The sequence below is a fragment of the Zootoca vivipara genome, chromosome 3 (assembly GCF_963506605.1).
Source record: "Zootoca vivipara chromosome 3, rZooViv1.1, whole genome shotgun sequence".
NCBI lineage: Eukaryota > Metazoa > Chordata > Lepidosauria > Squamata > Lacertidae > Zootoca > Zootoca vivipara.
Genome location: NC_083278.1, coordinates 88,422,764 through 88,709,094, shown reverse-complemented (window position 1 = coordinate 88,709,094; position 286,331 = coordinate 88,422,764). Strand labels below are relative to the sequence as shown.

Here is a 286,331-nt window from a genome sequence, read left to right as displayed (position 1 = left end):
TTGCTTGCAGCAGAGGCGGAAGCTTTCTAGAATATGGATGCTGGGCTCTTTGCTAAACATGGTGTAACACGCCTCTCTTCCTCAACACTTTCAGTTGGGCAACCTACAAGAACAAGACTTACTGGATCGCTCAGGATTAAACACACAGCAGGTGTTGTCACCCATGTTATGGTCTGAGTGTTTGGGGAAGCCACCACAGCTGGCGTTTCCATAAAAACTGGAGGGAAATGAAATGAATGCTAATCAAAGAAATGGCTTTAATTCAGTCTCCTTTTTGAAATGAAATCTCCACATCATGTTTATGTATCATAAAAGTCAAGGGAGTGCAGTGCCCTATTCAAACAGGGAGGAGTTCCCCGTAGGCATTTAAGCAATCTTAAATGGAACAATTGCTTTCTTTCCTCTTGAGTTTCCTCCAGGCATTTTATAAGTAAGAGCTCTATAGTTTTTGTTGACTACAGCAGGAAACCAGGGAGATGTCTGTCCAGCAAACCGAAGCCAGACTTCAACAGAAAAGCTGATTAACTCTGGGAAAACAGTAATGTAAATCTCCCCCCCTCCCCGATTTAATTCCCCAGCCTTCCTCAACATGTCATTGTATTGCACCACAGCTTCAGCCTGATATTATCAGGCCCCATAGCGCACCAACCCTTTTTTCATCATTAATGAAAGATTTCTCAGTTGCCAGACACAGTGCAAAGGTTTACGGGCTGATATTTCTCTGCGTCCAGAAGGCTAGCACGAGGCCTACAAACCTCTTAAACCACTTAAGCCCTTAAGTGGAGTTAAGTAATACAAGGGACATGCGCTGGCCCTCAGCAGAGAGAGGAATTTAGAGCTGGTCAAATAAGGATTCTTGGATTTATTTGTTTTTCTTCTTCTTCTTCTTCTTTTAGAAAACCCTATTTTCTTTGTATTCATGTTTTCCAAACACCATGCATGTGTACTTCTAGGGTCACCAGACAACTGCCAAATTGGCCGAGCTGGTTGTTTTGCTTTCCAGCCAGCTACAGAAAAGCAAGGGGTAATGTTGTTGTTTTCCTCTCACCATTTTTCCATGCTCTATATATCTCTGTATTGTATTGTCATGCATTTTTTTTGGGGGGGGGTCTGGATGATCTCCCAAAGAGTCTCACTCCTACCCCAGCCACCCTGTGAGTTGATACCGGTAGCAGCTTTTCTCAATGTGGTACCTTCCAAATGTTTATTGAACTCCGACTCCCATCAGCCACAATCAGCATGGCCAATGGCCAGGAATGCTGGCAGTTGTATTCCAAAAAAATCTGACAGGTTGTGGAAGGCTGGTTTATGTGTGCCCAGATCTTGCCCGGGCATGTCCCTGTGTTCACTGATGGTTATCAGTTATGGTTATCGGATAACTATTATGAACGGGCCAGAAAGGTGGGAAGATGACTCATCCTTTAAGTCATCTACCTGGCCAGCAGTTTTGAATTCAGACTGAGTCATTCAGAGAAAAGGATCAGAGCTGTAGATTTTCTTGGAAGCTCTGAAGGACCTGAATGTTCCCACAGAAACATAATGGGGGATCAGGATCATTGGGAGTGCCAGTGGCTGTGAGCCTTTCCATCTTCTGCTCAGACATGGAACTTTAAAATATGGACCAGTGCCTGGAAAGAGACGGGCAGAAGGTAAAGTAGGCAAGCCCAAATATGCAATCCTATGCCTAAATCCAACTGCTCAGTGGGGCTTACTCTTTGGAAAGTGTGGAGAGGATTGTAGCCTTAGGTTATCATTCTATGCGTACTTTGCTTTCAAGAAAATGTGAACATGCATAGGATCGCCCCATTAGCCTGGAATCCTATGAACATTTATTTTGGAATAAGCTCATTTAAATTCAGTAAGGAATATTTCAAACTTCGGTTTTAGAACGTCTTGGCTGCCGAACGTTTCGGAAGCTGAATGCCAAAAACCCAGAAGTGAATTCTTCTGTTTTCGAACGTGTCTCGGAAGTCGAACGGCTTCCAAGGCACGTTTCTCAGTTTTCACCATTGAACTTGTTGGCAGCCCTTTGATCCTCGGTTTTAGAACGTTTTGGAAGTAAAAAGGACTTCCGGAACGGATTATGTTCGAAAACCAAAGTTCCACTGCACAAGCAAGTTTTCAATTTTGCAAAATAATATATATATTTTTTAAATTTTCCAATTCTGCATAATTGTTAACAAATTTCAGTATGCAGTTTAATAAGGATTCCCTTTTTGGACACATTTTTTTTTAAATGCCAAAGAATTCCAGAGAGGAAAGAAAAAACCCAGATGTCAAGGGAGCTAATTGTTCTATCTTGATCTTTCCCAATTAGAATATTTGTTTTTGTTTTATTGCTTTCTCTTAAAAGTACACTACCTTATAAATCAAGTCCCCATTTTGTCAACTCTTTATTTGAAACACCCCCCAGTATTGAAATTCCCTGGAAGCTATGAAACATCTTCCATGAATAATCTGACATCACTTGCATCCTGTACACAGTTGGGAACCACCTAAATCATTCCTCTTTTAATACTGTTTGTTTTTTGTTTGCTTATTCGTTTATTTGATTTATAAGTAATATCTCTCCCCTCCTCACGCTTGTGAACATAGGCAGGTAACAGCCTATAAACAGATGTAAAAAACCTATAACAGATGTTAAAATGTCACAATTTACCCAGGAGGACACCATATAGAACAGCAGGCTGCAACAGTTATCAGTACCTTCCCTGACAAAATTATATCAATCATCATCAAAACTTTCCTCAGCAACATTATAGCAGCTACACCCAACAGAATATATTCCATCAGTCCACTCTAAAAGCCTGGGAGAGTAAAAGTTGTTTGAACTGGCATTGAGTTGCATCGAACTCCATTAACGGTCCATCAGTGCAAGGATTTCAGCTTGCACAACAGAATGTTTCCCAGCCTTGTGTCCCAGTTTTTCTAGGGGTTTCCCTAACCCTCAGGAGCAGATTTGTGGAGGTCACTGGGGCAAGTCCTTGTGCCAGTGGGATGTGTTAGTTGAATAAGGCCTATCAAAAGGTGGACAGAGATGGCAGCAATCATGTTTCAGAATGGGACGGAGTTCCATATCTGTGGTCCTATCTCAGTTTACACTTGTTTCATTCAAATAGTAAAAGTCTCTTTTTAACATTGATGCAACTTCCGTCGAATCAGCAAATCCTGGGAACTCTTGTTATTCTGTTCATGTGCAACCAGATGCTGGGAAAAGGATGATGTCTCATTTCCCTCAACATTCTGGTTATTTGTGTGTTTCCTTTTGTCTATCTGACTTTTTTTTTAAAAAAAGCAAAAGGATGTGTGAGAAAATTGAGCGCTGATGGAACTGAAGCCTTTCATCATGGACTTGTCATGTCTCTGAAAGGTTCAGGTGATCAGGGCCATCTTTACCCGAGGGAGCAAGGGGTGCCGAAATCTGGTGGGTACTGTAATGGTGTGAAAGTCCCCGCCCTGCTCCTCCATCGCTCTGTTACTCCGTAGCATCAAATATTCCCAATGAGTCAGGAAACAAAAGCTGTCATTACAGGTAAGCAATTTCCCCACCAAAAAGGTCAACAACTTCGGCTTTCCCCCTTCCCAATAAAGCTCAACAACTTTGAAGCTCAATAAAAGTGAGTTTGGGGGCGCTGGGCGGATCTTTGCACCCCGGCGGCGCATATGCTAAAGATGGCCCTGCGGGTGATTGATAGTAAGTGGACAGTGCTGATTTGCTTATTCTGTCTTCCTAGCTGGAATATAGCTTTATGAGCAAAGTAAAAAAGAAAAAAAAGAAACCCTGCTTAATAAGGATGCAATCCTGTAATCACTTATGCATGTATCTCAATTTTGGGGAGTGGTGGCGGTGGTGATTTATGAATGTAGGATTTTAGTGCAGGAAAATCCAGTGCACAGAACAGTTCAGCATGCACTGGATTGGTTACTAAATGTGCACTGCCCTGCAGCACTGGTTCCCAATTGGTGGTCTGTAGACCCCAGGGGTCTATGGTCCATGGGGTCCATGGGGTCAGTCTATGGTCCATGGGGTCATGAAGAGCCGGGTATGACTAAATGACTAAACAACAACAACAGTCCCCAGGTGATCTGCATAAACCACCCGGGGGGGGGGGGTTGCAACACTAGTCATATACACGAAAAACTACTATAGAGATATCAGAATTTTAAATAGCAGGGGTCTATAGGGGTCTATAGCAGTTCGAAAGCACGTCAAAATGCGAGTAGATAAATAGGAACCGCTACAGCGGGAAGGTAAACGGCGTTTCCATGTGCTGCTCTGGTTTGCCAGAAGCGGCTTTGTCATGCTGGCCACATGACCTGTACGCCGGCTCCCTCGGCCAATAATGCGAGATGAGCGCGCAACCCCAGAGTCGGTCACGACTGGACCTAATGGTCAGGGGTCCCTTTACCTTTACCTATGGCTTGGCTTATGAAACCACTGAGAACCACTGCCCTACAGGGCATGAGATAATCCTGGGATCACTGACAGAGTCACAATAACACTTTGGAAGTCTTCCCCTGGTGCCCACAAAGCTTTTGAAACCTCTGCCCAGTCACTGGCCTCTTTGCCATGAGATAGCAAGGGTGTTTTCATTTCCTCTTCCCAAGTAAATGCTAGCTTATGAAAAAAAATGTCTCCTTTGCAGTCAGCCATTGCAAGCTCTAATGGTTTGGGGAACAATATATAAAACCAGGCAAATCAAGGGGGAATCTGCTTTTATTTTTACCTGATCCGACTTTTACCCAGACCCAATGGAAAAACAGAATGGGGGACAGATAAGAAATTAGAAGTGATGATGCCTGCTGCATTCTCTATCAGCATGCCCAATATGCTCACAGGCCTGAAAAGTGGTTTTAGTTGAATGTGGAATTTGCTACCAAGGAGTGTGGTGGAGTCTCCTTCTTTGGAGGTCTTTAAGCAGAGGCTTGACAGGCATATGTCAAGAATGCTTTGATGGTGTTTCCTGCTTGGCAGGGGGTTGGACTGGATGGCCCTTGTAGTCTCTTCCAACTCTATGATTCTATGATTGGAGACCTGTTGAAAGTAGTCTCCTCTTCTGCTTCACAAAAAAGCTAAAGGACTTTTGGTACCTTTTTCTACCTCCACTCTCAGAGGCAGTGGGCATCTGGATATCAGTGGCAGGTAGACAGAGTGCTGTTGTGCTCAAGACGTGCTTGTAGGCTCCCTAAGGGTATCTGGCTGACCACTGTGCAAACAGGATGCTGGATTAGATGGGCCAGTGGCCTGATTCAGCAGGCTATGCCAAGACTCCCCATGTCAACGTTCTGAAATCTCAACTACCATTTCCATCAACTCAGTGGGAAGATAATTAACCTATCTACTATACCTGCCAACAGTTGAAAGTGGAAATTAAGTCAGTGAAACTAGGTCAGGTGTATTAATAACTCCCTTCATTTAGACAGCATTTCAACATTACATTACAAAAAAAATGAAAGCCTGATTCAATGAGCCACAGTACTGGAAAATAAGGGAATAACCCAGGAAAACATTTAGGATGCAATCATGTCAATTTTGGAAGGCTTTTAAACGCGTGCTTAACTTCCAGTTGGATCATCCGAATACTTTGGATGGGAGACAACTCTGGCACCAGTGTGCCATCTTAGCATGTGACCTGGTGCTGTTGTCATGAATTGATCCAGGGTGGATGAATGCTGCTACTAGACCAGCCTCAATCTCTATGGCTGCCTGCATGCACAGATAATTGGGCAACAGTGGCTAATGAATGGGCATGGGTGACGCAACGGCAGTGAGGCCAGGGATGCTCTGGGGCTGTGGCCCCGCAGGACCACTGTCACCAAGCTAGAGCTCCCCTGTTCCTGTGTCCCCCACCCCTGTTCTGAGGAGTGCAATGCTTCTGGCGATGCTGAAAGGACACCCTTGGACTCCCACCCCCAAGGAACCACCACAGGAGCTGGGTGATCATAGAATCATGGAATTGTAGAGTTGGAAGGGGCCATGAGGATTATTCTGGTCTAACCACCTGTGATTCGGGAATCTTTTGACCAATGTGGGACTCAAATCCGCAATCCTGAGATTAAGAGACTCATACTTTACTGACTGAACTATCTCTGATGACTATTTCTTAACCAGTGTGCAATGTGACAAGTTTCTGGTTTAACAACATTTAAAAAAGAACACCACACACCCATGCTTTATTATTTCCTGCATTCATCCCCAGACCTTTTTACCACGGGAAGTGTTATTTTTGCAGCATTCCAGCTGCTGTTTCCTTGGCTCGACACAGTCACCTGGCAAACTTTGCCTACATCTTCTTGGCAAATGTGGCACGACATATTATTACACTTAATATTCATATTTTGGATGTACTTGTCACTATATCCCACAAACTCAGGTTGTACATTTTTTTTAAAAAAAGGAATGTAACTAAATATATAATCTCTGTTGACTCAACTCAGAGTTTGCCTGACATAATGTGTTTTTTGTGGTTTCATCCTCATGGAAAGTGGGAGTAAGAGCAGCTTGTGGTGTCTCATGTTTTCATGAATTCCAGAAGAATGTTAGTCTGTTATAAGGGAAACGGCACCAAGTCCTTTGGCACCAAGACTGATACATGTATTATGGCTCGAGCTTATGTAGGCTTCAGCTCACATCATCAAAAGCAGCTTGCATCTGATGAAGAAGGCTCTAGTCCAGTCTATGAAACCTTATGCTACAGTCAACACCAGTCTATCACAGGCCTGCACTAGTTCCCACCCATTGTTGCTGGGGAGTGGGGGTGGGCTAGCTTCATGTCAGGGGGGGGGCTTCTAGGAACATAGGAAGCTGCCTTATACTACATCAGACCATCTGTCCACCTTGCTCTTTATTGTCCACTCCACCTGGCAGTGGCTCTCTGGGGTTTCAGCCCTACCTGGAGACACCAGAGATTGAAACTGGGATCTTCTGTGGGAGATTTGCTAGTTAGTATATGAAGGGGTTAAGGACCACAGAGTCCTAACTGCTAGGGTAGGCTTAGTGGGGTCATGCCTCTTTATCTCCATGAGGAAGTAAGCGGTATTTTTCTTCTCTTCCTTTCCTCACTCTGTTCTTCACAATGCAAGCCAAGGAGGAGGACATGCGTCACGATACCACCCAGCTTCAGGGACAGGTCTGAAGCTATTTTTCTGTATTTATATCCAAGAACCTGTGTTGTTTTTGCTACTGAAATGAATAACACATGCAGCTGACCTTGGATTATGTAAGTAAATCATTTTAAAACCTCCTTTGCAGTGTGTGGTCTTTTCATTGCAGAGACGGGTAGAAAAAGGTTTAATAGTGTATTTAAAGTCTTTTAGGGGTGTCTCCCATCGTAGAGTCTGTTCGGGCCCCACACTTTGAATACAGGCAGTAAGCTGACTATTTCTTTGTCGCCACACTTGGGTATCTAGGATTAAATATCACCTACGATTTATTTCACATCGCCTTCTGTGTGCAAGGCAGATGCTGTACCACTAAGCTATGGTCATTCCCTGAGAGAGATGGATCCAGGCTTCCACTGAAAAATTGCCACCCTTCACCAGGAAAGTACGAGGTTGTGTGGGTGGGAATTTTTTCTTTGGGGGGGGGGTTGGCTTTGACAAAAACTGGGCCCCTGTAGTTTCTTTACCCTGCAAAGGCCATAGCTTCCTGTCCAGGGCTATTGCCTCCCAGTCCCTTGGGGCCCTCACCTATATAGAGTGAACAGCTTGCTCTACCCTCAGGGCACGACTTTATCTCTCCAGACAAGCCTGGCCTTCACTATCTCTTCCTAGCCCTGTCCTTTCTTTTACTAGTATCAGCATCATCACATGGTGGATGTCACTTCTGAGTACCGCCTGCCAGCTTGGATGTTGTAGGGGACCTCTGATTTGCAGAATATTTGGAGAAAAATCAACAAAGTGGTCTTCTGTCTCTAGATGAGCAAAAAAAGTGGGTCAAGAAGATTTCCAGCCAATAAAATGTGTTCTGAGAAAATGCCCTTCTGAGAAACAAGTTGCTCTATAACAGGGGTCAGCAAACCTTTTCAGCAGGGGGCCGGTCCACTGTCCCTCAGACCTTGTGGGGGGCCGGACTATATTTTGAAAAATAATAATAAACGAATTCCTATGCCCCACAAATAACCCAGAGATGCATTTTAAATAAAAGGATACATTCTACTCATGTAAAAACATGCTGATTTCCGGACCGTCCGAGGGCTGGATTTAGAAGGTGATTGGGCTACATCCGGCCCCCGGGCCTTAGTTTGGGGACCCCTGCTCTATGAGGAGTAGAAGCAGCTTCTGAGATGGCTACAGTACAAAGGAAAGCATAAATGATTCCCTGGGTTACTGATGAACTGCTGAGTCAACAGGGATCAGCCTGAGTGTGGCAGAATTAAGGCTGGCTGTGTCTGCAGTACCTCCTTTGGCCAGCTGCCCCAGTGGTGCTCAAAAGCAGCAGCTAACTAGCTTGATGGACTTGTAGCTTCCTTTTCTGGCAAGCCACCTTTTGTGGCACAGAGAATAAGGTGTTAGGAGTCTCCCTGGTTACTAGGCTCACCGGTTCAAGGCTTACAGAGCCTTACTGGGAAAGATCATGTGGATGTAGTTCTGATTTAAGTCTGTGGTTTTCCCCCTGCCCCCTCCATACAGACTTTACTTTTAGACCTATAATTTATTACCAAGGGAAATATGTGTACAGTGTTATGTAAGAATTTGCTGCTGCTTTTTTTTTAACTCAGCCACTTGTCTAGCTCTTGAGGCATTCAGCATTCCATTATAACAAGCACTTGTTTTTCCAAGCAGAGGGTGACAATTGTTTCTGCCTTCACTCATTCATTGGCACTCCTGATTGAAATATCCAGCTCCTGAAAAGGAGAAGCCAGGCCTGAGACTCTGTCTCAACTTTCTTCTTGGAACTGAAAAAACAACCAAGAGTCATGCAACACCTTGAACAAATCTATTGTGACATAGGCTGCAAACCTCCCTGGGGGCTTACTTGATAAAAATGTAATGAATAAAACAAACCAAACAAATGAGCTTTGGTGCATCTGATATGTGGGCAAATGTGTATGCCACATTATATAATCTGTTAGTCTTTCAAAGGGCTACAAGACTCTTCATGATTTTTGCTGCCGTAGGAGACTATCACAGCTACCCCTTCGTTCGGAAATGGCATCCTTGACAATCTGTCTGAATAAAAATAAACATCGGGAAGAAAGAGCAATAAAGAAGAATGGTGTTGCGGCAGCCTGAGTCACAGCAGGTACTGGACAACCATTGCCAGCCATAATGGTTGAAAGAATCTGCCACAAAGCCAAAACCTAGAAAAAGGACCTACAATGAACTATTGCAGCGTGGAGCGCTCCTGTTCAGGGTGCCAGCCAGCCACATCCTTTCTAAGCACACTCCATTCTATTTGCCCTCCCCACTGGATTTCCATCTCTCCCCTCCAACAGCCAGTCAGCATTCCATGCTCACTTAGCTTTTTCAGTGCTCATTGGCCTGTCCTGAAACCCTTTTTGGTTCCCACCCAAACCCTCCCATTCTGCCCCCCCCCCCAAATGCCGAGTTTTCCTCAAACATGCTGATGCTTATCCCTTGTGAATGGATAGTGCCATTTTTGGCTACATGACTATGGCCAACCTTCCTTAATGTTCTGGGAACATCATGCAGTGCGGGTCAACCCTTTTGTAGGACAGATTCAGACAGCTGGCCTGCAGCCTCTTTGCACAGAGTTCAAGGCGGGAAGTTGGACTCTTCTTCAAAGGGCTGATATTTATGGAAGACCCTGGAAATGGAATTTCACACTGTGTGAGGGTAATCGATTTCTGCACAGAACAGGTAGCCTGGAAGCAGCTGCCCTTGGGAGCCTCATTGATTTATTGATGATCGAATACTCCCTTCCGGTTATATCATGAGCAAAACAGCCAGGACAGAAATAACCCCACCTCTTAAGAGCTCCATTTTATTATAGAGCAACCATTCGCCATAGCTGTAGGTAATATCGCTAATAAATGTACATCATTACATTTAAGGAAGGGGGGGGAGAATTAATTTCAGCACAGTGCCATATGTAACCAAGGCAGCAAAACCCAAATCTTCAACACCTGGTGGTGATAATGATCTGTCACTTGCCCTACCCCATGAGGTCCCAGGGCAAGTTGCAACAATTTAAAAGTAAAATATTTGAAATAAACTACAGTCAAGAGTATAGGGTCGGTCCTAAAAGTATACCTCTCAGCTATCAAAGGCCACCAGAGATGTATTGCTTAAGTCTCACCCTGTTCTCATGACTGCATAACCAAGAGGCATTTGGACTGTCATATTTGGTAGACTGAGCACTGTTGAACAGCTGTCTCCCAAGAGAAATATGAATGGATACTGTCTATGATAAATGATTAAGTTAAAGTGAAATCCTCACAATGTTCTACTGCTCTAAAATTATGGTTACAAGTTCCAAACATTCAATCCATATAAAGGTTGATAACGAATTTGTATCAGGTGGGGGTGTAAGAAGGCATTATTTCCCACTCTGCCCTGTAATCATCGCATGCAGCACTGTTTCTCTTCGGCTGCAGCTTACCATATGCCAAACACTACATAATAATAATAACAATTTTATTATTTATACCATGCCTATCTGGCTGGGTTGCCCCAAGCCACTCTGGGCAGCTTCCAAAACACATAAAAGGTAAAGGTAAAGGGACCCTTGACCATTAGGTCCAGTTGTGACTGACTCTGGGGTTGCGGCGCTCATCTCACTCTATTGGCCAAGGGGGCCGGCGTACAGCTTCCAGGTCATGTGGCCAGCATGACAAAGCCGCTTCTGGCGAACCAGAGCAGCACACGGAAACGCCGTTTACCTACCCGCCATAGCGGTACCCATTTATCTACTTGCACTTTGATGTGGTTTCGAACTGCTAGGTTGACAGGAGCTGGGACTGAGCAACGGGAGCTCACCCCGGCGCAGGGATTCGAACCACCGACCTTCTGATCAGCAAGCCCTAGGCTCAGTGGTTTAACCCACAGTGCCACCTGCATCCCTTCCAATACACATAAAAACATAATAAAGCACCAAACATTAAAAACTTCCCAATAAAGTGCTGCCTTCAGGTGTCTTCTAAAGGTTGTATAGTTATTTATCTCCTTGACATCTGATGGGAGGGAATTCCGCTTTGTTCGTCTTGCTGTCCACTGTGGAGGTATTACATTATTCCACCCAATTGATTTCAATGCAAAAGAAACACAATGCAGATGAGGGAAAACTGTAATCAACTACATATCATCTACAGACTGAAATAAACTTATCAGTAAATTCGAATCATATTCGTTGCATTGATTTCCATTCCATAAAAGTGACAAAGTGACACAGGCAATTTCCTCTCCTGTTTTCATTAGAATTCTCCTACATCTCTAGAATTGCCTCCCATATCGCTTTGGGATAAAGATGCAGTTTTTTGTGAGTTCCATGTGATGAGCGCTTCAAATGACCCTGCTATCATGTGATAAATTTATCAAGCATGTGACTAATCTGGTAATCATACTCTTACTTTCATTTGGATTGGTAACTATTTGTAACTATTGGTAACTGGAAAAACAGCAATACTGTTTCATTTTTTGATCTGTTGACAAGGTGGGTGGTTACAATGCCCGTATTAAGGACAAATTCCTTAATTTTTTTCTTCATTACTTTTTTGTGTATATAGAGCTTCCACACTGTGTCTGAAGATGTGCCATGGTTGCAACAATCATGATGTGGTATATTTTGAGCACATAAAGACAATAAGGGGTCTCCAGATAACTAAATAATTTTCGATCATTAAACATTTGCCTTTTACCTATTCATAAAAAAACTGAAATACATCTGTACATTTCCAAAACCTTGATGTAGGTACCTTTAAAATACTGAAAGAAAGTAAAGATGACTTACAATGTAATAAGTACAAGCTACCTCTTGTTGTTTTGACACTTGTTATTTTATCTTTATCCCCTGATGGTATAACAGACAAAAACTAAAACTAACCTGGATAAATAAATCAGCATTCACTTAACAAACTGTCCATCCTGTTAAGATTTGCCCTCACAAAAATTTCCCCACTGCTGATAAATCAACTAAAGCTTTGGTTGATTAATCTAGCAATTTAGGTTGTTAAAGCTTGAAGCCTTAATTAAGAAAAACAAAGTTCTAAACCAATTATTAATATGTTCCTTATTTTTTAATTTTTGTTCTGTTGAAACTGCTGATAAGACTTTGCAGTGCTAGACTTTTTTGTGTACCACACCTTGAACAATTGTTTGCTTTCTGTCTGCTGACATTTAGTAGTTCTCATGTTAGGCCATTAGCAAATGCAATGATCTGTATGTTTCAATTTAAAAGGCAGATGCTGAGGAATAAACACAAGAGCACACAGACAGCTTCTCTGTGGTGGTGATCTTTGAAATTTGTAACTGCTTTTTTACCTCAGCAGAGTATTAACAGTCAGGGGATTCCCTTGAAGTTAAGAATTTTTTTTATTAAGGCCCCAAAACATACATTCATACTTCTGAACACAGTTATATGTTCATCAGTGAGAGCAAACACTTAAATGTGTGTGGTCTGATTAGCAATTCACATCCTATGTGCAAATGTTATTTTGACGTGGGAAAAGAAAGACAGAACTGAGTCATGAGTGGTAATTTTTAAGTCATTGCTATGCCAATAAAACAGCTGTGATGATCTATACCTCATGGAAATAAAGGCTCCATGAAGCCCACTGTCACCAGTCAACGAGTCAATTTGACGGTCTAGGAATATCTGGCTTGTTACTCTGGCTTGCGATCTGAATTTCGAGATCACAGCCGAGGTAAAAATCTTGCCCTTCAGGTGAATCAGACTTGGGTTTTATGCCAGGAACACTGGGTGGTAACTGGGAATGTTTACAGCTGTTGAGATAAAGGTAGCTCAGGAAGAACTCTGTGAGTTCAGTCAGGGAGGAGAGAAGGAGGAGTATGTAAAACATAAGATGAGCCTGATAGATTAGGCCAACGCTTCTTCTGTTTCCACATCCTGTTCTCACAGTGGCTGAACAGATACCTGTGAGAAACTTGCAAGCTGGACATGATGAGTGCAACAGCACTCTGCCCGAAGGTTACCAGATGTTCCCTGATTTACATATCAGTCCCCATACAAAATCCATTGAAGTTGAAAAGTGTCCCTGGATTCATTGAAAAAAAATCTGGTAACCTTACTCTGCCCACCTGCGATTCCCAGAGTCTGGTATTCAGAGGCATGAGGCCTCTGTAGTGGAGGTAGAAACCAAGCCTAGAGAGGGTTGAACCATAGAGACCTGTGAGATCATTGCAGTTGTTGGAAGATGCCTTGCTGACTGTGTCCCAACGTACAATATAGCTGGTGGCAACATGGCGGCCAGCATTCTCCATGGTGCTACCCACTTCCTGGAATGAACCTTAAATGTGGCAGGAATCTGTCGTGGTTTGTTTCCATTGCCTATTTTGAAAAGCACCTTCCTCCATGGGTGTTCCCAGCTTTTATCTGGCCCTCTATGCCAGGCATCCCCAAACTTTGGCCCTCCAGATGTTTTGGACTACAATTCCCATCTTCCCCGATCACTGGTCCTGTTAGCTAGGGATCATGGGAGTTGTAGGCCAAAACATCTGGAGGGCCGCAGTTTGGGGGCGCCTGCTCTATGCCAGTGTTTCTCAACCAGTGTGCCTCCAGATGTTTTGGGACTACAACTCCCATCATTCCTGACCACTGGTCTTGCTAGCTAGGGATGATGGGAGTTGTAGTCCCAAAACATCTGGAGGCACACTGGTTGAGAAACACTGCTCTATGCTATAGCTTGGACATTTTATGGTAATTTATAGCATTGTTTTATCGCAAACTGCTTTGGGAATCTAAATGCAGCTGAGAGGTATTTTGAATAAATAAATGAAAAGAATGAATAAACTAGGGGCCAGCACCCAACTATGGCCAAAGTGGAGCACTGTAAGGGGACAAGCAATACCTAGCCAGAGAAGACTCCTTGCACCAATAGGATTGAGAGGATCAGCTGATACTTTCTGTCCATCATAAAAGGTTCCAGGACAATCTTCCTTGCTTATAATAGCAACATAGTGATCAGCCCTGGGTGACTGCATGTCCCCTCCATCACATTTCCCTTTACCTGACCTTATTCTCCTCTCCCTTTGTCTTGCTCCACCCCAAATGCACAGGTACTGGGTCCAGCAAGGAGGTGGAAGGAAGAAAATAACAACAACCTGCCATTCCAGTTTAAAACTGAAGCTCATTCTACACCAGGAAGGCCTTTGTGGTAGAGAAACGTGTCTCCTCTCCAAGATTTGTACGTTACTCATGAACACCTCTCCGTGTCTTTCTAGCATGACTTTTCTGAGATTGATGGGACCAGCAGTGAAATCTGGATTTTGATGTTTTTTTAATAGAGAAGACCTTAACAAGAATTTTCACAGAAGGACACATGAAATTTTAGACACCCTTTTTTTGGCTTTTTAATCAAAACTTTAAAAAACCAAGGGGAATTATATTGTAGTATTCCGTGTATAGTTGGGACTTCCTTGATAAACCAGACTGGGAACCATGCTAGGAAAAAAAAATCCTGTTTTTCATACGGCGCAAGTTTTCATTTGCCAAAGCCATGCATCTGAAGAAGTGAGCTCTGGCCCATGAAAGCTTATGCCACAAGACTCTTGGTTATGATTGCTTAAGTTTGTACTGCTGTCCATATCAATCATTATCTGCTAGGAAGTTTGCTGAACAGGCAAACAGGCAGGGCACATCAAAGGAGTTCTTTAAACAATGAGGTGTGATGAGAGATTATTTGCATTCGTTGGCACATAACACTTATCCAACTCTCATGTCTGTAACTACAGGAACTGAAGTCTATAATTTTGATACACAGCAGCATCATAAACAAACACACACTTTATAAATGTAGGGATCCTTTCGTCACAGATGTTGAACTAACATATCATCACAAGCTGTGACACAAAACCGGCAATGAGCAGCAAAGTATTGTGTATGTTTTAAAACTGTTTATCTTATAGCTATGGAAAAGATGCATGTCTTTACTCACAGAAATCCTAAAATAAGCTTTTGAGCTGATTTTTAAAATAAAAAAAATACATGCTGAATATTACCTTTTTCTCCAACATGGGGCATAGCTTCTTTACTCAATGTTGGGTGGGCATATATGGGTTAAGGTGATCCTGGAAGTAAACTGGTCGCAAGCTGTTATTACCACAATAAGAATTGCACTTCAACACAGCAAAAACTGAAGAGCCAGAGGTTCCTCATGACAAGTTTAACCCCTTCAAGAGCTGTTGCCCAAGGAGTCAACTCTCCACCCAATACTTCACACTATTGGGAATCTGCATTCTTCTTCTTCAGAAAGTCTCATGCTAATTCCAGTTTGCTGCTGGGATTTGAACTCAAACTGCAGTGGGAAAGGCCTAATGTGCCTTTGGTGGTTTATGGTGCAGAGCTACTCCATTCAGCCAGAGCCCAGGTCTTTATTACAACCAGATGGACAAACAGTAGTCTTGCTGCCAAGTGTATGCTCAGTCTTTCAAGAAACATTTTATCCCTGAAGTGGATTAGTATCAGTGCTGCCAGGGGCAGATTTCGGGAGACATATCAGGAGCGCAGAGACCTTCACTTGCATGCAACCTCAACAACCCAAGATGGATCCAGTTTTGGAAAAGGCCTTCTTATAAGTATATAGTTAAAAATTCCAGAAGGGTGAAGCAAACGATGGAAGAAAAGACAGCAGAGCGACTGGAGCCAAGCTGAGACTAGGAACTAGTAAAAATGTTCTGTGTAGAACAGATGACTTGTTAAGCAGATGACTTGTTAAGCATTCAAGGAAGGCCATGTGGAAAATACAGCCGTGGTCTGGACTACAGCTCATTTGCATACTTCATTGGCTTGTAATAGGCGCAGTACGCTTATCATTTCCAGGAGCACAATAGATGCCAAGACATGTTGCACTTATTTTAAGATTTATATCTTCTGGAATTGTTTACCTTATTGGCAAACTCCCTCTCCACCCAACACTACTTTAGATTGTCTACCCTCTGGCAAAGATGCATGACACATCTGGGCTAGCATGTATTGTAGCGGCTAAACTACACTTGTGGGCCAAATACACTACACTTGTGGGGGAGGGGAGTACAGCTGATTCCATCGTTCAGCATTTTAGGTGGGAAAGGCTCACATAATCAGCCCTGGCCTCAGAGTAGCTGCTTGGGTTGGGAACCACAAAGTAATGGTTCCCATGGAGCTTGTGGACGGTGCTATTTTTCTAGAAAAAGAGGTGCTGGAACTCACCTTTGTTCTCTTATAATGGCCATGGTGCCCACCTGAGAGATGCCAGAACTGAGTTCCAGTGAGTTCCAGCTGAAAAAAGCCCTGCTTGTGGGAGTGTTGTGAAGCGAGTCTTTCAGTGTTTGCAAGTGCATGTATTTTGTGACTCCTCTTGGTAGGATGACACAGAGGAGCCTAGTTTACTGGGCTTGCTCAAGACGTTTTGTTGCCTTGAGGTGAAGGACAAGATGGTGTCCCTCCCATTCCATATACAAAACTTGACATGACTGGTAGTTAAATCTCATTTCGGTTGGTGATGGTTTACTATCCTCCAAAGCACCTGAGGGCAGGAGGCTGGCTGGGAGGTCGCAGGGCAAGCTATGAGGCATAGACAATGGGATGTTCTCCCAGCAACTCACTGCTACTCCCTGTCCTTCAGCACCTGCTGCACTTCACTCAGCCTAATAGTAAGGTTATCCCTGCTAGTTTTCTTGCCCCTATGAACTTTTTTTTTTGCCATGCAGTGTATTGACAAGCTCAGAGAGTGTCAAGTGGACGTAGTGATAAGCAGATCACTCTGTCTGCATAAGTTAGACTGGAGGTCTTCTTCCATCCCTCAAACCACCTACAAGGAAACTTTCACCATCCTTTAGCGAATTCTAGCACAATTGTCAAGTGTTTCCTTACCACCAGAGGGCAGACCAAAACAGGCAAACAGAAAGTCTCCCACAAATGAGATGTTAATCCAGATCAAGGGTCAGAAAACTTTTTCAGCAAGGGGCTGGTCCACTGTCCCTCAGACCTTGTATTTTTTGGGGAAAAATATGAACGAATTCCTATGCCCCACAAGTAACCCAGAGATGCATTTTAAATAAAAGGAGACATTCTACTCATGCAAAAACAAGCTGATTCCCGGACCTTCCTTAGGCCAGATTTAGAAGGCGATGGAGCTGGATCCAGCCCCCTGGCCTTAGTTTGCCTACCCATGATCCAGAGTGTGAAAAGCAATAGTAGTAATTGTCACCCATAAACCTAAACAACAACAACAACAAAAAATCTAGGAAGAAGGAGATCTGAGTAATTCAATGATGCTTGAATGCTTCGGAATCCACCTTGAGAACAATAGCACGAGCAAGATTTGCCCTTCTGAGCAGGTCTGGGATATATTTTCAGGGATTTGAGGAGGCTGGGCAATTATACTTTTTGAAAATAGATGGGTCAGCCTAGAATCACATGGGCATGATCTCAGATGCTGTGATTTCTTCCAACACAGCACCAGGTCAGAAGTAAGCGGTGTTTTGTTCAGTGGGAATGAGTAAGAATGGTGCTAAAGGATTGGGGTAGGGAGAGACAATCACCACAGCTGGCATATTTGGAGTCACCGCCAAGCCTGTGGATTTTATAGCTATAAGATGTGATTATGTAGTAAAAGGGACTGCTAAAGTGGTCAAACCAGTCTCTCTGTTGAGACCAACCTCTCTGGCTGGAAACGATGCTGCCAGTGAGCGTAAGAGAACAACAGATGAGGGGCCATCTTGTCTTGGAACTGGGCTAGGGAGAGACTCGACTCGCTCTCTACACTGAATCCAGAGCTATCCCTATGTGGTTGGTTTAAGGAAAAAATAGGTGCGAAAGGAGAATTCCTGGATGCCAAGTTCCAAGTACTCCTTAGGGAGAGAACCCCAACAGATATTTAAAATAACCAAATATGCATCAAAGTAAAGCATGGAAATAGAGGCCATTAGACCTTTAAAATGTGCCCTTGTGGATTCCAAAACCTCTCACTTCCCCTAGCATAGAAAAAGACTGGTAAGTTAAAAATTGTTTAAATACAAACATCAATTTAGAAGGTAAGAAGAGCCTGCTGGACCAGGCCAATGGCCCATCTCGTCCAGCATCTTGTTCTCGCAGTGACCAGCCAGGTGCTTGAGGGAAGCCCCGAGCACAAAAGCACTCTCTCCTCCTACAACTGATATTCTTCTGGGATCGTGTGGGTGCAAAACTGGGGGTAAGGCCTATTATATATATCTTTCCTGTCATATGCACCCTGAGGTCATGGTTCTATTCTCGATGATAATTGGACAAAGCTGGCTACAGAAATAAAGGAGCTGCATTCTCCCTCGTCTTGAGCTGTCTGCCCTCATCTTCATTTCTCATATAGTCATCGTGTTAGCAATGTAAAGAATGTGCCAACGGCTGTGGTAGTATCCAATATTTACTTAAGCTGGGAGCAACTTCCTGTGTCCACTTTTAGTCATCCACCTCCCTCTGAAATGAAATTCTGGACATGGTTCCCATATAAAATATCCCCTCACCCCCCCTCTGCAAAGCAGTTTGTCACCAATTGCTGGCCCTGACATCAGATCCCACTGCTCCCTTGGGATTCATGAATAATTACTGTTATGCACTGGCTAGGTCACTCCAATTTTAACAAGAACTGTGCTTCTAATTAAGGCAGTAGGCTCAAGCAGTGCATGTCCTTTGCTGGAGTCAGCGGCAGGAAATGTTTCAAGCAGCTGAGGCCATCGTGTGGGCCTTGAATGAACTACAACCAACCTGTCAAATGAGACAGCAACAGCAAGTGCGTTGTCCTGAGTGCACCCAGCCAAGGAGGACCAATTCAATAATAAAAAACAATAAGAATAGGATTATTAATATAAATATGTAGAGCTTATTAGGGTCTTGAAATATGCATGCTGTCGATTTCACGCATGTTGTTGTTTTTCAAAAATGTATTTTTTTATTAAAGATTTCTTGGTTTGCTGAGAATACAGATGTTTCTTTTTGACTCTAGATTCTGATTTGAGAATCCTGTCAGCTGATATGTGATAAGAGTTGTCTGTCAATCCTTAAAGCTAAGGTCCAAACTAGATGTTAAATACGTCTTTGCATTTAAAATACAGGTGTAAAAAATTATAAAATGCAAATAATATCAGCCAGGGAGGGGAAGGGTAATATCTATCAGGATTGCAGCAGGCAGGGAGTACAGTTTAACCCAGTCCTATTCTGCACTAATCCTGAGAAGTATCCCTCTCTAATGAAGTTACTTGTACTTATAGGGCAGTGCTTTGTAGATGACTGGCAACCTTGTGCATGTTTTTTGAAGACTCACAAGGCAACATTACACGACTCAAAAGGCAGCCAGCAGCAGAAATGAGCCCACAGGGCTGGCAAAGTGCCATGGAAAACTTGGGCCATGGCCTAATCTATCTCGTGGTATTGCCATTACGGAGGTGGGAGACATCTCCTGTAGAACTTCATACTTGAGAAACAGAAATCATGAGATCAGTCCTTGGTGAAAGCAAAGGGTTCTTCCAGAAGGCTGCTATTTGAAGTGGGAATCAACCACATACCGGCAAATTCAGGTTGTGCAATTGTAGTGTTACTAGCTTTTACACAACAAACCCAATTACCCCCAAAGTGGACTGTTTGCAATAAGGAAAGTGATAGTAAAATGTGCAGGAAAGTGTGTGTTAACCCTTGAGCTTGAACACAACATCCTCTAACCTCCCTGTAAATAAATAGGTCATCTGGAAGCAGCTGCAGTGGTGGAACCTTCTTGTGCCTTTTTATTAAAGCTACTCTTTTCTATCACAAAACCAGCTCAACTTGTTCTTTTGTTGTTTCCTCATCCTTCTCAGCCACCCTTTGCTTCACTGTACTTCTTCCAACCAAAACAAAGCAGCTACAAGCTTACCTTCAACTTTCTTACTGGAGCATACATGCTCATTACTATAGTGCGCGACTGTGCATGCTCATTAACTGCTTTCATTATTGGGGGAAATTCAGTGTAAAACGATTCCTTACATAACCCCTTGATGTTTGCAGATCACCTTAATGACATAGCTTGCTCTAGCTTTGAGTTCTTTTGCAACACAGGATATATGTGATAAAAGTTGGTTATAGCTTAGTAAACAAAGCAGACCCATTAAAACATTAGATGAGATGACTATGGTGTGGGCTTCAAATCCCTGTCGAATAAAAAACCTCCCAGGGAATTCTTGGGAAGAGTTATGAGTTCTTTCATCCTAATCTACTTTATAGGATTAGAATCACGGAATCATAGAGCTGGAAGGGACCCCAAAGTTCACCTAGTCCAACCCCCTGCAATGCAGGAATCTCAGCTAAAACATCCATGACAGATGGCCATCCAACCTCTGCTTAAAAACCCCCAAGGAAGGAGAGTCCACCACCTTTCATGGGAGTCTGTTCCACTGCTGAACAGCTCTTACTGTCAGAAAGTGTGGTTTTTTAAAATGTTTAGTAGAAATCTCCTTTCTTGCAACTTGAAGACATTGGTTCGAATCCTACCCTCCAGAGCACGAGAAAACAAGCATGTTCCCTCCTCCATGTAACAGCTCTTAAGAAATTTGAAAATGGCTATCCTATCTCCTCTCCGTCTCCTCCTTTCCAGGCTAAACGTACCCAGCTCTTTCAAGGGCTCCACATAAGGCTTAGTTTCCAGACCCTTGACCATCTTGGTTGCCCTTCTCTGGACACTTTCCAGCTTGTCAACATCCATCTTAAATTGTGGTGACCAGAATTGGACACAGTATTCCAAGTGTGGTCTGACTAAAGCAGAATACAGTGGTACTATTACTTATGGACACTGTACTTCTGTTGATGCAGCCTAGAACAGCATTAGCTTTTTTTGCTGCTGCACCACACTGTTGACTCACGCTAAACTTGTGGTCCACAAAGACCCCTAGATCCTTTTCACACATACTGCTAGTAAGCCAGGTGTCTCCCATCATATATTTGTGCATCTGGTTCTTCCTGCCTAAGTGCAGAACCTTACATTTGTCCCTATTGAAATTCATTTTGTTAGCTTGTGCTCAGTTCTCCAATCTGTTGAGGTCATTTTGAATTCTGTTTCTGTCTTCTGCAGCATTAGCTACCCCTCCTAGTTTGGTGTCATCTCCAAATTTGATGAGCACCCCCTCAATTCCTTCTTCCAAGTCATTTATAAAGACATTGAACAACAATGGGCCCAAGACAATAAAGGCCATGGGTTTAGTGGACCTAAGATGAGCTTCAGGTGCATACAGCGTATCTCTCCCAAGTAACCATAAATAGGTATACGATGTAAGGCATTCCAGGAGGTAACCTGGTCCAACCCTGTTAGAGCACTATGCCACGGTTTCATTTAATGTTGTAATTTATCTCAAGTATGCTCTGTCTCAAAAGTAGTACCAGCAATGGATAGATGAGATGTCTTTAAAGTGTCTGAGTTTGACATGTTTAACAGCCAGCTTCTCTTGATTTCTCAATGGCTTCATTGCACAATGTAGGTTTCCAAGGACATTCTTTTTTAACTTTTCAGGACATCTAGTGAAACCGCAGGTGCAGTGTTAGATCAGCAGAAATGGCCGGACAACCATCTCTTCCGAAGATCATGAACAACGGTTGCACGTGGCCCTGATAAACACTGCCAAAGTGCACAAATTCAGCTGACCCTGTTCTGAAAGTCTCCCTCTTCCTTTCAAAGCTGTTTTCCCACACCAATCAATTCCTAGGTTCTCTGGAGGTGTGTCCCTTGCCCTCGCAGCTGCGGCTTCTTCATGGGAATATTGCATTGGCAGGCACTTTGTGCAAATAACTAACTCATCCAGAGTTTCATAACATGGCTGTTGTTCACAGTTAAGTTTGCATGTCAGTTGCTGTCTCAAGTTACACGGTGCGGCAATTTTCTGCAAGCAGCCACTAGATGGCCAAGCGGAATTCTGAGAAAATAAATCTGAGTGGCCCAGGAACACACTTTTCAGTTCTGTGGAAGATGCCATCATTCTTGTTGTTTTCCTTACAGATATAGACACTAGGGTCTAGCTAAATATATTCATATTGTTCATAACTTTAACCCTTGGGTGGTTGTCCCTTCAGATAAGTAGTCAGTGTGCCTCTGCCACATTTTGAGTGGAAGAGTGCCATAGGGTGAGGGGCATTTTAACCCTTTGCCCTTGCTGCAGTCCTGTCCCATTCAGGGCCTCCTATGTTTGATATATGAAATGGGAAAAAACTCATTGCCATCAGTGGGAGCTTTCTTCCCCTGGCAAATAGCAGACCCACCCCCAATATAGGGTTAAAGCCCTCTCAATATGGCTCTGATGCAGCTTGTTCGCCCCACCCGCCCACAATTTATTGGGAAGAAAAACCTAGCCACACAAGGGCTAATGACATCAATAATTTCATGTGCAGTTTGGTTATTAGAGTGATGCACATACATTTAAAACACCCTGCTCCCTGAATCTTGGGTTAGGGGTGCTGGGAATTTTACTTTTGTGATGGGTAAGCTACCGTCTCCAGGTTTCTTGGAGGGAGGAGAGTAGTTTGAAGGTATGGTATGTATTCACCCACCATCTCCCACTGTTCAATTCCTTGGACTCTGATGCAAACTCTGCAAGAACAATTGTATTTTATGCAGACTCTAAGGAAATGAATTGTATTTTATGCAGAATTGTATTTTATGCAGAATTGTATTTTAATTGTATTGTATTTTAATTGTATTTTATTGTATTTTATGAATTGTATTTTATGCAGACTCTAAGGAAATGAATTGTATTTTATGCAGACTCTAAGGACACTCTCTTCCAACAACACAAGAGACGACTCTACACATGGATATCACCAAATGGGCAGCATCGAAATCAGATTGATTATATTCTCTGCAGCCAAAGATGGAGAAGCTCTATACAATCAGCAAAAACAAGACCTGGAGCTGACTGTAACTCAGATCATCAGCTTCTTATAGCAAAATTCCAGCTTAAACTGAAGAAAGTAGGAAAAACCACTGGGCCAGTAAGATACAATCTGAATCAAATCCCTTATGAATACACAGTGGAAGTGAGGAACAGGTTTAAGGATTTAGATTTGGTGGACAGAGTGCCTGAAGAACTATGGATGGAGGCTCGTAACATTATACAGGAGGCAGCAACCACAGCAAACTATGGCAAGTTCTTAAAGAAATGGGAGTGCCTGATCACCTCATCTGTCTCCTGAGAAATCTCTATGTGGGACAAGAAGCTACAGTTAGAACTGGATATGGAACAACTGATTGGTTCAAAATTGGGAAAGGAGTACGACAAGGTTGTATATTGTCTCCCTGCTTATTTAACTTATATGCAGAATTCATCATGCGAAAGGCTGGACTAGATGAATCCCAAGCAGGAATTAAGATTGCCGGAAGAAATATCAACAACCTCAGATATGCAGATGACACAACCTTGATGGCAGAAAGTGAGGAGGAATTAAAGAACCTTTTAATGAGGGTGAAAGAGGAGAGCGCAAAATATGGTCTGAAGCTCAACATCAAAAAAACCAAGATCATGGCCACTGGTCCCATCACCTCCTGGCAAATAGAAGGGGAAGAAATGGAGGCAGTGAGAGATTTTACTTTCTTGGGCTCCTTGATCACTGCAGATGGTGACAGCAGTCACGAAATTAAAAGACACCTGCTTCTTGGGAGAAAAGCAATGACAAACCTAGACAGCATCTTAAAAAGCAGAGACATCACCTTGCCTACAAAGGTCCGTATAGTTAAAGCTATGGTTTTCCCAGTAGTGATGTATGGAAGTGAGAGCTGGACCATAAAGAAGGCTGATCGCCGAAGAATTGATGCTTTTGAATTATGGTGCTGGAGGAGACTCTTGAGAGTCCCATGGACTGCTAGAAGATCAAACCTATCGATTCTTAAGGAAATCAGCCCTGAGTGCTCCCTGGAAGGACAGATCGTGAAGCTGAGGCTCCAATACTTTGGCCACCTCATGAGAAGAGAAGAATCCTTGGAAAAGACCCTGATGTTGGGAAAGATTGAGGGCACTAGGAGAAGGGGACGAAAGAGGACAAGATGGTTGGACAGTGTTCTCGAAGCTACGAACATGAGTTTGACCAAACTACGGGAGGCAGTGCAAGACAGGAGTGCCTGGCGTGCTATGGTCCATGGGGTCACGAAGAGTCGGACACGACTAAACGACTAAACAACAACAAGGAAATGAAGGGGAGCTTTGAAAGGGTACAAATAGAAAAGGAAAAAGTGCGTGTTTTATTATATGTGGTGGTCATGTGGGGTGGTGAAAGTTTTCTGGGAAATGATATATAATGAGTTGAAAAAAATGTTTAAAATAACTTTTGTTTAAAAAAAATCCAGAGGCTTTTTTGGTTAGGCATTATAGGTGTGGAACTACCAAAAGAAAATGAAAGACTGTTTATGTATGCAATGACAGCAGCAAGGATGCTTCTTGCCCAGAGATGGAAAGAAGAAGAAGTACCGACCAGAGAAGAGAGGCAGATGAAGCTGATGGAATATGCAGAAATGGCAAGACTGACGGGAAAGATCAGAAATCAGGAAGACCAAGTCTTTTTAAAAGACTGGAAGAACTTTCTAATGTACAGTATTTGAGAGATCACTGTAAACCAGGCATCTCCAAACTTCGACCCTCCAGATGTTTTGGACTACAGTTCCCATCTTCCCTGACCACTGGTCCTGTTAGCTAGGGATCATGGGAGTTGTAGGCCAAAACATCTGGAGGGCCGCAGTTTAGGGATGCCTGCTGTAAACAGTTGAAATCATTGGCAGGAATACAATGACACTTGTAATGTAACAAGGATTTTGTATACTATGATTATATAACAGGTAGATTACAGTAAAAGATGCAGGAATAAAATCTAGAATTGGAACCCATGGAGGGAAGGAAGGAGGTCTCAAGGTTCGAAAGAACCCTTTTCTTTTTTTTAATGTGTGAAAATGTTATGTTTATGGTGTATAAGTTTTATGTAAAACTATTTAAAAAGTATATATATGAAAGGGTACAAATAGGATCACACACAACTCCTATCCATTTCAAAAGGGTTTGTGAAAAGACCCTCCCCCTCTCCTGGTTGGGCTTCACTTGGCTAGGGCTTGTAGTTGCTGTGTTTAGATGCTTGCTGACTCCCAGCCAGTTTTTGAAGGGGGATTGTGGCGTCTGTTCTTACTATGTGCAGAACCACCAAGCAGGGCTAAGCATGGCACCAGTGGATTCTGCTGAGATTTTTAGATCACATCTAGACCACATCTACACATGCTACTGAATGAGATGATTAAATCCTGAGGAACTGGGTCAACGTCATGCTGCTTGACACTATATATATATATTTTGCTGTACATTGCCTCGAGCATGGTATGAATTGTGGCATACAAACAAAATTACGTACATGCCTGTGTACCATATAAAAGCAAGTATATTTGTCTTGGGAGAACTGCGATGGACAAGCCTTTTAGAAAGTGAATAAAATCTCACAATGCTGCCAAGATCTCCTCATCAGATGCAAGGGGCAGGAGGGAGTTTAAAGGTAAATGTCCAAAGTCCATTAATACGGATTTGATATTAAATGGCTAGTACCAAAGTTAATTGTTAAAATTCAAGGAAAGCGGTTGAACTTTGTGTCTGATACTAAAATGAAATGGGTCGAGTCGCTTGAGCATAAAGCTTGATGGAACTTGCTTGGACTATCAGCTATCAAGCAATATTAAGAACTTAGGTCAGAGACATGTGGTTATTAATCCGATAGGGTTTTGTTTTGATCACTGCCAATTCATTCAACAGGAATAATAAATAAATAAATAAATAAATAAATAAATAAATAAATAAATAACATCATATCTGAAAAACAGAAGAGTTAATGTCTTAGTTCTTCTGCAAAGAGCTGTGCAAAATTTGTAACCACAGAGAATTTCCATAACTATTATAGAACTATAACCAAAATTTTATTAACACAAAAGGGGCTTGATTCATAGTAAGACTAACTTTAGTCTGTGGCTAACAAGACATTGGATATGGTATCAGATGCTTCCATGCTTCAGCACATACCACCCAGTCTCAAAATCCTGCCAGAAATTGTTCATTCTAAAAATGAATAGGAAGGGTATGAACTCTAGATGAGTACACCGAAGGACACAGGAAGATTTTAGAGACATACAGAAGCAGTTTTAAAGAGTATTGCTTTTTAGCCACAGCTGAGAAGAAATCTGAATATGTCCATCAGTATCATTTACGTCTTTGGGAATAGGAAATCAAAGCTAGAAGAGAAGTCTTTCCCCATTGGTAGCAGAAGTTGTGTGAATTTTTGGTTGTGTACACAGTCCTGTTTGCTCTTGCTCCAGTACACTTCTATCACTAGTTTGCAAAGTGTCGCATGCACAATGTTATTCCACAATGGACATCTATCTTGTAGGTTCTTGAGAAATGCTGCATTTTGATGTGCTTTCCCCCAAACCAGCTTTGATCCGATTTGAAAAACCAAGCTATACATAGGCATCCATGCCCCTTGTCCACCCACTGGTGTGGACACAGAGCAGGCAGCTTGGAAACATATTCAGCCATGCTGATGTCTACAACAACCTGCAGATGCAGACCCTCCAAGTGTCCCTATTTTCCAGGGACAGTCCTGCATTTACAGAAGCTGTTTCAGTTTCTGATTTGATCCCGGAATGTCCTGCTTTTCCTTAGGACGGCCCTATTTTCACTTGGGAAATGTTGGAGGGTATGGAGTTATGCGACCCCCGAGCCAAGGAGATAAGTAACTATACCACCTTTAGAAGACATCCAAAGGCAACCCTGTATAGGTAAGGTTTTTTTTAAAAAATGTATAATGTTTTATTATGCTTTTATATATTTTGGAAGCTGCCCAGAGTGGCTGGGGCAACCCAGTCAGATGGGTGGGGTATATTTGATTATAGATTATACTATAGATTGGTTTCAGTATTTCCAGGAGAATGATGTGCCTTCCATAGTTCTAGTTACAGGTAGGTAGCCGTGTTGGTCTGAGTCGAAGCAAAAAAAAAAAAAATTAATTTAATTTAATTTTTTAAATTTTTTTAAAAATAAAAGGTGCTACTGAAGGAATTTTTTTATTTTCCAGGAGAATGAGTTATTTAAAAGAGATAGAAAAGGGATTTGGGGAAATGAGTTTGGAATTTGAAAAAAAAAAAATGTAAAAGGAAAGGAAGAGAAACTAATTTCTAAGATTTATAAACTGTTACTGGAGTGGGAGGCTAAAGATGAAATGGTAAAGGCAACAATGATTAAATGGGCTATAGATATTGGTTATAATATAGAAATGTCAGTGTGGGGAAAACTATGGGGGACTTCTCTGCCTGTTACCTTATTAAGGAAAATTTTCAGAAGATGATATACTGGTGATACTTGACACCCAGCAAGCTGGTGAAAATGTACAGAAACGGGTCAAATCTATGCTGGAAGTGTCATGAAGTAGAGGGAACTCTGATCTACATGTGGTGGTTGTGCAAATATGCTAGAGATTATGGGGAGATGATTCATACAGAATTAAGATCCTTAAGATCACATTTCCCCAAAGACCTGAGGCATTTCTATTAGGGACTACAAGTGATGATATGCCAAAAGAGACAATCAATCTCTTTTTATACACGACCGCCAGAGCATATGCAAAGAAATGGAAAGAAAAAGAGATACCCACGAAAGAAGTTTGGCAGAATAAACTGATGGAATACACAGAATTAGTAACTATGACTGCGAAATTAAGAAATAAGAAAGAGTCACGGATAAGAGATGAGTGGAAGTGTTTTGAAGAGTATCTCAGGGGGTATAATAGCTTAACCTACAAGTAGGAATGATCATATGAGCAGCAGATAACATTAAATAAAGGAAGATCTGAGACGAAAATGGGTGGAATAATAGATTATGCAGCCAACAAAAGACTACAGTCATACCTCTAGTTACGTTCGCTGCGGGTTGCGTACATCACGGGTTACGAACTCACCGAACCCGGAAGTGCTGGAACGGGTTACTTCTGGGTCTGGCGATTCGCGCATGCGCAGACGCGCCGAATGACATCACGCGTATGCACAGAAGTGCCAAATCACACAGTGAGCATGTGCAGATTCGGCGAATCAGGTTCTGTACTGCTCTAGATGTGAACGGGGCTCTGGAATGGATCCTGTTCACATTCAGGGGTACCACTGTACCTAGAAACCATGGAGAGATGGACTGGGAAGTCCGAGGAGAAGAGATAATGATGAATATTGTATGGTGTATATATGTTGTAAAAATGCATTAAAAAAGCCCAGATGGGTGGAGTATAAAACAACAACAGAATAGAACGTCCCTATTTTTAACCAGAGAAATGTTGGAGGGTAAGCAAATGTGATTTGAAACACAGTGTGTGTGTGTGGGGACGGGGACGGGATGGGACGGACAACTTCATCAGGTTTTAAGCCCAGGGCCTAGCCGGTCCATGAGTCTCACTGAGGTAGTTGCCTCAGATGGCTGGGTAGGAACAGCTGGAAGCATACGGTAGCTGCCAAGTCCCAGTTAGAAAAATACGGGATCAGCAGTGGCGGCACCGGAAGTCGCTTCTACGCACATGCCTAGAAGCGACTTCCGGTGCCGGCGCTGCCCGGTTTCCGGTGCCCAGACATGGGCAGAGCGGCACCAGAGGAAATCCAGGGGAATTACGGGATATTTCACCATTTGGGATGACAGTGGGAAATGGCTTTAAAAACGGGGGTTTCCCGGGGAAAACGGGAGACTTGGCAGCTATGGCTGGAAGGGGTGGCAGATCCGGAAAGAGAGGGGCATCCTTGCACGCCTTTGCCACTCATCCGTCAGCTGCAGATGGGAGCCACCACTGTCACCCCAATTGCTGGGGTGGAAGGTCCCTCCATTGCTGCCACTGCCTGCTCTCGGACCTCCTTTTCTCCCCCATCAACTTCGTCGTGCCAGGGCTTCCCTGGACAGCCTCTAGTTATCTCACACGTGGTGTTTGAGGAGGAAAAAGAGGAGTAGGCAGCAGGAGGAGCTCCCCTGCAATTTTCTGTTTGGCCTCAAGCTGCAAAATGTCTTGTACCTTCTTAGGCCGATAACATGTACACAAACACTGAGGACTTGGGGGGAGGGTACACTTTCTAATTGCCAATTTGAATTAGTCAAGTACCTTCACCAATTTTCTGTCTAATCCTGTGGGTCACGGTGATGACTTAGAAGCAGTTTACAGGATCAGATCCCATGACTGGGGCAGACATCAATGCTACCGCTTTGTATCAAAGCTGGCTTCCAACACTTGCATGTCACAAGACTGTCTCCTCTGGAACTGCGTAGCTCAGGTGAGTCACACAAGCGGCTTTGGGGAGGACAAGGCAGAGGCAGGTTTACAGGACAACCATGACGACTCAGAAATAAATATGGGGGCCCCAGTCTAACTGGGACTACAGAAGGGACAGGCCCGTGCGGGGAGGGGGGGCAGCAGGATACACTTGCCCTCAGCCTTGGAGGGCTAAGCTGGCTGGGGCTCCCACTTACATGCCAAGAATGTCCTGTGCCTCCCAGCCGACTGCGGACTTCCATCTTGGGCGGACACCCCCAAACTTGGCCCTCCAGATGTATTGGGACTACAATTCCCATAATCCCTGACCACTGGTCCAGTTAGCTAGGGATGATGGGAGTTGTAGTCCCAAAACATCTGGAGGGCCAAGTTTGGGGATGCCTGATCTCGGGCCTCAAACAAACTCTGCATGAGCCTGGCAGGGGGCATTGGGTTAAGTCCCCCACTCCCATGGCAGGGCGGGGTCCCAATCTGGATCAGCCCCTCCCCTCACAAATTTGTGAAAGGAAATAATAATAATAATAATAATAATAATAATAATAATAATAATAATAGTTTATTTGTACCCTGCCCATCTGGCTGGGTTTCCCCAGCCACTCTGGGCAGCTTCCAACAAAAGATTAAAAATACATTAAAATGTCAGACATTAAAAACAGCCTTCAGATGTCTTCTAAAAGTCAGATAGTTGTTTATTTCCCTGACATCTGGTGGGAGGGCGTTCCACAGGGCGGGTGCCACTACCGAGAAGGCCCTCTGCCTGGTTCCCTGTAACTTCGCTTCTTGCAGTGAGGGAACCGCCAGAAGGCCCTCAGCGCTGGACCTTAGTGTCCGGACAGAACAGATGCTCCTTCAGGTATACTGGGCCGATGCCATTTAGGGCTTTAAAGGTCAGCACCACCACTTGCTTTCAATACAAAATAAATACCGGTATGACATGTACTTTGGCCCTTAGATTGCCACATGTTGACTCATAAATAAGTGCTGATTTTCAGGTCATTAATTTCTCCACTGTAGTTTAGATTTGAATCTCCTTGAAACTCTAAAACTCAGAGATCTATGACAAGGCACCATATTTCAAGGTCATTTATACATCTGCACTGAGGCATAATCAATCACATTTATATGGGCCATTAATTAAGACTTGCTGAACAAGTCATGTATTATATCTATATGTATTATACCTTGACATCTTGATTACATTAGAATAAATTCCATACACTTGGAAGTAAAACTCCTGATCAGTTCAACAAGACTTGCTTCTGAGCAAACACGTACACAAGCAATCAGTCAGTGTAACAAGTAGATGAACAATGGTACCCTAAAAACAAAGGTGGGGACCCTGCAGACCTCCAGATGTTTTTGGACTCCAACTCCCATCAGCCCCTGCCAGCCTGGCCAATAAAAGCAGCAGGTGCTGGGAATTGGGGCCTAGCAACATCCATGGTCCTCACCCCAGACCAAAAGAACTTTATTATTTAGTCACACACAAGCTGCTAGTTCTGTTACATACTGTCTGAGACATAGTTAGCCCATCAAATAGTGGCTAGACAACGGACACCTGCAAATAATTTCATTGTGAGGGAACAGTACAGAGCCAAATTCATCAGTTCAGCATTAACTAAACCAGGGTTTCTGCCAGATATTGTTGGACTACAACACCCATCATCCCTGACCACTGGCCATGTTGGCTAGGGCTGATGGGAGCTGGAGTCCAGTGAGATCTAGCGGACACCATGTTGTCTACCTCTGTACAAACCACTTATCTTGGTGAACAAGGACAGATTGTTTATCTCTTTCACTTTAAGTATCTATATTTGCCTTTCGATAGCCCCCACCCTTCTAGATGTCCTTTCTGTTGTGCATTTGTAATGGTTAGAGCTCATTATGGTGTTGCGGCACCTATAGACGATATTGTTTTCAATGCTGCTTTTGCCTGCAAACATTTCAACCGAGAGGGATATACTGCTTTGTTTCCAATTTGTGCACGTAACGTCCTGCTGAAATCCTTTTGCTTTTCACCCCACAAACGTTCTGGGTTTTGTGTGTGTTCATTTTTACTCTGCTTTTGTTATATAAGGGCACATTCACACCATATATTGAAAGCACTACGATGCCACTTTAAACAGCCATGACTTCCCCCAAAGAATTCTGGGAGTTGTTTGTGAAGGGTCCAGTTGTTAGGCGACCCCTGTTCCTCTCGTGGAGCTACAATTCCCAGAGTTCCCTGTGAAGAGGGATTGATTGTTAAGGTATATTGTGGGAGGAATATAATATGCATTCATATTTTACAGGTGATTCAGATATTGCCATCCTTTGGCTCTGTTTTACCAGCAATTGTCCCATGTTTTCCCCTACTGCAGATATTCCTGGTTAAGAAAAACAACGGGCCATTAACATATCCACTCTGCACCTGTGGATATGTTCCTTATTGCTATTTTTCCCTTCCTTTTTTAATTTTATTTCAAGGCTCCTCCTGTCGACCCCCCCCCCCTAACCAATTACTTCTTCTTTCTAACACAGGGCTCCTCCTGCTTGCCTGTTGGTTTAATTACAGTCTACCACACCATACATTCAAAGCACCTGGCTTCCCCTAAAGAATTCTGGGAGCTGTAGTTTACCAGGCACAGAGCTACAATCCTCTGCACCCTTTACAAACTCAACTTCCCAGGACTCTTTGAGGGCAAACACATGCGATTGAAAAGGATGGGCTGCAAAGAGGGAAGGGAATGAGTTGCAACAGTTTTTGGATGGGCAGAATCTACACCTTTTTTTTTGGAAAAAAAATGTATTAAAGCACAAAAAATATTTCACGGCTAGAAGGAAAGGTCCTCTATGCAGATTCCATTACTGTTTCATGCTGAGAATACGTAAGTAACTGTGAGGGGTTGGGGGCGCTCATGCCCACTATGTTGTAGACTGGACATAAAGACATGCATGTACATGGAAAAGCCCTGCACAAGCATAGGTGCTCTGTTGTAAATTTTGGTTGCACCATAAAATGGAAAAGCAGCAACCAGAGAGTGCTGAGCCCTCCCAGTTAGAAGACTTGAGAGAAGCTCTTTACCAGTTTTAACTAGTTCAGTAGCTGTAGGCTTTACTTTAAATAAAAGAAGGTAGCTTTAGATACTCATTGTAAGGCTCCAGAAGATCTGAACTGGGAAATCTGGTAGCAGATTTCTCTGCACCAGTAAAATAGTTCTAGGGCAGAGAAAATGATTGCTCTGTTATGTCCAGCAAATGGCCAGAGAGGGGTATTGTAGCTATTTGGCCCCGGTGATATAGAGAGCTTATTGGGGGTCCAGTTAGCCTTATTTAACTGTTGCCTTGTTCTCGGTTTCTCTTAACAACTTGTCATGTGGTGATGTTTGCCCCAGAGACCTCTTTGCATTGCATTGTTTACCTTACCGGGACTTGCGTACTCACCATTCGCCCTTGAAACTGATATCTTGCAGGGCTGGTGCTGCAGAGCTGTGACACGCCTGCTCCAATTATGTCCATATCTATTAAGATGTCTTGGAAACTGCAGCTGGTCTAAAAGGTGGGTGCCAGAATAATCCCAACATCAATTACAGTGATTCCCTTTTCCCCCGGGTTCAATTTTAAATGCTGGTGCCAACTCTGGAAGCCCTCAAGAGCTTTGGTAAGACCAGGTTCCTTCAAGGCTCAGCTTCTGAACCTGCCCAAGCCCTAAGAAAAGAGTCTGCTCTCTTGTCTTATTATAGCTGGAGGAACAACAAGTAATAGGGCCTTTTTAATGGTGATGCCGAAACTTAGAAATGCCCTCCCTGGCTATATCCATTGGTTTCTCTTTCTGCCTTCGTTTAGGTGGCTTTGAAAAATGATCTGTTTAAACAGGCATTTATTGTGCTTAGTGATTTGCTGTCTTCTTGTTTAATCCTACTGCTTATAGGTTTTAATGGTAGGATTTATTTCTTAGGATAGGATTAAACAATCAATAAAACCTATCCTTTGCCTATGTATTTATTAAATGAAGAAACACTGACAATATGTAATCTAAATCTATGATCTAGTGCAGGCATCCCCAAACTTCGGCCCTCCAGATGTTTTGGACTACAATTCCCATCATCCCTGACCACTGGTCCTCTTAGCTAGGTATCATGGGAGTTGTAGGCCAAAACATCTGGAGGGCCACAGTTTGGGGATGCCCGATCTAGTGTATGTTTACTATGGATATTTTTCTGGCATTCAAATCTGTTTCGTTGTATTCCAGCATTTGGATATTTTGTGTTTCATCTTCATTCTTATCCCCCCTTCTCCTTTGATCACCATAGTTTACACAGATTCTATGGAATAAACTGAGAAGAGATTTTTCTAAACCACTTTTAATGGGTGGTTCGGGTGCCCTGATGGCCTTTGGGAAAACCAGAACAGATCATTTGGGAGATTATTTGTGGTTCTACCTCAGAAAGATTTTGATGTGGCCAACCAAAATGTTTCCTCTTTTTAGGAAATGATTTTATCCTTCTCAGAGCAGCTTTCACGTAAGGGCTCTCAATTAATCTCAGGGGAAATCCCAGGTACTTTAGGCAAAGACTTTTTGTGAGCACCCTTGACGGTGAAGCTAAGCCAAGCCATTCAGCGCCTGCCTTTCAGGCCACCCAGTTAAAGATTCTTGTTATGCTGGTGCCTGCGGATTTGTCTTTTCTATCAAAGAAACTTTGTGTCTCCCCCTTTAACCCTTATTGGGTACAGGACCCCCACAAACTGGAAGGAACTCAAGGGATCATGCAGGCTGAACCCCTAACTCAGGCATCCCCAAACTTCGGCCCTCCAGATGTTTTGCACTAAAATTCCCATCTTCCCCGACCACTGGTCCTGTTAGCTAGGGATCATGGGAGTTGTAGGCCAAAACATCTGGAGGGCCGCAGTTTGGGGATGCCTGCCCTAACTCAAAACAATATTTTTTTGTGGGATGGGTTACCAAGATGTTTTCCCCCTTTCACTTCCTCTCCTCGGTGTTCCAAGAATACCTGGGGATGGCAGAAGGCTCTTTCACTTCCCCTTCAGCACACCCCAGGAAATGCAGATTGAGCAAGGCTGATGGGCTAATCCACAACAGTCCCACCAGCAGCAAAGCGACAACCCCATCTTTCGAGGATGGGAAGCTGTCTCCTAGAAGCAGCTCTGTGTTGTGTCTGAGTGAGGAAAGTACCATTTCCAGGTTCCTCAAAATAGTGCAATGACTTCAAAAGTGAACTCGCATCAACTTTCAGAACCATGTGATCCTCACCACACGGTGGCTGGAAACCTAGACCTTAATACAGTAATAGGAAATTGGTGGCCACCTAAAGCCACAGAGGAGGAAAGTGGGGTCAGGCTTGAAGGAAGTGCGGCAATAAGATTTTGCATCTAGCGATGCCTACCTGTCTCGCTAGGTGCTGAATGTGCGTACAATATCTGAAGAGTCAAAATGTAGTGCTAGCAAATGGTTTTTGCTGCTTCATTCTGTTCTCTTGGCGCCACCCTTTTCCTAACAGGAAGCAGAGCAAGTTCTAGAATGAGCTTCTTTGAGAGAGCTGGAATTGCTTGAGAGAAGGAGAGAGCAGGTGAGAACACCCACCCCACTGGCCCAGGAAGGCAAGGAAAAGAATCAACTGACCTGGATGATAATGTACCTGTCTACACCTACTGGCTTCCATTAAATGCCTAAATGGGAGCAGCTGCACGTATGCCAGGAGAACAGGACTAAGTGCATCATCTTTATCTCAAATTCAGCCCCTCCCTTTCCTCCCCCATCCACTTGCTGCCTGTCATTCTCCTGTGGTGTGTACATTCCATTCTCCAGCAAGGCACAGGAATGTCATGTGTTCCTGCATATGTTTATTCATCTTCATTTTTAAGGGCTCAAGTCCAAGAAGGGTTTCCTCCCTGTTCCAGCCCTTTCCCTGGGAAAATCCACTGTTTTGACTCGGCTGTTAGTCATAAAACAGTGTTTTAAATGCATTATAAACTTGTAACACTAGATGGTGCTGGAGAGCAAATTTTTTTTGCGGTTTTCCATAGCGGTTTTTCTTCTGACTTATAACATTTTTTCCCTGTGTGCACATCCACCCCAGGTTTTCAGCAGATTTACATTTGTTCCAATTTGACAATATACAATGGGTTTTCCTGGGGAAAGGGGCAGGATGGGGGGGAGGGAACCTTCTTGGTCCCACGCCTACAAATCACAGCCTTGTGCCTAGAAATTGCAGCACAAACAGAAGTGTGGATTAGCCCTGTCACTCAAAATGCAGCCATTAGTGGTATTAGGTGCAAGCTCTTGGGATGGGGTGAAGGACCCTTGGCCCATGGCTCTCAGCCAGCCAGTTATTAGGTGGACAGGCAAATCAGGTTAATTTAACTATTTTTGGTCTCTACTTTTATTTCAAAGCACAGATAACACTGTGTTAAAATAAATGCAGGCCCCATCTGCACGGTACATTTAAAGCAGTATCATAGCCTTTTAAACAGCCATGCCTTTCTCCTGAGAGTTGCTAGGAGACCCCTAGTCCCCTACAGAGCTACAATTCTTGGAGAGATTTAACAGTCAATGCCTCTTCCCAGGGAACTCTGGAAACTGTAACTCTGCGAGTGAAGTAGGTGCCTCCCAACAACTGTCAGCGCCCTTAACAAGCTGGGCTTCCCAGGGGGAAGACACGGCTACTTAAAGCGGCATGATACTGCTTTAAATGTACAGGGCAGATGGGGCCTTAAGTAAGAGCTGATGTAGTAATTGGGCTGGTGGCGGATAGTTGGTAAGGAGCCTTTATTATGCCCATGCAGTGAAGTTTTCTCCAGGCAGTTCAGTGGGAGACTGCACTGTGCATTCAAAGAGTGTGCCTAGCGAACTCTCTTATTTCCTAAGCCACACAGAGCGTATCTTGAGTCCCTGTAGAACTTTGGACTATTCTAACTCGCGTCTTCCTGCACAGCACCTGCTCCTGTTGTTGTTTTGAAACAGGAGTCGCCAGCTCGTGAACTCCTGCCTGTAAAGTTTGTCCCTTACTACTGAGCAGGTGGCGCTGTGGGTTAAACCACAGAGCCTTAGGGCTTGCTGGTCAGAAGGTCGGTGGTTTGAATCCCTGCAATGGGGTGAGCTCCCGTTGCTCAGTACCAGCTCCTGCCCACCTAGCAGTTCGAAAGCATGTCAAAGTGCAAGTAGATAAATAGGTACCGCTCCAAGCGGGAAGGTAAACGGCGTTTCTGTGTGTTGCTCTGGTTCGCCAGAAGCGGCTTAGTCATGCTGGCCACATGACCTGGAAGCTGTACGCTGACTCCCTCGGCCAATAATGTGAGATGAGCGCCACAACCCCAGAGTCGGTCACGACTGGACCTAATGGTCAGGAGTCCCTTCGCCTTTACCTTACTGAGCTACCCACCTTCCCTTTCCCCCCCTATGATGCTGCACTCTCCAAAGACCCCACACCTAATGACTTGTCTCCCCTTCCTTATGCTGTGTTGTTATTTCATGGCAGAGGAACCTCATTTAGAACCAGGAGTTGAGACTTATTCCTACTTGGTGAAAAGGGATTCCAGAAATGGTGGGTGAAAGGACACATGAAAGCCAGGATTGCAAAATCCCTTGAAAAAGCTTTGTTATAGGGAGTTGGCATCCATTAGTGGTTAGGCCTCTTAATCTGGAATTTGAGTAATGTGGGTTCCACGTCCTGTTCTTCCCGTCTCCCCTTGTGATGCTGGGCTACCCAGAATGCAATCACATGACTGCATGCATTGATGGTTATTAGCCATGCTGCGGCATGTGCTCAGCTCATGTGCTGGGTTTGGGGCCCATCTGTGGATTTTAAGTCACACCAGATGCTGTTTGGTAATGGCGGTGTGTGTGTGTGTGTGTGTGTGTGTGTGTGTGTGTGTGTGTGTGTGATTGCCATGAATAAATAAAAATTGAGGCCTGCTTCAGCACTGAATGGGTGTGCAGCTGCACCTTCAACCATGCACCACATGTCGTCCTTGCAACTGGCTTCAGTGGGATGCGAATAAGCAAGGTCATGTTGCCATCCTGCTTTCTCCCTGTTGCTTCAGTTTCTTCTTTAGTGTGTGGATGACTGCATTGTCCTGGCTCAGAGCAATGATGTAACGACAACCACAATAAAGTTTGTGTCAAGCTCAGGCAGTATAGTAATGCCACCATATCATGCAGCCTTGTAATTATATCTGCGTTATACAGGTGCGCACTGTTAACTGCTTGCTCAACGCAGCAGCTGGTGCTTGTGACTAAGATAGGCATTAAGTATTAACAATGGGCATTGCAAAACTGTTTAGAAATAATCAATGCTGAGAACACACAGGAATTCTGCGTGGGCCCTTGCTTGTGTAAATATACAGTACAAGTACTTCCATTTGAACAGTGAGGAAAACATCTGAGTACATGAAACAGTCTTTTGCTGAACTGAGCCATTGCTCCATGTCCCTCATTGTGGTCTGCTTCCACTGGCAGTGGTACCCTGAGGTCTCAGTTAAGGGGCTGTTTTCCAGCTCCTGAGGAACTGGCGATGCTTCGGATTGCAGCTGGCATCTTTTGTGTGCCTAGTCTGTGCTTTACCATTTTGGTAAGGAGGCGGGTCAGGTTTGCAGGAGTTTCCATATGGTTCGAGTGGCTTGGGAGGCTATGGGGATCTGGCAGTGAGTTCAGATCAATGGGATAAGAAAAGATGCTGCCCAGTTGACTGGTTAAATCCCCCTCCCCTCTTTAAGTAATGAGTACTCCAGAGTCTCCTGCCTCTCTTCCATCGAACTTGAGGCGTGCTATTGGCTGGATAGCTCAGTCGGTAGAGCATGAGACAATCCCAGGGTCATGGGCTTGAGCCCCACGTTGGGTGAAAGATTCCTGCATTGCAGGGATTGGACTAGATGGCCCTTGTGGACCCTTCCAACTCTACAATTCTACGAGGCTTCCATCCAGCCACTGCCAAGACCCAGATAAGGTGTATCAGGGTTATTGCATCATGTGCCGCTAAGGCAGAGGCAGCCATGGTGGTGTCTTCCAGATGATGTTGGACTGCAACTCCCCTAATCCCCGACATTTGGCCATCCTGGCTGAAGCTGAGGGGAATTGTAGCCTAGCAACATGATGAGAGCAACCATGTTGGCCACCCCTGCTCTGGACTTGGAAGGAGGTTGACAGGAAGTTGGCTCAGTTTTTATGCATCTCTGGAAAAACTTGCATGTTTGCATGCTTACGCCCATTTTATTGATGGAGAAATCAGATGCTCAAAAAGGCATGAGATGGAGAGTTGCCAATGGTCTTCCTCTGTGAGGGTCAGGACTCCTCATACGTTTTAGAAGGAGAAGGCTTTTCTTGACCCTCTGCTGCACTGAGGACAACCAGCTTTAGCAGCTTGTTAAGAGATTGATAAAGGCATGCAAGCACTTCTAGAAAGAAGATGGTCATCCTGTGATGTGTTGTGCACTTGCCGCCTCTGTTCAGTAGTGGCTGGGGAAAGAACTTCTAAAACAGGGTGTCAGTTCTGCAAAATGGTCAGATTTTTCTAGAAGTTAACAAGATGTTTCTGTCTTTTTTGGACTGCTGGCACCCCTATTTACTTCTGAGTAAGCCTGCATTAGATTGTACCGTGAGTACCCATTCTGGTATGAAAGGTGGAAGGCTATACTTGTATGTTTCTTGAAGGCGTTTGACTGGTGACTCCTAAGACCCTGGACCCTTTAGTAAGACAGGAACCTGGGAATTGCATCACTGTCTACCTAGCTCAGTATTGTCTACACAGACTTGCAGTGGCCCTTCCTGGAGGAAGTTGGGGATTGAACCTGGCCCCTTTGATCTAGCAAGGCTTCTTTCACATTCTTAAGGGTGTGTTTGTTGTAACGCTGGCATTTCTTAGATGATCATTATATTTTTTTAAAAAAACTTTCTGCAAATCTGTGTGAATTGCTTTTAATTCTTAAACATTGCTGGGCAGACAGCACCACAGTCACCATCAGAAAAAGAGGACCCATTTTTGACTGGGTATGCTAGTTTCAGCACTTGGACAGATGCCATGGTTTCAAAAAGCAAGCAAGCACTGACCGAGGCAACTTGCATTCAGCATTGGCACCTGCCTGAGAACCTGCTGGAACGTGCCGTCTTCTGCATAGACCTAATGTAAATGCAGACAAACCGGAGGGGAAAGTGACTGCATTCCTAACCAGTGCTTTGTTTCACTTTGCACCCAACCCCCACGAAACATGGCAAGAAATAAAACCAGGGACAAGGACACAGTTCAGCATAACTTTGTTTCCACCCAGCAAAGTGGCTCTCATTCAAGCTGTGGCCAATGTGCAGACTTGGGAGTCAGCCCTGCTGAACTCTGGGAGTTGTCTGTGAATCAACATGCACAGGATGTGATAGGACATATATTAATAGTCACAGCAGCTTCAGTGGAGATGCTTGCACAATTGCAGTTTGACTTGAAATACAGAAGTACGAGAACAGGATTCCTCCCTCCTGTCTCTGTCCATGAAGGGCGTCCGTCAACTCATCAAGAAGCTCAGTTATGCCAGAGATGGTGTTTGGCACAATATTGCAGATGTACGAAGCAGGAGCTCAGCCGAATAGGATTCTGGACTAACATTACCTGGATTTGTAGAGCAGAAGAGAAGCACCCTTGCCATTCGCCAAGTGACCTAGGGCCACCGAGAGACAACATTTCCTACCTCCTAGGAAGAACACCCATGACAAGGAAGCCAGTGTGGTATAATGGTTAGAGTGTTGGACTCAGACCTGGGAGACCAGGGTTCAATCCCCACTCAGCTATGAAACTCTCTAGGTGGCCTTGGCCAGTCACTGTCTCTTAGCCTAGCCTACCGCACAGGGTTGTTTTGAAAATAAAACAGAGAGGGAGAGAACCATGTTGATCAGGCACCCCAAACTTCAGCCCTCCAGATGTTTTGGACTACAATTCCCATCTTCCCCAACCACTGGTCCTGTTAGCTAGGGATCATGGGAGTTGTAGGCCAAAACATCTGGAGGGCCACAGTTTGGGGGTGCCTGACGTTGACCATCACTTTGGAGGAAAGGTAGGCTACAAATGTGACAACTGAGAGTAATAAAGAGGATAAGCCAGAGAAGATCCATAAGCCAGAAAAAAAACTTCAGAGAGCTTTCCCCCCCCCTGCTCACTGAAAAAACCAACAAACAACCCCCCTCATCTGTCCCAAATGCTAGTTGCTCTAGGACTGCAGAAATTAAGGAGCAAATTTTGATTTCTGCTACCTGAGAGGCCATTGAGAGCACATGGGAGGCTGCACACCAGCCTGCCAGGAAAACCATCACAGTAAAGGGGAGACAACTGGATGTGGTATGGGTTCAATTCAGGTACAACAGAAAGTAATTTGTAGCACAGGAAAGAATTCTTGAGTTCACCCCTGTGAGATCCTGCCAGCACAGATGGGCAAGTAAGCTTCTGATGGCAGGAAATTGATAACACCCAAACTTCAGGGCACATTTATACAGTTCCTGAGAATCTGATCATATGAAGATAATTACTCACTGCCCCATAGTTTGGATTGTGAGCATAATTTGTCTTATTGCATCTAAGCAATCCCTACACTTTTACAATGTGCAAGGGTTTGCCCATGCTCACTGAATTACTTTCCCTAAACATTCCTAAGAGAGACATACATGAAGACATGTATATATCTTCTAGTTAAGGCAAGTTCTATGTTTCATTCAGCAAGTGAGTCCTAGCATCAATGCATCAACTGTAGACTATTCTTAAAAAAAATTAATTATAGCTTGATATAGACATAACATGTCATCCTAACTTATAACTCTACATCCATCAAAACACTAATCAACCAAACCCAACACAGATTGTCAATTAGTACTCCTCTTTCTTACCCATCCTTCAATGGGGGAAAAGAAACTTTGGTTATATTGGTAGCATATGACTTAGTCCTAGATTGGTGGTATCCAGCTCTCTTTTAATATGGTACTGTTGGTATCCAATTGGTCTTTTCCTGTTTGCTATCAAATTTATAATCTCTAATTGTTCCTAGATTTTCCTGACACGTTCCCATTTGCTTGGGTTCCTACTGTTTCCAGCTCATGGCAAAGAATATCTTGGCAATGGTCCCATAGAAAATTTGCAACTGGTATTCCTTTATAACTTATTGGCCTTGTTTATAATTTAACAGGAATAGTAATGGTTCTGCCACCATCATGATCTTAAAGATATCCCGGACCATCTCCTGCACATTTCCCAAAAGCGTTACACTTTTGGAAGTGTAACCACTTCCCACCACACATGGTAAGAGTCTCACTTCGATTCTTGACACGTCCAGCCATTTCCATCTGCTGACTTCATGGACTTCATGGAGTCCAGTGCCATTGGGCTGCCATCTTAGTACATTTCTCTTTATACGATACTGCAGTTGAGTAGTTTGAACACATTTGAAACAAATTCTCATACTACGCTTGGAATCTTGCTGTTCAGATCCTCATTCCACTTAGCCATCTATCTTTAGGTTGTTATCTTGCATATCTTGGCAATTATTTTATACAATTTTGATAAATACCTGGGCTTGTCAGCCTCTATTAATAATGCTTCAAACATGGTCTATCTTCTCCAAATATCTTGGCTTCTATCTAAGCTATTCAGGAACGAATTGATTTGTATGTACTTGAATCTGTCAGGTTCAAACCCTAATTTATCTCTTACTTGCCTCACTGACCTTTCCAGTCCTGAAATGTTTCCAACTTACTATCATTCCCAAACTCTAAGTTGCAAGGCTGCCCATCTCCATGACTATTTCTATCTTGGCATCTATGTACCCAGCTTATCTTGTTTACACATTCCACAATCCAAATATATTGACCATTAATTGATGAAGAAAACATTGCCTTTATGACCGTAAATGATGGATTGAGCCTTTCCCAAACAGCAGTTAAACCTTTAACCTCAAATATTAGTTTTTGGTCCAAAATTAATGTATGTCTATAAAACCAATCATTCCAGCTTGTGAATTAAGCTGATATCTGTTACCCACAATTTATTCTGAACTTGCTTCGAGTTAGTGTCACAGATCCAGGGCACCGGAGTCTGTTAAGTGAATGGTAGAAATTAATAAATGGTAGTATTTAGATGATAATTGGAGAGTTGAAGGGGAGATTCCAGGCCAGTGGAGAAATACCAGGTGGAGACAGAACTGCCAATATATTGACCAGTGGTTTAGACTGATTCTTGGGAGAAAAAGGAAACAGTGGCTACTAACCATAGTGACTGTGCTCTGCCCCCATAGTTACTGAAGGCCACAGGTTGTGGGAGTGCTCTTGCACTCAGACTGTACTTGCAGGCTTTTTAGAGGCACCTGGTTAGCCAGTTAGCCACTCTGAGAAAAGACTGGTAGCTAGATGAGCCACTGACCTGATCTAGCAGGTTCTTCTTATGTTCATAATAGTTTTTAACAGAGTCGAAGGTCGTACGATGGACCACTTTCTATCATGTTATTTTGTCCAGCTGTTGATGCTTGTCACATTTTGAAATACTGCACTGCAAAACCTACTAAACCTATAGCTGGAGAAGATCAGATGAGTGTGCGCTTGACAGATACCGTAGGTACTTGTGGGGTAGGCACTCCTGTCTCCAGCCTTAAGCTACCTTCTAACTCAGGGTTCCCCAAACTTGGGTCTCCAGCTATTTTTTGGACTACAACTCCCATCATCCCTAGCTAGCAGGACCGGTGGTCAGGGATGATGGGAATTGTAGTCCAAACCAGCTGTAGACCAAAGTTTGGGAAACCCTGTTTTAACTGTGCATGAATCTAGCCATGGGATCCCACAACCAACATGCTTCTTTTTAAGTTAGTAAAATCTGCTATGAAGCTATAGCTAGGTGGGTGGCATAATGGGGTGGTAGAGGTGGCAGAAGTGGTTAGAAAATCTACCCGGAAGCTGAAAGAACAGGAGCACGACTTGTTGGCAAACTTTCTTGTGCCAGGTTCTGGGTGCCCTGATCTATTGGAACAGCAATGTACTTGAAGAGTGATTCAGTCTAATCTTGTGCCATAGAAAGGGGCGGCGACTTTGTTCTGTTCAGCTTCTCCTGTGCTATCGTTAGAGAGGGGGGAAAAAAAGAAAAAGAAAAGAGAAGGCACAGCCAAGTGCAGCTGGCACGCCTCCGGGTGGCTCTTATATAACCTGGGCTCTCCCAGGACACTACCGTTGGAATAAGGTGAAAGATTCTTAAGGAACTCCTTCTATTGCTTGGGCTGCCATTGCAGGGATTCAGATTGCTGTGGTGCTGGGACTGTTCGGAAAAGTGTGATCTGGGATCCTGCCCTGCTCTTGGATGAAGTTAGGAAGCTGAACAGGATGACTTCAGATGAGCTGGTCTTCTTTGTCAATGGCAAGAAGGTAGGGGAGACCCCCCACATTTAATTTTCTTTGGTTTGTATCTCAACCCTTGGATTAACTTCACGAGTTGCAGATTGCACTATCGAGAACTGTGCTCCACATGCAGCTAAACAGCCTTGGGACATTTGTGAAACTGAAAAATCATCATTTGTTAAACAAGCGAACTTTATTGAACTGCTAAAACTTTTCTCAATGTAGAGTAAGGGAGACACGTTAACCAAATGACCAAGTGGAAGGTTGCTGCTATTGCGCTCTCTCTTTTAGAAAGATAGTACAGTATCCAACTTTCTTTTAACCAAAAAATAATAATGATCTGTAATGCTTTTCAGCCTGTTTCTTCCAGAGAATGCTTCTGTTTCATTGCTGAAATAGTAACATTTAAAAAAGATAGACCCCAATTAAAAAAACACCCGCATTTCCTAAACTTGCACGGAATAAAGCAGAGTGGATGAAGGCTGCTGAAAGATGCCCAGTGAATGAAGTGCATGCAAGGAAAACCATGCTTTCTATGTCATTTTAAAAATGCGACTACCTGTAACGTAGATAACATAACTATTCTTAACACCCTCTGCCTGTAGCTTGTCCAGCCAGCAACAAACAACTGAGTGACAGTCCTGGGCAGCTGCTGTTGGACGGATCACCTCCCTAAATTAAATTACAGAAGCAAGCACGGCGATTGCTACAAACCCACAGCGATTTCCATAAAGAGATCAAATGCTAGTGATTACCAGCGAAGCAGTTGCATGCCATGGGTGGGGAGGCAGGTTGTTCCATTCCTTTTGCATTTGAGAGAGATAGAGAGAGAGAGCATTGCAGCTAGTCGTTCCGTCTGACCCAGCAAGACTATGCTTAGGTTAATTTAGCCGGGGCTGCCTGACACTGTGGAGATTTTACTCCAGCCACGAGACTGCAGTACACAAACCGAAACGAATCAGCACCCCCCCTCTATAAATAGTGGTATTAATCTGATTCAGCATGGTGGAATTCTGTTCCTCTGCCCGGGGCTGGAGCTGACCTTCCCGAGCAAACAGATGGGTCTATGTTGCTATTGCCCAGTGGTGTCAATCAGGGCACACCTTTGGGTGCTGGGAGATCCAGAGAGCTTCCATATGCGTTGCACGGTTGGGAAGGGCCAGGGGTGGAGGCAGGGGTTGAGCTGCGGCAGCAAATCACAGAGCAAATTGACTGCCCTGCCCTGCGCTTTGTCCTTTAGTGACTGCAAGGCTGCTGCTAGGAAAGCAGAGTGCTGACATCTGACTGACCTAACATTTGGGCAGGAATCTGGCCCTCTCCGCAGTGTGTGGTCCTACAAGTGTCACTCTAAAAAAGTAGTAAAAAAGTAGTAAAAAAGTAGTAGTAATGGAAAGTAAAGTAGTAATGGTAGTAGTAGTAGTAGTAGTAATGGAAAGTAAAGTAGTAAAAAAGTAGTAGTAATGGAAGGCTTAACAGGAGTCAACAGCTCTTCCAGAAGCACCAGGGCACAGTTGGGATCCCATTTACACACCTGTTTCGGAGATGAATTGTGCACCTGCAACTCATAGGGTTGAAGGCTGAATGTACCTTGTTCTACCCCTATCCCCCCCCCCCGCACCTCTTGCTAAAAGGATATTGGGTGGGAAGGCAGGGCATAGGACCTCCAGCAAATGTGGTGTAGTGGTTAGAGTGCTGGGCTCGGACCTGAAGGACCAGGGTTCAAATCCCCACTTGGCCAGGCACTCACTGTCAGCCCAGCCTACCTCACAGGGTTGTTATGAGGACAAAAGGGTGGGGAGGAGAACTAGGTACATCACATTGAGCTCCTTGGAGGAAAGGTGGGATATAAAAGTAAAAATAAATAAATCTCTTAACAGCTAAATTGGATCAGGCAATGCTGGGCTAGGTGGACCTGTGGTTTGACTCAGCACAGGGCAGCTACACGGTTGCACCATTGGTCAATGTAGCTCAGTATTGTCTGCACTGACGGGCAGCAGCTCTCCAGGGCTTTGGACAGGAGCCTTTCCCAGCCCTCCCTGGAGATGCCAGGGATTGAACCTGAGACCTTCTGCATGCCAAGCAGATGCTCTGCTTCGGAGCCGTGGCCCTTTGTATTCTTGCAGCAGACCTGTGCCACTGCCTCTCTCTGCCATTTCCGCTTGGGTTAGGGCTGCTTCCCACATCGTATATTTTAAACGGCATTTAGATATTCTGACTGTAAGCGCTGTTTGGCAGTGGAACGGTCTCCCTTGGGAGGTTGTGGACTCTCCTTCATTGGAGCTCTTTAAGCAGAGGTTGGATAGCCATCTGCCATGGATGCTTTAGCTGAGATCCCTGCATTGCAGGGGGTTGGGCTAGATGACCCTTGGGTCCCTTCCAGCTCTAAGATTCTAAGTGCAAGCTTGATCACACCACTGTCGTCCCGTTTTTTCTGCATGTTTCTCACCAGCGGTGCGTTTCACAAGACCAGGAAATTGCCTAAGGTTAGTACCTCCAGATAGGCTGGTATTTTACCCATCAGCCCACCCATAGGGATAGCTTATTTTGGTGCATGTGCTAAATAAAGCTGACCAAACCTGCAAGAGGTGTAGTGGTTAGAGTGATAGGAAGCTCCTTCAACCTCACAGGGTTGTCATGAGGATAAAACGGGGAGGTGGAGACCATAACCTGGAAGTTCTGAATACGGAGCTCTGTTGCACACCGTTTGTTCAGATCCTTGCAAACGCGGCAGCCCGTCATTTATGCAATGCTTACCGGAACAGGAGGCTTGAAGTACATATGGGTGGAGCATTGCAACACACCCCCTGGGAATGTTGACCGAGAGCCTGGAACAGAACATAATACCTTGTCCTGCAGCTGGTGAGAAAGGTTACTTCGTCTCTGTTGCCGATAGCCCTGACATCGCAAAAATAACCAGTGCTGTATTTTGCTGCGTGTGACTTCAAGGCTATGGGGCCGGGAGATAAGGGAGAAATGATAAGATACAGCTTTCGCAGAGACACACAATCTACAATGAAACTTCACCAGCCAACTCTTATTTCACGGGCAAATCTGCTGGTGTGTGTCTTTAACCACCTGTTTAATTTATGCTATGTATCGGCTGCTAAGATAATGTCGCTTGACCGCTTATGAGAGCGCAAGATGATTGTAGGTGGAAACTGTCCCCCTCCCCTTAACATCTTGCTCTTGGGGAAATAGGTGTGTTTACCTGTTAACCACATAAAGATAAGGAGCAGTAGCGTGGGGGAGGGCTTGTAAACCATTCATTTACACACTGCTGCCCGGACAAAATGAATTCACCTAGTAAAGCTGCTAGAGCTGTCTGAGGGGGAAGCTGCTATGGGGGCTCTGAAGGGGATTTCCCTTGGAAAAACAGCATAACCCCCTCCCTCCTATGCTGTAGCTCCAATCCTGATGCCCCTCTCCCTTGCTTCAATTTCAAAACATGCCCTCAAAAAATGTATGGGGCCAAACTATATGGTGCCACAGGGAAGCCCACAATCTAGGTTCTGAGGTTAATAGCTCTTTGTTGGTTTTCTGTTCTTCCCCAGCTTGTGTTCAGTGGTATACTGCCTCTGCATATGGAGGTTCCATATAAATAATAAATCCAACATTACAGCGAATAGCTGCTGCCATCCATATATTTGTCTAACTCACATTTAAAGCTGAATGAGTAGGTGTCCCCATGTCTTGTGGCATATATGAGTTCTGCATATGATTCAAAACTTGATTGAGTCCAGCGACCAGGATTAAGAAAGCAAGGGAGGAAAAAAACCTAAAAAAAAAAACTGAAGCACTTTATCCTAAAGCATATAATAGAACTGAGATGGCTTAGTTGGTTAGAGCATGTGGCTCTTAATGTCAGGGTTGTGGGTTCGAGCTCCACATTGGGCAAAAGATTCCTGCATTGCAGGGGGTGGGACTAGATGACCCTGGTGGTCCCTTCCAACTCTACAGTTCTATGATTCTAGGGTAAAATAAGATGAAGAATTCCCATAGTTCTAAGTAGAAAGGGTAATACAGGAACCATGAAAATTGTAGAGCTGGAATGTGTTATGTTTGTATGCCCTGAGTCTTCTGCCAATCTAGGTGATGTAAACATAGAATAAACACTTTTCAGTTGCTTGTGCAGTGGTAAGAGCTAGGAGCACATGATCACCTTATTGCGCATGAGGAAGAAATGTGCTTAGATAATCTGTTAATAATAATCACAACAGAGACTCCATGCCCTCCAGCCAGGAAGAGAAATGCAAAGGAATGTTGTCCTTCTGACCCTAAGGGCAAAGTCTTCGAAATAAAACCTAAGTGTCTATCTAATAAGGGCAAATGAAAGTAACCAGTATTGCTAACAATTGAGGCTGAGCTGGTTGGGATGTTTCTGATTAAGAGTTCTCCAGAACCAACTCTCACCCTTAGAGGTTCTGAATAAATTAAAAGGCAATGAGGAGTTGCGTCAAACTGCGCTCCTTGGCCGGAGCAGGCTGTGTCGTGGGGACATTTGCCCTCATTCCGACTGGTCATTATTAAGTCAATCAGACTTGAAGTCACTGTCAATGCTTCCTGCACTCACTCTGCAGCCCCGTTGGGAGGGAAGAGGATCTCCCAGAAGCATTGTCACCACTGCTAGGTTGATAAAACAGGTGGCAGCAGCTTAAAGCTGGCAGGGCAGTTTTGTGAAACCTCCTGCCTTCCCCAGGGGATGTCAGTTTCAAAAGACAACGTGAGAAGTCAGAACAAAGAAACTGCAAATTTTTACTAAAATATACAAAATGGGACAAACCAGAACAATGAATGCAACCGTGAAGCGGATTAGCTGCAAATTTACAGCCTAATGCAGCCAAACATCAAAATGAACAGGCTTCTAAGCACCATAAAGACGTACTTTTTATACAGAAACATGGGAGAAAATGGCCCAGGAAAAATGGCCCAGGAAAATGGCCCTAAATAAAGCACCACATTCAGTTTGCCACAGCAGTCAGCAGGCAAATGGAACTTTCAATTGCCAGATGTTTCTTCAGTAGCACAGCTTGAAACATTAAGTCCTAGGGTAGGCAGTAGATAACACCCCCCCCCCAAAAGGTGGATGGATATTCTAGTGCTACTTTTAATCATGCCTGTAAAGCAACTTGGATATACAACAATAACATGCAATTCTTTCTGTTTTAGTACAATTTGTATTTTTTAAAAAAATAAATATGGGAGGGCTTGATGGAGGCCAAGCGTTGGAAGGAAAGAAGCATATGCATACAGGGGTTCTGTTTCCAAAGAGGAAAGAGATGTGCGCAGGGCATGGAATACCTGGGGATAGCAGGAAAGGATTAAAAAAGAAGTTGCAGAGCAAGTCAAACCAAATGGGAGACAGCTGCACAAGCGGTTATTGTCCTGACATGTTTGGAAAATCAATCTCTTTATTGAGGAATTTCCTCCAGTGTTTCTTTAGAAGCTGCTTGGCACACCTTCTCTTCCTGCTAGAATTCTCCACTGGGACAACAACAACAACTTGTACATAACTGAGCATTCCGAAGAACACAAAGGCCCTCTGGGCCAGCATCCTTTTCTCACAGTAGCCAACCAGACGCCTGTGGGAAGCAGGAACAAAGCACAACAGGACTCTCTCTACCCAGCAATTGGTATTGGGAGGCTTTACTGCCTCTGGCAGTTAACGGAGAATGTCGCCATTTTGGCTACTAGCCACTGACAGCTTTGCCCTTCATGGATTTTTGTCTAATCCTATTTTAAAGTCAGACAAGTTGGTGGCCATAACTGCCTCCTGTGGGATTGAGTTCTATTGCTATAAACCCTGTAAATTAATAAATGGTAGGATTTTGATTATTTGGAGTATTGGAGGGAAGATTGGAGGCCAGCAGAAAAATACAGGCTAAGCTTCCTTTCCAAGCCAGGGCCTCAGCTGGGATCAGAGGCATTCTCGAAGCTACTAACATGAGTTTGACCAAATTGCGGGAGGCAGTGGAAGACAGGAGTGCCTGGCGTGCTCTGGTCCATGGGGTCATGAAGAGTCGGACACGACTAAATGACTAAACAACAACACCACCACCACCACCAACAACAACATGACAAAACAAAAAATAAAAAGTCCTTCCAGTAGCACCTTAGAGACCAACTAAGTTTGTCATAGGTATGAGCTTTCGTGTGCAAGCTCATACCTATGACAAACTTAGTTGGTCTCTAAGGTGCTACTGGAAGGATTTTTTGTTGTTGTTGTTTTGACTACGTCAGACCAACATGGCTACCTACCGGTAACTAATACCATGACAAAAGGTGTTGATGGCCACTGTAAGAGGAATCTTGGGCCTGGGCAGATTGAGGTTGCCATGGTGAAGGGGTGTGTGAGAGAGAAGTGGCAGGAAAAGACTGCTTTTTAGCAAGGTGTGCTGGGAAGAAGGGAGAGAATAAAGACTGGGCTCCAGGTTAGGCTGGCTGGCTGAAGGCTGGCTGGGAGAGATGCCATTGAGTCCTGAGTTGCACTGCCATGGGGAAAAAGTCTTGCTTGAAGTGTCCATGCTGTAAGATCTGGACTCCCTTTCATGCAAACTGAAGGTCTAAAAAGGTGAATAAATCGTATTTCTTAAAGCTAGGACAGTCTCCGCTGCATCTTCGATTCTCCAAAGGAGCACAGACCCTGGGTGGAAGTCCCTGGAAGCTTGCTACCACTCAGCAGAGAGTGAGGGCTGGCACCCAACTTCTGTAACACTATGAACCATGTGGAGAAGTCCTTTGTCCTGATTCTTTCAATATTCAGCTTCACTGAATGTCCCTGAGTTCTAGTACCATGAGAGAGCGAGAAAAAACACCTCTACTCTTTTCCTCCACCCCATGCATAATTTTAACCCCCCCCCCAAAGGCTGCCATAATCCCCAAGACTGTATGCTTTGGAGGAAGTTGCAGCCATACCTAGCAAAGCTGGGGATTAAATCTGGGACCGCCTGCCAAACCACTGTGCTGCGACCCATACATATGTGTACAACACATGGTTTGTAGGTGCGTCCTTTGGGTTAGCCTACTCGGAAAGCCAGCAAAGGTCATATGCAAGTGGCTATTGTACAAGAGCTGTTTTGTTGCAAGGAAATGGTTAATTTGGCTGAAGGCCGGGAGAGGAATTGGCAAGGCCCAAAGTGTTAAGCCAAGGCTGTAGGAACGGAGGGCAACTTGAGGTGCCACGGAGTCTGCTTTGCAGCAATAAATTTGTGTGCTTCCTCATGCCTGCCTTCTACATGTAGGAAGAAAATTGTGCCATTTTGATCTTGACAAAAAGTCCTGTCCTGATCCTATGGGTTTGCGATAGCTGCAGCGGCAGGAACAAAGGCTTGTAAGTTCCACCTAGAACCTGAGAGGCAAGGTAAACAAAGGAAAAAAAAGCCACTTCAGATGTTGTGAGGCAGATTTCAAGCTTTTACTGCAGGGGTCAGCAGCTGGGTGTCCAAGAGCATCAGTTTGCTTGCCAGTACCTCGTACGGCACCCATGAGAGGTGTCAGTAAAAATCCCCTCAAAAAAACTACAATGCATGAAAGTGCCCATAGCATAACTGCTTTTATTATTACTTACTATTGTATTTTATTTCACTTGTAAAGTGCCCAAAATTCCCCGCCCTCCAACCACCATACATATTTTGAAAGATAAGTGGTACCTGCCCCTGTATGTTTTGTACAGACACAAAAGGAAAAGCAAATGGGGAGGGAAGAGGGAAGCAAGCACCGGAGTGGCTGCTCTTTCACTGGCTAATGGATAGGACAATGCTGGTTTTCCCTTTGCCCTTATAGCCTGCCTTTCTGCTCAAAGAATACAGTACTCATGGTAGCTAGCAAGACTTTTAGAAAAACTAGTAGAGCGTGGTGCTGATAACGCTAAGGTTGTAGGTTCGATCCCCTGCATATTCCTGCATTCCAGGGGGGTGGACTAGATGACCCTCAAGGTCCCTTCCAATTTTACAATTCTATGATTCAACAAAATAGAAAGGGGGAAAGGCACTTGGAGCTTCTAAGAAAATACCACTGCATAGGACAGAAATACCACAATATAGTTATTATCATACTATTATTCCATTATTATTTTTTTACAATTTTATTACAAATTTCTTAGTTTACAGTCACCCAATAACAATAGCTCTCCGGATGATGTACAAAATTAAACAGGTTGAAAATCACAATTCCCATAAAACAAGAATCCATTAAGCAGCAAATGAATAACAAACAACCTTTCCAAAGAAAAGATCTGTCAAGTCAAACACCTAGTTACAGGTAGGTAGCCTTGTTGGTCTGAGTCGAAGCAAAATAAAAAAATTCCTTCAGTGGCACCTTAAAGACCAACTAAGTTTTTATTTTGGTATGAGCTTTCGTGTGCATGCACACTTCTTCAGATACACTTGAAACAGAAGAGTCAGACCCTTATGTATATACAGAGGGTGCGGGGGTGGGGGTGGGAATGGGTGATGGGCTGATGGGAGTGGTAAACCTGTAGATGGCTGTTAACGACTGCTGATGACTGCAATTGGTCCTGCGGGGAAAAAGCAAGGGCTTTTACCACTCCCATCAGCCCATCACCCATTCCCACCACCCTCTGTATATACATAAGGGTCTGACTCTGAAGAAGTGTGCATGCACACGAAAGCTCATACCAAAATAAAAACTTAGTTGGTCTTTAAGGTGCTACTGAAGGAATTTTTTTATTTTAAGTCAAACACCATAATACAATTTCCTAGAAAACCAAAGGGATAAATCCTGCAGTGCTAAAATAACCATGCCATAACCACAGCATAATGCAGAGAGCTCTTTTGTTTGTTTGTTTAAAATTATGGTTTGGGAGATTTACTGACAACCCTCAGAATTTTCTGACTTCCCAAAATACTTTCTGATGCTGGTGACGCACTGACTATAGCCCATGTGTGAACACATATCTTAAGGAAATAATGTTTCTTGTCTTCCAGGTGGTGGAGAAGGATGTGGACCCGGAAACTACTTTGCTAACCTACCTTCGAAGGAAATGTATCTGATGTCAGCCGGCATGTCCTGTGTGCGATTATAAAATGGTCGAGGCATAGTTGTATAGATGGTCCTGCAGAATTTGAGCTTTGCCTGAATTTAGAATTGGGCTCCTGCTAATACCATTTCTCCTGCCATTCCTACATCTGGTACCATTCCCAGTTTCAATGATGGTTCAAGACTGAGAGCAAAAGCCTAATATGTGGAGATGGGCAGTCTCTCTGTTGTACCAACCCCCCCCCCTTTTTTTTGGCTTCTGTCAGATTGGCTCTGCAATGAGTTGAGCCACCTACTCCCATGACCCACAACTGAAAAACAGCTTGGCCTATTTCTGAGCAAATTTGACTTTGTAAACGAGTCGGTCTCCCTTGCAGACTTGGAAGCTTCCTGGTTGCAGTAGTTGACAGCAAGCCATGGCTAGAGGGGAGGATAGTCTCTCCCAGTCCTGTCTCTGATGCCAGGGAATGAAGTTAACTACTTTTCTCAAGGCCTCATGGTCCAGTGCATGGCAACACAACATGCCAGGTGCAGAAATAGGTCCCTCCCTCTCCTCTTTTTCCTCATGGTTTGGTCCTGCTGGGTATTGGTTTGGGAGGGGAGTTGGATAATCAACAGATGGGGCAGATGAAACAAAAAATAAAATAAAAATTCTTTCCAGTAGCACCTTAGAGACCAACTAAGTTTGAACGGCTGGCTGGGTGGTTTGGAGGAAATACCTCTCTGGTTTGGATTAAAATTGCAGCAAATTCTGCAGTGCTGGGGGTTCATAAGTGGTAACATAACTGATTTTTAGGGCCCAACTATTTGTTTTTTCCACAAAAAAAGAGCTGGCCTCTATTTTCATGGACAAGTGGCCATGTAGTGCTAACTAGATTAAGAATACTTTTAAGGCGAATATCATGAATTTTTTCCCATCCAAAGATATGTGCTAACATCCATAATAATCTTTGTCGGAACTAAACATCTATAAATAAACTATGTTGGGGAAGTGATGCCTAAATTTGATGTTTCTCTAGCTGGTCATGTGTTGTTAAGAAGTAAATATAGCATGTGTTTGTAAACACAATTCTACATTTCTTTTTCACTGGCAGATCCACTCCAGCAATTAAAAAATGTATAATTCATATCTAGATATTTAAAACCATTCTTCTGTACTTTTGTATCAGCTGATACATTTATTTGCACAAGCAAAAATAAATGAATTACCACTAACTTTGGGCCTGTAGGAAACAGAAATGGTTTGGGAGGATGATGAAAAAACCTTGGCCACAATATGTTTTTGTTGTGTCCTAAGAAAGTGTTGGATAGTCCTAGACAAATTGGATAACTCAATCTTTTATTTACTCTGTGCATCTGGAAACTGAGCCTGCTATAAGAAGCAGTGGCTGTAGATATTGAAGAATTTCTTGCTCTGTTGGTACGTTTCCCCTTAACTGCCATACTGTTAGTGGGCTTATGTGGAACCAAGCTGGGCTGCGGAGAAGGTGGATGTGGTGCCTGCACTGTTATGATTTCCAAGTTTGACAGATCCCAAAAGAAAACCATGTATCCTTTGAATGGCAAGTGATGAGATGGGTGAATGGGTTTCTAATGCAGGTATCTGGGAGGACAGATTCTCAGTGGGTGGAAAAAAGGAATTGTGTAGAGTCTGTTCCTCCCATAGATTTTCAAATGCATTGGATAACTTTGTTTGCTCTGTTCCTTTGACAGGTGGCAGAAAGTTTGCCTATGATTGGGAACCTGCAGCCCTCCAGAAATTCTCGGTCGCCAACTCCCACCAGTGCCAGCCAGCGTAGCCAATGGTCAGAGATAATGCGAGTTGTACTTGAGCAGTTTCTGGAGGGTCGAAGGTTCCCCATCTCTGGGCGATGATCATCTAGGACAAAATGCAATTTATTTTAAAAATATTTGCCGAAATAGCTGCTTGGCACTACATTCAAGCCTCATGCAGCTCCACAATATGCCGACTGGGTCTTCCTTTATGAGTCACAAGTATATCTTCATTCATGTGGGAGTAAGCCCCACTGAGGACTTGCTTCTGAATAGACATGGTGCTTAGCATGTGCTGTTAGTCTTCCTTTTAAAATGCCAAGAATTGGGGCTGGCTCACACCACAATCTCACTGTACAGAGTAGGGGGAACCAACCTGGTGTTCTCTAGGTATGGTTTGGCTCTCAACTCCCATCAGCCCCAGCCAGCATGGCCAATGATCAGGGAGGATGGGAGCTGGAGTCAAGTAATTTCTTGGGGGGGGGGGCAGCTTCACCACCCCTGGCCTGTGCAATCCTTTTGGTTTCCTAGAAATGGCAAAGCACATGATTATGTTATGGCACGGCACATCCAAATGTTTTCCCCCCTGCTGCTATCTTGATTTCTTAGCTTTGGCATCTGATAAGGGCGCTTATTAAAAACCCACTGGCCTTTCCCCAATTTGTTTGCTTAGTAAGATTAATGTTTGCTCTAATGTAATGGACAGTTTTGTGCCAAAGTTCAGTAGCAGTATACTGAGTGAACCTAGTCTTCTCTTGTTCTCTTCTTAGCTCATCTTCCCTGCTTCGCTTCCCTTTGCTCTGTTTCTCTTCACAGCAGCACAAACTTAATTTGAATCTTTAGGAGTTCATAGCCAACCCTTTTTTTTATTATATCAAACTCACCCATTTTCAGAATGTTGCCTTTAGTAGTTTGTATAGTCTTTCTTTGGAAATGATTGTCCAGCATTTTGGGGGTTGGGGAACTGGCCGACTTTTTGGGTTTCCTGTGAAAAGGGAGGTGTATAAGCAGTTTTCAGAGCATGAATTCCTTTCCTGGGTTGAGAACCATGTGCTCAAATGGAACGTGGGTGTATATCTGTGCGCACATCCAATGTGATACCTACCTGTAGTGCTTGAGGAGTGTGTGTGGTATCTTCCCATCCATCTCACAACACAAGAGGCACAGCAATCACTCCCATCCTATGTCTTGAGCTTCTAGTTGCATAGAACACCTTGCAGCCCATGACTCCTATCTGGGTTGGAGCCCAAGTTGGATTTATACCACTTAGGCCATATACAGTACACCTTCCTGGCTTAAAACAAGCTCCTTTAGTATCCTTGGGTGCAAGATCTGAATTCCTTTACTGTAAAGGAATTCCATGTGCTGCTCTGGTTTGCCAGAAGCAGCTTTGTCATGCTGGCCACATGACCTGGAAGCTATACGCCGGCTCCCTCGGCCAATAATGCGAGATGAGCGCGCAACCCCAGAGTCAGTCACGACTGGACCTAATGGTCAGGGGTCCCTTTACCTTTTACCTTACTGTAAAGTAGCTTGCCACTTCTTTTCTTATCTCAGGCTGCAGCTCTCTCCTTGCATCATTTATACTGTTATCACCAGGTTGGTCACTGGCTTTATTTTTGGGTGAAGACAGAAGCAAAGCAGAAGCAGTTCCACCCTCTCTCTGTCGCCCAATCACATTTCTCAATCTTATCCATGCAGAGGGCTTGCTACTCGTAGTTGGCCCGCCTTATCTTCTCCCTGCAACCATTGATTACTCCTGTGTACTCTCCCTTTGTGATTTCCGCTTTCTTTCCTTATGCATCTCAGCTCATTTGTAAGCTGCTTACAATTGTTTCTTTAAATGCCTCCCATTTTTCTTTCTTGTTGGAATTGTCTGCCTTTGTGTCTTCAGTATTTCACCTTTAAGAAACTCTCATCCATCTTGGACTCCCTTCTCTTTGAGTATTTAGAACATGGGATCTCACTCAGTTGTTCCTTAAACTTCTTGAAATCAGCCTTCTTGAAGCTCAAAGTGTATGTCCAACTACACTCAGCTTTCCCTTGCCTCTGTATCATGAAACTCAAGAGGACATGATCACTTCCTCCCAAGGTTCCCAGTACTTCCACTTCATCAACCAGTTCCTCCCTATTGGTCCTAGATAGATGGTCCCCTTGTTGCTTCTTCCACTTTCTGGGAAATGTAATGATCAGTGAGGCAATGGAGGAATTTGTTGGACCTTACATTCTTTGGCCACCTCATGAGAAGAGAAGAATCCTTGGGAAAGACCCTGATGTTGGGAAAGATTGAGGGCACTAGGAGAAGGGGACGACAGAGGTCGAGATGGTTGGACAGTGTTCTCGAAGCTACGAACATGGGTTTGACCAAACTGCGGGAGGCAGTGCAAGACAGGAGTGCCTGGCGTGCTCTGGTCCATGGGGTCACGAAGAGTCGGACACGACTAAACAACAACAACACATTCTTGGCAGAGTTCCAACTGATATTGGAGTAGTTGAAGTCTCCCATGACTACTATATCTCTCCTTTTTGAATGTTTGGTAATCTGCTGTAGGAAGGCACCGTCCAAGTCTTCAGTCTGGCTTAGAGGTCTATAGCAGACACCTATAGTAAGGTCACTGTTGTTTCCCTCTCCTACAATTTTTACCCATATACTCTCAATCTGTCTTCCATGCTGCAGGTCATGGATCTCTTTACAAGTATACACACCCTCTACATATTCTCTACCTTTCTGCAATACTTGCTTGCTAGGACAACTTGCTTCTGTCCAATGTTGTATGCGCAGTTTCAGTACAAGTCAACAGCCCATTGGCTTTCATTAGTGTTACCAGCAAGCAATTTTACAAAGTGAACAACTTCCTTAACTCATGGCTCTAGACATTTTTCTGCAAATGCTTGTTTATTCCCTATCTGTGCTCTCCACCATGTAGCAGTAACCACCATTGAAGGCATAGGAAGCACTAAGACAAGGCTGCACCCAGTGCAGGTAAGGTGTGGAGTTGAACCCACATTCTAGCAGTCCCTGGCCTTCCATATTACCTTGCCCAAGGCACAGTGAATTGCTAAGCCATTTGTGTTTTGTAAGCCCTTTCCCAATCAATTCAGGCATTGTATGACCTCCAAGGAGCTAGCTAAAGGAAAGAGGAGGATGCTCTCTAGTTGGAGAAAAATATATGGTTCACCAAGAGTAGATACAGTTCATCAAGATGAAGTCATTGCACGCTTCTGAGCTATTTGGTAGTCATCTTGGGAGCAAAGCAGGGGTATGCTTATTACATTTACCGATGGCACCAAGTTGAAAAGTTAATGCAACTATGTATTGACAAACTATGCAGGGTGAATTGGGAAGTCTCACGGGAAAAATGGATACTGCATGGAACCCATAGCAATAGTACCAAGATTGTGCTGTTGTGATATGGGTAGGAGTATGAATGTCCCCCCCCCCAAAAAAAAGTTTCAAGCGATGAAAGAAGAAATATTCTAGTGATTATGGTTGAGCACATCACTACTGGCAGTGAATCCTTAAATGAAGAATCTGCATGTGTTAGGCACGTGTTTAAGCATGTAGGGATAAAGCACAATTACATACCACAGTAGATTTGGTTAGTGATTACGTAAGAAATTAGGCCTCTGAACTCTGTGCCTTCTTTGGCAAGACGTTGTTCAGTCCCGGATCATCTAAGGGGGCCATTGTCATACTAATAAGAGCCTTTTGTCCTTGCATTCTCCCAGGAAAGAATAGCCAAAAGCCATGGGTCTCAGTGTGGCTTCTGCACTCCTGGCATTGTTATGTCCATGTACACGCTCCTTCGCAATCAGCCTGAACCCAGAATAGAAGCAATTGAAGATGCTTTCCAAGGTGAAAGGTTTTTGAACCTTACTAACTTTTGTCCAACCCCCACGACACAACTATTTTTTGTGGAGGGGGCTGCATATATGATTGGAGAAGTGATGGGCTGTTACGTGCTCAACCCTTTCATCCTGGACATTAAGAAAATAAAACCAGCTACCACCTTGGTGGTGGTGGGAATGGCCCTGTCATTGTGACTCAGCAGAGTATGTGTACCTTTTTTAAAATAAAAAGCTAGCATACCTCCTCATGCATTCCAATTAGACCAGGCATCCCCCAAACTCGGCCCTCCAGATGTTTTGGGAGTACAATTCCCATCATCCCTGACCACTGGTCCTGTCAGCTAGGGATCATGGGAGTTGTAGGCCAAAACATCTGGAGGGCCGCAGTTTGGGGATGCCTGAATTAGACTGTCCTTGCTGATGGAATTAGATCAGTACAGGGTGGGGGTGGGCGAATCATCTTATATAGTTTTTTTAATCGCAAGGGAAAATACTGCACAGAATTTCTTCATCTCTTTTACCATTTGACCCTCAGATAATCCTTGTAAGGTAGAGAGCTTACAAGGCAAAATTTATTAACTAGTAATGTAGCAGCAAAGCTGGGCAAACATTTGGAAAGGAAGTTTGGCAAACAATTCAGGTCAATTCTGCGTTACCTGGAGGTTATGGTTGTGGTGCCATTTGAGATTGGAACCCCATATTCAAAGTTATATAGAACCACAATGATACTCATTTCTCTGGGGGCGAATTCCCCTTTTGGATATCCTCAGGAAGTTTAATGTCCTCCATGGTAGAGCAGAGCCAAAATAAATAACATTTTTTTCTTGTACATCCTTAAGTGACTCCTAACCTCTGCAACTTGATTTGGTGATTCAGGAAATCTCTGCCGCTGTACTGGATATAGGCCCATTCTGGAGGGTTACCGGACCTTTGCAAAGGTAAGAAGCCAGAGATCAAAAGCATTTCGTAGACCTAGGCTAGCTTTTGATCAATGCCAATGGATTATACACCTAAAATAGAAAAAGTTGGTGTGCTGTGTCCAATGTTAGTCCTACTCTGAGCAGACCCATTCATATTAATGGTTGTACATTAGTCATGCCTTTGAATTTCACTGGGCCTACTGTGAGCAGGATGAACATTGGATACAACCCAATATGCTTTCATTCCTCCAGTGCCTATTCAGTTTTTAGCAATCTTGCAACAAATGTTGTTACAGCAAAGGTAGCAAACATGGCGCCCTCCAGATGTTGTGGGACTCCAGCTCCCATCCACGTGCTGTCTAGCAACATTTGGAAGGCACATTCCACATTGCCTACCTCTGCTTTACAGAGCTATCACTTCTAATTGGAGGGGCAGGCTTTGTTCTAAAGTCTGGATTTTTTGGAACAGATCATGATTCTTGGAGGAGTTCTGGTGCAAACTCTATTGCAATTAATTTGGAATGTGAAAGAACACTCTGCCTCTTTAGGGCTCCCTTTCATTTATGTAGGACTGGTGCAAGAAAACATCCTTGAAGATGATATTCCATGTTGGCAAATTTATTTCACTTCATTGATTTAAGGCTGTTTAGGGGAAGGGATACTTCAGAAAGGAGATGGTATGAGAAAATCTGGATTGAGGGAGGGGAAAGTGTCTTTAGGCAGTGATTTGCCTAAATCCGTGATCCACAGTTCCCCAATGGATAATAAACACACAGATACAGGTATTTAGGTTTATGGGTTCAGATAGGCCACAACTTTATTGGTCACAGATGTGAGTGGTTTAGCTTGGGCATTGGGTGAAGCCAGGCTATATCTCGACTCCTGCCCATCTGCAGGGAGTCCATCTAAGGGTAAACCACCAATAGGGGGAGCCCTATGATTTAAATCAAATAGGGGCACCCCGAGGGATCCCCGTTGGGGTTGCGGCATGGCCCTAGCCCATGTCTGGGCATCAAACAGAATCCACAGCCCCGGATCCCTTTAACAGGATACCCTTAAAGAGGAGGGGCAGGCGGAGGCTACAACCTCCCCTCCATCCAAACTAAGGCTTACCCAGTGCCTAACCTCACAAAGCTGTGATGATTGCTATAAGGTAGGCGAAAGCCAAATGACTGGTGCCAATTTGCCAAGTGGGGAAAATTCCCACGCGGCCCCAACAATATGGCGGCTGACATTTGTCCATAGCAAGGTTGTGTCATAGAAAAGCATAAAAAGAGGGTGGGTGGGTTGGGAGATCCGGCGAAGGGCACGAGAGGAGGGCTCCCCGGCCACGCCATGGTTTAAGTTTCCCGTGGCCATGCCTCCCACCAGCATTGATTGGTCAGCAGGACCATCCATGGGCTTGGCTCTACCCAGCTCCAGTGACGCAGCCTGGACAATGACGTGGAGGGCGCCAATTCTAGCCCCTCGCTGGATCACTGCAGGGGCCTGGATGCCTGGCTGCAATGCCGCCCACCTGGAAAAGGTGAGCGGACTTGTAGCAGAATTCCATATGGACTATGGAGAATTAATGGAGGTTATTTTCCACATTTAATCAATGGATGAGCCCCAAATCTGTATGGTTAAATGGTTTCATTAGTAAATGTGTTAAATTAATATAGCTTTGATGGAGCTTATTTTGAAACATTTCTTTCCATCTAGGATGGGGGATGCTGTGGGAATAAAGTTAATGGTCTTGGTTGCTGCATGGCTGGAAAGCAAAATAATGTGGTAAGTTGGTTAATGGTTTAATGTTGGTTGTCTCTTAAACCCCTCATATATTTCCAAGAAGAGAAAGTTATTATTATTATTATTGAGTGATGTACTTTAAATCACTGCAATTAGGATATTTCATACCTGTCTTTCCCCAAATCACCATTGCAGGTTGCTGAGGGTGCAGAGAATTCTGTTGAAGAATTTCCTAGCTCCCTCAGAACTACCAGGATTCTCTCGGGGAAGGGAGAATGACTATTCAAACTGGTTTTTAAATTTTGTAGGTTATATTCTGAGATTCCTGTGTCAGTTTTCAGGAAATTAAAGTTACTGGAAAGTATTAGAATTTCAGGAGCTTAACTTGAGACTAAGTGCCACTAAACATACCTAGATTTACTTTCAAGTAAACATGCAAATGATTATGCTCTTAATATGCTATATGATTATATATTATGCACCAACCATCACAGCTCTGACTTCACTCATTGGCTAAAAACACTGAAAGGTGGGAGCAGCTAGGCAGGGTCATCTCACAAAAGTTACTTGGAAGGTTGCTTGAACATTTTGCTTCATAGCTTTCTTTCTTGAAGGGTCAGGGACTTAGGGATGAATTCAGCAACATGCACAAGCATTTATGCTTGTCAGATGGGCTGATCCTCCTTTCCTCCCCTACATTCTCTTTTGGGGGTACTCCTGACCCTTCAGAGTGGAATGGGAAAGGGATCCGGGAGAAGGACAGGGAAAGCTGTGCTGTACTGGTATCCCCTAGTACAACGCATTAGTTGAATCTGGGCCTTACTTTAAAAGAAGAAGAAGAAAAGAAAGCCCAGAGTCTGGGGTATCTGCTCACTATGGGTCTGGTATACCAGTACCCCAGAACATGCCTCTTGGCATTCCTGGATATAAACATAAGTCTGCAACCATATTCACACCTGCCTGGGAGTTTGCTCTATTTAAAACATACTTATTTCAGTGGGGCTTATTCTCAAGTAAGCAGGGTGAAATATACTCGGAGTTGAGAGTGAATTTCATGCTCTTTATTCAGCTCGTAGTCATCAAGGAGAAGAAGAGAAGAATGCCCTTTCCCCCAAACCATCTGCTTATATACATTATTTACACAATGGGCTTTGCGTGATTGGCTACTTCAGGGCTACACCTGTGGGCCAATCAGTTTGTGGATTGACTTCTGCCAGCAGCATGATTGGCTGCTCCTGCAGGCCATTCAGGTTGCGGATTCACTTCTGCCAGCCGCCTGATTGGCTGCTCCTGCAGGCCAATCAGGTTGCGGATTCACTTCCACCTGGAGTTGGATTGGGTGGCTCCTGCGGCCCAATCAGACTGCTGATTCTGGATCCTATTGTTCTATGATTCAGCTCAGTACATAACATAGGGTAAAGACAGCTGTATTTGTTAGGATTTTCTCTGTTTGTAATGGTCTAAAATAGTGTGTGTCCTTTAAAATCTTTTATGTGTATGCCTTACATCTTAGTAGTTTCTGTTTTAAATGGAAAGATAGAACAAATGACATTTCATCTCCATGTAAGAAAGTTCCTGATTCCAGTGTTGCTCTTTCTCTTCCCTCCATTATAGGGTCAGGGTTGCTGTGGAGAAAAAGCGAACGGCTGTTGCATGAATGGAAGAGAGGACAATACCGTAAGTGCCCCAAACCTATTACTGTAGTTCCTCTTCTTCCATCTTCTTTTGTTGAAATAAAGTCCCTTCCGCCGTAGGAGGAGGGGAGATTGTGGGCACCACGAGCCCTCACACGTGCTGGGGGGATGGCTGCCATCCTTCCAGCCCATTGGCTGGCTCCCAGACGCGGCGCTCCCTTGGCGCGTCCAATCCGGATGCTCCGGGGTGGTGGTGGTGGTGGTGGTGGTGGCTTGCTGATTTAAGCAAGCGCGCGGCCGGGATTCAGCCTCTCTTACCTGACCCACAGCTGCCTTCACAGACTGCCAGCAGAGCGGGCTGGAGTCGGATATAGATGGTTAGATCCAATGCCTAAGCCAATACCTCTCTACATCCGTTATCAATAAAGTTGTGGCCTTTTCACGCCCATTAACCTTATGCAATGTGTCCTGTGTCTTATTTACTCTGGGAGGGATCGGGGTATCGCCACACAAATATATAGAATATCAAGCCATGCTTAAGCAAAGTACAGATGAAGCTATACCTCTATTTATCGGTCTTGAAATGGTTTGCCCTGCAGCTTTTGGAACATATTGAGTCATCTCTGAGGGAGGGAGCTTAACAATGAGCTGAGCCCCTTCCTGTATCTTGTTGGGAGAACTGGTTGTGAATGGGAGTTAGCAGAAGCAGTGTACAATTTAATTAAACTGCAGTTGTTCTTGATGGGTCATGGGCGTCCTCTGTGGACCAAGGTGCTTCCATGCTATTGATGTAATGTGTATCTATATAGCTATTTAAACCATGTTAAGTATATTAAAAAGTTAAATGGTCATTATTAAACAAATATTGTGATTGTTTCAAGTCCTTTTTGTAGCAAGGATTTTTTTAAAAAAGTATCACTATGAGGATTTCACTACTGCTCTGTGTTGGGCTAGTAATATTGATATGTTTTGTATAAGACATACAAATAGTAATCTTCTTTAACAGTGAGAAAAAAAAATATATGCACTAACCAATGACAATTTCTTCAGGGATTGATCTCCTCAGAGCTGTTCAATCCATCTGAGTTCCAGCCTTTAGACCCTACCCAGGAGCCGATATTCCCACCAGAGTTATTGGTAAGAATGTTCTCTTCTCATGACTTGCTTGTGGTGTTCCTCCTGCATGGAAGATTTATGTATCCATTGACTTCTGTGCATGGGCTGAGAACACGTTGAGATGATGCACTGTCTTGGGACAATAGACCATGAATTCACTTCAGCCTCTGTAGTTTAAGCAGTGAATCACTTAAACACAAGTGGGGAGAGGGAGAATCAACAACCATAGGCAAGATTGAGCCATTGATCTTTCAGCTTTGGGAAATATAGTTGTACACAACAGAAGGGCTGTTATCTCTGGGAGTTTACAGTTCCATAGGGAAAAGCACTTCCTATGACCCAAGATATGAAGCAATGGAGAACAGAACAACTTGTAATTCCATCTCTGTGTAGACTGGAGTTGTTGCATCGGAATAGCAATCCTAGGATAGCCTTGGCACAGAGATATACAACTTCTTAACTGCCTTTCTGTCTTGGTCTTTCCTCATGAAGTTCCTGGAAATGGACATGTGATTATTATTATCATTCCAACCGGCCTGTGGGGTAGGATATTCTGAGGTAGTGAGTGGCTGAAGGCGTCCACTGACCTTGAGTGATGGTTGTTAAGCTCTGCTGGTCCCCTGGTCGTTCATTGTCCTTGCCTTGGTGGAGGACGCTTATTTGTGTCCATATAATTGTCTTCAAATAGACACTGAGCACAGACAGGGGAAGGGGCAAAGCTCAGTGGTAGCAGACCCCAGGTTCAGTCTCCGGCACTTCCAGGTAGGACTGGGAGAGAATCCCGTCTGAAATCTTGGAGGGCTTCTGCCAATATGTGTAGATGACACTGAGTTGGATGGACCAATGGTCTGATTCAGAACAAGGCAGCTTTCTATGTTCCTACATGACAGGTGGGAACCACTGCCAGTTCACACCCACATCTAGATGGTGGGACCAACCTGTGCATTCAATATGATGTCGAATGATTTGACAGGTGCATGGTCTGGCCGACTTTTCAGTTCACATCAGTTCGCCTATAGGAGAAACAGGTCAACAGATTATGCCATAGCTACAGCCTTTCACCTTGCAGCGAGTCGTCTGGAGAGACCGGGGAATTATGTCAGAATGTTGTTTATTGATTATAGCTCAGCTTTTAATACCACCCTCCCGGACATTCTTATTAAAAAGCTGACGGATCTGGACCTTTCTTCTACCACCTGTGACTGGATTAAAGACTTTTTGAGGGATCGGACACAAACAGTGAGGATCGGGACTGTTACATCTACCTCCCTGAAGTTTAGCACTGGCACCCCACAGGGATGTGTGCCTAATTGCAGACAGAAATGAAACACCATACAGGGGGGGAGGTTCAAAAAGTATCTACACGGTGCTTAGAGAATAACTTGCACCTAAATATTAGTAAGACAAAGGAGATGGTGTTGGACTTCTGGAGGAAGAGAGGGGAACTTGCCCCGTTGTATATCGGGGGGGGGGCAGTGTGGAGAGAGTCTCCTCCTTTAAATTCCTGGGAGTTTACCTTAGTAAAGACCTCACTTGGAAAATCAACATAATTCAGGTGGTCAGAAAGGCCCAACAGAGACTCCATTTCCTCAGGGTCTTGCGAAAGAATAATGTTAAACAACAACTGATGAACTCCTTTTACCGGTCCACAATATGAAGTGTCCTTTCATATTGTATCACAGTGTGGTATGCTGGCCTGACAGCCATGGACAGAAAGTCTCTACAGAGGGTGGTGAATACAGCACATGATATCATGGGCTGTCCCTTGAGCCCGCTAGATGACATCGCAAGGGATCGTTGCCTTAGGAGAGCGAGAAAAATTCTCAGGGATGACTCACACCCCAGGCATCACCTCTTTAATCTTCTACCCTCGGGCAGGAGATATAGAAGTATAATCAGCCGTACCAACAGGCTAAAAAAATAGCTTCTATCCGTGGGCTGTTAGGCTGTTGAACGAAAAATAACATCGTGAAATTGACTTGTGAGGTGGTGTGTTGTTTGATAAGAGATTGAGTGTTTGGGGGGCAGGCTCGTTTAATTTCATTGTACACAGGTTGTACAATGACAATAAATGTTGTGTTATTATTTTATTATTTGAGTACTGGCAAAAAAACACCTGCTTAAGGGTCAAACTACACAGGACAATCACACCCCCCCCCTTAAGCAAATTTGGAAGGTCTCATTTTCTTTATGAAGGTACATGGAATAAGAAGTGGCTGAGGTTCATAATCATAATGATCTGCTCAAAAGCATTGGAAGGTTAAACTTCAATGACTTTTGGAAGGCTATTTGCTACATGTATATTGAAGGACAAAGTTACCTTGTGGTGTTGCTTTCACCTAAGATATGGTTTTGTTTTGCCCATGAAAACTTTGCAACGCACCGTATCAAGGTGTGACACACCAAAGCACAACAATAACAGTTGACAACTTCTAACTTTTCTGCTTCTTGTCATAGCTTTATGGTTTCAGTCTTGCTTCACCATAAGAAGAATCAAACAGAGCCAAAATTCCTTGCTCCTGTGCCAACGTATTGTGATTTGAAGCTAAATCTGGTATTGTTTCCTCAGACTCACACTGACCAGCCTCAGAAGCAACTGTGCTTCAAAGGGGAGCGAGTGATGTGGTTTCAGCCCTCAAGCCTCAAGGAACTGTTGGTGCTCAAAGCTCAGTATCCAACTGCCAAGCTTGTGGTGGGGAACACTGAAGTAGGTAAGGAAAGAACTCGGTTTCTGTTTGAGTTTTTTGTCAGTACTGTACAATGCACGTCCACACTTCTGCTTGTTCCAGGCCTAGAAAACACGGGTCTGAGCAGTTTGCCCCACTGCTTTCCTTGGGAAAATCCACTTTTTACCTCTAAATCGGAGCAAATGTCAATCCATGGAAAATCTGATTGACATTTGCTCTGATTCAGCTGTAAAGAGCAGGTTTTCCCTGGGGGAAAGTGGCAGCACAAACAGAAGTATGATTGAGGCCTTAAATTGCCTACCTGGTTAAGAGTTTACCTATGCCTTTCTTTAAACCATCTTAACAGATTGCCCTGCCTCCATTTTAAAAGTTGAACTTATTTCAAAGGTATAATTGATGTAATCCATCTGGAGCATAGGAAACTGTCTTATCCTGAGCTGTACCATTGGTCCATCTAGCTCAGTCTTGTCTGACACTCACCGGCAGCAGCTCTCAAGAGTGTCAGTCCTTCCCAGCCATGCCTGGAGATGCCAGGGATTCAACCTGGAACCTTCTGCATGCAAAGCATGTAGTGCCTGAGATTGGCATGAAGAATCTGAGCATGCCCCCACCCTTGGCCAGGCTCCTGGCAAACTGCACATTCCAGTGCAGATGTTGGGGCTTCCAGAACCTAATGGTAAGTTGGTTCTGTTACCCTCTGAAAGTCTAGAGGCGACCTTTTACGTATTTGAAAACAATGCACATTTTAGGTAAAGAGTGGAAAGTAGCCAAGCTAATTAGATCTCCCGAACACCATCCCTTTCTAAGTCTCTATTGTCCCCATTCTTGATGTTTACCTCCGTGGTTTGCTAATGCCATATTAGATAGAATGTTGTGATTTCTCTTAGAAATCAAACTGTGTGTGTTGAGGCAGTGTTTGTTGACTTTTCTAGCTGCAATGGAGAAGCCATTTGGCTCTTGACCTTAAACTTCCATGGCAAAACAGTGCAAATGCTTTGTGGGGAGATTGTTCAGGCGAAAGCTCTTAAGAGTCAATATAGATACCGTCATAGAAACAGGCTCTGGTGGGCTGGGCCTGTTAACTAACAGCCCTGCTCTTTCATTGGTAAACCTGTTAAGTCTGGCCGGCTGCCATGTCTGCATTGACCTCATTGGATTGTGTTTCCTTGAGGTATTGAAATGCGGTTAAAGAACATGCTGTACCCTGTGATCATCGCACCAACTTGGATCCCAGAAATGAACTCCGTTCAGGACACAGAGGAGGGTAAGTAGCAACATGCTTATCGCCTCAGGAGACAGGCCGTGGGCCTGAGGAATGTGCAAGGAAAGACTTCTAAGCAATGCAAAGGATTCTGCATGTTGATTTGTCACTAATTAGGTCCACAGGCCTGTCCCCCGCCCACTGCTGATCTAGTGAGTAGGTGGATCCCCTGCTCTGATACCTTCTTTGTTCCTGAAGCCAAGGTGTACCGATTGCATTTATGTAGGCAGTTCCAAAATGAAAATAATTGTCTACGTTGCATATGATTAGTGAGCATGCCGCTGAACAAACCGCCTCATTTTTTTCTTTAAGGGAGTGAACCCCCATGTTGCAGTGTGTCTGTGTCTGTCTGCGCTGATACGGTAACACACCCAGCACAGCATAGATTCAGCCACTCCTTGCCTTTCTCGCCAAAAGTGGGACATCTGAAATAGTTTCCTGCCTCTGCATCCTCTAAATGTGGCAACTGGCTCAGTGGTGGCTGGTGCCCATTGGGGCTGGTGGGGAAGAAGGCAGGGTCTCACCTCCTGGCTGGTTGTAAGTAAGAAGGCAGCCAGGTAGTTGGGGGCACTGCCTCATATGGCCAAATGGACCAGTCTCCATTGAACTTGACATGCGGACAGCTTTAACATCCTTTAACCGTTCTTAGAGCTCCTGGTGCCCCAGGAACTCCCAAGATATAAGCTGAAGGAAATAAAATGCTTCCAAGAGCCTCTTTGTTTAGAGAACTTAAAATACTACCAAGGCCTGCCAATGCCTCAGGGCAGCTCTTTCATCTTGAGAAACTACGTTATAGCTACCAGCCAAACCCCTCTTGTGTCTCTGCTTTTCCAGGAATTAGTTTTGGAGCCTCTTGCACTCTGAGCCACATGGAAGAGGTTCTGCAAAAAGCGGTGGCTCGCCTTCCTCCTTACAAATCAGAGGTGTTTCAAGCTGTCCTAGAACAACTGAGGTGGTTTGCAGGGCCTCAGATCCGAAATGTTGCTGTAAGTGCTCTCAAGACCTTTTTTTTTCTTTTGGTGTGAGCAAAGGCAGCTTTCAGGACAGTTGTTCATTGAGAATTCATGCCAATACACTCACACAAAACTTGCACAAGATTATACAGTGCCTGTGCCTGTTACTCATTCATCCTGATGTGTTCGCGTGGAGGTTATATGACATTGACAGCTAGCAGTTGCTATGCTGCAGTTTCCAGTGCAATTTTCTGTCACTTTTTTGTGTGTCAGATGACTCACAGTCAGAAAAGTGGGACAATAATTGCACTGAAGTGCAGGCTAGTAATTTGTTGTTGTTGTTGTTTTGTTAAAAAAATAAACAAACAGCCTATCTGGAAGCCTATCTGGAAGTGTGGAAAGACTCAAATGAGAAAATAGCAGGCAGGCATGATATGCCCTTCCTTTGAATCTTGCCTTGCCTTGCAGTTTTCCTTCCAGTTTGATTCTAGGCCCTTTGCACATTACTCATGAACGGGCATTATAGGTGAGAAGTGCTGGAGTTGGGCAAAGGCACTGAACAAGAGAGCTCTAGAGCAGGGATGGGGAACCTCAGAAAAGCCCCGATGGTTCAGCTCATAGGCCCATCTGGTCCAGCATCCTGTTTTCACAGTGGCCAACCAGATGCCCGGGGCAAGCCTGCAAGCAGGACCTGAATGCAGTCTCCCCGCTAGTAATTCACAGCAACTGGTATCCAGACATATATTGTCTCTGATACCACACTCTCCTCACCCCTGATTGTTGTCTGGTGCTAATGGGAGCTGAGATACAATGGCCTATGGAATAATGGAGTATACAGTAGGTAGAGAGAGGCTCAGATTGGGTCCTGTTCCTGCAAGTGGACCGACTGGCTTGGGCTCTAGCAAATCCCTCACTCATCTTGCTATCTTGCTCCACCCCTGTGTTGGGTGCTGCCCCTGCCTGGATTTGATAATTCTGTAATAATAATAATAATAATAATAATAATAATAATAATAATAATAATTTATTATTTATACCCCACCCATCTGGCCAGGTTCCCCCAGCCACTCTGGGCGGCTTCCAACAAAACAGAAATTCTAAAATACAGAAACACTGTAACAGTGTTTAAATGGAAAGAAGTATTCCCGCCATGTATTTCCGGCTGCTTTCTAACCCAACCCTGTTCTGTATTTGGTTTCAGGCTCTTGGGGGAAATATAATGACTGCAAGTCCAATATCTGACCTAAATCCAGTGTTTATGGCAAGTGGGAGCAAACTGACCTTGGCATCAAATGGTAAGCTTTAAGTAAGAATGGTAGATGGTGTATCATCAACCAACTTCTGGCTTGCTTAGGACAATGATAACAGCCCAGGGAATTTTGTACCTCTGTTCTTTCTGTGAATCACGGAGAGCTGCAGCGCCTGTTGAGCTTTGGTGGACAACACTTGGTAACATTGCTGTAGTAGATCCTTCTTTTGCTTTGTTGATTTTGATGGTGAATCTTTCCCAGTTAATTCTGAATACTCAGATAGTCTCAAATGCCCTCCAGATATTTTCTATCTGTACGGGATTGATGTCAATGTTCAATTGATTTCAATCAGAAAGCTGATATTTTGCAGTGTTTGGCAGTTGATATGAGGCAGTATTTTGTATTTGGCAGTATTGGTAGCTCATATGCAGTGGCGTTTCCAAGTGGTTACCAAATGTTTACACTGTTCACATATCAGCATTTGTCAAGGAACCTCTGCATTCCTGTCACAGAATCTTTGACCATTGAAGAGGATTGTAGGACCTGTTCATGGGTGCGCACTCAATTCACAAGGAATAATGTTGGGCAACTGTCCTTGTGCGCTTAAGTGTGGGCCCTAACACACCCACACCCACACCATTGTGGTTGTGCTTTGGCAAGCTGGGTTTGCTCATATATGAGAAGCTGCTCAGACAAAACCCTCTTATTAAACCTTGCAGGGCACAACTCTCCTGTTGAAAATCATCTCCTTCCCTGTTGCATCTCACTCCAGATTGCCACTGAAGCCATCACATAACCTCAAACACTTAGGGTGTATATATGAAACCAACCTGCCTCTCAAATGTGGATACCCCACCCAACACCCCTCCCTCCTTGGCTCCCACCCAGAGAGGAAAATCTATGCTAATACAACCAAGAGAGGCCCCACCACTCCTTGCTCCTCCCTAAAGGGTGTTTCCCCTTTGGGGTCTCCCCATGCTGGGGATGCCTCCTGCCACAACAGTGCCCCCTTTTAGCCTCTGACTTGATACCAATTTCTGCCTGTCCTAGGTTCATAGTTTGCCTTCCCAAGTTTTGTCAGCAAGGATGTCCTGCTTAACCCATTTAGAGTGGTCTTCAGAAGACCCTAACCCTGCAAAAAAGATGCTTATGTGAGTCAATACCTGACAGTACACAAGAGAAAAAAACACACATTATGGGAATATACTTTACAGCATGATTGTAGCTGCTAGAATATATTCTTCCATTAAGTATAGCTCTATAGTTTCTCATTGCAGAGACTCAAAACCAGCAACACTCCCACTAAGAATGAATGAAATGGAATATGATTTCCCTACACATTCCACCCACTGTGTGCTGTCTCTTTTTTTTTTTGCAGAGGGAAGGAGGACTATAAGGATGGACGAGACATTCTTCACTGGTTATAGGAAGACTAAGCTTAAACCTCAGGAAATACTGCTCTCGGTTGAGATTCCCTTCAGCAGGAAGGTGAGGTGATTGGAATATAGCATTGCTTTGAAAGCTAAGTAGAGAGCAACAGTTACTTTAATGGGAAGGCAAAATCTCTCTTGGTTCTACTGATCCATCCTGGAAGGAAAGGTGGGTATGTTATGATTCCTCAGGAATGCAGGAAGATCACAAAAATGAAAGGAAAATGAAGAAAAGACGGCACTTGCTAGTTCCTAGAAAATAGCCAATATACTCCCCAGCTATTTCAAGTGAAGTACAACCCTGGGACATTTTGAAATATGCACAAGGAGAAGTATGTATGTAACACAGAGAGAGAGAAAGAGAGAAAGAGAGAGAGAGAGAGAGATTACCACATTCTTCAGCCCCCTTTGCTTTTCAGGCCCTACTTCTAGGAAAAGAGCTCATTGATTAAAAATTTTTTGATAGTTGCTCAGGATCAGCCCTTACATTTAAAATGGTATTATTCATTCATGTATTCATTGAAGGCTAACTCATCAACTTAGCCTAATTTTCAAGGCAGCTAGTTAAAGGAACCAAGTTTGTTCCTCTTTTTTGCCTCTTTTTGACTGAAGTGAAAGCATTTGTTGGGGAATAAACTGCAAGGGCTAGTTGAGGACAAGTCCCTCTTGATCTCCTCCAGCTTACAGTAGTTTTCCAGCAATGGATTTCCATTGATTTTAAGTGAGGTCATGTAATATTTATTTTAGGTTTTCTTTGTTCCCATTTCTCAAGGATTCAGCACTTGTTCCAATAGAGTATACCGTTATTAAGTTGGCATGGAATAACCGTTTCTGTGCCACAGATGAGGGACCAGAACGAACCTGTAATCCAGGGGTGAGGAACTCACATTCTTCCTCCCAACAGGCACCACTCAATAGTCAGGGATGTTGGGAGTTGCAGCACAACGCCTGGAGGGGCACAGATTCCCCACCTCTACTCTAAATGGAAGGCAGGCCTATCCCCTTCCCCTGCTGGGTCCTTTGCTTTCCAAGATGTTAATCAGAGCCAAGTGGCTTTGTTGCCCCCTACCTGTAGAAATGTAACATACTGATAGTTTGCCTGCTCCCAAAAGGGAACTCAACAATCGGTCAGAGTTGCTGTCCTGGGAAAAGCTGGGAAAAGATTGTGACCTCCTCTCCCAGTGAATCAGGCTGATTTGCACTTCATGAATTTAGGTGTACATGTAAAAATAAATAAATTAAAGCATGGCTGAGATAGACATGGATGATATGGACACACTTGTGAGAGAGCCAATCAATTATAAGCCTAGGTTTGCTGTCACAAAAGTCTCTTCGTGGATATGTAGTCACAGTGTGTTATGTAGTGACTGTGCAGGAGTTCTGTTGTCTTTTATATCTGTCCTCCTCCCCTCCCCGCCAAGTTCACTGACTGGTCTGGTTTGGCCCTGCCACTCTGTAATCACTGGAGGGGTAAGGGAAGAAGCTGAGAAGCAAGTGCCCCAAAGCCTATCCTCTGAAATACAACAAACAGAATACCACTACATGCAGTGGAAAGTTTGAAAAGCAACAACCCCATGCTCTAAAGTGAAATGTGCTTGCATTATTTTTCAGGGAGGGCAGAGCCATATGGACCCCAGAGGTGCTGTGTCTCATGGTGTAAGATAGAAACTGGCACTGACTGCATGAAACCGTTCATTAGATTTCACTTTTCCAGTGTTATATCAGCCTCGGGAGGAATCTCTTGCCTGCTTTGCAGGAACGTGCAGCAGTGTAGTCTGAGACTCAGTACAAATAGTGCAAAGGAGGACGCAAACACTTCATGTTTTGAATTGTTGCAGGGGGGTGTCTTAATCCAGGGATGAGGCATCTGTGGTCTTCCAGCTATTGTGAGACTACAACTCCCATGATCCCTGACCCTTAGGCATGCTTGCTGGGGTAGATGGGAGTTGAAGTTCCACAACATCTGTTCACAGGTTCCCCAGGTCTGGTTCAACATCCTTCCTATTTGTACAGTTCTGTGATTCTATGTGCCAATCAGTGCATTTCACTTTTCAGAAATATAGCTTACAGCACCCTCTGCTGTGCATACATAAAACAACATTAAGTCCTGCTCATTTTAAGAAGTCTCATTTGGACGTAACCCTTCTGCCATCTTACATGTGGTAGTGTCACTTGATTGCATGGCAAACTGGGCACAAAGCACTAAATTCTGATACTGGAGGTAATGTATAGTCAACTAGCCCAGGCTACCTTAATCCACTCAGAACTTTGCTATCCAGACATTCCTACTTTTCTGTTAGTGACCAGTGTTCATAGAGAAGGAAGTACGTGAACAACTAGCCTTACACATTAATTTTATGCACTGTTTAGTGAAGAGGGCTAAGTTGCAGAATGAATTTAGTGTGTGATGTTGTCTTGTGTTTTTACTATTTTTTTGTGGGGAGCTGCCCAGAGTGGCTGGGACAACCCAGTCAGATGGGCAGCAAACAAACGAACAAATGAACAAACAAACAAACAAACAAACAAACAAACAGATGAATGGTTAATCTTGTTGATATGCATTAACAGCTTCTTTTTTGCACTTGCGTGCTGCCCTGGGATGAAAATAAAATACATATTTTTAGGAACTTTTTGGTTTTTAGTTCTGTCTATAGAAATGGACTATGAACCAGTCCATTCTCTTGATCCCACCTTTGCTCAAAGAGAACAAATCAAGGCAAACATTTGTCTCCTTTTCTTCTCCTAGGGTGAATATTTCTCAGCATTCAAGCAAGCTTCAAGGCGGGAGGATGACATTGCTATAGTGACCTGTGGGATGAGAGTCCTGTTTCAAGAAGGAACTGATCAAGTGCAAGATATTAAGCTGAGCTATGGAGGAATGGCTCCCACAACTGTATTGGCTGTTAAAACTTGTCAGGAGCTCATTGGAAGGTAGGAGAATTAGACCCGGATGTTGTGTAACAGAGGAAATTCTTGTTGCACACCACCCCAATCTCCAAGTGGTGCAAGGCTCCAGGGGTTCCCGGCGTTTCCAGGGTTCGCATTTTCTTTAGAACATGGCCCAGCGGAGACTGTGGTGTCTTTATGATATATGGTTTACTGACACATATATACAACCTTGAGCCTACAGTGGAGAGGTTCACAGCATTAACACCCCCAAAGGGGCCTTGCTTCGTCCCATCTTGCAGCCTTGGATTCAAACAGATTTTCTATCTCTCTTTCCAGCTTGCTGCTTCTTCTTCTGGCTCACATCACTTCGCTCTTCAACTCTCACATTGTCCTAACTATCTGTGAGCTGAGGGCTCATTTGCCATCTCACACAGATCACCTCATCAGGAAGCTAGTGTGGCTTATATTTCAAAGCTTGCTGGATCTAGGGGTTAGAAGGGTCTTTGCATATGCCCCACCCTTCCAGAAAAAAACAAAACAAAAAACAACCCTTATGTACCTGCATGAGAGTCTTGGGTGCCAAACCCCTTGCTGACAGTTTCTGCTACCGTGTTTTTATTTATTTTTTCTTTGATTTGTATTCTACCCTTCATGAAAAGATCTCGGGGCAGTTCACAAGATGAAAATACAAGATAAATACAAGATAAATGTTGACACCGCTGGTTCTTTTGCCCTTCCCCATCAGCAATGAAGATGCATTGGAGATAAACACGGTCTAAGTTAGCAATAGGGAACCTGTGGCTATCCTTATGTTATTAGACTGCAACTCCTATCATCCCTGACCATGCTGACTAGAGTTGATGGGAGCTGGAGAACCCCACACAATCCAGAGGGCTACAGCTCCCCTGACCTGGCCTAAGGACTGTGGAACAAATGAAATGAGTTTTGGGTTAATTTATGGTTTATGCCCCTACAGGGAGTGGAAGGAAAAGCTCTTGCAGGAAGCCTGTCGCCTGCTGGCTGGCGAGATGAACCTGTCCCCTTCAGCCCCGGGTGGCATGGTGGACTTCCGACGGACCCTTGTCCTCAGCTTCTTCTTCAAGTTCTATCTCACGGTGCTTCAGAAATTAGGCAGGGAACTCAATGGCAACGTGAGTGGTTCCATCCTCTTGCCGGGTTGAGGGTTCAGCAGGAATCCATAGTGTGTAGAGACAGATTCTATTGAATATTAGGGGTTCCTTTAGAAATTGGCATACTAGAAGGCTGGAATGGGGAACTTGTGGTTCTTTCAATATTGTTGGACTCCCATCAGCCCCAGCAGGCATAGCCAGTTATCAATACCTGGAAAGCCACAAGTTGCCCATCTCCACAACAGAGGAAATAAGACTTTTGTGGTAGGTGTTTGCACTGTAGGTTCTGGGTCCTTGAAGCTTTGTGGCCTTTCTAAGGCTATGAAGGCATGGTCTGGAGTGGGCAGTTGTCATAACAGACTAAAAGAGGAGGAGGAGGGAAAGGGGGAAATCTGGAAAGGAAAAGGGGACTTGCTCCTTACTCAAATCACTCCTCTCTCAAACAGTTAAGTGATGGACCAAAACTGGAACTTTGGGTGATTTGAAAGTTGCATAGGTAGTATTAGCTGTTCATAAGTTTTTGGGTTTGTTTGTTTTTTAAATAAGAGTAATGCTCTGTGCAAAATACAAGAGGCATATGAGTAGGCTAACACTGGATTTTCAATATGTTTTTACAGAATAATCTTGCTGACACGGTCCCTGCTAGGTATGCCAGCGCCACTCAATTATTTCACAAGGATCCTGTTAAAAATGTGCAGTTTTTCCAGGTAAGTAAGAGGAACCAAATGATCAAGACAGGATCATGCCTTCCAGTTCCCAGCTCTATAAAATGTACTACTCTTTGTCTCCATTGCCCAGGTCTCATACTGATCAAGAACTTCTTCCCATTCTTACTTTGGCCTTCTTTCCTCTTATTTATTTGTTTAAATGAGCACTTCTTCCTACATAGAACGAGCTCTCCATGAGGCTGAATGTGATGATGATGATTGCTCTAAGCATCCTCATGGCCCCACTGCCAGTACTGGAATTTTAGACTTTGGAGAAGATACTATATTTGCCAGCAATATTAGCACCAACGTTTGACCATTAGTCCTGGGCATGTATGACCAGCCTTTGGTTTTGTTACAGGAGGTGCCTCCTGGACAGTCCGTTGAAGACATGGTGGGAAGACCCCTTGTGCATCTTTCAGCTGCGAAGCAAGCAAGCGGGGAGGCAGTCTATTGTGACGACATTCCTCACTATGAGAATGAGCTGTACCTAACACTAGTTACCAGCACCAAAGCCCATGCCAAGATTGTGTATGTATTGCTTCTGCAGCAGATATATTTTCTTACGCTAGTGATAGCCAAGTGCCCACCACTCTGACAGTTGGAAAATCACTTCAGAGGCACCAGACACCTCCTCCACTCTCAAGAATGTTACAAAAAACAAAACAAAACAAGACCCCCCCAAACCCCCCACGTGTAGCCAATTTCCACCACTAAGAGTAGCTTGCAAGCTGATGGGCTGGAAGAGTCAAGCTGTGCTGTGACTCCAGTCTGCCACATGGCAGCTGGGCAACTTAGGCTTTGGGACTTTGGCCAAACTTTCTCTAGGGAATCCTTTCTTCGGAGACTGCTTACATGAGCTGTGGGGCTAGATAACATAGAGTAATTCTTCTCTGTGCTGTTCTGTTTCCTCAGTTCTATTGACACCACAGAGGCCCGGAATGTCCCTGGTTTTGTCTGTTTTGTCTCCGCTAAGGATGTTCCAGGGAGTAACGTCTCTGGGATTGCTAATGATGAAACCGTCTTTGCAAAGGACACTGTATGTGGTTATCTTTTTTTTCTTCCTTTTGTAAAATGTGCAAAGCTGTAACTAAGGCATGAGTGGCTAAGACTGTGGGCCAGATTTGGTCTGCCAGCCCCAACTGCTTTCTAAGATCTGATCTGTAAATAAAGTGCAAAGTACCACAACCTCCTCCTCCTCCTCCGATATAAAGATATTGATATCGTATCTTTAACAGCAACAATGCCCCTCTCCAAAGAATACCCCAGACCAAGAGTCTGTTTAGCAGCCTCAACTTTTGTAGTTGGAGTCAGTCAGGGCCTCACTTTCCCATGCCAGGTGAAAAAGGCCTGCAAGGCAGGGAGCAGGTCTTCCAGGACTTGAAGCCAAGACTCGAGATAAGATAGGAGACAGAGAGAGTGTGCCCTGAATCTCCACTTCAAGTCAGCATTTCAAACTACATTAACTGCTGAGTTGGTGGGGGGATGCTGGGGTTTTTTTTACCCTTGAAGAGAAGGAATTATCGCCAAGCTTAATCTCCTGATGCTTGAGATCAGGAGATAAAATCCACCTGCCTCTTTAGAAAGGATATTCCCAAATATTTGCTTAGGTTTCCTACATAAAGGCTTCCAGTACCTTTTCACCCCTGTACTCCCCTTCAGAAATTAATAGAAGAAATTCTGTAGTGAATTAGTAGATTTGTGCATGTTCAAAAAAAAAGAAAAGAAAAGAAAAATTGGGAAGAGAACCTCTACTAATGAAGGAGGATACGTGGGACAAGGGCTGGAATTAAAATCATTGCACAGATAACCTGCAAACTAATTGCAGGATGTTGATGCCTCCCTGATGAAATATTAACAGTTATGCATGTCAGGAACTTCTTAGTAGAATTCTAAGCATTGGAATTAATGGCAGAAAATAGGATCCAGGCACAAACTTGCTGTACTTGAAATGATAATCAAGGGGAATCAAGCTGGTGCAGACATAATTGTGCAAGGCTTCCATCTTGTATACCACTCCTATGTGAAAAACAAGTACTTCCACTTGAACTCAGTGGGTCACTTCTGATTGTGTGCATTGAAGTTTTACCTCCTACTGTTATTTAACTGCATATCTTAATTCAAAATCCTGCCCCGCCCCCTTTAAATGAAGATGCATTTCAAAGATACTGTATCCAAATTGAAATGCCACCGCACAAATAACAAAATGGAACTGAGATTCCCAGAAGTCAATGAATAAATTGAAGTCTTTTGACTTTTAGGTCACATGCGTTGGCCACATTATTGGTGGAATATTGGCAGACACACAAGAACATTCCCGAAGAGCTGCCAGAGCAGTGAAGATCACATATGAAGACCTTACGCCTATTGTCACCATTCAGGTAATATGTGACACTACTGCAATCCCCTTCTGAATGAAAAAAAAATCCTTCAGTAGCACTAAGACCAACTAAGTTTTTATTTTGGTACGAGCTTTTGTGTGCATGCACACTTCTTCAGATACACTGAAACAGAAGAGCCAGACCCTTATGTATATTCAGAGGGTGGTGGGGGTGGGTGGGAATGGGTGATGGGCCGATAGGAGTGGTAAACCTGTTGATGGCTGTTAACGACTGCTGATGACTGCAGTAGGTCCTGCGGGGAAAAAGCAAGGGCTGAGGTGCTAAAGAAAGCTTGATGGTGCATAATGAGATAAGAATCCTATGTCTTTGTTCATCCCAGGTGGCTCCATGGTTTTAAGTTTGGTAATGAGTTCCAATTCAGCAACTTCTCTTTCCAGTCTGTTTCTGAAAATTTTCTGTAATAAAACAGCTGCTTTGAGATCTTGTATAGAATGTCCTGGGAGATTGAAGTGTTCTCCTACTGGTTTCTCTGTCTTGTTGTTCCTGATGTCAGATTTATGTCCATTTATCATTTGGCGTAGGGTTTGGCCTGCTTGTCCAATATAGAGAGCTGAAGGGCACTGTTTGCATTTGATGGCATACACAATGTTAGAAGATGAGCAATTAAATAGTCCTGAGATGGTATGTTGGATGTTGTTGGGGCCAGTAAGTCTGTTGTCCGGGTGTATGTGGCAGCAAAGTTGGCATCTGGGTTTATTGCAGGCTCTGGTACCAGTGTCCATGTTAAGTCTGGTGGTAGAAGTAACAACTCCTCACCCACAATAATACAACCACCAGACTAACATGGACAGAATGGAAAGGCAGAGATTTGAGGGCCTCTATACACAGCAAGCAAAGCTGTCTGTTGCACGTCCAAATATCCATCATCTTCCTGTAATTTCCCCAGGAAGCCATTGAAAAACAGTCCTTCTTTAAGCTTGTGAGGAAGATTGAGAAAGGGAACATCCAGAAAGGATTTGAAGAGGCTGATCATATTGTGGAAGGTGAGATTCATTTTTCTTCTTTATAAGGTTATGTGCATCTAAGAAAATCATTAGGTTATGAATCACACTAGTGTAACAAGCTTGAGATTCCGATTCTGGAAAAATGGTTAGAAATGGGAGAGCCATCAGTAGAACACGTTGGTTTGGTCCACGATTTGGCCCAAGCTCTCCCCATTTCCCAGAATTGGGTGGAACCTGACAACATTTCATTGAGCAAACTGGTTGGTTGGAGGCTCCCAACTTGTCTGAGGGCTCCTCCAGGTTTTATCCTGATTTGCTTGCACAAAGCTTACATTGTGGAGGTTGGACTGTATCTGATCTTCAGATATGTGTGTGGGGAAGTTCTGTGACAAGGAGTGTTCATCCTGCTTGAAGAGTGTTTATACATCTCCCCATTATCATTTGTTCATTCCACACTTTTCAATTCATTCCCCCCCCATCAACTTCTTAAGTGAAAAAGCCCATTTCTTCTTAAAAGTAGTTTTGTTGCACTTGAATTGTGTGCAAATCTAAATGTCCTGGTATGCGCGCTTGAAACCCACCCACCTACAAAATACCGGCAGTTGGCTGTTGACTGCTCTGGCTAAGAGCACAATGGAGTGGTCTCTACTCTGGGAGGTGTGGCTCATTTGAGGGCTCTTGCGATGGGAGACTGTAGACTGTTGCATGCCAGCGGTGTGAAAGTCCAGGGAATCCAGTTTCTTCCTGTTAAGAAGAAATTAAAGAAGAGGGAAGGAAGAGAGATTGTTTGGGAATTGGCAGAAGTGCTGTAGGTGGCAGCAAGGTGGTGAAGGCAAGTGATAGACACAGGATCTTCATTTCCTCCTGAGCCCTTAGATTTTGAGCACTCAAAAGAAGAAATTTGGTGGCTGGGAGGCTCATTTAAGTCCCAAATAATCCTTTGTACTTAAATAGTTGCTACATTGGGAGGTTTCTTCTTTCCCACTTCCAGGTGAGATATATATGGGTGGACAGGAGCATTTTTATCTGGAGTCTCACTGCACTATTGCTGTGCCAAAGAAAGAAGATGGAGAAATGGAGCTCTTTGTATCTACCCAGAACCTAGCAAAGACACAGGTGAGAAAGAGAAAGTGTTAAGCTGGCTTGTGAAAGTGTTAAGCTGGCAAATGAAGCCGTGAAATTGAAGCACAAAACCTGTGCGGTATTGCTGAACAAAAATCCACCTGGTTCGCATAAGTTGAAATATACTCGGAGTCGAGAGTCAATTTCATGCTCTTTATTCAGCTCGTAGTCATCAAGGAGAAGAGAAGAATGGCCCTTTCCCCAAAACCATCTGCTTATATACATTATTTACACAATGGGCCTTGCGTGATTGGCTACTTCAGGGCTACACCTGTGGGCCAATCAGTTTGTGGATTGACTTCTGCCAGCAGCCTGATTGGTTTCTCCTGCAGGCCAATCAGGTTGCGGATTCACTTCTGCCAGCAACCTGATTGGCTGTTCCTGCAGGCCAATGAGGTTGCGGATTCACTTCCACCTGGAGTTGGATTGGGTGGCTCCTGCAGACCAATCAGACTGCTGATTCTGGATCCTATTGTTCTATGATTCAGCTCAGTACATAACATAAGTGATTTGCGATTATGTTTGTCTCCTTTTATAAATACTGGATGCTTATGAAGAAGCCACAGGGCAGCAGTGCAGTAGAGGCATCCTGTGGTTTTTGTGGAGTACCATCTTTTGTTGTTCTGTGATTTGAGGTTGCCCAAAGTGGTGAGATTCAGTCTCCTTGGCCGGCTTGGTTAGCAGGAATTTATGGCCTGGCCTTCTATGAATTTGTGTGACTTCAGTTTATTTGTGGCACACCCATTTCCACCACAGAAGTATTCTACCTAAGATGTGGAGCCATCTGCTGGTTGGGACAAACTACACATGATGTTAAACACATATTTGCATCTAACATGCAGGCTTTTAAAAGCGCATTAGCACCGGTGCAGGATGGGCTGAAAATTAATGGGATCAGATAAACAGAATGTAACATTTCCCTCCTTTGCTATAGACCTTTGTATCAGTGGGGTATCCACTAATACAGATGTTAATTTCAGTAGAGGGATTTTCCTCAGCCTACGTTTTACTTGAATATTAGCTGCTGAGAATCATTAGTGGGGAGAGTACTATTGCATTTGGGTCCCTCCCATAGGCATCTGGCTCTTCTCATGTTTTTAGGACAGCAGCCGGGGAAATAAAGCATTAAAAATAAATTTCTGCCTGCCTGCCTGCCTGCCCTGAAACCACAACTTATCAGCACCTCCCCTGATGATGCTATTTGCACCTGAAAACAAAACAAAACTAGATTTGCACTTTGAAAAAGCTGCATGTTTGTGGAGAAATTGAGGCATTTATATTTTATTCTTCAAAGCTACCAGTCCTTCTTTCCCACTCAACTTTGTAAAATGTCCTATGTAAATAAATAGACACCAAAGAGACTTGTGCTATTAATTACAGGTGAGCCAGTAAGCTGGCCAAAGATGTTTCAGAGCAGTACTGTAAATTCCAGTGAGATGCTCATTAATTGGTGACACTGTATTGTAGTGTATATATACATGTCTTTTCAAGAGTAGGATTGCTCTTGTGCAGGCACCCCCAAACTTCAGCCCTCCAGATGTTTTGGACTACAATTCCCATCATCCCTGACCACTGGTCCTGTTAGCTAGGGATCATGGGAGTTGTAGGCCAAAACATCTGGAGGGCCGCAGTTTGGGGATGCCTGCTCTTGTGTCTTGTTCTCAGTGACTCTATTGTTGCCTGTAGGCTGATGTGTTTCTTGTTTTTTGGTATCAGGAATTTGTTGCCAATGCCTTAGGAGTCCCGTCAAATCGAATTGTGGTTCGAGTCAAGAGAATGGGAGGAGGATTTGGAGGCAAAGAGACAAGAAGCACCATTGTCTCTACAGCTGTAGCAGTGGCTGCAGATAAGTAAGTTGTGATGAATGGGGCTTCTGATTGGCCACATTGGGATAACCTGAAATTGAATATTAGGGTGACTCTTTGTTGTTATAAGAGGAACAAGATAATGGACTTGTTTTGTAGAACATTTACTTGGGCAGGATGGTTATCCTGCTCCTTTCACCACTTAGGAGTTCATAACTCTGCAGTGATTCTGAGAACATCACATAAGAACCCAAGAAGAGCTCGCTGGATCAGACCAATGGCCCGTCTACCCAGCATCCTGCTCTCAGTGGCCACCCAGTTGTCTATGGGAAACCCACAAGCACAATAGCACCCTCCCCTCCTGAGGTTTCCAGCAATTGTTCTTCAGAAGCATTTCCGCCTCTGACTGTGCAGACAGAGCAATAGCCATCATAGCTAGCCGGCACTGATATGCTTTTCCTCCATTAATTCATCTAATCCTCTTTTAAAGCCATCCTAGATGATACTGGAGAAGATCTCCATTTTCTGTCATGCATATAGCCTCCTATTTGAGAGGGGTCTTCCACCTGAAAGCTCAAAGGCAAGGGAAAATTGTGAAAATTTTCCATTCCTTTGTAAGAGACAGAGACAGTGTGAACTAGACATCCACATGACTGAGCCCTTTGTGCAACGCCATCTTTATTTGTGTTGCTATAAGCATTTGGGGGGGGGTTGACAACTCTTCTCCAGCATGGAGAAGGAACATGATGGAAACCAGTTTACAGTGGAATTTGAATTCTGACTTTTTTTGCTATTAATTATAAATGTGGTGAGGTATTGTAAATGGCCAGCCCACCCACATCTTGTATCTTTAGAGAAGGCCACTAGTAACAAGGACTAAGTTTTGCAGTCATTAGACTCTTGGATCAACAGGGTAAAGGGATTCCCCCTTCCCAACACAGCTTTGATACGCAGAACTATTTATATCTTCCCTGGGATAGCCTGCCTCTCTCCCTACCGTGTTTCTCATATTATAAGACACATCTTATATTTATTTTTTCCTCAAAAAACACACACTATGGCTTATTTTCAAGGGATGTCTTATTTTTTTCCTCCTCCTCTTGCTGCAGCCGGCATTGCTGCTGCGCCTATCACTATGTCTTATTTTCGGGGTATGGCTTATATTCCTTGAATGCTTAAAAATCCTGCTATGGCTTATTTTATGGGTATGTCTTAAAATATGAGAAACAGGGTACTTCACAATGGAACATGCTTTTCTGAGCTTCGGATGTTAGCCCCAGTTCAAAAGCGGGTCTTCAATGTGATTGAAACTAAATCCAGAAACAAATATTTTCCCTTTTTTTGTTTGTGAGGGTTTTTTTTTTGTTCTTTTAGGGGTTTTTTGTCCTTTTTATATCTCCCTTTTGTTAAAAGAAATTTGAACAAGACTTTTAATAAAAGACTTGTTTTTAAAAATAATAAAATAAATTAATAAAATATAAAATAAAATAAAGAACTGCAAGGATGAAGGACCAGCATTGGCTGGTACAATTGGCAGGTGAAGGAGTAAGTGCAGAATCCTATTGAAGGCGGCGTGGCGTTGGGTTGGGTTGGGGTGTAGTGATTTCAAAGCTGTTGTGGGGGCGGAGGAGCAGAGCTGGACAGTAATAGGTCACTGACGGACCAGTCAGAAAAACTCAAGCCAAATTTAACTTGATCTAGCATGTTCATCTTCAGGAGACTCTAGGAAAAGTAGACGAAAAGTATCTTCATGGTTCATTGCAAGAGAAGAATTCCTTCTTCTAAGACAAGCCAAAAACAAAAACAAGCTTAATTATTAAAGTGAGACTGTTAATTTTCAACACAGTTAGTTCTGGAAGCTTTGCCAACACACTAATTCTGCATCACAGAAGCTACCAGAACCACCTGGAACCCACTGGATTCCTGCAAGTTCAACAGTGGATGTTATTGGACTAAATGTTATTGGACTAAACTCACATCATCCCTGAGCATTGGCCAAGCTGGACCAATGTACATATCAAATTTGTGTTTTCAGGATCACTGCTGTAGTCTGTTTTAACTGTTTTTAATCTAAATATTAAACTGTTGTAATCTGCCCTGGGGCATGCTGATGAAGAGCAGGTAATAAATTTAATAATGACAATGCAATAGGATTTGGAGTTCAACATCTGGGAGACCATAGTTTTGCCACCACTGATGCAGAACTTCTGGATTTCAAACAGGCTCTGGAAGATGTGGTAGATCCAACCTTCAAATTACAACTATAGAATAAGATAATTAGTACTGGGTACTTTAGGCAGAGAAAAGAGCCGAGCCTTTAAAAGCAAGCCCTACAATAATTTGTTTTAAAGTGGCAATTCCAATTCAGTGGCATTGCCCAAATTCAGAAAATCTGGAAATGGATCAGTGAGTAAGATTCATGAAATAACAGGGATTTGGGAGGCTATAGCATTACTTCCCGTGCCTTTGAAAGAACTTGGAACAAGACAGAAAATTGCCATTTACTGATGGAAGCAAAGTGATTGATTAAAAACACTGGGAAGTGAAAGATCTACCATTAATTAAAATATGGAGAAATAAATGTTAGGATGTTTTCAGCTGTCCACAGTAGATTTATTAGATAAAGAGGAAGGATGATAAAGTACACAGGATTCCTCAGTGATTTTTTCAATATTGGAGCAGACACACTGAAATATTAATTACAGCTTTGTCAATGAGACAACTGCACAAATTGATGAACTGGGCACAAGGCAAGAACATTTTTTTAAATTTTCCCAGGCCTTCTAACTTATGTTGTATTAGCCCTGTGACATTTAAATTTCTCTGCCTTTTAGTTTTAATTCATTAAGGCTGCCCTCCTGTGTGCATTTATCCGGGAATAAGCTACACTGAACACAGTGTGATTTACTTATGAATAAATATGCATATGCAAAATCATTCCCCCTTTACTCTATTTCAAAGTCATTTTTTTTATAATGATGCTGTATATTCAGTGATCTTGTCTCACCTGGCATTTTATTAACTTATCGGAAGTTTGTTTTTGTTTTTTTAAACCCTGTAAGCTATTCAAATTCGGTTTTTGGCATTGCCTCTAAATTGTATGTATGTATGTATGAAAACAAATTGTGTCAATCACCGTATTTTTTTTTGCTCCACAAGACGCACCTGACCATAAGACGCACTTAGTTTTCTGAGGAGGAAAGGGGGAAAGCCCTGTTTTTTTGGGGGGATCAGCTCACAGTTGTTGAGTTTACTTTGCAAAGAGAAAAAATCCTGTTCAACTCCCAGTTCTGCAGCTTCTGATAATCTAATCAGCCAGATACATAGCTGCCAAGTTTTCCCTTTTCTCGCGAGGAAGCCTATTCAGCATAAGGGAAAATCCCTTTAAAAAGGGGATAACTTGGCAGCTATGGCCAGATAATCCAATCAGCCAGTCATATGTTGCTGGGGAAACAAACAGCCTCCCTCTGCAGAATGTTCAACAACGGAGGCCTGGGCAAGGGGCCGTGGCCGGAAGGGAGCTAGTGTCCCTTATCTCCCTCCCCGATCTCTTGAAATCAGCTGCTGAGTGGCTTCGCTCCATAAGACGCACAGACATTTTCCCTTACTTTTTAGGAGGAAAAAAGTGTGTCTTATGGCGCGAGAAATGTGGCATACGACACAGGCTCATTCTCAGCCTGATTTTGGTCCCCTTACAGGACTGGTCGCCCAGTAAGATGCATGCTGGATCGAGACGAAGATATGTTGATTTCTGGTGGAAGACATCCCTTTTTGGGGCAGTATAAGGTAAATTGAAATGTTGGTTGTTGTTGTTTTAAGAGAAGTATGCCATCTTGGGAAGGTCACATTAAAAAATGTAAGGGGATCTTTAGGTACAATGCATTGTTCATTCCTACACAACAGGGATGGCCAACCTTTTTTCAGCTGACGCCAGTCACCCATTGCCAACCCTGTGGGGGCTGCATGTCAAAGATGGGTGTGGCCAAAGTGGTTGACTTGGAGTATAGAGCATTTGGAGATATATGGACCACCAATATTAGCAGTACAGTCATCCCTTGGATCTCAAACGTCTTGGCTCCCGAACAAATCAGCTCCTAAACGATCGAAACCCGGAAGTGAGTGTTCCGGTTTTCGAATGTTCTTTTGGAAGCTGAACTTCTGATGGGGCTTCCGTGGCTTCCGATTGGCTGCAGGAGCTTCAGTTTCTGAACGTTTTGGTAGTCGAACGGACTTCCGGAACGGATTCCATTCAACTTCCAAAGTACGACTGTATGTGGAAGGCTGCAGATAGGGAGAAGAACACCACTGAACAGGACTGCTGGAATCTACCAGTAGCTATATTGGTATCCTGTATTGGATATTGGTATATCCTGAAGAGCCACTGCCAGTCAGTGTAGACAGTAGTGAGCTAGATGGACCAAAGGATCTGACAGCTTCCTAGATTTGTTTCTTCCTAAAAAAAAACATCTGTAATTGTAACAGGTGAATTCTGTATTCCTCCATCCTTTGTTTCTTCCAGGTTGGCTTTAAGAAGAATGGAAGGATTACTAGTCTAGACGTGTCATATTACAGCAATGGAGGGAATTCTGTTGATCTTTCTCATGGCGTGAGTCAAGGATACATTCTGCTCTGTTTCATTTCTGACTCCAAGAGGGAGAAAAAGTAGTTTGGGGTGACTGGTTGTGAAGCATACCCAAGCCTCTGTATGCACCCACACCCACCCACACCCTGCACCTACCTTGTTCAGTCAATATGGTCCCATCCTGCAATCGTGTTTCATTAAACAAAGATCATTTGTCCCCAAGCCTTCACTAATGGGGACAGTTTTAATGTTTGGCACAACATCTTGACTACTACTTAACCTGCAATTTCAGTTAGGGATTTAAATAGAAAGATGACAGTATTGTAAAAATTCAGTGCTGCCAATAGTTATTTATTTATTGTATCTTTGCCTCCAAGGGGCTAATAGGTTTACCTATTCTTTAATTAGTTGCCACAACCACCCTGTGTGATAGGCTAGGCTGAGAGGCAGTGACTGACTGACTCAAGGTCACACACTGAGCTTCATGGCCAAGTGGAGATTTGAAATCTCGTCTCCCAGGTTCTAGTCTAATCACTGCACCATGTAATATATGAGGATGAGCATACATTTGCTGCAGTTGGTGTGTGGGTAAAAAACATATAAATGATTACTAGTGCAACTTATGATTGTAGAGTCAAAGAAACAAAAGCATGGCTCGTAAATTAAGTCTTTTTTTAAAAAAAAGTTCATAAGTCTATTTTTGTCCTGCTTTTTATTGTTGGTCACCAGGTTATGGACAGAGCATTGTTTCACATGGACAACTCGTACAACATTCCAAACATCAGAGGCATAGGCAAAGTCTGCAGAACCAACTTGTCCTCCAACACAGCATTCCGTGGGTTTGGGGGTCCCCAGGGAATGATGGTGGCCGAGTGCTGGATGAGCGACATTGCCATGAAGTGTGGGCTGCCAGCAGAAGAGGTATGTGCAGGGCCAGATTTAGGTTTGATGAGGCCCTAAGCTACTGAAGGTAATGGGGCCCTTTATATGTCCAGCTGTCCTTTGTCAACAACAAATTCTTGCTGTTTTTTGTGTTGAATATATGCTATATGGTAATTTATGGACCTAATAGGTATCTAAAGCCATTTGCACGTGTCACCATGTAACCAGTCCATGCAGAATGCAGGCACCCTATATATAGACATGAGCAAACCAGTGATATTTTAGGGAGCAGGCTAGCATAGGAGCCTACACAACACAAAACACTGTTGCTATATGTAGGTTTTATTTCATTTGTTTTTTATCATATATTTTGGAATTGTGCATCCAGGGTTTTCCCTTTAATTTTTGGGGGGGCCTCCAAGAGAGTGGGGCCCTAAGCTATAGCTTGTTTAGCTTATACGTAAATCTGGCACAGGGTATGTGCTCTTAGAAGAAAAGGCTGGACATTTCCAAAAACCCTACATGCTTCAGACAAAGGATGCTAAAGGAATAAGATGTCACCAGTCCGTGAGCTCTTTTTGCAGCTTTACATTGGGTAATGTAATCTCAGCGTTGACACTGATTGTTAGAGTCCTTTATGGGTTGGATATCAAAATGATACTACACATCAAGGGTGTTGTGTGTCATTCCTTTATACTCCAGTGGGAAGTGGTCCTTGGCCTCCTTCAGCACAACACTTCACCCAGCCGGAAGAGTGAAAGGGAGAAAGAGAATGAATGGGCGAAGCGGAGAGAGGATGGGTGTCTGTGTGCTTCTGTTTTTTATGAATGGATGCAAGCGTATGTTTGTGTGGATGGATGTGTGTGTTTGTGAGATGGATGAAGTGTATGTGTAGGCTGTCCTCTCTCCACTTTTTGGTTTGGCTGTACTGACCACCATTGCTATGTAGCCCCCTTCTCTGAAGGGAATGCGACCCTTCACCCTGAAATGGCTGCCCACTACAGAATTTTGGGGGAGCTGACCTCCATGTTTAGGATTAAGGTGCCCAGCATTCCACATTCTGTTAAAGTCATCCTTCCAAAAGACTCACTGATGACCATGGCCATGTGGGTTTTGCTTTGGAAAGGTTCGAAAACTCAATCTCTATAATGAAGGAGACCTGACTCACTTCAATCAGAAGCTAGAAGGATTCACCTTGCGAAGATGTTGGGACGAGTGCCTTGCAAATTCAGACTATCACTCCAGAAGGAAACTCATTGATGAGTTTAACCGGTAGGTATCTTGCTTTTCAGAATGATATCAGGTATACGAAAATATTCTATAAAGGCCTAATTAGTAAGCCTGGAATTAAAGTCCAAATCAAATTTCTCCCCCATCCATACAAATCATCTCTGCAGAAGGTGTAATCATTTGGGGAAAACGTTAACCCATTGTGTTTTAAAAGAGAAGCTCTAAATCAATGCAAAGTGCAATGTTCATTTGTTGATTTCAGTTCCCTCCCTGAACCCATTCCTATGAAGTCTTGTTCTGATGCAAAATTGTGTAGGAAAAGAGAGCATGCCAGAGAAAGCAGTTTAGGGATGGGTGCATGCTGCGAGGGAATGAGATTCTGACATTGTTCTGTTTCCCCAGGAAGAATCGCTGGAAGAAGAGAGGCATGGCCATTATTCCAACTAAGTTTGGGATCAGCTTCACAGTTCCCTTTCTGAATCAGGTTGGCAAGCACCCTTAACTATTACAGCTGGGCAGCAAGGTTCTGTGGCAAAATGCTTCTTTCCATCTTCAAGATTCTCCAGTAATGGGAATACACCCAAGGCACATTTTAGTTCCAATCTTGTGTTAGATCATGACACTGTCCCAGCCTAGGTTATGTTGTATGTCATCCACCAGTCCGCCTTCATTCTTGTGCATCCTTTGTGACTCTTGTTTTGCTAATGTTGTGGGGGGGGGGATGCCAGCCCCCACCCTAGTCAGAGAATGCATGGGCTGAAGAGGAATCAGGAAATGAAGTAGTGCTTTCTTAAGTATTGAATCAATTAAAAGTTAATTTTTAGGCTTATTAGATCATTTCTATCTTCTCTCTCTCTCTCTCTCTCTCTCTCTCTCTCTCTCTCTCTCTCTCTCACACACACACACACACACTTCTATCCAAACTAGCATTCAATCTCTTGTTCTAATAGAGCAAGGATTTACCCTTGCACAGTGGAACTCCCCCCCCCCCAAAAAAAATCTCTGGGTTTTCTTGCAACCCTCCAGAGCAGAATTACAGGGCATGCACAGAAGGAGGAGAAGCGGGAGCAATACAGTAGCATAAATGTAAATCCTTGCGCTAATGGAACAAGGCCTTGGATACTGCCTGAAGCAAGGAATGTTGATTTGTATATAGACGATGCCTATGAAGTGTGCTTCAGAGAGCTCGTGTGTCAAAACAGTCTTTGACAGCCTCTTTCTCGGATTTATGTTGTAGGCTGGTGCCCTGGTACATGTGTACACGGATGGTTCAGTACTGCTCACACATGGTGGGACTGAGATGGGCCAGGGCCTCCATACCAAGATGATCCAGGTAAACTATGAATGCATTAATTGTCTGGTGCTGTTTTGATTAACATTGTCCATTAAGCAGCCTTGTTTAGGGAAGTTTTTAATGTTTGATGTTTTATTCTATTTTTAATCTATTGGGAGCCGCCCAGAGTGGCTGGGGAAACCCAGCCGGATGAGCAGGGTATAAATAAATTATTATTATTATTATTATTATCCATTAAATGCATTAAAAATGTACTGCAGCATTCATTTTCAGAATGTTGTCTTCCAGCTGTTGCAATTTCCCCCCCACATCCATTCTAGTTTAAATGTGGATATGTAGGGTGGAATCCAAAGAATGGCCTCTTTGGGGAGGAATTTAATAATAAATAAACTTTTATTCAGAGCAGTCATGGCCATTAATGTCTACCCTGAGTAAGAGTTGATTGACTACAACCCATGCTTTCTCACAACGTATGGCGAATGTGTAGCAGGATTACAAAGCAGTATTCTTTAGAAGCTCAGCAACTTTCCTGTGTCTTTTGATTTTACTTGCAAATATAAATTAAGACGGATCAGAAAAATATACCACAGTTGCATAACGGGACGGAATATTGGACTGTTCAAAAGTCTTTGGAGCTTTGTGGACTTGGAATAAGAAGAACTGTTTCAAGTACTATGGATTTCATTGGTGGCGATGACAACTGCGGTGAAGTTCACGTTTGGGCATTGTCTCTCTGCAGGTTGCCAGCAGTACTCTTGGAATTCCCACCTCCAAGATCTTCATCAGTGAGACAAGCACCAACACAGTGCCAAATACATCTCCAACAGCTGCTTCTGTTAGTGCTGATATCAATGGGATGGCCGTCTTGGTAAGGGGTAGAACTCAACACACTGCTCTACAAGGGATGCTACCTATTCTGTCTGCGGTGCACTGCCTTTGCACCCCAGAAAGAATCAGTCTCGTTGCCTCTATGAATATATGCCTTGTGGGAGGCTTCTAGCAGACTTTGCTTTAGGAGGAAAACACACTGTCAGCATATGTGCTGCTTAAAAGTGCCCAGTGTGGTGACATTAACAATAAAGGAACCAGCTATGCGTATTCTCTGGTGATGTGGCGAATGTTAGGTTGTTTCCAAATTGAACAATGGTATTAACTTAGGAAATATGTTAATGCTACATAGGAAGCTATCATCTACTGTGTCAAACCACTGGTCCGTCTAGCTCAGTGTTGTTGGCATTGAGAAGCTGGGGGGATGCTGTGGATTGAACCTTGGACCTTTCCCATTTCTAGCCAGAGCCTTCCGTTAAAGGCATAGTCAAAAGAGTACAAGACATTCTGAAGCCTGTGATATGTGGACACCTGTTGTCACATCTAGATTGATGAAAATGAGAATACCTGGTGGTGGCAATTTGCTGTAATATCAAAAGATGCATTCGATTTGCTTTGAATTATTTTTCTTTCTTTCCTTTAGAATGCTTGCCAGACCATCCTGAAGAGATTGGAGCCAATCAAACTTGCTAAGCCAAAAGGTTCCTGGGAAGACTGGGTATGTTTGCGTCTGCTGCAGTTTGGGAGCATGGTGTGGATTTGCTATCATTAGGAAATTCTTAATGATCTATTAATTCATTGTGGCGTGACAGGGGCTAAAGGAGCTAGTAGGGAACTGGCTGATATTCTTGCAACTCTTCCAGCAATTCTATAAGCCCCAAACAAGTATGAAGCTTTGTGACTTCAACAAGAGAAACTTGGGATTTTATATGCCCAAGATGCTGATGCAATTAATACACCTCTGAACTGTGATGGTTTGTGAAACTTAAGCAGCTTCCCCTCCTTGCTCTTTTCCTTTAGCTTCCCTTCCTTCCCTGTCCCACTTTATTTCACCATCTTGTGCTATCACCATCCCACACTGACATTCTGTGGTGCGGCTTCAAAGGGCTGTTGCTGGTAAATGGGTCTGTTCTACAGCGATGGGTTGTTTTCTTTACAAAAAACAAAAACAAAACAGAAAACAGTCGGTCCATATGAGTTGGTGAGCATAATTTTGTCGTGATCAGTTCTTGTGATCTATTTTATTTGGGGCTTTCGTTTTTCTGTTATGAATTGTATTTAGTGTTTTGTGATGCATGTAAATCCCTGCATGAACTTGAGTGGCATTCCTGATGTTGATTTATATGACAATGATGACGATGATGATGATGATGATGATGATGACGATGATGATGATGGACTAGGCTTCTAAAAGTTGCCCTTAGATTTTTTTTCTTCGTGATTTGGAATGAAGATATCTCTCAAGAGTGGAATCTTTTGAACAGTTCCATTTGTGCACTGTTTCACAGAGCTGGGCCTGGTGGGTCTAGAGGTGTCAAATGTAAGGTTTGTTGATAATGGCGCTCCCCTTTTTGCACATGGATAGAGTGCACTCATTTGTATTTTGTTAAAAAAAACCACCCATTGCTAGCTTTTCCAGAATGCATTGTAGCTATTCTAGTTCAGCAGAACTAACTAAAAAAAACCACAACCACAACCCACAAGAAGTCTGTGTGTTTTCATTAGGTGTCAGCAGCCTACTGTGATTGTGTGAGTCTGTCGGCTACAGGATTTTACAGGTGAGTCAGAACAGGATCCAAGTGGGATTCCAAATAATGCTTCTAAATGTTATTGAGCGCTCTTTATCTCTACTGGTCTGGCATTTCAACTCAATTCATAAAGTGTGCATATAATAAGAAGATATGATCTGGTAATCGCTTCCATGAAGGCTGTATTCTATCAACTTTATGTGCCTGCTAACTTTTCCTTGGCACTAAAGTCATCTGCAGTCTCTACTTGACCCATGGCATACATATGTAAAAGCAGTTCCCATTCATTCAAATCATACCTTAAAGTGTGCTGGAAAATGCTTCACTGTACCTTACCATGTGTTAAGGCTCCAAAGTAGAATAAACCCTTTAATATTCCTACTCTGTAAATATAGAATTCAGAACTATGCATCTCCTACAAGCTTCAGAAGACCTTAGATAAGGTGTGGAAAAAGTGACACCATCTAGGCATTCAGACTCCAATTCCCATCAGCCCCAGTCAACATGGGCAAGGGTTGGGTTGATGGGAATTGGAGTCAACCACATTTGGACAGGAACCACATTGGCTACCCCTTGCCTTGGATCTCTAACTATCTACCAACTTAAATTTCAGTTTACTTTATTTAAAGTGCTGTTTTGGTGTATAAACTCAGGCTCCACAAGAGTTTTCAAGCTCACTTGCTGATTCTTTATGTGCAACATCATTTGCAATGCCCTACTTTCTGAAGTAATTTTGGGAATCAGGCAACCAGTTTAAGCTTTTAGAACTGAGTGAAAATGATCTCAAATTATCCACACTATTTGTGGGTGGCAAAAACGGAGGAGGGCATTTTACTGAAGATTGAACTTCTCTAACAGTTTTAGGTGGAGCTGGAAAAAGAGGGGAAACATTTTAAAATTTGCGATAAATTAATTTTTGAAATGTTTTCTATTGCTTAACGTTGAAAGGAAACTTGATTTTTAGTTCATGCTTGTGAATAAAGGAAGCGATGGACTAAGATGGGATGATTGGAAGGAGTAGAGATCATGTCCATTGCTTTCTTCAACGTTATTAAACAGTATTAAAATTGGATCTACCATTGTATCCGGAACAGGAGCGGCTGCCAAAGGGATGTGGCCTGGGGAAAGGCCCAGGGGCCAGACAGAGAAAGCTGGAGGGCTGCATTTGGCTTCCTGAGCATGGCTTATCATCAGTGTCCTGGCTTGTTCCATAATAATGTAGTAGGCCCAATGTTGTAACTCCTTGGAGTTACATGAGTGAAGAGGAAGAAGCCTAGTACTAGAGGTATATGGAGAAGAGGTTGGAGAGCAACTAAAAATATGTTATGGTTGAAAGATAAAAAGGGAGAGGTGGGGATCTGGCCTGGCATACTTCACAGAGCAATAAAAGGCATGCAGATCTCCAAACTTCAGCTAATCATGATTACTGGCCTGATCCTCAAAATTCTTGTTGAGTCCGGTAACTTGCACTTTTGCCCATCAGGAAGTGATTCAGTGGGGTAAGAAAAAGACCTTTCTTTCAGTCAAGTGATAAGTAAAAATAATGAAGATTTCATTTTTTCCCCTTCTTTCTTGTCCCCCTTAAGAATTCCAGATCTTGGGTATGACTTTGAGAAAAATGAAGGAAAGCCCTTCTGTTACTTCTCTTATGGTGTGGCTTGTTCTGAGGTTGAGATTGATTGTCTGACAGGTGACCATAAGGTAAGTAGGCTAGGCAGATTTGTCAAAAATATTTCTATGTTCTGGTGGACTGGGAAAGTACCTAATAACCTGAGTATAAGGTTAGTAAAAGGAAGTTTATTTCCAGCTCTGATATTCGTTGAGTGAAAGACTTGACTTCTCTGTGTATATCAGGGATGGGCAACCTGTGGCCAACCAGAGGCAGTTGAACTCCAACTCCCATCAGCCCCAGCCAGCATGGCCAGGGATGATGGGAGATGTAGTCTGAACTTCTGGAGGAAACGCAGATCACTACACTATTGGGCAATTATATACTTCACAGTGATTATGTTCTGAGAATGGTTCCTACACAAGCCACTAGCTATGAAGACTAAGGCTCCAGATATTTGACTTCCAAGCAAGAGCCAACACCTTTTTGCTGAAGTACTCTTCACGTCTGTTTCCTCTTGATCTTTGCAATAATCCTGTAATTTAGGCCACCTCTCTTAGCTCAGGCTAGGCTATTAAATAGCGGCTTCTCCCAGACAATATGGCGCATTCATGGCTGAGCTGAGAGTTCATCTCTTCCAAGTCAGAGCTCAGGCTCAGAGCTACTATGTGACAATTCAGGTTCATGTGAGACTTGGAAGAAAGGCACATCTCAGTGGTTGAGCATCTGCTCTGCCTGGAGCAGGTACCGTGCTGAATCCTTAGCTTCTCCAGGTAGAGCTGATGAAAAACTCCTGCCTGAAAAGCTGGAGAACAGATTAAACAGTACTGAACTAGATGGGCCAGTGGCCTGACTCTAAGGTAGCCTCTTGATGTTCATATGTTCCACTTTTAATTCATTGCATAAAGTGAGTCCTGTACTTACTCAGCCTTTGCTTTTGCCAATATTTAGAATGTCCGCACAGACATCGTGATGGATGTTGGCACCAGTTTGAACCCAGCCATAGATATAGGGCAGGTAAGCAATACAACATGATCCTGTTCTGTAGAGTTGAAGCGGATCTGCATGCCAGCTAGATTATTAAATTTGTCAATGAGCAGCAACAGGCCTGATAAACAGCAGCATGAACTGTTCTGGCAGGAGAGATGGTTAATTGCTAATTTATTATTAGCTTGTGTTTGCCAATCAAGATTTTGGCAAATGATTCATTTCTGCACAATGGCTGGAAAACAAGGGGAAAAAAATAAATCTAGTGTTCACTGCACTGTTCCCAAGCTTTTGTTTTGCATTCTCCATTTAATTCTATTTATTTCAATGGCCCCGTTGCAGCAAGTAGTCAAAGGAATCTTGTTTTGGAGAGACTAAACCTCATACTTTTGAGTTCATTTTTCATTTTAACCTGCAGATGACCTGAACCCTTGAATTACCAACCTAATCTTGAGGCTTCCTGTGCCAGCAACTAAATACTGAAATTGGGCAGATACAGATAAATTTGTTTATGAATCACCACTTATGATGACCATATGCCACAAGGTCGCTCTGCTATTATCCCATAAATATTTGGACTACCAATATTTATTACTAATACCAGCAGCGGCAGCACTCCTGCCACTCCTGCATAATGTTCATTTAGCATCATTTAGCCAATGAGAAAAATTAACTGAAAAGTTCCACATGGCTATGGGATGGAAACTGCCTTGGTCCCTTTGGATGACTCATCCTTCTCGATTCAGTGCTGATTGGGGAAGTCCAGGAGATACCAGTGGCCTTGGGTGCTATTCAGATAAGCTTTACTCAGAGTAGACTTGTTGAAATTAATGAGCATGACTAAGTTAGGTCCATTTATTTCAGTGGGTCTGCTCTAAGTAAAATTTAGTTGAATACCACCCCAGGAGTGTGCTCTACCAGCTTTTGTTGGAGAGGGATGGTCTTGCTGCAGTGGTTGGGACATGTCCAAACAAGACAAGACGACTGTAATGTGCTCTGTTTGAGGCTGACTTTTTATTTTGTGTGCGATTTGATTTTTGTGTGTTTACATTTACAGATCGAAGGAGCCTTTGTCCAAGGAGTTGGGCTTTTTACCCTGGAGGAGCTGCGTTATTCCCCAGAAGGCAACCTGTTCACCCGCGGGCCTGGAATGTACAAAATCCCTGCATTTGGTGACATCCCAACAGAGTTTCACGTGTCTCTTCTCCGGGACTGTCCAAACAGCAAAGCCATCTATTCATCCAAGGTACAGTATCATCTGGAGCTGCAGGTTTTCCCACAGACATTGCACATTTTGACACAAAATAAACAGCAGTGATGGAACGAGGAATGATATTTTGTCTTCTATTTCTTAGAGCAGGGGCTCCCAAACTCTGATCCATGAGATTCATTCAACTGGTCCATGGCATATCTGGGTTGGACAAAACTATGTTCTGGGATACAACCCATGTACTAAAGAGACCAATGGACTATAATAATGTGGCTTGATCTTTACACAATACTGCCTTCTTCTGGACCTACATGCAGGGGCGTACAAAGGGGGGTGCGGAGGGGTGGGCCGTCCTGGGTACCACTCAGGGCTGTGTGTGTGACAAGATGGCCCGCTGCCTCCCCCCAGCTGTAGAGCAGCCGAGGGCATGCGTACAGTCAGTATGGGCACAGCTTGTGCAGTGTCCATATGGGCTGCTGCTCGTGTGTGCCATCCATAAGGGCTGCCTCTTGCATGGTGACCGTATGGGCAGCCGTGCGTGCGCAGCCTGTATGGATCGCCCCGTCGCTCGGCGTCCTGCCCTGGGTGTCGGAGAGGGTTCCTCCGCCACTGCCTACATGCAGAAGGTCCCAGGTTTAATTCCTGGCATCTCTAGGTAAGGCTGGGAGAGTACCCTTCCTGAAACCTTGGAGAGCCACTGACAGTCAGTGTAGGCCATGGACCAGTGGTGTGAGATGGTCTAAGGCAGCTTACTATGTTCCCGGTACTGGCCGTGGGGATTGCACACTGTGAGCTGTGAATTAGTAGTGGCTGGAGCAATGCTTGATGCTCTTCAATCTCTCTAGGCTGTCGGTGAACCTCCCTTGTTCCTGTCAGCCTCTGTGTTTTATGCCATCAAAGATGCCATCGTCTCTGCCAGGGAAGAATCGGGACTGAAGGAGCCATTCCGACTAGACAGCCCAGCCACCCCAGAGAGAATACGCAATGGTTGTGTGGATAACTTCACCAAACTGGTAGGTTAATTGGCCTCCTTTCCCATGATTTAATCTTCTGTAATGCAATTCAGTAATCATTCCTTGGTTGTCCGCAGCTTTCATTTCAGTGGGTTCCTCCTAACACTAATTAATGAATGCTTCTCATTTGTATGGCACCTTCAAGTGTGCCATACAAATGCGTTGCTTATTGCATTCCTTACAATAATCCTGTGAGGTAAGTCGATATTGTTATTAGGAACAGGGGACAAATTTGATTCAGTTGGCATTTAAAGGCAAACTTACTCCACACTTTTCGAAGCAATGGGTGAACAGAAATGTAGCCATCCGTTGAATGCCTCCCAACTCGCACTTTGCCAAATTTTGCAGAGAAGTTCTGCAGCCAAACAATGTGTACAAAAATTCACGTGGGGCTGAACCAGATATGGGGCAGATATGCCTACATCCTTATCATGTAGTCAGTGTTTCTAACAAAATAAAAAGAATCCTTCCTAGTAGCACCTTAGAGACCAACTAAGTTTGTCATTGGTATGAGCTTTCGTGTGCATGCACACTTCTTCAGATACACCGAAACAGAAGTCACCAGACCTTTATATATAGTGAGAGGGTGGGGAGGGGTATTACTCAGAAGGGTGGTGGGAATGGGTGATTGGCTGATAGGTGTGGTAAACCTGCTGACGACTGTTAACGACTGCAATTGGTCTTACAGGAAAAAGCAAGGGGTGAAATGGCTAAAAATAGCTTTATCATGTATAATGAGATAAGAATCCAATGTCTCTATTTAGACCAGGTCTCTCCATGGTTTTAAGTTTGGTAATAAGTTGCAATTCAGAAAATTCAGTGCTTCTAGAAAAAGAGTGCTTCTAGCAATTCAGTGCTAGAAAAAGAGGTGACGGAACTCACAATGAACGCCTCCCCTTTTCTCTTAGAATGGCAATGGCGCCCACCTGAGAGGTGCTGGAACTGAGTTCCTGTGAGTTCTGGCTGAAAAAAAGCTGTGCATGTAGTAAATGCCAGTCAGCCAAATTCAGTGCTCAGCTTGGTGATCTTGTTCTGTTTGGCTACCCCTGATTTACACAATGTGGTTGTCCTCCAGCTGTTGTTGGATACCCAACTCTCATCAGTCCCAGTGTGCTGAATGGACAGGGATTATGGGAGCTGTAGTCCATCAGCCCCTGGTGTAGAAGATAAGGAAATCTGAAGATGGCTACATTCTGTAGTTGCCCAGCAAAGGCCATGCCAATTTTGGGACATGGTCTAGACATTTCAGATGAAGGCAACTGTTTATCATCCTCCTCTTTCAATTATTTCACTCTTATTTATTTTTTTTGTCCAGTGTCCATCTGCTGAGCCGGGCACCTTTAAGCCCTGGTCTGTGAGAGTATGAATGAAGTAACCTCTAGGAACCATCTCCACTCATCAAACTGGTTTCACCTCAGGGGACCAAAAGGAAGCAATGACTCACTGCTGAAAACAGATCTGCAACTGCCCCGCAGATTCATGAAGCTTTATAATTTAATAGCTGAATTGTCCATTGCCTAAGGAAAGGGTTCCTGTTAGTGGAATACAGTTGGCATGAAATGTAACAAAGAGGGAAATCTCTGTGAAATCTGAAATCCTTACATAGTTCATTTAAGCTCATGGCAAAGATCAGCGAAACCCGTTTGCTAATATGTTCACTTTTAAAGTGTAATCACAACTTTCAATGAAATGCTAATTTGAATAGATTCTGACGCAGCCAGTCCGCCCTTTTCTCTTTTCCATCCTTCATCTTTTGGATGTATGATTGCAAGCAACAATGAGGGCAGGACCCCATTGCATCCTCTCTCTGAATCATAAGGATGTGGGGAGTTCATTTACATGTAGCTAATGAGATCCCAGCCTCCACTCCCACCTTCTACTTTGCTTTTGTATGCTGAGGATATGAGATAACATTGGAAGCAAGTGCACAAGGGTTGGCTAATGTCATGATCCTCAATATAGTTACTGAGTAGTTAGATATGTTGATTTCAGTATCACTTACTCCAAGTGTGCTTGGAGCTGATGTTTAAGAGAGTTAGGGGGAAATAGCTATTACCTAGGTGCTTATGAATTATGGAGAGCCAGTTTGCATCCCAGAGTTAAGAGGGCCCGGTCCAAAAGCGGCCAGGATTCCTGTATCTTTTATTGGCTGTGCAGAAGAGATGACAAGCTATGCCCGCTGAAATTCTCTCTTCTACACAACTATTAGAAGAGCAGCAGTCTTGCCCTGTTTGTGCATCCAGCCACCTCACTTATGGTGCATTCCCCTCATTTGGTTTCGCTGAAAGTAAAAGGTAAAGGTAGACCAGGGTATATCTGCTAGGTTGCAAATATATGAATGTGTTGAGGCTCCCAAGGGACTGCTTTCACACATTACTTGGCCGTACAGAAGGGTTATGAAAAACACTCCATTAGAAAGATATGTAGTTAGGCTTTCCTTTATATTCTCCCTGAGATATGATGCTTTGTGCAGCAGGCACTAAATCCCATTTGCTAGCCATTTGCAAAATCTCCTAGAGTTACTATTATATCATTCTGCAAACTTGTTGTCAACGTTTCAGGTGAAACCCTCTGAGTGAACTGAAGCAAATTGTAAGGTTATATCTGAAATTTCATGCAGATTGCTGTGGTCAGTTGACAAAAGAATGGTCCTCGAACGATGGCACAATGCAGAGGGTCTTGGCCAGTTGGCCAGGTTTGCTCCAAGATTAACCAGTGATTCCCAAAGGTGTATCCGTTCATAACAGAGCTGTTTGAATGAAAAGTCTGCACTCCCATTTTCCCAGGCCTCACAATGTTGTATTTCCTACGCTAAACACCTCCTTTTCATATCAAAACAACCTTATGGAAACTAGCTCTCAGAGAGAATTAAACATGAACTTATCCCCGAAATGTTCAGGAATCAGTGCACTCCATCGTTCAAGGAAATGGATTTGCATAATGCCTTTGGGATAGAATTGTCTTGTTGACATCGGACGTGCTATATGAAAGCAGAGTGCTTTCTGGAACTTCTGAGACAGTAGCATACTCAACATTCACAGATGCTTCATTTTCTTGATTGTCACTAGTAAATGGCGTTCTCACAATGCAACAAAATAGCCTGCCAGAAGCAAATATATGCATGAGCCAATGACAATTGAAACTCTTGCTGCTTTTCTAAGGGTTTGCTTAGTATGCTAATATGGCCATATTGACTAGGGGCATTAAATGCTCTTTTGGAACTGTTTAATAATTATGAGCTGACACTATTGCCATTTACCACTCCTAGCTGTTGATAGAGAACAATTTCTGTTCTGTTGGAACAAACAGATCAATCATGTCTCCCGTGCTTGTGTTAACTCTCCTGACTTTTGTGGCTTGTGTAATACTTGTGGAGTAGACATATTCAGAGTCCCTCCCTAGTGCAATAATTCTGTACTGCAGCTTAAAGTGTGACTTTCTCTCATGCAAGGAGATCCATCCTTGACATTTGCTCTCATAAACCAGCCCATGGCTTTTCTATAGGTTTCTGACCCATAAAAGGTCCTTTTTAACAGTACATTTTGTAGGACAAAGGCTGAGGTTTCTCTCCCTAGTCCACATAATATCTTGCCAAGCATAGAAGCAAACTGAAAGCCTGTAGTACGATATTCTGGAAAATATGAAGCAATCAACGCTGACCTACAATTGTTAGTCCATGACAAGTTACCAGGAAGCACGTAGTTTTTCTGAAACTGAGGACTTTATAGAATCTTTAAAATGAACTCTCTCATGAATTAGTGTCTTCGTGATCTGAATGTACAAGAAACACTGCTTGAAATTAACTATTTGGGAGGGGCAATAAATGTGATTTGAAAAGCACTTTGCAAGTTTGCTAAATCACTCACTAGGAAAATACTGTCATTATTATGGGGGCTCTACACTGTGAATGGTTGTGCCACAAAATGTTGATATGGAGGGGAGAAGATTTTCTTGCCCTTTGCATTGGCATTCCCTATCCCAAATGCAGTGGTTTATAACACCACCCAATATATAACATGAGAAGAATGTCAACATGGGAGAAAACAAAAGGGCGCACATATCAAAATGAGGTAGACAGGAGGCCAAATTTGCTCCCTACTCCTGATTACCTCAGAATCAACCCTTGTTCCTTCCTGCATTGCTCCATCGTGGGTCCCTGCTCTTCAATGACTACTACTAATTGGATGGTTCCACTGTTAAAGGCCTTTACTAGGAACTTCAGGGGAACACAGTGCTGTTGTGCTTGTGTCCTGCTTTGGGGCTTCCCACAGGTACCTGGCTGGCCACTGTGAGAACAGGATGCAGGACCAAATGAGCCATTGGCCTGATCCAGCAGGCCTGTCTTTGTGCCCCCCCCCCCACATGCTGTTAGACAAGCTCCCATCAGCCCCATCAAGCATGACAAAGGGTTGGGGATAATGGGAGTTTTTATCCAGCGACCTTTTAAGGGCTGTAGATTCCTTTCTCATGTTTTAGGGCAGGCACCACTGAACTTTGGCCCTCCAGATGTTTTGAACTACAATTCCCATCATCCCTGGCCGCTGGTCCTGTTAGCTAGGGATCATGGGAGTTGTAGGCCAAAACATCTGGAGGGCCGCAGTTTGGGGATGCCTGTTCTAGGGCATGTAACAGCAGTTCAATTACTATGAAAGCCATTACCTAGAGCGGGCTAGACTCTTCCCCACTAGAGGTCTTGTAGCAGAGGCTGCACAGGCAATTGTTGGGGGTGTTTCAGCTCTGGCTTTCCTGCGTCCAGCAGAGAGTTGGCCTGTATGATTTACTGGACATCTCAACTTGATGGTTCTATGCCAGAATATTGGAGCAAAATATTGTGTGCCACGTGTGGGAAAGAACATGTACACAAAAACAGTTCCAAAACCTAGTGTTAATAGCGTTGCCAGACTCAATAGTGGACAGGACTTCTGTGCCGTTAATTGCCCTGCTCTCCTTTGAGTCTGGAAACCTTAAAGAGAAACCAGCAGACCCCTTGTTTAATTTCCAAGCAGGGCAATTAAAGGCACAGAAGTCCTGTCCACTATTGAGTCTGGCAACCCTAAGTGTTAATAGTGCTTTGAACTCCCATAGCGTTTCTCTGTTGGGAGTTGCCCAGAGTGGCCAGGGAAACCCAGCCGGATGGGTGGGGTATAAATAACAATAACAACAACTATTATTATTGTTCTCATTATTCTCAAAGTATTCCATGAACTTACTGCCCTTTAAGCGCTGATTTAAAAAGGAATACAGTGTTACCAAAACCAAAGCGTTCCAAAAGCAAGGTGTGCTTTCCCATAGAAAGTAATGCAAAATGGATTAATCCGTTCCAGACTTTTAAAAACAACCCCTAAAACACCAATTTAACATGAATTTTACTATCTAACAAGACCATTGATCCATAAAATGAAAGCAATAACCAATGTAGTGTACTATAAAATAAATAAGATAGTATTGTAGATGATAAAAAATAACAAAACACAAAACTTACCTGCACTGATGATAGTCATTGTTTTATCCATTTCCGCAGCCACACAATCACTAGCTAAACTGGGTTCCACACAATCACAAAAACAAATCAACTAAAAAAGCCTCAAAAACAAAAGCCAAACTTAATCCGTTCCGGAAGTCTGCTTGACTTCCGAAATGTTCGAAAACCAAGGCGCAGCTTCTGATTGTTGCAGGCACCCTGGAAACCATAGCCGACAACCGCATCGAACGTTCGCCTTCCAAAAATCGTTCAAAAACCAGAACACTTCCGGGTTTTCGGCATTTGAGAACCAAGGCGTTTTAGAACCAAGGTACCACTGTATAGAAGGAGGGGTTCTCAAAAGATTGAATGGATACCAGATACAGTAAGGATGGATGGATTAGGTTTTATTATAACCACAAACCAAGAATATCTATCTATCTATCTATCTATCTATCTATCTATCTATCTATCTATCTATCTATCTAGTGGGAAAATAACACAATCAGAACACAGCCTGTGAAGAAAACATAAGATTCACAGGAGAGCCAGCCGAAAATTTACTTTATCACCTGCTTCCTAAGAAGTATACACACACCATTCATTTTGTTCATCGCTGCGAAACTTGTATTAGGTCAGCAACTGGAGACCTGTAAGTAAAATCCAGCCCTGAGAGGCACTGCCTGTTCCATGTTGCCAACCTAGAGGCAAGAGATACGGGGAAAGTGCCATTTATGGCAATAAAACATATATGGAGTTCACTATATCAGGCTGTAGCACACACTCTCTCACTCATGCTTTCAAAGTAGCTCTCCAGGAAAAATGGATGCTGACCAGGAATCTCTGCTGACCAACGAGTAACGTAGATCCCCATTCCGTATACAAAAGAGGCTGTCACTAGACCAGCTACTTTCTGCTGCATTTGTCCTTGACCAGGGTAAAGGCCTTTCTCTGTTCTTCCAGCCAAAAGCAACACTAACCGCTTCCTGGAACGCAAGTGAGGTTCCAGAGCAAGCTGCGGGGAAAGCGAAATGCATGATAGTCGAACCGGAAAAAGTGACACAGTCCTTTCCTCTCCCCGAGGGACAGTTGGCTGAGCATCTGCTCTTCTAGCCAGTGATAGGTCCACCGGATTTTGGAGTCTATGAACTCGGGGATCCGGATATTCTCCGGAAGCCCAGCCCGGAGCATTAAATGGCGCACCTCGTTGTCGAGGAACCCAAACATTATTACGTAGTCATACCGCACGAGGCACGGTCTGCACAGGCTGACCGATGGTGTCCACTCCATGCTGTGATTCCTGGACCCGCTGTATAAGATGTACTGAACGAACTCCTTGAAGTTTAGGCCGTCTGCCATCCCATGCATGTAAGCGGAGATAAGTCTCTGGAAAGGCTCCCTGACAAACATCACTTTGGTGTAGGACTGCATCATAGCCTCCATGGAGGTCCGGTTATACTCACTCAGTGCCTTTTGGCTGCCAAACTGCTGCTGGTGAGGAATTGGAACCTGCAGGCTAACATTTTTCTCCAGAAGCGTCTCCAACAGCCGCTCCCAGCCTTCCACCCCAGTGGCTGGGGTTTTGCAATACAGGAAGTGCAGTTGGTGGTCCACCATAACTGAAGACAGGGCCTGGGAAGCTTCCTGTTGGGTAGGTGGGAGTCGGGTGATTTTACCTCTTTTGCTGCAGAAGGACCTCAGCGCCTTTTTCCTGAGCTGCTGAATATGCAGGAGACTGTCAAACGTCTGCGGGACATCTTCTTCCGCATCCTCCATGGCCAATCTGCCTGCAAAATAGGATCGGAGGAGGGAGCAGAGTTCGTCTGTGCAAGGAAAGGCTGCTAAGGACTGTGGACCCGGGATTAAATTATTCTCACTGGCTTGCATGGCAGCAGAATTACTAAACAGTTGTTTTACTGCCTATTACTAATCAAAATGGAGTCCCCTTGGATGTGATTTGTTTTTTTAGATGCCATGCATGTAAAATGCTTTCAAATTATTATTTAATTATCTTATTGCATTTATATCCCATCTTTCTCTCCAAGGAGCTTGAGGTGGTGTACCTGGTTCTCCCATCCCCATTTTATCCTCACAACAACCCTGTGAGGTAGGTTAGGTGGAGAGGCAGTGAATGGCCCAAGGTCATCCAGTGAGCCTCATGATAGAATGAGGATTCAAACACTGGTCTCCCAGTTCCTAGTCTGGTACAATAACCACTATACCACATTGGCTCTCCAGTCAATGTGAATGTTAAATAGAAGAGCAAAAGCAAATCTAATTTACTTGAGTAAACAGGACCAAGGAATGGACATTTGTGAATATCTCACCCTACCTGCCTGCAGACTGTCTAGCAAGAGTGGTACATGCTCTAGTTATCTCCCGCTTGGACTACTGCAATGCGCCCTACATGGGGCTACCTTTGAAGGTGACTCGGAAACTACAACTAATCCAGAATGCGGCAGCTAGACTGGTGACTGGGAGCAGCCGCCAAGACGACATAACACCGGTCTTGAAAGATCTACATTGGCTCCCAGTACGTTTCCGAGCACAATTCAAAGTGTTGGTGCTGACCTTTAAAGCCCTAAATGGCCTCGGTCCAGTATACCTGAAGGAGCGTCTCCACCTCCACCATTCTGCCCGGACACTGAGGTCCAGCACCGAGGGCCTTCTGGCGGTTCCCTCGTTGCGAGAAGCCAAGTTGCAGGGAACTAGGCAGAGGGCCTTCTCGGTAGTGGCGCCTGCCCTGTGGAACGCCCTCCCTACAGATGTCAAACAACTACCAGACTTTTAGAAGACATCTGAAGGCAGCCCTGTTCAGGGAGGCTTTTAATGTTTAATAGATTACTGTGTTTTATTTTTCTGTTGGAAGCCGCCCAGAGTGGCTGGGGAAACCCAGCCAGATGGGCGGGGTATAAATAATAATAATAATAATAATAATAATAATAATAATAATAATAATAATAAGCAAACTACCACAACTACTGCAGCAAAAGGCTACAGAAGTGTGGAGAGCTTCCTCTGTCAGAATCCTTCATTCTAAATAATCATTAAAAGTACAGCCTCTGTCCTCTAGTACGCTTGATGACTGAATTCAGAGGCCCTTGGCAAAACAAGAATGCATTGCGTTAGGCTATAATTGTTTCTCGGATTGTCTTCTTACGGTGGCGGTGAATCCTACCTCGGTTCTGTGGTGTGTTTCTCCAGAGAAGGCGGCTCCACCACAACAGGGAAATGAAACCCAGAAAAGCTAAGATGAGGAGTCGAGCGAGGAAGCGCATGATCTTGTCTGCGCTATCAAAGTGAATGGCTGCTAATGGAAGCAGAGAAAACGACCTGAAGCAATATCAGCAGGAGTCCCCTTGAGTGTTTACTCTGGGATGAAGCAACTGCGAGGGTTAGGTTAAAGTACTGTTTGCACATTCATGGGCATTGCCTGCTTATCTGACTCTCGGGGAAACTGGGACTGATCGAAGAGCCCCAAATCATAGCTGTGCTTCCAACATACATAAGGATAATAACATGGGAAACTACAAACAGCTTCAGGTGTCTGTGGGGAATGGCCAAGGCTGGCATCTTAATCTAAATGGAGCCATTTATCCTCTTAATAAAGGTAAAGGACCCCTGACAGTTAAGTCCAGTCGCGAACGACTCTGGGGTTGCAGCGCTCATCTCGCTTTACTGGTCGAGGGAGCCGACGTTTGTCCACAGAGTTTTTCCGGGTCATGTGGCCAGCATGACTAAGCCGTTTCTGGCAAAACCAGAGCAGCACATGGGAACACCGTTTACCTTCCCGCTGTAGTGGTACCTATTTATCTACTTGCACTTTGACGTGCTTTCGAACTGCTAGGTTGGCAGGAGCTGGGACTGAGCAACGGGAGCTCACCCCGTCTCGGGGATTCGAACTGCCGACCTTCCAAACGGCAAGCCCTAGGCTCGGTGGTTTAGACCACAGCGCCACAACGCGTCCTCTTAATACATGGTTGTAAATAAAGCCTATGAAGGTCCTACCTAGACATTTGGGATGCTTTGAGGGGAAAAGAGAAGTGAATGGCTCTCCGACTGCTTTCTTCTGCAGAATATGTGTTATTGTTTCTAATAAAGCATTTTTAGCCACCCTTCAGGATTTATACCTTTGCAAGGCGGCTTACAATACAATAGAAACTATTTTGAATGCAACAGATTGATAACCCCAGCTTAAAAAAAAGGAAGGTACTTCAATTACTTTCATTTCCCTGTTGCACCCTTATATTTCCACCAAAGGGTGCTCAAACCATGATACTTTTTAAAAGCTGAGGATGCCCAAGCATCAAAAACTGTGGATTGTCTAAAAGAGGTATTGCCCATTTCCTCTCCTACAGGCATGTCTATGTGTGTTTTTAAACATAGCTTCAGTATGTGAAGATTTTGATGGAAACAATTCATTCAAGAACAAGGAAAGGAAAGGCAGGCTTGCCTGCTGAAATTACCTTCAGAAGACTCAGAACCTCACACTGAGCTTCATACTTTCTGGCTAAAAATGGAAGATCCACCAAAGAGGCTTACATGGAAAGGTGGAATTCACTGATTTTACAGGCAAAATCAGGGGATGTTCTAGCTAGCTTGCAGACTTTTGCAGTTTAGTAGCATGGGGAATGGGGCACAAAAGATTGCCCCAAATTTATCCAGTTCACACTTTAGAGCTACCACTTAGGCACTGCTGAAAAAGAGGACATAGATCTGCATAAAAACTGCAACTGCTAATTTATAGGGCACATATACAAATTTATTTCTCAATTTAAATACAGAATACATCTCACCATAGTGTAGAATAAGACTGTGACCAGCATGATTGCATAAATGTAAGTCGTGATGAATGCATTGCAATAAGCTTGTTTTTACACACTGAATAATTATTGTTAATTTTATTATAGTTATATAGCCAACTATCAACACATCTCCCTTGGGTGGCTTACAGGACAAAGCCTAAAATACAATATTGACATACAATGCAATCAATTAAAACAAACAAAAAAATGCAGCAAATAACTTTAATTTTTGTCAGAGAGAAATGCAATCATTCAACAAACAGCTGGATAAAATAAAAACACAGGCCGCCAAATCAAAGCCCAGGTTTTAGTTGCTTTAAAAAGCTAGTAGTTTAAAGATTAGGAGGGGTGGCTAATACCACAGAGGAAAGAATCACACTTCAAAATGACCTTAATAGATTAGACAACTGGGCCCAAGCAAACAAGATGAATTTTAACAAGGAGAAATGTAAAGTACTACACTTGGGCAAAAAAAAAAATATTGAAAGGCAGAAATACAGGTTGGGAGACACCTGGCTTGAGAGCAGTACATGTGAAAAGGATCTAGGAGTCCTGGTAGACCACAAACTTGACATGAGTCAACAGTGTGATGCAGCAACTAAAGAAAGCCAATGCAATTCTGGGCTGCATCAATAGGAGTATAGCATCTAGATCAAGAGAAGTAATAGTACCACTGTATTCTGCTCTGGTCAGCCCTCACCCGGAGTACTGTGTCCAGTTCTGGGCACCACAGTTCAAGAAGGATACTGACAAGCTGGAACGTGTCCAGAGGAGGGCAACCAAAATGGTCAAAGGCCTGGAAACAATGCCTTATGAGGAACGGCTTAGGGAGCTGGGTATGTTTAGCCTGGAGAAGAGAAGAGAAGGTTAAGGGGTGAGCCATGTTCAAATATATTAAAGGATGCCATATAGAGGAGGGTGAAAGGTTGTTTTCTGCTGCTCCAGAGAAGCGGACACGGAGCAATGGATTCAAACTACAAGAAAGAAGATTCCACCTAAACATTAGGAAGAACTTCCTGACAGTAAGAGCTGTTCGACAGTGGAATTTGCTGCCAAGGAGTGTGGTGGAGTCTCCTTCTTTGGAGGTCTTTAAGCAGAGGCTTGACAGCCATATGTCAAGAATGCTTTGATGGTGTTTCCTGCTTGGCAGGGGGTTGGACTGGATGGCCCTTGTGGTCTCTTCCAACTCTATGATTCTATGACTCGGGTGAATAAGCTTCACCTGACAATGGAAAGAACGTAGAGAAGGCAACAGCAAGAAGGTCCTCTGCTTAGTCTCACCCACCTCATCTTTAATCGATTATTTTATTCTTCTGTTGGAAGCCACCCTGAGTGGCTGGAGAAACTCAGCCAGATGGGCGTGGTATAAATAAATTATTATTATTATTGTTATTGTTATTATTATTACCTCTGGGAAGCCCACAAGCAACAGAAAGATCACTGTCCTCTGACTGATGTGCAAATGGGTGCTCTGGGGACAGAAGTCTTACATGGGCTGAACAGACAATGAAAGAGTAGAGATTTGTCATTTCTGTTGTAACATCAATCTCTGTGATGGAATGTAAACACACCAAACCAGGCATCCCCAAACTGCGGCCCTCCAGATGTTTTGGCCTACAACTCCCATGATCCCTACCTAACAGGACCAGTGGTCGGGGAAGATGGGAATTGTAGTCCAAAACATCTGGAGGGCCAAAGTTTGGGGGTGCCTGCACTGAACGATATTAGTCCAAGACCATGCTTGGCCACAATTCAAAGAGATGTGAAATGCACTGTCCCGCTTTAGGGAAAGGAAATGCCAGGAAGAGTTGCTCCCCTTGTCAAAAACCTTGATCCCCTGCCTCTGATCTTGCCATCATTTCCTTGCAAGGGACTCACTCGAACTCCAAACCTCTCCCTCTTTCTACCCCATTCTCCTAGCTGCACCACTGTTCTCAGACTAAAGTCACAGAAGTACAGTGACACAGACTTACAGCCTGGCACCCCGTTAACTAGAAAAGGATTTAAGGCTCTCGGTTCGAACCCAACATTTCCAAAGCCTTGGAAAGATGTGGCATTTTCAGTGCAGGTTTCTCACCAAGAACCTATCAGAAAATGCAGGTGCCTGGGGGCGATTTTCCTGTGGACTGCTTCTCCAGAGATATTCTGCAGACAAATGTGTACAGTAAGCCCACAACATACATGCATTTAACCTGTGCACATTCAGTTTTAAGTGGTTGGCAAAAACAAAGAAACACACAAACAAACACACAAACAAACAAACACAAAAACCAACATTAAAAAGGGCATGGAAAGGGGGCAGGTATCCGGGGTGGGGGGTGGGGGAGAGACTTTGGCAATCCCATTTGCCATTGAACCCATTGTGTCTTGACTATACATGGTTTTGGCTTTAGGCGCAATCCCCAGAAAGAAGACCCCTCGTAAACTGTAGGCTTCCCAAGGGCGTACCCACCATGGGGCAAGTTAGGGCAGCTGCCCTACTCTAGAAGCAGGGCTGGTGGGCAGAGGCGGAGCACAGCCCGGCGGAGCGCGAGTTCGCCGTTCCCGCCCGCCGCGCTGCGCCCTCCCTCCAGCTCCCCGTCGCGCCCTCTGGCAAGGCCAAGCGTGGCGGGGAACCAGAGAGCGCGGCGCGGCGGGCGGGAACGCTGAACTCGCGCTCCGCTGGGCTGGGCTCCGCCTCCGCCCACCAGCCCTGCTTCTAGGGAGGGGCACAGCCCGGCGGAGCGCGAGTTCGCCGTTCCCGCCCACTTTGTGGCCCCTCCCCTTCCGTGCCTTGGCCCCTCCCCTTGCCCCCCCCCCTAGTTTTGATCCTGGGTACGCCCATGCTTCCTGTACTCAATTTTTTTTTTTTTTAAAAAGGCACAACAGACAGGAAGGCTGAACAGAAAGTAAAGATTATTTCACAAAAAATACTTAAGATCTAGGTAAGTTTTAAGCACAACTCCCATCCAGAGTTTTGGCGTCCATCAGGGATTGGAATGCTTCTCTAAAGCATCAGGGATATTATATGCAACAGGAATTGCTTGACTGAACAGTGGCAGAAACTATCACAAAGCTCTCCAGATCCCAGCCAACTTTGCACCTTCAATCTGTATCAGTTCTTATCAACAAATACCTGGAGGCCTGGAAGATACCAGGGCAGAGCTAGTTGCATCTCATCACGAGAAAGTACAGGGGCTTTGCTTCACATCAGTTTCTTCTTCACACCTGAAAATGGTGCTAAGCCAAAAGGTGACCTAGCACCACTGCAGGCACAACTTTGGTATATCCCTCTCCCTTCCCTTCTTCCTGTTCCCCATTTCTTACTGGTGGCTTCTCACCCAGCTAGTTTCCTCTTAGATGGGGGGATGAGATGGGATGGGAGATTCCCGGGAAGCTCATGACCTTCCAGCTTCACTTTTATAAGATGATTCACCAAAGCAAATTCCTCATCATCCAGCATCCCATCCTCATCGATATCAGAGAGTTTCCATATCTTGCCCAGCACTGAGTTAGGCAGCTTGGACTTCACCATCTCCCTTTTGGCATTGGCCCCCGTTATTTTCCCATCAACGGGCGACAGCGTGTAGAAGATCTCGTCGTACAGGGGCTTATCTCTGGCCACCACCCAATCCGTATCATCAATTCCTTCTGCTGCCCCTTCCCCATAGCCATGTCCAAATGGGCCATGGAGGGTGCCTTCAAAGGCTCCCCCTTTCACCATCTGAGCAGGCCTCCGGGACTCCTCCTGACGCACCAGAACCATGAGCTGTGCGATGTCATTGGTCAGCATATCCTCGACTGCGTCCAGCAACTTGGTCTTTAGGGGCTGGAACTTGCTGAAATCCTGAGCTTGCAGCTGCTCCTGAAAAGAACGTCACAAACAGAAGTGGGGTGTGTGTGTGTGAGGACTGTTGTATTGTTCATTGTACCATTCAAGATAAGAGAGGTGGCTGCAACAATCAAATCAAAACAAACAAAACAAAAGAAGACCCCTTCTTCATTTGCTATCAGCTGCTTATTGAATAATTTTATATTTCAGCCAGCCGTATGGTGAGTGTTTTAAAATGCTACTGACCTTGGCTTCTTACCGCTTTTGATTCTAACGTTGTGACCCTTTCAATTTTGTTTGCTGATCGCTATTTATAGATCTGTGCTCATTTCTATTTTTATAATGCTTCAATGTTTGCAAGCGTCTCTTCTGTAAGCCACTGTGAATAACTTTGTGGGAAAATGGAGGAAAAGTGATAAACTAAACCAAGCCTATTGCTATTGTTAGCCTCACACTATATAAATCTGCCTACTTAGAAGACCACCTCATGCATTTGACAAAGTGAGATCTGGCGAACAGCAGCTTATCTTGCATTGTGTGAGCTGTCTTTCGGGACCCATGGGACACTTATGTTTTGACTACGACAGACTAAGATGTCTGTCATTCTGGATTTTAGAAGCACAGCGGCTCTTCCCCCTCACAATAATATTCTAAACAAAAAACTAGGTTGTCTTTCAGGTTAAAACATTCCTTTTGAACCAAAATGTCCCCAACAGAACAGAGGTTGGTGAAACCAGCCCACACAAAAATCACCTCTCAAACTATGGAGTGTGTGACGTATCTGTGTGTGGCGATGCACCACTGGTATCGTGGCAAGATCAAACATGAAAATAGCTCCCAGCCTTTCTCGCACTGTGGCTCAAATGTGATATTTTTTGGGGTGGGGTGGGGTGCATGTGCCAATACAGCTCCTTTCCAAGGGTGCAATGGACCCTAGATATACCTCTGCAACAGAGGTGTTCATCTTTGCTCAGAACCTACTCTGTGCTCCAGACCTACTCTTTGCAATTGAAATGGAGCCGATTCTGCCATGGTTCTTGGATTCTATTGTTTCTGGCTCTCACCTGCATCTTCTTCAGATTAGGGAAGTCTCCTGGTGAAATCTGATGCTCCTGTACGATCCGTCCATAGATCTCCCTCAAATTGTTCACGAGCTCTTTCTTCTTATTGTCTTTGCCAAACACTGATGGCATTTCCTTCTTAAGTGAGCTAATGATGTACGCATGAACCTAAGGGCATTTCAGAGGGTGGATATAGATTTTATGCATTTGCAACAATGGGATCACCAGAACACAGCTAACATATAATGCTCATGTGTACCCTCCCCAACGGATCATCTGTGCTTCATTCTCATTTTCTCCTCCATTCCCACAGCATTCCACAGTTACAAACTTCTTTAGAGTTTTTCTGCCTCATTCATTCTCACTATGACTCTGAAGGTTGCTTGGGCTGAGAGGCTGTGATGTGCCCAAAGCAACGCCAGGAAATTCGTGGCTGAACCATCAAGTATGTATCAATAATCAACAATGACCAACTAGCCAACCAACCATTGTGAGAGTCGCCATGAAATCGTTGATAATGCTGGAGATAGTGGATTCAAACCTCCGTTCTGCTGTGGAAATGCATTGGGTCTGCCAGTTACACTTTCTCAGATTCTGAACGGGAAGGAAACCCGCCCAGCCTAGTAAAATCCCCACGCCAATTTCATAGGATCACCCAACATCCTGCCTTTATTTGTGGTACTTCTCAGTGGCTCAGACAGGGATAAACTGCCCTCAAGGATATAATTGAGCCCCCCCGAGATTTCTCACTTTCAAATCCAGAATTTTGCATGGGATCCCAGTCTGATCTTTATTCATTTTTCATTGGGTACTATAGCAGTATTACGGTACAGTGTTACTATTGCTACAAGGGAAGACCAATGACTGTGAACAGTGGTTCTTTCTGTCAGGGTATTAAGTGGGCATTGTGCTGGAGTTGCTTGTGCATCTCATGCCATGCTTTGAACTGACCTAATCTAGTTACGCCCAGGATCTAGCTCCAGTTTAATCCACCCCATGGGCCTATCTCGCCATCCACGCTTGCGCAACAATGGCATGCAGAGGATTTATAGATTTCGATTTCTGTGCACTTTTGTGACTGATTTCTTCCTTGCTAATTCCTCCTTGACGGGGATGAACTTACCGCCCGTCTCCCTATAGAAAACTTTCTTCTGTGACCGATTACCAAACTACCTCAAGAAATCAAAAAGAATTAAGAGATCTCAATTTCGGCCACACAGTGGGAAACTGTTTTAACTGCTATAACAAGGGTGTCTCTGGATCTTAAACTGAGACTCATACAACAAAAAATTTAGAATATACTGGACCCCATTACATTTGTTTAAAAAAGGGCTATCTAAGGTACCTAACTGTTGGAGATGCAATAGGAACAATGCTTCTCTTAAACTTATGTTTTTCCCCTGTCCTATATTGAAAGGTTTTTGGCAGAAGGTAACTGAAACCATCAACAGAACAGTACGGAACAACCTTACATTTACCGTGCAAAATATCCTCTTGAATTATATGCCCAGCACATGAAACATTACAAAGGGACAATATGAGTGGACTCTCCATGCCGTTACCACAGCAAAAAGACTGATACTGATGAATTGGAAAAATAAAAATGCGGCTTGAATTGGATTGAATATTTATATAAACTCGCAACATATGAACAACTCGCATACAAATGCAGACTTGCCATGGACAAATTCAATTGATATTTGGAATCCATTCTTACAAATACTGTAATAGGTTAAGATCTGGTGAAGTACAACAACAACCTTGTAAAATATACAGTTTTGGGGTCCCCCCTTTGTTTCCCCTTCTACATGGGTTCTGTTTCTCTGTTTCTCTTTTTCTTTTGTGTCTCACCATGTCTGGTGCACATACTGGTTATGTACTTTTTGAACTTTCAATAAAGATGTTTTAAAATAATAATAATAAAAGAAATCAAAAAGTAAAACCTGGGCAGAGCCACTTGGAGAGACTCACCTTGGCTAGCCGTGCCCGTTTAATGAGATCATTGAGTTTCCGAAGAGCAGCATTGCGGGGCAAACTTTGGATATCTTTGAAGAGATCTTGCTCCTCTGCCTCAAAAAGCTTGCGGTTATCTGGGATGAGCAACGGGTGTGACCAGAAGGAACCGATATAGACCCTCACTACCTCAGGCGTGTTGACAATCTTCCCCAGAGACCACATGAGCGCGCCATAAACCCTCATAAGCTGTTGGGTCTCGATCTGGTCAGCTTTGTTGAGCACAACCCTCATTTTATCTTCATGGTTCTTCAGGGCTTTGATGACTTCCGAGAACTCGTCTGAGATGTCTAGCTTGTGGGCGTCGAAGAGGAGAATGATGCGGTCCACCCGCTCGGCAAACCACTCAAGGACAGCAGCAAAGTCATAACCTTTTGGGGAAAGAAGACACCCCCATAATAACAGAGACAAGGCCGTATGGCAGAGATGGAGAACCTTCTGCAGTCTGAGGGCCGCATTCCTTTCTGCGCACCTCTCCGGGGGCCACATTCAGTTATTTAATATAATCTTGCAAGGTGGTGCAGATCTGGTAACATGGTTTACAGCTAGAATCATAGTTATTCCAAAACCTGGGAAAATATAGGCACATGGTGAACACTAACTGGTCCATCACTTTACTTAGATAATAGAATTGTAGAGTTGGAAGGGACCACGGGGGTCATCCAGTCCAGCCCCCTGCAACGCAGCAATCTTTTGCCTAACATGGGGCTTGAACCCATAACCCTGAGATTATGTCCTACTGGCTGAGCAATCCCTGGGCCTTAGCCTAGACCAGAGGCTCTTACTTCAATTTTGGCAGTTAGGCTGAACGGGATAATTTCTCTTCTTTAAGCCCCCTTTAAAAACTACTGTTCCCAGAATTCTTTTTTGGGGGGGGAAGCTACACGCTTTAAACATATACTGTGGATGTGACCATAGCCCAAAGCTACATTTTAAAGGTCCTAGCATCACATTTTAAATTAACAGTTAGTCACAAGCTTTCCAGTGCTGTGATAATAAGAAGCTGCAAGTGAGTTGCTGCTGTTAAAATGATGGTTTTATCTAGGAGTGTGGCACAAGTGTGGCGACAGTTGCCTAGGGAAGGCCTGACCATTTCCCCTCACTTCCTGTTAACATACCGGGAAGCCTTAATCTGCTGGCGTTGCCTCTGTTATGTAAGCCACTCAATAACAGAAGCTGATGATTCCAAATTTGGGGGAAAGTCTTTATTTGATTTCATCATTACATTTATATCCCACCTTTCCTCAAAGGAACTCAAGGTGGCATACATGGTGCCCCCCCATTTTATCCTCACAACAACCCTGTGAGCTAAGTTAAACTAAGCAACGGTGACTGAAGGTCACTGTGGAGGGGTTTGAACTCTGGTCTCCCAGGTTCTAGTCCAATACTCTACTCACTAAGCCACACTGGCTCTCTACTTCAGCCAAGTCTTGCAACTAAAGTCTCTGCTTCCGTTTAAGGCACAATCAAGTTTTCAGATCCCATTAAGGAAAGCATCTCAGCAGGCCAAAATTCTCAAGAGCAATCCAAATGTGTACTGTAATTAAGCATGCTTGAATTGCTATTAAACAACCACAGGGTGTTGTGGGGCCAATGAAGTCGAAGAATTCAACCATTTTAGTTAGGCCTGCACCATTTGGCGATTTTACCTTCTAGATCAATCCTACGTTTTCTTTGACTAGACTGAAGCCAGACACACAATCCCAAATATTTAGTAACGGCAACCCTGTTTAAAAGACCCCGATGCAGAGCGTATGGTGAGGATTAGTTTGCTACATGCTTGAATAGCACATTGCTCTTTTCAAAGTATTTGCGTGGACAAGCGGAGTCCCCCCCAACCCCAGGCGACCCCTGAGCGGAATAATGACTCAAGACTTAACTGAGGGAAGGGAGGGTGGGAGAAGCTCTGGAGCCGACTGCCGTTTCACAGGTAAGATTCACCTTCTGTTGTGTGGGCAGGACAGTCCCTCCCCTTACCTGGCCAATCCCCAGGCAATGCCTCCCCAGGCGGGATTGGACGATTGGCTGAGGTAGGCAGAGACGTCCAGGTATCTAGCCTGGGGAGGATGAGGCCAGCCCAAACTACCAGGAGTCGCATTGGGACCCAGGGGGGCTGCACGCGACCACGCAAAAGGCGCCCCCCATTTGATGTGGGGAGCGGTCATTAGCTTTATGAACAAAATAGCCAAGGCTATAGAAAGCAGGTGGCTGCTCTGATGTAAATACCTCCATATGGGCATCTGTGCAGACTGCTATAACCCATTTCTTTGGCTGGAGGAAAATGAAATCAGACACTTGTTAAATGAAGAAACCTGGACAATTGAAATCTGGAATACAAACAGCCCATCTAGAGGATGCTCGAAGGAATAATGACCTAAGCGAACAGGCCTGGTGTCCCAAAAGGACAACAGCTATTTCCTAGACCCATAGAACTGTAGAGTTGGAAGGGACCACAAGAGTCATTGAATCCCGATAAAAGCTGATTTATAGTTGAGCAAATATTTGTGCAGAAATTTATAGATTTTTTTATTTATTTCTGGTTATTTTTTTAACATGTCAAACAAACTCAGGAGAACTGAAAGAAGAAAATGATACAAATCAAACCAAATAATAACCACACACACTTACTTTAAGCTTTTAACATACAATGGACACATCCATAGAAGTTAATTGGTGCAGGTTCCAGACTACTGGGCCTGAGGGGGAAGCATCCCAAGTTTGAATGATCTCCCATTTTGGAAAAGAAAAACATGCCTACACACAGAAGTGAAGCATAAGGTTCCAGGTGTTGCTGGACTACAACTCCCATCATCCCCCATCTAGCTTGGCCAGTGGTCAAGGATGATGGGAGTTGTAGTCCAGCAACATCTAAGGGCACCACATTGTCCACCCTGAGTGAGGTTAAGACTCTTTCCCCTCAACAGTGCATGACTTTTCTCTGTGTTGAGGATTTTTTATATTGCAGAAAGCATTCAAAACATGCTTCATCTGCAGTGGTGCAGTTAAATTTTACCGAGGAGATGCAGAAACTCCGTCCCGATTTCCCCTCTGAGATCCATTTTAAAGCTTTCTAGAACATTCCAAATCAGTGATCAAATGAACAGTATTGTAAGGCCGCCATCTTGACTTGAGCATTTTGAAACAAGACAACAGCTGAAACCAAAAGAGCTGCACCTATGTTAATCCGTCCCCTCCAAAATAAGAAGCTGCACCTTTTTACCTTACCTCGGCTAATTCTTTGTTTCTCCCCTGAAAGGATCCCCGGTGTATCAATAATACTGATACTCTCCAATACAGGATTTGGAAGCTGAGCACACATAAATCTAAGGAGAGAGGTGAAGGGAGGAGAAAAACACAATAAAACATTACAGCAAGTACAGTAATTGGGCGGAGGGGGAAGAAAACAGATTTTAACAATGTGAATTTGAACGATGACTGCTTAGATGCCTACGTTGGCATTTCATGGCATATAAACACACACATAAATAAATAAAAAACGAGAGTCTACCTGCCAAATATTTTTGGAAGCTGGACATTTTATATAAGATGTCTGTCAAAATCCAGGTACAGGTTGGTAGCCGTGTTGGTCTGACGCAGTCAAAACAAAATAAAAAAATCCTTCCAGTAGCACCTTAGAGACCAACACTGGATTCTTATCTCATTATACATGATCAAGCTTTCTTTAGCACCTCAGCCCTTGCTTTTTCCTGCAAGACCAATTGCAGTCGTTAACAGTCATCCACAGGTTTGCCACTCCTATCAGCCAATCACCCATTCCCACCACCCCTTCTGAGTAATACCCCTCCCCACCCTCTGACTACCGTATACATAAGTGTCTGGTGACTTCTGTTTCAGTGTATCTGAAGAAGTGCGCATGCACACGAAAGCTCATACCTATGACAAACTTAGTTGGTCTCTAAGGTGCTACTGGAATAATAATAATAATAATAATAATAATAATAATTTATTATTTATACCCCGCCCATCTGGCCGGGTTCCCCCAGCCACTCTGGGCGGCTTCCAAAAAAACAGAAATTCTAAAATACAAAAATCCATCAAACATTAAAAGCTTCCCTAAACAGGGCTGCCTTGAGATGCCTTCTAAAGGTCTGGTAATTGTTCTCTTTGACCTCTAGTGGAAGGATTTTTTTATTTTGTTTTGTCAAAATCCAGACAAAACCAAGCGCTTGCTGATTGGGGATCAGCTCTCTATTCGCAATCTTACATTTCTGAAATGTGAAACATCTTCAACAGGAATAGAATGCTTATTCATGCAAAATGTTGCATGTCAGTCTTTGGATTTATGTGCAAATACAAGGGCAGAAGAGGGTCCACTGGTCCAGGCCCCTGCATCCAGGCAGGAGCTGCCAAAGCTGCCAAGTCAGAAAAAGAGATCGGTCCATGCCACCCAGATTATAGAATGCTAAGCACAAGTTCCTCACTATTTAATGGTGCAAAGAAAAAGATAATGAAGTTTCTTTAGCAGGTCACCACAATATGAAAATATATCAAGATGTTTTTTTAAAAAAAAACAGAGCTAGAGAAAAAAACGGTAGGATTTCTGGAAGAAGCTGCTGGTAAGTGTTTGGGATATGAAACCTCATATGCAGATACTGCTACATTAAAAGATATAAATAGTAGGAGTGACTAGTATAATTTACATCGTGTTTCAAGCACGTGTGTGTAATTCCGGCGCAATCCTCAGTGAGGTATTCAAGTTCTCCACTCTAGCTATTTGAATCATATTAAACATAATTCTCTTTGCATGAACAAACAAACCATTTTCTTTCAAAACCCATCTTCCCACATCAAGTGGCATGCAGTCCTGTTCATCGCCTACCTTCATTCTATCACAATTGTATGCACCACCCCGATCTACTGTATTCATTACTGACGAATCAGAAGACAAACAGTACTACAATTTCAACACTGTAGCACAAAACCATCCCTTGATCTAGGGAGACGTGGGTGGCACTGTGCTCTAAAACCCCTGAGTCTCTTGGGCTTGCCGATCGGAAGGTCGGCGGTTTGAATCCCTGTGACGGGGTGAGCTCCCATCGCTCTGTCCCAGCTCCTGCCAGCCTAGCAGTTTGAAAGCACGCCAGTGCAAGTAGATAAATAGGTACCGCTGCGGCGGGGAGGTAAATGGCGTTTCCGTGCACTCTGGTTTCTGTCACGGTCTTCCGTGCGCCAGTAGCTGTTTAGTCATGCTGACCACATGACCCGGAAAGCTGTCTGTGGACAAACGCCGGCTCCCTCGGCCTGAAGTGAGATGAGCACTGCAACCTCATAGTCACCTTTGACTGGACTTAGCCTTGATCTGCAGCGGGCTTCCTTCAATCATCCCCACAACTGGGTGAACAGAAATAGGAACTGCAGAGGCTACTGTACATTCAGAAGGTAGAACAGATGTGAGAGTGGCTGAGTCACGGGGAAAGGAAAGAGTGGCCATGCATGTCTGAAGGAGCATTTTGCTAGTTGCCATCCTCAACTGGGTGCCCTCCAGCTGCTAAAAGGGACCCCTGACCATTAGGTCCAGTCGTGACCGACTCTGGGGTTGCGCACTCATCTCGCATTATTGGCTGAGGGAGCTGGCGTATAGCTTCCAGGTCATGTGTCCAGCATGACAAAGCCGCTTCTGGCAAACCAGAGCAGCACATGGAAACGCCGTTTACCTTCCCGCTGTAGCGGTTCCTATTTATCTACTTGCATTTTGACGTGCTTTCGAACTGCTAGGTTGGCAGGAGCTGGGACCAAGCAACGGGAGCTCACCCCGTCACAGGGATTCGAACCGCCGACCTTCTGATCAGCAAGCCCTAGGCGCAGTGGTTTAACCACAGCGCCACCTGGGTCCCATCTCAGCAGCCCCAGTGTGCTCAGTGATTACGGATGAAGGAGAGGTGTGAGTCCCACAATCTCTGGTGAGACTGGAGGAGGGAAAGTTATTATTATAATTATGATATATTTATTTGTACCCTACCCTCTCCTTCTGATGAGACTAAGGCCAAAAATAAGAACTGCTAGAAACAAGTAAGCATTGATAGAATTAAAACTATATATATATAGTTTTGTAATATATATATTACAAATAATATATATATATATATATATATATATATATATATATATATATATATATATATAGGTTTGCAATATATATGTTACAAACTATACAAATAATTACAATAAAAACAGCAAAGCACCAGTTACGGCTACAGCTGCTGCTTGCATCCAAAGGCTTTTGTTCTTCCATTCCATTCTGCTCTGTCAGGCAAGAAGGAACATGAACTTTCAAGAACAATTCACACAGATTTCTAGGGAACAGGAAAAACATTTTAACCATTTCTAATCGAGCTGCTTGTTCCGCATACCATACATCTTAAAGACCGGGGTGAGGGAACTCGTTAAATCATCCAGAATCAACCGTCCGCCAAAGGTTCTTCCTTCTTCTTAAACCACTAGAGTAATGCGTATCTCTGGAGTATTCAAGTCATCTCACGTTGTGCAGTTTAACCCATTTCCCCAGCAAAGAGCAGGACGAACTGGGTGAGCGCAGCAAACAGGGAATTCTTGCGGCAGAAACTTTGCAGAATACCAGCTTAAATTGCAGCATGGCCATTTGCTGCCATTTTACTTTGACGATAAGAAGAACCAAAGGACCATGTAGACCAGCATCCAGATAGCATAGAATTCTAATTACCATACTTTTCTCTGAATAAGACTTGGTTTTTTTCAGTAAAAATTATGCTAAAAAGTTGGGGTCGTCTTATACATGGATAGCGCATAGGGTGGACGTTCATTTATTTCCAGTAATTCAACTTAAAAGGTAAAACCAATATAGCAGATAGACTCATGACATATCCAAATTAACTTACTCATTTATTTATCTTCTTTAAATATATCCTCTTATGTAGCTGCAGGTTATTACAATAATCCTGCCAATGTTTTTATCTGTTTACAATTTATCTGTAAATATTGAAGAAACGATTTCCATTCTTTTATAAAAAGGTTTGTTATCTTGATTTCTTATAGTTCCGGTAAGTTTTAACATTTCTGCATACTCCTAAGTTTTTGTATCCATTCTTCCTTTGCTGGGACTTCTTCTTCTTTCCATTTTGGGGCAAGTTACAATCTTGACACTGAAGTTGCATACATGGAATAAATTTCTATACAATTTAGGTAGTTCTGTCCCTATAATACCCAAGAGAAAGGCTTCCGGTTTCCCCCCACAAATGTTATCTTAAACATCCTTTTCATTTTACACCTGTTAGGGGATATTTTGACCCAGAAGATGCTTCTCGTTTAGTCAAGTGGGCATTGCTTCCCCTCAAGTGGCTACTCTCACTTGCAACCATCTTTTCCAAGCTACAAGCTCAGCAAATTGTTCTCTATAGTCTGCATTGCACAGACAAAACCACATTCCATGTGCATGGCTTGTAGTTTGCAATTTTTTTCTTGTACTGGAGGGCCAGGCTAAATAGTGTGTACAATAAGAATTCCCCCTACTCTGTTATTGTCGTTTCTCTCATTCACTTTGGCCTGTGTCTCACTCCTTCAGAATTCTTTAACTACAAAGAGTTTTAAATTAATCTCCAGAACCAAAGCACACAGTTTGCCACAGCTTTCAGCCCCCTCTCTGTTTTTTCTTCTTTTCCTGCATCCATTTCAATGTTCATTGACAAAAACACAGCAAGCCAGCAATTTTGATGCAGCAATTGCATTACGAGACTTGTGCAGCATTTTACCAATGGCACACAGAGTGACATTAATGCTGTTTTGTTTGGGTGTTTTGGTTGCTGCCGTATTTAATAATGCATACGAGCTCAGAGGCAAATGAACAGTAAGCTGCAGCAAAGAGCAGACTGCTAAATAAACTTTGAAAATCAAACAACTGACTAGTGGAGAATTCCTGCTGTATTGGCTCCACACTGAAGACAGGATTAGGCACAAAATCCAGCAAGAAATGTGGAAGAGGATTTCTAAAGTATACTTAGAAGTAGATAGATTACAGGCAGTGGCGGAGCTTCATGCTCCAGCACCGGGGGGGGGGGGGGGGGGCGGAGAGCAGACGGGGGCGGGGCTGGTATGTGTCCCAGAGGTGGGGCACGCCACTCGCAGGGGTGGGGCATGCGTCCTGGGGGCGTGGCATGCCACCTGCGGGGGTGTGGCACCCAGTGTGGGCGGGGGAACAGCCGCGATGGCACCCCACTGGGATAACGCTGCCCATGATTACAGGTTACTTCAGAGACTGGGGTCCCTGGGGAAAGAATGCATTTTTATCCACAACACCCAAACTTTATCCAATTCAAGCCCAATACCTTTCTGTCATGACAGTAGCATTGCAAAGCAGCTGGATGTCATACTGACCTGTTCAAGAAGGCATTGCCAAAAGCATTAAGTTTCCTGAAGGGCTTTTTGGGATCCACTACCAACGCATTTCCAGGAATGATGCCCTCCGTATCGTCCCGCATCACAGCAATGAAGGAGTCAGTTGTAGGTTCTGGCCCAATCCTCATCCCAGGGAAATCTTGTTCAAGAAGGTACCTAGAAATAAACAGGTAGCACAGGATGGAGATACAGAATGCTCAGGGGCTTGTTAGTGGTTGCAGGTGTGCAGCTAGATTCCTTCAAAATGGTTGGACAGCACCAGATTTGTGATATTAAAACTATTTCATTTTGTTATAGGGTTGGGGTGTGTGGGTGGGTGTCAATCTGCAGGATATCCGTGGGTCCCTTCCAGGGCTGCGATTTTGTATCAAGGGAAACTTAGCATCTAGTAGAAGGGGCTGCAGAACCAGTAAGACCAGTTTCTTTTCCCACCTCACCTGGTTGGATGGAAAATATTAGGCCAAAGGGGGGTGGTGCGGGAGACAGTTTTTGGCTGATGCTGGAAGCTGGAGACGCAGAGGCTTGTCTTGCTCTGTGCTAGACCCAAAAGTATGACTTGGAGATCTCCCTGGGAACCTAATCTGGAGGCAAGATCTATCAGATGTTCATAGACTCATAGAGTATAAATGTGCACAAGGGTCATCTAGTCCAACCCTCTGCAATGCAGGAATCCTTTGCCCAACGTGGGGCTCGAACCCACAACCCTATGATTAAGAGTCTCCTGCTCTGCCAACTGAGCTATTGTGCTGTGGCCCGCTCCACTGTGAATTTGCAAAGCCTCTTGTGTTTGAAGAGTCAGGGGAGTTAACTTCCAAAAATAATAAAAAGCCTTTCAGTATATTTCCTGGCAAAAGACCACCATAAACCACCAATTACATAATACTTTCCCTATCACTCACTTCTGTGTCTTCCTGAAGACACTCAGAGGAGCAGGGTGGGGAATGGCTTATCGTACATAAAAGCAATCTCCATACATCACAGCAAGCATGTGATATATGGAGGCAGGCTGCAACTGCATGGACAGCCTGTCTGCTGGCTCCAGTCATGAGGCAGATGGAACATGATCATTCTTCTGCAGACAGCAGAAAATCCAGGGGGGAGCAGGACGTGGATCTAGACAGCTAGGGATATCACCTGATACAGTACATGTTTTAAGTGGCCATCACAAAGCAAGCGACAGTCAGATGCAGGCTTTAGGCTCTGCCAAACCTCTGGAGAAAGGAAGGCCCAGAGCCATTTCAACAGCATCACAGCAAGCCTCCCTAAAAGAACCATCTTCTCCACCCTCAGCAGTTTTTAACAAGCTAGCAGACGGCTGCCTGAAGTGCTTGCTATTGTGAGCTGTTTGTACCCTGGCAGATGATAGATTAAAAGAAGAAGCAGGGAGGAAGGTCAGGAAAAGAGCTAAGGACTGCTCAAATAGAGAAGTATCCATACTTACGTCCAGCACCAACCACTTATGCTTTGCATTAATCAGGAGAGGGGTCTGGGAATCTGGTGGTCTGCCTTCTGGACCAACCGAGAAGGGTCAGGTTTCCATCGTGAGGGCATCCTCATGCTTTAATAGCCCTTGGGTTTTGAAGCATCTTTTTTTTTTACCAGCACGTTTGACCAGCCAGATGGGCGGGGTATAAATTATTATTATTATTATTATTATTATTATTATTATTATTATTATTATTATTGATAGATACAGCCACTCAAAGCAGGCAATGTTAGTCTAATTTCTTGGCAGATGCTAAATAATCCAGAGTCCCATCATCCAATTATCTTTTTCCAGATACCCAGAGTCCCTGGGATCATTACCGGTAGTACAGTAGGATACTGTCCCCTCATTCAAATGTTTTCACATATAAGGGGAAAAGGAGCACGTCTCTGAAGACATAACATTCAATGAAAAGAAAAGAATCCAAGAGCTCTGGCCAGGTAGTGGAATAATTTTTAGAAAGTTGAGAATAATAAGACAAATTCCAGTAGTAATCCAGTTTTCATAGAAAAACATAGAATCATAGAGTTGGAAGAAACCACAAGGGCCATCCAGTCCAACATGAATGGTACGCTTTGACCTTGAAACTATGAAACTAGAGCTGATGAAGAATAAACCGAAACAGGGCCTTGTCCTGGATTTCTAAAAACTGGATTGCTACTGGAATTTGTCTTATTATTCTCAACTTAAAACTTTCTAAAAAATATTCCACTACCTGGCCAGAGCTGTTGGATTCTTTTCATTTGATTTTCTCAACTCTCCAAGGACTCCAATTTATTTAGTATAACATTCAATGAGGCACGTAGACTCAGATTCCCAAGAATTTTTTTTTAAAAAATTGCTTATTATAAATAATTTCTTTAATCTATGTGGACATATACCACCTAAAATCTACAGGTGGAATTCAGCATCACACCATTACAAATATTCTGTTTGCAAGGTGGACTTATTTCCCTGTGCTTTTCCTAATCACCCCAAGCCTTTTTTTTGGAGGGGGGGGGTTGTAGGGGAGAAAAGGCCCATCACACAAACAGAAGTCCTTGCAGGGTTTCCACTGATTGGGCTGGTTAGGTGAATGAATCCTGCTAAATATCATGAAATGAGGATGGCTAGGGTATTTGTATTGTTGAGGTTAGTTGGCAATGTTTGCATTTTGTTTCCTCTTTGTTATATTTACTTTTTTTTTAAAAAAAATAGTGGACAGGGATGGATGGCTATATGAAAATATTAATGGGGTGATGTGCTCCAGGAAATATGCTGGCTTGACGAAACAGAAGAAGGTGTTGCCACTGCTGCACTTAGTAACAACTTCTTTTCAAGTTGTTCATTAAGGAAAAGCACTCAATTATGAGAGGTTTCAGCACTGTCCAGGAGCATCAGAGCTGATTCCACTTCTGCAACGATGGCTATTGCTTTAGAAACCAATGCTCATGGTTCAGTGAATACCAGAAGGTCCGAAGGAAATCTGCATATCTGAGCAGATCCGAGTGGACATGCGCCAGGAATGGCTAGGCATGGCTCCCTTTACCTCTTGCCCACTGCATGTCCAAGCGTGTGGAGATTTGTGTCTTCCCTGAACATCATGAGTACGACAGCAAAGCATTTCTTTGTGGCATGTACATAAACGTAACACTTTGTGCGGGCGAATCAGCCCACAGTCAAATTAGCCAGAACACAGTCCAATCTAGACGTGGTGTTGTTGATGTTGTTTTGTCTTGTATAGTTTGTGGGGGGGAGGGGGAGGGCAGAGCTGGATCAGGACTGTGATGTCTGGGGTGTGGGGCTTTGTCATGGTCCGGTCGGCGGGGATTGAAGCCCTGACTGAGGACGTCAGGACCAGAGGCAAGATGGTGATGTAGAAGCAGGAACAGGTGCAGGGCTGAGGGTCCAGCAGCAGGCAGTCGCAGGGTCAAGGAGCAAGGCAGAGGCGAAGGTCTGGGAGACAAGGAGCAAGGCATCGGCACGGCAAAGGTCCAAGGGTCGAGGATCAAGGCGTCGGCACGGCAAGGGTCCAAGGGTCGAGGATCAAGGCGTTGGCAAGGCAAGGGTCCAAGGGTCGAGGATCAAGGCGTCGGCAAGGCAAGGGTCCAAGGAGCGAGAGGCCAGAGGCAACCAGGCAGGGATAGCGTTGCTGTGGCAAAGAGCTGAAGGGAAATGCTGAACTTTTATCCCTCCCATCTCCTGCCACCAGGTGCAGTGAGGTATCAAGTGGCCTCACCCGAGTGACCACTCCTTGCCTCTCCAGCACAAGCTGAGGTCTTCACCCGAGTGGCCACTCCTTGCTTCTCCAGCACAAGCTGAGGCAGGCCCCAGTCCTGCAAAGCACTACAGGCCCCAGAGCCTGACTCCTGCCCATACTCCTGACAGGCTTTAATCCTTTGCCTCTGCTGCATGCCCAGTGTGAATAATCTCTCACGTCCGACATCCTACTATTTGCAACGAGCAGAAAGGATTGTTTTTTTAATCGGCAATGGGTGCTTTCTTCCCATTGCAAATAACAGCCCCCACCTGTCTTGCACAGTGCTAATCTGGGTCCACACACACACGGCATCTCTCTGGAGTGTGTGTCTGTAACCGGTGTGTGTGTGTGTGTGTGTGTGTGTGTGTGTGTGGTACTCTCAAGGCTGAAATGATGCGAACAGCATCACATCTAGTCTGGCTCTGACTGGGACTTTTCTGAAGAATCTGATGTTGCATGAATATAGAAGAAAAACGGAGAGCCGGTTAGGTCAAATGGCAGCAAAACCTAGCCAGCAACATTTGCCCAAGGAGAGCCGAGGAAATGGTGCAACAAGAATTCAGCAGAACAAGGATTTTATTATATTCAGAGTGAGGAAGGAGAGAGACAAGGAAGTTGTTGTGAGCAACAGACTGTGCCAGGACATCAAACAACACATCGGTGAAGCATGATGCATTCACTACTGGTGGAAGAATCACATGCTGGCAAGTTGATCTTCTTCTCTGTGTTGCTTAAAGAGCAGTGGTGCCGTCTATATTCAGCCTGGTCAAGTGAAACAGAAGCACCTCGGCAACTTTTTCAGTTAGACCATTGCAGTATGTCTACTCTTGAAGACAGCTCAGAATCTTCAGCATTAACTTCCCACCAATAGCTCCTTAGTCTTATATCGATTGAGCTTGGGCTTAGAATCATAGAGTTGGAAGAGACCACAAGGGCCATCCAGTCCAACCCCCTGCCAAGCAGGAAACACCATCAAAGCATTCTTGACATATGCCTGTCAAGCCTCTGCTTAAAGACCTCCAAAGAAGGAGAATCCACCACACTCCTTGGTAGCAAATTCCACTGCCGAACAGCTCTTACTGTCAGGAAGTTCTTCCTAATGTTTAGGTGGAATCTTCTTTCTTGTAGTTTGAATCCATTGCTCCGTGTCCACTTCTCTGGAGCAGCAGAAAACAATCTTTCTCCCTCCTCCATATGACATCCTTTCATATATTGGCTCTCATCCTGTCATTACTGAGGCTAGGCTGACTGAGAAGAGAAGTAGAGTTGTGTGTCATCAGCATACTGATGGCAACACATTCCAGAACTCCAGGTGACTCCACTCAGCGGTTTCATGTAGATATTCCCCCCCCCCCAATATTTTTATTGATTTTATACAACTGAAAAACACAAAAAACGCAAAAATACAAAGAATCACATAAAACACAAAAATACACAAAGAAAAAATAAATCATATTTATCATTCATATATCCTGACATTGTTGACTTCCTCTTGTCCCTCCTAACTGCGTTTCATTGTATAACATCCTTAGTAAATTCTATATAATACTTCAATCGTCTTATTTTTTTGTTTACCTTACCTAGCACAATTCAATCTTCTTACTATTTCCTTAACATACATTTCAATTCTTATTTAACACTTATATCTAACTCTAAGTATACTATAATACTCTACAAATCCTCCTCTACAACCTCCCTGTACTTCCAGATCTTATATTAAACATTTCCGATATTGCAATTGTTTGTTAAATAAACTTTAAAAGTTTTTCCAATCTTCTTCCACCAACTCTTCCCTCTGGTTCATGTAGATATTAAACAACATAAGGAATAAAACTGAACTCTGTGGAACTCCCCTCCCATCACGGGGCCAACCATTATCTCCCCCCCCCCCCAATAAGCATGGGTTAAACCACAGAGCCCAGGGCTTGCCAATCAGAAGGTTGGTGGTTCGAAACCCCGTGACGGGGTGAGCTCCCGTTATTCGGTTCCAGCTCCTGCCAACCTAGCAGTTCAAAAGTATGTCTGGTACAAGTAGATAAATAGGTACCGCTCCTACGGGAAGGTAAACGGCATTTCCGTGCGCTGCTCTGGTTTCGCAGGAAGCAGCTTAGTCACACTGGCCACATGACCTGGAAGCTGTATGCCGGCTCCCTCGGCCAATAACGCGAGATGAGCGCCGCAACCTCAAGTCGGTCACGGCTGGACCTAATGGTCAGGGGTCCCTTTACCTTTACCCTACAAGCACAACATCCTGAAACCATCCAAGTAGGAGTGGACTCACAGCAGTGGTGGCCCCTACTCCCAATTCAGACAGTTTCCACAGAATGATACCATGGTTGATGGAGTCATGAGGCTGAGAGATTGAAGAGAATCTTCATAGGTCATCATATGGGGCAACCATGGCAGTTTTTGTGTCAAAACCAGCATGAACCCTGGTACTACTGGTTGATATAGACCTAAAATATCCATCTTGTTCAAGGCTGTCTGGAGTTGATCCACCCACTCAAGGGCAACGTTCAGGAAGGGGAACAAGCAGGCCTATAGTTCTGGGTCGAAAGAGGATTTCTTAAGGAGTAGAATCACTGCTGTAGCTTTCAGGTGGCCTGGGACCAGGGCTTTTTTCAGTGGGAACTCGACAGAACTCAGTTTTGGCACCTCTCAGGTGGGCACCATCGCTATTCTAAGAGAACAAGGGAGGTGTTCTTGGTGAGAAAAATAATCAAGTAAAATAGCACAGCCTGGGACACTTCTCTCAGGGAGATTAATTGCCTCCCTGCCAGATGTTATCAGCCATGAGGGCCAAGGGTTGAGAACACACAATGCCTGCATCTATTCCAAGAACCTTGACCACAGCCTTCAGTCTTAACAAGTGAAACTCACCCATTAACACCTGGCCAGGCAGTACGCTGGACAGCCCTGTGTGAACATGTTGGTTTGATTTGGCCTGCTCTGTTCACAATTTTTATTGCTATAGATACTTCACAGGCCCATAGCTGTCAAGTTTTCCCTTTTCTCACGAGGAAGTCTATTCAGCATGAGGGAATTTCCCTTAAAAAAAGGGAGAACTTGACAGCTATGCACAGGCCAGAACTTGGGCTGGTTTTTGTGGTCATTTCTTCTCTGCTGAGATCTGTAGTTCAATGACAGGTGTGTAGGTGTGTGTGTGTGTGTAGAGAGATCTCTAACAGCACGTTTGCAGCATGCTCTCTAAACTCCAACTCCCAGGATACTTTGAATGAAACCATGACAGCCATATTGGTTTTGTGCTATTTTAAGTTTTATACCATTTTGAGTATTGCAGTGGGTTGGGCAATCCTTTCCAAGTCTACAATTCTATGATTCTAGGGTAGATATCCCCAGTGAAAGGAATAGCACAATGAAAACAAAACAAAACTTGTGGGTGATATTGAACCAAAGAATTGTAGAGCTGGAAGGGATCCTGAGGGTCATCTAATCCAGGGGTCCCCAAACCTACCTGGCTTCGGGCCGGTTCCTCCTGTGCCAATGGCAGGTGCAGTTGCCCATCTGCGGGTCAGCGCGGCACCAGAAATAGCCTGTGTGCACGCACGGGCCGGAGGGCAGGGGAACATGCTCCCATACGCACGCACACTCGTTTTTTCTGGCGCGGTGCCGCAAATGGCTTCTGCACATGCACAGATGTCATTTCCAGTGCACTTCCGGGGCGGGGCGGCACCAGAAATAGCTTGTGCGCGTGCGTATTGGAGTGTGTTCCTCCGCCCTCCGGCCCGTGCGTGCGCACAAGCTATTTCTGGTGCCGTGGAGATGGGCAACCGCACCACGGCGTGCCAATAAGAGCAGGTGGTGGGGGTCACCGGGGGCCGCACAATTTGCTCGCGCAGGCCGCATCCGGCCCCCGGGCCTTAGTTTGGGGACCCCTGATCTAGTCCAACCCCCTGAAATGCAAGAGTTTCAACTAAATCATACACAACAGATGGCCATCAATTTCTGCTTTAAAATCTCCAAGGAAGAAGAGCACATTACCCCCAAGGTAGAAAGAGTGGTTAAGCTGCAAATAAAAGGCGAAGGTTTTTTAACACAGCTCACATGGGCAGCTAGCACTGCAGTAGTCAGTTTGTGTTTATTTTATTAATAACATTGATATTAGGCAGGTGCCTTGGTTGTACTGCTTTTGACGTATGCTAAAACCCTTTTCTGCTTAAGTAAACTTACCCAGGCATGCAATTTCATTAGGTGCATTTGTTTTTAAAACCTATTGATTTCATCTATACCTGGATAATTTTATGATGTCTGAAGGATTGTATCTAGCGAAATTGGCCCATTAGTGCAAGGATTTCCACCTGCACAATAGGACATTTCCTCTTCCCCCCCAAAAAAAGTGTTCAGGAGAGTTAGCGGAACCCCCAGAACAGACTTGGGGAACATGCGGGAAGAAGAAGTCTTATCACACAGGCAGAAATCCTTGTGTTAATAGGATAACTTTCTTTGGATACAACCCAGTATTTTAAAAGTCTACTTTATGGTTATTTTAAAAGCAATAGTTAATACAATTTTTATGTAAGCCACTTGCGATTTCTGTTTTGATTAAGTATTATAGAAATCTTGCTAAATAAATAAAAAGGAAATTTGTTATTAACGAGGTTGGTGGACTCAAGAAAAAGCTATCTTCTTCTTCTTCTTCTTCTTCTTCTTCTTCTTCTTCTTCTTCTTCTTCTTCTTCTTCTTCTTCTTCTTCTTCTTCTTCTTCTTCTTCTTCTTCTTCTTCCATCACTCGTAGCCGAGTAAGCAGGGATGACAATATACAGTGCACTGTGACTCTACTGTCCCTTCTCGCCTTCTCTGCCCCGTGCAAACAATATGTAAAGGCTACTGCATTCAACTACAGTTTGGATTGTGCTCATTAGCAGATAGTAATGCACTTACTATCATAAAGAAGGCTGATCGCCGAAGAATTGATGCTTTTGAATTATGGTGCTGGAGGAGACTCTTGAGAGTCCCAATGGACTGCAAGAAGATCAAACCTATCCATTCTTCAGGAAATCAGCCCTGAGTGCTCCCTGGAAGGACAGATCGTGAAGCTGAGGCTCCAATACTTTGGCCACCTCATGAGAAGAGAAGACTCCCTGGAAAAGACCCTGATGTTGGGAAAGATTGAGGGCACTAGGAGAAGGGGACGACAGAGGACGAGATGGTTGGACAGTGTTCTCGAAGCCACCAACATGAGTTTGACCAAACTGCGGGAGGCAGTGCAAGACAGGAGTGCCTGGCGTGCTCTGATCCATGGGGTCACAAAGAGTCGGACACGACTAAACAACTAAACAACAACAACAACAAATGCACTAACATTTTAAAGGAAGATGCAACTGGAGAGTTCAACTCCAGCAAACAGTTTACACACTTTGGAACTCAGAGAAGACAGCCTGGCGTGAGAAAATGAGTACACAGCAGGAAGGATTTTAAGGGAGGGCTGGCAAAAGAGACCATTTCTTGGACCTGCAAAGAAAACGCAGTTGGATTCCCCTGGAACCAGACAGATTTACTCCATTGACTTTAAGCACAGCAGGCCTCTTTTTCCTTTTCAGTTTCCAAACCCGTCTGGGAATACCAAAAACCAGCTTTCCCGGCCATGCCTCTGCAACCTCATCCACTGGTCGTGATGCTGACAATTTCGTTTGACCCTTCACCTTGATCTAAAGCAGTTAGCTCAAGATGTCGGGGAGGAAGACTGAAGACTAAACTGAGGCTCTTCAGCCAATGGTCTTTAGATGCAGCTTAAAGCATTATGGTATCACGGATAGCCACTAAAGGTTTTTAATCTGCCGGGTCCAAATTCAATCTGGGACTGGATAGCTCAGTTGGTTAGAGGGTGGTGCTGACCGTGCCAAGGTTGCTGGTTCACTGCAGGGGATTGGGCTAGAATGATGATCCTCAGGGTCCCTTCCAACTCTAAACTTCTATGATTTTATATCATGCATCTTTTAATCGCATCTCTAAAGTCCTGCTTAACATTCTGAAGGACTTTAAAGGAGACCATTACCTGTCTGCTATTCTGTTTGGTATAAAAGCAGAAGAGAGTGATGAAACATCAACCATGTACAATCCATTTTGGTACTTACCCCCGGATAAAACAGTTTTAGATCAGAATAGGATACATTGATAACAAGGGAGACTGCTGCTAAGCTCCAGAGACAGTACAACCTCACTACAGAATAGGAAGAAAAGGGCGGGTCTGAAGCAATGACACGGAAGAGCAAAAGAAGAGCCTGTCTGGATCAGGCCAATGACCCATCTAGTCTAGCATCCTGTTCTCACAGTGGCCAGTCAGGTGGCTGTTGGAAATCCGCAAGCAGGACAGAATCCCTCTCCCCTCTTGTGGTTTCCAGCAACTGGCATTCAGAAGCACTGTTGCCTCCAATTGTGGAGGCAGAGCCTGGCCAACATGAATCCTCCATGAATTTGTTGAATCCTCTTTTCAAGCATGCAAGTTGGTGGCTACCATTGCCTCCGGCAGGAGCAAGTTCCTTAGTTTAACTCTGCACTGCATGGATAAGTATTTTCTTTTACCTGTCCTGAATCTTCAAACATTCAGTTCAATTGGATGTTCACGAATTCTAGTGTCACAAGAGGGAGAAAAGTTTTCTCCATTCACTTTCTGCATGCTGTGCATAATTTCATAAAATTCCATCATCTCACCTCTTCTTCATCTTTCCCCTAGACTAAGAAGTCTCAAATGCTGCAACCTTTTCCTCCATCACCTTGATCACCTGTGTGATCACCTTTTCTGAACCGTTTCCCCCAGTTATATGCAAAAGGTAACAAATGTACAACAGTGAGTTTCCATCAAAAACAGAAATAGCACAACGTGTTTTCCAGTGGTGATATGATCATTTGGATAGCCTTTCATTCTTGCATGGATTAATTCATTCATGTTTGCATAGAGGCCTTCTACATTTCACCAGGGTACTATTTACGGAGCTGCTGGAGGGACTTCCAGACTGCTGCTATTTCCGGGTGGGATTCAGTCACACACTGGCAAATTCAGGTAGTGCAATTATAGTTGATTGCCAGGTCTTGCACAGCAAACCCGCTCCCCCCCCCCCCAAGACTGGACAGTTTGCAATAAGGAAAGTGATGGGGAAAGGCATAGGAAAAGCGTGGGATAACCATTACTTGAACACAGCACCCTCTAACCTCCACGCAAACAGATCATAATGATTTGTTGCCTGGAAGCTGACATGTGAGACTTTCCTTTGAGCCAGTGTTTTTGGAGTGTGATCAAAGTCACAAGCCAGAAACAAAGAACACAATTAGCAGCTAAATATTTATCCTGAACATAGGGATCATATTTCATGCATGATGCATGCACTTCTAACAACACACCCTAGTGACAATGTGTTCCCACCTGGAAGGCAAAGAGCCGCCACGTTTTACCTTATGAAGGTGGTCTTCCCGGTGGAATACTGCCCAACAAGAAGGACCATAGGCTTGTTGTCAAAGTCCGCATCTTCCAAGGCAGGTGAATGAAAGGCGTGGAATTTGTAGTGTTCTTCCAGAGGGAGAAGCTTGGTTTTGTACAGTTTTTTAAGACCTCCACTCACAGTCTGATACACCTCCGGGTCCTTCCTTCGCCCATCTTCATTACCCAGCCAGCTGAACATTTTGTAATTTAGCAAGAAATGTTACCAATTGTTCCCGTCCTGCCTGATCTGCATTAAATGGGAGAAGAAGGTTAAAAAAATAATAATCAAATAGATAGCTCTCTAGTGGAAATCTCCAAGGTGCAAAGCTAAATCGACTGACAGTATTCTTTTTTCCTTATCACTTCATTGCTTGGCCTAGGAGCATAATACTGTAAAAAGCAAGCCAGGAAAAAAGGCGATGCAATCTCTCCACCTTATGTTGCTCTTCAGCCGCTGCGCAGCTATTGCAGAAAAACAGCTGCAGCGTGTAGCTCTAAGGGCAGGCTGAGTTAAACTCTACTTGCGTCCAATTCTATGATTGTTGAAAATAAGCCCAGAAAGCGGGATGCTTTGCTAAATCAATTGAGTTCTGAGCTCCACTTTTCTGCAGGCTTTCCAGTTGAAGGGTGAGGGATGATGAGCTAATCTGCAAAGAATAAATTCTTCTGCCGCAGGACCAGCCAGCAGCAATAGCAGCAAGCGGCCTCTCTTGCAAAACAGCTGGCTGCTTAAATGGAAATAGACCGGGAAGCAGGGAGCTCGCCGCTGGAAGTGGGAGAGCGACGGCAGCGGCCCTCATTCGTTGCGCAGACTTGTCACCTCTGCTTTTTCATAGCGTTATGGCCGCTCTCCCGGAAAGACTTGCCGCTCAGCCGCCAGCAAAACGTCACCCTAGAGATAGAAAACTATAGAACGCAGCACCGCTGTGGGTAGCGGACTCAGCTACACCCAATGCCAGGCTAGCCAAAGCTTCCTCAGAGGTGCCTGTAAAGCCAAAGGCGCGGAGCTGGAGAACGCATTGCGCCACCTGGAGGGCAGAACGAGGATTTTAGAAGTCTCATAAGAAAATACCGCTTCTAGTGTTTACTTTATACTGTACTGTACCATAGCTGCCAAGTTATCCCTTTTTTTCAGGGATTTTCCCTTATGCTGAATAGGCTTCCTTGCGAGAAAAGGGAAAACTTGGCAGCTATGTACTGTACACCCCAAATAACTGTTCAAGGCAGGCAAAAGAAATGAGATCTTTACAAACCAACCACATAACCTGTGGAACTCACTGCCACAAGGTGTGGCTTGACAGCTTTAAAAGGGGATTTCTCAAACTAAAGGAGAATGAAAGGGCACCAATGGCTAGGAGTCAGGAGGAAATGCATACTGTGCTAACTTCAGGATGAGAAAGGGAGCGTTGCTCACCCAGCGCATAGCTGAAGTGTGGATCTCGCTCCCACAGAAGGCAGCCAAAACCACCAACTTGGATGGCTTTCAAAGAGGATTAGGCAAAATCATGGGGGTTAAGGGATCAGTGGTTACCAGCCATTATGACTATTCTCTGCGGAGAAGGGGAAGGCCTTTTCAGTGGTGGCTCCCAGACTTTGGAACTCCCTGCCTAGACTGGCTCCCTCTTTGTTGTCTTTCTGCTGGCAGGTGAATACTTTTTTGTTCCAACAGGCTTTGAGGAACTGTCTGCTTTTAACGACAAGGCTAGTGCCTGGCTGTTCTTCTTGCAATTATCTGTTGTTGTTTTTAAATATAGATTATAGATAGGTAAAATCCTTGTGGCGAAGGGGCTTGAATAACTCAGAGAAGCTATGAGCTATGCCATGCCAAGATGGACAGGTCATAGTGGAGAGTTTTGACTAAACGTGATCCATCTGGAGAAGGAACTGGCAAGCCACTCCAGTATCCCTGCCAAGAAAACTCCATGGACAAAGACAACAGGCATATAAACATTATGACGCTGGAAGATGAGCCCCTCAGGTCGGAAGAAGCTACGAACATGAGTTTGACCAAACTGCGGGAGGCAGTGGAAGACAGGAGTGCCTGGCGTGCTGTGGTCCATGGGGTCACGAAGAGTCGGACACGACTAAACGACTAAACAACAACAAAATCCTATCAACTGTTTAAATGATTGTTTTCCTGTATGTTTTGGCTGGGTTTTTTTTAATCTGTAAGCTGCCTTGAGTTCCTGTCAGGGAAAAAGGTGAGGCATATGTATAAATAAATATATAAATTCAGGGTTTGTTTTTTACAACCATAAGTTGCTGGAGCTCAGTTCTGGCACCTCTCGGGTGGGCACCATTGCCATTCTACGAGAACAAGGGAGACATTCATGGTGAGTTTTGTCACCTCTTTTTCTAAGAAAAATAGCACTGTATATCATAATAATTATTATTCAGCTGGAGGCAGTAATATCAGTTGCTGGAAACCACAGAGTGTTCGGGGCCTGCTTTGCACAGACCTGGAGTTTTTTGCCATAGATTTGGTGGTTTTGGGAGCAGGGACAGTTTGCTGTATAAAATGTTGAATTGTTTTCTAGCATTTAAAACTATTTCCTGCAATGTTTCCAGAATGCTTTCTAAACTATTAATTTCTTAGTGTCATTCTGCATTTCATTGGCATGTGTTGTACATGTGGCTGGGATCACTGTCATGAGTAATGCACTTTTAGTCCTTGCTTTGTTTTTGTGACGTACGTGGGAGAATGGATTGTGCAAGGACAAGGTGAGCAAAGTGTTTGCCCCAGACTGTAACCAATATTCATTGTGCCTTGGTCCAAATGCATAGGCCAGGCTTCCTCAACCTCGGCCCTCCAGATGTTTTTGGCCTACAACTCCCATGGTTCCCCAGCTAGCAGGACCAGCGGTCAGGGATGATGGGAATTGTAGTCTCAAATCATCTGGAGGGCTGAGGTTGAGGAAGCCTGGCATAGGCTCTAACCCTTTGCAGCACTATGCACAAAACCTTATCCGTTGGCCCTACTGGGCCTCACGCCAGATCAGGGAAGAAACTTAATTCAATTCACATTTAAAGGCAAAGTTACCTTTTCTGAATTCTGCAATGCACTTCTCCTGCCAAGTAGTGTATTAAAAAAAATGCATATGCCAGGAGGAAGTGTGCAAATTAATGCATATACGATTGAAAATAACATTCAAAAACACATTCCTTTAAGGAAAATTGCTTTGGGAAAAAAAAGGTGTATATTAGAACAAATTCCATACAGAAATATGTATATTAGGAAAAAATTATTCTGCCGGCACAAGGACTTTTAGCTGCACAACGGATCTTCCTTGCTCTCTTTTCTTCCTGGATGCCCCATAATGCCCCTGGAACAGATTTAGGGTTCATGTGGGAGGCACACAGAGAAAGAAAAGGGTGGAGTAGTTCTATGGTGCTGCTGAATGTCCTTGTGATAGGGTTGCCATAATTCACAAATTTGTTTTCCTAAACTGGACACAGTAGTCCTATGCATTTGGACCAAGGTGCAATGAGCATTTTTATCATTATTTTTTGCAAAGTTGTTGCACTTTTTTTTTTTAGTTTTGCCCAAAGTTGCTGAGCTTTCTGGGTGAAATCACAAACAAAAAAATGAAGTTTTTGAAAGTCTCCAAAAATGACAATGCCAACATGAGCTGCCATATGTCTGGATTTTCCTGGGTGTGGGGTTTTTTTAAAAAGCAATTTCCGCCTGGACACTGCTTCTGGACATATGGCAACCCTACTTGTGATAGCCAGACTTTTCAGTTGGATGCCATCCTTAATGGAAAAAATGAGAAACGTCGAAAAACCAAAATGGAGGGATTCACCCACCCCTCCAGCTGGGTGCATAACTCTTCCCCATGACCCTCGCTGGGCTCTGTCCCCAGGGCCACTCAGGTCCCTTAGTAGGTGGCAATTGAGTGACTGTTGCAATTTCTCTCCTTTCCCAACATTCTGTCTCTGGTTATTCGCCTGTCTGTGTTTTTCAGCACGTAGTGTGCTTATATTAATAGACAGTCTTTGGTATCTTTATTATTTACTGAAGGCATTTATATGCCGCTTTATTATTTGCATATCCTAGCCATGCACATAAATCAATCCACAGAAGATGGGTCAGTAAAACAATAAAAAATGATCATAAAACCAAGCCCTACCTTGACAATGCCTGCTGGAACATGAGCCTGAAGTTCAAGGAGGGAGCCTTTCAAATCCCAATTAGGAGGGAGTTCCACCGTCCCACGGCACTGACTGCACAGCTTCCCTTAGTTGGAGGCCATGTATCTGAATCAAGGGGGGCTACCGGCTAGTGTTAGAAACAGAAATGAAATCTAGGAGCTAAATGGCACCTTAAACCTAGGTTATGGGTGCAACAACGGAATGTCTAGGTACGTTTTTTAATAAGAAGAATACAAAGCTGAAAATAAATGAACCTCAGCTAAAATGTTACGTTCATTTTTCACAGGGTCTGGTCCAGGCATCCCCAAACTTTGGCCCTCCAGATGTTTTGGACTACAATTCCCATCTTCCCCAACCACTGCTCCTGTTAGCTAGGGATCATGGGAGTTGTAGGCCAAAACATCTGGAGGGCCACAGTTTGGGGGTGCCTGGTCTATTACTTCCCCTGCCCAGCCCCCTAATATTCTTAAGAGGGTTTCTTCTCCAGTCTTCAGAGAGCAGCTGGAAGGGGGGGGGCAGAAAGTTTTAATCTGAAATCTGCAGTTTTAATCTGAAATCTTAGGTGCAGTACTGCACCCAGAGCTCAGAAACTGCTCATGCTAATGAAATTCCCTGTTGCATAATGCGGCTAGAACAATGGGAGTTTCGAACACTGCTACCAACAGAAAGTCCCCCACAAATCTCAGTAATTTGGCAGGAATATAAGGGATCGGGTGGTCCTTAAGATATCCTGGACCCATGTTGCTTGTTGTTGTTTAGTTGTTTAGTTGTGTCCGACTCTTCGTGACCCCATGGATCAGAGCACGCCAGGCACTCCTGTCTTCCACTGCCTCCCGCAGTTTGGTCAGACTCATGTTGGCAGCTTCGAGAACACTGTCCAACCACCTCGTCCTCTGTCGTCCCCTTCTCCTTGTGCCCTCCATCTTTCCCAACATCAGGGTCTTTTCCAGGGAGTCTTCTCTTCTCATGAGGTGGCCAAAGTATTGGAGCCTCAGCTTCAGGATCTGTCCTTCCAGTGAGCACTCAGGGCTGATTTCCTTAAGAATGGATAGTCCATGGGACTCTCAAGAGTCTCCTCCAGCATAATAATTCTAAAGCATCAATTCTTTGGCAATCAGCTTTCTTTATGGTCCAGCTCTCACTTCCATACATCACTCCTGGGAAAACCATAGCTTTAACTATACGGACCTTTGTTGCTTAGGGCCTAGTAAATTAATACAAGAAGACTGAACATGGCCTGATAACATGGGCAGCCAGTGCCAACTTTTGAGCACCAGAGTTATGTGGGGGTGGTTACGTACCAATCAATGTGCAGCCTTTTACACCAGCTGGAGTTCCTGAACCAGGTACAAGGGTAGCCTTCATAGAGTGCGTTGCAATAACTAAGTCCTGAGGTCACCACTGTATGACTCAGTGCGGCTAGGCTATGCCTGTCTTTGTTGCACTAGCCATAGCTGGTAAAAGGCACCCCTAGCCACTGAGGCTACCTGAGCCTCAAGTGACAAAGGTGGACCACAAAACTATGCACCTGTTGTTTCAGAGGGAGATCAACTTCATCTAGGAGAGGCAGAGGACCAATCTCCTGGACACTGGAGGCACCCACCCATGGCGCCTCCATCTCCACAGGGTTCAAGCTCTGCTTACTAGCCCTCATCCGTTCCACAACTGCATCCAGGTGTCATTCCTGACCATGCTCAGCCTCACCTGACTCAGATGTTATGGAGAAATAGAGCTGGACATCATCAGCGTATCTCCTCATGAACCACAATGTCTCCCAACACAGACAGTGAGGTTTATGCAAAAGTTTATTCCCGCCAAACCTGAGAGTGACTAACTGCTTAGTCATTATCTGCTTGAAGAAAGAGGCTCGCTACCTTTACCAGCGTCTCACAATTAGTCACCTAGGAGGAAGTAGATAAATTTTATAAAAATGTTTTCTCGTGTAAGTTTTTGTATTAGTAAAATTGGTTTAATGTCTACAAACGTGGCGTGTTAATAGGGTTGCCGTATTTTGAATAGTGGAAAAAAGGATGCTATGACTCCATTCAAAGCAAATAAATGCAAATTTTCTCAAATTCCACCCCTGAAAAAGAGGACGTGTGCTGGAAAAAGAGGACACATGGCAAATAAATAAATATTATTCCTACTACTATATATTTCTGCATATCATTTTTGGGCAAGCTTTCACAAGGCAGCTTACAATACATATAAAAGTTTAAAGCAATGCAGCAATGATTTTTTTAAATACAGCACCCAATATAACTGTATATTGGGGATGGGAAAAGTAATTAAATAAACAAAAAGCCTGGCAGAATAAGGCAAGTGAGAGAACTATGCAAAGTTCTTGGGATGGTATATTGGGCCCATCACTGAAAGGGCCCTGTCCCTGGTACATACCATGTTCATATTTTTATGTGCAAGGTCTTGGCCTCAGCTGATGTGCAGATACGTGGCAACTGTCGCAACCTAGTTGACTTCTTCGCACGAAAACAAAACTGTAGTTTTTTGTGTACCTGGGCCCAAGTTAAATAAGCCCATCCATCATGCTGTGGCAAGGGGCGTTTCTGTCCACAGAGTCACCTGTTTACACTTTAAGGTTTGGAGAGAAAAACAAGCCATAAACAGAGAAGGAAGTGCTCTTTCTTTTGGGCAACAGCTGTGTCATTTTCTGTCAAGCTGCCAGGTCCTTTCAGGTAAGTCATGTGACTGATGCCAAAAATGCCTACTGTTGCAACACTTTCAGCAAACCCATTCCATTAACATTTACCTTCCTTCAACTTTTGCTTGGTAGGTGGAGCTTACCTGTTAGATTTGCATAAGCAGGATGTACGTACACATAAATGTTTAGATGAGAGAAACCGTCGGAGCTTTACTGCCAGTTAGGGCGACAGAAAGGTGCTACTTGAGACTGAGACTGCTACTCTGCTAGGATTTATTACTAATCTCTTGTGGACAGAGGAAAATACTTGGAATAAGGTAAGATGTTTCAATGTTCTTTTGTGCTACAGAAACCAGTAGTCTAGAAATTGGAGCCGCGTTGCTTTTGATAGTTTAGATTTAAAGATGCCTAGGGCCCAACCCACAGCCCAGTGGAACTGAAATGGTTAAATTTAAATAGATTACTGTCCAATTGAAGTCGCCTATCAACTTAATCCAGAAACCTATTTGGTCACCGGGAATACATTTCCAACATATTATCATTATTGGCATCTTAAATGCCAGTTATATTTTATTGCCGTACATACAGTCTGGTGGCTGGCTTCCTGGGCTTTTATACTAAACAAGGTGATGGAGAAACTTGCTGGGATCCTCATCTATCTCTTTTAAATTTGGCAAATCAATTCGATGTGTTTTTCTGTTTGAGAGATGGTCAGGATGAAACGCTGGAGGAAGTGGATTTAACACACTCCCCTGCAGCTATTTGGAAAAATTGGGTCCTCCCTAACAAGAGGGCACATGTTGTGGTGTGGCCTCGCAACCAGACCCTGTGTTGTAGGTGGGAACGTTTGGATGGCCACAACGTGGCCCTATTGGAGGTCCCTCGAGGCTGGGTGCAATTAGACCAATGGGATGCCAGCGAAATTCTATTGAGGGACCTCTATATAAGCCTATGCACGTGTCTCTGAGCTTCCTCTTTTGGGCTCAGTGCATCGGAACACCTACCCACCTCTCCCTATATTTAGGGCCTTGCTATGCCGTCGTGTGTCACCTGTTGTTGGGACAGGGGCACGGCAGGAATTTCCCCCACTTGGCTGATTGGCTGGTGCCATTTGGGTTTCACCTGCCGCGTAGCAAATCGTCACAGCTTGTAAGGTTGCAGATAGGCTCTGGTTCAGGTGATAGGGGTAGCAGAACGCTCTAGCCATCCCTATTCGATGGGGATTCCGCTAAAGGAATCCACGGACTCATTGGTTGGTCAACCCTGTAAGGGGTTGTGCCCTGAGTCTGAGTCCAGGAGACATCTGGGTGGAGGACTAGCAGGACCCCTGCTTTCCACTGTCCCAGGTGTTCACCTGAGGCTGACCTACGGTTGGTGCCCAGGGTCAACGATACCTGCCACGGTGCAGGGAGCTAGTCGAACCAGAGCCTATGCAGCCACTCACTTGATTGTAATCAATAAAGTTGTGGCTTAAATTCTGCCAAAAACCAAACCAAAAATTTGAGTCTTGTCTGAATTTATTTGGGGGTGGTTAAAAGGTCTACACACGCAAACTATATATCCACGTAAGCTTCCCTAATGGAACAAATACCTTGGGGGAAAGTAAGCATTATGGGGGAAAGCTGGGCATGGATTTCCATTGTCTCAAAATTTGGCCCCTAGCTTGGATATGAAGTGTTTAGATCTCATTTGATTGACAGATCTTGTATATCCTTGTATATTTCCCTATACTGGCCTCGGTCCAGTATACCTGAAGGAGCGTCTCCACCTCCATCATTCTGCCCGGACACTGAGGTCCAGCACCGAGGGCCGCCTGGCAGTTCCCTTGTTGCGAGAAGCCAAGTTGCAGGGAACTAGGCAGAGGGCCTTCTCGGTGGTGGCGCCTGCCCTGTGGAACGCCCTCCCAACAGATGTCAAAGAGGAAAACAACTACCAGACTTTTAGAAGACATCTGAAGGCAGCCCTGTTCAGGGAGGCTTTTAATGTTTAATAGACTATTGTGTTTTATTTTTCTGTTGGAAGCCGCCCAGAGTGGCTGGGGAAACCCAGCCAGATGGGCGGGGTATAAATAATAAATTATTATTATTATTATAATTTATATGAATGACAGATATGCTGCATACTTTCTGCATTTGATTATCTAGCTTAATTTGGTTAGCAGCATTCTCCCTGGTATTCTGACTCTTCTTCATTTTGTAACTGCACTGGATCATATCATTTGTTTATATTTATATTTATAGCCCCCCCCCACAACCCACTACTCAACATAGTGTTTTTTTAACAGTGCAGTCTTAGTGAACAGAATAACAAATGGTTTGAAATGGCCAGAATAATGGCAGGAGGTTTCTTTTCAAAATTATGTCATATTTAAAATACCCAGGAAATGAAACCAAAGGATATGGACATGTAAAAAAACCCAACCTTCTGCTTTAACTTCTGGCATTCTTCCAGCTGTTATATTTGTGATTCACTGGCACAGTTACCTATTGGGGAGGGGTAGGTCTGACTGTAAAGAAAAGTTGTTTCAATGAGGACAAAGTAAGTGAAGTGACTGGAAAAGAGAGGACATACCGGTATTTACCACCTCAAAAATTAGATAGGAGAATGTTTTTAAGTGTACAGTAATTGCTTTAAAAATGTTTTTAATAGTAGCTACCTTTATATGTTTTTTAATTGCAATTAGTTTTAGAATATTTTAACTCTTTTAGAATGCTTTTGATTTCTTTGTTTTTAAATTGGTTATCTGTTTGCTGCCCTGGGCTCCTTGGGGAGGAAGGGTGTATTATTATTATTATTATTAATCTGTTATAATATGGAATTCTAAGGCCTGGAGGCATTTATTTATTTATTTAAGCAATTTATCTACCTCTTAGCCACAATAGTCTCAAAGCAGTTTAGAAGGATACAATACAATTGCTTTCTTTGTGCTTAAATTGTGCATTTGTTTGCTACGCTGGGCTCCTTGTAAAGGAAAGATGAGGTTTAAGTTCAATTATAAATAAAAAAATGAATAAATAAGCTGTTACAATAGCCTATATGGGATCTGAAAGCCTGGAGACATTTGTTTGTTTGTTTACTTAAATAATTTACATTGCTATCTACAATAGTCTCCAAGCAGTTCAGAAGGACGCAATACAAAAAGTAAAAACCCTTGGATAGTTCAAATAAAAGCTTAATATCATTTGTTTTATGATATGAACAGTTTTAGTATCATCATTTATTTAATTTATTTAAAGCATTTCTATATTGCTTCCTGCTGCAAAAGGAATCTTAAGTAAACAAACAGATCATGACAAAATATCAAACAGATACAAATACACTAAAGGCTGACATTCAAGGCGGGCATACTTTACAGAAATACAAGATATTTTCTTTAACATTATAAAAGAAAAAATTTGTAAAAGAGAGTCCTTGGAGCACCCTACAATTATTGGTTTTTTTTTTAAAAAAAATTATTAAAGATTTATTGAATTACAAAGGTATTTTGTATTTTAACATGTACCATTTTTGCAAATCAGTTTCATTTGTTAAGACACTAAGAAGAAATAGGGAAAATGAGGTAGATAGGGAATGGAAGGGTGGGTGGGGGTGAGAGTAGGCCACGATGTTTATGTTTTGCTTAATATATGTAGGGCTTGATGTCAGCTTTGTTTGTGTTGGTACTCCTTTATTCGCTTGTGTTCTTTTGATGGTGAGAGAAATTGGGGTTGGCCAAGGGTGTGGTTATTCATTTGTGATTGGCTATGATGGTCTTTGTTTTCATGTGTGAGTGGTGTGGGTGGGTATTTTTGGGTCAGGTTAGCCATACTGATTTGTATGCTGGCGGTATTTTTTTTGTCATTATCTTGTTGGGCTGTGTGTGTGATAAAGGGGAACCATACCGGGGTGAAGGCATCCTCTTCTATTTGTCCCTGTGCCAGTTTCAGCTTGTTGGTTAGTTTTTCTAGTAAGGCTGTTTCCCATACTACTTGGTACCATTGGTCCATGCTTACTCCTAGAGCACCCCACAGTTGCCTAACCTTGACTCCCATAGGTTCAGGTCGGGGGTCACAAGCAAGAGACTTCAGCCAGGTGATAGACTAGAGGCAAAACAGCGGCCTGTGGGCCTGATCTTTATTGTTGCAACAAGACTTTCCACTACCGCAAAGACAAAGCAGCCAGAAGCCCCGATCAATTGTTACATCAGGTTTTTAAAAGTTTCCCAAACCTTCCCATAATGCATTTCCAGAAGCATCAGCAAGATATCATAGATATGTCACAGAACAGGTGTGGTCTTAGGTAGAACCTGAGATCCAGGTATGCCCCTGTCAATCAAATAATGTACAGTCTTTCACATTTACTCCATCACAGTACAAAGGAAAGTATTTATAGTTGCTTGGTCCCTGAGACAAGTCAAATGCACCCCTTTGTCTTGTCCGGTCTTCATCCCACTATGGGATGGGTATGCATTGTGACTGAGATGGTAATCTGTCTGACACTCTTGGGGCAGGATCAGGGCCAGATTTAGGTTTGATGAGGTCCTAAGCTACTGAAGGTAATGGGGCCCTTTATATGTCCAGCTGTCCTTTGTCAACAACAAATTGTCACTGTTTTTTTGTATTGAATATATGCTATATGATAATTTATGGACCTAATAGGTATATAAAGCTATTTGCACATGTTGCCATGTAACCAGTCCATGCAGAATGTAGGCACCCTATATATAGAAATGAGCAAACCAGTGATATTTTAGGGAGCAGGCTAGCATAGGAGCCTACACAACACAAAACACTCTTGCTGTATGTAGGTTTTATTTTATTTGTTTTTTATCTTATACAGTATTTTAGAAATGTACATCCAGGTTTTTTTTCCTTTACTTTTTTGGGGGGCCCCCCAAGAGAGTGGGGCCCTAAGCTATAGCTTGTTTAACTTATACGTATATCCTGGCGCAGGATATCACCTGTTATGGCTCCTTGGGAAGGCCCTGGGACATGACTGTACATCTCAGGGATTATGATGGGCTCACTCACCCCTCCCCTTATACCACACTTCCATGGGCCCTAAATGCCATTGGAACTGAGAAGATTGATACGAGTGATTTCTTAGGAATTTTTCCCTTTGAGCCAGTACGTAGATACATTTTCCCCTTTGAGCCAGTACATAGATACATTTATCAGCTGCATTTGGTATTGACACTTTCCCTGCTTTCTTTTGTTAAAATAAAACCTACATACAGTAAGAGTGTTTTGTGTTGTGTAGGCTTCTATGATGTAAGTAACTTGGGGCTCAGCCCGGGAGTCCGAACTCCTGCAAACTGGGCTGAGCTTCCCTTGCAGAGGCAATGCGTTTGCAGATATATTGCTGTTCATTTTCTTGACATTAGGGGCTGCCGTCAGGGTTCTGGAGTTTCTGATTCGGCAGACACTTTGTGAACGGAGTTTTGAACCTAAATGAATGAGGTTTGGGTAATGTGCAGCGAAGACCCCTTGTCCTTGCCTCGTGGTGAGGCAAGGCTCGGGTGTGAATGTGTGTGGGGGGGCAGTCTCTCAGCCTCTCGCGTCCAATCTCCCTGTAACACATTAGAAATGAAAACCAAATGCAAAAATATGACAAAAATTCCAACATTATTAATGACTCAGCAAAAAGAAGAAAGAAACAACTTACACCCACATTCCTCTCCACAAAAAGTTCTTTTCTTGTTACGAGCCATCTTCATTTTGACCGAAAACTGGTGTGGAAATCTTTTAAAATTGCATTTATTCAACAACACTATAAATCTGGTTGCTTTATCAAACAAAAGCAAGTCCAAGAGAAAGCTTTATCCTAGTACCTAGGGGTGCAAAAGGCAACTGAGTACTTTAATACTGTAATGTTATTTTTTTGTTTGTAGCGTATTCCCTTAACACCCAGACCTGGCTATTGTCAAGGGACAAGAACGCTGGGTGAAATGGCGCTACTGGCCTGACCATTTAGGGTTATCCTGTCTTTTGGTTTCTAGCTTCCGGGGAAGCTGCTGTTGTGCCACAACAATAAATTTAGCTCATTGACAACAGCAATAAATCTGTCCTGAATTGTTTGACTTCCTTAATCACTAGCCCAGTTTCATGAAGCCACGGTGCTGACACACAGTGTTGTATATTTGATGCAGAGTTGCGTCCCAAATAGTCAGTATTTCATTATATCCTGTGAGGCATTTTTACAGTCTGACGTCTAACTTGTTTTCATTCTATGTCACAATAAATCATGGCTCCTTAGGATTCTCTCATCTGCCACCCTTCTCAACCCTCCCGCTACATGGATATTTGCCCAGCAGAGACATACAGTACAACTTAAACATGGGTAGGCAAACTAAGGCCTGGGGGCCGGATCTGGCCCAATCACCTTCTAAATCCGGCCCGAGGACGGTCCGGGAATCAGCGTGTTTTTACATGAGTAGAATGTGTGCTTTTATTTGAAAAATGCATCTCTGGGTTATTTGAGGGGCATAGGAATTCGTTCTTTTCTTCTTTCAAAATATAGTCCGGCCCCCCCCCCCCCAAGGTCTGAGGGACGGTGGACCGGCCCACAGCTGAAAAAGTTTGCTGACCCCTGAGCTAAAACATACAGTTAAAACTCTCTGTTCTCAAACCCAAATAAAGATTGTTTGTCACAATAATGTTTCAACTTTTTTTATTTTTAAAGGAACAAGTCTTTTTATCTTTTTATTATTTGTATTTTGTCATGTGCAAGTAACATGAAATGTTCTCATCTCACTTATCTACCGGTACCTGGCTGGCTTTTATTTACCATATTTCAATAATAATAATAATAATAATAATAATAATAATGGTATTAATGATGATGATGTTATTTATATGCTGCCCATCTGACTGGGTAGCCCTAGCTACTCTGGGTAGCTCCCAACAAAATGTTAAAAACACAAAAAACATCAACATCAATTTATACATCTTTTTAAAGATATGTCCAAGGTATTTGGATTTTAAAGCTAGAAGATATATATATATATATATATATATATATATATATATATATATATATATAATCCAGAAAACAGATCTTTAGCTGTTAGAGACAGCCCTGTATTGGGACATTTTTAATGTTTGATTGTGTTTTTCTCTGTGTTGGAAGCTGCCCAGAGTGGCTGGGGCAACCCAGTCAGATGGGTAAGGTTTAAATAATAAAAATATTACTAAAATTATTAGAGGGATGGGAAACCCATGACCCTCCAACCCCCATCAGCCCCAGACAGCATGGCCAATGAGCAAAGATGATGAGAGTTGTAATTCATCAGTACCTGAAGGACCACGTCCCTGGGTTAAATAGTGTAATCCTATGCATATCTACGCAGAAGCAAGAGCTACTGAATTCAGTGGGACTTACTCCTAGTTAAGCATGTGCATGATCACAGCTGAAGTCTGAAAGACTCCCTGGAAGGAGGACCAGGACAAAGAACCTTCCTCGGCATTATTTGGATCCAGTGAAATAATAATAATAATAATAATAATAATAATAATAATAATAATAATAATATGCCACCCATCTCACTGGGTTGCCCTAGCTACTCTGGGTGACTTCCAGCAGCACAGCAAAACATCAAATACAGTATTAAAAATATCTATAGTTTTTACTGAACATCTATAGTTAGTTTCATTCTGGGCCCACAGATACTGGTTCATTAGAATGGAGCAGCTTTTCCTTTCCATCTGGCTTGTTTGATTAGAGATTGGCTTTGCCCCTCATTCCACATTTCAGCTAGGAAATACTGTATGTGGGAACTAGGAAACCATTTTCTGGGTTAGTGGCATGGGATATGATGGCATAGTTGCTGTCACTTACCGGGCTGGACTTGGCCAGCTTGCTTGAATCATCCTCACTGACTCCTCTGTGGTTTACATTCAGTGTGGCACATTCGCAGTGTGGCATAGATGTGGCATAGATGTGGCTTCCCTGAAGCTCATCCGGTAACATTTGAATAACAGATTGCTTTTAGAACCCTAGGAGCCATAATCAAGTTATGATCAAGTCCAAACAAGAAGCACTTCTTTTTAATGAGGGCTGGGCTCCTTCCAAGTGATGTAAAATGAGATACTCACTCATTAAATTTATTAGAAACATCCATTTTAAAAAATGGATTTAGTCTTGATAATTTCTGGCAAAAGCCAGACTCTTCAGGTCAAAAATGAAATGGCACACAGTTTATTTTTATTTTTATTTATTTTTGTTTCAACTATGTCAGACCAACATGGCTACCTACCTGTAACATGTACAGCTGCTGTTAGTAATGCAAAATCTATGCATTTGGGGAGGGGGGAAATAATAACAATAATAATGTAGATTTCTTACCTACCCTCCACTATGTGGTTCCAGGCTGGGTTACAACAATTAAAATCCTTGGGGTTACAACAGGATTCATAGAATTGTAGAGTCGGAAGGGATCACAAGGGTCATCTAGTCCAACACCCTGCAATGCAGGAATCTTTTTGCTCAACACGGGGCTCAAACCCACGACCCTGAGATTATGAGTCTCGTGCTCTACCAGCTGAGCTATCCCAGGAACTGATACTTGAGATTAACATAGTCAAGAGTTTGGGGACGCCGGTGGGAGTTTGGAACTGAGTATTAAAACAACCAGCAGCTAAATTAGAACACATGCTTAATAAATCAAAGCACCAGTCTCCTTCACTTTGCTTTTCCTTTAAAATATTCAACTTCTTGGCTATATTTTATGGAAAAATTGAATATTTTAAGGATTAGCAGTCACATTCTATTTATTTATGATTTACAGAACTGTAATTTTTGTGGGGATGTTCTCGATTTGTGTGCGAGCTTTTGCTCGTTGCACAGATGCCCTTTACTCAGTAACAGCCACACTCCCTCCCCAAACTGACCTCTATAGGCTCCTTCCAGTATAGGTCTGTTAGCTTGTTCCACTCACTGCAATATAATTGTAGGGTGGGTTGGAAACTGGGCTAGTAATACCTATGATTTAACCAAATGTGATCTCAGTAGCACCTGCCAGCCAGCAGTTTAAAAGTACTCCTTGCACAGCCTAGAATTTTCTTCAGGATATCCTTATTGTATGAATGTTCAACATCATTGGAGGTACTTATTTCCCTGGCAGGGCATGGGCGGGTAATTTATCCTTACAACAACCCAGCGGGGTAGGCGATGGTGACTGGCCCAAGATCACTCTGTGGGCTGAGTAAGAACTTGAGCTGAGGTCTCCTCCCCAGTCCTAGGCTGGATCTAGACACATCAAAGAAGCGTTTCGATTAAATGCGCTGTACCTCTGGTACCTCTGGTTAAGAACTTAATTCGTTCCGGAGGTCCGTTCTTAACCTGAAACTGTTCTTAACCTGAAGCACCACTTTAGCTAATGGGGCCTCCTGCTGCCGCTACGCCGCCGGAGCACGATTTCTGTTCTCATCCTTCTGTTCTTAACCCGAGGTACTATTTCTGGGTTAGCGGAGTCTGTAACCTGAAGCGTTTGTAACCTGAAGCGTTTGTAACCCAAGGTACCACTATAAGCTCATACAGGGAAATCCGGCTGGGAAAGACAGGACTCCACAGCGCCATCTGGTGTCACAGTGATATATTGCATTGTTGTTGTTTAGTCGTTTAGTCGTGTCCGACTCTTCGTGACCCCATGGACCATAGCACGCCAGGCACTCCTGTCTTGCACTGCCTCCCGCAGTTTGGTCAAACTCATGTTCGTAGCTTCGAGAACACTGTCCAACCATCTTGTCCTCTGTCGTCCCCTTCTCCTAGTGCCCTCCATCTTTCCCAACATCAGGGTCTTTTCCAAGGATTCTTCTCTTCTCATGAGGTGGCCAAAGTATTGGAGCCTCAGCTTCACGATCTGTCCTTCCAGGGAGCACTCAGGGCTGATTTCCTTAAGAATGGATAGGTTTGATCTTCTTGCAGTCCATGGGACTCTCAACAGTCTCCTCCAGCACCATAATTCAAAAGCATCAATTCTTCGGTGATCAGCCTTCTTTATGGTCCAGCTCTCACTTCCATACATCACTACTGGGAAAACCATAGCTTTAACTATACGGACCTTTGTCGGCAAGGTGATGTCTCTGCTTTTTAAGATGCTGTCTAGGTTTGTCATTGCTTTTCTCCCAAGAAGCAGGCGTCTTTTAATTGATATATTGCAGATATACAATGCATATAAAACACTTTTTCTTTACCAATCTAGCTGAGTCACTAGTCCAGCCCTCTTAACTACCATGCTGCACTGCTTTGTTCTCTGGAAAGTAAATACACCTCTTGCTTTTTTAAATTTCATACCTAGGTTGTGATGGTTGGAAAGAGACGGTTTGCAGTTCAGGCCATGATGGCTCTGCTTTGCCTCCACAGTCAGAGGCAGTAATGCTTCTGAATACCAGTTGCTAGAAGCCAAAGGAGGGGTGGGGATCAGATCTTACTTGCAGGTTTCCCATAGGCATCCTATGAGAACAGGATGCTGAACTAGATGGGCCATTGGCCTGATCCAGACAGGCTCCTCTTCTATTTCCCATGAGATGTCTGATTTGTCCACAGTGACACCGTTACATCCCATGTGTGGATTACTGAAAGGCACTCTACGTGGAACCGCTTTTGAAAAGTGCTCAGAAACTTCCACTGGCTCAAAGAGCGGCAGCCAGATTGTTGACTGGGGCTGGTTAGAGCGAGCTTGTTACAACAGCCCTGCTAGATAGTTCCCGGGCACAAGCCAAAGTGTTGTTTATAACCTATAGAGCAATGGCTTAGGTCCAAGTGATATGAAAAACCCACATTCACACAGATGAAACTCCCTGGGTTTTGAGATCTTCATAGGAGGCCCTTCTCTCAGACCCGCCACCTTCACAGGTGGGGACATGGGAGAGGGCCTTCTCGGTGGCAGCTCCCACAATTTGGAACTCCCTCCCTAGAGAAGACAGACTGGTTCTCTCCTTGCTGTTGTTCTGCTGGCAGGTGAATATTTTCTTATACCAACAGGCTTTGGAGAACTGACTGATTTTAATGAAATGGTTGGTGCTGTGCTATTTTTATTGTCGGCTAATTATCTGTAAGTTTTTAGCATATGAGAGAGAGAGAGAGAGAGAGAGAGAGAGAGAGAGAGAGAGAGAGAGAGAGAGAGAGAGTTAATTGTATCAGTGTTTAATTGTTTTTAATGGTTGCTTCCCGGCCCCAGCAATGTTTTTAGCTGTTCTTATTTTTATCTTGATATTCTTATGATTATTCCTATGAGGATCGCTTACTCTGCCAAACCACTCGCTGGTTTTGTATACTTATGAAATAAGTTCATCTTTCTGCAAATCCAGCTAGCTTCTAAGACATATCATCGAAAAATAACTTAGTTTAGTCATTAATGCTCCCTGTACTCTTTTAATTCACTTCTTGACCTTTCACATTATTTCCCATAGGTGCACATTGCATTGAGGAAGGCTTTCCTCTTCAGGAGGAAGCTAGAACGAAATATCCCAGTCTCTGTAGGGACAAATCCTGTCAGGTTCCCCTGCCCACCTCTGCCATGCCTCTTTTGCCTTTCCTGCACCCATGGAGGAAGAAGAAGAGGAGTCGTCTGTGGCCTCCGTGCGAAATTGGAACCTCTCAGAAGCCCATCAGTCTTAGCCAGCAGAATTACCACACTTTGCTGGAGGAATGCTTTAAGAAAGGAAGCCTGTTTGAGGACGAGTTCTTCCCAGCCGATATTAGGTCCATTGGAAAGGGGCCGTTGCTCCAGAAACTACCTCCAAGGTTGCTGTGGAAAAGACCACTGGTAAATGATGGAAATTTACATAAAGGGTTGGCTTAGAGAACTGCACGCCACATTCTCAGAGGGATTGGATGGGTGGCCTGTGGCTCATGGGTAGAACACATGCCTTGCGCTTAGAAAGCATGAATCAGTCTGCATTTGACAACACCTAAGACACATAGGGATGGATAAGCAAACAGTAGCATTTTCTGCTCTTCTTTCTGTTGGAATTCTCTGACATCCCTACTTTGCACACGAAGGGAGCACTTTGTACAGAACTGCCATTAGGCTACAGGGTGTTATTCTCACAGTGGTTTTACAGGCCTTGTTTCCCATTGAATGGCATACCGTCCAACATCCTGCTGATCAAAATTGGGAGGCTCGGTTTTTGATCCCGAGCTCTCATGGAAGGTAACTGACACATGCAAAAAATATGGGACATTCTGGCATCCAATCACAAGCCGGGATGGCTTCTGTAATTCTGGGACAACCAGCTCAAATCGGGAAGGTTGAGGGGTATGACATGGATGTATGAAACCTTCTGGCTTGGCAATTCCTTTTAAGACAGCTGTTTTCTTTTAACCTTTCAGGAACTGCATAGGACCCCAGTGTTTTACGCTTCAAACAAAAAAAGGCTTGCTCTGTGCCAAGGAGTGATAGGTAAGGACCTTTGTCTGTGTGTCGCTTTGGTGCATGAGTATCTCCTGGAATCCTAAACCCACTTACTAGGGAGTAAACCCCATTGAACACAGGAAGATCTGCTTCCAAACAAATATGCACTGGATTACTCCTTGGGTTTTCTGCTGTATTTTGTACAACATTGCCCGTTTTCAGGCAGACCCCTCCCCCAGCCCTCCTACCTGAGACACTAGATCAGGCATAGGCAACCTTGGCTCTCCAGATGTTTTGGAACTACAACTCCCATGATCCCTAGCTAACAGGGCCAGTGGTCAGGGATCATGGGAGTTGTAGTTCCAAAACACCTGGAGAGCCAAGGTTGCCTATGCCTGCACTAGATCGAACATCAGACCTCGATCCATAAGCAGCTAGACAGAACCAGCAGAGCTAATCTAACAATACAATCTCTACATTTGTTGTTTTTGTTTATATTTTATGCATGATGGAATAAAATGAATTTAAAGGGGGAAAACCCCTTCACTCATGCCCTGTTGGGTTCCAGGCCAAACATTTCAACACAGATATTTGCATGGATGGAAACTGTGCGGGCAGAATAAAATTTTAGGTACTGGCACATAATTCCAAAGTGCTCTGTTTCATGGAAAGTTTGCTCCCTAATCTAATTTTAAGTGCAATAAAGAAGTGGCGAAATCACCCTTGAATGTGAAATCAGGTCTACGTTATAAGGCAGGCACCAAAACAAGCCTGTTCTAAATTACCCAGTTACATGCTAACAATATAGGTAATAAATATGCAAACTTATATTGATTAAGTTCTCTGAAATAGGTTTGTATTTTATTCTGGTTTTATACTTGCTTTTAATGTTTGGATAGCTTTGTAAGTTGCTTTGGGTCATGCCTTATGAAATTAAAAAAGATGAATAAATGTTAACAATAATGTTAACAATGCAGTTATTTTATGTTGTCATATTTTGCATAGACGACTGCTGGTTTCTGGCTGCCGTGGAAGCGTTATCATTTCATCCAGATATCTTGTGTCAGGTCGTGCCCACGAACCAAAGCTTTGAGAGGAAGAAGTATGCTGGGATATTCCATTTCAAGGTATGCAGGAGCTCCTGTTTGAAGCATTTTCAAGCCCACACCCTGGTGGCGCAGCTGGGGCTTGTAGGATCCAAGCTCTTCTGTTCTTGTTTTGCTCTTTTTGTCTCTGGCCTGCTTCTCTCAGTCATCCATCTATCACACTGAAGCAGCAAGTCGGAAAAATCTCCTCATGCTTTCCTAAAGCACCAGCTGATGGGCCGGTGATGACTCAGCATGAAGGCATGTCAGGGCTAGAGCTGAGTCATGGCTTCAGTCCTCTCTTTGAGAATGGCCTCTTAGAAACGTGATCACCCGCTGAAGAAAATTCACGCCCTCTTTTCTTTCCCAGTTCTGGCATTTTGGTGAATGGGTTGATGTGGTGGTCGATGACCGACTGCCAGTGAACGAAGCTGGCCAGCTTGTTTTTCTCACTTCCGTTTATAAGAACCTGTACTGGGGAGCTCTTCTGGAAAAGGCTTATGCCAAGTAAGTGGGCCTTCTTGCATTCCACATTGAATCTCGCTATGAAATGACCTGTTCCTCCTCCTTGTCTCATCCCTTCGTGACTTGATTGCAGGGATGGGCAACCTTTCCCAACTCAAGGGCTGCATTCCCCTCTGGGCAACCTCCCAAGGGCCACAGGCATAAAGGTGGGCGGAGCCAGCATGAAAAGTGGGCGGAACAACGAATGTCAATTTTATCTTTGTACAGTAGGCCAGTTTCCACACCCACCCACCCTCTCTATCTTCCATTCAGATAAGCAGCAAGCATGATCAGAGTTCAAGGATGCATTCCATCCAGGCAAAAAACACCCAAGGAGGGCCGCATAGGGGTGGTGGAGGGCCGCACTTGGCCCCTGGGTCTAAGGTTCCCCATCTCTGCCCTACTGCAATAATCAATAGAGTACCATACAGTGGTACCTCGGTTTAAGAACACAATTGGTTCCGGAAGTCTGTTCATAAACTGAAGCGTTCATAAACTGAAGCGAACTTTCCCATTGAAAGTAATGGAAAGTGGATTAATCCGTTCCAGACAGGTCCGCGGAGTACTCAACCTGAAGCGTACTTAACCCGAAGCATGGGTGTAATTGGTTCCGGAAGTCTGTTCATAAACTGAAGCATTCATAAACTGAAGCGAACTTTCCCATTGAAAATAATGGAAAGTGAATTAATCCGTTCCAGATAGGATAGGTCCACGGCATTCGTAAACTGCAAATTCGTAAACCGAGGTGTTCGTAAACCGAGGTTCCACTGTATATGCTTGGCATATTTTTTTTCTTGACAGGCTGTGTGGCTCTTATGAAGATCTGCAGATTGGGCAAGTGTCAGAAGCTCTGGTGGACTTCACAGGTGGAGTTACTATGACGATCAAGCTGTCTGAAGCTCCGCCTGACCTCTGGGATATCATGACAAGAGCAAACTACAGCAGATCTCTGATGGGTTGCCAGACACAGCCAGCCAGGAGAGTGGCAGAAAGGGTCAGTTTATGTGGGGAGAGGTGTTTCTGAGGTGCTGGAGCCACATAAGGTTTTGTAGATCAAAACCATCACTCTGAATTGGGCCCAGAAACTATGTGGGGGTCAATACAGTTACACCAAGATCGTATTAAATGTTCAGACCATCCTGCCCCAGTCAGCAACTGAGGTGCTGATTTTTTCACCAGCTGCAGTTTCTGAAGTATCTTCAAAGGCAGCCCCATGTATAGCACATTATATTAATGCAACCTAGAGATTACCCAGTGAGCTTCTATGCCAAGCAGGGATACGAACCCATCTGTCCTGAGCCATGACTACGTTGGGTTTCGTTTTGCTGATATCAGAATGGGAAACAGATTTGGCCCTTTCCCAGAGAGAATTCCCTCCTATACACATTACCCTGTTTCTCCAAAAATAAGACGTAGCCATAAAATAAGCCATAGCAGGATTTTTAACCATTCAAGGAATATAAGCCATACCCCGAAAATAAGCCATAGTGATAGGCAGTTTAACCTTGTAATAAAAAAAAAAAGACATCCCCTGAAAAGAAGCCATAGTGGGGTTTTTTTGGTTTTTTTTTTGAGGAAAAATAAATACAAGACTGTCTTATTTTCGGAGAAACATGGCACTACTGTACTTTTCCGTGTATAAGACACCCCCTCTTTTTTTGGGACTCCAAATAGAGAAAAGGGGGGGGAGATTGCCCAGACTTGTTGGGCTTTTGGGGGGGTTGCCAAAAATCGCTCACCCACAGGAACGCAACAGCCAATCGAACGCACATCGGCGAAGCCACCAATTGTCTGCAAGCTTGCCGAAAGCAAGCACCAATCACCTGCCCAATTGCCGCAGCAGCCAATAGCCAGCGGACCTTGCAGCACCCACCAATCACCCGCAAAAACGGACAATATCCTGCCTCCAGCAGCCACCAATCGCCTGTCCCACCTCTCCACTATCCGTGTATAAGACGACCCCAAGTTTTTAGCACAATATTTTAATAAAATAACCTAGTCTTATACATGGAAAAATATGGTAAATCCCCCCTAATAGAGAATATGGCTCTACCAAATCTTAATTGCTATTGTTCCAATATAGTGCACACAAACTCTCTTTTTCAACCATTTTTTTGTCCACCTTCTCTTAACCTAATTCAATTAGTCAGTTCTATCATATAATCAGTTCCATCATACAAGCCATATGTCACACCATACTTAGCAGCAAATCAATGGGAGGTGGAGAAGGGCATTTCTGATTCTGGTGTATCATCAGTTTCACTGCTGTTAACAGATGGATTGCCATTCTCCTTTACTATACTGAAGGTACTCCAATATCACTACTGGTCTCTAGAAATATTTTGATGAGTCTACTAAAACAGACTCCCCAAAAGCTTTCAGCATTGGGCAGTCCCACTTAACATGATATATATATTTGCTTTCGGGAATATGTCTTGCAGAAGCACCTAAAACGATTTCACTTAAATATGAAGCTTCCCTTTTGACCCTGAGTCTTTCATGTTGACAGAAGGAAGTGTCTCTCCATAGCACGCACCATCTTGTAAAGCATCTCTTTCTGTGCCTCACCTCGATGTTCTGTTGTTTTTCTTTCCTGAATACTTTTCTTTATATGGAAGGTGAGTCACCCCCCCTAACGTCAAAATAGACAAAGCAGGAAGTTTGCTGAGGTGTTTAGCGCAAACTGAGTGGCATTTACAGTAAGCCCAACGCAAACCACTCCTGTTGTTGCTTTGTTGTTGTTTAGTCGTTTAGTCGTGTCCGACTCTTCGTGACCCCATAGACCATAGCACGCCAGGCACTCCTGTCTTCCACTGCCTCCCGCAGTTTGGTCAAACTCATGTTCGTAGCTTCGAGAACACTGTCCAACCATCTCGTCCTCTGTCGTCCCCTTCTCCTAGTGCCCTCAATCTTTCCCAACATCAGGGTCTTTTCCAGGGAGTCTTCTCTTCTCATGAGGTGGCCAAAGTATTGGAGCCTCAGCTTCACGATCTGTCCTTCCAGTGAGCACTCAGGGCTGATTTCCTTAAGAATGGATAGGTTTGATCTTCTTGCAGTCCATGGGACTCTCAAGAGTCTCCTCCAGCACCATAATTCAAAAGCATCAATTCTTCGGCAATCAGCCTTCTTTATGGTCCAGCTCTCACTTCCATACATCACTACTGGGAAAACCATAGCTTTGTTGTTGCTTTAGTTTTCTGATATACTATATCCCTGCGTATAAGACTACTTTTTAACCCAGGAAAATCTTCTCAAAAGCCGGGGGTCGTCTTATACTCTGGGTCGTATTTCATATACGGTGAGTATATCCCCAACTCTATATTTTAACTGGAAAAGTTGGGGGTCATCTTTTACGCCCAGTCGTCTTATACGCCGGAATATACGGTATATCATTCATATACTGAGTAGCATAAAAATGGTCTAAATAAAGAAAAATTATTTGATTTGCAAATGGGCCCAACAGGGTTGGCGCTCCCTGGTTTACAGCCTAGCTAAATGGTTTTATGCCCTTCTCTCCAGCAAAGAACAGTCCTGTCGAATGGATTAGTGCGTGGCCATGCATACACTGTGACTGGCATTCGAAAAGTAAGTTCCACTTTTTTCCCCTTGTAGTTTCCGCTATTGTTTTATAATCCTCACCATCATCATCAACAACATTATTTTAGCTTGAAGCCTCTGCACTATTCTCCCATTGCTGCACGCCAATGCAATGCCTGTAACTAGTGCTTTTATCTGGGGGTACGCAGGGGTACACAGGCCGAGACCCTACCTGCCTGCGGACTGTCTTGCCAGAGTGGTGCATGCTCTGGTTATCTCCCGCTTGGATTACTGCAATGCGCTCTACGTGGGGTTACCTTTGAAGGTGACCCAGAAACTACAACTAATCCAGAATGCGGCAGCTAGACTAGTGACTGGGAGCGGCCGCCAGGACCACATAACACCGGTCCTGGGAGATCTACACTGGCTCCCAGTACGTTTCCGAGCATAATTCAAAGTGTTGGTACTGACCTTTAAAAGCCCTAAACGGCCTTGGTCCTGTATACCTGAAGGAGCGTCTCCACCCCCACCATTCAGCCCGGACACTGAGATCCAGCACCGAGGGCCTTCTGCCGGTTCCCTCATTGCGAGAAGTGAGGTTACAGGGAACCAGACAGAGGGCCTTCTCGGTAGTGGCACCCATCCTGTGGAACGCCCTCCTAGCAGATGTCAAGGCAATAAGTAACTATTTTACTTTTAGAAGACAACTGAAAGCTGCCCTGTTTAGGGAAGTTTTTAATTTTTAATTCTGTACTGTTTTAATATTCGGTTGGAAGCCGCCCAGAGTGGCTGGGGAAACCCAGCCAGATGGGCGGGGTATAAATAATAAATTATTATTATTATATACCCCTAAACATTTTGTGAATCTAAGTTCGGCCTCATTGAGGGGCAGTATTTTAATATGAGTAGGAAAGTGAGAGTACTCCTAAACATTTTTTAAAAAGAAAACAAGCATTGCCTGTAACATTTTGTAGCTGTAGGTGAAATTGAACAATGGCACCCTGGGTGGACCGGGAAACCCCTGAGCCTTGTGGCATCCTCTGATAGCCCTTCAAACTGGGCACTGTAAAGTAGGACACGGGGCCACCCTATCACGAGGGTGGTTCTCGGTCCTCAGGAGTAGCAGGTATATGGCAGAGGTGACAGCTCAGGGTGTGTGTGTGTGGGGGGGAGAGAAAGTCTGAATGGTGCAGCTGCTCTGTCTGAACATGAATGCCACTGATCTTAGATCAGCCTTCCCCAGCCGGCCCTCCAGATGATTTGGCCTCCAGCTCTCAACATCTGGAGGGCACCAGGTTGGGGAAGGCAGATCTACAGTCTCATAACACCTTGGACAAAGGCAGGGCTGTAGGGTACATTTGACACACACTTCTGCCCTTGCCTTTTTAAATATTATCAGGCCTTATTGAAGATGATGAGCGCATCGGAATGGTTTCTTTTTCCATGAGCTGTGCTTCCTTCTAATGGCATGAATAAAACATAGAGGATAATAGCTGGGCCCGTGTGTAAATCAAAGGCTGTAATTGATTCATGAGGCTCTGCTGACAGCGAGGCTCACACGAGCATGCTAAGCGGAGCCGGGTTTAAAGCTGAAAGCAGGTCTGTGGAAAGGGGAGGGTTTAGGAGTTCAGTGTTTTCTTCCATAAAATGCACCAGAAGGTGACCCAGGGCCGTCTTAAGTGCCCCTGGCGCTGTGGTGCGCCGGATCCCTCTGGCGCCCCCCGCCCCGTTTCCCAGCGTAGTGGGTGGGTGCTGCGCGCAGCGCGGCTGCCACAGGCACTGCTGCGTGGCAGGCGGGCAGGCACAGCGCAGTTGCCGTGGGTGCAGCTGCGTGGTGGACCGGCCAGTGGCCGTAGGGCCGGCCCTGAGGTGGCCTGTCTCTGGTCTAGGCACCTTTTAACTCTTGCCACTTGCATGTTTAACCCCGGTTGGGGAAATGCTGATAAAATCCGCTGCTTTTAATTAACAATCATGTACAAACAAATGTTCTTTTTACAGCTGGGGTGGGGAACTTGTGGCCCCCATGTGCTGTTGAACTGTAACGGCCATCATCCCAAACCATTGTTAAATACTTTTTCCCCTGTTAAGCAAGCCGCCCCAGAGGAATGAGTGCATTAGCAATCGCTCTGTTGCATAGCATTGAGTTTTGTGTTGTTTTGTTGTACAGTATCGATTTTTCACTCCACGTTGGTAGTTTGAGATGTCCAGAGTATTTTGTTTTACTTTGGGCACCCTGTATGAGCTCTTTTGGGAGAGGGGCAGGGGGAGTAGGACCATATTTTTATTGTTCAATCTCTCAGCAGCTTTCGATAGCCTTGGCTATGCTCCCCTCCTGGATTGCCTGTATGGAATAGGCATGGGAGACACTGTATTGCAGTGGTACCTTTACTACCTGTGTGGTCCAGTCCAGAAAGTAGTATTAGGGGAGTCCTCTTGGACTCCCTGGCAATTGTTCTATTTTGTCTCCAATGCATCTCCATTGAAAACGGTCACTGGGATTTTTAAAATGTTCGTTTAATGTCAGAGGAAAAGGCACTGTCTTGGAGGGACCAGGTTGCTGAGCACCTCGTAGGCCAAAATTGGCTCCTTGAATTGTACCTGCAATGTTTTTATATGTCACCCGAGCAGCTGGGAAAGGAGGCTGTAACCCCGGTTAAGGCAATCTGTTTCTTGTTTCTGTACAGGTGACTTGCAAACACGGACCCGAGAATTTAGTGAGACTGAGAAACCCCTGGGGGAAAGTTGAATGGAAAGGAGATTGGAGTGACAGGTGCGTTTCTGAGAAGAAAAAAAAAAAGAGGTTATGGTTTATAGAGATGAACCCACAACGCCACCTGCAGGCAGATACTGATCCCAACAATTGCATGAGATGTGAATAGGGTGCTGTAACACCGAGAAGGGCAAGCCAAGTGGACAGAGTTGAACTGATTTATTTTATTTCGACAATTTATTTACCACTTAATTACAGTTGCCTCTAAGACTGGTACAGGAGACTCAATTCAATAAAATTAAAAATGAGTTAAAACTACAAAATAAGAAAATATACCAAAACATTCCTGAATGTTCAAGGGAAGCGCCATAGCTTGGTAGTATGGTGTCTGCTTTGCATGCAGAAGGTCAAAGGTTCAAATTCTGGCATCTACAGGCAGGATTAGAAATGTTTCTTGCCTGAAATCCTGGAGAACTGCTGCTGTTCTCTGTGAGCAGCATTGAGCTAGATGGGTAAGGTAATGTAAATTTAGCTAGTTACAGGTAGGTAGCCGTGTTGGTCTGAGTCGAAACAAAATAAAAAAATTCCTTCAGTAGCACCTTAAAGACCAACTAAGTTTTAATTTTGGTATGAGCTTTCGTGTGCATGCACACAAAAGCTCGTACCAAAATTAAAACTTAGTTGGTCTTTAAGGTGCTACTGAAGGAATTTTTTTTTATTAAATTGAGCGAGATAGACCAAGGATCTGACTCCGTATAAGACATCTTCCCACATTCTCTAGCATCATTATTTTGGGGGGTGGCGGTCACAGTTTGTACCCCCTCCCCTGCAAGAAGGGTGCCAAGTCCAGGGAATTCCGGAGGCTGCAAAATGGTTGCTGCTATCGACGCTTGCGGTGTCAGCAAAACAAAACTGAAAAAACTTCAGGGGAGCAGAAAGCGTTGTGCAGCGGCGGAACAAGCCAATCGGGCGCCTGGGGCGGCACACATGCCCTGCGCCCAGGGGCGGGGCCAGCTGCCTGCAGGGTGGGGCCAGCCGGGGCAGGACGTTCCGCGGGGCCTCTGAGGACTCTGCCTGCCTCCTCCCACTCAGCCGGAGGGGGGGAGGCAGCGGGCAGACCGTTTGGGGCAACGTGGAGCCTGCGGGCGCCTAAGCCACCGTGTCATTCCCAAGAGAGACGCATGGCTCAGGCGTGCTGCAGGCCCTGCGGTGAGTACCACCAGGCATTTTGTCACCCTCCTCAAGGATGACACCCGGGGCGCACTGCCCACACCGCACCCCCCTTCCTCCCTCCACCCCAGGTGATGTGCTCTCACCATGGATGATGGTGTGGTCCACCCCTGACTAACAGTTGGAGAATTTCTTCTCCCCGCTGCAGAAATTTGGTCACATCTCCAGTCTCTGATACTGGTGACCTTAATATTAAATAAATGCCCGTAAAGAGCAGGCAAGGCAGAATACTGGCCTATTCTGCAACAAAGCCGAGTGGGTTCCTGTTTTAAACAAAGCTCTTTTCTTCCTGTCCCTTTAGCTCTGGGAAATGGGAGCAGCTCAGCCCAAAGGAGAAGATTTTGCTGCGAAAGAATGATGACGATGGAGAATTCTGGTACTTGATGAAATTACCTCTTTGCTTCTCTCCCCTCTGCCCCCAGTGGAGGGTTTCTCAAATGCCTATAGAAAGACTGCTCAGCAAATTGTCCCATTATCAGTGCTTTTTTTCCCCTCCTGGGGGTACGCAGGGGTACGCATATCCCTAAACATTTTGCGAATCTAACGGGAGAAGAAACAATTTTATTTTATTTTAAATTAGTTTCTTCTCTAGCACAGTGAATCGTCAGTTCTGTTGCTACCCCTGATTTTGTCCATTTACTGTATTTATTTCCCCCAATTTGAACTATAAAATGGTGGTTTTCTTGAGTCAAAATGAGAATACACCAAAACATTTTTTATAGAAAAAAGCACTGCCCATGACCCTCCCTGCCTCTCCTCTGTTAGTAGGTCCAATATCCATATGGCATAGTTTTAAGTGGAAAGAGACACTGTGGATATCAATGAGATTTTCTTCTCTGTCGTGTATTTAGGACTGGCAAAAAATACTTCTTAAAAACCTTAATTTTTGCTCGCTGAGGGACTTTTCTCAAGTTCTTATGTTCACTGCCAGCGCATTCACTCCCTTGCAGCTAAAACACTTGCCTTTGAAAAGGGAAGCATTCTCCCCGCCCCCGGAATTTGCCAGTTATTTGCTGCTCACAAGCAGGACTTGTAATGATGATGGTCGCCCCGTATCATTTTTTCACCAGCACCTTAATATTGGAGGTATGCCCTGATCCCTGCAAACATAGGTGCTCCATCTGGCTATATGGCATTGTCTCTAATGAGTACAGTTTGCTGTGGCATTTTAAATAGGCATACCTCTAGTGAGCAGCTTTTTGTCGGGCCTGCAACACAATGTTGCAGCATAAGAGTGCTCCCTCTTCAGGATTCTGGTTGTTCCAATTTCTCTCCCCTCTCTGATATTCTGTTTTTATATCCTAGCAGTTATTCAGCATTTCCTGGACACTGAGCACTCTCGGTCCTCACTGCAGTTTTTTTTTTTTTCTGGGGACGGGGATTCTTAAGCTCCCAAGTTCTACCGATATACTTAGGTGTTTGGGCTACATAAGCAATGACAATCACAGCCTGTGCAACTGAAATAGAGGGGGGGGGGCGATAATAACATAGGGTGTGTTTGTGTGTGAGTGAGTGCAGTGCTACTGCTTTATTCAAAACGTACACACTTTTGCATGCCATTTCCCCCAATGTGATACATTTTTGTATACAGGTAGGTAGCCGTGTTGGTCTGACGTAGTCGAAACAAAATTTAAAAATTCCTCCCAGCAGCACCTTAGAGACCAACTAAGTTTGTCATTGGTATGAGCTTTCGCGTGCATACACACTTCTTCAGATACCTTATTTTGTTTCGACATTTTTGTATGTTATTTTCACAAACATCTTCATTTTTAATGCACACTTCCCTCCTGATACGTATACATTTTTGTAAACATTGGTTGCAGAAGTACGTCGCAAAATTCAGATAAGTGCAAGTTTTGAAGGATAGCAGCGTTTCACTTCACATATTGTTTCGGAAAGTGTGAATTTGATCATTTCACCTGGGATTGCAAACTGAAATTAATTTCTTCTCCAACCCTGCCTGGTATAGAACGCAGTTGGGCTTGTGTTGCTCCAACCTATTCCGATTTAAAAACTCCCTCAAAAGTGAGATTAAGCTTTGTTTAAAAGGCTGCATTGTGAAGTCTGAAAATCCACATTTCCCCAAATGGGCACATGTGCACACCCACAAACGCACGTCGAAGGAGGATACAAGTGATCCAGTTTCTCATGTCACACCATTTGCCACTAGGTGGCAGTGTTAACATACAGTGCTATTCCTCCTCTTCTTGGGCTCTCAAACACCCCTCTGGTAAGAATTCTTTGCAGTTGTTTTCTCCGCTCCTCCTCATAGTGCTGCTGCTGCTTGGTAGTTACTAAACGTAAGCCAAGGCAAAACACGTATCCTCTGCAAGCGCTCTCGTCCTATAATGTGTTGTCAGCAGTCACATACTTCAGCAAATCCAGTGTGAGAAACAGGAAGCTGTGGACCTCTGTGCGCATGATGAGAAATGGGTGCACATCAGAGGCAACGCGCATCCGTTCTACGGTCAGGGATTTAATTTGGAAAGCAGGACTGCAGAGCCTTTCTGAGATCAAAGGTCACATTCCCTTCTGGGTGATATGCTGAGGGTGGGCGGAGCCAGAGGGAAAAGTGGGTGGAGCAAGGAGCGTGAGTTTTACAGTCTATGTATGCTCACACATCCCTCTCCATCTAGACAAGCAGGAGGCACTATCAGAGTTCAAGGACACAGGCTAGGCCAAGCGGAAGGTGCAAAGCAGAGCTAGTGAGTGGTGTGGCCTTGAGGAGAGGGTGTGTGGCCTGTGAAGAGTCCAGGGGGCCAGATAGACCTCGGGGGCCACATTTGGACTCTGGTCCTGAGCTTCGCCACCTCTATTCTGAAGAACATGGAACAGGAGCTAGGAAGCAAGGAAGCTGCCTGATTCTGTGTCAGATCATGCGCCATCTAGCTCAATGGCTCTCCAATATTTCAGACAGGAGCATTACCTGGAGATGCCAGGGATTCAACTTGGGACAGGAAACCTGACAGCAGCCTTAAGCTTTAAACCAAAAACAGAAGATGCGTTAGCTTCAATGTCAGTCCTAAGCCAGGATGGACATTTGACTACGGTATGTGTCTTTGTTGTTGTTCTTTTCTCACAGGATGTCTCTGCAAGATTTTAAAACCCATTTTGTGGGCCTGATGATCTGCAAACTGACTCCTGATCTCCTGAGTAAGGAATTAGGGAAGAAGTGGACGTGCTCCACGCAGGTTGGCAAATGGGTCAAAGGAATCACAGCCGGGGGCAGGATGAAGGCGCACAAAGGTGAGGTGCCCCTTGGGGAACGTTACTTTTCAAAATAATTTGCTGGCGTAATGAGCTAAGCACCTGCTTTTCTGAGTTAGAGGCTCACATGTTTGCATCTCACACCTCCAGCTGCATTTTGGAGGAATCCCCAGTACTTGCTGAGAGTTCTGCAAGGCAACGGGAGCAAAACGTCCTTTTACTCCTGCAGCGTGTTGGTGTCCCTGATCCAAAAGCGCAACGACCATCACCGGAATCGGATGCCTCACCTCCATATAGGCCTCTCCGTCTATAGGGTGGGTGGAATCTTGTTGCTTTCCTGCTGAAACTGCTGGGGTGAATTGTCCTAAGCTGGGGCAGCCAATGTGTGGTGCCCTCTAGATGTTGTTGGACTCCAACTCCCATCGCCCCCCAGACAGCACGGCTGACGGTCAGGGAATGATGGGAGTTGTAGTGTAGCAAAATCTGGAGGGCACAGCATTGGCTACACCTGCCCTAAGCTGTTTCTCCAAAGCCCCTTGCAAGAAAATAAGAAGTTTCTTCCTAGCAGGTACAGATTTCTTTTGCTTAATGCAAACAGAGAGGGACCCTGACCTACCAGGGGGGGATGTGAATCAGAGGTAGGAAACAAGGAAAAGAATTGGGCAAGTCCAACATCCTGATGGAAGTTGGAGACCAAGCACATCTGGAGGACCACAGGTACTCCACTCCTCTACCTTCAATCGATGTCTAGAAAAGCCTTACTCAACCTTGGGTCCCCAGATGTTGTTGGACTACAACTCCCATCATCCCTAGCTAATCGGGGACGATGGGCGTCGTAGTCCACCGACATCTGGGGAACCAATGCTGAGAAAGGCTGGTCTAGGAATTTCAGCAAGTGTAGCTGCTGAAGCGAGTCAGGATTTCTGCCCCCCACTCCCCTAGGGCTTTTGACATTGTCTTCACCACCACCACCACCTCTGAACCCTGCAAGGAGTCAGCGTTCATCCTGTGGCTGTTCTGCAGGAAATGCTGTTACCCTTTTCACCTAGCAACCCAATTGTAACGTGGACTTCAGCAACCTTACCTCCCCAAGGTGCCTAGAATATGGGATAAGTTTTAAAATAGGGAGTTCAGTGCTTTAATGACTGGTGGCCCTTTTGACTGGTTCAATCAACTGTAATTTTCAGTTGTAAATTCCACTTGGAATTCTCTGGCTGATACATATTCTTCTTTCTTTTTTCCTAGGTGGGCCAGGAGGTATGTATATAGTCCCGTGTTGCTTCCTTCCTGCTCTTTCCCATCAGAGAGGGTAGGCAAGAACAGATGCAACTTCTGTGTGCTTACCTTAGCCGGAATTCTGATCTGAGTGCTGATCTCAGTAGGGCTGGATTTAAAATCTTTTAAGCTGGAAACAATAGGATATTTGAAATAGTGTTTGTGCCAAAATACTGAAATGTGTTGTTTACAAGCAGCTGCGTCTCCCTCTCTCTCTACACACACTGAGTCACATACACCCATTGCTGGGAATCATATGTGTGCAGAGAGCCTTTGCATTCAGGTCCTGCTTGGAAGCTTCCCAGGGGCATCCGGTTTTCCACTGGCTGGATTAGACGAGTCTTTGGCTTGAATGAGCAGGGCTCTTCTTTGTTCTTATGAGATGCTATGGGCTTTGCACTGACTTTGTGCAAGTGGGACATGCCTGCAAGCTGCACAAAGTGTGCAGCCCTGATAAATTTGGTATACTGGTGCCTTCCACCCTGGCTGGAGGTTCATGAGAGCCAGTGTGGTGTAGTGGTTAAGAGCGGTAGACTCGTAATCTGGGGAACCGGGCTCGCGTCTCCGCTCCTCCACATGCAGCTGCTGGGTGACCTTGGGCTAGTCACACTTCTTTGAAGTCTCTCAGCCCCACTCACCTCACAGAGTGTTTGTTGTGGGGGAGGAAGGGAAAGGAGAATGTTAGCCGCTTTGAGATTCCTTCGGGTAGTGATAAAGCGGGATATCAAATCCAAACTCCTCCTCCTCCTCCTCCTCCTCTTCTTCTTCTTCATGTGCACCCATGCTGACTTACAAGCATGGGAATCGGATTCAGGGCCAGCTCTATGGGCAGGCTGGGTGGCGCAGGGTGCCACGGTGCCGGCCCGCGGGGGGGGGGCACCACGCAGCCCGCCTGCCTGCCCGCCGTCTGCTCCGCCGCGCAGCAAGCCCACCCGCCCGCCCACTGCACAGCAGCGCCCTCGTCGACCGCGCTGCACACTGAGCCCGCCCGCCCGCCACACTGGAAAACGGGGCGGCGGGGGGCGGCGGAGGGATCCGTCGCACCACGGCGCCAAAGGTGCTCAAAACGGCCCTGATCGGATTTGCACCACAATCCTAATTGTCCCTGCTGGGAAGTTATCACTGCCGAAATCCTGTGTTCAGGGTATTGGAAAATCCCAAAACCTTGATGCTTTGTATTCTGCAGAACTTTGAATTTCTGTTCGTATGTGAGTGTTTGGGCATGGCTTTCCAAACTCCGTTCAAAGCTAGTGTGTCCCATTTTCTTTTCCACCTATTTTAGAGAAGCTTCTTAAGGCATTAAAAAAAAAAATTGTTAATGCCGTCGCGACTCAATGCATTTCAAGATAATGCATTTTTATGGCTTAATTAAGCATTAATGGTGGTGTGTTCCTGAGCTGTGCCCAGAAGCAGTAGACAGGGCTGAGTGAGAAATGGTTTTATTATATTTCCTTTTTAAGCCCTACAAAGTATAAATCCCTAGGGGAATTCGCCCACTTTTTTTAAGCTCATTCTTTGGCATTCTTTGCAGATGCCACTAAATCGATGCGATCATTTCTTTTTGTTCCATTGCATACAGTTAAATGATGTTCCCAAGTGCTTCGTCTCAGATATTTTTGTTACACCGCCATCAAATTCAAGTAGATGTTATGTCAGGGAAAGAGCTGCCTATGAAGGTGTTTTTACCAGGACATAAAACCAAGAATTGGCAACACACTGGCTATATGCTGCTGTGCACTTGAGCCATGTGAACAAAGCAGTGGCACGATTAACTTGCATGGGGACTAGAGTTTGGTTGATGCTGGTATATCCTTTGCTACCTTGGCCTGGGTCCATTTGCATCAAAGTATCAGTTGAGACGCCTCCTCTGATTTTAGCAATGTCAGGACAATAGCACCAGGTCATCAGAGAAACTGAATCTGGCCTACACCAGGGGAAGCTAGCATGGTGTTCTCCTGATGTTTTTGAATTCCAAACTCCTCCATCAGCCCTAGCTAGCATGGCCAATGTTCGCAGTTGTAGTCCAGCCATAACCAGATGACACCATGTTGGCTACCTCTGGCCAAAGCTTTTGCCCAAGCCCAGGTGGCCCAAACCATGTTGGGGGGGGGAATCCTGCATTGCAGGGGTTGGACAAGATGAATTTTCGTGTTCTTCCAACTCTACAGTTCTATGATTCTATGATTTCACGACCCACATATTTGGCTATGTATGGTCTTAGATATGCTGTGGTTTGAAAGCCCAGCCTGTCTACCTACTGTCATGCTGTGAAACCAGTCTAGCTTCTACCCAAAGGCGCCAGAGGCTCAGGATCAGCAGACTGGTTGAGCCTACTTGAATGCAGCAGCGAAGCCAAAGTTGTTTGTCTCTTGTCTGTAGCTTTGGACCAATTGGGAGATAACACTTTTGCATCCAGGCTCATTGAAGATCAGAGCTGGAGTCTGCTTGGAAGTAAATTCCAGACTTGTATTGAGCACCAAGATTAATATAGTGAAGTACAAAACCAAGAGCAGTTTTAACATTGGAAAAACAATGAATCACTGCATTGACTGAGGCATAAAAGCCTTGCATTTAATATATGATGCATTCAAAGGGGCAACCCCACCCTCTTAGGAGATGACAGATTGCTGCATTAGCAGGAGAGAAATACAACCAAAGAGAGAGCAAAAGTCTTTCTGCAACTGCTCTTGTGGGCAGCAAAGTCCGCCAGAGAGCAAAATGCCAGAGCCATTTTGAGGAATAGCCAAATCAGGAAGGCTCCGGAGTTCTTAGCCAATGCAGTTATTGACCGTCTTCATCCGGCCTTCTCTCATTCAGTTGCTAGTAATGGGAGATGCCTATTAACAGTGCAATTTTGCCTTCATCATCATGCCATAATGGGATGATGGGGTTGTCAAAAAAGAAGCCACAGCTGTAATTCTATTCTAAGCCTACTTGCGGAGAAGTAAGCCCCACTGAAATCAATGGGGCTATTTTTCTGAGCAAAATTGGTTGCTTGCATCCTTGGGTTTTAGGACAACATGCACAAGGGGTATGCATCCATTTAGGAAATATTTGGAGCACTCTGATGATTCCGTGTGGCCTGGGTATAATTTTTCTAATAAAGGCATTCTGTAGAATTATCATCGGTTCCCCACTTTTTCCAGTCTATGTGCAGGATGTGTGCCCAAGAATTTATTTTTGTATAGATTTTAATGGCCTTTGTTTGCCACCTCATAATGTGAAGAGCAGCTTACAAGAAAAACAAAAACTATTTTAGGACCTTGAAATGTGAAATCAAATGCTACATAAATACAACAAAAGAGGTTCACAAAATTGAATGTAGATTGAAAAATGGAGAGACCCTATGTTATTTAAAAGGCCTGGAGGGAACAGAATAGTCTCTGCCTGGCATTGAAAAGACCACAAAGATGGCACCAAGAGAGCCCCCCATGGAAGGGTATTCCAGGGTGCCACAACTGAAAAGGCCCTTTCCCTGGCAGCCACCTGCCTCACTTTAGGCATGTGAAGTGGATCTTAAGGAACATAGAACAGGATCTGAGTGCTGGGAGGGAAAAGGTATTTGTTGTTATGTTCTGGGCAAAATATTAGCATGCAGGCATCCCTCTGCTGTGCCTTTAGACAAATTCAAGCACCCATTGTTTTCAGGGTTGCCCCTGCACTTTCACGGATGTGGTTTCTGATGGCACATTTAGCATTGCTTCTATTTTGCGCCTTCGAAAATGGATGCTATCCGACCCTACTTTCCAGAGGGCACAAATATTAGCTCGTTCTTCTCCATGGGACTCTTTACATGACTTGCAAAAATAACAATCCCCAAACATTGTAAGCTTTTTGTAAGTCTCTCTCTCTCTCTCTCTCTCTCTCTCTCTCTCTCTCTCTCTCTCTCTCTCTCTCTCTCTCTCTCTAGTACCAGGACCTTCATAGAAAACTGCCTGCTGCCTTCTTTGTCTGGAACACGCCCCTGAACAGGGCAGTCTTTGTAAATGACCGTGAAGTGACGCAGGATTTCCGGCTCCCGCCAGGGGCCTATGTCATTGTCCCAGCCACTGCAGAACCCAACCAGGAATCAGACTTCCTCCTGCGGGTCTTCTCCAGGAAGCACAGCCTTCAGTAAGTCCTCCGGTCTTGCTTTGCTACAATCATTAAGGGGCGGGGAGTGTGTATTTTTGCCAGAGGGAAAGGCTGGGTGGTGGGTGCTCCCTGGTGAGAGATATGTAGTTTGCCCTTCCTTTTCATGGCCATTGGTCAGGGATGATGGGAATCGTAGTCCAGCAACTCCCTGTGGAGGGCCGCAGGCTTCTGAATCCTGGTCTATACCACTGTGAACTGTGACAACAACAACAACAACAACAACAACAACAACAACAACAACAACGGCAGCAATGTCATAGTAATAGTCGGCCCTTATTTGTGGGGAATACTTTCCCCAGGGCTTGCTTGGCACCTTCATTCTACACCTTTAGGTGCCAGGCAAAAAACATTCCCCTTCAACCAGGCCTTTGGCTGATGGACCTTCAAAGTTGTGGGATCAGGGTTCTAGGTTTGTTTTTGTTCCTATTTTTATCAGGAAAAATATGCATTTTGTGTTTTTTATATTGTGATTTGATGTTGTGAAAAGCCCTGAGATCTATGAATAAGGGATGGTATAAGAATATGAATAAGGGGTGGGGTACATACATATTAAATAGCATTAAAGCAGCACTTAAAATCATAATTAAGCAACACAAAGATTAGTACAGTGCAGAAATGTGGTGTGGGAGTGGAGGCAGGGGCACTGGGCCCATAGCTTAAACTAAAATGACTATTTTGCTTCAAGAAAATCCCATGGCATCTTGTCTTACTGGCAAAAAGAGTTCAAGACTATTGCCGGGGCTTTCATTCCCAGCCACCAGTTGTCTGGCGACACCAGTTGCAATGGACTCATAGACCATCAATGAAGCTCGGACAACACAGTTGCTACATTCTTCAACTTTGGGTCCCTAGAGGTCTGTTGGACTACAACTCCCATCATCCCTGACCACTGGCTAAGCTGGCTGGACATGATGGGAGTTGTAGTCCAGCAGCAGCTAAGGGCTCAAGGCTGCAGAACAGCTACAGGCCTGTCGACTTTGTAAAAGCAGATGGCTTCACAGTTGCACCAACACTGGCTGAAGCAGCAATGTTTGTGGGGAGAGCTTGATCCAGAAGAAGCATTGTATGGGACAAAAGAAACATTTCTGGCTTCCCTCCCCCTCTTACCTTGTTGCACTATCTACACCTCTCATTGTACTTGTTAACATTTGATTTCAGTGAATTGGGTGGTGATTCCAGCTGTGTCCTTTCAAAGGTGAGTTGAAGAACTACTACACCCCTTGACTTGCTTCTTCTCCTCTATTCCTCTGTGCTGTCGTGCGATCCTCAGCAGAGCTTCCAGGGTGGGGGAAACAAATCAGTTGAGTATGGTGGGCTAAGCTTGCAAATTGACTTTTATTGCTGGCCAGCTTCACTTAGAGGCCTGAATGGCAGGATGTAAACCTGGAAATATATAGGCGATCCCTGCCGTGTGCTTTTAAAAGGGGAGAAGAGGTGTAACTCACTTTGTTTTTTAATGTTCTAACAGCACCACAAGAGTATGTTGATGTTGTAACTTATGGGAAGTGAATACACTCCCTTTGAATGAACCCCAGCAGCTGGCATTCATCATATCAAGAGAAAAGACTTAAGAATACATAAGCCAAGTGGATGCTCATTCTCACGGCATCTTGGGAATGGCCGTTACTGAGTGGGGGCTCTGATCAAAAAAGCCAAACTCAACACTCTCGTGGCTGTGGGTGTCTGTTCTCTTCCCCTTAAATTCTTGTAAATTGGCAGGCAGAATTGGACTGCAGAAAGTCGATTTTTCTAGGATAAGTTACAGGTAGTAGCCGTGTTGGTCTGAGTCGAAACAAAATAAAAAAATTCCTTCAGTAGCACCATCTGACGAAGTGTGCATGCACACGAAAGCTCATACCAAAATAAAAATTTAGTTGGTCTTTAAGGTGCTACTGAAGGAATTTTTCTAGGATAAGTTTGACTGTTCTCTTGCCACTAAACCTCTGTGGGTCTAGTGGCTTGGCCTGCTGATCCACTGCAAACCTTTACCTAGATCTTGAGCTGCAGCCTTTCCATCCTGCTTGTGTTCTAATTTGTTGTTGTTGTCTGCAGGAAATAGTTGATGAACATGAAGATTGGCAAGATTTCTTCACTAAGTACTTTGATCAAGTAAGTCTGCCTATAGGGTCCGCCAGAGGGAATAACCAAACTGCCCTGTTCCTGTTAGTTTCCGTGAAAAAAAATGTAGGAGAGGGGGGGGGAGAGAGAGAGAAACCTACATTTTGGAAAGCATGTTGATGAAACCCCATCAGACAGTGCCTATAGAACAGGCATCCCCAAACTTCGGCCCTCCAGATGTTTTGGACTACAGTTCCCATCATCCCTGACCACTGGTCCCGTTAGCTAGGGATCATGGGAGTTGTAGGCCAAAACATCTGGAGGGCCGCAGTTTGGGGATGCCTGCTATAGAACAATCCCTCCACTATGGTTTGAATTGATTTTTATATCTTTTCAAACATATATCAGCTCATCACCACTTGAAGGAAGAAAGGAAGGAAATTGGGACAAAATAATAAAGCCGGTGCTCCAAAGAATGCTCCAACTACCGCACAATTGCGCTCATTTCACACGCTAGCAAGGTTATGCTTAAAATTCTACAAGGCAGGCTTAGGCAGTATGTGGACCGAGAACTCCCAGAAGTGCAAGCTGGATTTCGAAAGGGCAGAGGAACCAGAGACCAAATAGCAAATATGCGCTGGATTATGGAGAAAGCTAGAGAGTTCCAGAAAAACGTCTACTTCTGCTTCATTGACTATGCAAAAGCCTTTGACTGTGTCGACCACAGCAAACTATGGCAAGTTCTTAAAGAAATGGGAGTGCCTGATCACCTCATCTGTCTCCTGAGAAATCTCTATGTGGGACAAGAAGCTACAGTTAGAACTGGATATGGAACAACTGAGTGGTTCAAAATTGGGAAAGGAGTACGACAAGGTTGTATATTGTCTCCCTGCTTATTTAACTTATATGCGGAATTCATCATGCGAAAGGCTGGACTAGATGAATCCCAAGCCAGAATTAAGATTGCCGGAAGAAATATCAACAACCTCAGATATGCAGATGACACAACCTTGATGGCAGAAAGCGAGGAGGAATTAAAGAACCTTTTAATGAGGGTGAAAGAGGAGAGCGCAAAATATGGTCTGAAGCTCAACATCAAAAAAACCAAGATCATGGCCACTGGTCCCATCACCTCCTGGCAAATAGAAGGGGAAGAAATGGAGGCAGTGAGAGATTTTACTTTCTTGGGCTCCTTGATCACTGCAGATGGTGACAGCAGTCACGAAATTAAAAGACGCCTGCTTCTTGGGAGAAAAGCAATGACAAACCTAGACAGCATCTTAAAAAGCAGAGACATCACCTTGCCGACAAAGGTCCGTATAGTTAAAGCTATGGTTTTCCCAGTAGTGATGTATGGAAGTGAGAGCTGGACCATAAAGAAGGCTGATCGCCGAAGAATTGATGCTTTTGAATTATGGTGCTGGAGGAGACTCTTGAGAGTCCCATGGACTGCAAGAAGATCAAACCTATCCATTCTTAAGGAAATCAGCCCTGAGTGCTCCCTGGAAGGACAGATCATGAAGCTCAGGCTCCAATACTTTGGCCACCTCATGAGAAGAGAAGAATCCTTGGAAAAGACCCTGATGTTGGGAAAGATTGAGGGCACTAGGAGAAGGGGACGACAGAGGACAAGATGGTTGGACAGTGTTCTCGAAGCTACGAACATGAGTTTGACCAAATTGCGGGAGGCAGTGCAAGACAGGAGTGCCTGGCGTGCTATGGTCCATGGGGTCACGAAGAGTCGGACACGACTAAACGACTAAACAACAATAAAGCCGGTTGCAAGGTTCACACCATAGAGATTCCCACCATAAGCTTATAAGGATGAACATCCCTCTCTGATGACCATAGGCACTGCTGATATCTTACGAAAATGCCTTGACTTTCACAGCTGATCTGTGTACATACGTGATGCTCAGTTTTCTATGCGATACCTCCATTAAAAATTACGGTCTTTTGAATGCGTAGAACTTGAAACATGCAAAGCTTGGGTTTTTCTATAATATCCTGTCTCTCTTGCTTTAGTATCCTGAGATAAATGCAATCCAGCTGCTGAGGATTTTGAACAATGTGGCATGGACGAGTAAGTATGATCTAGACTGCAGAAAGCAGCATCACGTACAGTATATACACAGACCCAAGTGCAGAATGGCAGTGAGGGTTTTCATTATGTAGCTCAGTCTCCACAAGAGATGGGTACATTTCTCATTAGGCTCTGCAGGTGGTACTGTATTGTGTCAACCTCTGTTAACCGTGTTTAAATGATAACATTTTCATACTCTTAATTATAGCAACTCTACCACTTTTACCTTCTGGGGCTCAGTTGCTTAGGAATAAAATTCAAAGAAGTCTTTGCTCTCATGTTCTGCTGGTGTGCTCCGGTAATAACAATAATAATAATAATAATAATAATAATAATAATAATAATAATAATAATAATAATTTATTTATACCCCGCCCATCTGGCTGGGTTTCCCCAGCCACTCTGGGTGGCTCCCAACAGAATATTAAAAACACGATAAAACATCAAACATTTTAAAATTCCCTAAACAGGGCAGCTTTCAGATGTCTTCTAAAAGTCAGATAGTTGTTTATTTCCTTGACATCTGATGGGAGGGCATTCCACAGGGCGGGCGCCACTACTGAGAAGGCCCTCTGCCTGGTTCCCTGTAACCTCACTTCTCGCAGTGAGGGAGCCACCAGAAGGCCCTCGGCGCTGGACCTCAGTGTCTGGGTTGAACGATGGGGGTGGAGACGTTCCTTCAGGTATACTGGGCCAAGGCTGCTTAGGGCTTTAAAGGTCAGCATCAACACTTTGAATTGTGCTCAGAAACATACTGGGAGCCAATGTAGATCTTTTAGGACCAGTGTTGTATGGTCCCAGTGGCTGCTCCCTGTCACCAGTCTAGCTCTGACTGGCAATGTGGCTTCCCTGGGTCTCAGTCAGAGGTCCTCACGCAACTGATCCTTTTAAACTGCTGTTGGCATGCTGGTGCTTTCTGCAAACAAAACATGTTATCCTCTCTTCGCTTGCTCAGTATTAATGGCTGCTCTGCTCTGAACAATCCTGTATTGTCATAGCACAAACCCCACAACAGCCACCGAACCCCAAGATGTAGCAATGGCTGCCAATGTGGAAGAAGAGTGCGGTGCTCAGGTCCTGTTTGTGGGCTTCTCACAGGCAACTGGTTACCCTCTGTGAGAACAAGATGTTGGACCATTGCATTGGCGATGTGCTCCATCAGGAGCCTAGGACCAGGGGCAGGCTTTTAGGGTTGTGCCTTTAGGGAATTTCCAGAAACAGAATATCACATCTGGCTGAGGATGCAGCAGTGACCGGGTGGGGTGGGGTGAGGAGATGCAACAGAGAAAGTGACTTTCTCCCAGCTAGACATCACAGAAGAGGTGGCTTTGCAGGGCTGGAAGCCGGATGCTAGTAGTTCCCTTACGGTTGTATCAGAGAGCTTTGAAAGCAGGCATATCCTTAGGCGATGACTTATCATCCTCTCCATTAAGGAAGGACACTGCAACTACAGTATGATTCAGGGTACTGATCATCAGAGCTCTTGATGACACACCCCTGTGACTTTGGTCTTGAGCCTGGGGCACAGCTTGAATTCCCAAGTTGTGAGAGCAGAGAACTATCTCCAGGCACCCCAAATTCTCCATCAACAGAGCCATCCTTTCTTACTATTTAGCCTTTCCCCTTTGATGTCTTCTTGCGTTATAATTCCTCTGGCGTTCCTCTTCTCCAGGATGTTCCCTATAGCAATTTCTCCTTCCATTACCAATGCTTTCTTTTTTATTTTACTTATTTATAAAATTCCTTTCCTGCTCTTCATCAAATATGATCTTAGGGTGGGCATGAAGTTGCAATATACTAAAAATGGAACCACAAAATACAATTGAAACAAAAACAAACAAACAGGTATAGCTCCAGGGGGAAAAAACGTAGCTGCATTATTTTTGTTGAATGCGTTTCCAAACTTTGCATATACTATCGCTAGTTGTTACCATTTCTTTTCACTATTCCGGTCTCTGCCCAGCTCCTTCTTTCCCGCCCCGGGAAGCCTTCTTGGCTGACTCCGTCTCAGTTCAAGATACTGCAAACAAACCAACAAACCGGCTACTCCCACCGTATTTTATTTAGAAAGGCTTTTGGCTTTTGTAGTATATTTAGATTTCTTTACTATTCACTCTTTCCTGTGAATGTTTGTGCCATTCATATTTTATTAAGCGTACCCTAAAAACATTGGGCAGACCAATCCTAGGGTGGACTGCCAAGGTGTGGAGGGGCACATCCTGTGCGGCAACTGCTGCCTTTCCAGTTTCCTGATTGCCAAGTTGGAAGGTGGTGTGGAGGCGTTGCTGTTACTGCATCTGTTCCAGCCTGGCGCAGCAGAGAGTGCCAGGCTGGCTTCTTCTATGACAGAAGGACTGGAGTAGGAGTCAGCAGATCCATGACTTGCCCAGCTCCACCCTTGCCCTGCTGCTGCAACATCCTGTTTGGGGGACCCCCGCTGGCTGTTGCCAGTGGCAACACCCCAGCCAAGAGTGCTTCCTCCGTAATAGTGGGGCATCCGTAACAGTGGAACCCTCTGTTGGTTGAGGTTAGCAGGTGGAGGTGTCTGCTGGATCCTAACCCCCACCAACAGCATGGAGGTTGGCAACTGCAGACTTAGGTTAAGAAAAGGTAAAGGGAACCCTGACAGTTAAGTCCAGTCATGAACGACTCTGGGGTTGCGGCGTCATCTCACTTCACTGGCTGAGGGAGCCGGTGTTTGTCTGCAGACAGTTTTTCCAGGTCATGTGGCCAGCAAGACTAAGCTGCTTCTGGCGAAACCAGAGTGGTGCACGGAGACGCTGTTTACCTTCCTGCCGGAGCGGTACCTACCATATTTATATACTTGCACTTTGACGTGCTTTTGAACTGCTAGGTTGGCAGGAGCTGGGACTGAGCAACGGGAGCTCACCCCGTCGCGGGGACTCGAACTGCCGACCTTCTGATCGGCAAGCCCTAGGCTCAGTGGTTTAACCCACAGCGCCATCTGCTCAGTAGTAAGGGACAAACTTTACAGGCAGGAGTTCACGAGCTGGCGACTCCTGTTTCACCCGCGTCCCAAGCACTATGTAAGTGCCTCTAAATAAGTGAATGGCAAATATGGGTTCCAAGAAAGCCCAGTCCTATTTTTCCTGCAAGCTGTTCTACCTCCAGATATAGCTTACAGACCGAGTGTAGCCAATAAACAAGGCAGACGATTCCTAATTTATAAATGGATAAGATCTGAAACTGTTGACGCTAATGAGATAAAAGCTCTTGTGGCACAGGTTCAGAGTAAACAGAAAGCAAAATAGAACCTTTGTCTCTATTCAGGGTTTTAGCTTCTTTTAAGACTGCGGGTGAGATGGCTATTTTATCTGTGCTCGAGTATCTTTCCAAAGTAACCCATCAGCCACCAGGAAATCTATAAGGAAACTAACCAGGCTATGCTGCTCATCTTTTATTCTTCATAGGCAATCAATTTTAAGGCTTTCATTTCCAAACTTTACAGTGCATGATTCATATTTAATAAACAGGGCTATAATGAGATTAAAACATTGTCGGTTTCTGTAGAGAAGGGATCGGTGAGTTATGAGCCTGTTGCCTGCTCCATGGAAGTCTGCAGGCAATCTATAATCATGATTTGCAACAAGATTAGACTCCCTTTCTGTTCCATTTCTTGTCATCCGCTTATCGCTAACCGAGGCTCGGCTCTGTCTCCTAAGAGAGGCAGAGGACACAAAACTTGTCAGATTTATCCCTGGTTGTCGCCTGTTGCTGCTAGTCGAGCTACACAAGGGACAAACCAAGCAGAAAAAGGCAAAGGCAGACTTCTCCCAAGGTCAATCAGACACACCCGCCTGTGCACATTTCCTTGGGATTGCATGTCATTGAAACTGGCGGACTTGAGCCATGCCCCAATACAAAGGCATAGCCTGGTTTCTGTTCTCGCTGGCATCTACTGTAACAGTCTGTACCAGAACCTTTGTGTCTATCTCTCCTGTTGAAGGCAGTTGCCATGTGAGCATGCTGCCAATGTGCTCTGTTCCAAAGAGGGCTACCATTACCACTTGGGACCCGGATATTATTCTCCTGCTTGTGGATTTGCTTTGTCTCCCTATTCTCATTCAATTATACCTTTTTTTCCCCTTTCCAGAGCTTCAGAACCATGGCCTGAGATTTAGCCTGGATGCCTGCCGGGGTATATTGGCCCTCTTAGATGTATCCTGCCTACTTGGTTTAACTGCAGCTGTGCCTTGGTGTTTGTCTAAACACACAAATATCTATCTGTGGATGAGGGGCAGGGGGCGGCTGACACATTCCAGTGCCTGTTGCCCCACCTGCTCAATCCCTGACTTTTCCCATATTGAGCTGTGAGTGTCTGCAGGAAACATTTACCTGTTTTCAGTTGAACAAGACCGGGGACCCTGACAAAGCGGGGGCGGGGGGGGGGAATATTGCAAGATGTTCAAGCAAAAATGGCCTGCGGACCTTCCATGCTCAACACAGGAAGGTTAGGGACTGAGAAACAGGGTGAATCATGGGCGTAGGCAGGGGGGCAGGAGGGGGCAATTGCCCCCCCTAGAAGCAGGGCCGCTGGCCAGCCTGCCCCGCTGCCCGCCCGGTGCCGTCTCCCCACAGCCAGCAAGGGAGAAGGGAGACGGAGGGAAAGCCAGGCAACCGCTTTGTGTGGCTCTGGGGCTTTCCCTCCACCTGCCCCGGCGATTGCAGAGGGGGAGGAGGGAGTCGGAGCAGCCCGATTTCGGGCTGATCCTGGCTCCCCCTCGCCCCAGCCGATCGCGGAGGGGGAAGGAGGGAGTCGGAGCAGCCCGATTTTGGGCTGATCCTGGCGCCCCCTCGCCCCTGCCGTTCGAGGAGGGGGAGGAGGGAGTCGGAGCAGCCCGAAATCGGGCTGCTCCGATCCCCTCCTCCCCCTCTGCGATCGCCGGGGCGTGAGGAGGGAAAGCTGGCAAAGGAGCAGGGAGCTTTCCTTGCCCTGCTGTGGCCCCTCCCCTGCCCCTTGGCCCCGCCCCTTGGCCCCCTGATTTTCATCCTGGCTATGCCCCTGGGGTGAATCAATCTGTCATGAATAGATAGGGTTTGCATGCCCTACGCCCCTGTTTTAGTCCACAGGTATAATCCACACATGAATACCTGGTTCTGTCGGGCAGATAGCAAAATAATTGACCAATGTTTCGGCACTGAAGAAGGGGGGTTGCTTTCTTTTGACAGTTTCCAAATATGGAATACAGTAGTTACATATTCAACTCCTTTGAATTGTTGGGAGGTAGAGAAATGGGAAGGAGAAAGGCAGTGTGTGCAGGCAGAGTCCATGGGGCTTTCTGGGAGATCTCCCATCCAGATGCTGAGCAAACTCAGACCAGCGTAGAGTCAGTGAGATTGCTGGATCATGTCTCTGTGGACCAGACCCTGAGACCAGGGAGTGACTGTCTCCTTGCTCCTGAGCAGTAGTGCCTGAGTTTTTGACATTTGTTTTCCTCTTCCCACCTTGTCCCTTATCCCTGTTTATTAGAATGTAGGCCTGCAGGTAGGGTGTCTTGTTTTAATTTTATGTAAACTGCCCTGGGAGCCTATTTGGCTGAACAGCAAGGTACGAATGCTATGAATGAATGAATGAATGAATGAATGAATGAATGAAGGATGGATGGATGGATGGATGGATGGATGATGAGCTCTTATACTCTGGGTGGTTTTGCTCACCTGGCTTCCTCACACCATTGCCTGCTATTGCCCCGAGTCTTATTCCCATTTCCTCCTATTGAACATAATATTAAAGCTACAGATCTTGGAAAGATTGGTAGTCTAGGAATGGGGTAAGGAGAGAAGGCAAGACTCCTTCTGAGATCTCCAAAGCATGCCAGGCAACCCAGCTGAGACCTTAGGAAGGATGTCTGGTTGAGGCCAGGAGGATGTATCTCTTTGTAACCAAGGCTGTGATCCCAACCCAGGGAGTAAATCCCATTGAACGCAACAGAAGTTACTTCTGAATAGACACAGAATTGTGCTGAATGTTGCCCTCATAAAGGCTAAATCTGAGTAAACAGTGTATGTGCTTGTTTTAACTCTCATGAATACACAGTCCATAGTTTGCTTTGTGCTGTCTTTGAAGTTAATGAGAAAATGCTCATTGATTTTAGGAAAAGGAAGAGTAGCCCTTGGGGCAAGGTTCAAAGACCTCTTGAAATCAATAACTTAGCTTTGACTTGGGTTGCATTAGGCACTAGGTCACATTTTTAGTGGAAGTACAAAAATCGAGAAATTCCCCTGGTGGCTTCTCTACTTTTAATCCAAAGTCTTTGACTTCACTGCTCTCAGGTTGGTCTAATCAGAACTTTTCCAGGTTCGCTCATTCTCCCCCAGCATCAAACTTCATTTGAATATTGTACACCTTGACTGCACGATTCAGTTTAATAACACTGGCACCCTGAGCATTCAAGAATTCAGATGCCTGTGGAAGAAGCTGCTTCAGTACCAGGTAAAGAAGTGTGTGTGTGTGTGTGTGTGTGTGCCCATGTGCCAATATGACAATCGAGTGGGTGGAGATTCAAGAACCTCATTACTTTCTCACCATTTTTTGAAACTCCTCTAGTACTGGAGTTGAGAGGGAGGCAAACACCGAAACATTAGGAAGAACTTCCTGACAGTAAGAGCTGTTCGACAGTGGAATTTGCTGCCAAGGAGTGTGGTGGAGTCTCCTTCTTTGGAGGTCTTTAAGCGGAGGCTTGGCAGCCACCTGTCAGGAATGCTTTGATGGTGTTTCCTGCTTGGCAGGGGGTTGGACTGGATGGCCCTTGTGGTCTCTTCCAACTCTATGATTCAATAGGGGCAATTGCCTCCTTCCCCTCCAGTTCTACTGCTGGTGCTGGCATAGGGAGGGGTGGGTGGGGAAAGGGCAGGTACCACTGCCACTCTGAGGAGGCTGAGCCACCCCCTCTTTAAAATACCAGGGTGGCACCAGGTGGAAACCATGTTGGGCAGATAGGCATTGTGACAGCCTCAAAGCTGTGCTTTTTCTGGAGATCCCTGGGGTCCTATAATTGCCAGCGGTGGAAAAAAGAATTTCCTATAGGTGAGCAGGCAAGGATGCTGTGTGTGTCCCCACCAGGCTTCTACTAGGTCACAAGCAACTAATAAAGGTTAAGCTTAACCTGGCACCAGGTTCCTCCCCACCCAACCACTTTTTTATTGTTTTAAAAATGCTGCCTAACAGGGGTGTGGACAGAATTCTACCTTGGCTGCCAGAGGTTTCTGTGGCACCCAGAAAAAAGGTGTTTTTTTAAAGAGCTGCTGTCAAGCAGGCAACATTTGGGGGGGGGAAGAGAAGGAAGGAAAGAACCCACTTCTAGCCACCACAGCCAGCTTAAGCACCTTCTCCCCCTGCTCAAATCTTTTATGCAACAGTCCTGCTCACATGCCAGAAAAAAGCAACATAGAACCTGCAAACCGGAGTGGCAAAGTTAGGAGTGCCATTTTGAAGTTCAAAGCTAGCCCAAATATTTCAGCAGGAACTAAATCCTGCAACGTGAATTAAGCAAACAGGCAGAATTTTTCTTGTTGTGCATTATTTAGTCTACTGTTTTGCACATGATTGCTATTTTATTCTGCTTCTTCTAGGCATGGGCAGGAACAGGGCAATGTTTGGGCCTCTGTCCTGCCTTGAATTGCTCCCTCTCCATTGGGGGATGGGAAGCTAAAGGTGGGCTAGGAACTTGAGGTGCATCAAACCTGAAACAGATGCTCTGTCACTGAGCTATGACCTCCCCCCCACCCCACCCCACCCCCCCTCTCTCTCTGTGGTCTTGTTCATAGCTTGCGTCCAGATGGGCAGAAAGGTAGCCAGACAGACACAGAGCGGCAGATATATTTCCGATGGTCCTATCAATTCTCCATCTGCAACAAAACGGCTAACTCTGTTGTTTTGCTTTTCAGGCTAGGCAGTCTGCCAGCAATTGTCTGCTTCCCTCAGGTGGCAACAGGACCTCTGCGCCCTTTGCATTGAATGAAGAAAGGGGTGGCAGTGGTGCAGGCATAGCCAACTGAGGGGTGAATGGGTTGGTATGCCCTGCTTACTTAGTTATCTCCCTCTTTCTTTCTTTTTTTGTGACAGGCAGTTTTCCAGAAAAATGATATTCAGCAAACAGGAACCTTGGATCAAGCAGAGCTGCAAGCATCTGTGCAAGAATTAGGTGAGGGAAAAAGGAAGAGTTTTGCTTTTGTTTTGTTTTTGTAGCATTCAAGCTTGCAGACTTCCCCCAGGCATTTGGGTGGCTTCTGTGAGCTAGTCTTGTGTTCTTTGTTCCTGCAGGTTATAAATCAGAGATGAGGACCCAGGTAGAGTTCCCATCAGCTCCAAGCCCATGTGGCCAATGATCAAGGATGATGGGAGTTGTAGCCCAGCGACAGCTAAGGCCACTACATTGGCCCTTGCCCCTGCTGTAAGATATGCTGGGCATGTGCTGAAGCCTTCTGTGCTGGACTGATGCTGTGATATAGATTACACATTCTTCCTAGGTCAGTGATGGAGAACCTGTGGTCCTCCAGATTATGTTGGGCTTGCATCTCCCAACAGCCCCAGCCAGCATCCCAATGGCGATGGAAGATGTAGTCCAACAACATCCTCTAAAGGCAAGAAAACACCGTCTCAACACAGTTTTCAGCACTGTCCCATCATCAGGTTATGTGTTTGGTTGCAGGTTGCTCTGAGTTGCCTGGGGCAAGATAAAGTGGCTAGGAGATTTAATAAATAACCTATTTTTCACTCCATAAGATGCACCTGACCAAAAGATGCAACTGATTTTTAGAGGAGGAAAGGGGGAAAGCCCTGTGGGTTTTTTTTTTTTTGGATCAGCTCACAGTTGTGCAGCTTTTTTGCAAAGGGGGAAAGCTCCATTTTGGAGGATCAGCTCAAAGTTGTTGAGTTTACCTTGCAAAGGGGAAAAAATCCTATTTTTATGGGGTTCAACTCACAGTTCTGTAGCTTCTTTAGGAAAGGAAAGGGAGCCATTTCTACAATTTCCAGACAGATAATCTAATCAGCCAGTCACATGTCAGCTGGGGAAACACAACAGTGGAGGCCAGGGCAAGGGGCCAGGGCCAGGAAGGGAGCTAGCGTCTCTTATCTCCCTCCCCGATCTCTTGCAATCAGCTGCTGAGCGGGTTCCTTTAAATACAGTACTAATTATCCCTGATAAGGGCTTGGAATCCACCTCCTTCTATCAGCTTCACTCATGGGATTCCCATTTACCCATAGAGTGGTGTCCTAATTAATCTGATGCCCTACTACTCACATATGCTATGTGTCAGTCAAGTAGTTAGTATATAACCCAATGGAAGCAGCACAGGTCTGTTTTGCCAGATCTCTGAATCGTCACACATTTTAGATCAGACCAGATAAACTGCACGCTCAAAGAGCACAGTAGCAGATTCATTAACTTCCTCTGCTCAGACCTGTTTTTGGAAATGTAAGTTGTTTGTCCCACTAGATTTTTCTTGAAATGAACTGAATTGAATCTGAGGATTAATTTTGGCTCTTCAATAATTACGCTTGATTCAAAAATGGCTGTAAGGTAAATGGTGGGAAGGTGCGGGGAAAGCAGCTTTATTAAATGAGATTAGTACAGTTCACAGTGACACTGGAGCTGGAGCTTAATTAACTTAATTTAGTTCGAAACTAACATATAGAAAGCACGATAAAAGTTACACTTTAAGACTGTATACGAAAAGAAATGAAATGAGAATTCATTGCCATTCACTTGCTACACCGTATGACAACAATAAGCCAATCATCACCGGAAGCGTAATGCAATTAAAAATACAGCATTTTGAACATCAAATTAACAAACTTTGTGTGATTAAATTAAGAAATGCATTATTAATTGATTTGGTGCGCTTCCGTCACATATTCCATTGCTCTTCATGTAACAGATGCTTAAATCCCAGTGATTCTCAGCGCTTTACTTTCATGTGCTTCATGGCAGTAATTTCTTAATTGATGGCATGCAAAATTCTGCGTGGTTCTGGTGAAGGGAGGGATGGCTTCCAGCATCATCACTGCCACCATTTCCGCTGTCTTCATATGTAAGGCCAGTGTGATTAGTGTCAGCCTATGGCTGGCAAGAATCAGGTTTAAATCTCCACTCAGCCACGAAACTTATTGGGTGATTCTGACCTGTCGCTATATTTTAGCCTCTCCTGCCTCACTGAGTTGTTTTAAGGGATTCAAGATGGAATAATATCAATGTAGTAAATAATATAACTAGGACTATCCACAATCGAGTCCAGCTTTCTGCCCATGGCAGTGTCAGGGGCTCCTGGCTGGTTGCCTAGGAAAGTATAAAGACAAGGAAAAGTTTCTTACCTTCCTTTTTTATTTCAATCTTTACAGAGAGAGCCTGTAGAACCCAGCCTCTTGGATAATGGCCTTGTCCCGAGTAAACCTCCACCCCTTGTCTCTCCTACTTCCTCATTCATCATTCTCATTGTCTCCTCTATGGGTGCTGCTACATGCCCTCTGTCTTTGAGCTCTTTGCTCTCCAACTTTTAAGGCTCGCCGGGTTCTGGGAGATGGAGGGTTGGGAATACTTTCTAATGACAACGTGTCAGCTGGGTGTTGTTCCGGCTCTCCCATGATTTCCCAGCTTTCCCCCTCACCTGCCTCTGAGCTGCTATCCCCCTCAAATGCCTGTTGTAAATCTATACTGTCTTCCTCTTCCTCCTCCCTGGAAGGGAGGAGAGGCATCCCTCTGATTAAAAGCAGAATGGTGTTTTTGTGACCAGTTTAGCCGCAATAGGTGCTAAACAATCAGCAGCATTCTCACCAAATGTGAGTTAATTGTCCTGCACTGGGGGGAAAGGTGGATAAAATTAAATACATGAAAAGCAGTCCAGAACCATTTGCACTGTGATTGTACAGTGGTACCTCTACTTACGAATAACTCTACTTACGAATGTTTCTACTTACGAACGGAGCTCCATCCGCCATCTTGGATGCGGTTTAGATAGGATTTTTTCTACTTACGAATTTTTAGATAGGGTTGCTTTGACTTACGAATTTTTTCTCCCAATACATTCCTATGGGATTCGACTTACAATTTTTTTCGACTTACGAATGTGCGTTCGGAACGCATTAAATTCGTAAGTAGAGGTACCACTGTATGTGGAAAATCTGAACAGTAAGCCTAAATGTCTTTGGGGTCTTTCTTATCTTTCTAAAGGAATCTCCCTCAGCAATGAACTCTGCAAGCTGCTGGTCATGCGATATGGGAACCCTGGCCTGAACATCACCTTTGAGAGCTTTGCCTGCTTCATGCTGCGTGTAGAACTCATGATGGGTGAGGAGGCAGATGACTGCCGTATTTCTCTCTATTTCTCTCAAGCAAAACTGGGTTTCAGTCACAAGTCCTCTGTCTGTAACATAATGACTATCTTAGGACATTAAGGAGAGAGCAACACTGTGCATTTAAAGCACATTCAACACACTTTCAAAGCACATGACTTACCCCAAAGAATCCTGGGATCCTTGGTTTCTTAAGGGTGCTTGGAATTGTAGCTTGGTGAAGGGGAAACCACAGTTCCCATTATTATTTGGTGGAAAACATGCACTTTAAATGTGCTTTAAATGGATGGTGTTGATCTGCCCTAAGATAAACAATAGCTTACTAGAATGAGCCTAGGTGAGCCATGGGCTCCCACATTTCCTCTGTTCTTCTCAAGCATGGCTATAAGAAACAGATTTTATCCTTTCCTGGGAATCATCATCAGTTTCCCTCATTTCTTCCTTTTGCAGAGGCCTTTCACAATACGAGTAAAGATGGCAAAGGAATATATCTTCAAGAGTCCGAGGTAAGGACACACACCTTTCCCCCCCAGCTGTAGCATAGCGCCATCTGTTATGGGAAACCGGGTCTCCTGTTTAATATCTCAATCAATGGAGCACCTCATTGGTTGTATAACTCTCAAGTGATTGACAGTGATTGACAGGACAATGAAACCCTTGGGTCAAGAGCTCTTCCAGGAGCTTGGCTTCCTAGGTTCATCTGTGGGGATGGAGGATAATTTTTTACAGTCCACATTATAAAGCAAACCAACTTAGTCTGCAGCTCTAGAACTTCCAAGTAAATCAGAAAGCAGTTAATAAGTGGATTGCACACTTCTCTGAATTTTGCAGTGTGCACTAAAATATATCTATTACCGGTACATGGAAAATGCAAAACAACAACAACCACCCCAAACCACCCTTCCTATTTTAGGGGGAAATTTGTACAAAATGCATATTTTAGGTAAACTCTGTATGTTTTAAAAGCAGGCTTTTTTGTTCGTTTCTTATAAAAATCTGCAATGAATGGAACAAACTTATTTCTGAATTTGTACAAAACCAACAGAACAGAAATAAGTTGATTCATTCATATCTAGAGACAGAGTTGGTTGAGCTAAGAAGGGACTATGCCAGGCATCCCCAAACTTCGGCCCTCCAGATGTTTTGGACTACAATTCCCATCTTCCCCAACCACTGGTCCTGTTAGCTAGGGATCATGGGCGTTGTAGGCCAAAACATCTGGAGGGCCGCAGTTTGGGGATGCCTGGACTATGCCAACTACTGCGAACTACAGCAGGCATGCCATATCTGGGAACGAGAGCAAAGTCTGGGCCACAAGACCAGAGCTGCTCCTGCCACACAGGTCTTCCTGAAGTTGGCTGGGTTGACGGCAGAATAATCATAAGAGGAGGCCTTGATGGAGATGCCCTTCTTCCTTGCTGATGGCAGTGGTGGTTCTGCCTATCTTGGTCTTGATGGACCAATAGATAGATATGCCCCAGGGGCCCCCACCTCCATGGACCAAGTCCTGTGACCGGGAGACCATTTCATAGGCTAGCCCCTAGTGCAGTAGAGCAGGATGAAACCATTTTAATGCATTTCTCCTTGGTATTTGGCAGTGGATGATGATGACTCTTTATTCATGAAGTAAAGCAAAGGAGAAGAGTTGAGCTAATCTACCTGGCCCCTTCACAAGGACAGAAGTGACATCCTTTTATCCATATATGGGGACATTTTGAGTCCAGCTTTGTGGAATTTGGAAGAGTTTCCTTCAGCTCCATTGATGTCTCTTGGGACTGCTTGTGAGTGCAGCATGGATTATGGCCAGAAATCATAAGGTCATGCTTCTAGCATATTGGCTGAGGCTTCTTTAAAAAGCGCTTCCCTTAGAAGAAGGGGGGGGGGGAGAAATCTGAGTTACTGATCAAGCAGCTGCGTGACAATGAAGACTGTGGTGTTAAGTCATGTGTCGTTTCAATTCGTTGAGGAGTATCTGCTGTTAAACCAGGATGGAATAGTTATATGGCTGCTGCAGCAAGGAACAGTGAGCAAGTGAACAAATGCCAAGTGGCCTAAAAGGCCTTGCAGCAGCTCATTTCCAAGATGCACTTGCCTGAGCTGTAAGGTTGGCTGTGGAGCCACTGCTCTCCATCTCATCGTGGCAGCTCATACAGGCAGTTAAAAGAAGCAGGGCCTTTTCAGTGGTGGCCCCAAAGCTTTGGAATACCTGGTAGAGATCTGCTGGGCTCTTTATAAGTGTCTTTTTAGGTATCTGTTTCAAGAAGCTTTGGACGTCTGGTTGATCTTACGGGCTGCTACTTTTAAAATGATATGGTTATTGTTGCTAAAACACTGTTTTCAGGTTGTTTTTAAAAATGAGTTTTTATTATATTTATAATTTTGCTTATTCTTGTATTTATTATTTTGTAAGAGTTTGTAATAGACAAGCCTGGATAAAAATGAAGAACATTTATACTGACAGTCCTTCAGATTGTCTGCAAAGGTTAGGGTTCACATGTCCTTTTAGGTCATTATGGAGTGCCTTCTCCAGGCATCCCACAATGCCTCATCTTCCCTTTGTTTCCAAGCTTAGCTTTGAACGTTGGGCGGCACTCCCCAAATTTCTTTCTTCTCCATTTGCATTTCCATTTGGGGCTGGAGTAAGTAGCTGGCCTACTTAACCGTACAGTGTATTTATTTATTTATTGCTATTTTTAATTACTCATCATAAGCTTATCGGAAAGGGTAGGATAATGAAAACAGGCATGCAAGAATCTGTGCAGTCCTTTGGGATTTGGCAGAGATGGTCACAAGAACTGTAGTTTGCCACTTTCTGTTGCTTCCTGGCGAGCAAACCACTGTTATCCTACATTTTTCAGCTGAGGTCGGTGATAAAATTGCTATTCAGTTCCCACTGCCTGCACATGTTGCTTTCAGAGCAGAATCAGGGCCTAAACTTCACGCTGCAAAACTTTTTTATATATAGTTCGTAACGTATTGCACAGGTTATGAAGGAAACTATGAGATAGCTCAGTGAGACTCTTAACATGGGTATGAGTCCCACGTTGGGCAAAAGATTCCTGCATTGCAGGGGGTTGGACTAGATGACCCTCGTGGTCCCTTCCAACTCTGCAATTTATATGAGTCTCTGGTTCTATGGAAATGGCTATAGCCAAGTATATATGTTCCAATGTGCTCCATCATTTTATGTATCTGATTTTTGTACGTTTGTGCATTGCCTCCTTTTAACACAACTAAGTGTAATTGCAGCATTATTGTGTGACTATTGATTGTTCATGCATCCCGAATAATCCCCTTTGCTGATTATTCAATAAAGTTTTTATAACGCTACGTAGCACTGAGATGTGTGAAAAGAGGTCTTCGTGAACTCATTGTACGCCTTAACTCGTACAATGCAAACTCCGTTCTGCGGATCCCAAGGAAAGTGTTCTTGCCATGGTGCTTTCCTTGACATTTTTGAAAATTTTATATACGGTATCTAGCAGAGAAACACTTCCAGAATTCTGAAGATATGGCTCCTATTTTCTGTGTGCATGGTGGCAAGCAGCACACAATCTATCTGGGGCGGGAGGGATGCATTCATTTATATTGAGAGGTACTTCTACGCCATCACACTTTTCACTGGGTGCATTAGCAGAAAGAACTACAAGGACACCCCTGTTTATCTGGAGAGCTGGATGAGAAGTCTTTCATGGAGACAGAAGAATGATGTGGAAAGCAGAGCATACAACACAATGAATAGAGAAGGCGGGCTGATATTGCAATTCATAATATAGAGATAAGGATTAGTTTGAGGATCTAGCCCCCAAGTTGTCAGAATACAAAAGAGTTCATCTTGTGTATGTATAATACAAGTGGAGGCGTAATAAAATGAATATGGAATTTGGATGGCTCTTATATATCCTTTTGCATGAGGTCAGTTTTTAGGCAACTTCAGTGATCCACAACTGTTGAATTCATTTATTTGGATGTTATTTGCATGGCCAGGAGTCAGGGATGATAGGAATCTAGCAACATCTAGAGGACAACAGGTCCCTCTTCCCTGCACTATGGCTAAAGTGTTGGTCTAGGACTTGGGAGACCAGTGTTCTACTCCCCGTTCAGCTATGAAGCTCTCAAGATGACATTGGGCCAGGCATTGTCTCTCAGCTTAACCTGCCTCGCAGAATGGTTGTGCTAAAATGGGGAAGAAGAAAGCCATGCACCTTATGCTCCTTGCTGGAAAAGGGGACTCTCAATTAATAATAATAAAATTAATGAATTAAAAGTGGCTTTTTTTAAAAAAAAAACCCAGCTCTTGTCACTAGTGCTTATTCAGACAAGCTTCTGGACTGGGTCCTTTCCATATGCTGCTTTTATTTTATGTAGAGATATCAGCCCCCACGCTGCCAGATATGCCATGATTAGAGAAAGACTGGTTTTCCTAGCGAGTAGCTTTTTGCAAAATGAAATGCTAGAAAACGACGGGCTCCCTCAGCTTTTGCTTCCTGCTGCGTCTCACACTGGATTGCACCTGAAAAGGAACCTTGCCAAGCTTGAAGTTCAATTTATCAGCACAGTCAAGATTGATTTGTTACACCACCAATGCTGAGGAAATGAATGTCTCCATTCTATTCCCATCCAATCCCAGCAGATCTTTGTTTTCCTCAGGTCACCTGTGTAATGTAAGACGCTGACATTCCTCAGATAAAGCAGGGAGCGGCGGAGGAGGAGGGGGACTTCTGCAAAATACAAATTAACTGCCTGCATCCAGCAAATACATTACCAAAAATTAATGCTGGTTGGAATGTGAAGCCGAGCCCCGATACAACATGTGCCTGGCAATGAGGCAACTGCAGCTGCATGATATGGGTGGGGGTGGGGTGGGGAGCAGAATATGGAAACTACTGTAAAGGGCAATATTTGAATTAAAGTCAACATGAACATCTACATTTTGGCATTTTGTTCACAAAGGCCTTTGACCCTCGTCTGATTTGTTATCACCAGTCTGTATAAATAGGCTCCTAGTTCAGCTGGCTGTTTTTAAAATCAGATTTATTAATATTATTGGTGTTGTAATTTGACTGTTGCTGCGTTTTGAGATATCTAATACTATCATTAGCTCCCATGAGTTCTGTTTCATGGAATTGCAGGGTACAAATTTATTTATGCATTTATCTATTTATCTATCATTTATTTATTTGGGAAATTATATAATGCATTTTTTGCAAAACCATTAAGCTGTTTGCAAAAGGGTACATTCAGGTGTGGAGAAAATTACATCCATTTTCCTGATTTAAATTCCAGTGCTTTTGCCACATTTTCTACTTTTAGTTTCACGCTACAATACCTGTTGTGGACTTGTGCCTCCAAATTCCGTCACTTTACTCCTGCAATTTTCCAGGTTATGGAGGTTACAAATGGATTCCCCCCCCCAATGAAATAATATGGAAATGAGTGCTAAATAAGCACTATATTCCACTAGTTTTCCAGAAGTGGCTTTTACATGGTATAAAAACTCAAATATATTGTGGAAGTTAGGGAAATGGGAAAATGCAGTAAACTGCTGTGTGAATGCAGCTAAAGTATTACAAGTCATAATCAAAATACTTTAGGAAGGTCCACCGTTCGAAACAGTACAATTAATAACTGAACTTTATCACCCTGAACAAAGAACAGAAAGGGCAAGGTAGCTCAGTGGCAGAGCATCAGTCTGAAGCCCTTGAGAGTCACTGCCAATCGATGTAGAAAATACTAAGCCAGATAGACCAATGGCAGCTTCCTTTGTTGCTATGGGTTTGTGCCGGGTATTTAAAATAATTACCAAGCATGCCAAACCTCTTTTTTTTGGGGGGGGGGGAATATTCCAGAGGGTTGGAAAACTCCTTTTTCCTGTGATGTTTCTAGATGACAAAAGCCAGAGTCTCTTCTGAAGACCACTTCAGCTGATTTGTCCTGTTGTAGGGGATGGGTGGCGCTGTGGGTTAAACCACTGAGACTAGGGCTTGCCGATCGGAAGGTTGGCAGTTTGAATCCCCGCGACGGAGTGAGCTCCTGTTGTTCTGTCCCTGCTCCTGCCCACCTAGCAGTTCAAAAGCACGTCAAAGTGCAAATAGATAAATAGGTACCGCTCCGGCAGGAAGGTAAACGATTTTTCTGTGTCCTGCTCTGGTTCGCCAGTAGCAGATTAGTCATGCTGGCCACATGACCCGGAACCTGTATGCCGGCTCTCACAGCCAGTAAAGCGAGATGAGCGCTGCAACCCCAGAGTTGTCCGCGACTGGACCTAACGGTCAGGGGTCCCTTTACCTTTACCTTTTAGGGGATGGGGGTTGCTAGGTGTCTTGGTCCCAAGTGGTTTAGGGTTTTATACATCAGCAGTGGAACCTTGAACTTGGCTGGTAGAAATAGGCAGCCAGTGCTGAACTTTAAGCATATAAAGTAAAAAAAAAGATAAAGGACCACAGGACGGTTAAGTCCAGTCAAAGGTGACTATGGAGTTGCAGCGCTTTCAGACTGAGGGAGCTGGTGTTTGTCCACAGACAGCTTTACGAGTCATGTGGCCAGCATGACCAAACCGCTTCTGCCGCAACGAAACACTGTGACAGAAACCAGAGCACATGAAAATGCCGTTTACCTTCCCACCACAGCAGTACCTATTTATCTACTTGCACTGGCGTGCTTTCAAACTGCTAGGTTGGCAGGAGCTGGGACAGAGCAACGGGAACTCACTCCATCGTGGGTATTCGAACCACCGACCTTCTGATTGGCAAGCCCAAGAGGGTCAGTGGTTTAGACCACAGCACCATCAGCATTATATGCACGACTAGATGGCACCACTCAGTAGTCTACCTGCAGCATCCTAATTGCAGCTTCCAAACCAAGCACAATTGCAGCCCTTGCATGGCTTTTGGCGGTGGAGTATGTGTGGCAATGTCAAATTTCAGCAGATCCCCATTTTCATCACCCACATTAAAGTTTCATTTACAAACAAACTGGATGCCATAAGAGAAATACCAAAGGTCTGGCATCCTACCTGAAGAAATTGATGTGCATTAGATTCAGGACAAACAGGGCACTTCATCTCGCTACACAAGTTGGACAAGAAAAGGCTGTTGAAGGCACCATCGCAGAAGTGAGGTTGTGGGGGAAGCTGGGACTTCTGTGTTCATTTCTGGATCCATGTATTTTAAAGTGACAGGATGGAGCCTCATTTAAGAAGCAACCCAAGTCCAAGGAATTGGAGAGATGTTTGGGATCATTGGTAGAATGGATTATTGTTAGAATGGATTATGTGGAAGGATCCTTCACAGGAAGTAGCAATACATCTTAGTTCCTATTAGAAGATCACAGCCTACGGCCAAGTCCATGTACACAGGGAGTAGGGGGGCAACAACATGAATTCTGTACCAGCACAACCCAAATTCTATTAGAAGGAATTTTTGTCAGTATAAAGCATCAGGCAGCAGTATTCTTATTTGCAAAATTTACTTGCTTCCAAAACTAAGGGAAAATCTATCCACCCACCCATCCATTTGTAGGATCTTGAAATGCAAGAATATAGGAACCCGTGTCAGGAAGTATTAGCCATGGGAAAAGTGCAGAGATCTGTCCAAGGTACTGAAGCCTCTGACCATTAAGGTTTGCTATTTCAGTCCTGATCTAGTCTCCGAGATGCCAAGAAACAACAGGGGTCCATCTCTTCTCATTAGTCACAAGAAATAGACACGTTAAAGAAAAATTATAAATTATAAAAGGCAAATTTTATAAGCAACAGTGACACATTATGAATGCTAGCATGAATGTGCAACCACCATTTTATCAGCTTTTGCAAATTAGGCATTTTCTGAGTGCACTGAGTAGGCAAGGATGTGTTTAATGAGACCTGACACCCTTTGAACAACTTTGAAATGCTGCTCTGAGTTCAATAAAGCTATTTTGTTTACTGGGAAGGGGTGAAAGGAATTTTTTTTAAAAGATGGGCAAATGATATAAGTGGCCAAGTAATTGTGCCTCAGTGGGTATTCATATGGCACTACAATCTTTCAGATTACATTTGCTGTAAAATACAGATGCGGGTGGTGCTGTGGGTTAAACCACTGAGCCTAGGGCTTGCCGATCAGAAGGTGGGTGGTTCGAATCCCCACGACGGGGTGAGCTCCCGTTGCTCGGTCCCATCTCCTGCCAACCTAGCAGTTTGAAAGCAAGTCAAAGTGCAAGTAGATAAATAGGTATCGCTCCAAGCGGGGAAGGTAAACAGTGTTTCTGTGCGCTGCTCTGGTTCGCCAGAAGCGGCTTTGTTATGCTGGCCACATGACCTGGAAGCTGTACGTCAGCTCCCTCGGCCAATAACACGAGATGAGCACCGCAACCCCAGAGTCGGTCACGACTGGACCTAATGGTCAGGAGTCCCTTTACCTTTACCTTTACAGAAAAGCAAGTTACAATGGCAACAAATATATTTATAAGATATGTCTCAGGGAGTGCTTAACTCTTGCAAGCCTTCGGCAAGAGTTGGTCCCTGCAGAGGCATTCTTGGAACCTTACGACAGCGCAGATTTCCCTCGCCAAGGCTGAAAAGAAACCATCTGCATGGAGGCATCCTCCTTGCAGCTGTAGAAACTTCTGCCGGCATCCCTCCTCTGCCATTGATGTTGCAACAGTGCAAATGGCCAATGGGATTTAATCTGTCCTGTTCCCCTGGGGTGTGGTGGATGGGTGGAAATACACCAGCCCTCAAGCTGGCATACTTGTTTACCCTCTTATTGGGATCAGGGAGAAAATGGTAAAATCCAAGCAAAGCCAACAGAGGACCAGTACTGAAGGGAAAACATCCCCTTCTTCTGTCCTGGCAGCATGAGCCCAGCAGTTTTGGATCTGGTAGTTTGTCTGTCTTCAATTCCTCCCTCCCCTTTGTTGGATTGCTCTGCTGATAGCCATTCTTGGTGACCATGCCACACAGTTCCGTATTTGGGGGTTGTATTGAAAATGGTGGCAGGTGCAATGGTTTATGTTTGTCTAACGCTGTTATTCTTACTTTCAACAATAGTTGAAAGATAGAGAGCGGAATCCTATACATGTCTACTTGTGGGAAAGTCCATTTGAGTTTACTAGGGCTTACTTCTAGGTTATTTGGTATAGGATTGCACGCCTAATCAAGATTAAGGATCTGGAATGCACATTGAATATTCTGTCACTGGGTTATAATCGGAAAGCACATGGAATGAGCAAAAAAATAAACTATACCCACAGAAGTATTGCTATAAAAAAAATGATCTGCAGCAAAAAAGACTGTACTGTGAAGAAATTATAATTAATGACTTTCTGAGGCAATGGGAACCATTCATTACCTTATTGAGCCAACGTGTGTGTTACCAACTAGTTTTTTAATGTTCTTTATTAAGTAATTTATTACACTTCTTTTTTTTAAAGTGTTGATATGAAAATCTAATCATTTCATTTTTCTCTCTCTTCCATAATTGTGATAGCCTATTAGGGCTGCTAATTAATCTTAAAATTAAAAGATGAGATCATTGAGATGCTGGACACTGCATCAGACATATAAAAGATGCAACCTTCACAAAAATCCTTCTGTGATGATTTTGCAGCTCAGCTGTTAAATTCAGTCCTCAGCTTTATGAGAACCTGCTTTTAGAAACTGACCCTTAAATCTACCCTCCCAAAATACGGATGTTGCCCACAGTAAAACAGAACAAGGCCTTCAAAACCAGAGTTTCCTTTGCCTCAGTGGGGCTGTGAGGTAAGGAAGATTATGATTCCAGCATCTCATTAATTCTAGGAGTGATAATAAGCATCTTCCCGAAAATGACTGTTGGAAAATGAGTTCTCTTCCCTTATATGCAGTTTTTGCACTCGTTACCAAGAATTTGCTGCGGCTCTGAGTCTGAAATGTGGCAAAATGTACATGCTTGGTTTATTTTTCTTCTCACAGTTGCTTGAAAAATGTAACTACTACATCTCTTTGAACTAGATAGCAGGTCATTAGCAAGCCTCTGGAAATTCACTGCCTGTCAGAACAGACAATACTAGGGTAGATGGGCAAAATAATCACTTGGTATAAAGCAGTTCCTGTTAAGAATTCAGTGGTCTGTGTCTGCCTGAGCTAAGGATTCTGAGCCCCTGTGTTCTGATTCTATAAGTGATATCTATTTGCAGAATATTTCGGGATTTGGGCCTCTGCCATTGGCCCTTAAACTCTGAGTTATGATCCACAGCTTGGAAGTTTAGACAGCCAATCACGTTGGGAGTGGGAGTGGCCCAGGCCTTCAGAAATATATATAAGCAGTTGCTTTGCCCCTGTTGTCCAGTTCTGTTAGTTCAATAAAGGTTCTTGCTGTTATCACTGCCTTGCCTTGTGGGAAACAACCTACACTTCAGTTCCTATGAAGGTATTCTGCGAAGGGCAATGAAGGATCATGGAATAGACGCTGAAGGAGCTGGGTTTGTGTACCCTGGAGGAGAGAAGGCTGAGGGGAAGAGACACAGAGGATGGACAAAGATTTGTTCCTAACAGGCCGGCCTCCATTGGATCTAACACTCTTTGGCCCACCTGTGGTATATAGCCAGTGAAGGTGGTAAAGGAGCTAGTTTAAACAAAAAACAGTGCTAAGCAGGCACAGAACCAGGAAATGATCCTTATATCCCATTAGATAAGATGGACCACTCTGTTCTACTTTGGGGGATTTAAAAAACATCCTATGGATGAATTCATTGGAGATCATCTTTTTCAAGAGGGAAGCTACAATGGAAGTTGGAGAGCTGCAGCTAGGATCAGAAGTGCAGAGCTTCTCCAAATGTCCATAATTAGCAATATGCAAATTGCGGAGACAATGGGCCAGTTCCCCCACCCCTTTTCCTCCATCCATATACACACAGCTTAATTAGAAAAAGGCATGCAGAGCACATTGAAGACGTCTCTGTGCTCTTACATATGGCTCACTTCTAGGTCTTTGGACAAGTCTTAATCTGTTTTTATAAACAAATAACACAGTCATTTACATGAATAGCCCACATTTCTAATGCAAATCGTCCTCCCTAGTGCATCTCTGCGGAGAATAATATTCTGTGTAATTACCACACATATTTACCAAATACATTTGCCCAGAGTAGCTCGCAGTCCATAAAAATCTATTGCTAAGCAGGCCTATTAACAGAGCTCCAGGTCCTGTGACATCGCTGGACATGCCCTGGGGATTTAGATGTTCTCCAGCAGGTGCTCTCCCTGTGGAACACCCTCCCATCAAATGTCAAGGAGATAAAGAACTACACATCTGAAGGCAGCCCTGTACCAGGAAGTTGTTAATGTTTGATGTTATATTATGTTTTTATATGTGTTGGAAGCCTCCCAGAGTGGCTGGGGCAACCCAGCCAGATGGGTGGGGTAATAGGGTGATGACTTTTTTACAACCTCATTTCCCTGTATCATAATTTGATGAGCTTTCATTAAAGATTAGATAAAATCTTACTTTCAAAGAGATTTGATTAACAAAAAACCTGACACACAAAATGATTTTAAAATTTTTATTTTTATTTATCAGTTTTTTGACCCTTTTTGAAGTCACTGTAAGCAGATATAAAATTGAACCCAAGCTTTAGAGTCACGTATATACAACATTATATAGGGTCATCAAACACACAAGGAAGCTTTTTTTTTTAGCTGCAGTAACAGTATAGACGCTGCTAGAGGACGATGTTTTGCTACCTCTCCTGTAGGTTCTTTTCCCAGCATGCCCGGCAGGGTCTGCTGGCTGAGTTTTGAGGTCCCAAAAAGGGGCTTTTACCTTGCGCAGGTGTGGCATTTGTATACCCTATGTTGCTAAGAACACTCCCCATTGTGGAATGTGGTGTTGTGTCCAAATTTGATACGAAATATATATAGAATTGTTAATACAATTTTATGAAATGGTAAAACGGCATACAAAAAAAATAAAGAACGGTTTGTGCGTGACCTTTTTTAAATATTTCAATGGAATATACCTTATTTTAGTCATTAATAGGCAAAAGTTCATCCATTTGTGCTACACTGTGGGATAATAATAATCATCATCATCAACAACATCATCATCTTAGCCTAACCTACCTCACAAGGTTGTTGTGAAGATAAAATAGGGAGTGGGAAACCATGTATTTCACCTAGATCTCCTTAGAGGAAAGGTGTGGTATGAATCAAATAAATGAATAATCCTCCAAGGCTGATATGACTTTAGGGAGTTGGGCTGGACCTAAGCAATGAGACGGTGCTCCTGTGACATCCTAGGAGATGATGTCAGGCATTGTCTTTCCATACCTTGTAGCTTGAGCTTCTCCTCTTCCAAACAGCAGCTCCTTTGCTCAAAGGAAGGGTATTTAAAACCATTTGTAATTTGGAAATTGCTACGGGAGCTTGAAATCCTTCTAGGTCTTACCATTCCTAATTATGTTCTCATCCATATGCATCGCCCACCTGCATGAAACTGCGAAGAGATCAGACGCCCAGCTCTGTGGAGCGGTTTCTTCTGCCGTAATAGCTTGTAATGAAAACATGCAGGTGAGACTCACCACCTCCCCCTTCCTGAACAGGATAATCTTCTTTGGCTGGAATGAACTTCGCTGATTTCTCCCAACACAATTAAGACAAATCCACCTGCTTTCTTGCTCACTCCCTGCCTGGATTCTTCCTAGCCAGAGGATTATTGCTTATTCAGTGGAAATTATTACCATGTCCTAATGGGCACGGCTAGAATCCCGATTGCCTCTTTTTACCTGTTTAGCTGGCATCTGTTGATCCGTCTGGTCTAGCGAAATCCCCTGCAGGGGCTAGACAATTTGTATTATTTGGTATGCGTCAGTGGAACAAGGTTTGGGGCAATAAATGCCATTTTGTTGATGGGCTTTTAATGTACCCCACTCCATAAAGCCTGATCAAATCAACCCAGTTCACAAGAGTGTATTTCCTTAATTAATAAGAAAAGTAATATTCAGAGCCGCCTTCTTCTTCTTCATCATCATCATCATCATCATCTTGCTGAATTTTAAGGGGAAACCATTTGAAAAACTGCAAAATGCCCACAAAATCTCATTAATGCTGCCATCTTTGCAGTGGAGATTCTTCCAGAAAATGATAAGTTTAATTTTCCATATTGGTTAATAAGATCATGACATTATGTTGAGCCTGAGATAGTGTATAACTTTCCAGCTAAGTAAAAATCTTTCTCTTAAAAAAACAATTCTCTTTTTAGATTAATGTCTAATATTTTGTTTTAGCTTTACTAACCTTATATGCTGCTAATGGGCTGCAATCAATTATCAGCTTTTCTACAACTGTCAAGGATTGGAACTGATTAGATATTGAGAGCTCTTTAAACCCCTGGGTCTCTCTTTTCTTTTTAAACTTTATAACAGAGCATGTCAATATATATCTCATGTCATCAGTGGACTGGAATGTCAGAATTACCATATCCAGAGACAGTGAACTTGTGAATACCTGATGTATCATCTTCAGGTCCTGTCAATGAGGTGTGCATAACTCAAGAGTAATTTACCACTGGGGATGTGCTATCGTCAATCTGATCAAAATGCTGGGGGAGATCTTGAGATGAAGAATGACATTGAGGAAGCAGCCCCAGAATGAAATCTTGTAGTTAGGGGTGACTTCAGCTGCCCTTACTTAAACTGGCTACACAGGTGCTCCAGTTGTGACACAAGATGTAAAACAGATACAATAAAGTACTCATTTACTCTCTGCATAGCTATGGAAGTCACTCTTAAAGACAGAGGTGCCAACTTGAATAAAATATGGGGGGGGGAGTAAGCCGTGCACTGCATAATCAATCACACGACATGGTGCACACACACCATTGGGGGGGCAGCCCCCTCAAATATTTTATTGGGGATGGCGAAGGGACCTCAGCCCCTAGGAACTGGCTCATATGCCTTCAGAAGGCAGTTGGCTACCAACCTAATGGCTTTAAGAGAGGATTAGACAGACCCATTGCCAGGGACCGTGCTGTGGAGGGCTGCAAAGAGGAAGAATGGTGGGAGCCACCCCCTCCCCCTGTTCCTGATCGTGAATCTTCCCAGGAGCAGGAGGGCAGTATAGATTTGGAACAGTGGTTTGCAGAGGGGCATAGTTCATAAGGCAGAAGCTGGGAAATACTGGATGGGCAACAGCTAGGAGAAGAAACACTGGAAGAGAGAGGGTTAACAGATTCACAGTCTCTAGACCAGGGGTCAGCAACCTTTTTCAGCTGTGGGTCGGTCCACCATCCCTCAGACCATGTGGTGGGCCGGACTATATTTTTTGGGGGGAAATGAACGAATTCCTATGCCCCACAAATAACCCAGAGATGCTTTTTAAATAAAAGGATACATTCTAGTCATGTAGAAACACACTGATTCCCGGACCATCTGAGGGCCGGATTGAGAAGGCGATTGGGCCGCATCCGGCCCACGGGCCTTAGGTTGCCTGCTCTAGGCAGCATTCACCCCCCCCTATCTCCAAAGTCACCGAGAGCTCAGAAAGTGTTAGAACAGAAAGCACCGAGGCTACAAACTCAGATTACAAGAGTAGGAGTGATGTAGATTAATAGGGACAAAGCGGGGGAATGTCCCTTAATTGGGAGCCCCGCTATTTCTAGGAGATGTGTTCTTTGTTCTCTCACTGTGGTTATTAAAGATTCTTACTGGTAAGGCTTTTCTTTCATTTGCTCTTCTTATCTACTGCCACGGGGGAGGAAGCCGATTCCCTGAAGCCTGACCCCCATGGAGGATTTGGTTATTGAAGACTACTAGCCTTGAGGGCTATGCTCTGCCTCCATGACCGGAGGCAGTTATGCTTCTGAATACCAGTTTCTGGAAACTGCAGCAGAGGAGAGTGCTCTAGTGCTCGGCTTCTGCTTGTGGTTCTCCGACAGGCATTTGGCAGGCTGTTGTGAGAACAGCATGCTGACTTTGATGGGCCATTTGCCTGATCTAGTTGGCTCTTACATTCTTATGTTAATCGGGCGCAGGGCAGTTGCCTCTCAGCCCTGCCTTTATGGACCTTCCAGAAGAACTGGTCACTGTTAGAAAAACAGAATGTTGAATGAAATTAATCTTTGGTCTGATGCAGGAAGGTAAGGGCACCCAATGTGGTGCTAACTCCTAAGGGACATGGGTGGCGCTGTGCTCTAATCCACTGAGCCTCTTGGGCTTGCGGTTCGAATCCCCATGATGGAGTGAGCTACCATTGCTCTGTCCCAGCTCCTGCCAACCTAGCAGTTCGAAAGCACACCAGTGCAAGTAGATAAACAGGTACTGCTATGGCGGGAAGGTAAACAGCGGTTCCATGTGCTCTGGTTTCCGTCACGGTGTTACGTTGTGCCAGAAGCGGTTTAGTCATGTTGGCCACATGACCCAGAAAGCCGTCTGAGCACCGCAACCCCATAGTCGCCTTTGACTGGACTTAGCAGTCCAGGGGTCCTTTATCATTTTTACCTTGCTAACTCCTAACCACCCCACCAGGGATGATGGCAGCTGGAGTCAAGCAACACCCAGAAGTCAACACATTGGCTACCCTTGCAGTAAAGTCCCCCCCTCTATGTTATAGAGACTTTTCTATTGACTTCGAGATGTGCCTTGAGATTAGCAAGGTGGCACAACAGCAAAATGTCAGCACTTGATGTATGGCTGGCAAAACTCGGGCGACGGAGCCATGGGGACCCTGCAACGAAAGGTTCCGTGTGTAGATGCCATGAACGATTAGATCAGAGGAAGGAAAAACCTTTTAAATCATCACGGGTGGGATGGCCTCAACAGTGCAGGAGGCCTTCAGCCCCACTTAAGCTCTTAACGGAGAGCATCAAGAAAGTTTAAATGGTTTGCAGAGGTCTCTCCACAGTAGGGGTTTCGCTACACCAAATCTTTAATTAGTAATACCTGACCTAGAAGGAATGAGACAAACAAACTTGGGGAACTCTCAGAGAATTCAGTTCATTAACCCTTGAGTGCCGTTGGGTCCTTATCATTATCCGCCAGGGGAATGGCACAGCTCTCCGGTTAATGGAAGCTGTTAAATCAGCTCTTCGCCAACTCTCTCCCTCCCTCTCCACCTTTTAAAAACAGTTTCAGCTGTTAATTAACCAGAGACTGTCATCTAGGAAAGTTTGCAAGAGAAAAGGGGGGGGGCAGTGGTTTAATTAAAATAAAATTCCTTGCTGAGGAAATCTGTTCAGAATTCCCTCCTGATAGCTGTGAAGGCAAAAAGCCCACAGGAATCCTCCCGCTTCTCCCTTTGATGATTTTTAACGCTCACGAAAGATGAGCAAAAGGAACGCAGCCGCTCGAGCAGAAAGAGGAAAGTGCTTTCAAACATGCCACATTTTGAATCTCTGATTCTGCCTGTCATCCTGAGCTTCAGATGTGAGGCAGACGGGAGCCCAGTTAGCCTTACAGTGGGGCGTGTGGAGGAATGCATGAAACCAATGTCAAAATATTCTGCTTCGCGAAGGCAAGACTTCGTGGTGTATTTTTAGAATTATAATCTTTCTCTGTTAGAAGCCTCAGATAAGGGAGTTTTGAAAAGATTTTCTGGTTGTAATGAGCAAAAGGGAAGGGGAGGAAATCTAACCTCAGAATATCTTACATATATTGTGGAAGATACCTACAAAATACATCACATCATCAGGTATAGCCATCTTTAAGCTCCCCGAGGCAAAGGTACAGGAATTAATCAAAAGTCTAGGAAGGGGGGAATCACTTGTCAGTTTTGAACTGTGTACTTTTGTGTGTGTGAAGCTGCAATCCTAACCTCGCTTACCTAAGAGTAAGTCCCACTGAATTCAAAAGGATTTGCTTCTGATTAGACATGATTTCAATCACATTGCGAGTTGCCTAGGGACTGTTTGTATGAAGTGCCAAATACTGTAAATCCAAATACAATAAGTTTGGTTCTGTACAGGTCTGGTTGGCTCACCTCTCAAAGGATATCAGAGAGTTGGAAAAGTTTCAGAAAAGAGCAACCAAAATGATCAAGGGGCTGGGATAATGGTCCTATGGCCGTTTTAGTTTGTAGAAAGGGTGACTAAGAGGGGGCATGACAGAAGTGGGTAAAAGGTGTGAAGAAAGCAGAAACTTTGTCTCCCTCTCACAATACTAGAATTTAGAGACATGTTAGCAGAGTCAGGGCAGAGAAAATAAGGTAATTCTTTGCACAATGCATAGTTAACTCATGGAAGTTACTCTCACAAGGGGTAGTGATGGGCAGAACTTTAATGGCTTTAAAACAGGATTTGATCCTGGAAATATAAGTAGTGTTTGAGCGCCTGCACACATGTGTGTCTTTGGCCTGCCTCACCAGGAGTCCAGCCTGCAAGGACTCATTTAGTGGGAGGCCAAGGCTTAGCAAACCTACCAAGACATTTCTGTGAAGAAATCTACTTCTTGGGGTGCCCTTCTCTCCTCCCAAATTCTTATGCAGACTGCCCATCTTCTGTGATGCTTATAAGATCCTATGGGCTACTGTGGACAGAAACTGATGAGAGGAAAATTCACTCCTTCACACATGCAATCTCCTGTACTCCATCTCGGAGAGTTTAATGGAGTTTTCATTACAGTGGTGCCTCGGTTTAAGTACACAATTGGTTCCGGAAGTCTGTACTTAACCTGAAGCGAACTTTCCCATTGAAAGTAATGGAAAGTGGATTAATCCGTTCCAGACGGTCCGCGTAGTACTTAAACTGAAGCGTACTGTATTTTAATCTGTATTTTAATTAATTGCTTTTTATGTTTTATTGTAATTTTATTGGTGTGAGCCGCCCTGAGCCCGGTTTTGACTGGGGAGGGCGGGGTATAAATAAAAATTTATTATTATTATTATTACTTAACCTGAAGCGAACTTTCCCATTGAAAGTAATGGAAAGTGGATTAATCCGTTCCAGGAGGGTCCACAGAGTACTTAAATGGAAAGTACTCAAACCGAAGCGTGCTTAAACTGAGGTACGACTGTACTGAGGGAAAGGGGAAAAGTAGTCTTCAACTACAGGCAATTCCAGTGTTGTAGGCAAACGGCCCCCCTTACTCATTGGTGCCACAAATCACTGGGTCTTTCCTGCCTCCTGTGAAGTCAGCAGCAGTCATTCACTATTATGGGGGAATGTAATGCAACCTCTCCTATTGAACTTGGAGCTGCCAAGCCAGCCTTAGGTAATTTTGAGAATAATAATTTGAAAAATCATGAATGTTCTCATTCCATATAAATCCACCTTGGGCAGGAGGGCAGTTAGGCAAATAACTGACACTCAAAACATTTTTGGTCAAGTTTTTTTGAATCAAATCATTTTTGATAAAATTTTCAACAGATGAGGAAGTACTATTACTTGTGACAATATATTTCAATCTTTTCTGACTAAAATATCACTCTATATAAATGCTCATGATTGTATTTTTTTTTGGGGGGGGAAACGATGACATATTCCTCAAAGCTGGAAAATCTCTGTAAAAATGAGAGAACATTATTTGGCAAAGTTATAAGACTGCCGTCGTTGGTTACACATTATTTGGGGATTATTTGTTTTACTAGCTGGTCAAAAGTTCTTGAAAACCTTTAGCATCTATATTTCTTATATTTGGTTTTCACTAGAGCTTTTTTTTTTAAAAGACTTTAGCAAAAATGAGTCAGGGAAGGCAGGGTGAGGGACTAATAAGAAGTTCTGCCAATGCTGTAAGGGAAAAACAAACAAACCCTAGAATGAATTATTTAACAGCTCTGAAACCTTAGTGATTTATAATAAGAACCTGACATTTGGCAAGGGATTCTCTCGGGATCCATGCACTCCTTGGTGCTATTCCTATGAAAATATATAGATTTTGTCAACTAAATTTTTTCAAGGGAGATATCCATTTTTGTCTCTGTGTGAAAAATGCCAGCGTTGGTAGAGGGAAAAGGCAAGTTCATTTGAAATCAGGGAACCCTCCGATTTCACTAAGCTTCTTTAAACGCATACTTACTTTATCTTAATCATTATATTCAATATACATCAGCACTTAGGAAAGGATAGTATGGATTACCTGTTCTATCTGCTAAGCTAGCTTCGAATTGAAGGATCCAGTTTTGAATTAAAGCTAGAAATGGATGGAATCGGAATAATTTCTCAAGAGAGAGTTCTACCGAGATGGGGCAACCACCAAAAGTGCCCTGTCTCTAATGTCCACCAATATGACTTTGTTTATTTATTTTCAAAAACTGTGCTGGGCTATTATGAATCCTGGAACACTACAATTCTCTTGGTTCTTCTCTGATATTTGCAGTAGTTTGGCACAAAGTGAAAACACCTCTCCCACTGCCAGCCCCTCATCATCTGCTATGTGTTTTTTGGGTTTTCTAGAATGATTCCATATCAGTCCACACCAGCACCCATAATGCTTCTATCCCTGTGGCGAAAATGGACTGGATTAGTTTGCTGCCATCAAGGGGATTTGATGCATATTCTGTCCCCTCCCCCCCTTCCTTGTGTGTTCCAGAACTCAGCTATTTTTGCCAGGTCTCGGGACAGTCCAGGAACCCATGGCATAAAATCTTTTTTTCCAACTTTAGTCATGTCGCTCAGCTGATCTTTATGGGCAGATATTTCCTTTTGTCAAATTACTTTTTACAAGCTTGCTGTGGGAGATTACTTCCGGGAAGAGACTATTGGACAGTCAGAGGTGATACGTTGCTTTGTAATGTCTTTTCAAATCTTTAATGGAATGTTGCACTCCTTCTATACCAACTACATTGATACAATCCTGTTTCACATCAGAAATGGGTAGTATAGGGTAGGGATGTGCAGATCTTTCTGGTTCGGTTTAATCTCTATTTCTCATTTTTCCAACCAAAATTCAGCTCTTCACATTTCGTATATCCAGCCCTCGTGAAAGTTCATCAACATTTTAGTGTGAATTTCTCCTACACATTTTCATGTGCAATTCTTGCCCAATGTACATGTTTTTGTGAATCCATTTCCTCCAATACAATGAACTTTGGGGCGTTATTTTCACCAATACCGTCGCACCTTGGTTGTTGAACGGAATCTGTTCTGGAAGTCCATTCGACTTCCGAAAACGTTCAACAACCAAGGCATAGCTTCTGATTGACCGCAGGAGCTTCCTGCAGTCAATTGGAAGCTGCGGAAGCTGCGTCGGATGTTTGGCTTCCAAATAACATTTCCAAACGGGAACACCCACTTCTGGGTTTGCAGTGTTTGGGAGCCAAAACGTTCATGTTACAAGGTGTTTGGGATCTAAGGTATGATTGTATATGGATTTTAATGCATGATTTCTTCCTCCACTCCATGCATTTTTGCACGTTACTTGGCTGAAGAACTAGATTTGCAAAAACTGGAGTCGTGGTGTGAATTTTGAAGGATGGTTGTGCTTTGGTGCGCGCATCTTGTTTTGGAAAAAGAAAATCAGGGAGGGTTGCTTTAAAGGCAAACCAAACTGAATTTCTCCACCACCCCTAGTTCAGAGACAGCAGCCTCCATTATTGCTCTTTATGGCAAATCACTGCCTCTTTTGGTTTGGCACAAGTGCTGCCTGTGATGCAGGGGCTACCCAGTATGAATGGAGCCCGTTGATTCTAAAACTCCTAGTACAGTCTACACATTCCTGAAAATATAGTAAAACTCTGCTGGGATTGTACCACTTTAGTATGTAGATGGGGGTGCTTGCATATTTGAATGCTTTCCCATGTTAAGCAAAAGCCTGCCCAGACAACCACATGGAGAAAAGCTATGCTAAAATATTTGTGCTTCAATACCTGAAACTACCTCAAAGAAAGTGTTTTGTTTTTATTTGGGGGAGCATTTAAGCATTCAACATCCCCACCCCCCTGTTTGAAGTGGTATGTTCCCCCCCAAAAAAACTCTTTTTTAGAATTTTTTCCTGATTGCTATTCCACCTAAACATTAGGAAGAACTTCCTGACAGTAAGAGCTGTTCGGCAGTGGAATTTGCTGCCAAGGAGTGTGGTGGAGTCTCCTTCTTTGGAGGTCTTTAAGCAGAGGCTTGACAGCCATCTGTCAGGAATGCTTTGATGGTGTTTCCTGCTTGGCAGGGGGTTGGACTGGATGGCCCTTGTGGTCTCTTCCAACTCTATGATTCTATGATTCTAGGTCAATGTGATAGAGATAAGTAAAGCAGATAAGTAAAGCAGAAGCAAAGAGACGCTATGAAAGGAAATAATATGGTAGACCACAGCCCATGTCTCTTAAGCATCTCACACTGCATATTATATGCAAATACACTTGAAGGCAGACAATCACACTCATTAAATGTGTAAATGGTCCTTCTCAATGAAGCAAGGAAGGAGAACTTAACCCTTTCTTCACTTGCCACTTCTCAGTTCCAAACCATCCATCTCTCCTCAACAATCTTTTAAATAATTGTCATCAGCATTTTTTAATAAAAAATTCTGATATGCACATTTCTGTATGCAGATTTGCCTCATATGCATATGTTTGGAAAGCCATATATCTTAATAGAATGCAACTGTGTATGTTGTTTTCACTAATATTTTCCTACATTGTTTTCTTCTTGGTTGAAGAAGTACATTGCAAAATTCAGAGAAGAGCAAATTCTGAAGGATCACTGTGCATTTACTTATTTTGGGGGAAGTGCAAATTTGGTGTGTTTATTTTAAAACAGGAACTGGTTTTAATTCCCCCCCACCGGCTCCAGAATTTAAATATGCCAAGTCGTAACCAAATGTAATGGTGACCGACTGCAGTATTTGACAACTGAAGTGCTTTCAAGCTGGTGATAATGGACCAAATTCTCTCCAGCGTTATTGAAGCAAATAGCTCTCTTTCGGTGGGGTTGTGCTGAAGTGGCTGAAGGGAATTTGATCACCGTGTTCACATTATTCCATCTGCCTTGCTCTAAATATAATTAGCTCTCTGGCAAGTTAATGGATTTTCCTCCTTCTCTTCCTATCTCTAAAGCTTACATGACCATTCACCAAATATACTTGTGGGCTGCTTCTCTCTGTTGTTGTTGTTGTTGTTGTTGTTGTTGTTGTTGTTGTTGTTGTTGTTGTTGTTGTTCAGAACCAGTGAATGCGGTGAAGGTCCTGTGTGAGTGCCTGGAGGCAGTTGGAGGATGGATGGCGGCTTCAGTCTTGAGGTTGAATCCTGACAAGACGGAAGTACTGTTTGTGGGGGACAGGAGGCGGGCAGGTGTGGAGGACTCCCTGGTCCTGAATGGGGTAACTGTGCCCCTGAAGGACCAGGTATGCAGCCTGGGAGTCATTTTGGACTCACAGCTGTCCATGGAGGTGCAGGTCAATTCTGTAACCAGGGCAGCTGTCTATCAGCTCTATCTGATACGCAGGCTGAGACCCTACCTGCCTGCAGACTGTCTAGCCAGAGTGGTGCATGTTCTAGTTCTCTCCCGCTTGGACTACTGCAATGCGCTCTATGTGGGGCTACCTTTGAAGGTGACCCAGAAACTACAACTAATGCGGCAGCTAGACTGGTGACTGGGAGCGGCCGCCGAGACCACATAACACCGGTCTTGAAAGATCTACATTGGCTCCCAGTATGTTTCCGAGCACAATTCAAAGTGTTGGTGCTGACCTTTAAAGCCCTAAATGGCCTCGGTCCAGTGTACCTGAAGGAGCATCTCCACCCCCATCGTTCTGCCCGGACACCGAGGTCCAGTACCGAGGGCCTTCTGGTGGTTCCGTCATTGCAAGAAGCCAAGTTGCAGGGAACCAGGCAGAGGGACTTCTCGGTAGTGGCACCCGCCCTGTGGAATGCTCTCCCATCAGATGTCAAAGAGAAAAACAGCTACCAGATTTTTAGAAGACATCTGAAGGCAGCCCTGTTTAGGGAGGCTTTTAATGTTTAATTGATTATTTTATTTTTCTGTTGGAAGCCACCCAGAGTGGCTGGGGAAACCCAACCAGATGGGCGGGGTATAAATAATAAATTGTTGTTGTTGTTGTTGTTGTTGTTGTTGTTTAGTCATTTAGTTGTGTCCGACTCTTCGTGACCCCATGGACCAGAGCACGCCAGGCACTCCTGTCTTCTACTGCTTCCCACATTTATCACTGCCTTCTTGTGGTGAAGGGGCTTGAATAACTCAGAGAAGCTATGAGCTATGCCGTGCACCCAAGATGGACAGGTCTTAGTGGAGAGCGATCTATCTGGTGCAGGATCTGGCAAGCCACCCCAGTATCCCTGCCAAGAAAACTCCATGGACAAAAACAACAGGCTTGTCTTAATACAAAGTGCTAAAAAACAACAACCCACAATGGTGGCTCCTCTCACCTTATAGAATTATAGTCTAGTGCTTTCATCCCTACAGAAATGGAAGGGAAGAGAAGCCTCCTGTTTTGATAGCTCTTCCTCCCCCCCCTTAAAAATATTATTGGATTTTACAATCTACAGTCATACCTCGGTTTACGTACGCTTCGGTTTGAGTACTTTCAGTTTAAGTACACCGCGGACCCGTCTGGAACGGTTTAATCCACTTTCCATTACTTTCAATGGGAAAGTTCGCTTCAGCTTAAGTACGCTTCAGGTTATGTACAGACTTCCGGAACCAATTGTGTACTTAAACCAAGGTACAGTGGTGCCTCGCTTAACGAATGCCCTGCTTAATGAAATTTCCGCTTAACGAAAGGATTTTTTGAGCGGAGGTTGCCTCGCTAGACAAATGCGTTTTACGAAAAATTCGTCTAGCGAATCGCGGTTTCCCATAGGAATGCATTGAAATTCAATTAATGCGTTCCTATGGGCAAAAAAAGGTCAAAAAAATTTCAGTGCATTCCTATGGGATTCACTAGACGAATTTTTCGCTATAAGAAAAGACCCGTGGAACGAATTAATTTCGTCTAGCGAGGTACCACTGTATTATTCAAGCAAATCACAATGTAACATTTGTCATATAAATGAAAAAGACAACCCACCCTCCACCCCGCTTTGCTCATTTTTCTGGCAGGACTCACTTGAGCAAAAAGAATAAATTTTACAGGAGAAGCTTCCCTGTCCCTGTGTTTGTGTGCAGGAACCTTGAGGGGAGCATGTAAGTATCTGTCTCTTTTCCCTAAGGCTAAGCTCCAGGGCCACATCTACCATTAAACAGTAAGGGAGCTGCCTCAGGTGGCAGATATTGGGTGGCGGGTTTGTTATTCTCCATCAGTTGAAACAGAAGCTTTTCCCCTAGGATGAAGCTGCCGAGTATTTGTGACAGGACAGACATGTCTGTTGCTGCTTAATACCAGAAGCTCCAGCATTCTGGGTGTGCGGTAGTGTGGAGAATTGTGAGAAGGGTTGTTGATGACAGAACTGGAAAGGCTGTAAAGCGAATCTAAACAAATACGGTCCTCCCATGTCTTTCATGTAGCCAGTGTGCAAACCGGGGTTGCCAACTGTCCTCTTTTTCCAGAACGCGTCCTCTTTTTTCATAGGTAGAGTCGTCATAGCGATCCATAGTTAAAAGCAGAAGTCGGCAAATGTGCCCTATTTTTTTGCTCTTCAACAAGAAGAACATTCGTTTAATGAAGATTCAGAAAATGTTTATTGAATATAGGAGGGGAAATTGTGTACACTTGAAAACGTTGGCAGCGTTAAGATAAATCCAACAGTGTAAGTAAGTTTTGATGGAAGTAATAATGGAATATTGAATGGTTTAGTTTATATAAAATATGCAGGGATTTATGTTATGCAGAATGAAGCATGGAAAGAGAAGAAGGGAAGTCATTGATATTTTAAGGTTGTCTAAATGAATATTCTAAATTGTAAAACAGAAAATTTAATAAAAATTATATATATATATATATATATATATATATATATATAGAGAGAGAGAGAGAGAGAGAGAGAGAGAGAGAGAGAGAGAGAGAGAGAGAGTAGAAGTCAGCAAGTATCCACTTTTTTTTTTGCTCTTCAAGATATGGCTACCCTAGAGGAATGGGGCCTATCTGCATATTAATATAGCATCCCAAAGAGGGGCAAATTCACCTGAAGGTGGTGAAAGAGCAGGAGAAATTTCAACAGCCTCATCTGAAATGCTTTTGGACTTTCCCCAAATGTCTCACCTGCTTTGCATGAGGAACCTGAAAATTAATTTGAAATTTTTATTCATAGGCAACATTTTCTTCAGCAATGCCACTTGAAGCACATGAAGGGAGCGGCACTTGTCTAGATGTTACAGAAAAGGGACCATTGCAAAAACAAAAAGAAAACCCCATCACAACTATGTTGGATTATTTTTCTTCCTCCTTTTGCTCTCAGGAGAACCATACAGAGCAGGCTCCCTTCACCCCCCCCCAATCTCTCTGCTTTTTGTTACAACATCCCTCCTTCCACCAAATCAGGATTCTGAACATGCACAAGCAATAGGGATCTCATTCAGTTTTACGCACACATAAATGGCCATATATAAAAATATACATACAAACCAGAGGTGGATATAAGCCCATTCCGGATGATGAGAAATAAATCACTGGATATTTATTGGAATTGCCAGGACATTGCCAATATCTCTTTTTCTCAGCAGAGGGAGTTGTTTCTCAAAGTAGCAAGGCAGCATCCTTTGATTGCATTTTTGTCAGACAAGCTGTATTTATTACCTTACTTGTAATTTAATTTCTACCGTATTCACCTTGCTGTTTTCTGGTGTGTGTGTGTCCCCCCCCCCCTTTATATCTTTCAATGAAGGTTTATCTGAAAAAGGGAACAAGACTTTAATCCAACCTTGAGCTGCAATAAACAAGTTAGGGGGGAACTACTTTCTTACCAGTAGACTCTACAGCTTGATCCTGTGCATGTTTACTTGCACGTAAGCAGTGCCAGCCCACCTATATAGTCACCTCAGGCTGCAGATCCAGCTTCCCAGGAGCTCACTGCTTTTCATCCGCCACCCCATTCTCCTCTCTGGCCACCTTTTACTCCCCTGCTCCCTTCAGTGGTGGTGGTGGTGGTAGTGGGGATGCAGAAATGGGGAGAACAGCATTTTCTGTTTTGCCTCAGGTGGCAATATGTCCTGGGCAGGCCCTGCAAGAAGGGATGGGCGAAGCCATCAATTTTAGTTTCTTGTTTCTTCAATCTTAAATTTAGTTCTCCACATTAAAAAGTCCTCATGAATCTTCTTCAGCGTCTTACGGGGAATTTCTCCTCATACACATGTAATTTTGCATTTTTTAAAAGCAATGTTCCCTAATATAATGCAGTTTTGTATGTTGCTTTCGCTAACATTTTAATGCACATTTTACCTCAGTATATGCTGTACGCATAAATTTGCTGGGGAACTGCAGGGCAGAATCCAGAGAATTTTGATGGGCAGGGTTGTGTTTCAGTTTGTGAATTGGTTGAAGAAGTGTGAGTTGGGTAGATTCTCCTTCAAAGTTGAACTGAATCAAATGGGATTTTTTCCCCTCCCCAAAACATGTATAGTATTAAAGCCTAATTGAATTCAGTGTGATTTACATCCAAGGAAGCGCATGAGCAGAGTTGTAGTCTTCTAAGCAGAGACTGAATTGGGAAAAATTGTGAACACAATACATTAAGTGAATCAAAGCACAGTGGGTTTAAATGGGCACAGCAAGCTCCTATTTGGTACAACTTCACGTTTTACCTTCATGAGACAAAATACCACAAATATAATACTTTTAGCCTTAAAACAACAATAATACCACTCAGAGAAGCAACAGTAGTAGACGTCCTGTGTTGACAGGAAGCTGGGCTATCTGGCTAACAACTCCGCTTCCCTCCCTGTCCCTCTTTCCTTTTTTGTCATGTATTTTAGATTTTGTCATGTATTTTAGGGACTGTCTTGTTTTATGAGCTGCTCTGGGAGTCTTTTCAGGTTGAAGAATGGGGTACAAATGCTCTAAATAAATAATAATAAATAAGCTGCAGTATTCTTTGTTTCCTTCTTAGCAAAATTCTTTCTCATGGGGCTTAGTTTAACTGGAAATGCTTCTGCACACGGCTTTAAAATCCCCCTGGGTGCTTTACAGTGGAGTAAATGCAGCATACGTACGGCGCTGGTATACTGAAAGCAGGGTTTCGTGTTTTTTTTTATCTCCAAAATAAAGTACTGTCTGATTCAAAGATGGATAGATTACCTCGGGGCAAAAGCATCTGAATGCTGTGCGATGAGGTAAATGGCTGCTCTTGCAAGACAGATATGGGCAAACAGCACAGTGCACAAGCTGACAGGGACAGATCCCCACAGCATATTAACTTCCTTCCCATCTGATCCACAGGATCTAAATGAAAATGAGCAAAGGAGAGCAAGTGGGGGCAGGGTGTGGGCATAGGCTTGCTATCTTTCCACCTTGACTAAGGCTCCGGCACTGTTAACAGCGCAGCAGGGAAGTGAATAGCTTTGTCTATACTTGCTGAAGTTCTGCCAGGGAGATGATGATGATGATGATTATTTTAAAGGCATAGAGCCCTCCCAGGGCAGGAGATTCAAAAGGTGCTGGCCAGGGTGTGAGTCATCCCTAAGAATGTTCCTCGCTCTTCTGAGGCAACGGTCTCCCGCGATAACATCCCACGATATCGTGTGCTGTCTTCACCACCCTCCGTAGGGACTCTCTGTCCATGGCTATCAAACCAGCATACCACACTGTAATGCAGTATGTGAGAACACTTTCTATCATGGACCAATAGAAGGAAATCATCAGTTGCTCTCCAACCTTGTTCTTCCGCAAGACCCTAAGGAAATGAAGTCTCTGTTGGGCCTTCCTAACCGGGCTGTATTGACCTTCCAACTTAGGTCTTCACTAAGATGGGCTCCCAGGTATTTAAAGGAAGAGACTCTCTCCACACAGCCCCCCCCCGATATACAAGGGGGCTAGCTCAGCCATAAGTATTTTTATGCACCCTTTGCCCTACTGTGTGCCTTCCCCCCACTACATGTTGCTTGGCTGGAGAAGTTCGTTGCAAAATTCAGAGAAGTGCAGATTTTGAAGGCTTGTTCTGCTTTGGTTTTGCACATTGTTTCGGAAAGTGCAAATTAGAGAGGATCACCTTTAACTGCAAATGGAGCCAAATGTCTCCATCATCCCTACTTCTCAGTCATGGCACAGGGAGGGGTGGCTAATACCCCAGAGGACAGGATCACACTTCAAAATGACCTTAACAGATTAGACAACTGGGCCAAAGCAAACAAGATGAATTTTAACAAGGAGAAATGTAAAGTATTACACTTGGGCAAAATAAAAAATAAAAGGCACAAATACAGGATGGGAGACACCTGGCTTGAGAGCAGTACATGTGAAAAGGATCTAGGAGTCTTGGTAGACCACAAACTTGACATGAGTCAGCAGTGTGATGCAGCAGCTTAAAAAGCCAATGCAATTCTGGGCTGCATCAATAGGAGTATAGCATCCAGATCAAGGGAAGTAATAGTACCACTGTATTCTGCTCTGGTCAGACCTCACCTGGAGTACTGTGTCCAGTTCTGGGCACCACAGTTCAAGAAGGATACAGACAAGCTGGAACGTGTCCAGAAGAGGGCAACCAAAATGGTCAAAGGCCTGGAAACGATGCCTTATGAGGAACGGCTTAGGGAGCTGGGTATGTTTAGCCTGGAGAAGAGAAGGTTAAGGGGTGATATGATAGCCATGTTCAAATATATAAAAGGATGTCATATAGAGGAGGGAGAAATATTGTTTTCTGCTGCTCCAGAGAAGCGGACACGGAGAAATGGATTCAAACTACAAGAAAGAAGATTCCACCTAAACATTAGGAAGAACTTCCTGACAGTAAGAGCTGTTCAGCAGTGGAATTTGTTACCAAGGAGTGTGGTGGACTCTCCTTCTTTGGAGGTCTTTAAGCAGAGGCTTGATAGGCATATGTCAAGAATGCTTTGATGGTGTTTCCTGCTTTGCAGGGGGTTGGACTGGATGGCCCTTGTGGTCTCTTCCAACTCTGATTCTATGATCAGGCAAAGAATGATGTGATGCTAGGCCATGGATTGTATGGGTTCAGCAGAGGCAAAGTCTGGTACAGAAGTCATTTTCAATGGCTTTGTGAGTATCTTGCTCCAGCTCTGGTTTACCTGCCCTATACTGGGCCAGACCATTGGTCCATCTAGCTTAGTGCTGGCCACACTGACTGCCAGTGGCTCTCCAGGGTTCCAGGGAGGAGCCGCACCCAGTCCTACCTAGAGATGCCAGGGATTGAACTTGGGACTTTCTGCATGCCAAGCAGGTGCTCTGCTACTGAGCTTTGTCTAGAGGTGTAATGGTCTGGGGTTCAAGACCCGTTGGGTGGCCAACAGTCACGGATGCTTTAGCTGTGATACCTGCATGGAGGGGGTTGGACTAGATGACCCTCAGGGGTCCCTTCCAACTCTATGGTTTTATGATTCTGCTCTCCATTAAGCAGGGGCCCAGCAAGGTCTCCAACATCTTAGAACCACCCAATCAGCATGAAAGGAGGTGAGCTGGCCACTGAGGGTTGGCTGCTAGGGTCACTCAGCAGAAGTTCAGGCAGGAAGAAAACTGGGGAGATGCACCAAAGCTAAGTATTTAGAAACACATTGAAAACACAGTTTCAAGAGACTGGTGCGCACAATCTGTTATGTACAATAGAATTTCAAGGGAAACCCAACTTAAGTCACTCCAAAAGAAGACATTGGAGTACTACTCCAAGGCATTTGCCCATGTAGAAGATGGTAAAGGTAAAGGTAAAGGGACCCCTGACCATTAGGTCCAGTCGTGACCAACTCTGGGGTTGCGCGCTCATCTCACATTATTGGCCGAGGGAGCCGGCGTATAGCTTCCAGGTCATGTGGCCAGCATGACAAAGCCGCTTCTGGCAAACCAGAGCAGCACATGGAAACGCCGTTTACCTTCCCGCTGTAGCGGTTCCTATTTATCTACTTGCATTTTGACGTGCTTTCGAACTGCTAGGTTGGCAGGAGCTGGGACCAAGCAACGGGAGCTCACCCCGTCACAGGGATTCGAACCGCTGACCTTCTGATCAGCAAGCCCTAGGCTCAGTGGTTTAACCACAGCGCCACCTGGGTCCCATGTAGATGGTAGATCTAGCTTAAAAGCACCAAATGGAGATCTCCATTCATCATTGCAATGCATCCCTAATTATTGTTAACATGTAAGATTATTCTACAATCATGGAAGGGGACATAGCTGTGAGGGTCTGTGAGTAACATGAAGGTACCCTGAAGTTCTGAATTTGCCACCTCTCTACTGGCTATGGCTCTTTCCCAGTTCAGCAAAATCTGCTATGTCTCACACAGTAGCTGTATGAGGCTGTGCACAGCCCTTTTGCACGCTGCGCTGTTGCAATCGTTCTTTAATGGCTTAGAAGAAGAGCAAAGGAATCAATAGTTTTACTTGATACAACGCCTGGGATTTAATTGGGTCTCATCCACATGCTGAGCTTGCACCACTGTGCCAACAGAGCCTTCTGCGGTGAAGTTCCAATCCCTCCTGTCATTTTTCTGAAAGTTGTTGGTAATGATCCAGACTCTCTCTTTCTCATGACAAACCACAATGAAGCAACAAAGGAAACACAGAATGTCTCTTTCCCTTGTGTGGCTGCTACATGGACTTTTAAAAAGGATCCGGCGCTCCTTCCTAAGAGCAGGAGATACAGAGCATGAAAGGAAAACAGAAAGACGAGAGCTTGGGGAAATAAATAGAAAAGGACAAAAGATTGGGGGTGGAGAGGGAGAGAATGCACATAGCTAATGAAAAAGTGGCAAGAAACAACTGGATGAATTTTTTTTATTTTAAAAAATTGCATAGGACTTTAGAACTCACTGACACCTTATCTGCATTTTTTCTGCGTGTTTCTTTTTATGCACCGGATTCCATTTTTATGGACTTTTCTTCTGTCGTTTTTGTGCCAGCATGAATGACTCACATCTGCTCCCATTCCTAATGTTTTCTCCTGCAAGGGAAAGCTTTACTTAGATCAGGAATGGGAAGCCTATGGCCCCCTGGATCTCACTGAAATGTGAGCCCCGGCCAGTATGTCCAATGGTCAAAGATGCAGAGTGTTATGGTTCAGTAACATCTGGAGGGTTACAGGCTCCCCATCCCTGCCTTAGGTAACAAATGCCTCCAGTAGTTGTGCAAAGAAAATTGGGGTGGGTCCTAAAATATGAGGTGTAACTTTTCCCCCCATTGGGGAGCAAGTGAGACTAAATGTGGCAGAGTCTTAGGGTTTTTTCCCATTTTTGCTTGCACCAAAGCTCCCATTGCTCTAACAAAAGCCTGGTAGGCAAGGTAAGAATGTATTCCCAGTATGGATATGCATCAGTTCCAGTCTTTACTAGAGTCTAAATGGCAAAAAGCAAGTCGATTACACTTGCTGGCATTTCCTCTTGAAGCAAAAGGCCAAACTAGATGTGATGTCAAAGCCACTTGAATGCATCTCCTGGCTTTTTTCCTTTTAAAAAATTCACTTAAAGCCATGCAGAGGATTTGGGAGTTGGCTTCAAAACAAAACAAAAAAACACACCTTTTCCCTAGGCTGATTCATCAGGACAAATCCTGCCCCCAGAACAGTTCCTGGGCATGATCTGCCTTGGTGAACTGGCACAAGGCTCAGAGCACCTCTCTGCAACTGCTTTTAGCAACCAATAAACAAATAATTGGGCCCTAGAGATACTCCATACAGTAATGAACAATTACACACCAGTTCACCAGATACTAATGGTGCTCCCCATAATCTGTGAGGGCCACAGCTGTTGTTGTTGTTTTGACTGCATGTACACTCTGTGTCCAGGTTGTGATGACCTAGCGCTAATGGCATCTTCCTGGTACACATAGTCAGAAAAACATAGCACGATGCAAGGAACCAATGGTATATTGGCACATCCTTCCTTCTCCAACTTCGTCAACATTTTGGCGCTGGGTTAAGACGTTCCTCTATGCCCAGGAATTTGATGCTCTGAAGTTGTTTATTCATGCTAGTGTTTTTCCCCCTTTTCTACTGGGATAGTGTGAATATGATATGGTTTATACCATTTTATATTGTTGTCTTCTTTTTTGTACAATTCAATCTGCTCTTAAGATGCCTTAAAAAGAAATGGGCACTTAGGAAATGTAATGAACTCAACTGCTTTAAACAAAACCACTGTGATTGTATGTGCAGCAGGCATCACCCACACAGTACAGGCTGCAGGAGATGAGCCCTGCTCTCCAGGGCTTCTGCCTAGCATTCCAGGCATCTCTTGATAAAGAACTTCATTTGCCAGAAAGAGATCTGCTCTCTGCTGAAGAGTGTAATTTTACTTTAAGTGTTCATGACAGCACTAGCTCACATCTCCTCTTCCAAATCCAGTAATTAAATTCCACCTACCTGAATTTCCCCCTGCTGTTTCAATCGGACAAATTAATCTTCCTACCATGCATTTAACCGCTATCTGAAATGTTAAGCAGTCGCTTCTTTTCAAACAAGAGGGGGGAATTAAGTGACCCTGCCTATGTGTGTTGCAAGTTTGGAACTTCCAATGTTTTCGGATTCTTTCAGCTTGGACATTCTCCTCTTAAGAAATTCGAAAAAATGCATCAGAGCAGAGGAACTTCTTCTACTTCCCCTCATAGTAGATAAACGTTTTCGCAGGTAGGTTCTAGCGCAGAAGATGCCTGAATGATCTGGACTCTGGTCTGTCCACACTACAGTGGTACCTCGGGTTACAAACGCTTCAGGTTACAAACTCTGCTAACCCAGAAATAGTACCTCGGGTTAAGAACTTTGCTTCAGGATGAGAACAGAAATCGTGCTCCGGCGGCGCGGCAGCAACAGGAGGCCCCATTAGCTAAAGTGGTGCTTCAGGTTTAAGAACAGTTTCAGGTTAAGAACGGACCTCCGGAATGAATTAAGTGCAAATGTGGCCCCACCCCACCAGCCTGCTCTTACACAGCCCCCACCTGCCTGCCTTCTTGCAACTAGTCCATAATGAACCCATCTGCCAGCTTCTTGTTCCGTGTTGCCTTTGTAGACCTCGGCAGGGAGCAATATGGGAACAAACTGAGAATTAGTTTGCTGTACCCATCATTGGCTCCATCTCCCGTCTCCATCTCTTTCCATCCCAATGGGCACCAACCACCCCTGCATGCCATGTGCAGTTAACCTTTCTGCTGAAAACTTGGCACCAGTTTACTTGAAAGGTTGCCTTGTCCTATGCATGGCAATGGAACCTGAACGTTGACTTTGGATGAAATCAGTGGGTGGAGATTCCTTTGATAAATGAAGGACTTCCCTTGAAAACAAAAAGAGAGAATGCTCTGACCTCAAGCTCTCAGGTGTCCATCTTCCCAGATTCTTGCACTTCAAGGAAAGTCCAGGGGAAGTTGTCAATTCATCCCATGGGGCCTTTCCAGGAAGCACACTGCATCTATTTCCAGAGCCCACCTATGAGCCTAGTTGAGGATTCATAAAGCATATACAGTCTCCATTCTTCAAATTGTACTAATTTGGGTTGCAAGCATAGCACTGAATTTTTGTGAGCATCCTTTGCTGGGATAGAAAAGGCAGGTGTGTTTTTTTAAAAAAGGACACATGGACAGCTGGGAAAACACTGGATAAATGTTTATCCTCACTGCCCTCACTTTACACACAATTGCAAAAATCTGTGCTCTTTAACGCTGAATGGTTTAACCAACATTTTATCTGCTTATGGAATTGCAAGGCTGGCTGGAAGCAGCAAATCTAACCCTGAGAGGACCTTCCACATTCAAATCTTCCTGACATATATGTTTGCATGATTGACATCTAAGACTAAGAGGCAATACGTGGAGGTGCAAGTGAGGCTTTTAGAACATTGGGCAAAGTTAGTAAAAACCAAGATGATGGCCACTGGTCCCATCACCTTCTGGCAAATAGAAGGGGAAGAAATGGAGGCAGTGAGAGATTTTACTTTCTTGGGCTCCTTAATCACTGCAGATGGTGACAGCAGTCACGAAATTAAAAGACGCCTGCTTCTTGGGAGAAAAGCAATGACAAACCTAGACAGCATCTTAAAAAGCAGAGACATCACCTTGCCTACAAAGGTTCGTATAGTTAAAGCTATGGTTTTCCCAGTAGTGATGTATGGAAGTGAGAGCTGGACCATAAAGAAGGCTGATCGCCGAAGAATTGATGCTTTTGAATTATGGTGCTGGAGGAGACTCTTGAGAGTCCCATGGACTGCAAGAAGATCAAACCTATCCATTCTGAAGGAAATCAGCCCTGAGTGCTCACTGGAAGGACAGATCCTGAAGCTGAGGCTCCAATACTTTGGCCACCTCATGAGAAGACTCCCTGGGAAAGACCCTGATGTTGGGAAAGATTGAGGGCACTAGGAGAAGGGGATGACAGAGGATGAGATGGTTGGACAGTGTTCTCGAAGCTACGAACATGAGTTTGACCAAACTGTGGGAGGCAATGGAAGACAGGAGTGCCTGGCTTGCTATGGTCCATGGGGTCACGAAGAGTCGGACACGACTAAACAACAACAAAAAGTAAAAACAGACCCATCTGGAAGTAAGCAAAGTCATCCTTTGCTGCGGGGAAAGATAAATTTTCTTCCTTGTTGCCAGTTAAGCTGTTCTGGGAAAATGTTTCTCTCCTGACCATAAAACGGCAAGCAGTTAAGACTCCCAAGAATCAATCATCTCTGCAGAAATTATGTGATGTCACTATAATATCATTCTATTCTACTTGGGGTTTGTGGCAACTTTATTAACTGAGATAGAAACTTTATTGCTCTGGAAATATATTTATGTTTAGCCTTGTAAAGCAAGAATTTTGTCTCCAAACTGGAGGGTTCCTCCTCCCTTCACTTTTCAGACTGTGGATGCACCACAAATGACTTTGGTTGGAATCCTAACCCCATTTTCGTTTTGTTTTTTAAGTAAGCCCCATTGAATTAAATAGGACTTCTGAGTAGATGTGGTCCAGGTCCAGGCTGCCTGTTATGTATAGGAAGGGCGAGGCAATACAAATCTGCGTGCTGGTCATTTTCCTGGACTTGCTTGCCACAGGGCTTGTGGATGAACTACAGATAAACTGCTGAGCTCCGTCAAAGCAGAGCGCTGCAGGCTCATCACATTCTTCCTGACAGTGCTCTCTCAGGACTGGTTTGCCCACGCAATCAGCCTCTTTATGTGATCCCGCCCAAGTGCCCCAGGGATCACAGCAAGCGGAGAATATCAAAGAAGCAGCGCTCCATGGATACACTTACGGGAAGCACACTGCAAAATCTGGGCTCCTGCCATCTTCCTATTTTATGCTAGGCCACCTCAATCCTGGGAAACCTAGGGAGATTCTGTGCGCATTTTCCACGCAGCCTTTACCTGTGGGGGAGGAGGCCATGATATGCATGTGAGAAGCAACAGGCGGGATGTTTCTGCACACCTGTGAATACTGTGCATGCAGGGCAAGCAACAGAATAGGCTTTTGTTTTTAATAGGAAGTATGATCCCGGCCAATGTTCAAATCAGTTGCAAAGGATAGCTGTGGAAACCAAAAATGAAAGTGGGAGGAAAAATACAAGGAGATGAAACAGGGCGGCCTGAACATGCTTACCCTAGTAGTATGTTTACGCGGAAGCAAGTTTCACTGAATCGTCAAGTAATAGTGTGCCCAAGCTTGCACAAGTGAATTCCTTAATCAACGTGCTAACAAAAAGCTTTAGACTTCAGTCCTCCTGTCCAAGTTTAGGGAACTCCTTGCAGTACAAAGGGTACTGGGGGACCAGTATCTTGGGAACTCTATGCTGCATGCTATATGGAACCTGTGAAGAGTCACCAAATAATCAGACTGAGCATACCGCTTTGTTTTATAGCTCCTTTATTTTGTACTTACCTTTGCTGCGATTCCAGGGCTTTCTCTCGCGCGTGTGCTATTTACGCTTTGCAGCCTTGCATTTTACAAAATAATACAAATTGGCATTGCGTTTTAAAAACGCAATGGGACTAAGGGCTGTGTAGGGGCCGCTGTAGCCTCAAGACTTGTCGCCCCATCTCGCCAAGCCCCCCCCCCCCCAAGCTCCGGCGACGAGCCCGGCCATTCCTCGCCCAACCAACTCCGAAACGCTCCAAAGTTGTTGCGTGCGGCGCCTTCCTCCCCGCGCCGTCGGGCCGCGCTCGCCTTCAGCTCCGCCAGCCGCCAACTCCACCGGCGGCCCGGAGCCAGCTGGGCACCCGGCACTCCGGGGCGCCGCCGCCGCCGCGCTCCCGCCCCTCGCTTGCCTCCGATCCCCGCCGGAGCCTTCGCGGAGCCGCGGCGATCTCGGCCTCGCAAAGAGAGTGCGGCGGCGGCGGCGGCGGCAGCAGCGACGTCTCCAAAGCGGCTGGAGGGCAGGCTTGACCCGGGAGGGCGCCGAGCGCGCTGCCTGCGCGTCCGCAGGGGCGTCTCTGCGGGAGGTTGCTTTTTCGTGGGAGGGGGGGGCGCCCTCCTATTCCCCAGGGCGGGGGCCGATCGCGAGGCAGCGGGAAGGCGAAGCGCTGGATCGGCTTAGGAGTCGGCATCAAGCGGGCGCCTCCTTGTCCCCGCTCCTCTCCTGCGGATCCAGGCGGGGAAGGACCTTGGAGAGCCACGTCGCAGGGGCACCCAGGATCGCCCGCCGCCGCTTCCCGGCGCGTCGCGATCAGGAGGAGGAGGAGGACCCCCCGCTGCCTGTTTCTCCACCCCCGGCCCCTCCCACGCCGGCTTCCTCCTCCTCCTCGCCCCATGCAGGGAAGACGGCCCGGGACTCCCTTCGCCTCCTCCTGCTGGAGGCGGGCTCGTTTGCCATGCCCCTAGCGGGGGTTCGCGGGGACTCATCCCGCCCGTAGTGGGAGGCAGGGTGCCGGCCAGCTCCACCCTCTCCCCGCCGCCTGGCTGCCTTTCGGAAAAGACGGAGAGGACTTTCCCCCACGCGGCGTCTCCTCCTCCTCTTCCTTCTGCTAACCATGCGACGGCTGAGCCGGAGGCTGGCTCTGTCTGTCTTGGGGATCTTGTGGATCGCGGCTCTGCTGCTCTTCTTCGGGACCAGGAAGAAGTTGGAAGTGGTGGGAGCCGAAGGGCAGACGCCGAAGGTAAGTTGGCGCTTCTCTCTCTCTCTGACTTCTTCGAGGGGAAGCGGCGGAGGGTGCGCGCGAGTCTGTTATTGGACCGAGTGGGAAATAGAGACATGGCTAGGTTTGAAGTGTCTTTATATAGGCTTTATGCAGAGCCAGGCTTTTTGGCGAGGTGGCTTGGAAAGCGGCCAAGTTGTTTCGGGGCTGAGCGCTTCAGCCTTGCAAAGTCCACGTGGTGACAGACACCTGCTTGCCGGCCAGCGTCTTGCTCGAGTCGAGCTTGGGTTCCAACTTCTTTGCAACAGTTTCCACGGGCGAAGCGCGCCTGCTTTCTCGGCTTCCCAATGAAAGAGGAAGAGGGCTCTCTAAGCCAAGTGTAAAAAGACTGAACAGAGGGAGGGAGACAGGCAGGCGAGGCAGTTCTTCAGAAAGCGACCGCTGATGACTTATTCTAGGCGGCTGTTGCTGCCATCGTCTCCATCACCTCCAGAAACAGTAGCGATTTTTTTTTTTTAATGTTTAGGTTCAAGGACATGGAAAGTGGAACATGAATTCCACCTGTTTTCTTTTTTTCTTTTGCCAACTCACAAATCTAAATGTAGCCTTATGCATAAAGACCATCCGGTTGGTTTCTTGGCTCGCTAGGGCTGAGCAAAGATTGAAGCCAGCAATCCAAGGCAGGCACTTCGTTCCAAATTGGACCCCGAGTTATGCATCTGGCACCAGGAAAGGAGGAGATAAGGAGCGTTTAGGTTGGGTGGAAGCCAGAAACCTCATCCAAGAAGGATGCCTCCTGCCCCTTGAAGTGGAGCACTTGTGTGGAGTGTATATGTAGGGGGGGGGGTTGTATTCTCCCCTTCCTCTCAACTCCCCCCCCCCCCAAGCAAATGATGCTAAAGCCTTTTGAGTGTGGAATGGAGTCGCTTGTAAACTCTGATGATTTGGGACAGGAGAAAGGCGGAGAGCCAGTTTTTAAACCAAACGAACGTTTAACCAATGTGGATTTTACATTCAAATTTGCAGAAGTGGGAACAGCGGGAACACAATTGTTAGTGCCATTTGTGAAAAAACAGTATTATGCGTTGAAAACGCATTAATGTCTTGGATGGCTAAATGAATGACGTTTAAATTGTGTCCCCAACCCCCCCCCCCAAATTTCCCAGATCTGTAATTTGAATTTAAAACTCAGACTGGCAAGAATGTGCATTTGATATTAAAATCATCGCTCTACCATTTTCTTTCCTGCAGCAAAAATGTTTACAAGGGATGCATTTCAAACTAGTATGTTCAGTATAAAAGTGTTTCACTTCCATTTTCAGTTCCACATTGACAACATTCACATCACATGAGACACAAATCCCCCTTTTTTGGTTTTGTTTTGGATTCTCATCAGAAAACACTGTTACCTTAAAAAATGCTTCACAGCTTGGTCATGTGCATGTTTACTGATAAGTGTTCGAATCCTATGCACACTCTCATGGGCTACGGTCCTTATCTTTAATGTATCTCTTCTGGGACTTTTACTCTGTAGTGCAAACCCATTTAATTAAGTTACTCCTGATCGATGTCAGCCTAGATGGGGCAAGACAGTCTGCACTGAAGACATTTCTGCATTCTTTCTGTGTCGTTGGCATAATTTGAAGTACTTCACATATGTAAAGTATTCTTACTAGTACAGTATATGGAACTTAAGCAAACTTTTCTCTGTTTCTGTGATGGCTAGAACTCACTAAGATTCTTCTGGCTTTTGTGTTCAGATCTGCGGCGTACGGTATTTATTGATCATGATGTTATTGATCACGCATGTGAAATGCAGTTTCAACTCATAAGCTGCATGTGCAGAGTTGGCCCAGTACAGATGAGGAACTTGTGGCCCAGAGATACTGTTGGACTCCAGTTTGTATCAGCCCCAGCCAGCATGTTCAGTGGTCAAGGATGATGGGAACTGTAGTCCAGCTCTATCTGGAAGGTTGCAGGTTGTCAACACCTGCTGTACAGTTACGCTACCTGTATGCCAAGCAAAATGCGGACAGCCTGTGGCAACACAATCCAAGGTGTTTTTCCCATCCTTCATCAGACCTACATTTGCAGACGACAAATAAAGCACTCTTCTGAGGATGGGCTCATACATGTGCGTACAGCACTCGATTTCTTTTTGTTTGATTATCACATGGTTGATAAGGGTTAACAGAATGCATGAACAGAGTCTGTTGAATAGCATTGCAGTGGCACAGGATGATATGGAAATTTTATCTGCAATGTCTGTGTTGGCACATTTGTACATGGAAGCCATCAATGGATGTTGGCAGCCATCAAGTGATGAGTGTATCTGCCCGAACAGCCCTGAGACGGGGAGAAATTTCCTTGTGTACATACTTTATATCATCTTTGTTTGCCATTTCCCCTCCCTTTTTAAAATGAAAAAGTCTGCAAATTGTACTTGCTCTAATAACTTTTCACAAAAAATGTCTACTTTTTGTGTGCTGTCTGCCAAAGGTTACCCCATTTGTTCAGTTCTAAGGTTAATGATTGCCCAGTATGGATTCACAGCAGTGGACAATTATTTTGTGCTGTATTCTTACATCAGCTTACAGCTTTATTTTAAAATAAAAAAAGCCAGTTGGTGAATGGAAAGCTCTGAATTTCTGTGCCTTTGGTGCAGTCTAAATGAGTAATAATAAAACTGATGGGCAGTGTCTTAATCAGGATTTCCACTAATGTCAACGTCTGGGAATGTCCTGGGGAGGAAGCAGCAGAGCACTGCAAGATCTTTCTTCCTTGTTCCCTGCAGGAGGCATCACAGTTCCTTTTCCTTCGCTCTTCTTCCTCTTTCCTTGAGCAAATGTCCAAAGGCTTGAATTCTGTCTGTCTTCACAAAAAAAGCAGCAACATGGGCCCTTAAATCTCAAGGCTGCCTTTAAATCACAACAATGCATTTAAGACCTGCCTTTTCATGATATTGCTCGCCTTTGCCTTCCTGTTTTGCAACGAACCAGCAGAACATGCAATGGAGGGAGATTTCCCAAATTTGGAGCCCCGCTGAATCCAAATCAGAATCTGCACCTAAAAGATACGCTTCAGCTTTGACCGTAAAATCAAGGGTGGTAAACAGGACAGCTGATACCAACTCTTTCCTGGCCTAAACTTTGCCATAGAACTTTGCCATAATTTCAGAACAAGCTGGAGGTGACATTACCATAATGAATGCCACATTTCTATTAGATCACTCACTATTTCTTGCCAATATCCTCTATTTTTTAAAAAAATTGTTACAGTTTGGTATTGGAAATAATACACCCATACCCACCCACCCACCTATGCATTTAAAAAGAAATGTTTTCAAACTTTACATTGCTTTTTATCTTTTAGCGTGATTGGATGAAACAATGGCCATGTTTGGATGCAACACTCAAACAGTGGCTGATGCAAGTTGGATTTCAACAACCAATCCATGATTTAAACTTCAGCACTTTGTGAGTGAGTCCAGCCTCTTCCTGGGATCTTGTGTTCCAGTTCCCCTCTCTTCCCCTCCGTGGCCAAGAGGAGAAGTTGAGAAGCTTTACATTTTAGTTAACGCATAGTTTCCTGTGCTGCCTGGGACAGTAAAATTGGTTTAACCCTAACGATGGTTGGTTTCAGCAATGCATGGTTTAAACTAAGCTTGCTTTGAGATCAACGGTCATTCGTGTTAAATTATGGTTCATGGCGTGGATGACAAAGGGAGACATGGTTACCTAAAAGCAAAAATTTGTAAATATCTCCTGGCCAAGCAGCGGAGAAGGGGTATATGTTTTTTTTGGGGGGGGGAGGTTAAGCTCATGTAGGGTGCTCAGCAGTGGTTTAATATTACAGTCATACCTTTGTCTGACTGTCACATGACATGTAAACCATTTTAAAATGATGTGTAAGTATCAGAATGTGTTTATTCAAGTGTGTTAATGTTTCAGGAACTTTCGCTTTAATCCTCTATACCAGGGGTGGGGAACCTTTTTGATCCTTATCAGATTTAGGCTATTAATCACCTGATGTCAGAATGTGCTTTGAAGTCACAAAGTTGGGATTTCAAAGCACCATGTATAGCTCAGGTATGGTGTGCAAGGAAGCTCCTCACAACAACAAAACGATAAATATTTTTCAGTTTCAGAGTGAGATTTAGTGATTTTGGCAGCCATCTTGCATTTTTACATTTCCATTTGCTTGGCGCCACACAGAAGACTGGCTTGTCATGCTCTGTAACTAACATAGTTTGGTCCATATTTTATGTTATTGCCCCAAGTGAATTTTAATTGGCTGCGATTCTGTAACTTTCCAACTTCCGCCGCTACATTGATTAAACTGGGGGACTGCAAGGTCAAGTTGATGATGCGTCTGTCAAGTTGATAATTGGCTGCCTTGGCTGTCACAGCAGGTTTGAGGGTTAAAGCTAAAGTGTATTGCTTAGGTACAGAAATATTTGGATCCAGCTGATTGGAAAACATGGGGAAACGCTCAAGCAAGCAAATGACTCTCAAATCGTCTCCGCGCTTCTGACAAACCTCCCTCCCCTCCCCTGGAGCAGAATTCAGCTTTTCAGTCTGGAGACAAGCACTTAGACCCTCTGAGGGATGCAGCCCTCTCCGTTCTGGATAGAGCCAGTTAATTGACAGTCTGCCTGTGGTCAAAGGAGGACATGCCTGGTGTGGGAGAGGCTTTGCTGACAAGACTTCAAAGCGTTTTCATCCCTGAAGCATGGAAGTTTTGTGCTGATTTGCATTTGTGCCAAACCCATGAATGAACATGCTTAATGCCACCCATGGGTTTTTTTTGTGCTTGATAAGGTTGGGCTTTTGAATGAGTCAGAGTGGTCGGTCCCGCCTTTACGCTAATTTGAACTGTGGCCAACTTACCTGCACCTCCTTCCCACCTTCCTTCCAATTAGGAAGAACACAACACACCCAGGGATTCTTTCATCTTACTATTCAAAGAAGCAAGGTTGCTCTCAGGTGTCCGTCTTGTCTCTGGGGAGAGAGGGGGGAAAAAACCCTCCAACCTATACAAGCTGGTTTCAGCATCTGGTCACACTTCAGTGTGACAGAGGGACAGAATGCCGGAAAAGTTTGTGCAGGTAGCAGCAGGTGTAAATTCTCAATGGCCAGAGTCATTGGGGGGTAAGGGGCAGTTATTATGGTTCTGGGGCAGTTTTTCTTCTTCTTTTTAATGATACAGTGGTACCTCGCAAAACAAATGCCCTGCAAGACGAATTTTTCGCAAGACGAATGCGTCTTGCGATCTGATGGTGACTCACAAGACGAATTGGTTTTGCGAAAAATTCATCTTGCGAGTCACAGTTTCCCATAGGAATGCATTGAAATTTAATTAATGCGTTCCCATGGGCAAAAAAAATTCAAAAATAATAATAATTCAATGCATTCCTATGGGAAACCGCGATTCGCGAGATGAATTTTTCGCAAAATGAATTGACTTGCGGAACGAATTAAATTTGTCTTGCAAGGCACCACTGTAATCATAATATACATAAACTCTGAAAATACATATATTACACAATGAAAAATGCAATTTTTGTTTAACAGCAGCAGTCAGTCTCTCTTCCCCCTGCCCTGTCAAGATCTTGTACCCTGTGTTGGGACATTGCTTGCACTGCCCTAGTTAGTTACTGCTTGAGATCATGAGTTTGGCAGGTCCGGAGGGAAAGAACAGCCTGGAAACTGGCCTGCGATCCGGGTGTGTCCTGCCCAGTCTGGGATTATGAGGTGAGTTTAAAGAACTGCCCCACCTCTTTGGGAAACCGCCATCTGCCAGACCTCCCCTCCTCCTGAGGTTGCTGGTTTTAAAAAAAGAATTACACGAATCTTGGGGGATGAAGCCACAGAAAAGTATCTCCTTCACAATTAAAGTACCTCCCATGGGTAGTTAAAATAAAGTTCTGTAAAGCCAGTAGTGGAGGGAAGAGTTAATCCCCTTCCCTGTTTGTTGTGATACCGATTCTGCTCAGTGAATCAGTGGCTCTTTAACTTAACTGCTTATGTGCAGCTAACATAATTTATGGTTTTAGCCTCAGGAATGAGGAACACACATGAACAAGTAGATTGAATCAGTTCCGTGGCTCACTTTTTACCTGACCTAGTTCTCCCCACTGATATTTTCTTTATTCTTCTGACAACGTGGGTGTGAGTTGAGTCAAGTGCAACTTAGTGCAGACCAGAGCACTAAGTCACCACAAAGATTCTTCTTGGTTATCTTCTTGCTTTGGAGAAGAATAAGAGCTTTCAGGTTTTCCCCCCTTCCTATTTCAATCTCCAGTCTATTTGCAATAGCTTACCCACTCCATTCAATACATCGGACTTCAGAATTTAAACTATGGCTCATGATTTTGCTTTATGTGAAAATCTGTTTCACATCCCTTGGAGGAGTGATATGATATTTACAGGTTACTTGTTTTATGAATAATCCCAGGATTTTCATAGGGTGCAAACCTGTGTTGTTCTAATTGGTCAGCTAATGCGAACATGGCTATTTTTAAGGCTTTGAAAAACCATGCATTTCTCGATAAATGTGTGGAATTTAACACCCTTAAAGAAAACAGAAGCAAAGAAGACGTTAGATGAAATTGCCTTTACCACCATAACAATCCCTCTGTGTAAATAGGGATATGCACTCTTCGAAATTACAAAATAAAACTCAGGGTGGGGGGGGGGAGCATGATATACTGAATTCTCCTTCAGATGAACCTTTCCCCCTTAGCACTTGCTGTAGAATTGATTCTTCATTTTACAGTCCTTTAGAACATCCACCGAACAGTTAGAGATTTAGTTTCCCCCTGATCTCCTTCTTCCTGCCGAACTCATTACAGGCCTGGCGCAGCAGTCCGTCAAATCAACGAGCTCTTTCTCCAAGAGATGGGAGATCAAGCCTTACTCGTCTAAGATACATAGGCCATGCTGCTGTCTACTCCGTCAATCAGCATCTTTAAAATAGCTTCTCTTTTGTTTGTCCTGAATTCTCCATCAAAACAGTTTCATCTCCCCTGAGATCAATAGAATCTATATTCCTAGCCTTGTTCTTTAAAAAAAACATGTTTGATTCTTGGCTTTGGAAACTTGAACAATTTGAATTACGTGCTCCTTTTGAATCTGGCCTTGTTTGGACGTAACACTAAACTATGGTCTGGTGCAGGGGTGGGGAACCTGTGATCTTCCAGAAGCTGTTGAAACTGCCTCTCCCCTTTTCCCTTACCATTGGCTATGTTGGCTGGGGCTGATAGGAGCTGGAATATAGCAGCAATCGGAGGGCACCAGGCTCCCTCACCCTGTGTTTTGTGAATGAGGCTCCCCTCATCCCTCTCTTCCTCCCCTGGGCCCACAAGAAGGAGTTTGGAAGGACTTTCACTTTTCACGGTAACTGCAGTTTAGCATTATGCTATGCCATGCCAAACTGTAGTTAAGTCGTCACTATTATTTGCTGTGGTTTCTATAACCAGCTTGTTTCAATAAACCAGAGTTGACCAGTGCCACAGTGTAGGGTTCAAATGTAGTGGTTAATTGGAAACAGAAACGAAAGCATGTGATCTCCTCCTGGCCATGCTGAGGAGGGGGTGGAGAGAGTGCGTCAGTCCAAGGCTTCTCGCACAATAGTTTAGTATGCCGAATCATGGGTGGGCATTATGTCTCAACGAAACAATGATTTCATTCCAGTGAATTCTTGTTGGAGGATCCCAGTCAGATTTTTATTGGTATATTATGATACATGAAGCTACAAGAAATTGGGACACAGTTTGGCAATAGGTTTTTGAAGTATTGGTCAGACAGGTTAACTGGCTAACATGGTTTTTCTGATCTTTTTTTAGGATGGTAGACACAGTGCGGGGAATAATAATTTATAATAATAATAATTTATAATATATACCCCGCCCATCTGGCAAAAGGTTGTAACTTCGGTGATAAATCTTATTATTATTATTTATTAAATTTGTACACCACCCTTTATCCCTAGATCTCAGAGCAGTTCACAACATAAAAATACAAGTTAAAAAAGACAAAATAATAAAAACAACAATACCCGCCCCTCCCACATTTTATTATTACTATTTACTCATCTGAAAAATATTTTGGTATTATATAGGAATTAATTCAGTTTGAGTAAGTCATCATACAAGCCAAATGGTTTTCTTATCAGCACAACCAATGTTGTTCTATCTGGCCTCAACTCCTAGAAATGGAGAGCAAGTATTGCTACTGGAATTGGTTCTTACACGAATCCTCTTCGGACGTTCAAGTCCCGTGAGATGAGAGCGAGAGTGGGGATGTGCATGCCGTGTCTTCTGCCTCCCAGTGTTGACCCAGAGGAGTTATTTTGATTCAGAGAATGCACCTCTCCCAGTCACCCCACTCAAGGGAGAGTTTCTCAGAACCTCCTTCTACACTGTCCCAGCCTGAGAATGTGACTCTGCCACCATTGAGTGTGTGGATGATTCCCCTGCAGCGTCTCCTCCTCCATCGCCATGCAGGAACATCTGACTACGGAAAAGGTGGCGGGGCCTTTAAATGTTGCAGATGGAGTCAATGCCAGGGCACGGTTTTCAATGACTCTAAGCATTTGCTGAGAAAAACATCACCCAAAGCTCAGCTAAGCAGGGCCCACTGGCCCTTGCTGTCAGGGGCTGGCTGGATGAAGAGGAGTGGTGGGCAGCACCAGGTGGGGAACCCCCAAGGGAACCCCCAGAGGAGGAAGGCTTAGAGCCTGGGAATTGGTGGTGGGACACCAAGGAGAGGTCAGAGGGAGAAGAGTGGGAGGAACTGTTGGATGCTGAAAAATTTGTCATAATAAATTTCTCACTCTTTCAGGGAGCAACAGAGCTTTTTGTTTTTGCTGCAAAACAGCTCCTCCTCTGCACATTCGCTGCTTGGTTGGGCTCCCTGTGCATTTCAGAACCCTGGAATGTCAGGGTTCCACATTGTGTGGAGAGCATGCACCAGCCTTCCCCGACCTGGTGCCCTCAATATATTTTAGACTGCAACTTCCATTATCCTTGACCATTGGCCAGGTTTGCCTGGGCTGATAGGCATTGTAGCCCAACACATCTGGAAGGGATAGGGTTGCAGAAGGGAGGCCTACCTGAATAAAGAAATCCACCTTGCCTCACAAGTTCAGCTCCCAACAGGCGAAAAAAAGGTAAAGGACCCCTGACAGTTAAGTCCAGTCGTGGTCGACTCCGCTCATCTCGCTGTACAGGCTGAGGGAGGCAGCATTTTGTCCACAGACAGTTTTTCTGGGCCATGTGGCCAGCATGACTAAGCCGCTTCTGGCGCAACGGAACACCAAAACCAGAGCAGTGCACGGAAATGCCATTTACCTTCCTGCCAGAGCAGTACCTATTTATCTACTTGCACTTTTCGGCGTGCTTTCGAACTGCTAGATTGGCAGGAGCTGGGACAGAGCAACGGGAGCTCACCATGTCGCAGGGATTCGAACCGCCGACCTTCTGATTGGCAAGCCCAAGAGGCTCAGTGGTTTAACCCACAGCGCAACAGGTGGAAGGCAATGGAATTAGAGATGAGGAACCCGAGGGAAAGGCAAGGTCAGTGGGCTCATTCCTGCTCTTCACCGTTCCTCAGCTGCAGGAGAGGCTGTGTAGTTGAACAGGATTGTGGTCTTTATGAATTCTGCTTTGCCTTTCTGGAGAGCAAGGTTAGCAAAGGTTGCTTGCTTGGTTTTTATCCCGGGCTCACCTCTTCGCTCCTCTTAATCTAATCTCCAGGCCTTTCTTTAATCTCTCCTTCTGTCTCTCTTCCAATTACCTAATCCGCCATCTTCGCTGCTTTGCACTTTTCGGTTTCACTCACCTGTTTTCTCTTCCCCTCCTCCACCCACTTGCCCTCTTTCCTTCCAGATCCTGCCTTCCGCTCAGGAGGTTTCCGTTACCCTTGCCGGGTGCTGCTCTGTAATGTCAAGAGCTGCTTCTAGGGGGCAGCAGGTCTTGGGTGGCTGCTGTGTGTATGGATGAGACTTTTCCACTTGGGGATCCCAGTCAGTTGCCTGCAGATATGAAATTGTCAAGCAAGAGGACCACCTAGTTTCAGATGCTGACTGCTGCAGGAGGAAATTCTTTCTGGGTGTGAGCCTTGCTCAGTGCTTTGCATGAAGAAGGTCTCAGGTTCAGTTCCTTGAATCTCCAGGTAGGATGGGAAAGACCTCTGCCTGAAATCCTGGAAAGCCACTGTAAACAGTCAGTTTAAACAATACTGAGCTAGGTAAACCAGGATCTGACTTGGTATGTCAGCTTCCTATGTTCCCCTTAAAGAGTTAAACGGCTCTTCCATCTTGACAATTCTATGAATGCCCATATTTTTCAATGGCTCACATATCTCTTCTGCACTCCCAGCCACTTGATGTGGACCTCGCTTTATTCTTGGATGCTAATGTGGATTTGCACATTTTACGTTATTTTATTTTTCTTAAAAAAAAAAAGTTTGACCAATGCCCTTTATTTTGGGGCACTGTTTGCTAACAGGAGAACGTTTTATGTACAAGCGGAAGGAAAACTTGGGAGGCAGTTTCTTGAAATGTCTTGTAGCGTTTAGCTTAATATGGCCTAGATCTCACTGCACCATAAAATCTCCTCTGCCTCCCTCTCCACTCAGCATTCTAAGATTTGCTTAGGCCAGGTTTTTTTACAGAATAAATTCCCCAGCTTGCCCAATGCTGTTGTCTAGACTGTTATTGCTGCAGCCACAACAGATCGAATCCTAATTGTACATATGGGGCATATGGTCCAGTGCTGGGGTATTTTGGGAGGGTTGAGGGTTGAGGGAACGAAGCCTTTGAGTCCTGTCACGAAATGAGCCTACTGGAACGGCGTGGCCGTCTCCTCATGTGGCGCCTGAACGTAATCAGGTGAGCCAGTTAGCTGGCAAGGGATTAGCATGAAGTCAAATTAATCCTGTCTGCTGGATAGCTTATGAGGGACTGCAACCATATAACAAGTCTTTTTTTTGGGGGGGGGACATGAGCCAGATCAACTGGGCTCCCCCGTAATGTTCTGCTTTAGCTTTCATCTGCTGATTTCAAAGCACTTTGTGAGCATTACATACTTTGAAACACTCTCCCCCCTCCCCTTCGAACACACTCACTATTTTAGGAGCTCGAAGGAGCTGGAGGTTCACCCGGGCTAAGGAAGATTAGCGTTTCTCAAAGTGTCTGCAGCTATCGTTGACACAGAGAGCGGGGATTTTCTCTGCACCTCTGAAAAGCAAGCAATGGCTTGCTGGCCTAAGGCCTTGTTCACACATTACACGCTCTGTGCTGGAGAAAATACCTCTCCCTGGCATCATATTTAGGTCATTCGTGTCAACACTGTGTTCAGGATTTATCTGCGTAAGTAGTGCACGCAGAGAAGTGTTTGCAGAAACCTTGAAAATAAATATGCGTATAAGGGTGGCACATCAAAGTTCACACATTACAGATAATGTCACTCAGCACTATGACATGGGGATGTGTTCTGAAATCTCACTGGGAACATAAAATCCTGTTTCTATTTTTACCTTTTTCCACCCCCACCCCCGTTTATTACACTTACATTTATTGCATGGTTCTCCTCCTCCTCCTCCTCCTCCTCCTCATTTGTTTCTCACAGCAACCCTGGGAGGTAGGTTAGGCTGAGAGGCCGTGCAAGGTCACCCATTGAGCTTCATGGCTGCTTGGGGATTCAAACCCCTGTCTCCCAGGTTGTAGTCTGACACACAAACCACTCTGCCACCCTGGCTCCTGCAATGCTGCAATGGAATCCAGAAATCCTGACTGCTGCTCTGAGTGCCCGAAGGACCGAAAGACAGTGCATTCTGTATATTCACGGGGAGTTTTGCTTCCTTCTCAATTGCGGGGGGAAAAACAAAACACAGCAAAATTAGCAACTTAATTACATGGAGGAAATAATGATATGCCGGATTAATTACAAGTAAATTCCCAGTTGGCTCTGCAGGCAGCGTTGAGCTGACAAATCCAATTCCCGGAGCCTAGGCTGAGGTTGTCACTGGTGGGTGTGCGTTAGCGGGAAAGAAAAAAAGAAAAATGGGACAGAGGCCACAAACTGAGCTTGCCCTCGTGGGCGGCAGCACTTCTGATGCCTGTGGATTTAGACCATGTCTCTGACCTCTGGTTCATAGGCAATGAGGTCATATTTGTAGCTGATTGGCCAGACCACCTCCCACGCTGGTCTCTTGCTTTTGGAGTGAAGTGGTTGGTCAACAGGCAGGGAGGGGGGGAAATTAAAAATCTCCCACCGATCCCTTGATGAACCACAGCTTGGTGGACATTAGTGGACAGGCATCTGCATGCAAGTTCCACGGACCTATGTGAATTGGTAGTACACATGACTGATACCTGGATGGGCTTGTTAGTTGGTTTTTAGAGATCTGCAAGCTGCGGTTCATTAGGGTACCAGGCCAGATGTCTCCTTCAGTCCTGGGCCACATTCACATGGTAAAGTACTATGATACTTTAAACAGTCATGGCTTTCCCCCAAGGAATTCTGGGAGCTGTATTTTGTTAATGTTATGAAACCCCTATTTAAAAACCAGCAAGTTGTCCTTCTTTCAATCTGTGGATGAGGTGCAGAGGCTCTTGAGGGTAATAATAATAATAATAATAATAATAATAATAATAATAATAATAATAATAATTGTTGGGATTCTAGACAGGACAGAGTTAAACACTCCTGTGGGCGTTCTTATTCTCTGTGTGACTGCACATAGTTTCCGGACATTTTCTCCTTTGTTCTCAGGTTCTGTCTCAGTCTGTCTGAGTATGTAGGAGTATGAGTCTGAGAGAGTTAGTTTCGTTTCTGTAAGAGAGATAAGAGCTGCAGACATGCAGCTAGCTTCATTTGTTTTTCCGGTTACTTTATGCTTCTAAATAAAGACTTATTAGAATAGAAGTATTGGTGTCAGTTGTTATTTGAGACACCACACCTGAGACACAGACAACTGCCACCATCCTTGCTGTGCTGGAACTCTGCTACGTTTGAAGAGAATTGAAGTGTGGCTGAGCGCAGTTGGAAGAGTGCTGGACAGCCATAAACATCGGACAAGGTTGTCAATCAAGCTGATTACCCTGTCGGCAGTAAACTCCGTGGGTCAAAAGGCTTTTGTGACCCACAACCGTAAAATACCACCACCACCACCACCACCCATACCTGCCAAGTTGCTGTCGGAGAAATAAGGGACCGGCCGGAAGTAGCAGACCGGAAGTAGCACTGCCGCCATTTTGGAACTGGGCGGAGCATGCTCAGAAGTGACTTTTGATGCTGCTTTGCCCAGTTCCAAAATGGCCGCCGCGCCAGAAGTCGCACTGCAGCCATTTTGGAACTGGGCAGAGCAGCATCAAAAGTCGCTTCTGAGCATGCTCCGCCCAGTTCCAAAATGGCCGCCGCGCCAGAATAAACTGGGGAAAAACAAAAAAATCCATTTTTTCAGCTAGGAACAGTTGGAAAAACGGGGATTTCCTGGGGAATACAGGAGGCTTGGCAGCTATGCCACCACCACCACCACCACAATGGTCAATAACAATAGAAAATTGTGATTCTATGCTGCTTTTTTGGCCGAAAGGGCCCCAAAGCAGTAGACCATAGCTCAAGAGGCAGGGTTGGATCCTGTGTTTGGTTGGTGTCAGAACGGCTGTAGTTCAGTGGCAGAGCACCTGTTCTGCCTGCAGAAGGTCTCAGGTTCAGTCCCTGGAATTTCCACGTAGAGCTGGGAAAGAACCCACGTTTGAAACCCTTGAGAGCTGCTGCCCATCATTGAACAGCCGTACCTCAGAAGCTGAACTGAATTTGTTCTGGAAGTCCGTTCGACTTCCAAAACCTTCGGAAACCAAAACATGGCAACTGGAAGCTGCGTAAGCTGCGTTGGACGCTCGGGTTCCAAAGAATGTTTGCAAACCGGAACACTCACTTCCGGGTTTGCAGTGTTCGGGAGCCAAAATGTCCAAGTACCAAGGTGTTTGGGATCCAAGGTAGGACTGTAGATAATACTGAACCAGGTGGACTCAGTTGTGTGGTTCGGTATAAGACACCTTCCTGGATTCCTAAACTGAAGGTGCAGGGACTGAGGAAAAACAGAACAAAATAAGGGCCCTTTTAATTTTACAAATAATTGCTAAGGGAGAATTGCTTTGCCGTGGAATTTTTTAAAAAGCGAATCTAAAGGAAGAAATGTGCTTGCCATGTCCTGTAGTTATTGTGTTAGCTCTACTTAAGATAAAAGAGGAACTGTCAATGTTAAAGAGTGCCTGGCAGATAAATGTTCATAGAGCTCTTTGAAAGCTGAAAGGGGCCTTTGGTGCTCACTACCAGAAACTGTTTGCTGCCTGTGACCCCAAAAGCAGGAGGAAGCTGGAAGGATGCTTGGCTAAGGGCACCTGAAATTTCACCAGCAAGGAGGAGGTTCCACTGAATCTTCTGCCCATTTTCTTAACATTGTCCCCTCCCACTCTACAATTTGTCAACCACCAGGACATGCATCATGACTTGCTATAGGCTGATCAGCTTTTCCAGCTAGATGAAAATGTATCTGCCTGTTTGTTTTTTAACCTATACTTTGTTTTTGTGTTGTCTCTTGTTGTTGTTGTTTAGTTGTTTAGTCATGTCTGACTCTTCGTGACCCCATGGACTAGAGCACGCCGGGCACTCCTGTCTTCCACTGCCTCCTGCAGTTTGGTCAAACTTATGTTAGTAGCTTCGAGAACATTGTCCAACCATCTCGTCCTCTGTCGTCGCCTTCTCCTTGTGCCCTCAATCTTTCCCAACATCAGGGTTTTTTCCAGGGAGTCTTCTCTTCGTACTGTCTCTTAACCCCCCCCCCCCAAAAAAAATTATTTAGCTGTTTTTAAAGATGCGTCTTAAAGGGTCTTAAAGGAGTGTTGTTTCTGAACTGTTGACTGCAATCTTTGAGAATTCCTAGCGGTCCTTCCCAGAATTTGTGTGGTGCAGTCCATTTTCTGCTAGGGGGGTCCTTCATTTAGGCCATGATCCAGTAAACCAAACCTTTCTCAACAACAGCATCTGAGTAGACAGCTGTTCAGTACTAACATCCTGGCTTTTGATGAAAGAGCAAGGGAAGCATGACTTGTGCTTCACTTTCCAATCCAGAGTCCTGTAGTCTGGAGGATCTCTTTGGGCTGCATCACTGGATCCCATATGGAACTTGAGTTTGATGAGTTTAGAAACCTCCTAGGAACCTAGGAAGCTACCTTGTATATACCTTGTATATGGTCAAGGCGTTGTTCCATCTAGCTCAGTATTGTCTAAAACTGACCAGTAGTTAGCTTTCCAAGTTTCAGATAGGGATCTCTCCCACCCCTACTGAGAGATTGACTGACTGATTGATTCTACGTTTTCTCCCCAATGAGCTCAAGGTGGACTGCCTGGTTCTCCCTGCTCCTCAATTAATCCTCACAACAGCTCTGCAAGGCAGTGACTGGGTCAAGGTCACCCAGTGAGCTTCATGGACAAGGGGGAATTTGAACCCTGGTCTCCCATGTCCTAGTTTGACACTCTAACTCCACTACATTGGCTCTCATGCCAGGGATTGGACCTCAGACCTTTTACATGTAAAACTCGTGTTCTCTCACTGAGCCACAGCCCTTCCAGGACTGCTTCTAGCCTCTGTTCTATAGACCTCTCACCCCTACCCTGATAAGCTGGAGCATAGGATGCCTCCAGCCCTTCCACCTTCACTTCCAGCAGGGATAGGAGCTTGACGTTGCTGCAGATGCCCTCAGGCAGGAAGAGAAACATCTCCTGCTCCCTTAACGTTCCAAAGCTTTTGTTGCTCAGCGCTGCCTTAGGCCAGTGTAGTGACTATCATCTCATAAAATACCAGTGTCAGCTCCTATTGTCTTGGCAAGTTGGGGAGGAAGGCAATTCCAGGCACATAAAAGCCAGCCAAGTTCATGAAGCCCTGCTCTATGGAACAAGTCGACCATGTCCCGTCCTCCAGATCAGAAAGCCGGTGGTTGGACCAATGAGTTTTCCATGAGCCCTGTTCCTGCATCAAAGCCCTTACACAATAGTAATCATGTGGAGGTAGACAGAGAAGCTCTTCACATCCCCTCCATAGCTTCCTAAATGCCTGGTCACGTCCTTCTCCTCGATTGGAAGAGAAAGTCTGCCAACAGGAAGCCTATGAGACTCATAAAGGCTCCTTGGGCAATTTCGAACTGGGGCAGGGAAGCTAGACAAGTACAGTAAGCTCCCAACAGAGGACCTTTGTCCTCTAGAGCACGAAGGGCAGAGGTGCCAAGAGACAGGAGGCACGATTAGCAGACACCCCAAACTCATTGCATGATGCCTTTGAATAGGGGTATGGCTTGAATGTAAGGGGTGTGGGTGGCGCTGTGGGTTAAACCACAGAGCCTAGGGCTTGCCGATCAGAAGGTCGACGGTTCGAATCCCCACGACGGGGTGAGCTCCCGTTTCTCAGTCCCAGCTCCTGCCAACTTAGCAGTTTGAAAGCACGTCAAAGTGCAAGTAGATAAATAGGTACCGCTCCGGCGGGAAGGTAAACGGCGTTTCCGTGCGCTGCTCTGGTTCGCCAGAAGTGGCTTTGTCATGCTGGCCACATGACCTGGAAGCTGTACGCCACACTCCCATGGCCAATAACGTGAGATGAGCGCCGCAACCCCAGAGTCGGTCACGGCTGGACCTAATGGTCAGGGGTCCCTTTACCTTTATGGCTTGACTGTAAGACAACCATTCTGTAGTAGGAGGGCTTAATGCAAGGATGAGATAGCTGTGGTCTTTCCCATCATCCCTGGTCATGGGCCAGGCTGCCCAGGGTGAATGCTTCTTCACCGGAAGATGGTGGACTCTCCTTCATTGGAGGTCTGTCTGTCTTCAGCTGTGATTCTAGCATTGCAGGGGTTGGATTATTTGACCCTCAGGATTCCTTACAATTCTATGATTCCATGATGGCAGCTGAAGTCCAACTCTGGATAGCCACACGTCCCCCCCCCCCGCCTTAACTGATAAGTGTTCTGGCTGCATTGAAGGGGAACAGTTTTCTACCATTTCAAAAGAACACTCAGCATTGATGGCAGAATATAAAAGACCGTGATGGACTTTCGGCAGAAGAGATTTCCCACAGTGTTCTGAAAAGACAGCTGTTCTAAGCCTGTTCTTCGGCCAACCGGAAAGTTAGCAGCGCCAAGGCAGAGTCTGGTCCAAGTTAGGCTGGCATGACCTGGCACAGATTTTACAAGCAACCGGGATTGGCCAGCAGCCCAACAGAGGCTACAACAAAATGGGGACAGGTCAGATTGTGTGTGGAATTCAATGCATGCTGTGCTGATCACGAGGAAAGGTTCTTTCCCCATTTTTGAATGCCTCTGTCCTGACCAAGGCTCCACTGTGGTCTTTTAGATTCACTGATGAATATTTTGGAGATGTTTAATGTAGCAATGAAGGATCAAACCAGATGTGTGGGGGGGCAACTGCATTTATATTGATGGAAGGGTTGTGATATTCTCCTTCCATTAAAAGGCGCCCAAAGGGGGTCTCTGCTGATTTACTTCAATGATCTCCTCTTCTTTTACATAGTTTTTCCTAAGCCCACCTCCAGTACCTTGAGAGAGCCAGGTGGTGGTGGTGGGGAAATGGAGCTACACAGAAAGTCAAGGAAATACATTATGTAGTGTCATTTCAAGCATTTTCGTAAGACATTAATGGTTAATATAATCTCTCCACAGACAAGTTTGAGTACAGTGGTACCTCTACTTACGAATTTAATACGTTCCGAACACACATTTGTAAGTCGAAAAAAAATTGTAAGTCGAATCCCATAGGAATGCATTGGGAGAAAAAATTCGTAAGTCGAAGCAACCCTATCTAAAAATTCGTAAGTAGAAAAAAATCCTATCTAAACCGCATCCAAGATGGCGGACGGAGCTCCATTTGTAAGTAGAAAAATTCGTAAGTAGAGTTATTTGTAAGTAGAGGTACCACTGTAGTTGGTGGCATGAGCATAGCCAGGATTTTTGCCGGAAAAAAAAACTTTGTTAGTTGGTTGGGGGGGCAGAACCAATGTGATTGGCCAGTTAGGTAAGTGTTTCATTGTTTTATTTGATCTGGGGGTGGGGGGCAAGCTGGTTGGTGGTGAGAATTGTTATCTTATTCCCTTACATGTGAAAAGAAAGGAGACCAGGTTTCAGACCAATGCAGATACTGACTGGAATTAAAATCTCTTCTTAGATGACTTGTTGAAAGAGGAAAGTCTTCAAAAGACCCCAGAAAGACCCTAAAGGCAGTAACCTGTCTGATATATAATGGGAAGGTGTTCCAAAGGGCAAGTGTTTCCCCAGCAAAGGTGCGAACATGACATTGTGAAGAATGGCCCTTCTGATAAGATGTTATCTGCAGGACGCCATCCGCTGCAAAGCACAGTGATCTGTTGGGTACTTAAGAGATGAAGCAATCTTTTAAGTATCTTGGTCCCAAGCTGGATAGCACTGTTCTGTGTACACTAGAACAGGGTCAGCAACCTTTTTCAGCTGTGGGCCGGTCCACCATCCCTCAGACCATGTGGTGGGCCAGGCTATATATATATATATATATTTGGGGGGGGGAAATGAACGAATTCCTATGCCCCACAAATAACACAGGGGTGCATTTTAAATAAAAGGACACATTCTACTCATGTAAAAACACACTGATTCCCGGGCCGTCCACGGGCTGGATTGAGAAGGCGATTGGGCCGAATCCGGCCCACGGGCCTTAGGTTGCCTACCCCTGCACTAGAACTAATATCTGGGAGCGGGTGGCGCTGTGGTTTAAACCACTGAGCCTCTTGGGCTTGCTGATTGGAAGCTCTGTCATAGCTCCTGCCAACCTAGCAGTTCGAAGGCACAACAGTGCAAGTAGATAAATAGGTATTGCTGCGTTGGAAAGGTAAACGGCGTTTCCGTGTGCTCTGGTTTCCGTCACAGTGTTCTGTTGCACCTGAAGCGGTTTAGTCATGCTGGCCACATGACCCAGAAAGCTGTTTGTAGACAAACGCTGGCCCCCTCAGCCTAAAGTGAGATGAGCGCCGCAATCCCATAGTTGCCTTTGACTGGACTTAACCATCCAGGAGTCCTAAACCTTTATTATTATCATTATTATTTTTAGTACCAATATCTCAAACTCCACCTGGTAGCTAATTGGTGTTAGTTTGGATAGGAAATCAACATTAGTGCATACGATACCAAAAACTGGGCAATGCACCAGCATCCATTGGATTCCAGTCAAGATTCAATTTTGCTCAATAGTAGCTCAGTGGACTAGGGAGTAAAGCTTACACAATAAAAACCACAGATTCCTGATTGTAATTGAAATGAATCACTCAGTTTATTAATGTACAAAGCTTAATAGTATTATTAAATGGTGTTATAAATGTAATAGAAATTGAATTTATAATACGACATAAGATAAAATATTTGAAAATGAAGCAACTTACACATGTGATTAGACTTAAAGCGATTGGATATAATTTGCATATAAACTAAAAAGTAGCATTGGCAAAGCAATCAATCAAAGTAATTAACATAAGTCCTAACTCCCTCCAGCCCATCTAGTTGTAAAACAAATCTAAATTCCCATCAATAAAAATTCATAGTTTTTAGCGCTAGTCACCCTAGCCATGCAGGATTTATGATGCGTTTTATCAGATACCTCCAGAATGCTCCCTTCTCCTGCAAGTCCGCTCCCCACCCCAAATTGGGAGAAATTGGTTCTCCTCAAAAGAAACCTGTGGCTCTTGTCCTCTGGCCTGTGGACAAAAAATGAAATAAAAAGCATATCTCTGTCTCTCCAACTCCAACTCCATCTCTATCTCTCCCTGATTTCAGGTAACCATGAGGTCTGCTGACATGAAAAAGCAAACAGCCCTATTAACAATGCATGGCATAGCTGCCAAGTTTTCCCTTTTCTCGCGAGGAAGCCTATTCAGCATAAGGGAAAATCCCTTAAAAAAAGGGATAACTTGGCAGCTATGATGCATGGTGCTGATAGGCTTAAGTAGCTTGCTTGGAGGCTTCCATGGCACTAGGACCTTTTAAAGCAAGGCTTTCCTGATTATTGAATTACCGTATGTCTTTTAAGGGGCAGAGAATGTGTGTGGGATAGGTCCTCCCCCAGCCCTCCCTGGCTATGGGCCTGCTCGGTCCTAGGATATTTGTTGATGAAGAATAGACTAGAAATGTTTCGATTTCATAAACAAATACTCGAAAGTCATCCCCACTGAGCTTCAACCCAAGTCATCACGTACACGATCTCTGTTTCATTGTACTTCTGGTTGTCACGGGGAAGGACAATGAACTGCGGTGACGTTGGGGAGTCCACATCTACACTGGCTCCAGGCAGGGAGGTTCCTCATCCCTACCTGGAGATGTCAGGGGTTGAAACTGGCACCTTTTGCAAGAAAAACACACATTCTGCCCCTGACCCATAGCAGATACTGCTTATATAATAAAATCAGAACTTGGCTGATAATCTTTTACTTCTTTCCCTTCCTGTAGTTTTCATAGCAGCCAATATTTCTCATAGACATTTAAAACAGATTAAGCCAACGGCATGGGCTGTGAAAATTAATTTTTTAGCACATTAATTAATTGAGCTGCCTACCCAGTATCAACATGACTTTGCTGGTTAATATGAGACCTGATCCTGTGTAAATTCAAGTCAGTGGAAGTTGTTGTTGTTTTTTTTAAATGATCCAACATACGAACATACTACTCTTTCTTTTCTCATTGATAGAGCTGCCATATTTCAAGAAGTAAAAATCTGGATACAACAGTTGTTGTGCTTTTCTTTGCCTTATTGAGTCACCTGGGACCTTAAGGTGAAGGGCGGGTGATAAATTACAGAATCTGTCAATTTCTGTTTTTCATATTTCCAATTTTAAATACATTTCTCCACTATTTCCACATCAGTTCACTTTTTTTTAAAAAAAAATCCTCATGAAATTCACCAGCATTTTAGTGTGAATTTTCCTAATATACACACTTTTGCCTAATACACAGTTGTTTTTTGCAGAGCATCTTCCCCTGATGTAATTCAGTTTTCACTGTTATATGCATTTTTATGCACACTTCACCCCAGCATGTGCATTTTTGTACACCTTATTTGGCTGGAGAGTGGCATCTCAAAATTCACAGAATCACAACTGGGGGGGGGGAGAGCTGTGCTTCAGTTCCTGCATAGTTTCAGAAAGTGTGAACTCAATAGCGTAAACTAAAAATTCTGGCTCTACTGCATACCTAGAACAAAGTAATGATGTGCAGATAAGTCCAAGATAAGGAGGATAAAGCTACATGGTGGTTTCATTCTAGTTCCACAGTCGAAGGCAATATGCCTCTGGATGCCAGTTGCTGGGACTCACAAGTGAAGAGAGTGATGTTGCCCTTGTGTCTTTTTGGGTTGGACTAGATGGACCATTGGCCTGATTGAACAGGCTCTGTTATTACGTTGTTATAAACTGTGGTTAGTCTTAAAAGCGGTTAGTGGAAATAAGCTGACTTCAAATAATAGATTGCAAAGCCGGCTTGTTTTCACTTAACAATAGTTCCGGTAAACCACGGTTTAGGGGTTTGGATGTAATCTAAAAAGGATGCTGAAACCTCCAATCTGTTAGCATTTTCACCCCTCCCAATGTGAGAATCAGATGATAGTCTCCAGAGAGAGAAGTGGGAGGGAACTGTTCCTTCACTCAATTGCCATCCTGACTCTGCTAATTTAGTGGGGTGTGGTATTGCTATATTGCTCTGTAGCTGTTGTGAGTAGCTCCGGCTCTCTGTTATGCTGTGTGTTTGCAGTGAGAGCTGTTTGTAACTTTCACGCAGCCTATGTATATATTCTGTAAATACGCATTAGCTGGAAGTAATAAAGAGGATTAAAAACCTCTGCCACAGTATCCATTGTTTATTGAAGCAGAATCATAGAATCATAGAGTTGGAAGAGACCACAAGGGCCATCCAGTCCAACCCCCTGCCAAGCAGGAAACACCATCAAAGCATTCTTGACATATGGCTGTCAAGCCTCTGCTTAAAGACCTCCAAAGAAGGAGACTCCACCACACTTCTTGGCAGCAAATTCCACCGTCGAACAGCTCTTACTGTCAGGAAGTTCTTCCTTCCTAATGTTTAGGTGGAATCTTCTTTCTTGTAGTTTGAATCCATTGCTCCGTGTCCGCTTCTCTGAAGTGCTCCAGTCGTCCTGTTAGCCCAGTTGGGGCAGAAGAGGGACTGAAGATGTGGATAAAGCCTGGCATAAAACCCACACAATCTCCTCATAGCCATGCCAGTGAAGGAAGTGGGTGTGGGGGTTGCACAAGCCTGAGGCTTGCTGCAGCTCATCCTTGTAACGCTAAACCATGGTTAGCACTACATATATGAAGCAGATCAGTTTTTTTTAAAGTTTGTGTAAACTACAAAAATTGTACTTCATGCACATCTAAGGAGCAGGTATGTTGAGTGTGAAGCTCTGTTTTCAGGCTGTGTCCATGAGCATAACTGAACTGCAGGAATAGCCTTCCATGGCAGAGTCTGGTGTCCACCCCCTTCCCATGGCCAAATGATGTTGCTTTGGTGCAATACAAAATCCCATCAGCATTTAGCTATCCAGCTTGGTCAAGCAATTCTCAGTCTGCTGGGATCACGAAACACTCAAGACAAATCATGTACAGCCTGTATTACCCAGGTTGCTTAATTAATCTATTGACTGTGCCTCGGCTATCTCTCTGCAATATCTGAAAAACAATAGGCTATAAATGAATACGCAGTTAATTTTTCATTGGTAATTACAAGGAATGAATTTTACCCCCATTATGCTTCATTATTGCTCCATGTTGCAGCTGTGAGTGATAGAGGCATAAATATTGATTGAACAAGGCCAGTTTGCGTTAGGAAATGATGAGCACGGGGTGCTCAGGGACCTGCCATTGTGTTGTGCTTGTAAAAGGGGGGGGGAGGGCAGAAGGGAGCAGGTAGTTCAGATGAGGCCTTATAAAGTTTAGCAGCAGCTGGAACTTTTTGTCATTTGGCACCCTCCAGATAAGTATGGGGAAGGTGGGTGGGTTTTTTTTTTTTGAGTGGGGGGAGGTTGGTTTCCTACAAGGTGTACGTGTGGAGTCTGAAAATCCCTCAGCTTGGCTCAGCTGCTGCTGCTGGATTAAAACCGCATACATCCAAAATTACGACCGTAGGAAAGAAGGCAGCAAAGCTGTTTAAAAATTATGATTGTCAATGGTGCGAATTGTGGCGCTTTCCCCGTGTTCCATCTTATCTTTATCTGCACCGTGAGCGCGGGAAGAAGCTTAATAATGTGTCCGGGCTGCCCGCTGCGGTTTAAATCCTGGCAGGATTCCCGAGCTGGTGCAGTACTTCAGGAGAAGATTTGTAAATGGGGCTTAGGCAAAAAAGGCTACTGGAAAGGGGGTCTGTGTTCTGTCAGTCTTGGTGCATGACTTGCAAAGTCGTTTTGTTTTTAATCATGAGGAAAGAAACCTCAATTTAACACACACACACACACACACACATGAAGAAAAATGTTAAATGTATTCATATTTAGAGTCAGGGATAGCAGAGGTTAGTATGGATCCAGGAGATCTGTGTTCAAGTGCGCTTGTTGGTCAAGGGGTATGGTTTTTGCTTAGAGTGCAAGAGATTCTGGGTTAGCATCCCAGGAAAACCCTGCCATGGGGTAGAGTGGATTTTAAAAACTGACTATACAGTACCTTTATTACAGAGCACAAAGAGTGGATCAGGATTCATTGGCAGATCTGTGGCTGATTTGCAGTAGGTCAGCAAGGGGATATTTACTCCCAGTTGTTTACCAATGCTGGCAACAAAATGACTCCCCCCCAGTCCATCTAAATTTGGCTGCTGAAATGAAGAAAGCTAACCAGGAACGGGCTTCTGTGTGAAAAGACCATGAGCTCAGTTCAATTCTGGTACGGAAAACAAATCTCTGGACTCAGTAGGTGCTCTTTGGCACCTGGTTATTTTCATTCTATCCAACTGCTTTTTACACCTGACTCTTGTTATTAGATGTTTAGAAACATTTAGAAACATATTAGATATTAGAAACAAAGTAGATCCAATAAACCTGAAGCCTGTCCATTCCTGCTGCAGAACATAGCTTTGCACATAGAAAAAGTCTCAGGTTAAAACCTTGGCATGGCAAGGATACAGAGTCCTAATGCCACCACAAACTGCCTTGCTCACTGTAGGCCTGCCTGGCAACTGCGCTTCTCAGACAGGTAACTGCTGAGGGTTTATAGTGGGCTTATAGCGTGGCAGCACCAAATCTCTGGAATTATTTACCAGGCAAAATTTGGCAGGTACCTGATATTAAGTAGTGAGTGGACATATAACTAAATATGATATTTAAAATACCTGCTGAAGACATTTTTGGTTTAGGAAGACACTTCCTGAGGTGTAACTCAGTCATTCATTGTAGATCAATTTTATATCTGTTGAAATGGTTCGTTGTTTTTAAAGTCTGTATGGATGGCTTTTATTGTTTTAGGGTTTGCTGAATTGATTTATTTTTTCATAAAGCCTATGTTTCTATGTTTTATTCTGTTCTTACCATGTATACCAGCAGATAGACAGGCTTACCATGTACACCAGCAGATAGAAAGGCTATCTGCTGTCTATAAATTTGTCTAATAAAAAATAAATAAATAAGTGAACAATGCATGCTCAGGCAAATGTTGGTGACGGTTGTGGGAGCCCCACTTCTGCCTGAGCTCCCCCTTCTGAGCCCTTTGGTGGCGACAGTTGAGGGGTAGCACTTTGTTTTCTCAAGATACATGTGTGGTAAGTTCTGGTTCTGGTGCATCGTGGGTAAAAAACAAACATGGGTGCTGCCACGAGAGAACACCGTGGCAGCCATACCGTGGTCCTGGTTGTTGTTTTCTTACCAATAATGCACCAAAAACCAGAACTTCCACTGCACAGCTTTTCTAGAATGCCCCTACAGATACCCAGGAGATAAGAGATAAGGCTGAGTTTGACTGACCGGTGGATAGCCTCGGCCTCCCATGTTCAAAACTCACTGCGGCCATAAAATCAACTGGTGGCCCTGGGCAACTTGTTTTTGGTGGTATCGCAAATGCAGCCGTAACATATCTCCATGGGCAGACAGCGTAAAGATGGCAAAACTTTTTTTAAAAAGCGCAGTTGAAGGAATTATATATATATATAATAAAAAACTGAGTCTGGGATTAATAAATAACAGCACAAGTATTCTTTTTAAGAAATAAAAGCAAAAATAAAATAAAACCGAGAAGCTGAGTTTTCAAATGTGCAGGTGACAAAACCTGGCTCTGTGAGGAGGACTTGCACAAAATCCATTGATTGCAGCTAAAGCTGGGCTTCCTCCGAGAACCTAAAGACCCCACTAACAGCACTTATGCCATTTCCTGGTCTATTCTATATGCAATTAGAAGCTGTACTGCTGTTCAACATGGGGGAAAATCCATAAATCCAGCAGGCTGCAACAGGGAGCACACACAGGCTGATCTTCAAAAGGTTTCTCGGGTGAGCACGTGAGGTCTTTAAATTGAAGCTCCGAATTTGGCCTGGCGCTGGCTCGTGCTTCTCCAAAAGACCCTGGAGGATGCCAATTTCTGCCCTCCTCTTGGCTTTTCTTTGTTAGTTTCACTTTCTTTGCTGACGGAAGAGGAAAAAACCGGAACAAAATGATAAAAATAATAATGCTGAAGCAGAGGACTGCAGCTGTGAAGGTGTTTTTTGTTTTTTTAAAAAAAACACCACACATATTCAACCTCCTCATCTCCCCCGGCACCATAAAACCAATTACTGTATGGGTTTCTAGCTGCACAGAAGTGGGTGGGTGAAAGAAATGCTGTGTGCATAAAACGTAAATTTTGGTGCAATTTTTGGAGTCCCAGAAGGAGCAGTGCATTGAGAGTTGGTGGAAGTCTCCCCAAAGGCTGTGTTGCTGCAGGCTTCTTCCAGGCTTTGAAGAGGCGATGGTGGGGGGAAAGGGGAATAGCCAGCTGCTGCTTCAGAAGATTTGCTATCAGTCCATTTTGCCATGCCGAGGAAAAGGCCGTTTCCTACCCCTCCCATCTCTCCCTAGCAGTGAAGTGCTTGCATTTTGCTAGAAGCACTTAGCACGTTTGCTTACTAACCTGCAATTAAATTGATTCCTACCCTCTTCCTCAGCCGTCCCGCTTTGGGTTCCGAAGCTGCTACGGCAGTCTGCCGGATTCCAGGAGCAAAAGAAATGCCAGGCCAGTGGAACAAAAATAGCAGCGCTTGTTTAAAGGCACCTAAAAGAATGATTCTGAAGGGCTGCCACATGGAAGGTGGAGCAAGCTTGTTTTCTCCTGCTCTGGAGGGTAGGACCTGAACCAATGGCTTCAAGTTGCAAGAAAGGAGATAAACACCAGGAAGAACTTTTGGGGGTAAAGAGCTCTTTGACAGTGGAATGGGCTGCCTTGGGAGTTGTAGGTTGTCCTTCCTTAGAGGCCGTCCTTCCTTTTTAAGCAGAGGTTGGATGGCCATCTGTCATGGATGGTTTAGTTGAGAATCCTGCCTTGCAAGGGGTTGCACGAGATGACCCTTGGAGTCGCTTCCAGTTCTATGGTTCTGTGACACATTCTCACCATGTCCCGACAGTCTTATACAAAAGCAGTAATAATATGTGCTCGGTAGTAAAGGTCCCACATTCAGTCCCCAGCATCTCCAGGTAGGGCTGGGAGAAACTAAAAAAAACTGGGGAGTGTCTGCCAGTCACTGTAGGTAGTAATAAGCTAGATCAGGCATCCCCAAACTGCGGCCCTCCAGATGTTTTGGCCTACAACTCCCATGATCCCTAGCTAACAGGACCAGTGGTTGGGGAAGATGGGAATTGTAGTCCAGAACATCTGGCGGGCCAAAGGTTGGGGATGCCTGAGCTAGATGGACTAATGGTCTGATGCGATATAAGACTGCTTCCTATTTTCCTATACAGGAAAGGTATCTGGCCTGGGGAGAACCCTGAGGGTTAGACAGGATGGCATGGAAGACTGCATTTGTGCCTCAGGCCCAAGGTTTTCAATCCCTAATATAGGAGGGCAGGAAATGCCAGGAGGGCAGCAGGCCCCATACCCAGAGCCCACACAAACCTGCAGCTGGTCACGATTCTCCTTGCAATTGAGGAACTGTCACTACTGTTTCATATACAAACAGCGACCATTTTGCATTTGTTCAATGCACACATGATCGTGTATATGCGTATCACTGCAACCCAGAAGTGGCTGGAAAAGGGGCTGGGCTGGGCTTAGACATTCTCCACTGACATGTCCAGGAGCTAGGAACGCAACCCCTGTGCAAAAGTTGCAAATGTATTGCCAGAAATGTGGTCGGGACTGTTGAGTGGCTTTATTTTGAGTTTCGGGAAATGCTAAAGGAGCCCATATTTCCAATCTTAAATCCATTTCTCCACAATTTCCTCACTTTTTAAAAAAGTCTTCATGAAATTCACCAGCATTTTAGTGTGAATTTCCCTAATATACACACTTTTGCCCAATACACTTTTTTTTTTTTGCAGAGCATCTTCCCCTGATGTAATTCAGTTTTCACTGTTATATGCATTTTTATGCACACTTCACCCCAGCATGTGCATTTTTGTACACCTCATTTGGATGGAGAGTGGCATCTCAAGATTCAGAGAATCACAAACTGAGGTGGGAAAGCTGTGCTTCAGTTCCTGCATAGTATCAGAAAGTGTGAACTAAATAAGCACACCACTCCTAAGTCTCCTGAGTCCATGTTTCATTCTCTCCAATCATGTATAGCTTGTGTTTCAGTAGCCTTATATGCTTCTAAACGTGGCTTCAGTACCTTTATATGGATTTAACCCAGTGCAATACATCTTTGCGCATCCTTAAAGGGATTCATGAAGGTCTGGTGTGTGTGAGACAAACAAATGAAACAATGGACAAAACTAGTGAACGAGAAAATATTTATATGTGATTGGCATCTGATTCAATTCGCTGAGGCTGGATATGCCTTTGTCTCCCTCCCTGCCTTCCAACAGACTGCATGTGATTGTCGATTGGCTGTCTACTTATGTGCATTTTTCCATTTGTTCTTTGTGCTTGCCTGTAAGCTCCTAGTGAAGAAAATATAATTTCATCTCTTTAAACCCCCCTAATCTTGCAGAGTCAGTTCAAAGCCGGTGCAACTTTGCACCAGTGGGTGTTTTATAATTCCAGAAGCTTGCAGCCAAAGAACTGGCTGGCTAGTTTAATATGGACACGGACCAAAAATAGACTGATCTCCCCAACTTGGTATTGACTTTATATTTGTGCTTTTCTTTCTCTTTTCTTATCCCCTCTTCCCTTATCTCAAACTATGTCAAAATTGGAACTGTTTAAATCAGAAGTTTTTTTTTTTAAAAAAATCTTCAATAAAAACAACTTGGTGCTGTTTTTAATTAAGAAAACACTATGATGTTTGGAGGGAGGGGGGAATCAAGTGACAAAGATTAATGGATTACCCAGGTACTATTAGCTTGTAAAACCAAACACGTCTGTCAGCTCTCCAACTTTGTCAATCCATTTCATATTTACTGTGCGCCCAAGTGCCCCATTTGCATCCTTGCATCCTCTAGTCTAAGGAGTCACAGAATCATAGAGAGTTGGAAGGGACCCTGACAATCACCTAGTTGAACCCGCTGCAATGCAATGCAACTGTCCAATACGGGGATCGAACTTGCAGCCTTGGCATTATCAGCACCATGCTGTAACCAGCTGAGCTATCCAGGCTGACAGTGTCCTCGGTGTTTCTGGAACTTTAATGGTGCAAGCTTCTCTATATTCACCAAAACAATCCATTTGCCATAAATGAAGTACTTCTCTATGGGAAGAAACTTGTTTTGTATCAGAAAGACTCTGGCCTCAATCCCACATCCCTGGGAACAAGCACAAATGAACTTAATGAGCCTTACATCTGGGTAGGCATAGGAGAGGGCTGTTCCATTTAGTTTAGAGGAGACAAGTTATTGCCACAAAGTGAGTACAGTGGTACCCCGGGTTACAGACTCTGCAGGTTACAGACGCTTCAGGTTACAGACTCCGCTAACCTAGAAATAGTACCTTGGGTTAAGAACTTTGCTTCCGGATGAGAACAGAAATCATTCGCCGGTGGCGCGGCGGCAGCAGAAGGCCCCATTAGCTAAAGTAGTACCTCAGGTTAAGAACAGTTTCAGGTTAAGTTCTTAATCAGAGGTACCACTGCACAGGAGACGGAGACAGATTCTGAGCAAGCCATCCCTTGACAATATGCTTCTGAGCAGCTTTTGCTAAGCTGGGGTCCTCCAGATGTTTTGGCTGTCCCTCCACCCAACAAGTCGTTGGTGGCCCATAGGAACTGTAGCAAAAGGAAGAAAGGAGAAGACAGATCATGTTGCGGATTAGAAATTGGTTGAAGAACAGGAAACAGAGTGGGAATAAATGGACTGTGCTCACAATGGAAAGCGTGTTCCCCCAAAGATCTGTTCTGGGACCAGTGCTTTTAAACTTGTTTATAAATGTCTTTTAATTCAGGGTGAATAGCGAGGCAGCTAAGTGCTAAGTTTGCTGATAACACCCGAACATTCAGGGCGTTAAGAACAAATAGGAGATTGCAAGGAGCTCCCAAAGATGAATGGGTACTAAAATGGCAAATGCAACTCAGTGTACTCAAATGTAAAGTGATGTACATTGAGGCAAAAAATCCTAACTTTGAGTATGCACTTAAAGGGACTGAGATCTTGGGGTCATTGTTGATAGCTTGGTGAAGATGTCTACCCAGTGTGCAATAGCTGTGCAAAAGGTGAATTCTATGCTAGGGATCATTCGTAAGGGAATTGAAAATAAAACTGCCAGTACCATAATGCTGTCATACAAATTGATGGTGTGACTGCAATTGGAATATCGTGTACAGTTCTGGTTTCCTCACCTCAGGAAAAAAGTATTGTAGAGCTGGAGAAGCTGGAAAAATCATTTTGCAACCAGGTCTTTTATTATATTCGTAAATACAGTGTGGGGAGAAGACAGGCTTGGAAATGAATGAGGTTCCTTTTCAGTTCACACCCAGTCCCAGAAAAGTCCGAATGGTGATTGCTGTTATTTTTGTGAAGAATGAGAGTGAAGCGTTTGCCTTTCACACTTCCTCTTCGACTTTACTGTGTGAGATGGCAACAACAAATCTGACTGGAAAGAGATTTGAAGTCAAGGCGGCTGTTGGGCGATGATGGTGGTGGTGACGACGACTGTGCCGTGCTTTACGAAAACAAACGAGCTTTGAAATCATCTTCTTTACTGTTAATACTGTTTCAGAGCAGAGGAAATTGAGATGGATTATTCTTAATCTTTCCTCCTTAAATCACAGAAGTCCAGAAGATCTAATTTGATCCCTGCAGGAGCAGCCGCGTTGTCCTGACTCTAAATAGATTTGCCTGCACTTAGACACACACCATTTCCTTTTCAAGGACCAATGTTGATGCCCTCCAGATGCTGGACTACAGCTCCCAGCATCCCTATCCATTGGCTTCAGTGGCTGGGGCAGATGGAAGTTGGAGTCCAGCAACCTCTGAGTCAGGGTAATCACATTGGTTACCTTGGTCACCTAGGATAATCAGACCCAGATTGTTGGGGGGGACCGCTATTACAATTGGGTGGTAGCAAGGTGACCATAGGAGGGAAGGTGAAATGGTGAAAACTCTGCCCTCCTCCTCTTATTAGCTGATGTCTTTGTTGAATTAAAGAAGGGGAGTCCAGCATTTTTTGTGGCCCTCGGCAACATTTGACACCCCCACCCCACCCCTCTGCAGGCCTCACAACTGCCTTTTGAAAGCTAGATAAATGAGGTGCTGTGCTTTGGGAAGGAGGCATGAGGACAGGGTCCAAGACTCCTCCGCCTCCTTCCCAAAGCCTAGTGAGCTCTTTCCCAGCTTTGGGAAGAAGGTGAGAGGGCTCTAGGAGCCTGCCAGAGCCTCACACTTCCTTACCAAAGCCCAGTGCCTCACTTAGCCAGCTTTGGGAAGGCAGCGTAAAAGCTGCGGTGTGTGCATAATTTTGGCCTTGGTGCCCCATCCCTACAGGGACGCTGGTGGCGCTGTGGGTTAAATGCCGATCAGAAGGTTGGCAGTTTGAATCCTTGCAATGGGGTGAGTTCCAATTGCTTGGTCCCTGCTCCTGCCAACCTAGCAGTTTGAAAGCACACCAGTGCAAGTAGATAAATAGGTACTGCTCCGGCAGGAAGGTAAACGGCGTTTCCGTGCACTGCTCTGGTTTTGCCAGAAGTGGCTTAGTCATGCTGGCCACATGACCCAGAAGCTGTACATAAAGCGAGATGAGCACCACAACCCCAGAGTCGTCTGCGACTGGACCTAATGGTCAGGGGTCCCTTTATGTTTGCCCCATCCCTGCCATGTAACACAGCAATGTGTGGCCTGTGGGTTCTGTATCAAAGTATTCTTGTGGCCTACTAGGTATGAAAAGTTGGACTGCTATGGATCCAAGCCTTTATTTTGAAGAGCTTAGCCATTGCCCGTGTAGCAGAACACATTGGGAGATAGCAAGCTGAGATTCATGGATCTGAAACCCAGATATCCACACACTGTGTGTATTTTGTGGAATTAAAACATGGGGCACCGTAGAGTAGGAATGGGGAGCCTGTGGCCCTCCAGATGTAGGGGGACCAGCCTCGATAATTTGCTGTGTTGACTGGAGCTTCAGGGAGATCTGTAGGACCACCAATTCCTCATTCCTGCTGTAGCGCTTAACTGTCCAACTGTAGGAAGGACTGAAGCACCAGGTATTTCAATTCCTCAGGATTTCAGGAGAGAAATCGTTATTGTGCTATTGTCGTTCTGAGAAGCATAGCTTAGATAATGCTCTTATGTGGCTGCCAGCCTCTCTCCCCCTTCTGCCAAATTAATTAAACCTCTTTGTCAGCATGACTGGGCTGATGGAGTCAGAATTGGCTTTCTGAACATTGCAAGGGGACTCCTGTATCATATACACACACAAATGATGTTATTGTATGAAAGGCGAGCTCTCAATGGGGTGTGTGTTTCAATAAAGAAGCTTTCTTACTCCTCTGGGAACTTCATTCAGTTATCATTTTCAAGCCTGCTTTTCAAAGAATACTTTATTTAAACTTCTTGCAGTTCCAGACTTTTAGTTTGAGCGTGTAAAAAGGCATGGCGGCCCCTTGACTTTGCCCTTTGAGGAAACAGCCATTGCTGCAAAGGTGGAACAAGCAGGTGCAATTTGCAAAATTACTCTTCTCGCAATTTCCAACTCACAGGATATAAAAATAAAAAGCCATGGTTTCAATAATTTGCTGGTTGGGTCTCCCCCCCCCCGGATAATCGGTGAATGCACACCCAAACTACCCCCCCCACCTTTCTTGAGTAGATATACAAGTCCTTAAAGGTAAAGGTAAAGGGACCCCTGACCATTAGGTCCAGTCGTGACCGACTCTGGGGTTGTGCGCTCATCTCGCATTATTGGCCGAGGGAGCCGGCGTATAGCTTCCAGGTCATGTGGCCAGCATGACAAAGCCGCTTCTGGCAAACCAGAGCAGCACATGGAAACACCATTTACCTGCCTGCTGTAGCGGTTCCTATTTATCTACTTGCATTTTGACGTGCTTTCGAACTGCTAGGTTGGCAGGAGCTGGGACCAAGCAACAGGAGCTCACCCCGTCACAGGGATTCAAACCGCCAACCTTCTGATCAGCAAGCCCTAGGCTCAGTGGTTTAACCCACAGCGCCATCTGGGTCCTTATCTGATACAAGTCCTTATCTGAAGCTAAATAGTGTGCTTGCAAATCCACATCTAACAGACGGGGCAAATTTACATAGGGTGGGGGGAAAAATTCCATGGAAGCAAATGGGAGTTTGCAAATGTGAGCTGGATTGGGACCACAGTGGAGGGTAAAAGCGTAAAGGCTCTGACACACACACACCCCGACCATGTAAGGGTCCCAATCTGGACCACACAACTCACATATTGACAAATTTAAAAATAATGCCAACCCCCTTGCTAATGTAACATGTAGTTGGTTTGTAGCTGCAAGGAGACAGCTGTACCACTGTGCTCTAAGGGATTGACCATTCTGGCCAGTGAAGCCACTGTTTGTTCTGTCCTGCCAGTTAAGTTATTCGAGGTTGATATTTATGGTGGATTTAGTGGCTCTGAGCAATGGTATTTTCGTTCCTAAATTGACTGAGTTATTTAGGCCTGTGCTTGCCTTGCTGGCTACAAGGCAGGAAGGCATTTTTTAGAAAACCCAATGTGGTGGACAGCCCTGGGAGGACCCATTGTGGATGGCTATTTTGGCACACAAACCACAAAAGCCAAAATAAGTAAGAAGGAAAAAAGCAGAAATGCTGCAAGGTTATAATTACGATGGGGGTGAGAGTGCTTCTCCTTTGAATCCTCTTGGTCTCCTTTTTTAGGAGCTCACAGCCAGCCTGCGAGGAGGAGGACAGATTGTCAGAAGGTTGTGGATGGCACAGTTTAAATCACCTAACTTGGCTGCTGTCAGTGGTTATTGTCCTGTAGAAGCTCCTTGCAGCCTGCAGCATAGCTCTGTGTTGAATTCATCAAAAGAAAAGGCCCGAACATGTGATTTAGGATACGGATTTGAACCTGTTATCTCCTAGGCCTTATGCTCAATGCTCCATCCGATGGAACCATCTTTGATAGCTCTCTTCTGAAGCTACTTTAAACAGACAAACAGTCAATATCTCCCTCTCCCTCCCTCCCTCCCTCTCTCTCTCCCTCTCTCTCTCTCTCTCTCTCTCTCTCTCTCTCTCTCTCTCTCTCTCTCTCTCTCTCTCTCTCTCTCTCTCTCTCTCATATCCCAGGTCATGTATTGTGTCACTCCAACATAAGGCTGGTAAGTAAATAAATAAATATTTGCACCACATCAAGGTTGCAAGGACAGGACGAACTGTGCCAGCCTTTTAAGTGCCTTTTAATCAGGGGATCTAATTGGCTCAAATTAATGCTTCCACAAGCTGTGAATTTCCTCACCTGAAGCAGGATGAAAGCCTTGCATGAGAGGGTTAGAGAGCCTCCGGCTCCCCTTTCCCTGATAATGGGGGAAATTGAAATGAAGCAGTGGAGGGAACTGGGGTGTGTGTGTGTGGATTGCTTATTGGAGCACCTACAGACCTACGTCACTGACAGTGGTGCCGGGGAGAAGAGGGAGGCACCCCTGGGATTTCTGGTGAAAAACGCTTTGGTTCCTTTTCCCTGTAGCACTAATGCATGCTCATGTCCTACTTATGTACTACCATTCAGTGTGGGGTGGCAGGGAGCACTCCAAGTTCAAAATGTGCTCAAAGTGTTTTATTGAACCGGAGCTCAGAAAGCTTTCTGTACAATGAGACGCACATTGCTCTCAGTCCATTTGTTTTCCTGCAAATGGGCTGTTTGATGAGCCTGTATTAGTGGCTGGTGCCTGGCTCCGTAAGCTGGCATCGCCGTTCGGTGCCAGCCAAAGCTACGCCTGGCTGTGCTTAGGAGCTGCTATGTGATTACAAGGGCTATTAAGAGTTTCTGATATTCATGGTGATCCAGAGCCTATTTATTGCTGCCGCCTGACACATGGTTAAATTGATTATTAACTTGCAAGTAATATGCGAAAATTGCTTCCTGTTCCCTCCCCTCCAACCCAGCCCCTTGTTGGGCTTCCTTCAAATCCAGGCAATTCAGAAATTGCCCGAAACGCTGAAATCACGCAAGAACTGGAACTGGCCACGTTCATGGACTGTAATGAGGGTGTGATGTTTTACAGTGTCAAAACTGCGGAGAGAACCAGAAAAATGATGAAGAGGTTGCAAAAGAGGCCATCAAGGACAAGTTAGGGGAACCAGGGCATGATCATTGCAAAGCATGGATGCCCGAGGCAGTGTACAGATGATTGTCTTTTCCGGATCAAGGGGAGCAATTTCCCTCTTATTACTAATGCGGATCTAGCTTTCCATCGTGCAATTGTAGTCAAGGGAAGGGAGAGCTTCATGGAAGAACAGCCTTCTGTCCTCCCCCTTTTGTTTTTAATGTAGCAGCTAATGGGTTTTATTGGAGGAACCAAAGTCTGCACAATTTAACGTGGTTTTTTTAAACAAATCGAACGATTGTTAAACGGCGGCACATTGGTGCGGAGGACTGAGTCATCTTGCGTGAATTACCCACTTTTTTTTTTAAAAAAAAGAGAGAGCCATGTGTGCATTTAATGTGTTCATCCTTCAAGAGTAGAGTTTTTTAAAAAATAAGAACAACAACTTAAAAGCAAAGTTTAGCTTTGTTTTGTTTTGCTGTTTATGAAAATAAGGAGGAATATTGAGCAGGCTAGTGGGTAATCAACAGCAGGGAACGAGGCAAGCGGGGAAAACATTTAAAAGCCATTTTGCATAGTGGTGCAGAGATGGAAGGCAGGAAAGTGAGTGTATTACTGGGCTCTGGGGATGTCACAGGCGCTAGGCAGTAGGCGCCTGCAGCAGCTGTAAACATTTTTGTGGAATCAACTTTGATTACCCTTCTGGAAGGAAGCACAGGGATGAGCTGGGGGTGGTGGTGGAAGGGCACTCAATCTTCCTGAATATTCCCTGTACAAGTAGGGCTAGGGCAGAGATAGGAAAGTTTAGCAGACTAAGTGGAGCTCTTGCACTCCACCTGCTGATAACTAGGTACCAGTAAGTTACCTTCCAAGATACACCGGAGCAGTGAGGACTGGCAACACAAGACACTATGGGGCTCCCTCTAGTCAAGGATGGTTGCCTCCAGGATATGAGGAGCTTCCTTAGGATAAGTCTTTTGTCACACGATGTTTTGGTTGCTGGATTGTTAAAATATGCACAGTTAAGGTACAGTACTTTATTTTGAACACAAATAGACTGCCCCATATTCTACAGGCTCCCAGGGCAGTGAGCATCTATACTACCCCCCCCCCAGCAACAACTGCTTAAGCAGGGTTGTAGTCAATGAAACCAACAATCAATCAGTGATTTTAATAACTGGTAAATCTGTAACTTTAGAGCAGGCACCCCCAAACTTCGGCCCTTCAGATGTTTTGGACAACAGTTCCCATCTTCCCCGACCACTGGTCCTGTTAGCTAGGGATCATGGGAGTTGTAGGCCAAAACATCTGGAGGGCCGCAGTTTGGGGATGCCTGCTTTAGAGGGTTGTATCCAACTAAACTGTTGTGCCCACAGACCAACTTCCACAAGTTTTCTTGTGTACCACCCCCCAAATCTGCTCCAGTGGGTTGGGGGAACCCCCAGGACAGATTTGGGGTGTGGAAGAGAGAAGATGGGGGAACACTCTGTGTGCACCACAATTCAGTTGGTTACAACCCTCTAAAAACTATCCATTTAATAGTTATTAAATCACAACACACCAGGAAAACAATTTAAAGCTATACAAAGAAATTCAGTAGCAGCATTTCAAATGGTAATTCACTTTCAAATGCTTGTGTGAGCAGGTATCTCTGAAGGTGTCATCTGAATGTTGTTTGTGAGGGGGACAGCCTTAATCTCCGTAGGGAGGGAGGCCCACAAATGGGGGGGAAAACCAGACAAGGTTCTGTATCATATCACCACACAGCGAGCCATGCTCACCAACAGGGGGAAATGAGTACTACACCTCAACAGGCAGATATGCAAAATTACCTGCTCCTTGCTTCCTTTGATAGTAGGAGCAGCCAGTGCCTTTTGCGAGAAAACCCTTACTTTTCAGAGTCCTACACAGAGATCTTGATTTCCTTGCTGTTGTCTACCAAACATGTTGAAATTAACCTGGAAACGGCCCAAATGAAATCGGAGCTAATCAGAGCCGGCATTCACCAGCTGTGCCCCAGATCCAGTATGTTCATCGTGTGTTTATGCAAATTGCATTAATTATATATAAGTGAAATCTGTGCATTGGCTACAGGCTTCTGAATTGTCATCCCTCGGTGGCCTTTTGATTGCCCACTTGTGATTGGAACTCTCCGGCTTCACTTCCAGGTGCATTGCGTGCAAAGAAAGGCACATCCACAGTGGCCCAGGTGGTAACATCCGGCAAGATGAAGGAGGCCCTTGCGCAAGCATGAAGCTTGCCACTCTACCACATTGTCAAGAGTTGTGCAGTGCAACATATTATTATTATTTGCATGTTTGGCGCCCCTCCATTTCTTTCTCCAACCTTGTTTTGTCTCACCTTGCCTGGCCTTTGAAAGGTCCCTTCTACCTCAGCTACACACTCCTCATAGAGATAGTAAGAGAATGGACGGCTTCTATCGATTGTGGCTCCCTTGGATAAGGTGAGATGAAGGCAGCCATTATATGCCTGACAGTAACAGGCCCATTTTCTATTGAGTGATTTTTTTTTACTAGGAGGAAAATATTTATGCTTCTCTATCCATCAATCCACCTTCCTTTCCTCCTCTCCTTTTGAATCCCATGAAGCCTTTCCTGGACTTCCGCAGCCTGGCAAATTCTTTCTCTGCCTCTTGCAGAACATATAGCTAAAGAATAATATATGCAAAGTATTTACATTCACATGCTTATCCAAGCATGGACTTATTTTTTCTCAGTTGAAGATTACAGCTTCTTCCTTAAACATTTCTCTCTTTTAGGACTTGCACTCAGCCCAGCAGTTCCTTCCGAGAGGTTTCCCCTTTCTCCTTCCAGCAGACTTCTTATTGCTGCTTTTGGTCGAGAACATCAACTTCCGTACTTCTTTCTGTCACATGCATTTACACAGAAACATTAGCACTCCTCTCCTCTGTTGTGTTTAGAGAGAGTTGGTGAGTTATCTAACACTGTCTTTTCTTCAGTGTTCATGGAGATGCAGCCATTACAGCCAAGTCACTCACAGAACAAAATGGAGAATGTGATAAGATGCCTCCCATGTGACCAAAATCAACCAATCACACGAGAGTTACTGGGGAACATTCCAGATTCAAACTCGCAGTAATGCCTTTAAGCATTCCCAGTTTCAGTAAATTAAATCACTCTTGCGGGAACAAATCCCATAGTTTCACTATGTGCTGCGTGGAGAGGTACTTTTGTCTGTTCTGTATCTTCCAACATTCAACTTGGATGTCCCTGAGTTCTAGGATTACAAGAGGGAGAAAAAACTCCTCCCTATTCACTTTTCCCACACCATGCATTAATTTATACACCTTTATTCTCCGCCCCCCCCCTACTTGCCTTTTCACTATACTAAAATCCCCTGGATAATTTTGGTTGTCTTTTTCTGAACCTTTCCCACCTCCTCCTTTTTTATGAAACTTTAGCAAACGTCAAAATGGGTCTCCTTGTTTGAAGCAACCATTTCAAGGAGGCCTAAACGGCTTTGTTTTTTTGCCCTGGAGAATCTCAGGGAGGGAATCCAAAATAGGTGAACATTAATGAACTTGTCAGTTAATCATTCCCCTGTCAGTTCCTGTTAGTGAGAACACGGAGGTGGGAATCGTAGGGGGAGTCACACTTCCAGACTGCACCAGAAGGCTCCTCTCAAGGTTCAGTGGGTTTCAATTGATCTTGAGCTCCTCATCCTGTCATGGCATTCATTAGAATAGGGAGGCTGAATTAGGCTGGTAGCGAAAGGGCCCCAAGTGGATGAGAAAAGCAGGCCTTTGTCAATTGGCAAAGCGGAGAGTCAATTGCCACCTCATTCTGAAGGAAGGAGAGAGCTTCTTCAGTTTTGCCTTACTGGACGAGCATATGCTGTGCTTGTGCAGTGAAACTGGGGCCAGTCTTTGGTATGTCCACTTAAAAAGGTGTCTAAAAAAACAAAAAAAGACCTGTATGGTCAGACCAAAAGCTCTTATAGTTCAGCATCTTTTCCCCACATTGGTCAAGCAGTTGCCTCTGGGAAGTCCACAAGCAGGACATAAGGGTAATAACCCACTGTAGTTCCTCAGCATTTCAGAGACTTGGTGCCTCTGATCATGAAAGTAGTATATAGCCATCAGGACTATTCATGACCTTATTCTTTGTACATTTGACTACCGTAATCCCCTTTTAAAGGCACCCAGGCTAGTGGCCGTCACTTCCTCTAATGGGAGTAAATGCCACAGTTTCAACTATACACGAAAGTACTTCCTTTTATCATAGGCGTCAGCTTCTCCGGACAATTGAGGGGGCCTTACATGACGTTCTGACGTTATCTGGTTGGCCAGGATGCTGGGCTAGAGGGGTTTTTTGGTTTGAATTGGTGGGTTTTTGTTATGATCCATCATAGAGAAGAACTCTGGGATGTATTCTAAATACATCCTAAAAATGGTTCTGGTTCAAATGCAGTGCCATTCCAGGCAAGTCCATTTAACCAGAAACTATTAAAACTCAGGAATTTACAAGTACACTCTTCTTAATTGTACAGATTTGACCAGAATGTGTCAGAGTGCATCCACCTATGCTGCTGAACTGACTGGCATGAAGCCTGTCCTATTTTCTGAAAGAATGTTGACAGGAGGCTGTTATCTCCACCAACAGGCATGTTTGGGGTTAGTTGCGGTTGTTGTCATTATTCAGATTATGCGCTGCACAAAAGCTAAAGGTGCTCTCCCCTCCCTCCATTTTCCAAAATCCTTTTAGCCTGTGCCTTGAAAAGCACAGCTGATGTTGTCTTGCGACAGGATGTCCCTGCAAATAAGATGCCACTCATCAATAGAGTTTTAATCCATTGGGTAGAAAGACACACAGATAGAAAAGGAGAGAGAAAGGAAACCTTGAAATAAAACGATCCTCTTAGAAGAACTGTTATTGAATTTTCTGTGTGTGTACAGGGCCTGCAAGTGTGTCCCTTTTTAATGGGGTTGTATTTTTCTTCTTTTACTGTTGTTAGCCAGAAGGATTAAGCTAAATTTGTGCATAGGATAGGAAGTGAAAAAAGACCAATCTCTTGCTGTCTGTCCATTGCATAATTTCCTGCTGATCATCCCTATGCAACTTCTCTGTTGCCTCTTTAACCTTGTTCTCCTGTTGGGGCCCTGGCCGATGTATCTTTGCCCACCTCCCCTCCCTCCCTTAGCTTTTGGTGCTGGAGCTGTGCTGATAGAAGCAGTAAATCAACCCATTGGCACCAGGGAGATAAATGGTAGCTGTAATGGGAACTGAGGGGGATCAGATAAAAAACCCCGAGAGAGATCACGGCAAACCGAGGATGGTTTTTAAAACAAAAATCTATCTTGGTCAAGGGCTTCGGGGCAAAAGACGAGACAACATAAACCGGTGTGGGACAGGAGATTTTGATTTCCTTGCGCTGGGTGTTTGGACACAGAGTGTGGGAATGGGATACTGTGTTTTGGGGGGTGTATGCAAACTTGCGTTTGTGGTGCTATGGGCGAGGGTGCACATTCTCAAGTGCAAATCCTCACTCAGTTTTGCAGTGATCAAAGGCAGTGAATAGGCACATATGAGCAAGATAATGGACGTATTTGATGCATCACCCAAAATTCGCCAGGTGCATTTTGCACTTGGCAACCGGCCACTTGCAACCAAGTAAAGATGTCTCCACCATTTGGAGGTGCGTGCCAGGGGGACCTTGAATCTTGCCTGTTTTCACACGCTTAGAAACACAACCTGGAGAATTCTACCCATGATATTTTATCTGCACAATCAAGAATGAATTTCAGGAACCAAAAAGTCAAATTGAAAAAAATACGACTTTCGAGCCTTCTGGCTTCCAAATGGCAACTAGACATTCCTTTTTGGTGACTGTAACTCTAGTGTAAGGAGCCATTTGATGCCTGCCTAGCTTATATATCTGAGTTTCTGACACTGATTTGATTTGATGGGACGCCAGTGCTAAAGATGTATCAAATATATCTGAGCACACATAACTGAGCACTTCTACATGAGGGTACTTGAGTACGGATGTTCTCTGATGTAAGATGGCCATGTGTCTGACTATGCGGAGGTCAGTGCAGTATCTGAAGGGCTGTCTGGTCCATGTCTGTGTCATGGGCCTGGAGTCGGTTTCACCTGCTAAGCAGCAGCCTGAAGGAGCTGACCAGCCTTCTTGCTCCTGATGAGAACCAGGTGGCTTCAGCTTTCTTAAGCAGGGTTTCCAGCCTCAGTCAGTTGCTGGAATCAACATTCGTCGTTCCAGGCCAGACCTTGCCTCTTTTTGTGACCTTGGACCCTCAGCTTTCTTGACCCTCGGTTTGTCTGACTACGTGAACTGAGATATTTCTGACCTTAGGACTGGACTGAACCTTGTACAAGGATTCTGCCTCCAGGCAAGCACCCCACTCCCCAGACTTGGCTGTTTGGCTGGTTTCTTCCTTCACTGAGCTCTGCCATGACTATGACAGTCTGGTTTTAAGGACTATAAGCCTTGAAGTTATCCATCAACAGTTCACGCCTGGACATCAGAATGAGCCGATACTTGTCTCCCCCACTCTTGTGAGATGCATTGTATTTCTGTCTAAGTTATAGTGATTATTTATAAATATGTGTCTGTACCTTACAAGGTAAAGGTAAAGGACCCCTTGCAGTTAAGTCCAGTCGTGAACAACTCTGGGGTTGCGGTGCTCATCTCACTTTACTGGCCGAGGAAGCCGACGTTTGTCCGCAGACAGTTTTTCTGTGTCATGTGGCCAGCATGACTAAGCTGCTTTGAAGTACAGACTTGCAGACTGTCACACCTTTACTTGGAGTCTATGACATACAGTCAAGCTAGAGCTGTGATCTCTCAGAGATTGGGCGATATTGCTAGGCAAGAGGACATAGCCCTCGTGAAACCAGGGATGTTCCTGGGGGAGCAGATCTATCAGGTTACACCAGCTCCTTATCTCGCGGAAATCCACTACGTGGAACACCGTAGACTCCTCACTGCGGCCAGATTGAACGTCCTCGAATCTGCGGTATTGTGGGGGAAGGTATAGGGGAGTTCCATACGACCAGAGAACTTAGCATTGTGCCTTGGGAGAGGTAGAGTCCACCAAACATATCCTCCTGAGTTGCCCTTTCTATGTAGATTTAAGGCAATATCTCATAGCCCCATGCCTATCTCAGCTCAGCTCTCTATCCAGAGAAAGTCAGGTTGTATACTTGTTGAATAATCCCACTGGGAAAACAGCTCTCTTGGTGGCCAAATTTCTCTTCCTAGCTCTCAAGCGCCGTAAGATTAAAATCAACTGCATTGATGTGGGTTTATCTGTATAGCTTTTATTAGTGCTGCCCATGTGTGTTTTTAGTTTTTTTTTAGATGTCTTAGATGTTTTAATCTTGTACTGAGAAATGTATCTTTTCTGACTGACGGTCGAATAAAGAATGATGATGATAACTAAGCCGCTTCTGGCGAAACCAGAGCAGTGCACGGAAACGCCATTTACCTTCCTGCTGGAGTGGTACCTATTTATCTACTTGCATTTTGACGTACTTTCAAACTGCTAGGTGGGCAGGAGCTGGGACCGAGCAACGGGAGCTCACCCCGTTGTGGGGATTTGAACCGCCAGCCTTCCGATCGGCAAGCCCTAGGCTCTGTGGTTTAGACCACAGCGCCACCCACATCCCTTGTCTGTACCTTAGCATATGCAAATTTTGTGCAAATCTCTGCCTTCTTTTGAGAGGGGGTGCATCTCCTCCTTTGGGTGCTGCCTAAGTGCAGTCTCGGAGGCAGAACCTAAAGGAAGAAATATGACTCCCTTCCCCAGCATAGGAGAAGAGAGGGTTCTAGTGCTCGGGTCCTGCTTGTGGGTTTCCTACAGGCACCTGGATGTCCACTGTGAGAACTGGATGCAGGCCTAGATGGGCCACTGGCCTCATCCAGCAGTGCTGCAATGTTTTTACAATGATGCTGTGCTTTGTGCACTTATGCTACCTCCCTTGCATAAGTTGCGCTGTGTGAGGAATGAAGGAGGCTGTGCAGGCTGCCGTGAAGCTTGGCGTTTTTTGAGGGGCATCATCAAAGGCTGGAAATGATTTGTTTAAAATGTATCTTCCACCTCCCCTGAAAACAAAAGGCAGCTAATAAAGAGACTGTAAAGTGAACAATGTGGCACCCTTAACCCTCTACCCAAAAACTTCACTGCAATAAGCTTCTTTGCTAAACTACTTGCAGCGATTTCCTCCGTGCCTTTTATTCGCCTCTCCCTCCCTTCCTCTCTTTCACATAGTTCAATCTTGCACAGAAGCTTCTATTGTGGAGAGCACAAACGCACACACGCACACACACTGCTCTTTCAGTTCTGAGGCACAAATGGAGGTGTTTATTCTTCACCTGTAGCACATGACCAAAAAAAAATCACCTGAGAGACCCAAAAGAAGGTGCTAAATGGAGCTCAATCACTTCCCAGTTCACATTGCCGGCTGTGAAAGTTTGATATGAGATACCATTGTCCAGCCGCTTCTGCAGCTCCAAGGGGTTACCACCTCTCCATTCGCTTGTCTGACTAAGCTGGGGTTTGCAATGATTTTGTAAGTGAATTGAGTGCTGGAGAAGGGCGGAGAGCTTGAGAGACTCCAGCCTTCTATTAAGTTGCAGAAAAGACGCCGGTTGACAGGGCCAGCTTTCTCTTCCCACCCTGCCAGTGGGCTTCGTATCTGAGTCGAGGGAAGTCTCTTTCTCACACTGAGATTGGAGGCTGGAATGGTACCAGGGCCTAACAAGAGTCTATCAGTGGTACTCCTTGGCCCCCCAAATTGCCCAAGCCATAGGCAAAAGACACATGGAACAATGACTTGATATAATGATTTATGTGCCACCCATCTGACTGGGTTGCCCCAGCCACCCTGGGCATCTCCCAACAGAATATAAAAAACACAATAAAACATCAAACATTAAAAACTTCTCGTCCATTGGCCCTATATATATATATATATATATATATATATATATATATATATATGTGATGGGCCATTCATGCATGCCAGCCTTCCCTTGACGTTGCAGCCATCAAGGGACAGATCTGCACACCTGCTGGTCTGGTTGAAGATTCTGGGGAAGAACCGGCTCTGCGGTTCGTCTGAGAGGGAGCTCGTGGCTTCTGAAGGGGTTGCTGAGCTCTGAAAGAGGAGAAGTGAACAGCGCACAATGCCAGCAACAAAATCAGTGGCTGAATTCACAGGTCTGTGCCTGAGATTGCCTGACACTTTTAATCTAGTGCTCTGGGATCGCTAATGCCCAAGAGTGGACAAGAGTCTTCTTGCTGCAGTCCAAGCTGCATCTGTTTGAAGCTTTGACATATTTAATTTCCCACAAAGGAGATAAATCACAACAAGGTGTGCAGAGGGTAGACTGGGATTTCTCCCTCCCCCTTTCTTCTATTACCTTTTTATTTTTGAGAGCAGCACCAGGCAAACAGTGCACAATATTTGGGGGTGGGGTTGAGCTGTGTTGGGCTTGAGTGTTTTGTCTGGGATAACTGTGTTTTCCAAGTGCCAGGCAAGACCGTTGCAGAGGGACTTTTTCAACAGCCTGCCCAAAGAGTGAAGAAGGCCCTATTGATCAGTGGTAGAGCATATGCCTTGCAGAAAGGCCCAGCTGCAATTCCCGGCTCCCCCAGGTAGCTCTGGAAGAGAATCTTTGCCTAACAAACATTACAGGGTTGTTATGAGAATGAACTGGGGAGAACCATAGAATCATAGAGTTGGAAGAGACCACAAGGGCCATCCAGTCCAACCCCCTGCCAAGCAGGAAACACCATCAAAGCATTCTTGACATATGCCTGTCAAGCCTCTGCTTAAAGACCTCCAAAGAAGGAGACTCCACCACACTCCTTGGCAGCAAATTCCACTGCCGAACAGCTCTTACCATTGAGTTCCTTGGGGGGAAACTGGTATATAAATGTAAAAATAAAATAAAAAATACTATCTGAAATCTTGGAGAATTGCTGACAGTGTAAATACTGAGCTTGATGATCATTTTGGGAAGATTCTTATGTTCCTAGAGTGGGAGCTTGGGAACTCTCAAGGCTGGAAGTGAGCCTCAGGGCCAGGAGTAAGTTTGAGAGAGGCCTGAGCAAAGAGCTATCTCGGAGAAAGGAAGATGGAGAGAGCTGCTGCAAGTCCTTTACCTCAGGCTTCTTTTCTCAAAGTTGGGTCGAGCACCACGGCCCACTGCTGTTGCTCGCTCTCGACCCCCATTAGGTTTGGCAGACCAGCTGGTAGCAAGTGTAAGGAGAATCCTATGGAATCGGTGTCGGTGCTCTGCCACAGAGTCACAACTCATCTCACTTTCAGCTTGCCAGTTTGGGGGCCCAGAGCCAGAAGCTGCAGTTTAAATAATATACCTGACATTCGCCTCAAAGGCAGGCTTTCTGTGCCTCCTTCCCAGGCCAGCTTTAAGCACCTGCACACCAAATGTCAAGGCAGCCTGCTCCAAGCATATCTGCAGTCTAGCAGCACACAGGCGTATTGACATTTTCCCGCAATTCGCAGTCTGCTGGCAAATACCTCCTTCTAAACTATTATAGCAGGACCTTGATGGGGTCTAATCAATCACTCTAACGCGTGTGAGGCTGCATATATCCCTGCTTTTATTTGCCAGCTGGTATTTTAAGATGGCGAGTCTCCTGTCCCCACTTTGTGTTTACCGTTTGACCTGCTTCTCCTTACCCTTCTTCCAACAGTATTCTGGGATGCCACTAATGCGAGGCTTGATGATCTGCTGTGCCCTTGGTGGCTGCACACGGAAAAGGCCAAAGGCAGGCGAAGCAGAAAAGAGGAAGGTGGCTAGTTCATAATTTACCTTGGGAGTAAGGATCACATTCTGAAACAGCACGCAAACCAAAACACAAACCTAAATCCACCCTTCCCTGAATTTTGCAATGCATTTCTCCAGCCCAGTGATATATACAAAAAGTCATATATTGAAGAAAAGGGTGTGTAAAAAGGTGTATGTTAGTCATGAGGCTTGCAGTGCTGTTAGGCCAAAATAAAAAAATCCTTCCTCTAGCACCTTAGAGACAACTAAATTTGTCATTGGTATGAGCTTTCATGTGCATGCACACTTCTTCAGATACACGCACACGAAAGCTCATACCAATGACAAACTTAGTTGGTCTCTAAGGTGCTACTGGAAGGATTTTTTAAAAATTTTGTTTCGACTACGGCAGACCAGCATGGCTACCTACCTGTAACTAGTGCTGTTAGGATCAGGCCTGGATTGGTAAGGTCAGACGAAGAGATGGCAGATGAGCCAGAGCGGGGTGGTGGTGTTGAATTGTGGGAACTGGGTTGGAGGAAGGAGATATCTCCTCTTTCTGCCCTGACTTGAAGGAAGGTTCTGCCCCTACTTCAGCCACTTTGGAAGAGAGAGCAGGGATGCCACCTGAGAGCCTCAGTGGGGGCTGGGGAGGGCTTTGATCAGGGGATGGGGGAGGCTGAACGGGAGACAGAAGTGACTGAACAGTGGTGAACCATAGTGGTGAACCTGAGTGCCTATGGGTAGCTCACAAGCGGGACTGGAGCACAGCGTCACTCTCCTCACCTGCAACTCCCAGCAACTCCCAGTGTCAGAGGCATGCAGTCTTGTAGCCTATAATCAGGCTCCGCCTTCACAGATGGGATCAAACCCACCTGCCCCGACAGAGCGCACTTGTGTTCTCAATATTGCCCAAGGCGGGAGAATTTTGAGTGTGAGTGTGCCCTGCCTTGTGTTTAAACGCTTGGTGGGAGGGGCAAGGAAACTTGTTGGGACATTTTCGTCGCTTCCATCCACTCAGGGACGATGGGAATTGCAGTCTGGCAACATCTTGAGGGATGCAGGTTATCTCTGCTTCAGAGCTGCATCTGAACAACCAGCAATTCTGACTTTTCAGTCCAGAATATGGTGATTGACATACAAGAAAACCTCTTTCTTGTATGCAACAGGAAAGCTTTGTGAGCTAGCAGGAGGATCTGCAGGATCATATTTTGCTGTTAGTAAAAATACAGGGATATGGCAAGATTGCCTGATCTCATTCATATCTTTCAACTGACAGTGCTGGAAGAATTCAGTCTCTGTACATTTCAATAAGAAATGGCCTTTTGGGCTGAACTTTGTTGTGGGGCCAACCCTACCAGCAGAGTACTCGTAGTAGCCCCAGCCCCATAACTGTTTCCCTCCATTGAGAAACAGAGTGGTGTGTACCACACAACCTGACCCGGGCTCCCAAAGCTGGCCTGCTCCCTCAAGTGCAATGGAGGTCATCTTCCAGCTACCAGCACTGAAGCAAATTCCCACTGTCAGCCCCAAGAACAAGGAGGAAGCCACCATCTTGTCCTTTGCCTAAGGCATCAAAACATCTTGAGCCAGCCCTGACCAAATGCCTCCAACACGTGATGCAGCTTAAACCAATGCAATATTCAAACTCAAACTTCTACACATGTGGAAAACAAATCAAAATGTGTTTGTGAAGAGTCAAACTCTCGCAGATCCAAGGACTAGGTGCGCTGACTTCATTGCTCCCATTTAATCTTGTGTTTCCATTTTAAGTTTAATCCTCTGCATTTTCTTCCTCGCTCTTCCCTGCCTCAAAGAAACCCAGCAAACGCCCATTCATTTCCACATGTATATTTAAAGTGACATCAGTAAAAGCGAGGGGCAGATCACGCACCTTTCACTTTAACAGGGGATGGCAAACCCATTTGGAGCAAATTGAATCAGCTTTCGCAGAGAGAAATTTTAACAGGGCGTAAAACATTTGCCAGCCATTAACTATACAGTACCAGTGTTATTAAGGATTGCTCATGGTACCTACCTGAGTTAATACTTGGTCCCCACTTCTTTTTGCTGCACTTTTAATGGACCATCAACCTTAAGTATGCAATTCTGCGTTCCAGCTACTTAAAAATAATTCTGGGGAAAATATGATTTAGGTAATACGCCGAAGAGAAATAAAAAGTTTAGATTTGTTTCAGTTAATTTTATATAGCCATGTCCTCGTTCCTTTCTAATATTTTGGGGGACTAGTGAATCCCTGGAGAAACTGCAATGAACATTACTATATAAGACTTTATCTTTCTCTCATATTGGTGCTTCGGTGGTGGCTCTCTGGTGGCAGAGAAGTATTTTTCTCAATTCATATGGACACAAAAAGCAGTAATTCTCTACATTTACTTTGGGCCGAGCAAAGTGTTGAAATCTGCTAGTTGGACAGTTGAGAACCTTTCCTTGAACAGCAAGAAAATCAATTACTGTACTTTTTTGCCCTAGTACTGGGAAATAAGCACAGAGTTTCACAACACCCCTCTCTTCATTTGGTGAGGCATGGCAATGTCTCAAGGAAGCCTCCAATATAACCAGAGGAACTTTTGAGTAGACCTGTGATACTGAGCCGAAAAATTCCTGTGGCCTTCAGCAATCCTGAATGTAAAATGGAAACAAAAATCACTGTTTTGGTTCAGCTCTGCGTATTGAGGGTCACCAACCTTTTGGGGGCCCATGGGTACATTTACAAAGCAGAGAAGGAATGTTGTGGGTACCAGGCATGGAGTCCAACAGAGCATGCATAGCAGCCTGGTCAATACCTGTGTTTACATCTGGGTGCATGTGTATTTGAAGGGGGAGGGACGCTGCTGGATTGTAGCAAGGAGCTGGCGTAGAGATGGTCAATCGGTCCCTTTCAGCTCTCATCATGGGGATGCTGCTGAGAATATTTTCTTGCGGATATACCATGATGTAACATTTGTATGTGATCACCATGTAATGTTCATAATTGCCTTCCCTGCCTTACCCTACTAGTAGGGATGCAGGGATGTGGGTGGCGCTATGGTCTAGACCACTAAGCCTCTTGGGCTTGCCGATCAGAAGGTTGGCGGTTCGAATCCCTGTGATGGGGTGAGCTCCCATTGCTCTGTCCCAGCTTCTGCCAACCTAGCAGTTCAAAAGCATGCCAGTGCAAATAGATAAATAGGTACCACTGCGGCGGGAAGGTAAATGGCATTTCCATGTGCTCTGGCACTCCATAGTCGCCTTTGACTGGACTTAACTGTCCAGGGGTCCTTTACCTTTTTACCTTACTAGTAGCTGCTGGTAGAACAGGGAATCCACTGTCAAATTTAAGTAAAATTTAGAAGCATCTCTCTTCTTATTTGTGTCGGGTCATTGCATGGAGCACCTGCTTTGGTCCAGATTCCATGCATCCATTTTGAACTAAGGAATGGTCCGGATGGCCTTCTGATTATTTTTCATCAATGTAATCCCAGCACTTTTTAATTTTTCAGTATATTACTCATCTAATCATGAATATCAGCATACCTCTTGGGTATGCATGACTGGGAAAGGACAAAACACTATTACAGTCCATTGGAGATGGGAGAGAACAGTGAAATGTGAAGCATTCAATAAGTTTTAGATGCTCTTTGCAGTGGACTCTCTCCCTAAAAACACTTTCCTGGGAACCCTTCCATGTAAGATTATCATTGAGCCTTTTGCTCTGCTTGCGACTCCTCTTCAAACTCTGCTTGTACTAAATAATAATAAAAAAACTTGCTTTCCTTTTGCTTCTTGCTTGGATTTGCTGAGTAAGAGAAAGTGACAGATCATCTGACAAAACCTTTACAGCCCTATCATCACCATTCATATTCCAGTGAATGCATTTGCAAGCTAATCTTGGAAGAAAATCTATTTTCTCCCTGGAAGAAAGGAGAGCGTCGGCTCCTGTCACCACTGCTGCTTTTGCCATTTTGTGTGCATGCCAATTATTTCTTTAGCGCTAATTCAACATGCTAATTCTGGTGTCCCACCACTCTCCAACAGGGGTCATTTCATGTGAAGATGACATCATTATTCACTGGGTGAATCAATACATGGAATAGGAAACCAAGGCTTGATACAAATCCAGTTGCTCTAATAATATAGCGAGTGGGCAGTTCATTGGTGCATTGTGTGAAATGTGGTAAATATTCACATTTCAAGGGCTCCTGCACCAAAGGAGCATTCCTATTAATCATTGGAGAAAAGAGGAGAATGATCTAAATGAGTAGATATATGTATTTCTGAGTTTCTCTCTCCTATCTTTCTTGTATATGCTACATTCATTGGGGAAGAATAAAGCAGCATGTCCCGGCTTTGTTCTTTGATGGTCCTTCTTTCTACATGGCCAAACTAGCAAGCAGAGAATGTGGGTTGAATGGGTGGTGGAGAGCTGTGATTTAATTCTGTTTGCTATATAATGGGTGCAGAACCACTTTCAACCTCAGCTGACCTCTTGCAAGTATTGACAGCTTACTGACTAGCAGGACAACCATAGGTCTGCTTACTCAGAAGACAGTTCCATTGAGTTCAATAGTGCTTACTTAAAAGTAAGTTGCACAGGGGATGAAGTGGCTGTATGTAAAAGAGCAGGGATGCTCTGTGGGTTAAACCACAGAGCCTAGGACTTGCTGATCAGAAGGTCGGTGGTTCGAATCCCCATGATGGGTTGAGCTCCCGTTGCTCGGTCCCAGCTCCTGCCAACCTAGCAGTTCGAAAGCATGTCAAAGTGCAAGTAGATAAATATGGGTATCTGAAGAAGTGTGCATGCACACGAAAGCTCATACCAATAACAAACTTAGTTGGTCTCTAAGGTGCTACTGGCAGGATTTTTTTTATATATATATTAGGTTATATTAGCCTAGTGGGCAACATGGCTAATGCTGGCTGTGTACTCCCACCAGGTATGCTTTTGAATACCAGTTGCCAGGGGGTGGAGGCACAAGTGGGGAGACTGCTCTTGTACCCGGGTCCTCCTTGTGGTCTTTCCAAAGGCATCTGGTTGGCCACTGTGAGGACAGGATGCCAGACGTCCAGTCTTATGAGCATTTTCAATGCTAATGTGAGATTTACAGTGAAATCAAAGTGGAAAGATACTCCATTCCACACCGTAATAATTACATTTAGTTTTCTTCCTCTGGACGCTCTACTCTTTATGAGCCAATTGGATTTTCAGTAACTTTTCTGGTCAAATATTGACTCAGCATCCTATTGACTCAGCATTGGCAGAAGAAACATTTTGGAAGAAAGAGGGCTTTTTAGATAACTTTTACTTTTTTTTTCCAGCTGAGGAACTAATCCTGACCACAACTCCAGTCTAGAATTTCTGCTGTCAGAGCAGCTCAGGACCAGCTCTTCTGGGGGGACGGGGGACTTCTAGGATCTTAATAACTCTTCCCTCCACCACACAACATTGGTGGGTCACTGTCGTCTGCATACATGTGCTAATGGCCGGCGTGGCGTGAACAATAATGCAACCCTGGATCTTTAACAGATCTGTGAACTCATTGTGGCAGGTCAGATAGCGTGTTTTATCTTTTCTCATAAAAAGTATGACATTGAATGTCACTGTGGGAGCCGTTGGCTGTGTTTAGTGGTATGTCACAATAAACCGTGAGCCTAGCCTTTCCTATGCTAGCATGCTTCTCCTCCTCTTCTCTCTTCCTCCGGTGTAGCTGTGAGAAGGTGACTGGAATCTTTTACTTCTGATTTCGATTAACCACAGCTTTTTGTTATGCCGGAACCCTAAAATGTGGTTAATCTTAACCAAAGTTTTTTTTGTTTTTTGTTTGAAACGAGCCGTCTTCATTAACCGTGATTTGAATTGGGCTTTTCTTAAATAGATAAGTAGTTGAGATTAACTACAGGAGTATGGATGACACAAGAAGCTGCAGTTAATTAAAAATGGAAGTGACGCTTCTCACAATCATGCCAAAGGAGGATGGGATTGAGTGAAGCACACAGCACACAGGCCCAGGGATGGTTGGGCTTGCTGTTGTCATGTCAAACCATGGTTTGTTGTGTATCCCGTTGAGTGCCAACCTGTGGACATTTGCAAAGGCCAACTGTGCCCTTACACAGAAACCTAATTTTTGAGTGGGGGAGCAGTAGGAATGGTGGGTGTTTGGATTTGGAAGGGCTATTTGAAAGCAGGCAACAGGTTATCAAAGCTCCTCTTACCCTGAAAAGCAGGACCAATTGCAGTCATCAGCAGTCGTTAACAGCCATCAACAGGTTCACCACTCCTATCAGCCCATCACCCATTCCCACCCCCCCACCCTCTGAATAGAAATAAGGGTCTGGTTGATTCTGTTTCAGTGTATCTGACGAAGTGTGCATGCACACGAAAGCTCATACCAAAATAAAACTTAGTTGGTCTTTAAGGTGCTACTGAAGGGATTTTTTTATTTTCCCTGAAAAGTTAGTTAGATAAAAATATTGGCTGAATCTTCCTGAATAAGTCACTAAGCTGTTGGAAGTGGATTCCATAATGTAGCCTAAGCCAATGGGATAGCTGGACAAAGTTTTGGTTTAGGAGGCTGCAATAATAGTTTTATTCTGGGGTCATTGGTTAGTTATTTGGGCTGAAGCAATTGTAGGAATCCCTTTTCCACGGGAAGCTGTCATATACCAATTCTGACCATTGAACCATTTAGCTCAGTTTTATTACAGCGACAAGTAGTGCGTCTCCAGGGTTTCAGGCAGAAAGCTTTCCTGCAGGTGCCAGAGACTGAACCTGGAACTTTTTGTATGGCAATCATGTGCTGTACCACCGAGCCACAGGATTGTGCAGTGTACTATCTAATGCAATGGAAATGGGAAGACACATGGCACATAGCGAATTATGGATATGGGCTGGTTTTTTTTTGTGGAGTTGTGTGAGTGTGTTTGTTTTAAAAAGCCTTCGTTTTTTAAAAATGGGGGGGGGAGCCATTTATAGACCAATCCCATCCCAGAGGCATGAAAGCAGATAGAAATCATGACAAATACCAGGAATGGCATAATACGGTACAGATCTGTCATATACGGGGCTGTCAGCCTCTCAGATATAAATGTTTCACTGTCTTCCTCTTCACTAAAGCCCCAAATGCGGGAGTTAAATATGCTAAGGAATACCCAGCCAGCTCAGAAGTTTCTGCTGTATATCAAGCACAAAAATCACACCGGTCGTTTTAAAATAGAACAACTGAGCCTTGCTGGAAATAATATATCCCCTGCTGCACATCTTGTGGCTTTGCTTCCGATTGCTGCTTAGCAGAGCAACTTGTTCTGATTCTCTTGCTGCTGAAGCTTTTGTAGTATCCAGTAACCCAAGCCTGGGTGTTTTTCTTTTTCTTTTTCTTTTCTTTTGAGTAATGAGACTTCTGCTGCAAAATCCTCCTTGGCCTTTTTTTTGTGGTCAATTAGTGAGAGAGATTTTAGGAATGTTAAGACACATCTGACATGGGAGGTATGCTTGAATTTTAACTTGCTGCTTGTGGGCAATTCCTAAATTTAAAATATCACCTGTTCTGTTTTCTTTCCTCATTATTATTTAGCATGGCAGAGCCTGCTCTCTGGAACTCCCTGCCTATTGATATTAAGCAGGCACCTTCACCAGCCTGTGCCATCCAGGCTGTTGAACTGTTGCCCTGTGACTGTATTCAGTTTCCCTATAGAGTACACTTTTTAAAAAATAGCTAAAACTACCTTGCAAAAATTGGAGAAGTATGTTACCTAATTGCTAGGTAAAGGTAAAGGGACCCCTGACCATTAGGTCCAGTCATGACCGACTGGGGTTGCGGCGCTCATCTCGCGTTATTGGCCAAGGGAGCCGGCATAGAGCTTCCAGGTCATGTGGCCAGCATGACTAAGCCGCATCTGGCGAACCAGAGCAGCACACAGAAACGCCGTTTACTTTCCCACTGTAGTGGTCCCTATTTATCTACTTGCACTTTGACGTGCTTTCGAACTGCTAGGTTGGCAGGAGCTGGGACCAAGCAACGGGAGCTCACCCCGTCGTGGGGATTCGTACCGCCGACCTTCTGATCAGCAAGTCCTAGACTCTGTGGTTTAACCCACAGTGCCACCCGCGTCCCTACCTAATTGATATCTGCAGCATAGCTGCCAAGTTTTCGCTTTTCTCGCGAGGAAGCCTATTCAGCATAAGGGAAAATCCCTGTAAAAAAGGGATAACTTGGCAGCTATGCATCTGCATATAAAAACCTGGTACTGAGGAACTAGGTCAGCTCATTTCAAAATATGGCCTGAGTGAATTTTTTCACAGGGAAAAGGGAAAGATTTCAAACTTGAGGTTGAGTCATCTGAGTCAAAGTCTAGCCAAGACAGGAGTTGGGCAAACTTTATGGTTCAAGACCAGGCATAGGCAACCTTGGTTCTCCAGATGTTTTAGAACTACAACTCCCATGATCCCTGACCACTGGCCCTGTTAGCTAGGGATCATGGGAGTTGTAGTTCCAAAACATCTGGAGAGCCAAGGTTGCCTATGCCTGTTCAAGACGAAGTCAGGACCCAGGACCCGGGGCAGCTCCCACAGGGCCCTGATGGGGAAGCTATGGAAAAGTTTATTTGTGGCATTTATTTGTTACATTTACATCCTACCTTTCCTCCAGCGAATGGAAGGTGGTGTACATGGTTCTCTCCCCCTTCATTTAATCCACACAACAACCCTGTGAGGTAGGTTACCCAGTGAGCTTCATGCCTGCATGGGGATTTGAACCTTAATCCCTGAGTGGGGATCAGAAACAGGTCCTAGTCTGGCTCTCGAAGCACCACACCACATTGGCTCTCGGTTTAAGCCTGAAATAGGCTGGCCAATAATATGGTTGGCCCCAGCTCCTTGGAGGGATGCCTCAAAATTTAATAAAATATAATACGTATTTGTGTGTGGATCTGAGGAAGGCCAAAGGGCTTTGTTATCAGGACACAAGGAGGTTCTGAGTCGTCCCCCTCCCCCCTGCATGTAGCATTGTCTTTGCAGTCATTTTGTCTATGGTAATTGCAAAAAAATAATAGAATGAGTTCACCCCCCCAAAAAAATTCAAGGTGACCTCAACCCATTTCTGAGGTTGCTTTGTCTACTTCTGCTATTTCCAGAACCTTGATCGCCCCTCTCTTTAATTTTAGGAATTAAAGTGACATTCCAGTCCCAAGCCCATATGATTCTTCTACTAGTTGGGGATCTTCTGCAGCAACATGTTTCAATAAATAAATGAAGTTAGTCAGTTGTGGAAAGTTATGAAGGTGACTGTGATTAAAAGTAACTCTCAAGTAAAGTCGGTAAAATGCTATTTTTTTAAAAAAACAACAACGTGGGCCTTTTAAAAGCAAACATCAGGATGTACAGAGGGCCTGTGGAGAAGAGTTCTAATGAAGTGCTATAATTAGTGGAAAACCAAAGACTGACTGCTCTGGAAACAGTAAGCAATCCTGCGTACGTCGTGTGGGCAAGGGGACAGGCTGGTCGCCAAGCCACCATCTGTCAGAGGGAGGGGATGCTTTTCTGTCTGAACCAGGGTGGATAAAAATCAATGATTTTTTAAAAAAAAATCAAAAAAATCGGATTTTTTTGATTTAAATCGGATTTTTTTGATTTAAATCGATTTTTTTGATTTAAATTGGATTTTTTTAAATAAAATGCTTTTTGAGGAAAATATATTGCCACCCAAAGGTTATTCCATCATGAAATAAAGATTAGTTTTTTAATTATGTAGAATAAGGTTGTATATGTTTAATTTTTGGGGTAAATAAATTCCATTAATCCATTCACAATGTCATGCTCTTCCAGAGGTTTTTGTAAGATTATTGGGCAGTTTCTCTGCCTACAAGATATTATCACAGGTGCTTGGTTTACTTTTGCAGTTCTCAAAACTGAATTTGACTCTTCTTCCCAGCAAAAATGTTATAACATGAACAGAGTTGAGAAAAAGACCTTAATCCTATTGTTCTACAAACCTATGAATACAGAAACAACCCCTTCAGTACTAAGTTTCAAGAAGTTCAGTGAATAGAATAGAAACAATATTTTTCTGATTGTTTGGAGTGGACAGTATTTAAGTTTTTCATGTGTAGGCTGGGCTGACAGTCTAAGTTTCTTAAAATATATATATATTGTTTTTGTTTAGCCAAATTAGTTAACAAACATGGATGTTCGTTTAAGCAAATAACATATGCTGTAATGTTATTGTTTCAGTTGAATAAATCTATTTAAATTGTTATTATTAAGGTAATGATTATTTTTCTCCTTCCTAAGTACAACAGTAAAGTTGTCCAAATATGAATGATTAACCTATTAAACTGGGGATAAAAAACTAATATGAAAAGTTGTTATTCTAAAAATCTTCATCTACTTGCATATTAAAGTTATACCAGCAAGAATTAGTCTTTATGTAGAAAACTATGATTTAAATCAAGCCTTACTGACTAGTGATTTAAATCGTGATTTAAATCAGTTTGATTTAAATCAAATCCACCCTGGTCTGAACCCTGCCCCCCCCCCGGTCCTCCTTGTTCCAGTTTGTTCCTTAGAAGCCTCTGGAAAGAGTTGTTTCAGGTTGTTCTTTCAAACAGTAACGTGACCTGCTTGACAGCAGCGGATGTGTCCAGCCATTTTGATGACGCCAAGGGTTTGTGTGTCACCCAAAAGACAGAAAACCCAAGTGTTAGCAGATGGGGGGGAATGATGGCTTTTCGAATCCTTTGGATTAATAGACTTCAGCATCAACTGGGTTTATTTGCTGGGATGCCTCTGAGCATGCTGCTCCTAACTCTGTGTTTCTGGGGTGTCTGTGTGTGTGTGTGTGAGAGAGAGAGAGAGACACTCTCTCTCTCTCTCTCTCTCTCTCTCAGTGTGGTGTAGTGGTTAAGAGCGGTAGACTCGTAATCTGGGGAACCGGGTTCGCGTCTCCACTCCCCCACATGCAGCTGCTGGGTGATTTTGGGCTAGTCACACTTCTCTGAAGTGTCTCAGCCCCACCCACTTCACAGGGTGTCTGTTGTGGGGGAGGAGGGGAAAGGAGATTGTTAGCCACTTGAGACTCCTTCGGGTAGTGATAAAGCGGGATATCAAATCCAAACTCTTCTTCTTCTTCTTCTTCTTCTTCTTCTTCTTCTTCTTCTTCTTCTTCTTCTTCTTCTTCTTCTTCTTCTTCATCTTCTTCTTCTTCTTCTTCTTCTTCTTCTTCTTCTTCCTCACTGTGTGTGTGTGTGTAAGTGATGCTAACAAATAAAAGCTTTATGCATATGTAAATTGGAACCAGGATGCCTGGCGGAGTGCTGCTCTCAGCAATTTGGAATAAAAGATGAGATCCCAACATAATAAACACATAAACATCTCTATCTATTATATCTGTATCTATATCTATCTGTATATTTAAAAGGTGATTTGCCACTCTGACAGGAAATTGCAGCAGAGAGAACGGGCATTTGTTCTGCCCATTGTCAAGGCCACATCTGCCCTTCTCATCTGAAGTCTGTTCTTCTCTAATTGTTCCATAATTGCCATCCCAGGAGCCGTCATAGCCTTTTCCCTCTGTAAGCTCCCAAGATCCCTTTTCTGGCAGCTTTGCCGATGCCCTTGGATTTCCCCAGGTTCTTTGCAAGTGCAGTGGTGGCAATGGAGAGTGACTGGAAGAGAAAGGGAGTAAAAGGAGGACTATGATTTTCCTTTTCTCCATTACGTCTGCCACTGTGGGAGCAAGGTTGGGATGGAAAGAGCCATTTTGCTCTGCTTTGGGTTAAAATTCAAACTGGAGAGGAACTCAGGCCCATAATGCTTGCTGTCATATTGAAAGCAAGCACTGCAAGCAGCCGGAGTTCATATTCCATAATTTAATAACTGCAGCAGCTTCTCTAACTAGAATGGACAGGGTTTCTTGTTGCTGGAACGCAGAGGGTATTGTATTATTTAAAGTAATAATTTAAATAAAATGTAAAATATTTATAATATCATATACTATCGTAGTAGTAGTAAAAATAATAATTTAAAAATGACTGCTGCTGCTACTACTATTAGAGCCTTTATTGAAATGGTTTCATTGATACTCGTCTAACTTCAATGGGGGGAGAATGCTGCAACACTGAAAATTCTGCTCTACATAATCATGGAGTAGGCTCTCAGGAGAAGGTGGCACAATTAAGAGAGCCCCTTAGGTAGAATCATAGAATTGTAGAGTTGGAAGGGACCCTGAGGGTCACCTCAATGCAGGAATCTTAACTAAAGCATCCATGACAGATGGCCACCCAACCTCTGCTTCAAACCTCCAATGGAGGAGAGTCCACAATCTCCCGAAGGAGACCATTCCACAACTCTTACTGTCAGACAATTCTTCCTGATGTTTAGTCTGAATCTCACTTCATTGTAACTTGAAGCTGTTGGCTTGAGTCCTAAAGAGCAGGAGAAAACAAGCTTGCTGCATCTTGCATGTGACAGCCATTGTGATATTTGAAGATGGCTATCCTATCTCCTCTCAGTCTCCTCTTTTCCAGGATAAACATACCCAGCTCTGTCAACCGTTCCTCATAAAGGCTGGCTTCCAGACCCTTGATCATCTTGTCTGCCCTCCTCTGTACATGTTCCAGCTTGTCAATATCCTTCTTAAATTGTGAACACAGTACTCCAGGTGTGGTCTGACCAACACAAAATAGAGTTGTTCTATTACGTTCCTTGATATAGACCAGGGATAGTCAACCTTTTTATACCTACCGTCCACTAATGCATCTTTCTTGATGGTAAAATTTCTTTACCGCCCACCAGTGCTCGATGGAAGGAGGATTCAGCTTGTGCCGTAGAACCCCCTACCGCCCACCTAGAATCCTGAAACGCCCACTAGTGGGTGGTAGGGACCAGGTTGACAACCCCTGATTTAGACACTATACTTCTGTTAATGGTTACAATGTTTTGTGTTGCTTCTCAAAACACTTTCCAGGCTTCAGATGAATAAGAGAATATGGTGACTTGACTCAGCTTCTGTCAAAGGTATAAGGTGCAGGCAAAGCAGGTCAGAATGAAATTGAAGATGTTTTATCATAGGGAACAGCAGCAAAATGTTGCTGCTCAGAAATCTTTTTAGGGATCAGGCAGTATAACATGACCCACTTTGTCTAGTTAGTGTCAAAGTTTTCCATGGTGGTTTGGCTGGTTTTCTATAGCTTGGCCAGAACTTGGTCAGACATGAAGGCTGGTTCCCTGCCTGACACCCTTCATAGTCTAAGACAGGCATCTCCAAACTTCGGCCCTCCAGATGTTTTGGACTACAGTTCCCATCATCCCTGACCACTGGTCCTGTTAGCTAGGGATCATGGGAGTTGTAGGCCAAAACATCTGGAGGGCCGCAGTTTGGGGATGCCTGGTCTAAGATCAAGAATTGCAACAGTTTGGGTTGGAGCAGTTTGAGAATTAATCATGGTTCATTGATTCCAAGGCATTTAAGATGGGGTTTTCCGCTGCTCCTTACAAAGTACTATACAGATATCTTGCTGTGCCTTGGGCAGGTGTCATAGAAAAGATGCCCTTTAAATTCACCTACAATTGAGACTAATGCTTGCTGTGGTGACTGTACAAACATGCAAACACTTTGTGTGGCTGTTTAGGTTTGAGGCCCACACAGAGCCCTCAGCATTTGTTGATTTCTGCTCCACCGTTAAAAACATTTCCCCAAAATTGCGAAAAAGCTTTCGAGAGAAAGACTGGGCCCAAACCACTCTTGGCAGGTGAATAAAACATGCATTTATTTGCAGCAAGGCAGAGGAGAGTCAGTGAACCGAGTGGGCAGATGGAAAGGTGATCAGCGACTGAGCACCGCAGGGAGGTATGCAAGGTCATTTATGGTTATGGCCATGTGGCTTCCATTCCTCTTACTGGATTAGAAATTTCTGCAACAATATCTGGACTGTATGGAGCAATGACTGCTGCGATTTAGTATCGTCAGTCAGACTTGGCAGGCACTTCATGAAGAAAGCATATTCAATGCCATCGTAGGTAACCCTTAAGAACCCATTTTATCATTTCAGTTGCTGTCTTCTGTGCCTCTGAAATGTTTCCTCTCTTCCCGTTTTTAGTATACGAGTGTACAACAGTGATTAGCTTGTTATGCAGAGCAAATTTCCCCCCTGCAAACAAAGGAGTCATTGATTGTATCCTCACATATTTTAATAGTGCTGTTCAAGGGGACGCCTGGCTAGATGAGCAGGCGAGTGAGTGCCTCTCCACTACTGCCTTTGCCCGAGGAGCACTTTGACCTTATCTTCAGGACTCCTCGCACACAATCCGTCCCTCTCCTTGACGCTCTGGACTGCTAGCGAGTTGAACTCATCCCTCTGAGAATGCAGGTGAATCTGTTATGGGCAGACAAGGCTGTAAACAAATTGTACAGTGTGACTGATTAAAGGCAAAGTTCACCTTTTGCTTTTTGCACCACAGACCTGCCTCTCATCCTCCAAAGAGCATTTTTTGGAGCAGCAGGGTTAGAACTCGGTAAATATTTTACAGCTTCTAATGGAATCAATGTGCTTACTCCAAACGAAACAGGGTTCAAAGAACGTTAGCGAGAGAGCGACTGTGACGGAACAGCAACTTGCTCTTCAAATTTAGGGCCAACGGAGAGCTCTAAAAACCACTTGGGTTAGTGGTCATGGCAAGACTCCACATCAGTTAATTCCAGTTAAGTCAGTTTTGTCCTACATGAATTGCTCCCCTTATTTGCCCTGAGTCTACTACCAGTAAACGTTGCAGGAAGATTCCCAACTCTTAATGTCTTTTGATATAAACTTCCGCCCTCTCCATTCATTCACTCAGCTCACTTCGCTGCTGTTCATTGCAGTTAGATAATCTGGTTGCTTCTTCTTCTTCTTTATTTAATTTAAAAATAGTTTTATTAAAGTTAAAATACATACAAAAAAACCAACAAACATACAAAACATACACAACATACAAAAACTACAAAAAAAGAAATATAATACAGAAAATTAAAAGAAAAAAAAGAAGAAAAGAAAAAGAAAAAAGAGCAAATGAAAAAAGAGCAAATGAATAAATACATTAATATATAAGTACAAAAAAATCTGGTTGCTTCTTCATCCCTACCAACAAGCACAACACATGCCAAAGGTGACAGGGGAAAAGTTAGCAGAGGTGAAGGCATGGAAAAATACTAGATGGCATGAAACACCCCCTTTTGAGTCCCCAAAGGTCTGTTGTTGTTTTGTGTTGTTTTTGTTTTGCTGAATCAGTGTTTGGTGTAGGGGAAGGAAAAGGTGAACTGGAAAGTTCTAGCCTGCTTCTGCAGAACAAATTTCAAGACAGAAAGTCTTCTAGTTCCCATGAATTTTCAAGAATCAAACTTTCATCTTATAAATGAGCAAGTTCCTGGTTCTTTTGGTCACTTAATACACCTCTAATTATATAACTGTCATTAGAGCTATATGAAATGACCAATATAACTAGGAACTTGGTCGTTTTAAAGATGATGATATTATTGACTATCCTTGGAGACTTGACAAATATGAATAATGTGAAGCAAATGAATGGAGAAAAATAGGGTGGGAAGTTGGAGTCAGGATCTCCCAACATTTATTGGCAGTATTATTTTTATTTATATGATTTCTTTCATTCCCTTTACCAGGACAGTTTTACAACAACAGAGTATACAATTGCAAAAACAGATACAACCATTACAGTTAGAGAGCAGTAAAACCATTCCAAATGGAAGAGAATAATAGATTCAAGACAAATAATAGGATGTGGGGGCGTTATTATTTTTGTTTGTTATTGTATGTATTTTTGTGTTTTTATATTGTAAAGCGCCCTGTGATCTTCAAAGGAAGGGCGGCGTATAAATTTAAATAATAAAAATTAAGGCAGCATGGCTCAAAAATGACTTAATGGGATTAACCGACATGTTATCTTGCACAGCCATGAAGCCAGGTGATTTTTAAAACTGCTTAGACAATTTCAAGGCAGAGGGATTTTACTGATGGTTTCAAGCCATAATAATTAAAAATAGGAAACTGCTTCTTCCGATGCAGTGCACCTGTAACTTCCAGAAGATGGGGAAGGAGGTCTCTATTGTTAATGGAAGAAGGAGCAGCCCCAAAGAAAGGTTGCTTCCAGGAGACCTGATTATTCCTCTTGATTTGTTTACAGGGAGGTTAGATGACACCGGCTGTTTATCGAGCATTCGTCCTGTTATGTGAGGCGGTTAGATGGCGATGCATCAAGCAAATGTCACCCCCAGCTTCCTAGTGCATTTCGCCATCAGTTTCTTTAGTGCAAAAAGTCCAGTTTTGCAGAGAAGGCAGATTTGTTGTCGCACAAGTTGAATTTGCTGATACTGTACGTGATTGAATTTCACCAGAAAATAGTGACAGTCTGGAAGCACCCAGAGCTGGGGGAGGGGGGAAATTCACATGTGCCAAAGGAGGGGCAAAACGTCAGATTGTTGCTCTGCCTCTCTGCTCCCCGAAAAAGACAACATGCATCAGATGAGAAATGAATGCCTGTTTTTGAGCATCCGCTGAGTCTTTCCCTCTGCTTTTCTTTCATTTCTCCTGTGCTCGGGTTAGAAGTGTGCCACAATCATCTGATTTGCTCCTGTTGGAGATAAGAGTGCTTGACCAGAGGCACCTTTGGTCTGATGTCGCAGGGCAGTTCTTGCATACTTGCCTCCCGAAGCGTAATTGGTCACCGAGAGCTTTAGGACTTGCCGCGTTCTGCCTTTGAGGAACTCTAGAGCTTGCTCTTGCTGAAAGCTTCCGTTTGGAGTGTTTAGGTTTTGCTTTCAAGACCATATTGTCGCTTTGTCTGGCACTTTTGAGTGCCGAAGTTCTTGAAGTAGGAGGCAGATGATTCACTTCTAGAGGCCAGAGGTGAACTGTGTGGTTTTTCAAAGCCAGGATTTAAGCCTTGCGTGTTAACTTCTTATTTGGGGGGGGGCAG

The 286,331-nt window shown here is 44.3% G+C and overlaps 5 protein-coding genes across 10 annotated transcripts in view; 3 read left to right on the top strand and 2 right to left on the bottom strand.

Annotated features, from left to right (window-relative positions):
* Nucleotides 1–43,511: 43,511 nt before the first annotated feature.
* XDH (xanthine dehydrogenase) lies at nt 43,512–101,574 on the top strand. Its single transcript, XM_035111472.2, has 37 exons — nt 43,512–43,787; nt 52,703–52,760; nt 54,206–54,302; nt 57,402–57,510; nt 58,257–58,383; nt 59,253–59,314; nt 60,998–61,066; nt 62,639–62,701; nt 63,709–63,795; nt 66,344–66,485; nt 67,633–67,725; nt 68,557–68,708; nt 69,877–69,970; nt 71,304–71,413; nt 74,102–74,286; nt 75,221–75,395; nt 75,992–76,081; nt 76,443–76,612; nt 76,997–77,120; nt 78,343–78,462; nt 79,370–79,466; nt 80,419–80,543; nt 82,266–82,399; nt 86,053–86,140; nt 86,874–86,960; nt 87,666–87,857; nt 88,945–89,090; nt 89,451–89,532; nt 90,286–90,381; nt 91,082–91,210; nt 91,814–91,888; nt 92,896–92,948; nt 94,505–94,619; nt 95,479–95,544; nt 96,572–96,760; nt 97,570–97,737; nt 99,053–101,574. Exons 1-37 carry the CDS (start codon nt 43,746–43,748, stop codon nt 99,101–99,103), a joined length of 4,062 nt encoding a protein of 1,353 aa, XP_034967363.2. The 5' UTR covers nt 43,512–43,745; the 3' UTR covers nt 99,104–101,574.
* Nucleotides 101,575–102,804: 1,230 nt separating this feature from the next.
* Nucleotides 102,805–110,537, bottom strand: LOC118083241 (carbohydrate sulfotransferase 8-like). Its single transcript, XM_035111476.2, has 2 exons — nt 106,377–110,537; nt 102,805–104,985 (listed from the first exon to the last, which is right to left on the bottom strand). The coding sequence occupies exons 1-2, from the start codon at nt 106,474–106,476 to the stop codon at nt 104,174–104,176; spliced, it is 912 nt and encodes a 303-aa protein (XP_034967367.1). The 5' UTR covers nt 106,477–110,537; the 3' UTR covers nt 102,805–104,173.
* Nucleotides 110,538–110,818: 281 nt separating this feature from the next.
* On the bottom strand, nt 110,819–135,349 carry EHD3 (EH domain containing 3). Of its 3 annotated transcripts, XM_035111474.2 has the most exons (7): nt 134,874–135,349; nt 134,412–134,686; nt 123,256–123,432; nt 118,114–118,211; nt 114,847–115,259; nt 112,879–113,043; nt 110,819–111,847 (listed from the first exon to the last, which is right to left on the bottom strand). In XM_035111474.2, exons 2-7 carry the CDS (start codon nt 134,636–134,638, stop codon nt 111,320–111,322), a joined length of 1,608 nt encoding a protein of 535 aa, XP_034967365.1. In that variant the 5' UTR covers nt 134,639–134,686; nt 134,874–135,349; the 3' UTR covers nt 110,819–111,319. The 3 variants fall into 3 exon arrangements, with proteins under 3 accessions (XP_034967365.1, XP_034967364.1, XP_060128947.1); XM_035111473.2 differs by having other exon boundaries at nt 134,412–135,348; XM_060272964.1 differs by lacking the exons at nt 134,412–134,686; nt 134,874–135,349 and adding an exon at nt 123,714–123,887.
* A 5,946-nt stretch (nt 135,350–141,295) lies between these two features.
* CAPN14 (calpain 14) lies at nt 141,296–190,603 on the top strand. The gene is made up of 22 exons (XM_060272963.1): nt 141,296–141,567; nt 152,641–152,996; nt 153,563–153,632; nt 154,590–154,711; nt 155,040–155,176; nt 155,975–156,167; nt 158,693–158,758; nt 161,395–161,480; nt 162,952–163,026; nt 165,733–165,896; nt 166,008–166,171; nt 167,564–167,572; nt 171,043–171,245; nt 172,425–172,461; nt 173,319–173,375; nt 175,350–175,407; nt 179,522–179,586; nt 181,793–181,861; nt 183,494–183,572; nt 186,600–186,716; nt 187,172–187,227; nt 188,320–190,603. The coding sequence occupies exons 2-22, from the start codon at nt 152,748–152,750 to the stop codon at nt 188,344–188,346; spliced, it is 2,103 nt and encodes a 700-aa protein (XP_060128946.1). The 5' UTR covers nt 141,296–141,567; nt 152,641–152,747; the 3' UTR covers nt 188,347–190,603.
* A 32,789-nt stretch (nt 190,604–223,392) lies between these two features.
* GALNT14 (polypeptide N-acetylgalactosaminyltransferase 14) overlaps nt 223,393–286,331 on the top strand; it is a 233,723-nt gene continuing 170,784 nt past the window's right edge. Inside the window, exons 1-2 of one of the 4 annotated variants that reach the window (XM_060272962.1) lie at nt 223,659–223,708; nt 283,557–283,729. In XM_060272962.1, coding sequence (XP_060128945.1) covers nt 283,724–283,729 — 6 coding nt within the window. In that variant the 5' untranslated portion in view covers nt 223,659–223,708; nt 283,557–283,723. Of the gene's footprint in view, nt 223,709–283,556; nt 283,730–286,331 lie in introns of all 4 variants that reach the window. The other 3 variants (XM_035111478.2, XM_035111479.2, XM_035111477.2) reach the window with 3 other exon arrangements.

Excerpts from the sequence above, each read along its gene's own strand:
- XDH (XM_035111472.2), top strand. The coding sequence starts at position 43,746 with ATGACTTCAGATGAGCTGGTCTTCTTTGTCAATGGCAAGAAG. Across the intron at positions 96,761-97,569 it reads AAGCCATCTATTCATCCAAG|GCTGTCGGTGAACCTCCCTT; the intron begins GTACAGTATCAT and ends CAATCTCTCTAG. Across the intron at positions 97,738-99,052 it reads TGGATAACTTCACCAAACTG|TGTCCATCTGCTGAGCCGGG; the intron begins GTAGGTTAATTG and ends TTTTTTGTCCAG.
- LOC118083241 (XM_035111476.2), bottom strand. The coding sequence starts at position 106,476 with ATGCGCTTCCTCGCTCGACTCCTCATCTTAGCTTTTCTGGGTTTCATT. Across the intron at positions 104,986-106,376 it reads AAACACACCACAGAACCGAG|GCAGATTGGCCATGGAGGAT; the intron begins GTAGGATTCACC and ends CCTATTTTGCAG.
- EHD3 (XM_035111474.2), bottom strand. The coding sequence starts at position 134,638 with ATGTTCAGCTGGCTGGGTAATGAAGATGGGCGAAGGAAGGACCCGGAG. Across the intron at positions 118,212-123,255 it reads GGCAATGCCTTCTTGAACAG|ATTTATGTGTGCTCAGCTTC; the intron begins GTCAGTATGACA and ends CTCTCTCCTTAG. Across the intron at positions 115,260-118,113 it reads GAAACAAAGAATTAGCCGAG|GTTATGACTTTGCTGCTGTC; the intron begins GTAAGGTAAAAA and ends TTTCCCCAAAAG.
- CAPN14 (XM_060272963.1), top strand. The coding sequence starts at position 152,748 with ATGCCTCTTTTGCCTTTCCTGCACCCATGGAGGAAGAAGAAGAGGAGT. Across the intron at positions 153,633-154,589 it reads TCTGTGCCAAGGAGTGATAG|ACGACTGCTGGTTTCTGGCT; the intron begins GTAAGGACCTTT and ends TATTTTGCATAG. Across the intron at positions 165,897-166,007 it reads CAGGATGAAGGCGCACAAAG|CTGCATTTTGGAGGAATCCC; the intron begins GTGAGGTGCCCC and ends TCACACCTCCAG.